The sequence below is a fragment of the Dasypus novemcinctus genome, chromosome 17 (assembly GCF_030445035.2).
Source record: "Dasypus novemcinctus isolate mDasNov1 chromosome 17, mDasNov1.1.hap2, whole genome shotgun sequence".
NCBI classification, from domain to species: domain Eukaryota; kingdom Metazoa; phylum Chordata; class Mammalia; order Cingulata; family Dasypodidae; genus Dasypus; species Dasypus novemcinctus.
The window spans coordinates 45,266,059-45,554,416 of NC_080689.1; the positions used below are offsets into that span (position 1 = coordinate 45,266,059).

Below are 288,358 nucleotides of genomic sequence, written 5' to 3' on the forward strand. Positions count from 1 at the left end.
AAACCTTACAGTCACAAGGTCCTAAAGAGTCCAACTCAAGATACCATAAGAGGAACTTTCTTACCCAGAGTCTGTTGCCACATAGTTGGAGCAAGATGACTGCTGATGTCTGCAAGGGTTCAGGCTTCCTCTTCCTTTTAAGGCTCCATGGTCCCAGCTTCTTCCAATATCAGCTGTGAGGTGGGGTAAGTCTCATCTCTCTCCCAGGACTTTTTTCTCTTCAGGCTCAGCTCTGCTCTCTCAACAAGGCCGGCTGTAAAAGTATCAGGTGAATGGCTTGTCTCTCTTCCCAGGGCCTCTGCCATGTCTAATGGAGCCTTCTCTCTTTCCTCATGTATCTGCTTCCAGGGCGCCAGCACTAAAACTCCAGACTCTCTCCTCTGGCCTGCAGTTTTCTCTGTGAGAAAACTGCCCGTGGGCAGGGACATCCTACCGACAGGGCTCAAAGCTTTAATCATTATTTAATCAAGTAAAAGTGAACCTCTGAATCCAATACAATATATGTCCAGGAGAACAGACCAGTTTACAAATATAATCCAGTATCTATTTTTGGAATTCAAAAACAATGCCAAACTGCTATACTTGGGATGGTCATTGTCACTTCCCTTGTTAGTTGCCCTGGGTGAGGCCAATGAACTGGAGAGTAGGTGGTGCAACTCTGTTGAGATTCAGGGCCCGACGGGTACATGGAAAGGCCAAAGATTTAAATCTCTTGGACGTAAACCTATCAACTCTAGTTCTAACTATAGGTTCAAATAGAAGGGGTAGAAGAGCTATGTGTAAGTCATTGGTTTTTGAATTTTTATTTCTAGCAGCCAAATGTATTTCCTGACACCACACAACTTCAGCAACATAAAACAACTTTATTCAATAATTATCCTGAACCAATGATCAAAATTACAAACATTAAAACCTCATTATGGTGATCTAGTCCAGTAGCTAGCAGCTTCTAGCATAGATAAATTTTTTTGGAGAATTTTTCTTTGAATTCTTTCTTCCTTGTCCTCCCAATTATAAGTCCCAGTTCTTTATTTGCCTTCTAAGTGCTAACTGATGTGAAGGAATTAGCCTACAAAGGGCAGGCTGTTTCATTTAGAATAGGATTTTTGAAGAACAAACTTGTGATTGAGGAATAAAGAGAGGTGGTGGTTCCTTTTTCCAATCAATGGGCTGCCTGAATGTATTATCAGTAACAATGAGGTTGCATTTCTGTAGTCTAACTCAGCAAAGCACGCTCATCATCATCTTCCTGAGGCAGAGCCGGTCTTAGGAGCTGTGTTGAGGAAAGCCTTCCTTGGGCATGCAAGCTGGGAAACACAGCACCAACTTGCCTGGCTCTCCAGAAGCCGGGTCTCAGCAAGTCCTCAACCGATCATCTTTTAACAGGTGACATACACTGCCCAGTTGGTGGAGGAACTCTGATTTACCGCCTCATCCTACTAGCTGGGAATGATTCCCTCTGCACCCTGGTTTTCTGGAGCCCCGTCGGGTGAAGCCCTGCGGTTTTCTGGCCTGGTCAACCCGAGTGGTGAGCAGTCACCTAAATGGCCTGCCCACACCCAAGGCAGTCATCTCTTCAGGCAAAAAAACCCACAAAAACCCTTTTCGGCTTAGAGAACATTCTAAGTGACTTCACTTGATAGTAAAATGGGGATGGGAGGTGGTATCCCGTAGCTGGAGGATAGAACCTTCTTTCCAGGAACAACCACCATAAAAAGCTGACCTGCAACTTCGGGCCACCCTTAGCCCAGAGGAAAATGGAAATATCCTTGGCTGACATTTCAGCTTGCCTAAGGGACTCTGCTTTGCTGGAGGGTAGGTGACTGTGCTGACCTTAAAATCCAGGGCTCAGGAAGCAGATGAAGGAATTTTATTTTCCCCTAAAGGCTTTAATGTTTTTCAAACATACATTTAAAAAGATCCAGTACTTTCCCTTGAAGCTTCTTCATATAGGTGTGAAATTTTAAAAAGGTCAAAGACCTGGGTGTGGGGCTGAGGGGTCCCTCAAGTCTTGCCCTTTAGCCTTTTTCCCCGTTTCCCCCTAGAATTTTCTTAAACGTCGCTCCACCTACTCACCTGCCTCCTCCCCCCTCCTTTTTTTTTTGCCACCAGTCTCTTCTCCCATCCTCCAAGGGCCGTAGAGTTGGCTACCTCTTAGATACCCCTCCTTCGTGATTTTTCCCCCAAACACCAAGCTCCTCGCATTTTGGTCGGCAGTCCCTTCTGCCTGGAGACAAGCCTGGAGCGCCGGGGGAGGAGGAAGCTTCGGCCACACGGTGGCGTGCGCGAGCCTCCCACAGCCGGCCACAGCCCCTCACACTTCTCCCTTTCCGCCCCGCCGGCACCCCGGCGCCCGAGGAGCCGCGCCCCCGGCCTTCCCCGGCGGCATAGCGGGGAGCGCCCCTCGCAGGCCTGGGAAGCGGTCGAGTGGCTGCCGCGTGCCGCCTGGGAGGGCCTCTGGCGGCCGCGGCTCCAGGCTCCTCCTCCTGCCGGTCCAGCTTGCACCCCCCTCCCCGGCTCCGTTCTCCAAGTCGAAGGCTTCCCGGAGCGGCCTCGAAGCGGCGTCGGCAGGCGCCGCAAAGGCAGCAGGAGGGGCGCAGCCGGCGAGCCGCGCGGACGCCGTGGGCAGCGGCAGCGGCGTCGCCAGGGCAGCCCTGTAGGCGCCGTGCAGCCCGGCGCGCCCTTGCAGGGCTAGGGGAGGACAGAGGCCGGGGGCTGCGGCTGGCAAGGGGAGAGGAAAGTGCGGGCCGAGTGTGTGGCGACAGTCTCGAATTCGGGCGGAGGAGAGGGCAGGGAACCGGGGCGCGGCCCCCTCGGCGCTCCCTGGCGGCGCCCGCTTCCCAGCGCCCCTCACCATGGACTTGCGCGGAGTTGGGACCGACCCCCGCAGCCGCGCGCTGGTGGCTGCCCGGCCCTGGCTGTGCGCGGGCGCGCGCGCGGGCATGGCGAGGTAGGATGGGCGCCCAGCGCGACCCCCGCCGCCCCAGCCCTGCGGCCCCCGGGCGGTGCCGCTGACTCGCCGGAGCGCACACGGGTGTGGGCGGAGGCGGCCCCCCTGCGCCCGCGCCTTCGGGAGTCGCTTTGCCTTTGCCACCCACTCGCACCTGCCACCCCGCGGATATCATGTCGAAGGCGGCCGGAGGCGCAGCGGCAGCGGCGGAAAGTTGTTCCGCGGGCCCTGCCGGCGCCACCGCCGCCGCCGTGGAGGACCTGTCCAAAGTGTCGGATGAGGAGCTGCTGCAGTGGAGCAAGGAGGAGCTGATCCGCAGCCTGCGGCGCGCCGAGGCCGAGAAGGTGAGCGCGATGCTGGACCACAGCAACCTCATCCGCGAGGTGAACCGCCGCCTGCAGCTGCACCTCGGCGAGATCCGTGGGCTCAAGGTGAGCGCGGGCCAAGGCTCGAAGCTCGGCGGGGCGGGCAGCGGCGCTCCCTGGGGAGGTGGGGCCAGGCAAACTTTCCCCCCTCGAGCAACAGGTGACCCTCCCAGCCCACCATCCGCAGCCCTTGGGAAACTTTTCCAAACTTTGGAGACATTTGGCCCCTTTCTCTTCCCCTCACGGGGCGCCGAACTCTCACTCCGGGTCCACTGGCCCGAGGAGCAGGCGCCCGGGATGCTGAAAGGCAGGGAGAGAGATGATGGGCACGCGGAACCTTTACAATCTTAGGGAGCCCGGGAATCAGGGCTCTGGGAAGCCGGCTTCCAGCCAGGCAGTGTAAGGCGAAGCGGCAGCGAGTCCTAGGCATCTTCGCCTTTGGCGGGGGAGGGGGTCGGGGATGCCGCTGCTCTGGCGCCACCAGCTCGCTGGCGGGCAGAGGGCATGGAAAGGGCGCCGCTGCGGGGGAAGGGGGCCTGGCGGGGTGCCCAGGAGAAGCCGCGGGCGCCACCCTTGGAGGCAGCGTGGGTCACCTGGTGCAGAGGAGCGTGAAAGCTCTGCCTCCACGTTTTCTCCTTACCCCTCCGCTTTGTTTCTGCCCGAGATGGGATGGCTCCTCTTGGGGTTGCCTTACCCCCCACCGCCCAGTTCACCCCCAGTTTGATTTTAATTCCATCCAGCGTGGGGGTGGGGTCGGGCAAAGGAGCTCACTATAGGAGATTCAGGGTTTTGCATGAGCACCCAGGTGTCTACCAGTGATGCTTTCCTTCTGAGCCAGCTCTGCCTCTTTGCTGCTAGAAAAAGAAAAGAACTGAAAGTAAGAAAGGGAAATAACCCACCAACTTTCTTTTCACCTTGGAGAGCTCAGAGGGTAAAAGCGTGTGCCCACCCGGTTGCAGCAGACCAGTGGCCGGGAACCGCCCTGTCGTGCACCGCGAACTTCCTCTCCACGGCTTGCGCCGGTGACTGCCGGTATTCCTTCCTCTCATTGTTCGGCTTTTGTTTATAGGAAGCCAGACAAACGAAGTCGCTGCAGGGAACTCGGGACAAATTCCCGCAGGCACAGGCTGTTCTTGTCTCTTTCCCGCCCCCACCCCCACCCCCTCTCCCCGCCACCCCCACCCCCTCACCTGCCACCCCCCTTCTCAGGCCTTGAAGCTCAGTGCTCCAGCGCTGGGATTCCGGGGCAAAGAGGAGTGGGAGGGGCTGATCTCGGGATGCTCACCTGGGTGCTGGGCCCAGCCAGGTGGGAGACCATCCTCTCTGGAGGCCAGAATTGCCTATCGTATAGTCCCCAGGGTGAGTGCAGTTAGGAGAATCCGGCTGTCAGAAGAACCCCGGGCTGGCCCTCCCCTTTGGTTTAGTTCATTACTGACCGAGTGCTTATTAAGTAGCAGGTTCCTTGGGACTAGTGTAGGGGAATATCGTGGGCCCTCGCGGGGGCTTTACATCTAGAATCTTCATTTGGCACGCCTCATTTTACGATCACCGCCCCCTAGGGTGTTTGAGGATGAGTTATGGCAACACAGGGCCCTGATGCATGGCCACCACACAAGATGGTGGTTTGTCATCAGGAGAGGACATGTGGAGGCATCCAGGGCCTGGGTGTCACAGGCAAAGCTTAAGAAAGGTGTGAACATGTAACCCTCCGTTTCAGTCTTCTTCCAGGGTTTGGACCATAATGTGACCTGGAAGGCTTCTCTTTTCAATGAAGCCATTTATTTCCCAGTGTGTATGTGTGAGTAGTATAGTGCGAGTGGTTTAGACAGAGTGTATTAGGCCAGGTAAGGGTGGTTGCACCCCAAATTGGAAAGTCTCCTTGTGGTCAGATTCATGACCAGGTGTTAAGGACTTTCCAGTCCACCTCTTCTCAAGTTCAGAAGTGATTGGGGCAGGTTCCCGTTGGATGCAGCTTCTGCTCCTTCTGTCGGTCTTCCTTGGGCAGCGCTCAGATGGTGGACTCTAAGGCCAACGGCGAGCCCTGAGGGTGCCCTGGGAGAGCACCGCTGAGAGGCCAGCCCCTCTCTCTCCATGCCGGGCTCCAGAGTGATCCCCATAAATGTGATTGTCTGAAAAATGATAGTTACGCTTATTTGTTTCAGCTTACCTGGAAGAAAGATTATTATTATTTTTGGCCCTGATGGTTTGGGGCTCTCTCAGTTGAGGACTGTAAATTTAGGATAAATTAAGGCCATAAGTCTTTTCTTTTTTAAGCCCTTTTCTGTGAGCTGCCTTTAAAATTGCATATAAATATTTTTTTAAGGCTAGTAAGTGGTACTGCTGCTATAGACCTGGGGCGATGGGCTTATTGGTTCTTTTCCAGTAGCTGGATCCCAGCTCTGGCCAACCTATTTGTGTTTAAGCATTTGGGAGGCAGTGCAGTGTGGTGCAGTAGAGCGAGAATGAAGTTGGAGTTGGATAATTCGGGCACCTTGGGCAAGCTGCTAACCTCTCTGAGCCTCAGTTTTCCCATCTGCTTAATGGGGATTTTAATGCTGCATGAGGTTTTATTGGGATTAAATGATATGTAGATGAAGAAACTCCAGAGAGGTTAAATAATTTTCCCAAGGTCATACAGATATAAAATGTTTTTTAAAAAATGCTGAATTTCTTTTCTTTTGACTTGTTGACATTCTCTGTTTAGAATGTATAGTCCTGAAAGGCGTGGAAGGAGAAGAAAGGTTGCTTCCAATTAGGGGTCCAATACTGTGAGGAACTGGATTCCAAAGACCATGTCTTTGAGATGCTGAGCATCTCCCAACACTCAGGAAGCTTTGATCTGGAATCCTGGGGTTTGGGGACCTGAATCTCTATAGATTTCTTGTCTGCAGTGAATTGCCTGTGTCCTTGCTCTCTGCCATCCCCAACCTCACGCAGAAAAATAACAGACGAGAACCATTCTGTTTTCACCATAGATTCAGTAGTTTAGAATCAGCTATCCAAATTTGAGCAGTATGCTGTGAAAAAGGCTTCAACTTTTTAAAGTCCACTCTAGACGATTGGTGACTTGTGGCCATGTCAAAAGAACACCTTAGCCGTTCACCAGAAGGCAATAGTCATATCTCAAATTAGAAAGTAAATAATATTCTCAAGAAAATGAAGAAAACTTAATGGGCAACATCCACCCGTGCTACCCCTAGTAGTTTGTGACTTGAATGCAAGAAGTAAACATTGCACTCCATTGTAAAGGACAGTGGCTCCTTGGAGATGGCAGAACTTTCCAGTTCTGGAGAGATCAGGAAGAATTGTAGGCTACTCAGAGGGAAGTAGTTTCACATAGAAATTCATTTAGATAAAGAAGAGCATGTCTTGAACTTTCTATCAAATGCTAGGATTAAGCTAAAGGTTGAATAATTTTTGAAGCATTTAAGATTAAGTTTGTTTAGTATTATTTTCTCAGAATAGTCACAGCTTCCAATTTCCCCTAAAGCACTGGTGTCAAGGGATAATTTATTCTCTTACTACTGTAGACTCCAACATAGCAGGGGCTTGCTGAAAACAATGGTAAGACATCCTGTTCCCAGTAGCTGAAGCTGTAGACTATTTCGGCTGTATGTTTGGGGCTTTAACAATTGGTCAGTGAATAACAGATATTGAGGGTTTACTGTGTGCAAGGCATGGTGCCAGGTGTGTCACCTACGGGAAGAAAGGTAAAGAATGGATTCTGCCCTTAGAAAGCTTACTATTTACATTAAAAAGAGATAAAAAATGATGCCCAATGAGTGCTGGAGCTGGTCTTAGTATAGGCTTTAAGCAGTTGGGTGGGAAAGTTACTTCATTCATTTATCCACGCCTGGCACTGTTCCAGTGCTGGGCCTTCCCAGAGGAATCTCCCCCTTAGATAAATTCATATGGGGGAGAGGTGGGTATTTCCTAGTTGGAAAGCACAGAAAACATCAGGGTTCATAATTTGCTGACACACAGGGAGCCAAAGATGGAAAGGCAGGCAAGAGCCTTTCATGCCTGTCCAAGTGGTTTATTTGATGGAGAGCTGATGGAGGTTGATAAGCAGGAGAGAGAGAACCTGCAGGGAGCACTTTGGAAGACTGGTCTGGGCCAGGAGACTTGGACTGGAGCAGACCAAGGCAGGGAGGCCAGGTGGGAGGCTGTGGGAAAAGGCCAGGCTTGAGGCCAGAAGATGGCAAGGGGAAGCAAAAGGAAGAGATGGCCATGAGAAACAAAGAAACCGGGTTGTTGGTAATGGCAGGAACTAGAATTAGAGTTGAAAACTAAGCACACAGGTCCTTGTCCTCCGTGGGCCTTGATAGTCACTCCCATCTTAGGGGAAGGGCATGGTTGGCAGATGTTTTAGAGTTTATTTTCTTGGCAGTATCAGAGCAAGTATTGGCATTAACCCGAGTTTAAGAGAATTAAGCACCCTCTCTGAGTACCTCTAGTTCTGTTTTGGGTGATGGAGCCACAAGACCAGAGGCTTTCAGATTTTGCAAAGCAGGGCAAACCTCAGGTAGAATCCCCTTCTATGCCCACCCCCTGCAGCTGCCCCTGTACCACCCCTGCCAACCACAGTGCTTCAAGAAACAGCTGGGAACCCTCTGATTTAGATCCTTTACCCTATATGTGAATGGAGAGTCAACGGGGACTCCAGGGTGCAGTTTTGAAATGTCTTGGGTTCCAGTATCTACACTGGGGTCTGTGTTCTGGGTACATAGCAGAGTATAGAATAGATTCTCTAGTGATGGTAGGCTTGACCCACACTCGCACATCAGCGATTACAGGTTGTAATGAGTGCAGTGAGGAAAAGTCCAGGGGCTGATGGTGGCGCCTGGAAGGGGTTCTTCTGTAGGCTGGGGTGGTGATCTGGGGACATTGCCTCCTAAAGAGGCATGAGGGTTGTGTGGGGAGAGGGAGAATACTGCACGCGATGGGGGGGGAGTGAAATGTGGCCAGTGTGGGTAGGGCCTGAGGGGAGGGGGCATTTTCACTGTTCCTGTGAGTCCAAGCCATCTGGACCGGTAGGACAGCCTCATGGCTGGTATCCTGGTGCTGCCAGCCCTGTCGCCCGCTCTGTCCTCGCTCGCCTCCTCTGTCCTGCTGCCCGATGTGTTTGAGGCCCACTGGCCCAGCTGTGCTTTGAGGGCACTAGCCCCTGCCTGGGATCATCTTCCTTCAGATGTTTGTGGGGTTTGCTCCCTCATCTCACGGGTCTTTGCTCAAACGTTCCCCTTCTGTGCACAGGTAACTTCTCTTAAAGACAGGATCCTTTAACCAGCTTTGTTTTTCTTTCCACTACCTGACTTTATGTTCTATACTTGTTTCCGTTAGATTTTCCCACCAGAATGGGGGATGTCAGGGTCTTTGCTGTGTTCGCTGATGCCTCCCTAACACCTGGACCAGTACTGAGCACATGATAGATGCTTACTAAATGTTTGTGGATGAACGAATGAATGGCTGTGAGTAGTTAATGCTGGAGAAGTAAGGCTAGATCAGCGTGTTGTAAGATTTTAAGGATTTTGCACTTTATCCTAAGGGCAGTGAGGAGCCAAGGGTGGGCGTGACAAGATAAGATCAATTTTGGAGGAGCTGTTTGGCTGGGAAGTAGAGGATGAGGGAGAAGGAGATGCCAGAGGGTAACCCGAGGTTCCTGTCAAGGGCAGCAAGTGGCCTGTGCTGAGAGGTGTGGGCTCAGTGTTTGTGCTCAGTGTTTGTGCTCAGGGTGAGATGCCAGGGAGCTGCCCAGGTGTCTGGCAGGTAAGGGTTGGATGTGCAGGACTGAAATGCCACTAGAGGGCAATTGTGCATTCCCTCGTGGGGGAATTGGTACTGCTTATCCTGTCATGGGGCAGAAAAGCTAAGCAGTGCTGGTGCTGTGCTCTGTTAACAGGCTTCCTAATGAGACTGAAGTCTTGTAAAGCTCTTGCCTCAGAGCTTTTAAGCACCTCACAGGTCACAAGCAGACATCTTTCTTCCTTGAGATTGGGGCAGGGGAATCTTGTTTATCTACTGACTGACTTCCTGTTAATTAACCAGCTGTTCCTCAAATATTGGATGACCTTGGATGAGTGAAACTTTGTGAGGTCCAGTTTCCTCTTCTAAAAGAACCATAATAATTCTGACCCCCTGAGGGTTTGGGTGAAAATTAAATGAGAATGCCAGTAAAGCATTTTGTGGGAACAAAACCAATATATACTATTTTTATTTTTATGGATAGCTTCAAACTTTCAGCTTCCTCTCACCTCCCTCAATTCCTTCCTTCCCGAACAGCACAGAGAATTCAATCCCAGGCTCTCCTGCTCTCAGGAGCCCCTAGACTGATGACGTTCCACACGTGCACGACTTTAATGGCTCTTTGTCTCTTGGCAGGATATCAACCAGAAACTCCAGGAGGACAACCAGGAACTGAGGGACCTCTGCTGTTTCCTGGATGATGACCGGCAGAAAGGCAAGAGGGTGTCACGGGAGTGGCAGAGACTGGGCCGCTACACGGCTGGGGTGATGCACAAGGAAGTGGCCTTATACCTGCAGAAGCTGAAGGAGCTGGAGGTGAAGCAGGAGGAGGTGGTGAAAGAGAACATGGAGCTCAAGGAGCTCTGCGTGCTGCTGGATGAGGAGAAGGGCGCGGGCTGTGCGGGCAGCCGCTGCTCCATTGACAGCCAGGCCAGCCTGTGCCAGCTCGCCGCCTCCACAGCGCCCTACGTGCGGGACGTGGGTGATGGCAGCAGCACCTCCAGCACAGGCAGCACTGACAGCCCTGACCACCACAAACACCACGCGAGCAGCGGCAGCCCCGAGCACCTGCAGAAGCCGCGGGCCGAGGGCAGCCCCGAGCACCCCAAGCACAGGAGCGCCAGCCCGGAGCACCTGCAGAAACCCAGGGTCTCTGGGCCACCGGATCACCCCAAAGCTCTCAAAGGACCCAGCCCCGAGCACCACAAACCCCTGTGCAAGGGCAGCCCTGAACAGCAAAGGCACCCACACACAGGGGGCAGCCCCGAAACGCTGCCCAAGCACATGCTGAGCGGGAGCCCCGAACATTTCCAGAAGCACAGGCCCGGGGGCAGCCCTGAGCACGCCAGGCACAGCGGCGGGAGCCCGGAGCATCTTCAGAAACACGCCCTTGGCGGGAGCCTGGAACATCTCCCCAGAGCCAGGGGCACCAGCCCCGAACACCTCAAACAGCATTTCGGGGGAAGTCCTGATCACAAACACGGGGGAGGAGGCGGCGGAGCAGGCGGAGGCGGCGGGGGAGGAGGCAGCAGGGAGGGCACCCTCCGAAGGCAGGCCCCCGAGGACGCATCACCCCATCACCGGAATGTCTACAGTGGCATGAACGGTGGGTCAGTACGTGCTGGGGAGTGCTATGCCTGGGGCTGCTCAGTAGAGAGTAGAAATGACAAATGACAAAAAGCTTTCCAGCCGTGTTAGAAAGTGTTGGCATTTGCCCCCAACTCATGTTGTGTGTTTCTTATCCTCCAATTGTTTTTACTGTATGCAGTTACCAGTCAGGTCAGCTTGAAGAAGGCTGGGGGTAAAGGTTGGGGGAGGGAGAGGAACAGTAAGTCCACAGGCCGTGAGTAATCATGGTGTGACAGAGGGGTATTCTAGATAAAAATAGAACCATTTGAAGGCCCTTCTATCTAGAACGGGAGCATTTTCCAGTTGTATGCAGTTTCCTGGAAGAGCTCACTTGCTGAACGGTGACCAGAAGTTTTTTGAATCCAATTATTAGCTTATGTACAGGAAAAAATGCATATTTGTCATGAAAAACAAAAACAACAATAAACAAGGAAATGTGGTGCCTTAAACAGGCTTCATGCCTGAATGCCCCTAAATATGCCTTACTTGACTGTGAGGATTTTTTCCATTATGTTGGGGGCCATAGCATGAATCTGTGACTGTGAAAATGATTTTTCTTTGCATCTGAAATGTATCGATTGGATTCCCTTCCTAGCTCCCACCAAACTCCCTTAAACATATTCTGAATAGTATGCTCTTTTACATCACAAGAGACAAAATGCTCTGTTGTTTAAATGTAACTCGCTGAAAACATACAGATGGGTTTGACGCCCTTTTGGTTTCCAAAACACAATATCCACTGCCTTTGCTGAGGCAGCTCTAAACCTGGGCTCATTGCATCTCCTTCCGGAAGAGGCTCAATTTTCTGCATCTTGGTTCCGAAACTACTTTGAAGTGGGAGAGGGGAAGAAATGGTCTCTAAAAAAAAAATCCACAATCCTTTTATGTTACCTATGGTTGAGTTAAAGCTAAAATGATTGGTTTTATAAACTGTGGGGCTTTTTTCATTCAGAATATCTGCAGTTTTTCACTTCATTTGAAAGCTGCTTCAAAGTTGATGAGCGGTCAGCTCTGAGCTGTGGTAGAGGAGGCTGCCAATTTTAGCAGTGACATGAGGGGTAAATTTTCAATATTGTACTTGGGAATTTACCTGTTGGATTCTATTTCATCCTAATCCTTCTCTCCTAGTGCTGAGAATTCATCGAATGAATTCAATGTTATTTTAAGCTCAAGTGGACCTAGAAAGGGTGGGAAAGATAGGAAGATGCTGCTCTCTCTGTTGTTTGTGTTGGCGGTTGGAGGCCAAGAGAAGCCGATTCGCCCATTGTGTTGAGGCCTCTGGGCTGGTGCCTTTACCAGGTGGATGGAACCTTCAACTCCCTCTTTCCAGGAGCCACAGAGATGCCACTTGATCGCTTTAGAGAGCCTTGGCGCCTCAGTTCTCCACAAGCGGTGAAAATGATTTGAAGAGATATTTTGATTATATGTTACCATGAAACTTGTCTTTGGGGGTATTAGGTTAGCAGGAAAGTAGAGCTAATGATTTTTCCATTTCTCGATTACTTTCTAATGAGCTTGAGAAGTAAATATGGTCGTGTCCAGCTTTAAGAAAACTTTGTATCTTGAACCAAAAAGAAAATTCTTCGGGGTTAGTGGTTCACTAACAAAACAGTTCTCTTTACAAAAGGTTCTTCTAAATAAAGAAGTTTAATCTAGTTTAATCAATGTATGATTTAACTTCCAAGAAAAAAAATTAGGTGCAACTTTTAAACAGTGCTGTGTGTAAAGTACCTCTCCAGGTAAGGGTCATGGCTTATTGCCTGGATTCAAATAAACTTAGTGAGTCAGGTAAATATTCTTTAAAATTTAATAAATTTAATTAGCTCAAGATTTGATTTAAAATAGTTGTGTTATTAAAGAATGCCACTATAGTTTCATGACATTAGAGAATAATGTCATTATAGTTTAATTCTTCAAGTTTTTCCCATTCTTAAGTAACAAATATGCTGCTAACAGTTGATATCCTCATCAGAGTATATTTGTAATACATTTGCATTGCATTTTTATTTCAGTAATAATTAGAATATGAAGTGGCACAATGAGATGTTTGTGGATCACCAGCCTATAAATATGGGCATTGGTAACTTATATTTATCCTGTTGCTACAAATTATTTTTTTGATATGATAGTAGGATATGTTTTTTCATATTGCCACACAATTTGTTTGAGTCACTGGCTTGCTTAGAAACAGATAGGAACAAGTATTGGAGGTAAATCCTAAATTGCAGGTATTTCCAGAGTCAACTCTTTGGGATTGGTATGAGATACAAGTGCTTTGGATGATCACTTGCCTCTTTTCTGCATTAAAAAAAAACAGGTGAAAGCAAGTGGGAAGTATAGCTGCATTGTGGCAGGGTAGAATGAAACAAATGAAATGTATAAGTGAGGAATCTGTGTCCTACCCAGAGGACAGTAACATACATATGCACACTAAGGGAACACTAGTGAAAAGATTGCTATGTCAGTTGACTGAGCCTTGGGCATCTTTAAATCTATTGTGCTTCCAGCTATAAATTTGGTGAACAAAGTAGCTGATGAACTTCATGTTCAAGAATGTCCTTTGATTAAAACAGTTGGATTAATCTCCAACTAGAACACAAAGATGAATTTTGGTTAATTTTATTCTCTTAAAAAACCTAATTAGTTGATTAAAAAGCAAAAGCAAAGCAAATAGGAAAAAACCTCTAAACTGAACAAAATATCCATGAATGTTTTTACTTCTCTAGAAGTTATTAATTCAACTATTTCTCTCCAATGTGTAGAGAGTTCCATTTGCACATAGAAAGTGGATCCAACACTTATCACATCTAGATAATAAAGCATTTTGTCCATTCCTTCAAGTTGTTGGCTGCACTCCAGATTTGCAAATAACGTAATTGAATAGCCACTTGTACCTATCAACAGAAACAAACGGACAGCCTCAACTATTGAGAATGGGGGTTTCACTCACCTGGTTTCTTGGAAATCCACAGCTGTGTTGAACTCTTCTCGTATGAACTTTTCCCCTTCCACATGAAATCAAGATACCAGCTGACAGACTTTTGCGATTAATGTAACTATTTCAGCCTGGGTGTTTTTAATTTTGAGTCAAATTGTAGATGCCATGGATCATTCAGGTTCTTCCTGCAGTAGCTCTGTTTGTTGTGGATCTTCCAGGCAAAGATGATTCTGATGATCAGAGGCCCTTACACTGGACACTATGAGTCCAGATGAAAAGGTAATACAAACAGTTTGATTTTTATTCTAGAGGCACATATCACTGGTTCCTAGCACATGATAAGGAATAAACAGAAGGAGAAAAAGTGTTCTTTATTTTGTTTATCTTTTCTTAAAAAAAAAGGGATTGCAGATTGCTAAATTATCCTGGTGGGTTTGACTCACTTTGCTTCTTACTGTTCTAGTGAACAGCAGCCTCATGCCCTCCTTCAACATCACTGTAGCCAGTGAGTGTGCACTGGGAAGATTATTCACTTGTGTTAGACAATTTCCACTCAGAACTGTATTTGTCAGGATTTTAAATCTTCCTCTTGAAAGTTCTTGCTTTTTTTCTTCTTTTGTGAGATGAAAGAGCAGACTGTTTTCCCAATCAACTCTTCCACTAGACCAGGGTTTCTTACCAGTGGCACTATTGATGTTTGGAGTGGATAATTGTGGAGGGCTCTCCTGTGTGTCGTAGGATGTGTATGAGCATCCCTGACCTCTACCAAACTGGCAGAATCCCAGTTGGGACAATCCAGATTGTCTTCAGACATTGGCAAATGTTACCTGGGGGACAAAATGCTACAGATTGAGAAGCAGAGGCTTTCAGTGTGGCTGCATATTAAAATCACTCTTGTAGCTTTGAAATATACCCTCACCTTCAGAGATACAAATTCAATTGGTCTGGACAATTTTTAAAAAGAGATCCTCTTCTTAAAGAGGATTGTAACGATTCTCACAAGCAGACCGGCTTGGAAACCACTGCCCTGAGTGAGCGATTCTCCAGCAAGATGGATTGGTGTGAGTGAAGCTTGTAAGCACCCAAGCTTCCTGGGAAGAAGAGCACTAACTCCTTCCCTTCTTTGGCACCCAGTGTGAAGCCTGAGAAGGACTGATGCCAGCTGGAAGTGTAAACCATTCCCTTCTCAACCCTAGATGAAGGCTGTCTAATACTACTTTGGGGTGTGGTTAAACATTGGAACTTTGGATGGGATTATTCGGTAAGTTTGGGAAAGCTCCACTGTAGGAGTAGTTCAAGACTGCTTTACTTTTTAAAGCTTTTGCATCCAGAGGGAACAAGGAACACATGGGTTTCTAACCCATTTCCAGTGGCTGCAAATGGCACTGTGCATGTAGATCATGCAATGTCTGCAATACAAATGAGTGTTCCCCACAAGAAGAATATGGCGTTTCAGGCCTCCCACTTTAAAGGCTTTACCCTGAGTTAACAGTTGCTCCTTAGTGCTTGTTATTAATGAGTAAACAATAAGTGCTGAGAACACAAAATGGACTTGTCTTGAGGGGGCAGGGATAATCTGTGAAGAGGAACTCAGTAAGATTTCTCTGAAGCAAGGCTGTCTGTAAATTAAATAGTAGTGTGTTATAGTGTGAATAATCACTCTTATAAATCTTTATTTTGCTTAGAAAAAGCCAGAATGCCATTTATGGGTGAATTTGGACAATAGAAATTAAATCTTTTTTTTAAAATTGTATTTTTTTGAAGATACATAGCTCATAAAAAATGTTATATTCAAAAAATATAAGAAGTTCCCATATATCCCCACACCCCATCACCCCACTCCTCTCACATCAACAACCTCTTTCATCATTGTGGCACATTCATTGCATTATGTGAATTTATTTTGTAGCACTGCTGTACCACATGGGTAATAGTTTACATTGTAGTTTACACTCTCCCCCAGTCCATTCAGTGGGTTGTGGCAGGATATATAATGTCCTGTATCTGTCCCTGCAATATCATTTAGGACAACTCCAAGTCCTAAAAATGCCCCCACATCACATCTCTTCTTCCTTCCCTCTCCCTGCCTTCAGCAACTACCATGGCCACTTTCTCCACATTAGTGCTACAATTTCTTCCATTACTAATCACAGTAGTTCCATAGTAGAATATCAGTAAGTCCATAAGATTCCACATGGAACATGGATATAATTCTCCTGCTTGCAGTTGTAGGCACTCTTGGTTCCCTGGTGTAGTGGTTGACCATCTTCACCTCCCTGTTAACTGACCTGGGTAAGTCCAATGAACCAGAACTCTGTTGAGGCTCAGGGCCTAGCTGGCACATGGACAGTCCAGAGATTCTAGTCTCCTCCGTATACACCAACCCTAGCTCCAACCACAGGTTCAGTAAAAGGACAGAAGAGGCATGTGTAGAAAGGTCACATGTGAGTCCAACTCCATCACACTGAGGAAAACAGATTCCAAAGTAGGGCCCACTGACATGGCACTGAACTCCAGAGCCATCTGCCATGACCATAGAACTGTGGGTCTCTGTTGTCCTCAGGAGAACCAGTACCTGGGGTTGTATCTACTTTGGCTGTCTCTGGGGTCCTGCTGAGGTGTGCATAAGCACGACCCCTCTGATGACCTCCTGACTCTTTTTTTGAAGACTCTTAGCCATATAAACTCATTTGTCTTTGCCATTTACCCCTTTTATTCAAGGCCAAAAATCAGTTTTTAAACACATGATCCTATGCATAGGCTGAGACATTCTGCTAGTCTGATTTGATCCTTTTATTCAAGGACTTTTTCCAGTTACATCACCAGTTCGTGGTTGGTAGTAATCCCTTGGTGCCAGGGAGGCTTATCCCCTGGAGTCATGTCTCACACTGGGGGGAAGATAATGCATTTACATGCTGAGTTTGGCTTCGAGAGTGGCCACATTTGTGCAACATGGAGGCTCTCAGGAGGTAACTCTTAGGCACCCTGCAGCTCTAGGCCTAGTTCATATTTCAGGCACACAGGCTCATAAGAATAGTCATCAGTATCAAGGGCTCATCTTTGGACCATCCTTCTTCATTTGTCTATGTCATTGCACTTGGGGGATTGTTGCTGTTTCATTGGGGAATGTGCTAGAGCTCCCCTGGTTAGGAACTCAGTACTCCCTCAGTTGTTGTTTGTAACTAACTACTATGAAAATACCCAACATATATCTGAACATTTTTATGTACCCTACATACATACCCTGTAGAACTCCCTCCCAACCATGTGGCCCCCATCAGTAACAGCCCACACCAGTGTTCCTCTCCTGCCATAGTTTTACCTCTCTGTGGTCCAAAATTTCTTCAAAAATGAAGCCTAGTATATTGCCAAATATCATTAAGAGGTAAATGAAATATAGTGATTGGTTTGAAGATTAGAAATAGAATACATACTAATTTAGAAAAATTAAAGTGAAATTAAATGTCTCTTGGGGAAAAATTTCAAGTGTTATAGCTGTGGAGTACCAGAACTGATTTTAATTGAGATTCTTTGTGTGTATTTTCTATTGTGCTGAGACTTATATGGTTAAAGAACCAGGTGATTTTTTTCTCTTGAAACTTCAATATGGTAATTTGATAGCCTTTTGAACACTTTGATAGGACATCAATTTAGGAGTTCTGAAAAATAGAATTGATAATTGTGTCATACTTGTGCGTGCAAAACATATTTCATTTAATCATAAGAATACATTTTGACTTGACACTGAAAGTTTAATATTAGAAATATAGTTTAAGAAGATTGCAAAATATCTGAGAAGTGAATCATTTTTGGAAAGCCTAAGTGGCTTTCCAAAATATTTTCTAGTAATACATAAGATTATCAACTGCATTGGCAATAATAGTACAAATTTATAAACATTCTTTAAATCTAGGGGACCATTTTCATCTTTTAAGGAGATTATTATCTGTTTATCTTGCATATACACACGTATGTATGTAAAGTAATTTTAATATTGTATCTGAACAATGCCAGATATTCAGCTGACCGAATCTGTTTAGTCAAACAGATATTCAAATACATTCAGCATCCAGTCATGTAAGTCATTTGCTTCCATGAAGTAAACTAAGAATTCCTTTCAACTGATTATGGTCTTGTCTTTTAGACCCAATTGAAATAAATTAAATGGTTGTATTTTCTGAGTCATTGCAAATGACTCAATGAAAAATATGATCATTGAGTTAGTGATGTGTTTATCTTTTCAAATGAAATAATTTAGAACAAAGCGTGGGGAATGAAAAGCTATGGCAAATCACCATGAGCAAATGTGCTGGGCCAGTCTGCACAGGCCGGAAGCTGGAGGGGATTTACCTCCAATCAAGCCCAGCCCACCCTACTCATAGCCAGTCGATGTGAGAACCTAGCTGAGTACAGCAGAACCACCTAGCAAAGTCATGCCTCAGTCAATCAACCCCCGGACTCATGAGCTAAATAAATATATATTGCAAAAGGGAAAAAAAAAAATCTGTGGTGAGTTACTCTTTTTCTACAGGTAACAACTTTTCACAAATGTCAAATGAATACAGATACAGTGATTTGCTGAAAGGTTTACTACTAATGATGGATTATTTTGGAGGCATTGGTGTAGGGATCTTAATCGAACTCTACTGCTCAGATACAAGAGTGGGAACACAAATTTTTTCCAATACTTTAAGAAAATAATGATGACGTTTTCCTTGTGTGGCATCATTGAGCCAATGTATGCTTGATGGGAGTAAGTTTAGAATTTAGGTTCTAAAATTTCTCAAATTGAAGCTAGTTTTCATGATTAGAGGACTTAGAGTCTCTTATGCTGGGTAACCGTGAGTCTGGACCCCACATAGCTGTTTCCCCACTCCCGTATCTACTTTTTAAAAAAAAAAAAGATTTTCAGTCACTTCTAGTACCACGGTGCTGTCAGCTGTACTCCTCGCAGCCTCAGGAGGCTTGCCTTTAGCTTGTTTTCTTATTGCTCTGAATTCTAGTCTGCTCTTTCTAATGGCCTGCCACAGCTTGGATAACCATACATATTAGGATTGTGTTTAAAAATAAGAGTAAATGGCCTTGAAATGCCCTTCTATGAGTAAAGTGCATGGCATTAATGTGTCATACCTGTGTTACCCATCTCTAACTATTTCGACTTTTTGAAGTTTGTTTTTCCTTATTTTCTGGGTCTTGACTATACTTCAGAGAATTGAGGTGCTACTGTAATAATATGAATTCAGAAATATTTGCTTCTTGAGGACTTTGACACTTAATAGTATTTTAATACATAATTATAGTGGGTATTGTACACATTTGAAAAAGTATTTATTTTGAATTTGATTCTGGGGAATATTAAGATATTCAGAATATTCATGTTCTGAAATGGGCTGATTTTCAAGAGTGCTAGGAAATTTGGGATTCCATATCAAGAACAGACCCTGGGTCGCTTGAGAATGCAGCCGTGAAATCTCAGCTGTAATTGATAAGAGACTCTAATCTGCAGAAGAGAGAGGTTCAAGTTACTGCTGTTCTGACATAAATTGCCTTCTCTATAGAGTGCCATTCAATTGTTTGCAATAGAAATAGTGCCTGTTTTTTCTGAGACAGGATCCTCAAGCCACAGAGAGGCAGAAGAGGTGTTTAGAAAAGGGAAAATGACAGAGGAATAGCAGGTTACATTATCATATTTGTAAAGGCAAATCTGGTTTGTCTTCCAAGATAAAAGGCAAGAACTGGGTTATTCACACACATGGCTGGATCATTTACAATTTTCCCTTAACAAAGAATTATGTATATTATTGAGTTTCTATGCTTGAATCTTGATGGAAAATACAGTTCAAGAAGTCTTGGTGCTTGGTCCTGACTCTGAATGAAACCAGGCACACATTCAATTACCAGGTAAATAAAAACTTCAGGAATAATATTTGTTTTATTTCCCTCCCCCCTTTCCCCTCCCTCCCACCCTTCAGATCCTTAATAACTTAGTTTCTTTAGGCTTTTCTATGAGACTGGATATTTTAGGGAGAAAGGTTGGGTTTACTCAAAGACTATTTGAAAATTTCAATTATTTACTCTTTCCACATATATCTACATATATATTGCATTTAATATTCTTGTGTATATATCTAATAGAACATTAAATGCATTGAACTTGCAGAAATATTCATACCTCTTTTCCTGCATTTTCAGCTACATAAAGGAAAAGGAATCCTTCCATTTCTGAATCTTGCAAACAAAATATTTATAGAACAATTTCTGCGTGTTGGCTGAGGGATGGAATGTTGTGGTTAACTTCTGATGACGAGGAATGACAAGTTGTTCTCTGATGCCTCCTGAGCAGGTTGGCTTTTCTAGGCAGGTGTATTCGTCATTAGGTTAAACTGCGGATTTTGCTTTCTGGTCTTAATTATAAAGGAAGCCAAAAGATTTTCTTACCTTTCTCCTAGTTATTGAGGAGCCTTTTGGTTTTAGGGGAAATCTCTAATTGGCATTTCATGCAACTACAACTTCTTAAGTGTCCATAATTTCCAGTTGGTTCAAAAATGATGAGTGTGAATTGCACCTTGGGGAATGGTGCGTGTTTTCTTATCAGTAGAAAAAGAAAACTAGCTAGTGGTGAATAGGTGTGTGTCTGTGTCTGTGTATTTGTTTATTTTATTATTGGTTTAGTTAATTGAGAATGGATGTCTATTTTAATGCCAAAGAATAGAAAGTTATTTAGTTCAGGAAATCATAGAATTTAGAGCTGTGAGGTACTCTAGGTTTCATCCTGTTCAACCTTCTCATTTTCTAGGTGAGGAAATTGTCTTCTGGATAAGTTCAGTGAGTTGTCCAAGGTCAGTTGCCAGTTAGTAATAGAAGCTGGATTAGAATCAAGCTGACTCCCAAGGCTCAGAGGTAAGGGTTATGTTAATAATAAAGTTCCTAAATGAAATAGGAACCATTCTGCTCTCATTCCTGTCAGAAACCCCAGAAAACCTGAGACATACAATGATGTGAGTTGGAGACAATGTCAAAGTCAGTAGACTCTGGTTTAGAGAAGTACCGGAGGACACCTGGTGATCTAGGAGGTCAGCTCCAATCTGTTGGCTGGGAACCTCTGATTCAGCCAGAAGGGGTACACAGCTTATACTGGGTGGGCGACTACAGAATTGTGTTCTTGGTGGAAGGAGCATTCCCCATCCTTCTAGCCTGGGAGTCCTGACAACCTTACCAATTCTTTTCTTCCCACCCCAAGGCCATATTCCTTCTATAACAATTCTTGAGATGGGCTGACCTTAGTCCTGTCCTCACATGTAGTCGGAATGCTGTGTGTCTGGAGAAGTGTCCACTTCTGGACTGCACGAAACAGAAGGGAACAAGACCAGGAGCAAAGGGATTGGCCAGATGGCAACACCAACTGCTCTCAAAGAGGTGTAGTTTTTAATAACCCAGCTTACTGCAAACAAAACTAATTAAGCCAGTTATTCTGATTTATGCTACTATAGGCAGAAGTAAAGTACATTACATTACACTTTTGATGCATTTAAAAGGTCAGAATATCTGTGTTGCAGATTTTTGTTCACAGCAGCCTGGTCTGTTGAACCACTCGTGAGCATTCAAATTAACCATGCTCATTAATTCAGGGTCTCTTCTATTTCCCTAGACAGCAAGGGCCAATTCGCCCAAATGCTCAAACAGAATAATAAGACCCTGAAAGGGGAGTCATTAATCATATTCTCTGGATGATGGATTAGACAGGACTAACAGAAAAGTGGGGCAAGAGTAGGGAAGAGAGAGTGAAAATAGAAGTCCTTACTTCTCAGACAAAAACAGTTGAGAGTCGCCAGTTTGTGAGGGGGGCGCTCCAAAGAATTTCAGAGAATCTGCCTGGCAGTGCAGATTGTCAACGGGCCCCTGTCTCATTTTGATGGTCAGGGCAGGCCTCTTCATTGTTAGAGAGCCAACCAGAATTGCCCTGGGTATGGAGCCAGTGGGAGAGGGGTGGGGGAACTGACTGAAATTAGCAGCTTATTTTACATATGAGGACACTTCGGAGGAGAGTACATCGACAATTATGATCAATTAGAGGGCTAGCAATAAACATTATCCAGGTGATTTGCCATGAATAGCTTTCCCAGTATAGTGACTTCCATGAGAAACAGTTTGGAATCAGGCTAGTCAAAATCTGTGGAAGCTTGTGTTAACTCATTTTTGCTTAGGCAGAGTCTGGGTGAAACAATGGAAACTAAGAGCACAATCCACATACCCCTTGTGCCACCTGCCCCTCCTCTCACCAGGACAAGAAAGGAAATTCCTCAGTCTAGGGATATGATTGGCACCTCTCTCCCTGGCCGCCACCCCACCAACTTCACCCAGACGTTGTGCAGCTGGGCCTATGCTCCTAACAGGGGACATGGGGCTGCTGTCCCAGTGGGATTCTGTGCATAGGTGTAAGGTTCAGTGGGCATGGCATGACCTGAGAACCATGGCTCTAACCTCTGTACCACTGTGACTTGTGGGAATCGTCACTGTGGCAGCAGTTCATGTAGCAATAGTGGAATAGACCCTATCCTCTTTGAAGCGGCCATGGTGATGAGGGATGAACAGGGTCCGAAAGAGGCTATACCAAAGGTGACATGGGATTTGGCCAGTTCTAAAGTCTGCTGATGTTAAGGTTCCTTCTGTTTGGGCAGGACTCAGATGGCAGACTGTAAATGGAGAGGCTGAGGGAAGGCATGTGGCTTCTGTGCCTAGACATTTACATATTTTCCTATGCTGTTTGTTTGTTTATTTTTAGCAGATCCTGGGGATTAAACCCAGAACCTTGTATGTGGGAAGCTGGTGCTCAACCACTGAGTTCCCTCTGTTCTCCTCATTGTTTAGAAAATCAGGGTGAAGGGTTTTACTTTCTCCATAGGTTGGATTTTCCCAAGTCTCTTTGCTGTCTGTGTACCAGATGAGAGAGTATGACTCTCATCTCTCAGGACTGCGTCCTGAAAGAGATTAAGCCGAGGACAAGGCAGTGGAGTGATTTTCTTTGTGTATTTTTATGTCTCATCTAACTAAATTTTTTTTTTAAATTAGAGAAGTTATAGGTTTAGTAGGTTGATGCAAAAATCATGTAGAAGATTAAGTTCCCATATCCCATTCCCTCATTATGAATACTTTGCTTCAGTGTGGTACCTTTTTTGCAATTGATGAAAGAATATTATAGTAATTGTACTATTAACTATAGTACCAAGTTTATATTAGGAGTGACTGTATTGTACAGTCTTTTGGTTTTCTTTTAAATTTTTATGCTAGTACCATATATATTAATACCAAAATTTCTTCTTTCAACCACATTCAAATATATAATTCAGTGGTATTAATTACATTCATAATGTTGTGCTACTGCCACCACCACCCATTACCAAAAATTTTCCATTACCCCAAACAGAAATTCTGTATGAATTAAACATAACTCTCCATTCCCTACCTTCACACCAGCCCCTGCTAATCTGTTTTCTAGTTTCTGGCTCTATGATTTTGCGTTTAATCTGATTGTTTCATATCAGTAAGATTATACAATATTTGCCCTTTTGTGTCTGGTTTATTTTGCTCAACATGATGTCTTCAAGGTTCATCCATATTGTCACACTTGTCAGAACTTCATTCTTTTTTTTTTTTTTTTTAAAGATTTATTTATTTCTCCCCCTCTCCCCTTGTTGTCTGCTCTCTGTGTCCATTTGCTGTGTATTTTTCTGTGTCTGCTTGTATTCTCATTAGACTTCTCCGGGAATTGATCCTGGGACCTTCTGGAGTCAGAGAGAGGTGCTCACTCTCTTGCACCACCTCAGCTCCCTGGTATCCTGCATCTCTTAATGTCTCTCTTCAGTGTTTCTTTAGTTGCGTCATCTTACTTCACCAGCAGTGCACTTGGGCCATCTTGCCTTTAGCAGAAGGCCCCAGGTATCAAACCCTGGACCTCCCATTGGTAGATGGGAGCCCATTTGCTTGAGCCACATCTACTTCCCTGAACTTCATTCCTTTTTACAGCAAAATAATATTCCATATTATGTATATACTATATTTTGTTCTTCATTCATTGCTTGATGGTCACTTGAGATTCTACCATATAGTAGTTGTGGATAATGTTACTATGAACATTGGTGTGCAAATATCTTTTTTTTCAGTTATTTTATACCTAGAAATGGGATTGCTAGGTTATATGGTAAGTCTATGCTTAACTTTCTGAGGAACTGCCAAACCATTTTCCACAGTGGCTGCATCATTTTATATCCCATCAGTAATGAACAGGTCTTCCTCTTTCATCACAGCCTCTTCAAAACTTGTAATTTTCTGTTTTTTTTTTTTAAAGCCATTCTAGTGGGTGTGAAATGGCATCTCAGTTGGTTTTGATGTGCATTTCCCTAATGGCTAATGATGTTGAGCATCTTTTCATGTCCTAGAGGCTGCCACCAGACAGAGTGACACAGACAAACATGCACCCTGGTATGTGCACAGGGCCAAGGACCTGCTGTGGAGCGTAGGCTGACTCCATACCTTTTTGAGGAGGGGTTGGGACAGGTGCCAGTAGGGGAGCCAAGAGCTGCTTTGCCATGTTTAAAGCTACATTTTCTTGATTTGACCCTTGCTCAGTTACCGCAACCTTTTAACTGTTTCTGGAGGAAAACAGTTCTGCCAGTTTTTGCTAGTTCTTCAAATATATTGAGGAATGCCATCCTGGAGTGTCTTATGCCATCATTTTGGCCAACTTGAAGATCATCTAACTAGATTTTAATTCTTTTCCAACAAACTTTGGGCTAGGTTGTCCTTTCTTCAACACTTTAAACCTAGTATCAGGAGCAGTGCAGCCCAGTGGTTGAGTGTCTCCTTCCCATGTGCAAGGTACTGGTTCTAATCCCTAGTACCTCCTTAAAAAAAAACCAAAAACACAACTTCTTTTACAACTAGCACTTGAACTAGTTTTGAGTAAGGTTCTTCAATGAAATTGGAAGGGTAACTAACTGAGGGAAAGGGCAAAATCTATAGCAATTTCATTATAACTCATTACCTTGACTAATTGGGCAGTCACTCATTCTAAATAATGTCGGGGATAATAGAGATTTATTACAACAAATTAAAGGCTAATCAGAGTGTGTCCTGAGAGAAACAACACAGTAAAAGAAACATAAACTATAACAAGGGAAAGCATGAGCTGGGAAAAGACTCATGGGTGTTGCCGGTAGTAGGATACCAAGCTCTTCCTTTCTTTGACTTGTTTTGTATAGGTTTCTGTACTGTTCCACGTGTATATGAGAGCTTATTAAGAATAAGTACACATCTAAACATGTACGGAGTCATTTATTTAACCAACATTTGTAGTGTTTTCAAAGTGAGTACACCATGGTGATAGATACTGTGTGGGGTAGAGCAGTAATGTGAGCTAAAGGCCCTTCCTAGAAGGATTTTATGTTCTGACACGTCCATGGGTCATGGGAGGAGGTAAGCAACAGTGAGGTGTGTGGTTAAGAACAGGGAGCTGGAGCGAGCAGCGCTGTTGGTGTTCATGGCCCCGGGAGGTGGTTCACATGCTGCTGGGTCAGAATGGCCTCGCTGAAGGGGGCGGGTTGGGGAGTTGAGTCCAGAAGAGTGATAGGATTCCCATAGCCTGGCAGAAAGGCTGGAGCTATCTGGGAGAGGGAGATGCCTTAGAGCAGGGGTCCGTGGAAAGATTTCAGGTGGTCCATGAGCTTGAATTGAAAAAAATAAACTTATCTCTATTTTCTCTGACCTCTAATTGAAACCTAGCATTTCCCTCACTTAGGAATGTATGTGATAAATGAATTATGGTAGTATTCATTTTACTTGACTGGCAAAGGGGTCCATGGAACAAAAAAGGTTAAGAACCCATGCTCTAGACCTTGTGATTAAACTAAGTAGCCAGGGAAGCTAGTTCCTTAGCATTGTGAATGTATGTATTGAATCTCCTGTTGCGATTTTAACACTTATTCTAATACTAACGGTTTTCTTTATTTTTACTTTTTATTCCTCCTCCTAAAGGTTTCTGAACTAAGGTTTTATCATGATTGGTGCTTGAGGGCTTTCTGTACCCAGGTTAATGCCATCATTTACTATTTTACCATTTTATTTTTCTAGTAAAGGTTATGCTAAATTACTGTTCTACTTTATTGGGGGAAGTTTTACAATGAGGAAGTCATCAGTCAAGAAAATCCATCTTCTGACTAATGCCTTCTGAGTCAGTAATGAAGATGTTATAAGGTTTTGGGGAAAATATGGCCTAGTTGCCCGGAAGGCAGAAATATACTACTAAGTGAAAATCAATAAAACTAATTCTGTTAAGACAATAAAAGGAGAAAAATAATACTGGAACATGTTAACCCATTGATTGGTCTAGTGCAGTAGAATTAACCTTATTTAGCCTTTAAATTTCAGTCATTTTGATGTTTTTCTACTTCAGGATTTTGACCTAATTTTACCATGTTATGTTCTATATTAAGTCTTAGATGGTAATTTTCAAACTGTGCTCCACTGAGCCTGGGGGTGTGTAGAGCCACCCCTCCTTCTCCACAGACACCCCGCAGGGGGAGCAGCTCTCCATTTACTGGTTGGTTTGTTCACCTTTCTGCTTTGTTTTTAAAGATATTTTTTATTTATTTCTCTCTCCTTCCCCTGCCCCATTGTCCATTCACTGTGGTTCCTTTATGTCTACTTGCATTTTTGGCAGCACTGGGAGTCTGTGTCTCTTTTTGTTGCGTCATCTTGCCGTGTCAGCTCTTTGTGTTTGTGGTGTGGCAGGCTGTACTTTTTTCACGCAAGGCAGCTCTCCTTGTGGGGCGCATTCCTTGTGTGTGGGGCTCCCCTATGTGGGCGACACCCCTGCATGGCATGGCACTCCTTGTGTGTGGCAGCACTGTGTGTGGGCCAGCTCACCACATGGGCCAGGAGGCCCTGGGTTTGACCCCCGGACCTCCTATATATATGCCAGCCATATTTCTCCACAGTTAAGTGGGTGGTCCCAGATAATACCATTTCTCCATTCTCCTTGCCATTGAGTGTGTGTTCCTGGTGTGAGCTGTGATGATAGGCATGTTGGAAAAACATAAAATCTCGTTAATTTATAGGCATAGTGCTTTTATTTTTCAGAGGTAGACATATGCATTGGTGTGCCTTTTGAAAACTTTCACTTTCAGCATTTCTTCCTTCATCTCCACCATCTATTCTTTCTTTTGTGATGATTTCTGGGCCTGGAGAGGAAATAAAGTATATATTCTTTAAAGGAAGTCAAGTTTTTGCCCATCTCTACCCATAGCTGCTGAAGTGCTGATAGTTTTTAAATGATCTTTATAGGAAGTTTTCTTCAGTAATATAATTTAATGTCTTTACTTAAATTCGCTAGCACTTAGCTTTCTCCTGTTTGGACTTCCTTTTTTTTCTTTACTGTGGAACTGGTTTGGGAAGCATTTATATTTTAATGGCTCAATTAGATAAATATGACTTATATTCTGACATCAGTAGGTTGCCATTTGATAAGCTTGAGTTTGAGTTTTATGTTTCTTTATTTGTATGTCTACCTTCACTAAATCTGGGTTCTTATAGGAAGATGAATTTTTAGGAGATTGCTATTAATAGTCTTCAGGATACTAAATTTTATTAACCCAGAAAAACTAAGCTAAATTGCTAATTTTATCTATAAAATGAAATTTTGTTTTAGGTTTGTTTCTCCCTCTTTCCTTCTCTCTTTCTGTTACACATACATATACACACACACATATATATGGACAATCTTTTACCAACACTAACTTCGGTAACTCACTGGAAACAGTGCTACTGCAGCAGAGTATTTTGAAGTGGTGGTGTATGTTACAACAACACAGGATCCTTTCTTCAGTGCAGTCACTGCCTCTGGAATCTTGGGTTACTGTAAATCAAGAAGACCCTGCTTTGGTGAGTGGATTCTTTGGAGAATTTATTGTGTACATGGTGAACTGCTAGCCATGGGATTTGGCAATGTCTTGAGCCCAGCTTGAATCAGAGAGAAAAGGTTTCATAATAATTTTATAGGCTCAAAATGATTATTTTTTTCTTGCTTCCTCTTGTTCCCCCCCTTCAGACTCACCTACCACATGTGATGAAAGGGAAGTGGGGTGACGGGAACATTTTTTAGGATTGCTGGCAGCTTTTCCTATTTGCCTTAGGTTATTTACTCCCATTTCCTTGTCAATTCTTGACATTTTATGGTCTTTCATAAATGAGCATCCACTCATAAATCTCCCCTTCCCCTATACCCAGATTTTCCTTAGTATCCCACATGAAACCTAAAAAACCTTGCAGATAGGAGGAAGCAGGCATTCCTCACTGTTCTCAAGGATTTACTTGTGCTCGTGGGTCTGGGCTGTGGTCCGTCTCAGGCAGCTAGAAAGGAAAGGCTCTTTCCGCCATCTTTCTGCGCCACCACAATGGTGCGCACGAATGTCCTGGCTGATGCTTTCAAGAGCATCAACTGTGCTGAAAAGAGAGGCAAACGCCAGCTTCTTATCAGGCTGTACTCCAAATAGTCTCAAACCGGTACAGTTGGTCTGATGGAAAACATACTTCCCTTACACTGTTTCTTGGGAGGTATGACTCTCGAGAGTCATGACTTTCAGCCCTGGTGTTGAAGACTGGCCATTCTGAGCCATCCTCCTCTGAAGACCTCCTGACCAGATTAGAGACTAGCAGGTCTGAATTTTCTCTTTGAGTACATATCCGACTCTTCTTTGATATTCAATCTTGATATGATCGTTTATATTGTAGCTCACTAGTACAGATGGCAGTGGCCCAGTGATTTCACAGAAGTAAATAGAATGCTAATTTGTTGAATGAAGCCTATTTGAATGTAAACATTCTTGCTGGAGTCTCATGTGACTTCTTTTCTCTGCTCCCTAAGAAGAAAATTAAAATAAGCAGAAAGGCAGACAAAGCCCTAGTCACTTACAAAAAGGTTAATTTAGGGCTGGGTGATATTTGGGAAAAACTACAGAGTTGCAAATAGACATTTTTTTTCCCCCTTCAGAACAAAATGTTGACTTGTGTACAGAACTCCTACCTCCCTACTGAGTAGTTTAAATGAGAATGACCTTTTTTTTTTGGATTGCTGTTTGTTTAATGCTTTTATTTTGGGCAGAGGTTTTGATCTACAGTAGACTTAATGAACTAGCTCTACTGGTCACTCTCCATTGCATTTAGAAAGTTGGGGGAATGTGTCATTTTTGTTTTAAAGTTTGAACATTTACATTAGTTTTAGCCCCAGATGAAACTGGGTTAGTTTGTGATTTTGTCTTTGTGTAAGTGCCAAGAAATGGTGTAAGGGAAGTATGTTTTCCATCAGACCAACTGTGGCAGTTTGAGATTATTTATGACTCCCCAAAAGAGAAAGATTAGGTTTGTAAACTAACCTGCTCCTCTGGGTGTGATATCCTTTGATTGTATTAAATTCAAAGGATTTAAGTTTACTTGATATAATCAATTTAGGGCTTGACTTAGGTTGAGTTCTCACCCTCTTGGTGGGCTGATATAAACGGACAAGCACTATGTCAGAGACTGATATAGGCAGCCTGGAGAGACAAGCCCTATGCCAGCCTACAGCTGAGACCAAGAAGGAGCTGGCCCACAGAGCCTCAAGAGGAAGAGAGAGGTCAGACAGAGATCTTGACTATCGTGCTTCAACACGTGGCAACTGACTTTAGGGAGAAAGTAACCATGAGATGAATTCTTTAGGGCCTTGTAAGTGTAAGCTTTTACCTCAGGTAAATACCTTTTATAAAAGCCAATAGATTTCTGGTACTTTGCATCAGAATCCCTTTGGCAGACTAATACACCAATCATCTGCTGAAATGGTTATCCCTCCTTTCAGCTATTTATTGAACTATTATGACATGCCAGGCTTTGTGCTCCCCTTTAATTCCACAGTCGAGTCCCTGCTTTATAGGTTTTGGATCCCAGGTATGCCAAATGAGCTCATATTTGTGACTTACAAAATTATTGGCCCTTGACTCCACGGTTTTGAGGAGTTAAAATATTGACCCTTAATATCCCTTGAGATTTAGAGCTAAAGAAGATTCTGGAATGTTTTTAGACAGTTTTTTTTTGGAATATCTCAGTCTTAACTCAAGCTGGCTCTTGCCTGAAGTTGTCCAAGGAAAAGCAACAGTAAAAGCCTATTAGTGTGGTGTGATGCTGGCAAGGTGGGCTGAATCACTGACTATGCTCTTTTTGAAAGTGCTCGTCATTGAGGGCATATCTGTTTCCCTTAAAAGAATCTACATACCTGTTTTAGTTTTCCTTGGCCAATCAAGTAAATACCTTGCTTAAACAATGGGCATTTATTAGCTCATGGTTTTAAAGTTAAAGGAAAATCCAAACAAGGCTCATCAAGGTGATGCTTCTTCCCAAAGATGGGCATTTTGGGACTGGCTACTGGCCATCTTGGTCCTTGGCTTCTCTATCATGTGGCAGTGCACATGGTGGCCTCTCCTGGGCTCTCAGTTCACTCTGCCTACTTACAAAGGACTCCAGTAATAGAATTAAGACCCATCCTGATTGAGATGAGCCATCCCTAACTGAAGTAGCCTTATTCAAAGGTCCTCCTTACAATGGGTTCACACCCACAGAAATGGGTTACGTTTAAGGATGTGTTTATCTGGGGTGTGTCTAGCCCCAAACCATCCTAATGTCACATCAGGAGTTGCAAAACTGGTGGCCCAACAGCCAAATCCAGTCACATTCATGTTTTGTTTGACCCACATGGTGTTTTAACAATGAGAATACAAATTCAAGTTTCTGGCTCCTATTGATAAACTGGAAGGGCTGCGGACACCAACCATACATTCCCAAATGGCAACAATCATCAGGGTGAGCAGAATGGGGGCTGCCCCTTTAGTGGAGGTGTTCCAGTTGTCAATTACCGTATAACAGACCACCTCAACACTTAGCAACCCTTCTGTCAAGTTCATGGATTCTGTGGCTCAGGAATTTGGACAAGGCAGTGGGGATGGTTTGTTTCTGCTTTACAGTTTCTAGGGCCTCAGCTGGGAAAACTCGAATGCTGGGGAAGGAGTCATCTGGAGATCTTTACTCACATGTTGGGTGCTTGGGCTGGGATGACTCGAATGGCTTGGGGCTCCTTTAGCATCCTTTGACTCCTTCTGCAGCTGCAGTGCTCTCCATGTGGTCTTCCTGTGTGCTGTCTGCAGTGTGGTGGGCTCAGGGTAGTTAGCCTTCTTACATGTCGCTCATAGATTCAAGAGTGAGTGTTCCAGCGGAATAAGCAGAAAGCCACCCCAGAGATCATATTGTATCACTTGTACTCTATTGTTTGAAGTAGTTTTGAGACCAACAAGATGCAAGGAGAGACCCCACCTCTCTGCGGGATATTTGCAAGTATGTTGTTTTTATTTATCTTTATCTATTTTGTTTGCAACCATGTTTTAAAATTGTCAATGGGAGAAGCATGTTCCCCTCCCTGTAGCCTTGACCGCTCCCTATCACATCATTTTGCTGATTTGTTATCTGAATGTCCGTCCCTTAGGGTATTTGAATTCAGGACCAATGCTTTTCTTTGATACTTCCAAATTTAGATTTGGTGTTTATCTTTTGTCAATGTCCATAATGCCTTTCAGGGAAAAGAGTGGGAGGCAGTGAGGACTCATACTGCGAACTCCCTTTAGGCAGCTGTATGTGAATTTTCTTGGGAAGTTGCCCTGGTTATAACTGGCCACTTGTTCCAAGCACTTGCCACATATGCCTGACCAAAACCTACACTGGAAGCCTTCATTGGTGTTCCATCTTTCCTCATTCCCATTGTGTGTCAAATGCCTTATTTTTAGCTTTCTGTAGCATCCCATAGCATTTACTCCAGTATAATACCTTGCTTATGATCTGCCCTTCCAATCCCAATTCAGATTTCTGAAGGGCACAAATCATCTTTTGTGTCTGTGTATCAGACACCTGTAGTATATAGAGGGTTTTTGGTAAAATGTTCATGGAACAGCTGACTGATTGAAGTCTACTAGCAATTCCACTCCAAAATTACTGAACAGCAGTTTCAGAGTACTTATCAAGTGAGAGAGGATTGTCCTTCAGGTGTGTGTTTGACAGGGGAAATTCATCACTACCTGTGCTCTCCACACCAAAAGGGAAAGCATAAATATATATTTAAGATGACGAGTATGGAAGATCTTTATCTAAAATATATCTGTATCTTAATTATTTATTTTTATATATCAGGAAAGTAGAAAGTATTAAATCTAGTGCTTACTGGTAAATGTCAAGGAAAACCTTCCTTTTATGTATCTGCACTCATGATAATATATCCTAGGTCCCTCAGCCAGGATTTTCACAAATTCTCTCAAAATCAGCATGGTATAATAGGAGGGACATGGGTTTTGGTGTGTGGGAGTTTACCTGAGCTTTGAAGTCAGGCATACTCTGTTCAGATTCTGGTTTTACTTTCTTCCTAAGCTGCGTGGCTCTAGGCACAGCTAACTTAACCTCTCAGAGCCTCGTCTTATTTGTAAAATGTAGATAATAATGGCAGTTGATAAACATTAGACCCCTTCCTACCTCCAGAGAGGAAATAATGTAATAGTGCACCTAATTTTATATTTGACAGATGGATAGCCATATCCTTCAACTTTTCATTTTAATCTCAGCTATTTAAAAGCTAATGAATCTTAAATTCACATTATCATTAACTATGTGTAAAAAGGATGTAACATCAAAAATCAAGGGAATGGGAGGTGAAGAGCTCCTAACTGACTCTACAGTCTTGGTTGGGCTTTATACTTTGGTATCTGGTCTGACAACTTTCAAATGGATCATCTTGGTCCCTATCATTTATGAAAGAAGAAATAAGTACTTGTATGTACTTAAATTGTCCCCAGAATTTAAGTTTCAAGCTCACTGCTTAGTCCTGGGCCCCTATTGTCTGCTGTTAGGGTATTAGGCCAATATTTCACATTGAACTACATGAAATCATTCTTAGTCTGTATGTACAATCTCAAAATGGGTTGGTGGAGAGGTGGTATGTAGCAAGCATGATTCACAAGCTTGGAATTTGGAGCAGTTTCTTCGTGTTGTAGAAAGACTATGTTTTTCTTTCGCTAGTCACTGATGACATGATCTTTATCTAGAAAATCCTGAAAAATCTACGATAAAGCTACTAGAATTAATAGACAGGTCCAGCAAAGTGGCCAGGTACAGGATTGATTTACCAAAATCAGTAGCAATTCTACATGCTACTGATGTGCAATCTGAGGAGGAAATCAGAAAATAAATTCTATTTATAATAGCAACTAAAACAATCCAATGTTTAGGAATAAACTTAACCAAGGACATAAAGGAACTGTATTCAGAAAACTACAAAACATTGCTGAAAGAAACCAAAGAAGACTTAAATAAATGAAAGGACATTCCATGTTCATGGATTGGAAGACGGAATATCGCTAAGATGTCAATTCTATCCAAACTGATTTACAGATTCAACGCAATCCCAATAAAAAACCCAATATCCTTTTTTGTAGATGTGGAAAAGCCAATAATAAAATTTATTTGGAAAGATAGGGGGCCCCAAATAATCAAGAATGTCTTAAAGAAGAACAACGTTGGAGGACTCACTCCCTGAATTTAAAGCATATTACTTAGTTACAGTGGTAAAAACAGCATGGTACTAGCATAAAGACAGACAGATTGAATGGTGGAACCAAATAAAAAACTCAGAAATAGACCCTTACCTCTGCAGTCAAGTGGTTTTTGATAAGGCTGTTAAGTTCACCCAGCTGGGCCAGAACAGTATTCAACAAATGATGCTGGGAGAACTGGATAGCCATATCCAAAAGAAAGAGGACCCTTATCTCACACATTATACAAAAATTAAAATGGATCAAGGACCTAAATATAGAAACAACAACCATAAAACTCCTAAAAGAAAATGTAGGAAAACATCTTCAAGATCTTTTTGGTGGTAGTTCCTTACACCCAAATCATGAGCAACAAAAGAAAAAATAGATAAATGGGACCTCCTCAAAATTAAACACTTTTGTACTTCAAAGGGCTTTGTTAAAAGGGTAAAAAGGCAGCTGACTCCATGGAGTAAATATTTGGCAATCACAACTCCGATAAAGGTTTAATATCCATGATATGTAAAGAGAGCATACAAGTCAACAATAAAAAGACTACCCAATTAAGAAATGGGCAAAAGACTTGAAAAGATGTTTGTCTAAGGAAAAAATACAAATGGCAAAGAAACACATGAAAAAACCTTCAACATCATTAGTGATTAGGGAAATGCAAGTCAAGACTACATTTCATGCATATTTTACTGGCCGCTATTAAAAAGTTGGAAAATTTTAAATGTTGGAGAGGATGTGGAAAGATAGGAATGCTTATTCACTGTTGGTGGGAATAGAGAATGGTACAGCCACTGTGGAGGACTGTTTGGCAGTTCCTAAGGAAGTTGAAATAGACTTGCCATGTGACCCAGAAATACCATTGGTAGATATATACCCATGGGAACTGAGAACAGTGACATGAATAGGTATCTGCACACCAATGTTCATAATGGCATTACTCACAATAGCCAAAAATTGGAAACAACCCAGGTGACCATCAACCAATGAATGGATAAATAAGTTGTGGTGTATCCACATGATGGAATATTATGTAGCAGTAAGAAGAAATGAAGTTGTGAAGCATATGACAACATGGATGAACCTGGAGGACATTATGTTGAGTGAAACAAGCCAGACACAAAAGTACAAATACTGTATGATTGCACTATAATGAAGTAAATATATTATGTAAGCTCATGGAATTAAAAATTAGAATATGGGTCACCAGAAAATAGAATGAGGGTAGAGAATGGAAAGCTTGTGGTTAATCTGTGCAGAATAGGTTAAAAAGGGTTGTTTGTAAATCTTTGGAAATGTATGGAAATGTTGAGAGCACATCATGCTGTCTGTAACAAGCAGAATGTTTCAGAGTGTTTGAAAGGGAAAGCTGAAGGACATTTATATTACTAGAAGGAAAGCTAAAAAAAATGTAACTTGAGACTGTATAATATAGTGAAACTTCATAGAAAATACCAATTAGGGTGCTATTGCATATATAAGACTTTTTACAAAATATAAATACAAATAAGCTAGAGAGAAGGAAACAGAATAGTAGCTATACATGGCTGGGAAGTATAGAGAGATTGAGAGATGATGAGATTTGTTTGTTTGGTTTTCGTCATTTAATATTGTTATTGTTGCTGGAAGAATAAAGTTGCCCTGGGAATGAATGGAGTGATGAATCACAACTGTGTGATTGTACTGAATGCCATTGATTGTATACTTTGGATGGATTTATGGTTTATTGGATCAATAAAATTGGATTTGTTAAAAAAAAAACCTATTTTAAACAAAGGGAATCCTTCTAAGAACTGCCTTGCTCTAGGAGGGTGGAAAAAGAGGGGAGACAGATGACTTCTGTCTGCCTACCCAGATTCTAGGATCTAGGCCAAACTAGATTGAGCTTCCTCTTAAAATTTTTATTATTATGCACTCTAGGAACCTCTTGAAGGAGACTAATGCACTCTTAATGACTGGATATTAAAGAGTATTTCAAGTATTTAAAAAAAGTTGCTAGTGAAGTGATTTTTCTTTTCTCACTTGCCTCAACCCAGACATAGGAGCAAAGTCTAATAATGGATAATATAACAACCAAAAATAGTCTCTTTTCATAAATGTGACCTGTTTATAGACAGCCTGGTCTTGGTAGGGCAGCTGTTAGTAGTGAATTGGAATTTTGGGTAGAGGGTTGGAGGTGGCACTGCCAGCAGCAGGATAGGCAGGTTGGTGGAGGGCCAGGATATGGTGCCAGACATGTCCAATAAATCTGGACAGACATTGGGCTTGGCTGGTAGCAGAGGGTGATCTTGAACAGTCTGCAGAGACAAGACTGTTTCCTTGGGGTAAAGTTGACATTGGTAAAGATAATGTGTTTAAGGATATGGGTCCTAGGACCAGATGGGATTTGAATCCTGGCTTCTCCACTTGTATGAACTTAGCCAAATTATATGGTCTCGTCAGGCCTCAGGTTTTTTCATTTGTAAACAGAAGATAGTAATAATTCCTACCTCTGTAGGGATGTTATGGGTATTGAGTCAGTGCATGTAAAGCATTCAGATTGTTACTTGCCCATAGTAAGTGCTGCATAAATGTCTAAGATATAACAGGATTTCCCATCAACTACATGGAGCTTGGTGAATCCAGACCATACTATTTTGAAACTGGAGGTGAGGAAGGATGGTAATGTATACAAAAAACTTTACCTGGATGCTTATTACCTAGTTGGTGAATTTGCCTTTATTCTGCCAGCCAAATTCCTGCCTCTGTTTCCTGACCTTATATCTAAGATGAACTGAAGATGTCATAATTAGAGAAAAACTGGTGAAGGGAGAGCATGTTTAAACCATGGTTAATAATTGAATTTATTTACTAGTCAAAGGCATGCCTGAATTCAAACTTGAACTGTTCCAGCTAGAGTCTGAACTTTTAAACTCACCAGAGTAAAAAGACCAAAGTGCTTCTCTTGCAGTGCCCCCAAGAGTAATGACTATTGTTTTTGGTAAAAGTGGCACATGGTCATAATGAAAAACTTAAGCAACCCAGAAAGTTTAGAAAGAATAAAGCTCAAAAACAAAAAGCCAAAATTGTGTCATGCAGAAATAAATACTGTTCACATTTGTGAACCTTCCACATGTTTTCCAATGCATAATATAGATGAAAGGTAGGCAGAAATTGTTGTACAAACTGAGATAAATTTCTTATTTATTTTTTTAGGTTTGTTGTGAAAGAGTCAAAGGACAGTTTTTTTGTTTTTTTCTCCCCATGAGTGTTGCTTGCTTTTTCTGCCTAGGAAATTTCCTACTAACTTTCCCAATATATGTCTAGATGTTGGTGCTTCTTTTAGAATTGTTTTTTTCTGGAAAATGGGCCATATGGATGTGAAGAAAGTTATTATTTAATTTCAGGAAATTATCTTCTATTATATCTTTAAAACATTTAACATTCTTTTTGTAACATATCATGGAAAAAGGGAATTTAAGTTGTATGGACTAAGAATTGTTTATAAAGTGAATTCCCAAGAAAATAGAAGAAACAGATCATGACTACCTTCTCAGAAACTTCCTGCTTATCCCTGCCCAATCTTATCCTCCTTCCTCTAGAGCTGTCCCTATCCTGACTCTTATAACTATCATTTCTTTGTTTTTCTTGCTAGTGTTACCACCAGTATTAGTTTCCTAAAATGGTTTAGTTAGTTTACAAGTAATCATCCTGTATTCGCTAATGACAAATGATGCTGAGCATCTTTTCATATGCTTATTTGCATCTGCATCTCATTTTTGGTGATGTATGGTGAAATGTCTGTTCAGATCTTTTGCCCATTTATGATTTCATTTGTTTTCTTATCAATGAGCTGTAAGGGTTCTTTGTTTTTTTTTGGATACAACTCCTTTTTCAGAGACATTTTGTGCAAATATTTTCTCCCAGTCTGTGGCTTATCTTTTCTCTCTTTCAACAGTATCTTTCACAGAGAAGAGATTTTTAATTTTAATGGAGTCCAGCTTAATTTTCTCTTTCATGGATTGTGTTTTTGGTGTTTAAAACAAACATAAAAACCCTCATCCCCAAACCCAAGCTTCCATAGACTTTCTCCTATTTTCTTCTAGAAGTTTTATAGTTTTGCATTTTACATTTAGGTCTTTGATACTTTTTTTTTTAATTAGAGAAGTTATAGGTTTATAGAAAAATCATGTAAAAATAGAATTCCCATATTAATGCTATGATAATTTTCTTGAAGTCTTTTCTTCGAGTTCACTGATTTTTCTGCCAGCTCTAATATGCTTTTGAAACTCCTAAGGGAATTTTTTATTTCAGTTATTGTGGCCTTCAAGCCCAGTACTCCTGTTTGGTTTTTCTGAAAAATACCTGTCTTTACTGAGATTCGCATATTGTTCATTCATTGTTTTCCTGATAATAGATTTATTTTTTCTTTGTATTTTCCTTTAGTACTTATAGCATTTAAAAAGTCTTTGTCTAGTATGTTCAAAGTCTAGCCTCCTTCATGGATTGATTCTGGATTTTTGTCCTGTTCCTATGGATGGGCCAACATTTTCTGTTTCTTTGTCTAGTAATCTTTTGTTTCACACTGTATACTTTAATATTTTAGTGTGTTAATTTGGGATTTAGTTCTTGCACTGTCTATGCCTTATGTTTGTGTCCAACTAGTGATATGATAGAGGTTTCTTGAGTGCCTGGAGCTAACAACAACAAATAAACCACTGCAAAAACACATTTTACACAGTTTTTGCAAATTGGCTCATGTTGGCTGGTGCCCTCCTTCTGAGGTAAGCCCTTTTTAAAAAAAATTTGTATTTTTTAAAAAGATACTTAGATTACGTAAATGTAACATAAAAATGTAGGGGATTCCCACATGCCCCATTCCCTACCTTTCTATACTTTTCTATAGTAGCAACATCCTTCATTAGTGTGGTGCATTTGTTACAATTGATGAACACATATTGGAGCATTGTGACTAAGTGTGGATTATAGTTTACATTACAGTTTAAACTCTCTCCCACACAATTTTCTAAGTTATGACAAGATATATAATGGGCTGTATCTGTCATTGCAGCATCATTTAGGACAATTCCAGTGTCCTAAAAATGTCCCCATATTACACCTATTTTTCCCCTCTCTCTCCCCTCAGAACCTCCAGTGGCCAGTGCCTCCACATCAGTGGTAAAAGTTCTTCCATTGTTAGAATAACCATAAGTCTATAGTAGAATACCAGTAAGTCTACTCTAGTCCATCATTCATTCCTCAATCATGAGGATTCAGGGATGGTGATGACCACTCTACCTCTAATTGAGAGGGAGCTTAGATCCCATGGGGCAGATGGATGGGACTATCTTGCTTGCTGCTAGACTCTCTCTGTTCCTTGGGATATTCTTTGTCCATCATCATCTCCTTGTTAGTTGTCCAGGGTGAGTCCAATAAACTGGAGACGGGAGTAAGTGTTGCAACTCTGTTGAGATTCAGGGCCTGACTGGCACTTGGAAAGTCCAAAGATTTAAGTCTCTTGGACGTAAACCTGTCAATTCTAGCACTAAATATATGTTCAAATATAAGGGACAGCAGAACAATATGTAGGGAAACTATAACTGAGTCCAACTCTCTCACACTGGGGAGCATAAATTCCAAAGTAGCCTAGTGGCAGGGTACAAAACCCCTGAGCTGTCAGTCCTATCTATAGTGTCTGGATTTCTCCAGAGCCCTCAGGAGTCTTGCTATTTGAAGCAATATGTACTGTGTTAGTCAATGATATCCTGCTGAGACATGCATAAGCACAACGTCTGGAATGACCTCCTGAATCACTTTGAAGTCTCTTAGCCATATAAACTCATTTTCTTTACCTTTTCCCCCTTTTGGTCAAGGTCTTTTCCCAGTTGCATTCTAGTTGGTGCTTGGTAATAATCCCTTGGTGCCAAGGAGCTCATACCTGGGAGTTATGTCCCACTCTGGGGGGACGGTAATGCATTTCTATGCTGAGTTTGGTTTAGAGGTCACATTTGAGCAACAAGGAGGCTCTTGGGAGGTAACTCTTAGGCATCCTATAATACTAGGCTGAGTTTCAATTTCAAAAGTAAAGGTTCATAAGTACAGTCATCAATATCAAGGGCCCATCAGAGGTCCATCCTCCATCATTAGTCACTGCCCTGTACTTGGGGGATACTTGCAGTTCCATTAGCGAATGTGGCACAAGTCCCCAGGATGGGAATTGGATATCCTTTCAGTTATTGTGTGGATCTCCACCTACTGTGACAATGCCCCATGAACACTTGCCTTACAAGTATGCCCCAGGTGAACCTCCTCACCTCCTCCCATGCATTCCCCATCACTGACACCCCACACCATTGATCCTCTCCTGCCACAGTTGTAACCCTTCTGTGATCCAAAATGTCTTCAGAAATGAAGCAAACAAAATAACTGAATAAAATTAATGAGAAAATGAAATATTGATAGTTTTAAAAATGACAAAATACAAAAAAAAAATTGAAATGAAATAAAACTAAATTAAAAAATTAATTTTGGCATCATGTCTTTCATCACTGTAAGATCTGTCATCTTTTATGTACAGTGACATTTTCTTCCATTTATTCCCCCAGTGTCTTATTTATTTATTTTTTTTCATTTTATCTTCAAAGAAGCTTTGGGTTACAGAAAAGTCACATACAGAATATAGAGGATTCCCATATATCCAACATCCTTCCCCTTTTTCCCTTTCCTCTATTAATAACAGTTTACATGTGGGTAGTCCATTTGTTATTAATATAATTGATGTACAAATGTTGAAGCGTTGCTACTAACCATGGTCAATGATTTACATTATGGTTTACATTTTGGACCATATATTTTTATAAATTTTGGCGAAATTTTAAAAAAAAATTTATTTATTTATTTCACTCCCCTCCTCCTCCCCCACCTGGTTGTCTGTTCTCTGTGTCTGTTTGCTGCGTCATCTTTGTCTGCTTCTGTTGTTGTCAGCGGCACGGGAATCTGTGTTTCTTTTTGTTGCGTCAGCTTGTTGTGTCAGCTGTCCGTGTGTGTGGCACCATTCCTGGGCAGGCTGTATTTTCTTTCGCGCTGGGAGGCTCTCCTTACGGGGTGCACTCCCTGCGTGTGGGGCTCCCATATGTGGGGGACACTCCTGCGTGGCAGGGCACTCCTTGAGTTGCATTAGCACGTTTGGGCCAGCTCCACATGGGTCAAGGAGGCCCAGGGTTTGAACTGCGGACCTCCCACGTGGTAGATGGACACCCTAACCACTGGGCCAAGTCCATCGCCAATTTTGGTGAAATTTAACATGGTCTGTATCCATCATTGCAAGATCATGTAGAACATGTCCATTGTCCCTCAAATGCCCATGTTTCATCTATTCTATTCCTCCTTCCCCCTCCCCTCAGGACCCATGGCTAACACTAAGCTTTACTCCTTGAAAAACAAGATTCATAGTTACTTGGAACAGCATTGAGGGCTTGACATATTGGCCTGTCCTTCTTTATTAGGCACTACCTGTGTTTGAGAGACTCCCACCCCTGAGGCCCTGAGGAGTTCTGCTATGTTCTCAAATAGAGTTTAGCTCTTCCTTCAACAACGTGCCATGTCCTTGTTGATAATGTGGGCCTCTTTCTTCTGACCCTATGTCTTGTCCTGGATATGTGTCACTTGTGTCTACTTTACTTTCATTTATGGAATCTGAATGACCCCTCTATTTCTTATGAAATGGACTTGTACTTCTTCCAGGGTATGCTGTTCTGCATATTAAAGCTGATAATCCTTTGCTGTAGGGTGCTTTGATTTAATTGTTTCTTCCAGTGCTTTTGATGGTTTCAAGCTGCTTATGCCTGCAGGGTAATTCTGGGAGGGCAAGCCAGCTTCAGGCTGCCATATGAGTGTTTGGCATCTAGGCATCCCAGTATATGCAGAGGGGTTGCTCTGTTTCCTCAGGAACAGGGCCTGGGACCCTCAGTAAGCGTAAAGGTTTGTCCCACCCCTTGCTTGGGAAGGAATAGGGGAGGGGTCCATAAGGTGCCAGGAGTTTCTCCTATCATATATTTTAATTTTTTTAATTTTTAATTTTTTTTTATTTTTAAAGAAACTTTAGATTAAGTAAATACTACATTGAAAATATAGGGGATTCCCATATACCTTCTCCCTCCACCCTACTACACTTTTTTTTTAAATTAATTTTTATAAATTGATTTATCCCTCCCCCCTTGCTGCTTGCTTGCTGTCTGCTCTCTATATCCATTCGCTGTGCATTCTTCTGTGTCTGCTTGTCCCCCTTGTTGTGTCAACTTGCTGTGCCAGCGCTCTGTGGGCATGGGACAGCTTGCCTTCACAAGGAGGCCCTGGATATGAACCCAGGGCTTCCCATATGGTAGACAGGAGCCCAATTGATTGAGCCACATCTGCTTCCCCCTACCACACTTTTCCCCATTAACAACATCTTTCATTAGTGTGGTACATTTGTTACAGTTAAGGAACACATTGAAGCATTGCTATTAACATGGTCTATAGTTTACATTATAGTCTATTGTTTTTTAAGTTGGGCTTTCTTCTTTTGGTGCTTACCAATTACTGCTACCTTTTACCTGTTTTTCTGAGTCTTGAGGAAGATGGTTCTGCTAGTTTTTGCTAGTTGGTGAAACATTTCCTGGGGAAATGGAACCCTGGATTGTCTTATGCTGCCTTCTTGGTCAACTGGAAGTCTGCTTAGGCATTTTTAACTTGAAGTAATGTCTTACCTTTTTGGTGTTTCAAATAAATGAATGGTTTTAGATAAAACAAGTTAAATTGATTTATTTTACTTTTTATCCAAATATGTTGATGTGTTATAAAGAAAGTCAGTTTTTCAAGATTCTAAAGGTAAGATTCTAAAGGCATAAATGTCTAGAATGGAGTGAAAAAAATTTCTATATGAATTAAAGCAATGCCAGAATAATTCTTTCTAAAAGTTTGATGTAGTTTATTTTAATTCCAGGGATTAAAGTGTATAGAGTTTTTATATTGTATGTGGAAATCATAAATATCCAAATATACATGTTTGGATGATATTTGTCAACATTTTTTGGTAGTCCTAATGATTATTTTCTTAGTTTGCCTGATTATTGGTTTCTTTTTTTTTTTTTTTTGAAGATTTATTTATTTATTTAATTCCCCCCCTCCCCTGGTTGTCTGTTCTCTTTGTCTTTTTGCTGCGTCTTGTTTCTTTGTCCGCTTCTGTTGTCGTCAGCGGCACGGAAAGTGTGGGCGGCGCCATTCCTGGGCAGGCTGTACTCTCCTTCGTGCTGGGCGGCTCTCCTTACAGGTGCACTTCTTGCGCGTGGGGCTCCCCTACGCGGGGGACACCCCTGCCTGGCAGGGCACTCCTTGCGCGCATCAGCACTGCGCATGGGCCAGCTCCACATGGGTCAAGAAGGCCCGGGGTTTGAACCACGGACCTCCCATGTGGTAGACGGACGCCCCAACCACTGGGCCAAGTCCGTTTCCCTGATTATTGGTTTCTTAAAATATTATGTGCATCTTTTAAGGATTATAGAAAAGGCAATATATGGGAAAGCATCATTAAATTTGTTTTACAGACTCTGGGTTTTTCCTGATGAAGTTTGGGAGCATATGGTATCTTGTCTAATACAGCATATTGTGTGAAAAATCTTGCTCAGAAATGAAAACAAAAACAAAAAAAAATAAAAATGCTTCAGCAACATAGAATTTTCTTCAGTCAAAATCTTAAGTAGGGAAGCGGATTTGGCTCAATGGATAGAGCATCTGCCTACCACATGGGAAATCCAAGGTTCAAACCCAAGGCCTCCTGATCCATGTGGTGAAGCTGGCCCACACGTAGTGCTGATGTGAGCAAGGAGTGCCGTGCCATACAGTGGTGTCCCTTGCATAGGGGAACCCCATGCGCAAGGAGTCTGCCCCATAAGGAGAGCCACCCCATGTGAAAAAAAGTGCAGCCTGCCCAGAAATGGGGCTGCACACGGAGAGCTGTGCAAGATGATGCAACAAAAAAGATGATGCAACAAACAACAGCAAGATGATGTAACAAAAAAGAGACACAGATTCCCGGTGCTGCTGACAAGAATACAAGCAGACACAGAAGAACACACAGTGAATGGACACAGAGAGCAGACAACTGGGGGAGTGGGGAAGGGGAGAGAAATAAATAAAAAATAAATCTTTAAAAACAAGCAAACAAAAACCTTAAGTAATTTAAGCAAGTATATTGTACACTGTGATGTTAGATGCAGTGGTAAATATCCTCTCTTTATTTGTGAAAAAGAGTTGAAGAACAAACTTGAAAATGAGAACTAAAATCTTAATTCAGTAAACAAGAATTTTTTACATCAGAAATATACAAGTAAAAGAAAGAATAAGCCATGTAGTCCTATCATTTTTAAAATTAAAAATAGCATTTTGTTATTATAGCCAAAGGTATACATTGTAGAAAAGTAGAAAATACAAAGAAGAAAATACAAGGAAACAAAAATACTCTCTTTCTACTATACAGAGATTGTCATTGTTAATACTCTGTTATGTATTTTTTCATATCTATTTCTATGCATAAATATGTGTGTCTGGTTATTTTAACCAAAATAAAATCACACTGTATATGCTGTTTTGTAATCTTTTTTTTTCCAGTTAAAAGTCACCATCTTCCTATGTCAATAAATTTACATCTTACCTACCACCTGGTGTGTATTCAGGATTTAACTTTTGTCCTCAAAACATTGTTTAGAGCTTAAATTTCTTTAACACAGTCTCCTCTTCTTCCACTAACTTTTTTCCTGTGACAATGACTTGCTGATGAGATTGGGAAGTTGACATGTTCTCATATATTTTTAATATTAAAATTTTAAGGTAGTATTTAACTTCATTAATCATTAAAAATTCACTTACGTGGTTTAGGGAGGACTGGAGGCAACATTGGAAGGAGAGTAGACCTAAGAAATGAGTCTATTGTTACAATAAGGCAAACAAGTAAAAGGGAGAAAATCCTTTTACTTTTCTACAAGAGTTTGCAAATAATTTCGTATAATTTTAGTCTATGAAATGTCCCCAAACTGAAGCTCTGAATTCTCCCAGCCCTTCTGCATTTCTTACTATATTAACTAGAATGATTATGAGCATCAATATACTAAAGAGTTTGGTTATGAGTACACGAAAGCTTTGAGTTTTGTTTAGAGTAGGTTTTGCTTTCATGCTGACTTTGCTTATGTCCTTTTGTGCGCACACACACATATATTGTTTTCTGGGCTCTTAGGCCCACACTGAAAGCAGTAGTATAGAGTGCTTTCAATGGGCCATGCCTGGTATTAGATTCTGTGGGAGATGCAAAGATGAGTAACACAGTGTTTCCCTCCCCTCAAGGATCTCTATAATACAGTGGTGGAGAAGAGATCTACCAGAAACAGGAAGAAGTAAGTAAGTGAAGTATGAGAGGACCTTTTTGGAACAATAAACAGAATGGCATTAAAAATACAAATATCCCCTCCACATTGTGACTTTCCCCATTGTAGTTTCCATGCCACGATTCAGCATAAGAAATTAAATGGGAATTTTGGGGGAGTTTTGTGGAAGCCGCAGACCACATGCAAAGGCTAGCAGATAACAAAGTTTAGAATCTCAGAAATGCACAAAATATATGTATAATATTGTATAATATTTCTTATTACCAAATACTAACCCACATTTTACAGTAAGGTACAGTACACACCCCATAAAGGAAAAGAAAAAATTCACTTTTTCTCTGGTATGAAGGGGGCTCAACAAATTTTATGCAGATTTTCCCAATTGTGGGGATGTTGCACTCCTAACCCTCAGAATATGGAAGGGATAACCATATTCTATAATCTGACATTTTAAAATAAACTATTTTTAGATATCATTTATATACAATGAAATACACACTTTTTTTTTTTTAAAGGCGGTACCAGAAATTGAGCCCAGGACCTCATACATGGGAGGCAGGTGAACCAACTGATTCTGCTTCTGCTACAATAACAACTTGCTTTTAAAGTCTTCCACATGGGAAGCGAACTTGGCCCAATGGATAGGGTGTCCGCCTACCACATGGGAGGTCCACGGTTCAAACCCCGGTCCTCCTTGACCTGTATGGAGCTGGCCCATGGGCAGTGCTGATGTGCGCAAGGAGTGTCGTGCCATGCAGGGGTGACCCCCTATAGCGGAGCCCCACGCACAAGGAGTGTACCTCATGAGGAGAGCCGCCCAGTGCGAAAGAAAGTGCAGCCTGCCCAGGAATGGAGCCACACACATGCAAAGCTGACACAACAAAAAGCAACACAGATTCCTGGTGCTGCTGATAAGGATAGAAGCGGTCACAGAAGAACACACAGCGAATAGACACAGAGAGCAGACAACTGGGAGGGGGGAAGGGGAGAGAAATAAATAAAAATCTTAAAAAAAATAAAAAATAAAGTCTTCCACAAATCCCACTTTCCCCTTGCTCTCCGAGCTGTTTGCTACAATAACAACTTGCTTATAAAGTCTTTCACAAATCCTACTTTCCCCAACTGTTTGATAGTTTTGTGCCTTTGCTTATATCCTCTGCCTAGGATGCCCTCCACTCTACTTGCTTTGTAACTCCTCACCTTTAGCTCCTCACCTGCCTGTTTCTCCCTCCTCTGTGTTCTCAGAACTCCTTGTATTTAGCAGCAGTAACTGAAGAATGTGACTGCAAAACATTCTTTGACTTCATGCGAATACTTTCTTTACTTTTGCCCCCATTTGAAAACAATTTCCTTTGCCTTTTTCTGCTCTATCCATTTCATATACATTTGTCTAGTGGCTATTATATCAGGCTTAATACTAGACCTGGGGTAGGTAAAACTATAGTTCCTGCTTTTATGGGACTGACACCCAGCAGGCATGGCAGCATCAGAAAGCATTGCAGTATTGTGTGAGAAATGAAATAGGGATTAAGTGCTGTGATCTTTGAGAGCAAGAAGCAGGAAATGATTGACCATATGGGGAAGAGGGACAGCTTCATTGAAGTCACAACTCAGGTCAATTGTAAAGACAAATGGGGTTTACCAGGTTGAAAGGAAAAGGGATGGAGGGAGCAGCATGTGCAAAAAGCATAATGATCTGAAGTCAAGACTTGTTTAGGGAACTTTGAGACATTCATGTGCCTGTAAGACCCTTTCTTGTATACGAGTCTATGTAGCAGTTTGATATGGTTATGAATTCCAAAAATAGATATTGGATTATGTTTGTAATCTGATCTGTACCTGGGTGTGATTGAGTTATGATTAGGACTTCGATTGGGCCACTTCATTAGGGCATTGAGTCCCTGCCCTTTGGTGGGTGGGGAGTGAAAGATATAAGGCATGGCAAAGGACAGAGCTGGGGGTTCTTAATGTTCTTAATGTTCTTGATGTTGGAGTTTGATGCTGAAGTCTTAAGCTGGAGCCCCGGGAAGTAAGCACACAGAGAAAAGAGAAGCAAGCCCCAGGAAGAAAGGAAACTTGAACCCAGAGAGAAGCAAGACCCTGGAAGGGAGGAACCCAGGAAGCCTGAATCATCGCAGACATCAGCAGCCACCTTGCTCCAACATGGGAAAATAGACTTTGGTGAGGGAAGTAACTTATGCTTGATGGCCTGGTATCTGTAAGCTCCTACCTCAAATAAATAACCTTTATAAACACCAGCCAATTTCTGGTATTTTGCATTAGCACCCCTTTGGCTGACTAATACAGTCTATTTGTCAGTGTAGGTCCAAATATTTCCTCCTATTGATTCTGTTTTCTATTTAATCCTAAATTCTCCCACTCTGCAATTATATTCTTCCTTTAACATTTGATAAATCAGACACACTCCATGTGCTAAACAAATATTTTAGAGATTTTTTTATGAAGTCAAACTTAGGTAATATAAAGACAAAATACCAAACTATTGAAATCATCAGAGAATAAGACACTGATTTAGCAATTTGGTAATCTATCACCAAGCTTTTGAGACCAGCTTACCTTTATGATTCTGAAGAAATACAAGTGCACTTTCAAAGAATTAAGTAGGACAGATAGCCACGTAGAGGGAGTGGCTCTTTGTTTTTCAGAAACTTTGCAACTTAACATTTCTTTTATTGAAGACAGTTTAGCATCTCAGGCATTTCTGAGAAGGCAGCTTGTACTTTATTTCTCAGAAGCTTACTGGCATTCTTGAAGATCACATGTCAGAAATTTTTAGTGAGCTTAATGATAGGACAAGCCACAAATGGATTTTCTAAAAGCTAAGCAAGAATGGGCTTACCTAGCAAAATAACAAAAGTTGACCTCTGTTGGTAATCTCTTCTCTGTTATATTCTGACTACCAAAAAGAGCATGTAATCAATTTTCCAAAATTCTACAGGGAAAGAAATATGCAGATGGCCAAAGATGTAGGGTCTCTTGATTGTCTCTTTTTATTGGCTTCCCTCTTCTCACTAATACTTCCAGCCCCCACTACAGATTTGGTCCAAATTTGATATAGTTGAAATATATCCCCTACTCTTTAAAATAAACTCTCATTTGGTCAAAACATTTACATTTAAGGTCCCAATTCTGTTGGCGTTTTCTGTGGTTCTTTGCTTTTCTGACTCCATTTCCTGGCACACTAGTAATGAGCACTAGCTTTTGAATAAGAGATGAGCCACAGATCGTTGCACCGAAATGTCTTACGTGAATGTGGGTTCATAGATGGGTACTCAAAAATAGAATCAGTCTGTACAAGGTTTCTCTTGATGTTTAAAAGTATCGCTGTCAAGGAACTTTGGTCCCGTCATGAGGTTATGTACAGCATACACACTTACTATGTAGTAAATGTGCACTTTACCAGCCTCCGTTAACTTAATTACCAGGTTAATTGATACTCTCCATTTTCTCTGTAAAAGATTTTGACTGATCCTCATGGCCATCAAAACACTTGCAGCTGGAAGGATACTCTTTAGTATGCCTGTACCCTTCTATTCTACTAGATGAATTGTATGCTTACCAGGAGTTAGCTATGTTTATTCCCAAACCGGTTTATGTCAGTTGCACTTATTTTCATTTCATAACTTAATTAAATATTACATAGATAAAATATAGCAATGAATGGTAGTTATTTTTCTGTGAAAACTAAAATGCTTTGGAAAGATTCAGTAAAAGGAAGTTGTTTAATGAAAATTGCTATCAAATTAGAGATGAGTAAGATAATGGTAAAGTATTTGGAAATGGAACTGTAAACATCTAGAATGATTTTGATAGGTTATGAATTTCTCATTCCGCTTTAATGTTTTAAGTGTTCTTAATTACTCATTACATTTTTAAGGAATCTAAACTAGAAAATCTAGGTCCTCTTATATATATATATATATATATTTCACATTAAAAAAATTATTTCTTCTACATCCTTCCATTGTCTGCTCTCTGTGTCCTTTCACTGTGTGTCTTCTGTGTCTGCTTGTTTTCTCATTAGACAGCTCTGGGAACTGATCCTGGGACCTTCCGAAGTGGGAGAGAGGTCTCATTCTCTTGCACCACCTCAGCTCCCTGGTCTGCTGCATCTCTTATTGTCTCTCCTCTGTGTCTCTTTTTGTTGCATCATCTTGCTGCACCAGCTCTCTGCATGGGCCAGCACTCCTGTGCAGGCCAGCATTCTGCATGGACCAGCACTCCACGTGGGCCAACTGCCTTCACCAGAAGGCCTGAGTATCGAACTCTGGACCTTCTATATTATAGACGGGAGCCTAGTTGCTTGAGCCACATCTGCTTCCCTTTATATTTTTAATGTAACATTTTATGTGATCCATGTATCTTAAAAAAAAAATAAAATAAAATTAACAAAAAGTTAGAAAAAAAATCTAGGTGATGCATTTTGGATTCATTTTTGTGAACATTATAGTAGAACTTTTATTGGCCAACTCTGAGAAAAGGTCTTTGCCTATAATTATTAATATCATTTTTAATAATCCCTTACTTTTTATGGTAACTGAATAACCCCTGTTATGCTCCATCCTAGGCAGAAGACTTGGGAAGTATCTGAAATACAAGCACTCCCTGTTTTTATGCACAGTCATGGAAAGAGGAGTATACCCTATTAGAACCACTAGGCTGGACTACTTCTTTTGTGTAGAAGAATGAAATTCTGGATGCAGTTAGGGAAATAGATATGCAGGCCCTCCAACTATCAGGGAGCTCATTATGTATAAGTGAACCATGGAGAGTTAATGTCTTTGTAAGTCTATTTTCCTGGTACATAATATTTGGGAAATATCAGGGACATTTTCCCACCTGTAGATAACAAATATGTCAGAAGTCCCCAATATGAGGTGTGACTGAGAAGTAATAAAACATATTTAACCAATATATCAGGATTTGTACATCCAAATGAGCTCTCTTTTTCAAAATCATGACAGCAGGAGGTTAAAGAATTATTCCAAAGATGCTATCTCTGTTCAAATCATTTTTGGAAATTATTTGAAATTGCTTTCAAAGGCAATTTACATGTTTCAAGGGAATGCCAGCTGAATTGCTTTAGAGTCATACCTGCTTTTAAACCAAGGATATAGTTTTACCTACCTTGATTTACCAACTTGGCTCTAAATAGTTAATAAATGGAAAGGACAAATGATTTTATATGGCTATGAGTCTCCAAAAAGAGCGGGGAGGTTATCAGAGGGGTCGCCCTTATGCACACCTGAGCAGAGTCCCAGAGACAGATAAAGTAGATACAACCCCAGGTATTGGTTCTTCTGAGGGCAACAGAGACCCACAGGTTCTATGGTCATGGCAGATGGAGTTCGGTGCCATGTCAGTTGGCCCTACTTTGGAGTTTGTGTTTCTGTGTGATGGAGCTGGACTCAGATGTGATCTTTGTCCACAAGCCTCTCCTGTTACTTTTAACGGATCTGTAGTTGGTGCTGGGGTTTAGGTCTACCCAGGGGACCTAAATCTCTGTACTGACCATGAGATAGCCAGGCCCTGAGCCTCAACAGACTTGCAACTTCTACACTCTGCTTTATTGGACTTACCCCACTCAGCTAACATGGAGGTGAAGGTCAACCACCACACCAGGGAGCCAAGAGTGCCTACAACTGAAAGCAGGAGAATTGCATCCAGCATCCATGTGGAATCTAAGCCCCCTCTTGACATAGACGTGGAGTGGACACAACCATTCTAAGGTCCACAGGATGGAGGAATAGAGTATGGATTAGAGTGGACTCATTGATATTCTATTCATGAACTACTGTGATTAGTAATCGAAGAAAATGTGGCATTGGTGTGGAGAAAGTGGCCATGGTGGCTGCTGTGGGTAGGGAGTGGGAGGAAGAGATGTGATGTGAGGGCATTTTCGGGGGTGGGAGTTGTCCTGGGACAGTTATCAGACATTGTATGTTTTCCCATGGCCCACTGGGTGGACTGTGGGAGAGTGTGGGCTATGGTGTGGACCACTGACCATGAGGTGCAGTGGTGCTCAGAGATGTATTCACCAAGTGCAGTGAATGTCTCATAATGATGGAGGAGATTGTTGTTATGGGGGGAGGTATGGGATGAGGGGGTGGGGGGTATATGGGGACCTCCTATGTTTTGAATGTAACATTAAAAAAATAAAGACGAACACAAAAAAAAGAATTAAAAAAGAATAGTTACTTGCCTATCCCTAAGTGCCAAGGTTTTCTGTTACTAAGATATTAAAAAGCATGCATTTCAGGCCTTAAAGATAGCCCCAAAGGGAATTTCCAAAAAGACTTAGAGCAGTGCTTTCATATCTGAAATAATATAAAGCACCTAACTAGAGAATGCTTTGAAGGGGAAAGTGTTCATTTTGATGCATAATTTGTTACTTGTTCAAGTTGGATCAGTCTTACTGCTCGATAGCAGGGGTCAACAAACTTTTTCTTTAAGGGGCCAATGGTAAATATCTTAGTCCCCATAACAACTGTTCATTTGTGCATGAAAGTAACCTACAGGGTAATATGTAAATGAATAAGTATATCTCTGTTTCAATAAAACTTTATTTTAAAAACAGGCATCATAGAAATCACATGAAAAGATGCTCAAAATCATTAACTATCAGAGAGATATGCAAATCAAACCCACTATTTCATACGCATTAGAATGGCAGCTATTAATTAAAATGGTGTGTCAGCTATGGAAAACAGTTTGGCAGTTCCTCAGAAAGTGAAGTATAGAATTATCATATGACCTGGCAATTCCACGTCTAGGCATATACCCACAAGAATTGAAAACAGGGACTTGAACATTTATTTGCACACCGTTGTTCATTGCAGCATTACTCAAAATTGGCAAAAGATGGAAGCAACCTAAGTGTCCATCAACTGATGAATGGATAAATAAAATGTGGTATATACATATAATGGTATATTACTCAGCCATGAAACATGAAGTTCTTGATACATGCTACAACATGGATGAACCTTGAAGACATAGTTTTGAAAGAAAGAAATCAGATATAAAAGGACAAATATTGTATGATCTCACTGATTTGAAATGATTAAAATAAGCAAACTCAAGACTCAGAATCTAGAATATAGGTTACCAGGGGATGGGTGAGAAATAGGGAATGGGAAGTTAAGGCTTAAAATGTAGATTTCCTATTTGAAATGATGGAAATGTTCTGATAGTGGTGTTTGTAGCACAGTGTTGTGAATGCAATTAACAGCACTGAAATATATATCTGAATATAGTTAAAATGGGAAATGTTAGATTTTTATATATAGTAACAATAAAAAATTTTTAAAAAGTCATGGAAATACACTACACAGTGAACTCTAAGTTAAACCAAGGACTTTAAAAGTACGATTATAAAGATGTGCCATCAGTTGTAACAAGTGTTTCACATTGATGCTAGGTGTTGGTGGTGGGGTGGTATATGGGAATCCTGTATGTTAATATATGATTGTTCTGTAAACCCACAACTTCTATTATTAATAAAGAAAAAACATAGTGAAATAAAACATTTAAAAACAAAACAGGCAGCAGATTAAGTTTGGACTATAGATTGCCAAATATTGCTTAATAGAGTCCTGAAAAATGAAGAATCCTAATAGTCATATCTCAATCTACTTACCAAAAATATAGATTAGAATCATTGCTTCCCTGAAGCTTCTTTTACACAATACTTATTACTTTTAAGGTCTGCTACTTGCATCAAAGAAAGAAAATTTCTGGCCAAGCTAATATATAATTACAATCTGATATTCTTTTCCAGTAGCCTAAGGCAGAAGACTAAAGGAGAGCTTACTTATGTATCTAATCCACTAAAAGTACTTACTTTGCCTGTGTTTAATTTGAGTTTCAATGTTGCTGCCCTAAAGTCTGGCCATAGACATTTCTGGAGTGACTAGATCAGGGATTTAAGAAAGATGTGATAGAACAGGTCTTTCCATTTCCCTACTTAATCCTCTGGTGTCCACTTCAACTGTCTGGTGGTATCTTTAGGCATTTTTTAAAAAACATTTTTATTGAGATAAAATTCGCATTCATAAAATACACCCATCTAAGGCATAAAACGTCATGGTTTTTAGTATATTTGCAGAATTGTACAACCATTACCACAATCTAATTTTAAGACATTTTCATCATCTTCAAAGAATACCCATACCCTTACCCATTAAAAATCAATCTTCCATCTTTTTCCCCAAGGTCTGATAAACTGCTAATTTGCCTTTGGTCTCTAGGTTTGCCTATTCTGGGCATTTCATATAAATTGAATAATACAATACATGGACTTTTGTGATTGGTTTCTTCTACTTAACACAGTATTTTCAAGTTTCATCCATATTGTAATGTATCAGTATTTATTCATTTTCATTACCAGATAATATATCATTATATGGGTGTACCACATTTTGTTTATTCATTCATTAGTTGATGGACATTTGTGTTGTTTTAACTTTTGACTGTAAGCTCTCGTGACCATTTATGTACAAGTTTTTGTGTGGACATATCCTTTTCTCTTGAGTGTATAACTAGAAATTGGATTGTTAGGTCATATGACAACATATGGTATATGTATAATTTTTGAGGAATTGCAAAACTTTTCCAAAGTGGTTGTACCATTTTACATTCCCACCAGCAATTTATGAGGGTTCCAATTTCTCCACATCCTCAGCAACACTTATTAATGCCCGTCTTTTTAATTATCATTCTGGTTGAACAGGAGGGTGGCATAGACATTTCCAGCATTCTGTTCTCCAAGAGAATCTTTGACCAAATAGCAATTCCTGCAGAGCTATTGTCTTCAAAGTTTGGGAAAACAGTAACTGGGCAAGTGCTGGATCAAGAAAATACAACTTAAAAAATGGTAAGAGAAGCTCTTGGCATCCTTTCTTGCCCTTCTCTCAACCCTTCCCTGATGTGGTGTGAAGTCAGCCTACACTCCTATTGTGGATCTGCTCTTGTTATGGAGGACACACAGAACCCCTATGCACATTCTGGTATCTGTATGTCAGTGCCAATCTCTCTGAGAAGCAGCCTGAAAGATTGAACCAAGAAGCTCTTCCCTGACACACCTTCCCATAACTTGCCTTGCAGGCAGAGTCAGTTTATGTACAGCCAAAATGAGGAAGTCAAAGAAGTCTGGGGCAAAGGATTACTGGTTTTAAGACATGTAATAGAACACCCTGGAGGGAAGCAGACTTGGCCCAATGCATGGGGCATCCGCCTACCACACGGGAGGTCCGCGGTTCAAACCCTGGGCCTCTTTGACCTGTGTGGAGCTGGCCCATACATGGTGCTGATGCGCGCAAGGAGTGCAGGGGTGTCTCCCACATAGGGGAGCCCCACACACAAGGAATGCACCCCATAAGGAGAGCCGCCGAGCACAAAAGAAAGTGCAGCCTGCCCAAGAATGGCGCTGCACACACAGAGAGCTGACACAACAAGATGATGCAACAAAAAGAAACACATTCCCGGTGCTGCTGATAAGGATAGAAGCGGTCACACACACAGTGAATGGACACAGAGAGCAGACAACTGGGGGAGAGGGGGAGAAAAAAAAGAATAGAACACCCTGGAGAGGGGAAAATCTATTCATAGGGAGTAGAAAGAGTCATTAGGATTCCTGTAAATGGGACAATCCCTAAGGCCACAAGTGAATATAATCCCAGGATAAGATGCAGGCTCAGGAAAAAGTAAAGGGCCCCACCCTTTTGCCTTGGGCCATTCTTCTTTGTAGGGGGGGCTAAAATTTGAACCATAGCACCAGCCAATACAGAGCCAATTTGCAAAGAAAGTAAAAAGTGTTTTTTTGCATTGGTTTGTTGTTGTTAGCCCCTGGCACTCAAGGAAATCTCTCATATCACTAGCGGATACAAGCTTAAGCAACAGACAGCTGTGGGACTAAATCACAGTTAAAACATAAAAATATTAAAATGTACAGTGTGAAACAAAAGATTATAAGACCATCAAATGATTGCCATCTCATGGAACAAGATAAACTTTGGAAACCATCAACGAAGAACACCAGACTTTCAACATACCAGACAAAGACTTAGTAAAAATGACCTTCAGTATGCTGAAAGAGCTAAAGGAAAACACAGAGGAAAACTAAAGTATATCATGAAAATGATGAATGAACGATGTAAGAATCTCAGAGAAAGACATTTTAAAAAGGAACCAAACATGTAGGTCCAAGAAACTTGAATCTCTGGGCTGTCCATGTGCCAGCTCAACCCTGAGCCTTAGAAGAGTTACAACACCTACTCCCCAGTTCATTGGACTCACCCAAGACAACTAACAAGAAGATGAGTGTGGACATCCACCACAGCAAGGAACCAAGAGTGTCTGCAGCTGCAAGCCAGAGACTCCCATCCATCAGCCATATGGGACTGAATCCCCCTCTCAATTAGAGGTGGAGTGTACATCACCATCCCAGAATCCTCAGGATTGGGGAATAAAATACAGCCTAGAGTGGGCTTACTGGTGTTCTACTAAAGACTTATTGTGATTCTAGCAATTAAGAAATTATATCATTGATATGGAGACAGCAGTCACTGGAGGTGCTGAAGTCAGGGACAAGGGGAAAGAAGTATAATATGGGGGCAATTTCAGGACTTGGAATTGTCCTGAGTGACGTTGCAACAACAGATATGGGTCATTATATATATGGCCATAGCCTACAGAATTGAGTGGAAGAAAGTGTAAACTATAGTGTAAACTATAATCTCCGTGCTTAGTGGCAATGCTCCACAATATGTTCATCAGTTTCAATGAATGTACCACACTAATGAAAGGAGTTGTTAATGTGGGGAAGGGTGGGCGGTATGGGGAGTAAGGCATATGGGAATTCCTTATATTTTTTATGTAACTTTTTATGTAATCTAAGTATCTTTTAAAAATTAAATTTTTTTTAAAAAAGGAACCAAACAAATACTGGACTTAAACACCACAATAATTGACATAAAATATTTTCTTTGAGCATTTCAATAGCTGATTAGGATTGATAGGAGAAAGACTCAGTAAACTTGAAGACAAAATTGAAATGATACAGGCTGAGATGAGGAGCAGAAAGAAAAAAGAAATAAAAAAGTGAACGGAGCCAAAAAGACCTGTGGGATGCCATCAGACATATCAACATACACAGTTTGGGGATGCTAGAAGGAGAAGAAATAGGAAAAGGAACAAAAGAAATATTCAAAGAAATAATGGCAGAAAATTTCCCAAATTTAATGGAAGATGTGACTATCACATTCCATAAATCCAGTGAACCCCAAACAGGATAAACTCTAAGAGAACCATGCCAGGACACATAGTAGTCAAACTGTTGAATATATAGGATGAGAGAGTTCTGATTATCATCTTCCTAATGGGCATGAAGTGGTACCTCATTATAGGTTTGATTTGCATTTCCCTAATGACTAATGATGTTGAGTAACTTTTCATTTTGACCATTTGTAGATCTTCTTTGGAGAAATTTCTAATCAAGTGTTTTGTCCATATTTTGGTTGTATTATTTCTTTTTATTATGGAATTACAAATGTTCTTTAGATATTTTGTATGTAAGTCCCTTATTAGATATGAATTACAAATATTTTCTCTCATTTTGTGGATTGTATTTTCATTTTCTTGATTGTGGGACCAACATTTTTAATTTCATAAAGTCCCATTTGATTTATGATTTTTTGCTTGTGCTTTTTGAGTATCATATCTCAGAAACCATTGCTTAATCCCAAGGTCATGAATATTTACATATTTTATAGTTTTAGCTATTATATATATAGCAATAGCTATTTTGATCCATTTTGAGTCAATTTTTGTGTATAGTGTGAGACAGGAGATCTAATTTCTTTTACATGTGGATATTTAATTGTCCCAGCAGATCTCTTTCTCCTAAGGCAATGAAAAGGTAGAGAGGTATATGATAACATTGTATGTGTCAAGCATTTTTTACATTACCAGAACTTTAAATTCAAGCCAAAAGGAAGCTGGAAAAAAAAAGTCCTTGACCCTTTTAGCTGTTTTGTAAAATCTCTAAGGTCAGAAAGATAGTGAGAGCTTTTTTTCTTTAGGCAATTATTATCTAACAATAATATGATTAATGCTGTTTCTGTTTGGTATAACCAGTCAAGGGGCATGCTTAGGTTATTTACTTGGACGATGGGGTGAGTGTGACCAGGTGCACAATACATATCATCATCGGCCATGAAGTGCTGGTAAGAAGGTTAATTGAGTTGCAAAGGGCCATGAACATTAGTGGAAATAGAACTCAGTGTGTCTCCTCTAACCAGGAGACATAGTCTTATTCTACTGGTTTATGAAAGATAGGTAGGACTGGGTCATGAGGCCTGGCATATTGTGCCCTGCACAACTCCAGAGGGCACCTTTACATAGACTAAAACGCACAGTTATGTACAGTGGCCCTGTGATAGGATTATCTAGACATTGCAATTGGAAGCCTTTTAGGTTTGCTGATACAGAATCAGAATTTTGAATATTCATTTATATTCATCAAAGTATCTTGGATTCCTAGTGTCAGAGTGTACTTCAGCTCCACTCCTGCTCTTATCCTTGTTTTGATTTTTTTGGTTGGTTGTTTTATAAAAGAAGATCAGCAATTGTTAAAGGGAGCTATTAAAAGATTTTTTTTCCTTGATGTAGTTGATAAACTTAAAAAGAAAATCAGAAAAGTAAGCTTTGTAGAGAAATATGTTGAGCTGCTTGTACTTTGTGTGTGGGTATGTGTCAGAAAATACATAAATTTTTCTAGAATAATAGGATATTAAAAGTGGATGGTTTTTAGAAACAATTTGGTCCAACCACCTGTGTAGCACCCATATCACCCACCATCTATGGTTATTGGCTATTCTCCACTAGAGTATTTTTGGTTCCTGGGGCCTTGCTATGTTTTAAAGCCACCTATATTCTATTTTGGGCAGCTTTTGTTGTAAAAAAGCTCTTCCTTTGTTGAGCTGAATTCTATCCCTCCCCCACTATTTCTTCTCTTCGGTCCTACTCTTCTCTCAAGGCTTGATAAAGTAAACTTCATTCTCTTTCTATGTAAAAAAAAAAAAATTCCTTGTTATTTAATCTATCTTATATCTCCACCTAAGTATTCTTTACTGGTTAAATAACCTGGAGAATATTCTTGATATATTTTTAGATATTTTGCTCTCCTGATTGATCACTAAGATCTATGTAGTGGAAATTAATGCCCTTCTTAAAATGCGACACATAGAACTGAACAGTTTTCCAGGTAGCCTATCATTGCAGATACAATGGATTTATCACTTCCTTTGTTCAGAGTATGCCTGATGAACTGTGTTTAAGAAGGCTTTGAATTAGAAAATACGTGGGTTAAAATTCCACACCTGCCACTTAGTAGCTCTGTGGGAAAGCTGCTTGAATGTGCCTTAGTTTCCTCAGCCATAAAATCAGGATAGATAATAAGACTGTCACCTTAAACCTCCTTTCAGCTAAAACTCCATGACCATTCACACAGTCTTTTTTTAAAAAAATATATTTTTTATTTATTTTTAAAAGATATTTAGGTTACATAAAATGTTGCTTAAAACAATATAAGGGATTCCCTTTCCATATGTACAACTCCCCACACCTCCCACCCTTCCCCACCGTAACAACTTCTTTCATTAGTGTGGTACATTCATTGCAGTTGATTAACACTTTTTGGAACATTGCCACTTATCATGGATTATAGTTTTACATTGTAGTTTACGCTCTCTTCCACTTCATTCTGTAGTTTATGGCCGTGTATATAATGACCTGTATCTGTCATTGAATTGTCACTCAGGACAATTCCAAGTCCTGAAATTGCCCCCATATTTCACCTCTTTGTCCCTCTCCTTGCCTTGAGCACCTCAGTGGCCACTGTCTCCACATCAATGGTATAATTTCTTCCATTGCTAGAATCACAATAGCTCTGTAGTAGAATACCAGTAAGTCCACTCTAGTACTTTTTTTATTCCCCAATCCCGAGGATTCTGGGATGGTGATACATATTCCACTTCTAATTTACGTAGGGATTTAGTCCCATACAACTGATGGATGGGAGTCTCTTGCTTGTAGTTGTAGACTCTCTCAGTTCTTGGTGTAGTGGTTTAAACCATATTTTCCCAGTTCAAGCTTTTGAACCTCAGGGCTGGTCATGACATTTGGTGGTGCTAACTTTGATATTATGAGTCTCAGCTTTTCCTTGTGTTTTATGGAACTCTTGCATCTTCCTTGTATTTCCCTAATGTGGAATTAATTCCTTAGCTCTCCCAACTCTCCTCATCAGCTTTATAGTATTGATGAATTTAGCATCTGTGCTAATTAAATCCTTAAAATTGCTCTCTAAAATTTCTGCCCACAATTTGGACATCTGACTTCCTAGCACAAGTAGAAAGCTGTTAGGGTAGACTGGTCTGCACCTTTGGAGTTTTGTTACCTAATATTGGTGACTTTTTCTTTGATATGTGAATACTCAACTCAGGGTGATATATCCTGAATAATTTCATCAAGCAAATTCTAGCACTTTTTACTTCAGAAAGGGGTAAAAGCTAACAAAAAAAGCTATTCAGTAACTGAAAGTGTGTAATTATCGTTAACGTGCTAAGAGTGACATTGCCATGTTTATACATGTCATCAGAAATTTGAGTAGCTGCCTAGAATCCTTTATTATTAGGTCTGCATTTTCTGAAACTGAAGAACCAACGGTTTGCTGTTTCCAGTGTAGAAAAATCGGATGATTTGATGAGTCCTGTTTCTTCTCTCTCTCTCTCCCCTCCACTCTCTCTCCTCCTCCCTTCCTCCCATCCTCCTTCTTTCACTTCATTCTGTAATCAAGATATCCTTGATTCTCTATCCTGTTTCTATATCCTTTCTTTTACAACCGAGGATGTTAATGAAGGTCTCAGATTGTATCATAGCAAAAGTGTGTTGCTTGGCAACCAGAGGGAATGATATAATTTTTCAGATTTTAAAAATAATTCAGGGTTTTCTTATTTATTTGATTTATTAAAGTGGTTCCATTATTTGTGGAAAACAGCCCTGGGCAGATAGGAAAAATGAACCATGGCAGCAATATCTTTCTTAGATTTGTTTTCTAAGCAATGTTCTAAGCAGGAATTGGCTTTTGTTCATTTGAATGAACTATACGTGTCCTCTGGTTAGATATCAGTGTCATGCTGTGGAGATTTGCCCAGCCCACCATTATGTGTGGAGGAAGATTGTTTTTTCTCATTTCTCATTGTTTGGGTCCCCAAAATCCACAGCCAGAAAGTCCTCTTTATCCAGGAACTAACCATACCCATTTTCTGACGCATCGGGTCTTCCCGCTTCTTCTTGGTGTATTTTAATTGTTGTGTATTTATGGTGACTAATGATTGGTCCAGTGTCTCTGGCTTGTCTGAGTTAAAGGGTCCCGAAGGCCCCTTTCAAAGCAGTGCCCCCTTTGGGCTTGTTATGCTCACTTAGAATTCAAGAATTTTGGAAGTTTTGGCAATTGGGATACTGACGCTCTCTGTATAGTACTCATCACTCTGTTGCGATCCTCTATTGTGACTTACAAGGTGGAGCATCCTAATTCAGAATCACAGAAATGTCAGACTTATTGAGAGGTTGAGGTGGTTTGTTTTCAAGGACATGGCACAGCTGAGGACCAAAGACACCCTGCTGAACATCAGAGAATGACTAGTTAAGAACATGGGCCAGAGCTAAGAATGAGAACAAAGTACAGTGACCGTATTTAATTTCAGAATCGAAATGAGAAGATATATTTGTATCTACTTTATATATTTTATATTGATTGGATGTTAATATGTTTAAGTGATGAGCTTTCTCATTAAGGCTTTCCAGTTACACAGTTAAAATGAGAGGAGAAACTGGAAATCTCTGATGATTGTGAAAGCTTCTGGGGCCCCTATGAACTTCCTTCTGCTTGGGAATCTTTTATATATATGTATGTATATATAATCTGGTGTATATATATACTTACACACATAGACCAGAATTTTCCCACCGTGGCCCAGGATTGCTGTGACATGGCTATTTTCACTAGCAGGATCAACACCTACACCCTCCATATAGAAGTTTTGTTTTCCTTGGATGGGTGTATCCAGTGCTTCATTTGTCATTTCATAGCCAATGTTTTTTCTCAGAGTATTAGCTTATAAGGAACTTAACTGCATGTGACTAAGACACGAGCTTATGTCTGAAAATCTGTACTATTTCTCCATTTTATTTCCTCTTTTTGATTGGTTGAGTTTTTTCTTTTTTTGCTTCTGTAATGTTTCCTCTGATTTTTAAGAGGACTTTAAAGAATACATTTTAGGTAAGATTTTTACCATTTTAGCTAATAATTATGGTAAAAGTTATGGGTCAGTGATTGTGAGCTGGTTTGGACCTTACTTCTACAAGGTTTTCTAAGACTTGGGTATTGGTGGTAAGCCTGGGATAGAGGAGAGAAGGGAGAAAAGTAAGAGAGATGAAAAGGAAAGTAGGAGAAAGAAAAAGGAGAGGCACATCGATTGGTATCATTGACTTCTGATTTCTGCTCTAGGTGACCACAATTTTTTTTCTTAAGATAGAGGACCCATATTAAAGCACAGTCCCAAACAGCCAAATATATAAGTCTATATATTATTCCTAAATGAAAAATGAAAAGCAATCACTTTTTCAAAACAATATGTAGTACACATTGGACTTAAAGAGCCTACAATGTCTTTCTGTTTTATCAGAGGCAAAGACAAATCAGTCCCAACAAATGGGTTTTCACTAAGGATCAATAAGTCTTTCACCTTGAGCTATGTTTGCTTTAGCAGCAAAATATATCTGAGTTTTGCCTCTATTTCACTGGGACAATTTGTTTCTTTATGTGCTTGTGAGGCAGTCTTGGTGAGGTTGATACAGATACTAATGACGTCAGTAAAACAATGCTTAAGTAACCATGGGCCATTTTTAAAAATTATTTTCTTTTTACTGGACAGTCTCATCATGATCAGTCAGTGAAACATAAGAAGGTATTTGGTGACGTTAGCGATCAAGCCCGGCATGTTCAGCATTCTACTTTCTGGAGCTCATGGTTAGTTTCATTTTCTGCGTTTTGGATGTTTTCTTGAGGCTGGATGAAATTTGCACCATTACTAAGACCAATTGAACTAAACCTTTCTCTGCTTACAAATCGGTAAATCATGGCTGATAGTTAAGGGACATAGACCTGCTCTAGAGATGGGTACTTTGAGTAGATGATGGAATTCATGGATGCAGTAAAAGTACAAGATGTTATTTTTCGGTGCTCCCTACTCTCTTAGTCACTGACAACATCATAAAAGAAGTAATGACTCTTTCCTTTTTATAGGTAATCCCAGGGGTTCATATTTATTTTCCTGCTATTAGAAGTACTGCTGCTGAACTGCAGAGATTAGGTTGTTACCCTAATGGTTTTAAGCTTGGTGTTGGAAATATGATTTTAAAACCATTACACACTGAACACTGTTTCCTCAGAGAGTCCCATGGTCAGCATCTGCTTGTGGTTCAGGTCTTAGCCCATATGTTACCTCCTTAGAGAGAGTCCCCCCGGACCACCCAATATGAAGACACCTTCCTGTTCCTGCCCCATTTGATTTCTTTCTAAGCAGGTATTTCCATTAGAAATGTTCTTGTTTATTTGTTTCTTTTTATTTGTTTATTGTTTTCCCTCTGCTAAAATGAGGGCTCCATGAGTGCAGGGACTTTGTCTATCACTCAGCATTTGGCACCACTACTTTGAAAGGACATACATAGTAAGTGCCTGGTAGATGACTGCTGAAGGAAAACGAACCGTTTCAGGTTCACACACTGCTTTTGTTTTCTTGTTTTGCTTAGGTGCTAAAATGAGCTGCAAAGCATGATCCAGATGACCTCTTAAGGTCATGACATGCGATGTTGTAAACAAACTCTCTTTGTATTTTTTAAACATAATGAGAAAAAGAAAAAAATGCAGTGAACTGCTATATATACAGTCTGGTATCTTTGCTTAGACTAAAGGGCAGCGTGCCAACCAAAATTGAGATTTAGTAGCAAACTGGAGGTATGAAAATTAGTTCCTTGAATACTATTTTACTGTTTTTTCAAATTTTTACTCTGTGGGGTCTGTGATATGGTATCTCAGCTGTTCATTCAATTACAATGAAACCAGTCTCTCCTGGTAGAACTGGGAAGAATAAGAACATCTTAATAGCCTTTTTTGGTAAGACACCTTATGCTAATCATAGTCTCCCCAGCCAGAGACGGATGGAAAAGCAAGTTAGGTAACAGGATAAGGTATTGGAGCCTCTGAATATAGACAGTCTCTTGGGAGCCCTGGCTCCTGCACAGTCTCCTCAGTCTTGCAGAGTCTCTCAGAGAATTACGGAAACAAACAGCCTCAGTCTGACTTGACCTGCCCGTAGCTTCTCTCTGAATTCAAAAACGCTGTTTTGTGGGAAAGGGACAGATTCTAAAGTTAGAGGTATTCACAGGCAAGGTAGGAGACCTCATAAAAAGCCAGAATTATCTGTGGGCTCATGATGCCAAAGTTTTAGTCCAAGAATTAGTCAGTTGAGTGAAAGAAGTTATCCTTGGCAGTATGTTTTCAGTGTGTACAAGTTTTTTGCTTTTTGTTTTTTTAGTTTTTTTTTAATACAGAGCCTAGACACTTAGGGAGTAGATGGCTTTGGGGATGTCTGTCTGTCATTCCCCTAATATTTGATGCTGCAAGTTGTATTAATGTGTTATTTTATAATTTTCTGGTGAACTTTATGTTCTTTTCTCATCTTATTCCAGTTCTTTGGTTCCCACCATTTCACTGAAATTGCTCCATGGAGTCACCAGCCACTTCCATGTCGGTGATCCCAGAGGATGCTGTGCTTTAACTTGAGCACTCGGCAGCATTGGACAGGGCTGGCCATTCCTTCCTTCAGACAGTTTCCTCTCTTGCCACTCCTGACATCACACTGCCCTTGCCTATTTTTCTGCCTGTTCTTTCTCCTAAACTTGGCCTCCCTACTCTGTTTTGACCTCTCAGTGTTGGAGCTATACCTTGCTTCTCTTTTCTATCTGTGTATTTAAGTCATTTCATCTGGACCCAAAGCTGAAAATGCTGACTCATTACAGATGAGTCCCAAATCTGTACCTCTACTCATACTCTTCTATAGGATTTCAGACTTTCATCTCCAAATACCATTCAGTGTATGCACTAGGATGTCTAATCATTTTCTCAAACTTAACATGCCCCCAGACAGACTCTAGACTGACTTCTTACCCATGTCTACTTCTCCCCTGGAACTGCTGATCCTAGAAAATTGCACCACTCAATTGCTTAAGCCACTAGTTTGCACTTGATTCTGTCACTCTTCACATGGGAGGTTTTCTTAATTCTGTCTATAAAACATTCCCACATTTCTCTATCTCTACTATAATTACCCTGGTCCAATGCACCATATCTTGCCAAAACAACTGAGTTCCTAATCTCCTGACTGCCCATTTTTCCTCTCTATAAAAAAATCACATTTGATGATTCCCTTGATTAAAGTGTAATGGTGATTTATGATGATATCAAAATTCCCTCACTCTTCCCCATGTGCTCCCTGCTGACTTCTCTGGGTTCACCTTGCCAGTAAGGTTTCAACCCATGCAATCTTGATTCATCTTCCTGATCTTGCTGTGCCCCTTCCCGATGGCAGAGACCCTTCCCTCTGCCTGGGAAGCTCTTCTCCTGACCCCGGCGTGACTATCTCCTTGTCATTCAGAGCTCAGCTCAACTCTTCAGAGAGCACTTATTAATCTCTGGCCTTTTTATTGTTTATTATTAATTTAATATAGAATTACATATGTATAGCTGAATAGATAGCACCAGAAATAAATACATCACTGAATATTTATCACTGAATATGTATATATAATGACATATATATATTATTGATATACATTATAAACTTAACAGTGTCATAAGTCGTCGATGTGCTTGGCACATTGTGAGAGCTCTAGTAACATTTGCTGAGTAAATGAACAAATGGATTATTGTATTTAAAGGAATCTGTGCCCTAAAAAGGCATTAAGAAGGACATTTATTAGCCAAACAATTGGCTATGGTTCAGGTTTCAGTTACCTTTTGTGTACTGCTTGACCAATTTTTTTTTTTTAAGGTATTGGGGCCAGGGATTGAACCCTGGACCTCGTTTGTGGGAAGCTGGCATTCAACCACTGAGCCACACTGGGGCCCCTACGTTGTTTTTTTCATTTGCTTGTTTTTTTTTCTTAAAAGATATATTTATTTATTTATTTCTCCCCATCCCCCAACCCCGGCCGTCTACCCTCTGTGTCCATTTGCTGCATCTTCTCTGCCTGCCTCTGTTGTTGTCAGTGGCATGGGAATCTGTACCTCCCTTTGTTGTATCATCCTGCTGCGTCAGCTCCTCCTGTGTGCCCCATTCCTGGGCAGGCTGCACTTACTTTCGCGCTGGGAGGCTCTCCCTAAGGGGCTCACTCCTTGCGTGTGTGTGTGTGTGTATGGGGGGGCTTCCCGTGCGCATCAGCACCGTGCGTGGGTCAGCTCCACAAGGGTCAAGGAGGCCCGGGGTTTGAACTGTGGACCTCCCATGTGGTAGACGGACGCCCTAACCACTGGGCCAAGTCCACCGCCTCATTTGCTTGTTTGTTGTTTGAATTTTTGTTTTTAGGAGGCACCGAGGACTGAACCTGGGACCTCCCTTGTGGGAAGCAGGTGCTCAAGTGCTTGAGCCACATCTGCTCCAGACCACTGTCTTTTGCATTGTGCAAATATACATCACAGCAAAATGCATGTGAAAGAAGGGCTTGCATGTCAGCCAAGAAGACAAGGACAAGACCTCATTAGCCTGCCCAGCTCCCTGTTTGCTATGGTCCTACTAAGTATGCTTGTAATTGTTTACTGTGGATTGATAGTACTGTCCTGGAGAGGTAGAAACTGAGGTTGGTTAAGTCACTTGGTAGGTTCCATAGCCCAGGACTGGAACCCCATCTTTCTGACCCCAGAGCCTGCTCTGTAAGGATGACACTTCACAGCTTCCTCATCTCATTTAGGTTTCGTGAGTCATTAAGTAGGTCTCGGTTGCAATTACTCAACTACTTTGCTATTGTAATGTAAAAGCAACCAGGGATAATTTGTAAATGAATGGACATGGCTCCAATACAACTTTATTTATATACAATGAAATTGGAATGCCATATACTTTTCATGTGTCACAAAAAAACTATTCTTCTTTTGATTTTTAATCCAACCATTAAAAAAATGTAAACATCCTTGTTAGTTTGTGGGCTATACAAAGGCAGCGGTTTGGCGTTAGTCCAGGGCTGTAGTTGGCCAACTCCTGTTTTAAGGGATGTTAAAGGAATTCTTATTGGCTTTATCAGTAAATGTAAGACCAGCATTCATGACCAATCCCTGGATTGCAGCTACTTTAGGCTTCTTGAAGGAGGGGCCTGGTGGTACATTTCTCACCATATTCTTTAAGGATGAGCCCTTATTAATACTGATGTATGCTTTCTAAAATAGTGCACATTTTCATGGATTATACTTTAGATCAAAAAAATGAAAAAAGGAAACAAGTCAACTGATGCATAATCAAATTGGGAATGCATCAAGGGTCCAAGTCTTAGTTCGCCAAGTCTGCTGTGACAAATACCACATAATGGGTTTGCTTAAATGATGGGAATTTATTGGCTCATGGTTTTAGAGGCTAAAAGTCCAAATTCAGGGTCTCATCAGGCCCTTCTTTCTCCTGGAGTCTGTAGCTTCCCTATACAGCTTGCTGCCACCCTTGGGGTTCCTTGGCTTGCATCTCTGCTGCCATCACATGGCTTCTCCTTCTGGCTTTTCCTTTTCCTGCTCAGTCATCTCTCTCTCTCTATATGAGATTTCCTTTCCTTTTAAGGACTTCAGCCATATGGATTGAGGTCTACTGTGATTCAACTGGCCTCATCTAGATAGGATCTTCAAAGAGGTGAGCCCATACCTTAACTAATAATGGCATCTTCCAAGGTCCTATTTACAAGTGGGCTCACACCCACAGGTACACTGAATAAGACTTGAACCTGTCTTTTGTGGAAGGTGTGATTCAATCCCCAATGATTGAGCTGTTTTTCACCTATCATTCTGAACTAAGATCCCCGAAAGGCTAACATTCACTCTGAAGAAGGGGTTCTTAACCAGGCATCCATGGACTCCCAAAGGGTCCATGAAAAGATTTCATGGGGTCTGTGAGCTTAAATTGAAAATTCAAAAAACTTGTGGGGACGTGTTGGTGTGGATGTGATGTATTTACAGTATAGCGTAGACTTAGTAAGGGGTCTGTGGTTTTCACCTGACTGGCAAATGGGTCCGTGGAACAAAAAAAGGTTAAGAACCCCTCCTCTAAAAGCTCTGTGGCACAGACACCAGACAAAATGCTCTTTACTCAGAGGCTAGCTGGAACACCTTTCATTGGTTGATACTATTCATCAGCATTAAAACAGAGGATATCTGTCAGAATAGTTAACACCTAATGCTGCTACAGCTGGTTATGGTCCTCTTTTATTTCAAGTTCTTTCTCCACAGCCTACCCCCATGAAAATGAGAACATCTACTTCAAGTCTATTAATATAAGTTTTTTGGGGGGTATGTTTAACCCTTCCATCCCCCTGAAAGGGTGCAGCACAGACATTCAAATATGCTCAGGGTGAGTCATCTCTTTACTAGGGATGCTTCTCCCTCCCCTTGGTGTCTCTGAGTGCTTTTCTCCTGATAGTCACCTCATCTGCTTTGCATTATGATTTTTGGGTGCAGTGTTAGCTTTGTTTTTGGCATTTTACTGACCAGGCTCCTAGAGGACAGAGTCTCTTCTTTTAGTCTTTGTCAGCTCAGTGACTCTTAGCATGGTGCCTTTCCTTAGTAGGACCTCTGTAAATATCTATTGAATTGAACTGGCTCCCTATTAAGCTTGCTTAGCCTATCATTTCTACCTACTGCTCTAATCACTTCAAAATGTCTTAGCCACGATTATTTTTTCTGATTTTTGCCCCCATTGAATCTCCATGACTTTCCATTGTCTCTCATATTTCATGTTTCGTCTCATATTGGCTTGCCTTTTTTTTCCTCAGCCTTTTTCTCATTTTGCCTATTCTATTTCACTCACCATTATTCATCATCTATCCCTTTTCCCTCCTTTCTAGGATTCATTTCCCTTTCAAATGTGCATGTACTCCAGAACAGGTTTAGACCTGTCCTAAAGATATTCAGAATTGATCTGCTCTGTCTAACCCTTGATTATGCATTCATCTTCCTTCACCTGAGTGTTTACACATTCTTTTCTTGTCCTGTCTGTTTACTGACTTTAGGGAAGATACTACATTCTAATTATTTGTTGAATAATAATTACCACATTATGAAAGGTTGAGTAGTTTTTATCATCTCTGCTGATAGAAATAGCTTAGTAGATGTTTGCATATACCTATAAACCTGGGCATGAATGAATTCATCTCAGGTTGTATAAAACAGTTTACTAAAATAGGAAACAAATCAAAACAGATGTAAGGTTTTGGGGTCATTAATTTCTATTACACTTCGATGGAGACCTATCAACAAGCTAAAAATACCTTCAGTGAATTATATGGAATGCCATCTTAATGGTGTACACTGTGATAGGGGAAAAGTGTGAAGCTAAATGCTAATTTAATACTCCTAACCTGAAAGCTTGTCTAAATGAAAATGTGGTTAATCTCATATGGTTGATAGAGTAGGCAGGGCATTTTTTTGATACAGATTCCTCCTTGAGTTTCTTGTAAAGGTCTACTTACTTAAGAACCAACCGGCACTCTGATTAAATAACAATCATTAGATAGACTTTGAAAAATAATGTAATACTGTAGGAGGCTTACTTTGATATTGATTTTTACATGTGAATGAGAAAGGTAAATTAGGGAAAAGATTAAAAACTAATGAAGGAGGGAAGCAGAATGCTTAAGGCACTAAAAATAGAGATGAGAGTTAGATTTTTAGTGGACATTCATCTTAATACTCTAGACATTCCTTAAGCAAATATACATTGTGAACCTAATGCTGAGTACAGGCATTGATGTGATATTCAATCTCTTGAAAGTGGGCAGTCTAGCAGAGGAGAGAGATGTGCACAAAATCAAACATAAAGTCTTGTAAAGGTGGTACAAAAAAGGTTTGTAGTAATCAAGGGAAAAGATTATTTTTGGCTAGGAGGTATAAGAAGGCCTCATGCAGGAGAGGTGTGTTGGAGATCAGCCTTGAAAAAGGGGTAGATTTAAAATAGTAGAGTCTTCCTGTTGGAGGGAAAGCCATGAGCAAGAGATCAAAGGGGAATATTTATAAGGCTTGCAGAGAAAACAGTGAGAAGTTCAATTGTTTGGACCCAAAGGAAGGATGTGGGGAAAAAGGTTGAAAATACATATGTGACCAAATGTGGAACTAGAATAATATTGGGAATGATGATGATAATTAGTAACAGCTGTATAATAACTTCTATTTGAGGGTTGGAGGATTGGAAATAATGAAGAAAAGGCCTTGTGCAGTACCCTGAACCTAACAAGCCCTCTCCGACAGCTATTATGACTGGTGTTTGAAGGGCCTGTATTTGAGCAGAGTGATGAAAATCACACCATGCCATTGGGTGATTGTGACATGTGCCCTATGGATTGAAATCGAGCGAGACTCAGGGCAGCTGGGAGACCAGGAGAGATAGTGTGTTGACTAGTCTGTTAGTTTGAAGCAAAATGTACCCCAGAAAAAATCTTTGTAAGTTTAACTCCTTTCTGTGGGTATGAATGCATTGTAAGTAGGACCTTTTGATGAGGTTACTTCAGGCAAGATGTATGTGCCCAGCCTAATCAGGATGGATCTTAATCATTCTATTACTGGAGTCCTTTGTAAATGGAATGAAATTCAGGAAGAGAGTGAGAAAGCTGCGGGAACCAAGAAGCTAAAACTGGACGTGTGCCTTGTCATGTGACAGAGGAATCAAGGATCACCAGCAGCCAGTCCCTGAATGCCACAGTCTTTGGGGAGAAAGTGTTGCCTGATGATGCCTTGATTTGGACATTTGCCTGGTCTCAAAACTGTGAGCAAATAAATTCTCATTGTTTAAACTGACCCATTTCTTAGTATTTGCTGGGGCAGCCTAGGAAACGAAAACAACTAGTCACCTCAATTTCTGACCTTGACCTTGCTCTTGATTTGGAAGAGAGGAATGAGAGGGAAGGAGAGAGGAAGAACAATAATGAAGGATACAAAAGATGTGAGACTTTGCACTTCTTGATCTTCTGTGAGTCATTCTTTTTTTGTTTCGTTTTGTTTTTTTAACCACCCATATTTTACACATTCCCTTTAGAATAAAAAAATGTCCTGTACAGTGTCAAGGGGTGATGACTCAGGGCAAGAGAGAGAAATTAAGCATCAGATGTACCTAAATGGAGAAATGAAGAGAACCCAGGATTCTTGAATAAGTCCTTTCCTCTCTGTAAATGACTGCGTCAGCATTTCGGCCTTGTTTTTGTTCAAGTTGTCAGGGTTCTTAGATCCCCATCATCATCATTTCCATTCTAATGCCCAAATGCAAAAGATACTAGACTGTCTTTCCAGGAAGCAGCAAGGTAGGGATTCTCCCCTGCAAGAATGCTGATTCTCTTGTCTCTGCCTTTCCCAGTTTTCTTAGGTACTTCTTATTTACTTGGCTCATCAAAAGGTATTTTACTTGGTTGCTAATTTGTGCAAAATGCTGATTTGATGCAAAGGGGCTTTTCCAAATGGTGAATATTTCAGCATTTCTGTTGCGTTGGGATTGTCACTGGGGATAGACTGAGAATCTGAAAGCCTTGCTGAGAGGGCTAACTGTAGTGCATGCCTGGGGCGGAGAGCTGCCTGCTCAGATGAGGCACTCTGCCAAAACATGATGTCCTCTTTAGATTCCTGATGTGACTGAGGGCACATGTAGTCTATAATTAGTTTTTTAAGCTTATTCTTGTTATGGTTATCATTAAATTTAAATAACAGGTAGGATCAATCAAGCACATTTAGCTGGGAAGTTTGGGAGCAGGAGGCAGAAAGCAGGTGCTGGCAGGTGCTTCTGTCTTGCTGTGGCTCGTGTGTAACATGATGGGGATACAGCAGATTTACACGTAAAATAATTCAGTATGAAAACCATGCAGCCAAGAATCTTGGTAAGTAATAACAGTAGCTAATGTGTTTCAAGCTCTCTGGTAAGCAATTTACATAAATGACTTTCTTAAACCCCATAACAACCCTGTGAAGGACTTACTTGATCATCCCTGTTATACAGACCAGGAATCCCATAATTTGAACCATTAAGAAATTCAATCCAAATCCCACTAACCAGTATGGAGTGGAGCTAGAACTTAAACTTATGTTCCATCATTGGTTTGCTTGAACTCTTTAACTGTGATGCTGTACTGACCCTAACCAAAGAATAACAGCAATAACAATAAACAACTAAGTTTATGATGATAGAATGCTTAATCTATTTATTTGATAAATGAAGAAAAGAATATTGGTTTGGTGCCTCTTGTAGGTAGCCCAGTAGGGATTGGTGGCTTGCTAAGTGAGTGCCACAGGCTGTATTATACATGAACTAGGTATTTTCTTGTTGAGTCCTTATGGTGACTTTAAAAGGTAGATGTTTGCTCCATTTTACAGTTAGAAAGCTGAGGTTTGAAGAGATAAAGTGACACTCTCAAGTTTGCACACAGCCAGTCTGGCAGAGCTGGCCTTTGGACCTGGGTCTGCCTGACTCCTGTTCCTTTGCTGTTTCCACCACACTTTACTGATACCAGGTAAACAAAAATACAAACAGTACATGATACAGCCTGTTATTAAAAATAGGATTCATTAATTATGGCTCATTGCTGGCATTGTGTAGCCTGTGTTTTTTATTTGTTGAATATTATACAAATAAATACAAAAATTTAGAATATGAAAAAAATCTTTGAAAGAGATTTGGAGACTTTGCCTTTATGGGAATGCTAAGTTAATTGGAGTGACCAAATTGTGTCATTAGTTCATCTAATCACTGTATTTCTCTTCAAAGAATTGATCATTTTCTTAATGCAAGACCATTTAAGAATAATAAACATGCGCTATTTTTGCAACATGAGCTCTGTTCTCTACAAAACCAGTTATTGTCATGGAGGATTGGCCCATTCAATAGGCATCATATGTACATGTAACCTTAGTTGTGTGGCTCTGCAATGGTTATTTGCTATTTTATATCTTACTCTTTATTTTATGTTTTTTCCCTAGGATGGAGCATCATCCTAATATGCTAGGTACCTAACCAATAACTAGATTGATTCTTATAATTAAGAATTTCTTTGGCAGCTGAAAAGAAATTCAAAGAAACTGGGAAAGAGAGACAGGTTTCCTTTTGAACATGCACTGAAATTTAAAATGTTGAAGAGAGAAGAGTCTGATTTTTGAGGTTCCCTAAGTAGATAGCTCACTGTCATTTTATTCAGCCAGATGTCATGGTCACTGTGGAGTCTGCCCCGGCAGCCTCATGGGTCAAAAGAAGAGATAATTAAATGTCCTTATTCTCAAGGTACATGCCATACTCTGCTGTTTGTTTAAAGGTGAACAGGAGAGAGAAACCTCTGGATGCTGAAGCCCCAAAGAGAATTGACATATAATGATATGCTTGTGAAGCCAAACTGACTAATGCCTTGTATTTGCTGACAAATTACTCTCTGTTGGTTTTATCTGGCATGTTCCTGTTTCTGCTTCAAAATAACTCTGTAGGAAACTACATGTTGCTGGGAAATAGCCAAATCTACTAAGTAGTTGGCTAACTACTTAGTATTAATAGTATCTGGAGCCTTGTGGACAGCTCAGAAGTACGCTGATACTCTGAGGAATTATACCTCTTTGAGAAGAAATTAGGCAATATTCATTTTCAAATCTTTTGGGTATATACCTAGAAGTGGGATTGCCAGTCATATGGTAATTCTATACTTAATTTTTTGAGATCTGCCAAACTGTTTTCCATAGTGTCTGCCACATTTTACATTTCTACCAACAATGGATGAGTGTTCCTGTTTCTCCAAACAAAAGTATTTTATTCTCTTCTATCCCTTTTTAAATTGAAATTTTTTCTTAATTTCATTTGGAGTTTTTCATTACTAGTATATAGAAATACAATTGATTCATACGTATTCATCATGTGTCCTACAACCTTGCTGTATGCTACTTAGCTCTAATAGTTTATTTGTGGATTTCTTGAGATTTTCTATATATAACATCATGTCATCTGTGAATAGCAATGGTTTTACTTATCCTTTGTAATCTGGATCACTGTTCTTTCTTTTTCTTGCCTAATTGCCCTAGGTAAAACCTCCAGTACAACATTGAATGTAAGTGGCAATAGGGGATGTGGTTACCTTGTTCCTGATTTTAGGAAGAAAGCTTTCAGGCTTTTACTATTAAGCATGATGTCAGTGCTTTTTGTAGATGCCTGTTATCAGGTTGAGGAAGTACCTTTCTATTCCTCATTTGAATTATTATTATTTTTTAATCAATCATGAAAGAATATTGGATATTATCAAGTGTTTTCTCTGTATTTATTGAGATGATCCTGTCTTTATTCTTTTAATATGGTATGTTAAATTGATTTTTATATGTTGAACCAATCTTGCAGTCTTGGCATAAATTACATTTGGTCATGTTGTATAATCCTTTTTATATTTAAGTAAAATTTAATGTTCAGGTTACCAGAGGAATGGTATCTTTTAAAAGGTTTTTACATTAGAATGCCTTCTATAAATATTTACAAATTTTAGTATAATTTGGGCAGTAAAGATCAATGATGGAAATAAGTGATCTGAATTGGCATTTGAGGATAATTCATAGCATCAATATTAGGCACTCATCAAAGGATCACTGCTTCATCTGGCTGTAGACATTCCAGGTGAGCTACCCTTAGGTAGTAGAGAAACTGGCCTTGCCAAGAAACTACCTAGTTCACATATTTTTTTCCCTTCAGATCTCCACATATGTTTGAAATCTTTTAATGATAACATTTGTTGAGGAAGGGCAGAAGTTAAAAAAACAAACAAACTGCAACTCCTTGGAAGAATATGGTAGAGTCAGTGTTAGTAGTGGAGGAAGGGGAAAACACGAGAGGGAGGAGGGACTCAGAAGATGATAGTGTTGATCATATTAATTTTCAGTGCATAGGAAAGACTTCTTTTATCAAGACTTCCAAGAAAGTAAACTAAAAATCTACTTGTTGGATTTGCTTCTACCATGTTCTGTTTTTGAAAGTTGATTATTTCAAGACCTGTCACTTCTGACTTCATGGTTTGAAACTATATTGAGAAAGGACATTTCATTCCAATCATCCCTACAACCCAAGGATTTTAAGATTTTAAGGAATTGTGATAATCAGATTATAATTTCCAATAACATTTTCCTGTGAAAATTCAGTAAAGTTCTACTCTGTGAAGATTTTTTTATTTGAGAACTCAGATATGATGCACATTAAATAACATCCTCTTAAAATGTGGTTATGCCATAGTAGTGGTTCTGCCCAGGAACCAAGACTGGCCTGGATGTGTGTCAAGGGGCTGGCCACATAATGTGGGGTACTTTGAAGGTGACAAGGACACAGTGGGTTTCCAGATCTTTTCCTGCATCACACTCCTTTATTTGGGTTGGAATTGGGACTTTTAACATTGGGTTACAATGAATGTATTTTGCTCGTGAGGAGTCACAAGAGCCATTGGTATTCAGTGATAGTGAGAAATTTAAGTTTTATTTTAATACTTATCTGGGGACTACATACATGAAATATACAGATACATTTTTGTTCATGGAGGAAAGAGGAGAGAAACTTGGAAGATACATTTCTTTCCCATAATTTTGTCCTGTATAGATCATGTACTTGGTATTATTAAAAGAGGGCTCTTCTACAATCTTAAAGTGGTTGGAGTGCTGCTCTTCTTTTTCTCATTGTTTTAGTTTCCTGGCTGCTAAAATAAATACCATGCAATGGATTGGCTTATAAAATGGGAATTCTTTGGCTTATGCTTTTGAGGCTAGGAGAAGTCAATAAACAGGGTGTAATCAAGGTATCATCAAAGCAGTGCTTTTCCCCAGAAGATTGGCATTCTGGGGCTGGCTGCCAGCGATCCTTGGCCCTTGACTTGTCTGTCACATGGCAGCACACATGGCAGCCTCTCCAAGCTTATCCCTTCTTTTCCAGGTTCCCTTGATTTCCAGCTTCTGCTGTTCCCTCTGGCTTTCTCTCTCTTGTGACCTTCCCTATAAGGCCTTCAGTTGTAGGATTAAGACCCATCCTGTTTCAGCTGGGCCACACCTTAACTGAAGTAGCCTCCTGAAAAGGTCCTAGTTACAAGAATTCACAACCACAGGAATGGATTAAGTTTAAGAACCTGTGTTTTCTAGGGTACATGGCTGCAAGCCACCTTACTCATTGAGAGTACCTTGACTTTTAATTCAAAAGGAACCCACAGAGAGAAATGGGGTCCTTGAAGTCACCTTGTCTAAATTCGAAGTGGTTTGTTTTTATATTTTTTGTATTTACAAACTGTCTCTTGTTTTGATGGCAACTGATGAAAGTTTCTCCTTCTGTGCTTTTATGAAAATGTGAGATATAACAAACTAGACTGTTAAAAATATGTAAACATGTGAAAAGACATCATAGAGGATGTGAAGGACTTAGAAGATAGAAAATACATTTTCCCTTCCAATACAATCTTGTGAAATACTTCCCTGTTTAATTTTCTCTTTTGGATCACAGAAGAAAGAATCCATTGATTCAAATAAACAAGTGGAAAATCAGGGCATATTGGAATTGGGAACAACGCTTTGCTGGTACTAGCTACAGTTTGGAGAGGAAAGGTAGTGTGCTTCAGAAATACTCCAGCTGTTCAGTGGGGAGGAGGGAGGCATGTCTGGTGGGCTTAGGCTTCACCTGCTGCATGGAAAGTTACAGCAATTTTATCTTTCTCTCTCACCAAATCAGTTTGGAAAGTGACAGGGGATATAAGTGATATTACTCAGATGGCTGTTTCTAGATGTCTCAGTTTCTGGAAGTCAGGATATGTCACTGTGATAAATGTTTCCATTCTCTAAATATTCCACAGAAACATCAGCTCAGGAGAGAGAAAGTCCTGCCAGCTGCCAGGAAGGATGATATTGGGATGAAGGGTGTATCCTGGGCATGACAGGTCTTGGAAGGGCTATCGTGTGTTGGTGATTTCTGTTTTGGGGACAGTTCTGGCCTTCTGATGAGGTGCCAGGAAGGTGCTGTGCACTCAGAAGGTGAATCCTGGGCTTGCTTACCAGGTATGACTTTCCTTACTTGTGAAGCAGATATTACAGGCCCTTGGTCCTGGCCGCCTCCCCTCATGTATTGCCTTCTTTGCCTTGTGGATGGCATGTCTTGTGGCCTCAGTTTCCACTCAAAGGCCCTGGCATCCTAGTGCTCCACTGTGGTTATCCCCTCAGTCCTGTCTATATAGATCCACCTGCTGGTCACTCCTGAGCAGATGTGGTAGTTTGAAACTGTATAGACCCCAAAAAGGCAGGTTCCTAAACCTAATCCATTCCTGTGGGTGTGAACCCATTCTAAGTAGGACCTTTTGACAAGGCTGGTTTAGTTAAGGTGTGACCCACCTCATTCAGGATGGATCGTTATCCTGTTACTAGAGTCCTTTATAAACAGAATGAACACAGAGAGAGAAAAAGAAAGTCACAGAAGCAAGAAGCTAAAATCAACAAAATCTGGAAGAGAAGAGAGAGACTAGCAGATGCCACCATGTGCCTCGCCATGTAGCAGGAGGACCAAGGATCTCTGGTAGCCAGACTTCAGGAAGAAAACATTCTCCTTGATTTAGATATTTTCTTGGCTTCAAACTGAAAGCTAATAAATTCCCATTGTTTAAGCTAACCCATTTCATGGGTGCTAATGTGTCTTGTTCTCCTGAGGTGTTTCTGTTTTAACAAGTTGCTTCTGGCAAGCACAAAAGGGGGGAAGTCAGGCAATAGTGGCAGTCAATGGGAAAGGAACTAAGGAGTGATAATTGTACATGAAAGTGATGATAATAGCTAATATTTACTGAGTACTTCTGCATGGCAGAGGCTGTCACATGCAATATTTAATTGTCATGACGGTACTGTGAGCTAGGACTCATATGGGTCCCCATGATGAGGAAGCTTTAAGTGGGTAGGTCTTTCTGATATTGAATGGCAAAATCAGAATTCATGGCAGGGTATCTGATGCCAGAAGCCATAGTCTAAGCTATTATAGTTCTGAAGATCTCGTCAGGTGGCTGCCTGAATCAGTTAGGGTTCTGCGAAGAACAGATGGAACTTTCACAAAGATAAGGATGGGGCTTAAGGAAACCACCCTATGCTTGAAGGAGTAAGGACAGGGAGTGGATGTTGGGGCTTGGAAAGAGGGTCGTCGGGAAGAGTAATGTGGAAGGAGAGGGCTGCCTGATGGGGACTGTGACCTTTAGTCAAGAGATGAACACAGCCAGCCCGACCAGACTTTGGAGGGAGGGCATAAATTCCTGGACCTCACTCTTACCTTTGTCCAGTATCCCACATGTGCTCCCCAGTGACTGAAACCCAGTGGGAAGCCACAGGCCAGAAGAACCCATTGCTACAGTCCATCTAGATTGGGCCTGAAGGTGGAAGGGGAGGAAGTGATTGTTGCCATGTACCCGAGCTCTGCTTTAGGTAGAGGGAAGAGTCCACTGCCAAACCACAGCCTGGGTGGGAGAAAACCCATGTTTCCCTTTCTTTCCTTCCATCTCCTGTCAGGGACTGCTTTTGGCTGAGCCCAGTCAAAAGTCAAAAGACGGGAGCCCAAGTGATGCGAACTTTCAGGACATGAAGCAGAGGGTAGAAGGGTAGAGAATGGTTCTGGGGGGTCATGTGGGAAAAATCTGTTGTAGGGCCCATGTAGCAGTTTGATACAGTTCATGAATTCCAAAAATAGATATTGGATTATGTTTGTAAACCGGTCTGCACCTGGGCATGATTAAATTATGATTAGAGCTTTGGTGGGTGGGGACTCACAGATAAAAGGCATGACAAAGGACCGAGTTGGAGTTTTTGATGTTGGAGTTTTGATGCTCGAGTTTTTAGCTGGAACCCAGGAAGTGAACACACAGGAGAACAACAGAGAGGGATGGAGACAGCTCCTTAGACATGGCAGAAGCCCCAGGGAGAGAGACAGGGCCATTTGCCTGATAGGCTACAGCTGATCTTGTGGAGAAAACAGAGGAGCTTATCCTGGAGAGAAATGAACCCTGGGAAGAGAGGAACCCAGGAAGCCTGAACCCTTGCAGATGTCGGCAGCCATCTTGTTCCAACATGTGGCAAAAGACTTTGGTGAGGAAAGTAACTTATGCTTTATGGCCTGATAACTAAGCTTCTACCCGATTTCTGGTATTTTGTAACCCTTTGACTGACTAATACAGCCCATATGTGAATCCGTCCCTAAATTGCAAACCCAGCAAATATACCTTGGTAACTTTGAGGTCGATAGTCATGAGTCAGTAGTGCCTTTGTAGGTCAGTTCCCTTTGTATACATGTCTTTTCCTCACATGGAAACTTGACCTTGCCACATGCCAGCTTTCTCTCAGCCTTTAAGAAGAAACTTGCACCAATTTGCTCTGCTGTCTAAGTAAAACCTGGGATATTTACAGAGGGCTGGTTTGCCCATGCCTTGGTATCTTGTGTATTTTGCAAATTCTTGACCTTGAGTGGCTCTAGCATGTAGTTATCCTTCTGTGCCAACACCTGGACCCTGGGGGGCATTTGTGTCCTTTAAATGCCCTATCTTCTGATAAACTTTCTGAAGGTTCAGCATTTTCCCAGTCTCATTAAAATTTAATTTGCTGTGACATTGCCTGGCCCAGCCATAGTTATGTTTCAATGGCTTCGTTGCCTCATTCTTTGCATTGCCTTTGCTTTTGAGGATCTTGGAGCAGTAAATGACTTTGGAGTGCCAGCTACCACGAAGGGCAGGTGGGGCTGTGTAGATGAGCTCTGTGCACTCACAGGTTTTCCTTTCTAAAGTATGCAAGCAAGTACTGTGGGGTTATTGTGAGAGCAAAGTGGATGGTTCTTGTGGACAGCAGGGAGCATCTGGAAGCAAGTGCTAATTAATTGAAGAGCTCTGAGTACTTGTTTGATTTTTTGGAAAACCACTCAAAGTACAGTAAAATTTTAAGTTAGAATTCTCTTCTAAGCATTAGCAATAGAAATGTCTCCTGTACCCTATTCTGTAATTGGCATGGAGAAGACATCCTGGTCAGGGTAACTCAGGGTAAATAAGTAAGAAAAAATATTCTTTTTTTTTTATACTTTTTAAATTAAAGTTAATAGATCACAAAGAATGTTACATTAAAAAACATAAAGGGAAACGGCCTTTGGCCCAGTGGTTAGGGCGTCCGTCTACCATATGGGAGGTCCGCGGTTCAAACCCCGGGCCTCCTTGACCCGTGTGGAGCTGGCCATGTGCAGCGCTGATGCGCGCAAAGAGTGCCGTGCCACGTAAGGGTGTCCCCCGTGTGGGGGAGCCCCACGCGCAAGGAGTGCACCCGTGAGGAAAGCCGCCCAGCATGAAAAGAAAGAGCAGCCTGCCCAGGAATGGCGCCGCCCACACTTCCTGTGCCGCTGACGACAACAGAAGCGGACAAAGAAACAAGACGCAGCAAATAGACACCAAGAACAGACAACCAGGGGAGGGCGGGAAATTAAATAAATAAATAAATCTTTAAAAAAAAAAACATAAAAAGAAACATAAAAAACATAAGAGGTTCCCATATACCCACTCCCCAACCCCCACCCTATCATTTTTGTAAATTGTATTTTTTTGAAGATATATATATCACATACAAAAATGTTACATTAAAAAATATAAGAGGTTCCTGTATATCCTCAATTCCCCCACCCCATTCCTCCCACACTAACAGCCTCCTCCATCACTGTGGCACATTCATTTTACTCAGTGAACACATTTTGGAGCACTGCTGCACCATATAGATAATAGTTTACCCTGTAGTTCACACTCTCCCCCAGTACATTCAGTAGGTTATGGAAGAATATATGAAGTCCAGCATCTCACCCTGCAATATCATTTAGGACAACTCAAAGTCCCTAAAATGTCCCCACATCACATCTCTTCTTCCCTCTCCCTGCCCTCAGCAACTACTGTGGTCACTTTCTCCACCTCAATGCTACAATTTCTTCTATTACTAGTCACAATAGTTTTCTAGTAGAATATCAGTAAGTCTACTCTAGTCCATATTTTATTCCTCCATCCTGTGGACTGTGGGATGGTGATGTCCACTCCACCTCTAGATCAAGAGGGGGCTTAGATTCCACATGGATGATGGATGCAATTCCATCTACAGAAAAAGTTCTTTTGAGAGATGTTGACATGGTCATCAGGCCAAAGGATGGAGGAGACCCATGGGAGGGAGACTTAAGGAGTTGTGGAGGTACCAGGGCCAGGACATTCAGGCAAAGGCAGGCAGTGCTTAGAAGCTTGATTCCAAGTCTCCTGAAAAGTAATGGGTAACATTTTTTTTCCTGGGTTTAGAGGAGTCACTGGATTAGGAGAAGGCTTGTGATGTAATGCAAGTTGCTAATGTATGTTGCTTGCAAAAAAAAAAAAAAATCAAAACACTTTGAAAAATTGAGACATTTGGTTTATGACCAATCAAATCTCTGTACATTGAGTAATGGCTTGTCATTACCAGAGATGATGTCTTGAACCAGAGCAAATGGAGGAATATCGAAGCGCATTTGAAAGATGTTGGATGCAGAGGTCTCTTACTGTAAATGTTATTTTTTTTTCTATATTTCCTAACAGATTCCCAATATTCAGTCCTATCTGAGCTCCTTTCTTTTGTTCTATTATTTCTTTCCTTGCTCTGATCCCTTTTTATTTGCTCTTTCTTTTTCCACTTTGGTTTAATTTTCTCCCTTTTCTGTTTTTTTTTCCCCCCTTTTGGATTCTTTGGTTTGATATTCTCCATTTTCTGATGTTATCTGGATGTGTGACTTTCATCAAGTCTTTCCTCACCCAGTGGCATCCCCTGGCACCCGTAAGTAATATTGTGGTGCATTGGTAAACTCAGGGGAAATGAAGGGTATGGTTCCTATTACAGCTTCCCTGAGGCATATTTGTCTTGTGAGATTTTGGAAATTGAATCATGTCCCTCACAAAAGACATGTTCAGGTCCCAATCCCTGGTCCTGTGGGTATGAACCCATTGTAAATGGGACCTTTGAAGATGTTATTAGTTAAGTTCTGCCCAAACGGAATGAGGGTGGGCCTTCATCCAATATGGCAGAAGTCCTTATAAGCAAAGGAAATTGAACATGGGAAGAGAAGGTTGGAGTCACTGAACCCAAAGGGGAAAGGAGAAGACATAGTCGTGTGCATTGCCACATGAGAAAAGCCAGAAACCCCAAAGATTGCCTGCTAACCAGAAGATACCTCTCTACTCTTGGAGGACGCAAGCCTTCTAGCCTCCAAAACCATGAGCCAATATATTACTTTTGTTAAGCCAACCTATTGTTTGGTATTTGTTTTAGTAGCCAGGAAACTAAAGAGGACTGCACTTCTTCCTGGTCTCCAAAACTTTGTGAGCCCAAGTCTGCCAAGATCCTATATATATTGGGAGTTGAGTGAATATTTGTTGAACAAGTGGCTGTATTAGGTTGGGTAGGTAGGAGTGGAAAACAGTGCTGTTCTTTGAGAAAATGCTGCTGGATTTCATCTGGGTTTGCCTTTGGGTATGGTGGCTTTGCCATTTTGGCTGCTGTTTAGTTTTGGTGCATTTTTTCATGGTTACTTATTTTCTATGGATTCTGCTGTTTTTTCCTTTTCTTTAAATGTTGCTTTTCTCATGTTGTGTCTTCCTCTTTGGAGTAGCCTACCTTGGTCTGTGTTGTTGCCAACTGAGTCAATTTCCTCTTTCACTCATTGCTCTCAAGTGCCAGCTCCTTTCTTCTTCATTGCCTGCTCTGCCTCTTCTTGCTGTTCCTGTTCTTAATCATGTGACTCTTCTCCTTCCCTCCCTTTATTGATCCTTTAATTTTGCCTTCCTGAATGACATGGGTCTTGGTCTTTCTAGTATAAGGAGTGCCTTCTTCATATCATATGGACACTGGGGCGTGGGAGGGACCCTGAGGGAGTAGAATGTCCCCAGGAATTGAAAAGATGGCCACAATTTCTTCAGTCAGATACTGTGTTGTTCAACTTGACCTATTCTTTTATCTCTTTGTGAGGTTCTTCCCATCAGTGTTTCTCTGGCTTGATCATCACATATTTATTGAGTGCTTATCTAGACAAGGCATTGTAGGGTCAATGGTGGGCAAATTCAGCCACTGTCCCTTCATCTATAGAGTTTACAGTCTAAGGGGAATGTTTAACATCAATCAAATAATGTAAAATTTCAGCTGTGAAAATGCATGATTGTGAAATGTAGTGGGAGAAATACATTATGCTCAAGGTGCCCTGGGTATTTTAAAAAAACTTTTTATTGAAATGTAATATACATCCTGAAGTGTACATGTATCATAAGACTATGGCTTGTGTAGCTAACACTCAGATCAGGAAACAGAAATTGAAAAATACCCAGAAGTCCCTCTCATGCCCTCTTCAAGTCCCTATTCCCTATTAAAAAATAAACTAATGTAACCTCTAACCTGGTAGATTGTTTTGGAGATTTGATCTAATAGGGAGGCTAGAGAAGGCTTCCTAGGAAGCATTGCTTGAACTGAGAGCTGATGGATGGGTAGGGCAGGAATTAATGAGGCATACATGGAGGGAATAGTTTCCATGCCAAGGATTCTATGGCAGGAGGGAGCAGGAAGCACATGAAGAAGTGAAAGAGCAAGAAGCTTGCTATGAAAAGAGAGGGTTCCTGGTACAGGACAAGGCTGAAGAGGAAGATAAGGCTGTACCACCCAGGGCCTTGTGGGCTATAGTACAGGGTTTTATCTCATCCTAAAAGCAATGCTCCTAGGGGGAGGAATCAGATTTGATTTTTTTTTCCAGAATTTTTTTTTCTTTCCCCTTCCTCCCCACCCGTTGTCTGCTTTCTGAGTCCATTCACTGTGTGTTCTTCTGTGTCCGCTTGCATTCTTGTCAGTGGCACCAGGAATCTGTGTCTCTTTTCTGTTCTTGTTGCATCATCTTGCTGCATCAGCTCTCCGTGTGTGTGGGATTGCTCTGGCTTCATGGGAAAAGCAATTGAAGAGGGACTAGAGTGCCTAACAGGAGACTACTGAGGAGGTTATTGCAATGTTCTAAGCTGGAGAGGAACTGGTGTGGTCAAGGTGATACAGAGAAGTGGATGGGCTTGAGAGATGTTTCAGAGCACAGATTGACAGGACTTGTTGCTACATCAACCACGCAAGTCAGAAGAGGCAGGGGTCAAAGGTGATTCTAGGTTTTTCTGGTTTCCAAATGTGGAAGAGTAGTGATGCCAGTTGCTGAGCTTATCTGCCAGTCCTACTAAAGTGACTTCACAGAAGGTAAATTTGGGGCAGGGTGAACAGAAGAAAGGACAGATGTGATTGACTTTTTGTCATCTGAGCAAATATTGGCTGTGGAGGCTCTGAGTCACAGATTGGCACATTTGGGTATTAAATGTAGGTACCGTAATTACTCATGTATACCCCAACCTTATTTTTCCTTTACTATGTGTGTGTGTGTGTGTATATATATATGTATGCATTTATGTATGTATATAAATGTGTAGTTTCCCTTTTAGCAGGCAAGCATTAGCTGTTATTGATTAGGTATTTGAAGGAATGATAAGGGTTGTTGAATTTGATGAAGATGGATGGATTATTACTTACTTAGTATTAACAGCTCATAAAGCACTCTTCGCAAGCTCTCAGAGGGGCCTCATCAGTTGCCTTGGTGATGCTTTGCAGGTTTTATCAATGCTGTCTTCCTGTACTTGGGGTGGTGGCCATGTATACTTGGGGTCAGTGATGTAATGGATTCATTGTGGACCCTGGAACCTGCCCTCCAACAATTGAATGGAGGTGTGATAGGACATTTATACCAATATCTATTGTGTGTGATAGTGCCATGTTAGCTAGTTAATTGGTATTTAAAAACATGTACCAAGCGCTGTATAGACATTGCACATACAAATTGAGCAATTGCAACTCAATTCGCAAATGTTAATTGATTTCTTACTTTATGGTGTGTGCTGTGATGGACATTGCGTTTCAAGAGTGAACTAAAACAGGTGTAGTCCCTACTCTTATGGAACTTATAGGCTAGTAGGAGAGGTGAACATTAACCAAAGGATCAAATTGTAAATAATAGTAATGTGAATCACAGGGAGAAATACATGATATTATGAGTATATATATATATATAGTGGTGTTGGAGCTAGCCAGGAACATCAGGGAAGGCTTCCCTGGGGAAGTGGTGATTGAGTTGAAAGAAAAAAGTATCATTTGGAGAAAAGAGAATAGGGAGAGGAGCATTCTGTCTAGAGCACTGGGAAGAAATAAGCGAGAAAGCAGGCTAGGTTATACATGAGGAACACATTAACCCCCAGATTCCAGGGGTTTACCACCACAAAAGTTTGTTTTTTCCTCTTATGACATAATTGGTGCAGCTTGGTGAGGAGGGTTTACCTTCATAGGCATAGTTAATGGAGAGTCCACCTTCTGGAGCATTGTAGTGGCATGAAAAGAGAACACAGAGTCTCACACTTTGGTTCTTCTCTTTTCCCATCTAGAAGTAACCCATAGCTCAATGGTCAGACTGATCACACAACCAAGGCGCCTGGGTGGTGACTGATAAGATGTGTGTGGCCGAAGAGGGGAAGGAGTCAAAGAAAAGGAGGTAGCCTTTAGCACTTGGGTAAATGGTAGAATTAAGGTAGAATCCTCAGGATTAGGGAATGATGGTTAGAGGCTTTTGGGGGGAAGGGAGAGAAGTCTGGTTGAGGTCATGTTTAGTCTGGGGTGATAGGAGAAGCTATGCAATGGGCAGTGGGAAGTAGAACACTAGAGCTTGCAGGGTAGGTTAAGTTTAGAGTTGACATTTTGAAATCTGCACAAATAAGGCTGATGGATAAAGCTAAGGGAGAAAGAAAATAAGGGCCTTTACTTGGCAGAACACTTACATACCGCTGGCACTAGGAGAAAAGAAAGTCATCAAAGGAGACATAAAAGGAATAGTCAAAGGATAGTATTGGTGTTACAATAGCTGTATACTTTAAGAAGGAAGAAACATTCAGCACTGTCACATGCTGTAGACATTGAAAAGATAGAGAATGAAACAAAATCATTGGGTCACTGGGTTGGGGAGTTGAGGAGAAGATCACTGAGGATCTTCTAGAGAGGAGAAAATAATGATGGAATCATGTGAGATTATTAAGGTCATGGGTCAGAGTAGTTTTGTTTGTTTGTTTGCTTTTGTTTTTTGAGGGGAGGGATGGGAATTAAATCTTAACCTGATGATAGGATTGAATAAGGAAAATGTGGAGAAAGAGTGAATAAAAACACAGAAGAATAGGAATTAGAGGAGACAAGAGTGGATGGAATACACAGTTAACCGTGGTAAGAAAGGGAGACTTTTCTTTCTTGGAGTTCAGAGCAATAGATGGGAGGAGACTGAAAATCCACGGAAATAATGTGAGCTGTTGAAAAGGTTGATAGGAGAGATGAAAGATGTACGTGTTTTAGTTTCCTAGGGTTCTCAAGTCAATTTCATGTAATTGTTTGGCTTAAACAATGGGAATTGAGTAGCTTTTGGTATTGAGGCTAAAAGGAAGTCCAAATCAAGGCAGTTCTTTCTCCTTTCTCCTTGACTCCTCTGTTAACATGGTAATGTACATGGCTGCACCTTCTGGTCTCTCCTTTCTCTTCTGGATTCAGGTTCTTGCTTCCTATAGCTCTTTCTCTGTCTGAATTTCATTCTCCTCTAAAGGACTTCAGTAATAGGATTAAAACTCATCCTGATTGAGGTGGGACACACTTTAACTGAAGTAACCTCATCAAAAGTTCCCATTTACAATGAGTTTACACCTACAGGAATGGGTTAAATTTAAGAACATGTTTTTCTGGCATACATATAGCTTCAAACTGCTACAACATCCTTTATAGAATTTAATATCCCTAGATTCCACATTTTGAGTAATTGTGTATTTATTTCTGTACTATTTTTGTGGGAACATAGAACCAGCCCATTGGATGGAATTGACTTACAGATCTTTGTAAGTGGAGTCAGTGTACCTTGTAGAACTGTGAATGAGAATAAATTAGTGAGAATATTTTTCAGATGTTAGGCACCTGTTTAATATAGTTATTTATTGAGTGATTACAATGTGCCCTTGGTGGCTTATTGATCAGTGTTATCAGTTTAAAACCTGTCAGACTAGCTGTGAATTGCCTAAAGAAAATTCAATTATAATGTGGTTAACTGAAATATTTCATGCATAAGGAGGGACTGAATTATACTTATCAGAATTCATTTGCAGTGTTATCAGCCATTTTTAGGGGATTAGGTTGTCAGTGTTCACTTTAAAGATTCAAAGTCAGGTAGGCTATCTCTATCCTAATTTAGGAGCTACAAAAGTTGAGGTGCCTTGGGTATTGTTTGGTTGGATTTGCCTCTCTTGTTCAGCCAGATAAATATAGACCTCGTGGCCTAATGCCTAGGCTGTATGAATGACTGCCACTTATATTTGGTAAGCTCCCTGTGACTTCAGAAGTTGTGAAAAGAGTGAATAGCCCTGCAGACTTATCTGAAAAGATTTTTAAAATATCAGGCACCACTTGTAAAGTGTTGCTGGATGAATTCCATTTATTTTTCTTTTTGTGCTTGAAAGGTTTAAAAATAACTGGTAGTAATCTCAAACAGATTCGACTTGTCAAAAATGCTTGAGAGGGAGAGGGCTCTCTATCAGGGGGAACATTCATCTGAAGTCCAGTAACATAAATATAGACTATCTCAAATGACCCTTTGTATTAGTCAGCCAAAGGGGTGCTGATGCAAAATACCAGAAGTCTGTTGGCTTTTATAAAGGGTTTTTATTTGGTGTAGGAGCTTACAGATACCAGGCCATAAAGCATAAGTTACTTCCCTTACCAAAGTCTAATTTCATGTGTTGGAGCAAGATGGCTGCTGATGTCTGCCAGGGTTCAGGCTTTCTGGGTTCCTCTCTTCCCAGGTCTTGCTTCTCTCCAGGCTCAGGGTTCCTCTCTTCCCAGGGCTTGCTTCTCTCCATACTAAGGGTTCCTCTCTTCCAGGGACTTGCTTCTCTTTCCTCTGTGTGCTTACTTCCTGGGGCTCCAGCTTAAGACTTCAGTATCAAACTCCAACCTCAAAAACCCTCCAAGTCTGTCCTTTGCCATGCCTTTTATCTGTAAGTCCCCACTCACCAAGGAGTAGAGACTCAACATCCTGCTGATGTGGCCCAATCAAAGCCCTAATCATAATTTAATTACACCCAGGTGTAGATCAGTTTACAAACATAATCCATTATCTATTTTTGGAATTCATAACTATATCAAAGTGCTACACCTATGACCTCAGGAGTTACTATATTATAGACTTCATTTTATGTCTATTCACTTTGCAAAATGTTTAATGAGTACCCATACCTTCAATGTGCAAGGTACTATGGTATTTACATTCTGGAAGCTTAAACTTAAATGAGACTCAATCCTTGATCTAAAGGAGCATATAATGCCAATAGGTATGTGAAGTATCAAAAGAAAGCACTGGATAGTAATTAAAATAGCAGGAAAGACTTTATTTAAGCTACTGTAGCAGGGGAGAAGAGAAGCCAACAACAGCTGGTCTCATCTCTGTTTAGCACAGAGAGAGCTAGAATTTTTTTAAAGGATACAAGAGGGAAGGGATATGGGTAACTGGCAGCAATTGCTGAATGGTACATGGTTGGGAAGTGGATGTGGCTCAACTGATAGAGCATGACCCTATGGAGGGTCCAGGGTTCGATACTCAGGGCCTCATGACCCGTGTGGTAAGCTGGCCCATGCACAGTGCTGCTGCACACAAGGAGTGCTGTGCCACTCAGGGGTGCCCCTGCATAGGGGTGCCCCACGTGCAAGGAGTGTGCCCTGCAAGGAGAGCCACCCCATGCAAAAAAAGTACAACCCACCCAGGAGTGATGCCATACACACAGAGAGCTGATGCAGCAAGATGTCGCAACAACAACAACAAAGATGCAGTTTCCTGGTGCCACCTGATGATGCAAATGGATGCAGAAGAACACACAGTGAATGGACACAGAGAGCAGACAATGGGGGTGGGGGGGGATGGGAAGGGGAGAGCAATAAATAAAATAAATCTTTTAAAAAAACAAGCAAGATGAATAAATAATGATTGGGCAACCTAGAGGTCCAGGTAGGTTTGGATGTCATATGATTGTAGTGACTTAGGTTATGGCTCTTTCCTGCAACACTTGGAAACTGAGGGACAATACTGGGTTCACCAGTCAGAGTTTTCCAGTCCTGAGATTGGACACAGTGGGAAAGTTGATGGAAAAAGGGACCTGGGAGCCTGGAGTGGTACATTGTTTTTGGATATGGTTCATTTTTAAAATAGTGCTCATATGCAATGATTGTTTTACTCCTCCAGATTACTAGAGTCTGACTTATCAGATACAAGATCTTGAGATGATGAAGACTACTACAGAAGATGTGAGAGAAACCTGTGCTGAAGGAACCAGGGGGCCCTTGCTTCCCTGGCACCATTTCTCCAGTACTTGCGCTCCTTGGTCTCCCTCATATGACTCAGCACCATCCAATCCCCAGGCTCCCTGAGCAAGGCAGGAAATGTGCACATGGGAGCTCCTGGTCCACGGTGGGTGGGGTTGGAATTAGTTCTGCATCTGTATTCCCATATCCAGTTGGGATAGTGTTCATTTGCAGATTCCATCTGGGCATCTAATTAAATATCAGTTTAATGTTCTTCCCTGATCCTGGGATTATCCAAAATTCTACCTGCTTGGCTGGAGTTCTGTTATCTTCCTGGGTCTTATCAGAGTCTTCTCTCTGGGGGCTGGAAACTTAACCACTGGCCACAAGTTCTGCCTTAAATGGAATACATATCATAAACGGCTTTGTCCTGTTTACCAAATTGGGCCTCTTTGATACTGGTGATGGTGCAAGTCAGACGTGATTTCTCTTGTCTTTTTGGACCCTGAAAATTGAACTTCACATTATTCATCTTGGGGCCAGTCTAGTTGCTGGATCATCTCCAGTCAACCCAAGCAGGCCTGTTTCCTTATGAGTCGTTGTTATTGAGACCCCCGTAATGCGCCAACCTATTTTTTTTAAAAGCAGTTTTATTGAGATATACTCACCTACTATACAATGTATCCAAAGTGGCCTTTAGTATTATCACAGTATTGTATATTTCATCACTGTAAAAAATTTTAGAACAATTTTCTTACTCCAAAAAGAAAAACTACACACCTCTTAGCAGTTACCTCTCAGTCCCTCTCTCCTTCCCAAGCCCTACATAACCACTTATCTAACTCCATCTTTATAAATTGATTTATATTTACATTTTATATAAATGGAATCATTCAATATGTACTACTTTGTGTCTGGTTATATTCACTTAGCATAACATGTTTTTTTTTGGCCTGATATTTGCATATTGTAACATTAACATACATTTGTTCAGTTCAGTCTTATATATGCAATATTGCCCATATTTATATTTCACATGAGGTTTTACTCTGCTGTACAGTCTCAGGTTACATTTTTTACCTTTCCTTCTAGAAAATACATGACCTTAAATTTTCCCTTTTAACCACTGTCATGCTCATGTAATAGCAGTACAAACTTACAAATACTATGTTGTGCTTTCACCTTTTTTATTCATTTCCAAAGATTAACAACAATTTTACCCTTTCTGCACAAGTTAATTCTTATCTTTCTGTTCTCTACCCTCATTCTATTTTCTGGTGACCCATGTTTTAGTTATGAATTCCATGAGTTTACACAATATATTAAGTTCATAGTAGTGTAGTCATTCAGTATCTGTCCTTTTGTGTCTGGCTTGCTTCACTCAACATGTCCTCCAGGTTTACCCATTTGTCATATGCTTCAAGACTTAATTTCTTCTTACTGTTGCATAATATTCCATCATGTGAATATACCAGTTTGTTTATCCTTTCATTGAATGATGGACACCTGAGTTGTTTCCTCTTTTAGCAGTTGTGAATAATGCTTCTATGAACATTGGTGTACGGATGTCTGTTCGTGTCCCTGCTCTCAGTTCTGGGTATATACCTAGTAGTGGTATTGCTGGGTCATGTAGAAAATCTATATTCAGCTTCTTTAGGAATTGCCAACAGTCCTCCAAAGTGGCTGTACAAATTTACATTCCCACCAATAGTGAATAAGTGTTCCTGTTTTTCCATATCCCTTCCAACACTTGTAGTTGTCTACAAGTGTTCTAATAGGTGTGAACTGATATCTCATCACTTTATTTGCATTTCCCTAATTGCTAGTGATTTTGAACATTTTTTCATGTTTTTTTTTTCCATTTGCATATCTTCTTTGGACAAATGTCTATTCAAGCCCATCTTTTAATCAGGTTGTTTGTCTTTTTCTTGTTGAGTTGAGGCATCTCTTTATATGTCATGGATATTAAACCCTTATAGGATATGTGATTTCCAAATATTTTTTCCAGTTGAGGGAACTGCCTTTTCACCCTTTTGACAAAGTCCTTCGAGGTGCAGAAGTATTTAATTTTGAGGAAATCCCATTCATCTATTTTTTTTTCTTTTTCTTTTGCTACTCATGCTTTGGGTGTAAGATTCAAGAAACCACCACCTGTCACAAGATCTTGAAAATGTTTTCTTCTAGTATATTTATGGTCCTGGCTATTATATTTAAGTCTTTCATCATTTTGAGTCAATTCTTTTATAGGGAGTGAGATAGGGGTCCTCTTTTATTTTTTTGGTTATGAATATCCATTCTCCCAGCATCATTTGTTGAAGAGACTATTTTGTCTTGTTAACGTGGACTTGATAGGTATGTCAAGAACCAGTTGGCATACTGGTAAGGGTTTATTTCTGGACTCTCAGTTCTATTCCACTGATGAATGTGTCTAGCTTTGTGCCAATACCATGGTGTTCTGAACACTGTAGCTTTGTAGTATGTTTCAAGGTCAGGCAGTGAAAGTCCTCCAACATTGTTCTTGTTTTTTAGAATGCTTTTGCATAATTGGGTGCATTGTCCTTTCCAAATAAATTTGGTAATTGCCTTTTCTATTTCTGTAAAATAGGCTTTTGAAATGTTGATTGGTAATGCATTGAATCTATAAATCAGTTTGGGTAGGGTTGACATCTTCATGGTATTTAGTGTCCCGATTCATGAACTTGGAATATTTTTCCATTTGTTTAGGTCTTCTTTGATATCTTTTAGCATTGTTTTGTAGTTTTCAGAAAAAAATTCCTAAACTTCTTTGGTTAAATTGATTCCTAGGTATTCGAGGTTTTTTGTTGCTATTGTAAATGGAATTTTCCCCCTGATTTCCTCCTTAGATTGTTTAATACTAGTGTACAGAACCATTACTGATTTTTGTATGTTGATCTGTATCTTGCCACTTGGCTGAACTCATTTATTAGCTGAAGTAGTTTTATTATAGACATTTCAGATTTCTAAATATAGGATCATATCACCCATGAATAGTGAGAGTTTTATTTCCTCTTTTATTATTTGGATACCTTTTATTTTTTCTTGTCTAATTCCTCTAGCTAGAACTTCTAGCATAGGATTTAATAACAGTGGTGACAGTGGGCATCCTTGTCTTGTTCCTGATCTTAGAAAGCTTTCAGGATTTCTCCATTGAGTACAGTGATTGTTGTGGGTTTTTCATACATGCCCTTTGTCATATTGAGGGATTTTTCTTCTATTCCTATCTTTTGAAGTGTTTTTATCAAGGATGCTAGATTTTGTCAAATGCCTTCTCTGTATTGATTGATATGATCATGGTTTTTTTTCCCTTCAATTTGTTAATGTAGTGTATTATGTTAATTGATTTTCTTATGTTGAACCATCCTTGCATACCAGGAATAAATCCCATTTGGTAGTGGTGTATAATTCTTTTGATAGGCTATTGAATTCTATTTTTAAGTATTTTCTATTTTAGAATTTTTGCATCTATGTTCATTAGAGAAATTGGTCTGTAATTTCCTTGTACTGTAGTATCTTTATCTGGCTTTGGTGTTAGGGTGATGATTGTTTCATAAAATGTGTTGGGTAATTTTCCCTCCTCTTCAATTTTTTGGAAAAGTTTAAACAGGACTGGTGTTAATTCTTCTTGAAATGCTTTGGTAGAATTCACCTGTGAAGCCATCTGGTTCTGAACTTTTCTTTGTTGGGAGATTTCAATGACTGATTCAGTCTCTTTAAATGAAATTGGTTTGTTAAGTTCTTGTATTTCTTGTGGAGTCAATGTACGTTGTTTGTGTATTTCTAGGAATTTTTCCATTTCATCTAGGTTGTCTAGATTGTTGGCATATAATTTCTCACAATATCCTCTTTTGATCCTTTTTATTTCTGTGGGGTCAGTTGTAACTTCCCCCCTTTCATTTCTGATTTTATTTATTGGCATCTTGTCTCTTTTTTTATCTGTTAGTCTAGCTAAGGATTTGTCAATTTTATTGAGCTTCTCAAAGAACCAGCTTTTGGTTTTGTTGGTTTTCTCAATTTTTTTTTTTGGTTCTCAATGTCATTTAATTCTGCTCTAATCTTTATTATTTCTTTCCTTCTGCCTGCTTTGGAAATGATTTCCTCTTCTTTTCTAGTTTCTCCAGTTGTTCAATTAGATCTTTGGTGTTAGCTCTTTCTTCTTTTTTAATATAGGCATTTAGGGCTTTACATTTCCCCTCTCAGCACTGCCTTTACTGTATCCTGTAAATTTAAAAAGTTGTGCTCTTGTTATTGTTTGTCTCAATATATTTACTAATTTCACTTACAATTTCTTCTTTGACCCACTTATTGTTTAGGAGTGTGTTGTTCGCCTCCACACATTTGCATATTTCCCTTCTATTATTGATTTGAGTTTCATTCTATTATGATCTGAGAAGGTGCTTTGTATAATTTCAGTCTTTTTATATTTGTTGAGATCTACCTTGTGACCTAACATGGGTCTATCCTTGAGAAAATCCATGAGCAGGTGAGAAGAATTTATAACCCACTGATTTGGGTGCAACCTTCTGTACATGTCTGTTGTGTCTAGCTCGTTTATCATATTGGTTATTTTCTCTCTTTCCTTGTTGATCTTCTGTTTATTTTTCTATCTAATGATGCTAGTAGTGTGTTGAACTGTTCACCTGTTACTATAGAGATGTCTATTTCTCCTTTCAGTTTTGCCAGAGTTTGCCTCATGTATTTTGGGGCACCCTGATTAGTTGCATAGATATTTATGACTGTTACTTCTTCCTGGTGGATTGCCCCTTTTATTAATATAGAATGGTCTTCTGTATCTCTTATAACTTTTTTGCATTTAAAGTCGGTTGTGCCCAATATTAGTATAGATACTCATGCTCTTTTTTGGTTACTGTTTGCATGTAGTATCTGTGTCCAACCTGATGCTTTAAACTGGTTTGTATCCCTGGATCTGAGTGAGTCTCTTGTAGGGAGGATATGGATGGCTTATTTATTTATTTTCAATATATATTCTGTCAGTCTATATCTTTTGATTGTGAAGTTTAATCACATTCAATGATATTATAAATGCATTATTTATTTCACTATTTTATTATTTTGTTTTCATATGTCATATCTTATTTTCATCTGTCTTTTTACTCTTTTGGTTATCCTTTCTGCTGTTCTTGCCTTCTACATTCTCCTCCAAGTCTCTCTTTCCTGTCTTTTTCTTTTGGGCTTTAAGGTTCCCTTTAATACTTACTGGAAAGACTGATTCTTTTTTACATACTCTCTTAGTTTCTGTTTATTTGTGAATATTTTAAACTCACCTTCATATTTGAAGGACAGTTTTGCTGGATAAAGAATTCTTGTCTGGCAATTTTTCTCTTTCAGTATCCTAATTCTATGATACCACTGTCTTCTCACCTCCATGGTTTCTGATGAGAAATCTTCACTAAGTCTTACCAGGCATCCCTTGTATGTGATGGTTTGCTTCTTCCTCATTGCTCTCAGAATTTTCTCTTTATCTTTGGCATTTGACATTTTGAATAGTCTGTGTCTTAGAGTAGCTCTATTCAGATTTATTCTGCTTGGGGTACACTGTACTTCTTGTCTATTTAACTTAATTTCTTTCATGAGAGTTGGGACATTTTCAGCCATTATTTACTCAAATACTCTTTGTTCCTTCTTTCCCTTCTCTTCTCCTCCTAAAATTCCTGTGACATGTATGTTGTACTTCAGGTTATCATTCAACTCCTGAGCTCAATTTTTTCCATTCTTTTCTCCCGCTGTTGTTCTTTCCCTTCAATTTCAGCTGTTCTGTTTTCTGTATCATTCTTTCTTCTGTCATTTCAAGCCTGCTTGAAATGCCTCTAATTATATGCCTCTAATGTGCTTTTGATCTTACCTATTGTGTCTTTCATCCCCATAAGCTCTGTTACTTTTCTGTTCAGGTTTTCCAGATTCTCCTTTGTGCCTGCTCAGTGTGTTCTTGATGTTCTTTTTCTATTTAGCCATATTGTCTTTCAACTCATTAATTTGATTTTGGACATTTGTTTGAACCTTGTTGATTAGTTGTCTCAAATCCTGTGTCTCATCTGGCGCTTTGATATATTCCTTTGCTTGGGCCATTTCTTTCATTTTCTTAGTATAATTTGTAATTTTTTGACGTTGTCTAGGCATCTGATAATGATGGTGAGCTTACTCTGAGGCTGAATTTCTCTCTCTTTTTAGTGGCGGGAAGCTGTGTGTTCTTGCCATTGTTTGATTCTTGTTTCAACCTGTGTTAGGTCTTTAGGATTGTCCCTATTAGTTGCTCAAACCTGGGCCATGGTGGGATGCACATCCACTTCTAATAGCCTTGGGGAGGGAGGTCATAAAGGCTGGAAAAAAGCCTCTGGTTTACTTTTAATTTCCTCAGATGCACTGTCTTGGCCTGCCAGCAGATGGTGCTCTTCAGCAGCCCTCTCAGTTCAAAACCTGGTTGTAGTATGTTGGCTGCAACAGGGCCCTAGTCAATGTGATAGAAAATCCTGCCAGACTAAGAGCCTTGCAACTCAAATTTTTTCAGTGGCTGTTCTCCAACTTTTGCTGGCAGCCCCCTCCCTTTTTGCAGATAAATAATTCCATTACCCAATGTCTCCTCAACAACCAGTCCTAGTTGTTAGGCAGGATGATTGAGAGGGTTGGACTTCTTTAGTCCCATGCAGTCTCTAAGGCAAACAATGGCGTGGCCCCTCCAGGCAAGGGAGGTCTCCTGGGACACAGCATACTCAATTTGTTGGCCAAAAGCTGAGTCAGCCTTAGGCTGCATCCCTCTCTCCTTTTTCCTTGGGAGGTGGATCCCTGCAGTCCCCTCTGTCTGTAGTCAATGGCCCCAGAATTCAAAATTGTTTGCTCGTAGGGTAGGGGAAGAGCACTGGCAGCTGCAACTGTAGCTTCTACTCATGGTCTTTCCATTGAGATTTTTTTCCTGTGTCCCCCTCCCTTCTGGGTTGTATCCACCCTTCTCCTGGTATCCTAAACCCTAGAATATTTTTTTCCAGGTAGTTTCTGCCTATCCTTCAGCTGTTTTTTCTGGGAAAGAGGAGAGTCCCAAGTCTTTCTGGCCAAGCCCATTAAAATGTTGTTATATCCTATTTATTATAGATCTTGCCTCCACAAAAACTAACAATTGTTAAAATGTACCTTGGTGTTACAAAGCCATCTGGTACAAATTTGCTAGGATTATTTTTTCTAGAGATGAAAACAATCTGATTTATTGGTAAGGTTGACACAGCTCTGAACAGGCATTAGGACCTTGGATTTACATCCTTTATTAGTTTTGTACCCTTGGGAAATTTATAAAGCAATTTGGGGATGCATTTTTTTTTTTTTCATCTTTTAAATGAGGATAATTAAACCTTCATCAGGGAAAATGAGAAGAAATCTGCAGTAGCACTTTGAAAACCATAGTGCTGTACAAATATTTGCTGCTCTTCTTGGGCTAGAACCGAAATACTAAGCTTTGCAGAGAGAAGTAGGACTGCAAAAGAGGTAGTTTATAAACTCAATTATTCCCATCCTCTTTTCCCCTTTATGAGTGTTGTGAGCCTATCCTATTGCATCCAGAGTGACTGGAGTATAGCCCTGCTGTCATTTTGAGCAAATTCATGTGCTAAGATATATCTATGATGTGGACCATTGACCATGAGGTGCAGCGATGCCCAGAGATATACTTCCCAAATGCAATGGATATGTTATGATGATGGGAGAGAGTGTTGCTGTGGGGGGATTGGTGGGGTGGGGGCGGTGGGGTTGAAAGGGATCTCATATATTTTGAATGTAATATTTTTAAAAAATGAATTAAAAAAATTAAAAAAAAAAAAAAAGATATATCTCATTTAAGCCTAACTGAAATTCTGCATGCATTGATGCATTGGACTCCAGTAGGATCATATAGTCTATCACTGGAGTCTTGATTGAGGTATGGGTAAAAGGTGGGTTATTCAGAACTAATTTATTACTGATTTTGATTTTTTTTTTTTTTTTTTTTTTGGTGTGTATAGGAGTGACTTCAATCACAATAACAAGGTTTGTTCACAAAGACTTGTTTCTCTTCTTTCTGTAACTAATTAATTGCTGGAAATGTAAGTTTTTCTCTTTTTCACTGTAAGGGCTTTGATGTATGAAAAGGCAAAGATTGGGAGATTAGGTGCTGTTGGATAGGCCAGTGTTACTCAAGTGACCCCAAGTAATCAAGATGTGTCTTTACCTTATTGGGAGAAGTCAGTATCAATGGTGGCTGTCCATAAACAAGCCACACATTGCTGTAGTATCTGGTGGGATGCATCAGTCACGTTGGTAAGAGACTGCAGAAGGGCCAACCCTCATGTCCAAAGTAAGGTGAAGGCAGAGCATTCCTGTCTCTTAATTGTCACATTTCACTTTCAGATAGAGTCATTGCAGGCCAGCTCCATGGCACAGAATGTGTCTATATGACGCCAGCACAACAGTTCAGGAACGGAAAATTTAGGTATTCAGCCACATACCTACCTATGGCATTTGGTTTGCCTACTTCCCCCCACTGGATTGTTACATCACTTTGGCAAAGTTTAACCACAGCTTCAATTTTGTTGTTTGGAAAATAAGAGGCACCTCAGAGAACATTTTTTTTTTTGAGACCACTTAAAGTGTTGATTAATAAAAAGACCAGTGGGACTAAATGAATACTTAGTTCAGAATAGCACTGGAAATTCTGGAAGCAGCACAAAGCAAGAGAAAGCACTTAATTAGAATGTGTAAAACTTGACCTTTACTGAGCACTGTGACACCCTCTAGAAATACAGTCCAGTTCAGAGGCACAGAGCTCCTGCTGAGAGCCTTTAGGATTGCTGAAATCTTGATACATAGGGACAGTTGCTATCATTATGGAGTTCTTTGTCATGCATTGCCCATACCCATTTAAAGAGAGTTTCTATACAGTGTTTGTCTCTGTAAGTACTAGAAATTAAGAAAGCCATTCTTCTTTAAAGCTTGAATGAATGTTTGGAGACAAGTGAAATAATTTCCTTTTTTGGTTTTGTTCCCTTGGGGAGAACATTTCCACGTAATTGAACTTGACTAGGATGTTGAAGCTCTACAGTGAGTTCCGTGTTCCACTCCTCCTCTCAGTGTGCCTCCTCTGGTGAGTGGAACAAGGCAATGCAGCAGTCCTCTATTCCCTCATGAGACCTGGCCTAGATAATTCCAAGAGAGTTGTGCTTAGCTTTTCCTTAGCTCCTACAGGTCTAGCTGTATGTTTGACTGGTCTTGTGGAGGTGACCATGCATGTGAGGTTATGTATGAACATGTGCTCTTGGGAGTGTATCTGTGTGATGGGGAGGAATGTGTGATGGAATCAGAGAAAAGTGGGATGGTATAGACACTTCAGCAATCTTCTTCCTAGAGTAGAGAATATGCCTCTTGGGAACTGCTAGTGATTCATTTTCCTTTAAAATAGGGCTAATAGGATAATTTATGAGGGATACCTTCTCTGCCCCCTTTCTCTTCATCTCTTCCATCTGTCAACTGAAAACATAGCGCTGCCCTGGGGTTTCAAACCTTGACCCTTTTCCTTTTTCCATCTACTCTCACTCCCAGTCTCATGGAGTCCATCCAATCTATATGCTCTTGACTCTCAAATTTTATCTCCAACCTGAAACTCCACATAATTATATCTAACTACCTATTTGATATTTCTTCTTGAATGTCCAATAGGTTTTTATATTTAACATGTCCCAAACCAAACCCCTTATATCCTTACCTCCCAACATCTGCTTGTCTAGCTGCCTTCTCTGTCTCAGTAACTGGTATTGCCATCCTTTTCCTTTGTGAGAGCTAAAGCCTGGTAGTCACCTGTAGCAGTTTGATATAATTGATGAATTCCAAAAATAGATATTGGATTATGTTTGTAATCTGGTGTATTACTGGCATGAATGAGTTATGACTAGGGCTTTGATTGGGCCATGTCATTAGGGCATTGAGTCCCAACCCTTGGTGGGTGGGGACTCACAGATAAAAGTCATGGCAAAGGACAGAATTAGAATTTTTTCAATGTGACGGGCTTTTAATGTTGGAGTTTTGATTTTGGAGTTTGATGCTGGAGCCCTGGAAAGTCAGCACGCAGAGGAAAGAGAAACCAGCCCCAGGAAGGAAGGAACCTTGAAGCCAGAGTAAAGCAAGCCCCAGGAACATAGGAACCCAGGAAGCCTGAACCTTTGCAGATATTGGCAGCCATCTTGCTCCAAATAGACTTCGGCGAGGGAAGTAACTTATGCTTTAAGACCTGGTATCTGTAAGCTCCTACCCCAAAGAAATATCCTTTATAATGTCCAGCAGATTTCTGGTATTTTACATCAGCATCCTTTTGGCTGACTAATACATCACCCTATCTCTTACTTTTCCATCCACGCTGCAAGAAAATCTTATTAATTTTACTTTGAAAATATATCCAGAGTCCCTCCACTTTCTCTACATACATCATGAGCACTCTGTCCAAGGCAACATTGTTTCTCTCCTGTATTATTGCAGTAGCCTCCTGTATTATCCAAGGATGCTGATGCAAAATACCAGAAATCTGTTGACTTTTATAAAGGGTACTTATTTGGGATAGAAGCTTACAGTTATCAGGCCATAAAGATAAGTTACTTCCCTCACCAAAGTCTGTTGCCATGTGTTGGAGCAAGATGGCTGCTGACCTCTGCCAAGAGTTCAGGCTTCTTGGGTTCCTCTCTCCCCTGGGGCTCATTTCCCTCCAGGCTCATTTGCACTGCTCTCTCTGCAAGGTCAGCTGTGAATGGCTCATCTCTCTTCCCAGGGACTCTGCCATGTCTATGGAGCGGTCTCTTTTCTTCCGTGTTATTTTCCTGTGTGTTTGCTTCCCAGGGCTCCAGCTCAAAAACTCTAACCTCCCTTCTCTGCAGTGTGGTTTTTGTGGTTTTTCTGCGAGTCCCCACCCACCAAGGAGGCAATACTCAATGTCCTTTTGATGTGGCCCAATTAACGCTTTAAACATTATTTAATCAAGTAAAAGTGAAACATCTCAATCCAATATCTAATATGCCCAGAGGAAAAGACCAGTTCACAAACATAATCCAATATCTATTTTTGGAATTCATAAACATATCAAACTGCTATACCTCCTAACTGGTCTTCCTGCTTGTACCTTGCTTCCTACTGCCTGCCCTCTACACAGCAGCCAGAGTGATCCTGTTAACATCAGATTCTGTCACTCCTCTGTTTAAAACCCTCCCAGTTGCTTTTTGTTCCCACAGAATCTGAAAGCAGAAGTTCTGTAGGACTTCAGAGGCCCTCTGTGATTTGGCTCTTTCTTTCTCTCTGACATTTCCTTCTAACGTGTTCCACCTCACTCATTCCTCTCCAGGCCATACCTGCATTCTTGCTCTTCTTCAGTCACACCAAGAGGCTTTTACCTCAGGATCTTTGAATGTGCTGTTCCCTCTGTCATTCACTCTCCTTGCCAGTCACTCTCACAAGTACATGCGTAGTTCAGGCTCTTAGGTCATTCAGGCCTCTGATCAAATGACCTGCACCATTAAGGAGGTCGCCCTGGACTCCCATATATACAGTAACACCATAACACCCTCCTCAACCCTGGCATTAACCTCTGCCCCTTACCTTCCTTCATTTTCTCCATAACATTTACCAGCACATGACTTAAGCAACCAGAGAGCCAGTAATGAGGGCAAACATTGCTAGTGGATGCTACTGGTGCTCCTGGTTTCTTGGACAAAGAATAGGAGCAGGGAAAGAAGAAATAAGAGGAGGCACTGAAAAGGGAAAGACAAACTATAGAAATGAAGAAAAGCGTTCATTCAGCTGTATCTTTGTCCACAGAGCCAAAAGTTGCCTGGACTTGAACCAACTTGAATGACAAGAGAAATGTCTTCTGTGGAGAACACAGTTGCCAGTTAAGAATAACTGTGATATGGCAGCGGACTTGGCCCAGTGGTTAGGGCGTCTGTCTACCACATGGGAGGTCCACAGTTCAAACCCCGGGCCTCCTTGACCTGTGTAGAGCAGGCCCATGTGCAGTGCTGATGCACGCAAGGAGTACCTTGCCACGCAGGGGTGACCCCCTCATAGGGGAGCCCCACGTGCAAGGCGTGCGCCCCATAAGGAGAGCCGCCCAGCGCGAAAGAAAGTGCAGCCTGCCCAGGAATGGTGCCACACACACGGAGAACTGACAGAACAAGATGCAACCAAAAGAAACACAGATTCCCGTGCTGCTGACAACAACAGAAATAGACAAAGAAGACGCAGCAAATAGACACAGAGAACAGACAACCAGTGGTGGGGGGGGGCAGGGAAGGGGAGAGAAATAAATAAATAAATCTTTAAAAAAAAGAGAATAACTGTGATATATATGAAATGAGGAAAACCATGGGATATGTAGATTTAGGGTTCATGGCTTTGATTTTTCACTAAACATCTAGTATGGGTTCAGTAGCTTCTTGAATCCTGCTGTTATTTAAGCTTCTCTGCCCCTTTACCTTTCTGGGGCTGCTGTCACCTACTTACAGCCCTGGCCCTTGGTTATGGCTTGTCATTAAGAAGGGATATTAGCAAGTTGTACAAATGAAGGTGTTGAAGACGTACTAGCAGTTAATTAAGGCTGCTGAAGAATGGCATGAAAGACCACTAATATTAGGGTGGTGGTGGTGGTTTGCTCTGAAGAAAGAGTAGCTGCCAGAAGCATCCCCTACTGAGATCAAAATCTTTGAGGATTTTTCTAATTGTAAATCTCCAAGTGCTTGCACACATGAAGACAGCTTCATCTTTATTATTTTTTTATAGGCATTGTAGGGAGAGTGTAATATGTAATTATGGACAATGAAGTATGTTCATGGGCTTGGTTTGTGATATTTCCTGCTGAGCAGCAGAGTCTGTTCTAAAATGGAACAATTTTCGCTGGCACTAAAAATAGCTATTCACATTCCTACACCACACCACCCCCTACCCTGACCCCTTTGTCTTGCCAGTTCTCACCATCTCTAGCCAGGGTTACAGAATAGGTTTCAAGCCAGCTCCCTAGGGTAGATCTGTTTAACACCCAGCACTGCCATTTCTGATGTTTAAAAAATAAAAACTCAGCTCTGTGACAAGATGACAAGATTGACTGAACCTGTTGGGAAAGATAGTGTTTCTAGTGCTCATTGCCTTTTTACATTTGGAGCACACCTAAGCCATTTTAACTATGTTTCTATCCATGCAGCTTTTTGATTCTTCTTCAAAAAGGGTAATTGGTGTACTTGACATAGTGCAGACCCTCTTGCTCGCATTCTGACTGGGACCAGATGGGATGAAAGCAAATGCCAACATGGCTTGTGCATGCTGGCATCGAGGGTGAGCCCAGGAGGCCTCGGAGAAGGTTTACTCAGTGCTTCATAGCACTCATGGAGCAAGAAATGGGCTATGTTTTACCCAGGTAGCCTCGAAAGACAACCAATTAGACCTGAATTTCACTAGGAACACTAGAGTGTGAGATTCAGGATAATGCAAGGCTATTTTAACTCCACTCAGAATTACACTTAAAATAAAAACTTGAGGTAAAATGTAACTACCAGAATTTAGAAACAACTGGAATTTCTCCTTGAACATAATTTAGAGAAAAAGACTAAATAGGTAGTGGTGGTAGAGCTAGTGATGTTTAATGTGGAGTTTGGTAGGCTCATTAAGCCTTAGTTAATAATTTTTTCCAAAAAAGCAATTTCAAGGATGAATCTCATAGACTTTCGATGTCAACTCTTCTGTATGATGGATAAATGATACTCCTGAAGCTTTATATACAATTTTTAAAAATCTTAGATAAAATTATGCTTTTAATACTTTTCAGTTGATGTATTCTGTATTTTTGGAAGACTTATGTGAGGTATTCAAGTTAACACTAAGTTAAGTCAAGTTTCTAAGTTTTGGAGCTTTCACATATATATCAGGAATGCTGATTAATTTTCTGTGGAATTCAGGATAAAGACCTAATATGTAGAGTAGGGGTTCTTAACAAGGGGTCTGTGAGCATGAATTGAAATTCCAAAAAACATTCTTGTGGGGTCATGTTGGTGCAGGTGTGATATATTTAGTAAATAACACAAAATATAGTGTGGCCTTAGTAAGGGGTCCATGGTTTTCACCTGACTGGCAAAGGGGTCCATGGAACAAAAAAGGTTAAAAACCCCGGATATAGAGGCAGATCCAGGTTTTATGAGACCTGAAACATAAAATTTTTGATGCCCTCTTGAAGGAAAAAATGTGTAAAGTTACAAATATACAATTAACTACAAATGGAATATTTAGAATGAGAAAAGAAATCACAACAAATTATAGATTAAAAAAACTTGGCTAATACTGTCATTATCACAAAATATGCAGAAAAATTATATAATATTTTTATTAATTACCTCCATTATCCTTTTAAAAATCAGTTTTGGCTGTATACTCTTGATTGCGTCTTCATATGGCTGATTTTTGTACTATTTTTATAGAGAAGATAGAAAGATAATCCAGTTTTTCCTCTAGCAACGTTGATTGAACTTTTTAAAAATTTTTGGTAGTTTAGAAAAATATTAGCTTTTTGTTAATAATGTACATTTTTTAGGATTGATATTCAATTTGGAAAACTATGAAGCTTCTTTCACTTATGTTTGAAAATGGAAAAATGTAAGATTGGAAAGACTTCCATAGACTAGTTTCTGGCTCTGTACATTTATTTCAGACCTTGTTTTCTCCTTCACCACTCTACTCCTTTTGCATGCTGGACAATGTAACCACATTTATTTCACAGTATCAGCTCTGACCCTGTACCTTTGTGTCGTGATGCATGGCAATTGGCATAGGAATATTCCTGGAATCCATTTCTACACCAGGATCCCTTGCAATAATACTTTACATGGAAGCATGTAGACACATCTCACTAAAACCCAACTGAATGTATTCCCAATCCAAAAGCTCTTTTGCTGAGTTCCCAAAATGCTCCCAGTCACTATCACACCACCCAACAAGGTGTGTGTGTGTATGAGGAAGAAAAGTTGGAGTGGTAAGAGAGAGGAAACAATTAATTGTAGTGGTTAATATATGTCCCTTGACAAAAACATCCATTTGTGTGATTTCGTCGTTAGGGCTCCTCCCAGGGCTTTGGAAGAGCCCTATGCCGTGAGGGGCCGGAAGCTTAAGATTCATTATCTTCACAGTAAATCTGCCCCTGCTAAAAAGTACTGATGGTTCATCAACTCCATCACCAGCAGTGCTCTCTGGAGAGATAGCGCTCTTTCACCAGCTCTTCCCATCCCCTGGGTCACATTCAGGGCTCATCATTTAAGCACATGCTTTAAATTCCCCTTGTATTTAATTGATGATACTCAGTCTCCCATTAGCATCACCCTTGCCCTCATTAAAAAAGTACTGGGAAAGAAAAACAGTATATGTGTGTGTATGTGTGTTTATTTTAAATGAGAATACACATATTCATGTGTTAGTATTGGTTGACTGACTCTGGACACAGGTAGAGTTATCATTCCTTTTTCCCTTTGGATCACCTCAAATGATCCATTACCGTTGCCAGCACTATTGTATTTTCCTTCCCCATTAGCTTTGCTGGTCATGTTTATTTTATACTCAGCATGGGGTATGCATATCTGTCAGTTGTACTGCTGTTAAGAGTCCTGTCTGCTAAATGTTCTCTTGCAGTAGTGGCCTAAGTGAGTGTCAGATTCATTCTGTACAGAAATTGCCTGTCAAGTACACCCCACCTATTTTCATCCCACTGAAGGACTTATTAAGATCTTGGTGGGTGAGTATATACACGTGTTTATGTCAGTTTGGATTGGCTGATTTGTACCTTTCCTTTACAAACTAATTAGTGGTAGAATCTGGAAAGATTTGATGGTTTACTTTAGTTAATGGAAGTTGGCAAAATTTCAGGGATTGTGGAAAAACTAGCATCATAATTCTAAGTACTATTCATAGGATTTCATGCTTTGATAACAAACAAGAATACTTAAAATCAATTTGTTTACTCTGCTATAGTTCCTTAGATTTATTTGAAGTCTGATTTTTTAAGAAGAGTCCTAGGAAACTGGATAGAATATTAGCTCTATTCAGATTTTCAGAGAAAATGTGATCATAAAATTCCAAAGAACAAGGGGAAGCTTTTTTTTTTTTTTTTTTTTTAAGGGGAAGTTTTGAATGGAATAGTATCCTGCCATTTGCATTTAGACAGCTGGGATGAAAAGTAATAGTACTTTGTGGACATCTGCAAGTCATTTACCCTTGAACATAGTTTCTTTTCGATTTCAATCAAGGAACAGTTAAAACTAGAGGAGTGATTTTGATTTTTACAGTTGTTTTTACAACTTCAAGTTAATTTTAATAGTCTCCCACTTTAATTTTTTTTATTTTTTGCTATGTTATCATGATAGACATTGACTTCTGTATTTGGAACTTGAGGGTTTAGAGTTGTCCAGAATTAAGCACGAATATAAAGATGTTTAATGTAGGAACAGAAGGCAGTGCCCACGTGGTGCTTCCTGGATGGTCTGTGCAGGCCTCCATGGAGAAGCCTCCAAATTTACTGACTGTAGTCAGTTTTGAGAGGAGGAACTAATTTTCAAGTGTTTACATGGTTTCATGCACTGCGTGCTAATTGCTATTGGTATATTGTTTATTTGCACCCTCAGCACTTTTTAAGTTAAGATTTATTATTATTATTATCCCCATATCCCGGATGAGTAAGCAGGCTCAAGGAGATGCAGTTACTTGACCAATATCCCACAGCTAAGTGGCAGAGCTGGACTGAACCCAGGTCTTTTTGTCTCCAGTGTGTAACTTGTTACCAGTATGCTCCATGGCCTCTCTTATAGGATTTACTGAACTGAAACTATAAGGCCAGAGTCAGATATGGGTCACAGATAGGTCAGTTATAAGGAGTTGCAGATTTAGGTCAGGAACTGGTCTACAGTAGGGATAAGAATATTTTGCACAATGCATTACCATTGGACAGAGCTACTGAGAGAGTTGTTAAATCTGGTGTGTGTTTTGGCAAACAAAGGGTTGGACCCAGCCAGGCAAGTTATGATGGAGAGGAGCAGACAGGTAGCATTGCCTAGACTGGCATGACCCAGACACTAAGAAAACCAGAGCACTCAGTGAAGATGGGGGGTGTTGTTTGCGAGCCAGAGCTGCTCCTTGCCCTATTTTATGCAGCCTGTTTGCTTGAGGTCCACAGGCACTGCACAGCAGGTGTCAGAGGTATGCAGGTGAATCCAAAGGGCAGAGATGCTGGGGTCTGCCTCATGAAGAGACAGGCTAGTCATAGTAGGTCCTTTGCTGTTCTTTTCTCCCTGTCATGCTCCTCCTGGTCCATCATTATATTTCAAAGGTTTAGACCAATTAGGAGGTCTCCACTGTTGGAAAGCTGCCCAGGCCTGATGGGAGACCAGGCATGAGACAAAGGCAGGCATTTCCTCTGTGTCTAGGCAGGAGAGAAGACTCAGTTCAGGAAGCTAGGTCAAGGGCTTGGCTGCCTCAGACATAGCATAAAGAAAGTAATCCCAGGTGCAGAAATATTTCAAAACTTGTCTATTCTTATCAGTGGCCACCCATCCCTAGTCAGGAACCTGCTGGCCTCCTTGGCAAATGGTGCCTGTGATGAAGTAGTGGGTAGAGGCTCAAGTCCTGCACCATTTGGAGGACTTCTACATTTCTTCCAATTTCTGCCTAGAGCAGGAAGGAACCCTGGTTAGAAGCTAAGTGGAGGGTGGGTAGGCGAGGCTTTCATTTCCAGATATGTTAGCCCGACTGTATGTGTAGGACTATAGAAGATAGTTTTGGATTTTTTGCTTAAAAGGATACAATTTACTATGAAAAATCAACTGCTTGCTTTTATGTCCTATCCCTCTTCTCCCATATACTGTTATTAGATATTAATAACACCCAAAGTTAAATAACACGAGAAAGGTGGCATCAGTGAATGTGGCAGTTTGAGATTATTTGTGAATCCCAAAAAGAGAAAGATTGCTTGTAAACTAATATGTTCCTCTGGGTGTGATACCCCTTGATTGTATTAAATGCAAGTGAGGGTCCTTTGATTAGATTACCTGTTAAGATGAGGGCTTTTTGATTTGACTACATCTGTGGGCATGATGCAGGTTGAGTCTCTGCCCCCTTACTGGGTTTGATATAAACAGACATCCGCACTCACTGAGATACACAGGAAGAGAGAGCTCTTTCATTTTTGATCCTTCCAATATGACAGCAAGGAGAAGGCTCAAACAGGTGAAACCCTGGTGAGAGATGAGACATTTTGCCTGAGAGCTTACAGCTGACTTTGGGAAGAGAGTGGGATACTGATATATATAGAGTGGGAGACTGATATAGGAGGCCCGGAAAGAAACAAGCTCTCTGATAGGAGAGAGATGACTTTACATGAGCACGAAGCCTCAAGTGACTGGGCCCATGGAGCCTCAAGAGGAAGAAGAAGCCCAGAGGAGAAAGAGGGACCGACCAGAGATCCGCAACCATCTTGCTTCACCATGGGGCAACTGACTTTGGTAAAAAAGAAACCTTGAGTTGAACTTTTTACAGCCATGTTATTTTAAGCTTTTGCCCCAAATAAACACCCGTTATAAAAGCCAACAAATTTCTGGTACTTTGCATCAGCAGACCTCTGGCAGACTACTACGGTGGATACTAGATTTTAACACATTTTAGCAAAGTGAAAAGCAGAAAGAGGAATGGTACCTGACTTAGCAAAAGAGGGAGCTTCCAGCTGGCTTCCTGTAGAGGAGATTACTGACCAGAAGCAAGAAGATTCATCTTATAGAATCTCTACTGGACTTAGAAGTAGCAGGTGCCACAGAAGGTGGCAGTGATGTGGGTCTGGAAGTCCTGAGAATAGATTTATTCAGAAGGTTCATAAAAAAAGGGAGCTTTTGGATTCCTGGCCCCCTCTCATGTCATATGGTCATGTTCTCCCCACCGTCTAATTCTGTTTTGGGAGGATGGGAGAGGCACCACATCAAATAGTTGACAAGTCTAAAGTCTAAAAGAGCCTGTGTGCCACCAAGCTCAGTAAAATTACCCTAGTCCTTGTAGAAAACTTGTGAAAGATCTATGCATCCTTTATCTCTGTCTTTTTTTTTTTTTCCTGGTCACTAATCTGTCCCATTTTTCTGTTCTACCTTTCCACTTAACCTATTAAACATAACCTTCTTTAAACCTATGATTTTTCTGATGCTGCATAGTGTGCCCTCACTCCTTACATTAGACTTGGCCTTAATGCATCCACCTATACAGGTGCATGGATGAAGCAATTCCTATTTCTAGGTCTTTTTTATAGAGCGCCTGTCTTGTTCAATGGACTGTGGAAGCTCAATATGGCTGAAATTCTAGGTAGAATGGTTTCCCTGTGGAACAGATAATCATTGCCACAGGTGCCATTATTAAAGAGAACCAGCTACCTAGCTTCTCACCATTGTATAGCCCAAATACCCAGTTTAGTAAATGAATTTCCACCTTTGAGCTAGCTGTCAACATCCTATAATTATATCACCTGGTGAAGTGTGAAAAATGGGAACTGGGACAGAGCTCTACACTGCTGAGTAATACTGAGCCCAGATGCTTTGCCTATGAAATGTTCCAGTTTTAAACTGGCTTTTGAGTGCTGTTTGATATAGAGTTTTGTAGACAAAGTAACATATCTGCTCTCTTTTGGTGTTATTTATCTTTATCACGACATTTACACCTAGATTCATCTATGATGTATTCGATTTTTTTCTGTTATTTTTATCCACAAGCAAATATGTAAGTTGGTTCTCATTTCTGGGAATCAGGAGGAAGAGTTAATTGTAAATCTGAAAAAATCTGCCTTTTTGTTTTGGTATCTTTCATAATTCTAGCTTTGCTAATTAGACAAAAAGACTCTGAGACAGTGGGTCAGAAAATTAATCTCATGGGCTAGCCTCATAATGTTTTCTCTCCCTCTGTAAGTGTCCTGTTTAAGGTTGGTTCAGGAAAAAAAGATTTTATACTTAATCAGTTTAGTCAGATTGATGGCTTTGAGAGAATTTCATACCACATGAAAGAGATATAGGGCACCTCCTCTCCTTGTATTCCTAGTAAGTAAATTTAGAAACTCATTATTTTTTTTTTCCTGCTGGAATTTGAAGGCATAACTATAGAATTATTCCTAGGAATATGTGAGGATTGGTTACCAAGGTTATGGACCTAGGAACACTTTTCCCCCCCTTTAGTGCTTCCTATTTTGCTTTTTAACTCTAGTTACAGCCTTTTCTGAATGACTGGTGAGAGTTGCGTGGGACAGATTTCAAGGTCTAGGTCAGTGTATTTAACTTGAAGGTTGATGTGTGTCTGGGTTGGATTGCAAACGCAAACCAGTGTTCACTTAGCCAAGCATCACCTGCTTCAGTGACTGTCTTTGTTTTTAACCTCTAGTCAGTGCTGAGGACCCTAGAATTAGTATACAACCTTAGGAGCAGAGGGCATAGTCTCAGCTCCTCTGAGAGTTGACCAGTTCCAAGCTGCTCTGTGTTGCTCTGAGGTCATAATGTTCTCTCTCTTTGATGCTTTTTTTCTGCTTTCAGCTTAAATGAAGAGGCTGAACCTGCTTGCCAAGTTGGCAGTTCTGTGGAAAATTTCCCCTGGATTTCCACTAATGGGGAACTTCCACCTGTGCCCTGGACATTTGTATTCTAATAATTAGGAAATGGGAGAGGAGGTAAATTTTAAAAACCATCCTGCATGGCCCCTGATTTTAGGAGCATGGTTAAATCATTTAGAACAGACGGCTGGTTGTTTTTCTCCTGAAAAATCTTTGGGAACAGAAAACCCCAAATGTCCCTCATTTTGTTTTTTTAAAAGTTCTTTCTTATGACCAACTGAAATCACTTCTGCCTTAAATTAAGCCCCTTTCCATATTAATTCTGCATGAACACAAACTCATACGACCATAGAATTTTAATGCTGAAAAGAAACCATTAAAGATGATGTAAGCAATATCCCCATTTGATACTGGGGATATGGGAGCATAAAAAAATTCACGTGACTTGTTTGAAGTCACAAGATAGTAACCAATGTCTGACTTGCTACATGGTGATTGATTCATATATTGCATTTTGGAAATTTCTGGAAGAAACCTTTAATGGACTTAATATCTTTATTGGTTCTTTCATTTCTTAATTTTTTCAGCAACCATATGACCTCAGAAAGTCCCCAGCAACTCATATACCCTACTCAGCATAGGGAATAAGTAAGGTAAAGCTCCAGTCTTTAGGCTCAGAGTCTCCTAAGGCACTGCCTTTTAATGTTTTTTCCTCAGGGAATGCTGTAATGTAGAGAGAGTAGCACTTACCCCAGCCAGGTTTCTAAAAGGTGATGATTCTTGCTCTGAGTTTAGGAGGCTGAGCTGGAGTAACTCATAAAGACATTAGGACAGGATATATTGGACAGAGGGAGCCTCCTGCATGGAAAACAAACCAGAAGTCTTCATGGGGATCCCAAGAGCATGGTGTGGCTGGGATTAGGTGAGCATGTGAGGACAATAGGGAGGTGAGGCTGTGGGGAGGTAGGCAGGCCCATACCTTTCAGGACCCTCAATATTGTAGAAGGCACCAGAAAGCTTTTGAGGGATTGTAGGTGAGGGACTGGGGGCAGCGTGGTATAATCATATTTGCTTTTCAGAAGGATCCATGTGATAGCAGCATAATGAATAACTGAGAGGGAGGAGTGCTTGGGTGGTAGGGGAAGCAGTGGTCCAGGTGAGAGATGCTGAAGGTAGTGGCAGAGGCACTGGAGCAGAATGGTGAAACAACTGGGAATATGGGAGGAGGAGGAGGAGATTTGGGAGTGTGGAGGTGGGGGCAGATGGTAAGGATTTCATTTTTGAACCTGCTGGGTGTGGAGCTTGCAGTGCACCTGAGTGAGATGCCCAATGGGCAGTTAGATAGGCTGGCCTGAGGCATGGGTTGGGCCACTGCCATTTTAGAAGTGTCATTAGAATTTGTGTGTCTTCTTCAGTCTCTTTCTACCAGGTCAAAATTTCTAGAGCCTCTGTATTTACTTAAGTATTTTCTCCATTCTTCTCTGTTTGAAAATAAAATCAAGAAAATGATTTCCTTATAATATGAACATGTTTTTTGAGTTTGAACAGGACTGGGTGCCTACATGAAATGGTTTCATTTTCCTCTAATCACTGCCTGCAACTATTGTTAGCACCTATGTTTAATTGTCCTTTACTGTCTTTTAATGGCATATCCCAGAGCTTTCTGGAAACTTTTAAAGGGTATATAAGAAAGCCCAATCCAGTTTGACATCTGGCTTGGGACTTACTTCCTTGTCACGTCCCCCTCAGTGGCACCCAGTCCTCAGGTGTGGGAGCAGCATGGTCTATTTTCTTACTCTTACCTCTTCCAGGTTCCCTTCACCTATTGTGCGTGTGTGTTAGGGACCAGCAGGAGACACAGGGGAAATTGGTGCAGCTGGTATGGTCACAACCCTTAGAGTGGCACAAGCCTGGATGTGGCATTTCAGAGGGCCTTGGGAAGCTCTGCATTGTGCAGTACCCTCCCTTCAGGATTGTGTCTCTAGTACTGTTAGCATGAAAGTTAGTTATCTGTGTGCTAGGAAGTTAATCTTCCAGCAGACTTGGTTTAGTTAGGTGGTCATTTTTGCTCGCTCTAAGTCTTTAGGAAATTGTAAAAAAAATTAATTCATTATCTTAACAAGTCAATTTTATTGAGCCATATTGATAAAACATAAATCCGTTCAAAGTGTACAGTCAATGGCATTTGGTACAATCACTAGCTCTGCATTTATCACTTCAGTCATTTCTAGAGAATTTTCATTATTCAATAATAATAAACGAAAACCAAGCAAACTTATCACCTCTCAGTTTCTCTCTGTTTCCCCTGTGTTAGATAGCTGCTATTCTATTTCCTTCTCTCTAGTTTATTTGTATTTATATCTTGTAAAAACAGTCTTGGGGAGCAGATGTAGCTCGGTGGGTGAGTGCTTGCATCCCATGTATGAGGTCTTGGGTTCAATCCCTTGTGCCTCCTTAAAAAAAGAAAATCTTTGCAAAACTCAGATCCACCTTGGGCATTTGGGAGCTGATGTAGCTCAGTGGTTGAGCACCAGCTTCCCACACATGAGGTCCCAGGTTCAATCCCCAGCCCTGGTACCTCAAAAAAAAAAGTCTTAAATATGTACTGTTACCCAATTCATATTTTACATGAGTTTTCACTATGTTATAAAGTTCCACAGTACAATTTTTAGCTTTCCTTCTAATATACATGTCCTTAGGTTTTCTCTTTCAACCACTGTCATATAATAACTTTGTTTGTCACAAAGAGCATGATGTGCTCTCACCATTTCTATTCATTTCCAAAGATTTACAGACAACGTTTTGACTAATTTTGCACAGGTTAACCCTTATCTTTTCATTCTGTACCCTCATTCTGGTTTCTGGTGACCTATATTCTACTATTAATTCCATGAGTTTACACAATATATTTAGTTCATAACATGGCAGTCATAGAGTATTTGTATTTTTGTGTCTGGCTTGTTTCACTCAACATAATGTCCTCCAGGCTCATCCATGCTGTTGTATGCTTCATGACTTCATTTCTTCTTACCACTGCATAATATTCCATCATCTGTATACACCTCAATTTGTTTATCCATTCATCAGTTAATGGACACCTGGGTTGTTTCCAGCTGTTGGCAATTGTGAATAATGTCACCATGAACGTCAATATGCAGATGTCTATTTATGTCTGTGCTCTCAGTTCTTCTGGGTATTTACCTAGTAATAGTATTGCCGGGTTACATGGAATGTCTATATTCAACTTCCTTAGGAACTGTCAAACAGGCCTCCACAATGGCTGTACCGTTCTACATTCCTTCCAACAGTAAATAAGCATTCCTCTCTCTCCACATCCTCTCAACATTTAGTTTTCTGATCTTTTTTTTAGGGGCCAGTCTAATAAGTGTGAAATGAGATCTCATTGTAGTTTAAAAATTTTTTAAAAATATTTTATCTTATATTTTTTATTAAATTGTCTTTTTTTTTTTTTAAGATGCACAGGTCACAAAAAATGTTACATTAAAAAAATATAGGTTCCCATGTACCTCACACACAACCCCCCCACCCCTCCCACATCAAAAACCTCTTTCATCAGTGTGGCACATTCATTGCATTTGGTGAATACATTTTAGTGCACTGCTGCACCGCATGGATTCAAATTTACATTGTAGTTTACATTCTCCTCCAGTCCATTCACTGGGTTATGGCAGGATATATAATCTCCAGCATCTGTCCCTACAATATCATTTAGGACAACTCCAAGTCCTGAAAATGCCCCCATATCACACCTCTTCTTCCCTCTCCCTGCCCTCAGCAACTACCATGGCCACTGTCTCCACATCAATGATACAATTTCTTCCATTGCTAGTGGCACAATAGTTCTATAGTAGAATACCAAGAAGTCCACTCTAATCCATATTTTATTCCTCCATCCTGAGGACCCTGCGTTGGTGATGTCCATGCCACCTCTAAATCGAGAGGGCACTTAGATCCCACATAGCTGATGTATGGAATTCTTCTGCTTGCAGTTGTAGACTCTCTTGACTCTCTTGGTTCCCTGGTGTGGTGGTTGACCATCTTCACCTCCTGGTTAGCTGACTTGGGTAAGTCCAATAAACTGGAGTGTAAGTGTTGCAACTCTGCTGAGGCTCAGGGCCCAGCTGGCACATGGACAGTCCAGCGATTCAAGTCTCCTGAGTATACACCAACCTCAGTGCCAACCACAGGTACAGTAAAAATGACAGAAGAGGCATGTGTAGAAAGGTCACATCTGAGACCAACTCCATCCACTCAGGAGCACAAATTCCAAAGTAGGGCCTGCTGACAAGGCACTGAACTCCAGCACCAGTACCTAGGGTTGTATCTACTTTGGCTATCTCTGGGGTCCTGCTGAGATGTATGTAAGTTTGACTCCTCTAATGACCTCCTGACTCATTTTGAAGTCTTTTATCCATATAAACTCATTTGTCTTTACCATTTCCCCTTTTTATTAAGGTCTTTTCCTAGTTTCATCACCAGCTGGTAATGGTAGTAGTATCTTGGCACCAGGGAGGCTCATCCCTGGGAGTCATGTCCCATTCTGGGGATAAGGTAATGCATTTACATACTGAGTTTGGCTTAGGGAGTGGCCACATTTGAACAATACGGAGGCTCTCAGGAGGTAACTCTTAGACATCCTGTACTATAGACCTAGCTGGAATTTCAGCACACAGGCTCATAAGCATAGTCGTTAGTATCAAGGGCCCATCATTGGACCATCCTTCTTCACTGGTCTTTGTCCTTGCACTTTGGGGAGTGCTGCTGTTCAACTGGGGAATGCGACAGAGCTCCTCAGGATGGGAACTCAGCACTCCCTCTGTTGTCATGAGTAACCCTGTCCACTACGACAATACTCAACGAACATCTGGACATAACTATATACCCTATATGCATGCCCTGGAGAACTCCCTCCCACACTGATTCAATCCTATTAACTATGATTGGTCTGTTGAGGTTTCTTTCTTCTTCCATCAGTGTAGCTTGTTCTTATGGTTCTAGCATTTAGTCCATTTCATCTAAGTTGTCTGGTTTGTTGTACTGCAGCTGTTCATTGTATCTTGTTATGATACTTTTTATTTCTGTAGGGTCAGTGGTGATGTTCCCTTTTTCATTTCTGATTTTATTTATTTGCATCTTCTCTCTTGTTTGTTAGGCTAGCTAACTGTCTGCTAATTTTATTAATCTTCTCAAAAAAGCTTTTGGATTTTGATAATTTTATTTTTTTTAATTCTCAATTTCATTTATTTCTGCTTTAATATTTGGTATTTCTTTCCTTCTGCTTGCTTTGGGATTAGTTTGCTGTTCTTTTTCTAGTTCCTGGAGGTGTGTAGTTAAGTCTTTAATTTTAGCTCTCTTTTCTTTTTTAATATAGGTATTTAGGGCTATAAATTTCCCTCTTAGCATTGCCTTCACTGCTTCCCATAAGTTTTGATAAGCTGTGTGTTCACATTTTCACTTACCTCATGCTATTTACTGAATTCTCTTGCAATTTCTTCTTTGACCCACTGGTTGTTTAAGAGTGTATTGTTTAACTTCTGTATATTTGTGAATTCTCTGGCTCTCCACCCATTATTGATTTCCAACTTCATTCCATTGTGGTCAAAGAAAGTGCTTTGTATAATTTCAGTCTTTTTAACTTCATTGAGACTTGTCCAATGACCTAACATGTGGTCTATTTTGGAAACTGATCCATAAGCACTTAAGAAATATATATACCCAGCCCTTTGGGGTGCAATGTTCTGTCTATTTCTATTAGATCTAGCTCATTTATCCTTTTATTCAAGTTCTCTGTTTCTTTATTGATCTTCTGTCTCAATGGTCTGTCTAATGCTGAGAATAGTGTATTGAAGTCCCACACTATTATTATAAAGTCATCTATTTCTCCCCTCAGTTTTACCAAAGTTTGCTTCATGTATTGTGGAACACCCTGGTTAGGTTCATATATATTTATGGTTGTTCTTTATTCTTGGCAGATTGCCCCTTTTATTAATATATAGTGCCCTTCTTTGTTTCTTACCGGTTTTGCATTTAAAGTCTATTTTGTCTATTATTATAGTTACCCCAGCTCTTTTTTGGTTACTGTCTATGTGGAAAGTCACTTTCCAACCTTTCACTTGTAACCTGTTTGTATCCTAGGGTCTAAGGTGAGTCTCTTGTAGACAGCATATAAATGGATCATATTTTTTCTTTTTTATTTATTTTGCCAATATGTGTCTCCTAGTTCGGTAGTTTAATCCTTTAACATTCAATGTTATTACTGCATAGGCAGTATTTACTTCAACCATTTTATCTTTAGGTTTTTATATGTCATATCTTATTTTTGTTTCTCTTTTTACCTTTTCAGTTATACTTACTAATAATCTTTATTTCTACACTCTCCTCAACACCTCTCTCTCCTGTCTTTTCTTTTCAACCTGCAGAATTCCCTTTAATATTTCTTGTAGGGCAGGACTCATGTTGATGGATTCTGTCAATTTCTGTTGATCTATAAATGGTATAATCTCTCTCTTATTCTTGAGGACAGTTTTGCTGGATACAGAATTCTTGACTGGAAGTTTTTCTTTTTCAGTACCTCGAATATGTCATACTGTTGCTTTCTCACCTCCATAGTTCCAGATTAGAAATCAGCAATTAATTTAATCTTTTCAAGTCATCCCTTGTGTATGATGGATCGATTTTCTCTTGCTGCTTTTGTGATTCCCTCTTTATCTTTGGCATTTGATAATCTGATTAGTTTGTGTCTTGGAATAGTTCTGTTAGGATTTATTCTGTTTGGAGTGTACTGTGCTTACTCAACATGTATATCTATGTCTCTCATAAGGGTTGGGAAATATTTGGCCATTATTTCATCAAATAATCCTTCTGCCCCTTCTCCCTCTGGGACATCCATAATGTGTATGTTTGTATATTTCATGCTGCCACTCAATTCTCTTATACCTGCTTGATTTTTTCCACTTTTTTCTTTATCTGTTCTTCTGTTTGTGTGATTTTGGATGTTCTGTCTTCTATTTCACTAATTATTTCCTCTGCCTGTTCAAGTTTGCTGTTGTGTGCTTCTATTGTATAAAATTTCTTCTGTTGTGCCTTTCACTACCAAGAGATCTTTTGTTTTTCTGTGTATGCTTACAGTTTCTTCTGTATGCTCACCCGGTATCATCTTAATATCCTTTATCTCCTTGAATTGATTTAGGAGATTTGTGTGAACATCTTTGATTGTTTTTCCAAATTCTTCATCTTATCTAGCTTTTTAAATTTGTTCATTTGACTGGGCCATATCCTCCTGTTTCTTAGTATGGCTTGTGATTTTTTAATGATGTCTAGGCGTTTATATATCTTGGTGAGTTTACTCTATTTGTCAGTTTCTCTCTCTTGACTAGTGTTTTATTGTTGTTTGACTTTATGTTAAGGCTCTTCTTTGACACTTAGTTCAGTTTATTTCAAGTCTTTAGAAATGCCTGTGTTTAACTGGTAAAACTTAGGCCAGGGACCCATGAAAGTGGCATAGACTAGTTCCAAAGAGCCAGTTCCTCCATGGTGGCCTCTCCCAGTTTCCCCACCCTTCCTCTTCCTGGATATTGTGCCATGATCTCCTGGCTTCTGGAATCCAAGCACTGTTGACTTGTTTCTCCCGTGCCTGTCTACACCCACCTATGCTAGTGAGGCCTCCTTCACAGGACAATAGCACTGCTTCCCCCTGTCCCTGGCAAGGCCTGCCAGCCTGGCTGCACTGCTTGCTCTGTGTGCCTGCCATTTCACCCTGTGACTGGCTAGACCCCTTGCCAGCTGCCATGCAGCCCTGCCACTTTCCCTGCTACCTTGAAAGGCCCTCCATCCTCCAACCTCCCATACTGTTCGCCCTGTGGTCCTGCTGCTTCCCTGGCCACCTGGCAAAGCCTTCCCACAGATTTCCCCAGCCCCTGCTAGGCCCCCCTTGGACCTGCCCACCAAATGGTCACCCTACTTCCCCCCATGCCCAGCAGGGTCACCCTTGCTGGCTGCCTGCATGCTGCTTAGCCTGCACTGTTGCTTGCCCTAGGCCCAGCAAGCCTTCCTGTCTTCTTGCTGCTTCTGGAGGACAGGTACTTCCTGCAACTCCTTACTCTGCCATCTTGGATCCAGCCCCTCTCACCATCAATTTTGAAGGACATATTTACTAAATTTAGAATTCTGGGTTGATATCCTTCACCCCAACAGTTTAAAGATGCTGTTTTATTGTTGTTTGACATCCATTGTTTCTGATGAGAAGTCAGCTGTGATTCAAATCATTGTTCCTGTATAGGTAGTGTATCTGTTTTTCTCTGCTGCTTTTATGATTTTCTCATTATATTTGGTTTTCAGCAATTTGACAGTATGTATCTATTTCTGATTTTCTTTATTTATCTGCTTGTGGTTCACTGGATTTCTTGGATCTGAATGTAGATGTTTTTCATCATATTGGAAAATCTTTAACATTATTTCTTTAAATACTCCCCCCCTTCCCTTTTCTCTTCTGCCACTCCACTTGCACACATTAGTCCACTTGGTATTACTGAGATGGTCTTCATTGAGTCTTGAAAAATTTTTTAAAGTAGCTTTATCTATGTTCTTCAAATTTGATAAATTCTATTGATCTGTCTTTAAGATCACTGATCCTATATCTTCAATCTTCAGTCTTCAGTCTGCTATTGACTCAATCTGGCAAAGTTTTCATTGTAGGTATATTACTTTTCATACTAGAATTGGTTCTTTTTTATATTTTCCATGTCTCTGCTAATATTTTTCCATCTGTTAACTCATATGTCCATGTTTTCCTCAAAGTCCCTGGACTTATTTATAATATCCATTTTGCAATCCTGTCTACTTACTCTTATGTCTATGTCAATTCTTCTTTGTATTGGCTACTTATTTTCCCTTTTTCATGAGTCACATTTTCCTACTTTTTGTATGACTTGTAATTTTTTATTTATATATTGGGCATAGAGGATAATCCATTGTAGTGAATATGGATTACACTGTCCTTTTTGAAAGGATATTGAATTTCTTTCTGGTAGGCAGCTGAATTACCAGTGGACTGTCTTGATCCAACTGTCAGAGTTGGCTTTATTTTTTTTAACTTCTCTGTTTTGTTTTTTTGTCCTTAGTCCTAGGGCATGGCCCTTACTCTCTAAGGTGTGGCCTTTCTGTGGTCTTAACTGCATGCCGAAATGTTTGTGAGGTCTCTCCACCCAGCACAGTGCCAAATTTGATATCTTTGTTCATCTTGCATCCTCACAGCCATTTTCTGCAAGGCTGGACAGTGTCTTAATCTGTACCTGTGCAACCCTGCCCTCAGTCAAGGACCTGTGGGAAATTTCAAAGCAAACTTTGGGTTGCCACCCTGGAGAACTCCCTCCTCTCCAGTACCCTGCTCTACCGAGTTCAATTGCTGCAGTATTCAGGAACTCTAATCTCCACCTTCCCAGCTCAGGGACACAGTATGCTGCTCAGGCTCCCTCTCCTTGTTTCACAGTCTGGAAGTTGTCCTTAGACAGACTCAGACTCAACCTTGTGGATTTCCCTTCTTCAAGTATCACTGTTAAGCATGACCTGTTGTCTAATGGCTGAAAACAGTTGCCAGTATTCCATCCAAGTTTTTAGTTCTTTTTGTCAGGAGGGCAAGTCCAATTCCATTTATTCTGTCATGACTAAAAGTCAGGTTCTCTGTGGAATACATGTTGGTGTTACATTATTCTCTGTTATCCTTCATTCATTTTTACCAGTCCTATGTCAAGGTCAGTCAATTTTTATGTGGCCCTTCCTTCTTGGCTCAAAGTCTGTTCTTTCTCCTTTATTTTCTCACTTTTCCTCTTTTTTACTGTCTGATTTTAAGAAATGGGACATTGCAGCACCCAGCACACAATGTTTTGTGCATACAAATGTGAACTACTTTTGGGGGTGTGAAATTTTCTTCCCAATTTGGTGCAGGACTTTTAAATTTTATTTTAGGTTTATAACTTTTAATTTGATTCATAAACATTAATTTCTTACAGCTTTTTTGTTGGAATATCAAAGAAATGAGAGTAAAGCAAATATTAATTCTAAAAATGTTAGAAGCACCGTGTTTTATCCAGAGAAAGCTGACCCCAAGGACCTCACACTCACACAGGCAGTCCCCACAAAGACCCTCTTTTCTCTGAGGTTATCAGAGGTTCCCATCTACCATGCACAGTCCGGATGGGATAACTCATCTTGCTTGATTCTTTATTATTATTATTATCTTTTTTTTAAGAAGATACATAGATCACACAAAAATGTTACATTAAAAATATAGGAGGCTCCCATATATCCCACACCCTACACCACCCACTCCTCCCACATCAACAACTTCTTTCATTAGTGTGGCACATTCATTGTATTTGATGAATACATTTTGGAGCACTGCTACACAGCATGGATAATAGTTTACATTGTAGTTTACACTCTCTCCCAATCCATTCAGTGGGTTATGGCAAGATATATAATGTCCTGCATCTGTCCCTTGGAGCAGGACTTTTTAGACTCCTTAAGTTCCTTCTCTGTTATCTTCAGATTTTCTCTGTTCTTCAGGGGCTGGGTTTGGGTCCCATCTCCTTCCAGCCTTCCTTGGAGGCTCCTTTACAGAGCCTCCTGTCAGCCTCACCTCTGAACGCAATACTGCTTGGGGTGATTGACAGTTACTCCCCACTGGTGAGTGAGAGCACTAATGCCATGGTAATTATTCATTATAGAGGATTGGAGTGGACCCTGTGAGACTGAGGCTTTTGTCCTAGTGTGATGAATAGTTTTAAACCTGGTGATAGTCTCTGCACTTATATCCCCAGCAAACTCATCATGACTCACCAGGCTTTATCTTCCCTTGCCACCTCCCCTTACTTAAAATTTCCTTTGTTCTTTATTTTCTTTCAGAGTCAGCGTAATCAGATGCTTATGCATTTCCCAAAGTAGAAAACTGGTAATGAATTATAATGAAAATCACTGCCAGCATTTCATTGCCAGTTCTTCCTATAAACACAAACTAGTTAAACGCTTTGACTGACACTTTTCAATAAATGAATAATGAAATTATGAAATAGGTTAAAATTAGTTATGTCTGTCTGCATATTTTAGCCTCAAAGAGTGCATTTAATTAGATACTTTTGATGTATGAGACATAATTATGTTTACCTTTAATTTGGCATGAAAATGTCATTTCTAGAAGCAAATTCAGTAGTGTATTTTCTATGACACCAACAGAGAACTGCATTTCATCTCCTGGGGTCCTGTTTCTACCTCTACCTGCCTCCCACCATCATTGAAGAAAGCAGTATTTTTTTTCCCAATAAATCTCATGTCTAAATTGTAGATCCTAACACCAGTGCCTCACAATTAGCAGCATTTTCCTGGTCAATGAACTTTGAAAATTTTTAGCTCAGTGTCTGCACTAATGGTTCAAATGGCTTGTGGGGATCCATCACATCTTCTGTCTGCAGTGGATAAGTGATAATTATTTCTAAAGGTCTATTTACAGCGAACCTCGTGCCCATGTATAGTGACCCCTTAGTTGCTGAGTTTCACTAACATGGCAATGAGTGTTTCAGAAGAGTAGGCAGGGATAGCATAAGAAGAGCACTGGGAGGGGATTGGGGCTGGGGGCGTGACCAGGGTTCCTGGGTGGGCAGAGCTACCCAAGCTGGAAGTAGTTGGTCAAATGAAAAGTATCTAGACTCACAAGTCAGTAGGCGTCAGGACCCATTATATTTGATAATTAGCTGTGTTCCGTTTCATATTATGACTCTTTTGCCTCTCTTCTTTATGGTTGGATTTTAAAAATGCGTTATTCATTTTATCTGTGGTTATCAATTACTGTTTACTGTTGGCTGGGGCAGACATAGACAATAGATAGGCTTGACTATTAAGTTATCAAGTAAATAGACCACACAATATAGTCTAATAAGTATTTGTATGCACTAGGAGATGCAAACAACCCACTGTGCTAGTGTGGGATTTCGCTGTCACTCATTCATCAGCACTTCTGTTCAAAAAAAAAGGTGGTGTCTGTGTAGTTACTTCTTCCCAAGAGCTTTAGCATCATTGTGTAATGTCAGGAAGCTCTTTGGGGTATGGAATAAGAAGGACATGCCTGGAGGAATGGCCCTTCTTCCAATACCAGAGTAGCTTTTGGCTTCAGGCAAGAGCCCAGCAAGAGGTTGAGAGGCTGAGGGGCATACCTGCTAGTATCACTGCCCAGGTAGTGTGTGCTTGAGGATTTAGTATCAGGATTCTGCAAATCTAGCTGACAGGTTTCCCCACTACTTTCCAATTAAGTCTGTAAAGTGTTGACATCTTCCTTATGTATATGAAAAGGAGAGAGGGGGGGCAGACAGCCCTGAAAATATAAAAAAAGGCAGGTTTTAAAATGTGAAATCTACATGCACCAATTTTTCTTTCTTCTATGTAGAAATGACACTGGAACTTTATCACACTGGCAGAATCTTGTGGGTATAGCTTTCAATGCTTCCTTTTATTTTTCTCCTCAATGCTCCCCACTTAAAGATGCTTCTAAATATGTCTGCGCACCACATGTGCTTCTTTTTCTACCATAACAACACCCGTGTTGAAGGTTTATCTCAGAGACATTAATAGTTCAGAAGGATTTCTTTTTTTGCTCAATTGTGCCAGGAAGTTATGAAATAATTTCAGACTGTTTGTAAAATATCTACTTAGAAGTTCTCAGAATATGATAGTTTTTCCTTTTCCTTTTCTTTAAACAGCAAATGAAAATGAGAAAATGAGCCTATAAAAATTATTTTTTTATTAGAGAACTTGTAGGTTTACAGAAAAATTGTGCAGAAAATATAGAGTTCCCTTATAGCTCTCCCCTACACAGTTTTCCCTATTTTTAGCACTTTGCCTTAGTATGGTACCTCTATTATAATTGATTAAAAATATTATTATAATTATGCTATTAACTACAGTATATAGTATACATGTTGTAGGTGTTCAAATTTTTAAATTTTAGTAACAAAGACACAAGCTAAAATTTCCCCTTTTAACTATAATCAAATACATAATTTAATGGTATTATAGTCACAATATTGTGCTACCATTTCCACCATCCATTACCAAAACCTTCCATCACTCCAGACAGAAATTCTGCACCAATTAAGCATTAAGTACCTGTTCTGTACCCCTACTCTGGCTCCTGGTTTTAGTTTCTGACTGTATGAAATTGTTTATTCTGATTATTTCACATCAGCGTGTCTTAGTTTGCCACGAGGCTGCCGATGCAAAGTACTAGAAATGGGTTGGTTTATTATAAAGGGGGTTTGTTTGGGGTAAAAACTTATAGTTCTAAGGCTGTGAAAGTGTCCAAATCAATGCATCATCAAAGATGCTTTCTCACTGAAGGTCAGCTGCCTGCAGGTTCTGGAGTCCTGCCACATGGTGAGGCAAGATGGCTGGTCTGCAGGTCTCTCTCTACTTTTTCCTGGAACTCAGCTGTGGGCGATCGTGCATCTCTCCTTGGGCCTCTTGGGGCTTCTCTGTCTTTCTGCAGCTATAGACAAACCTGGAGTCCTTTCTCTTCTTGATTGGGTCAAAATGGCAGACCTCCCTTTTCTGTGTCTTTCTCTCTGTATGTTCTCAGTTTATATAAGACTCAGCAAGAGGGCGGAGACCTAACCTGGATCACACCTCACTCACAATCAAAAGCCCTAAAGCAGCCTAATCAAGTGAGCTAATCAAAAGCCACTTAGCAGAATTTAATGCACTCAAAGGTCCCCACACCCACAGGAACGGATTAGTTCTAGAACAGTGTTTTCTGGGATTCACAAAAGAACTTCAGCCTCACAGTGAAAGCATACAATATTTTTCCTTTGGTAACTGGCTTATTTCACTCAACATGTCTTCAGGTGTCATCCATGTTGTTGCATGTATCAGAACTATATTCCCAAAAGAAGCCTTTTGAAGCTTATCTAAGCCCCTAAAAGGAGAAGACAGTATCACTGTCACTAGGGGTCCCTCTTATTCCTAGATGGAGGACTTCAGGTGGGTCCCAACCAACATTTTTTCTGAAGCAGTATGGTAGCTTCTAGAGTAAAGAAGAGAATTTCAGTAAAATTTTACAGAGAATGAGCATAAAGCAGGCATTATCCTGAATACCTTTCATTAGGATTATGGCCCTGTTCTGTAAAAATTCATATGGCAGAGTGAGCGAGGTTGTATATCTTGGACATGAGGGAGGAAACTATTTATTCTGGAAGGGAATTTCCCATTCTCCTTGGGAAGGAGTGAACCATTGCTAATAATGGAAAGAAGAAGGATTATTAATAGCAACTTAAACAATATACATAGCAAATTAATGGCACAATAATTATCCATTTGCTTATTTAAAACAGGCCAGAAATGCCTCCTTTTTTCATGGAAGAATATTTCATTGCATTACTAAAATAGAATAATGTCAAACATAAAAGCGGTAAAAATGAAGTATGACTATTGGAAACATATTAATATATAAAATATTTATTATATAGGCTTAGTAGTGTTTGTATTTAATCATTTTTATTGTATATCAGTGGTTAGTCATTTCAGTCTGAATTCTAAAAAATGTACATGAGATGTTTTGCAAACACTGCTTTTTTTGGAGTATGATCTCATTGGGATTTACTTAGGAAATAGTTATTTGTTGAGAGGTAAGGGCACATGGTTGCAAGCACAAAACAAATGCTTCCCTTGGTAGCACTAAAACGACCAGGGAAGTGAGGCAAGCCTAGTAGGTTTGCTTCATTGAAATGGATTTTTGGTGTGTTAAGTGGAGTATGGATGAGTTGGGCAAACTTATTCAGAGAAACAACAAGGCAGCACCTTCTTCTAGCTCTATGTTTAGAAAATCACATCTTCCTCTTAGGTTTTTGAATTCTTGTCTTTGTACTAGCCTATATTTTCCATTGTATGCCATTTATACATATGGATATATTTTTTGTTTCCAAAGCATGTCTGTGTAATTGTTCAATGTAATACATGTCTATGTAATTGTGCAATGGCCTTGGATTAGGGCCAGGTTGGGGCTTCTATGATGTAGCTATTTGATAAACTAGAGTTAAGTGACTGAATGATGATATATTTCAAGTGGAGTCACAGTGCAGAACAATGTGAAATGGAGCCTTATTAGTAGGCTTTCTGTGTTAAATTGTGAGGTCCCCAAGTGTTGGGATATGTCCATGTATTAGTCAGTCAAAGGGGTGCTGATGCAAAGCACCAGAAATCTGTTGGCTTTTATAAAGGGTATTTATTTTGGGTAAAATCTTACAGTTACAAGGCCCTCAAGAGTCCAACTCAAGGTGCCGTAAGAGATACTTTCTCACCCAAAGTCTATTGCCACATGTTGAAGCAAGATGGCAGGTGATGTCTGCAAGGGTTCAGCCTTCCTCTTTCTCTTCAGTCTCCATGATTCCATCTTTTTCTGATCTCAGCTGTAGGCTGGCATAGGGCTTGTCTCTTCTTCTGGGGCTTGTTTCATTCTGGGCTCAACTGCTCTGTTCTCTGCACAAGGTCTGCTGTAAACTGTCAGGTGAATGGCTCATCTCTCTTCCTGGGGTCTCTACTGTGTCTATGTGTCTATGGAGCTGTCTCTCTTCCTCTTTGTATCTTTTCTGTATATCTACTTCTGTGTTTCACCTTGATTGAGTGTCCATTTTTATAGCCCATGAAAGGGGTGGGGACTTAAACTGAGTAACACCCTAATGACATGGTCAAATCAAATCCCTAATCTTAACATAATTTAATCAAAGACATCTCAGTTCAATCTAATACAATCAAAGGGTATTACGCCCAGAGGAACTGGGTATTTTACAAACATCAATATCTCTTTTTGGAATTCATAAATAATATCAAACTGCCACAGCCTTCTTCTCACTAAAGTCCAATATCTCAGGGCTGTGGGCATATTTGCTCGCTAAATCCAGAAGAGTGTCAGAGCTTTCTGTTTGAGATGATTTGAGGACCTTGGATGTTGGTGCATAGAGATGGGTACAGAGTTTATTTGCCTTCAGGCCATTTGGCCAAACTGGGTTGCATTTGGCAGGTGATTAGCTGGAGCTTGGCACTTACCACTGGCAGCATTTAGAATAGTAAAAAGGGTTGTGAAATGGTAGTGCTTTCTACCCTACTCCATGTTTGGGACACTGTGAACTGCTGTCAGCAACATATTCATTTCCTGGCAAGATTTCAGTGTAAGTCGTGGCTCTGCAATTACACACAGGCTGCAGAAGAGATTTACACAGTATCATGCCGTCTTGCAATGGCCTTGGGACTTTCCCTGGGTTAATAATATGTCCTGAATTGATGATTCCTTATTGGTAAATGCATTAGCTGAATGAGGCCAGGGAGGTACTTTCAGGTAATTTGAAGCTGATTGAGTAGTACTGGTTGAGAAATGGCAGCAGAATGGAGAATCTGCAAGGCTGAAATGATACTAGGGTTCTGAGTTTGATACTGAGGTAACGGCAGAAGTGAGAATTCTGGCATGTGGATAACCTCTAGGCAGATCTCTGCAAAACTTAGTATGTGCCGTGGAATGTCAGATCTGGAAGGAACCTAACAAAGGATAGCTCTCATTTCAATGGCATTATAGGCCTAATTATGGAGAAAAAGTGGCCTTAGTCCACAGTTGGTTAATGGAACATATTGGCACTTTCACTCAGTATTTAGATCCTGGATCCTGTCTCAGGGCTCAGTGAATTTATCTTAATTCAGAAATTCTTAAGAAAAGCCTTCTAATATATAGAGCATTGGGCATTCCTTGAAGAGTTGATAAGTTCAGGGAGCCTTTTTAGCTGGTTATCCCTTTTCCAGCTTCAGGTCTTCTTCAAGTCTTTCTAGGACAGCTGGAGTCTAGGAAATCCCTTCAGTGGTATTTGTTGGCACCACTACTCTAAAGATAAGGAAACAGTTGGGGATTAGGAGAGGCAGTGTTGACGTGGTTGGAGAGGTGGGATCCTACTGATAGAGAGGAGTGTTTAACCACACACATCAGTTCAGTTGATCCCTTGTTTTTAGGAGATACTAGGGATTTTTTCTTTGCTTGTTTGTCTCTTGTTTTTAGAAGGTACTAGGGATTGAACCCAGGACCTCATACATGGGAAGCAGGTGCCCAACACTGAGCTACATCCACTCCCCAAAACTCTGTGATTTTTATTAGCCAAATTTCAAAGATCTGGAAGGGAGAGACTTGGGATGGGGATAAAATATACAGTGGACAGAACAGCTGGAGGGATCCTCAAGACCAGATCAAAGGTGCAGCTTCTTCCTCAAATCTGCTATTCTCATTATGATTTCCAATCCAGAGAGCAGCAAATCTAATCACATTGTAGCCAGTGTCAGGCTTAGGAATACATTAGCATTAGCATGGCAGGCCTGAATGAAGCTTTCTGCACCTGTAGTCCTCATGCATTATTTATCTGGTAGCTTGGCTCTCACTCCTCTTATAACTGCACTCAGTCTGGAAGAGTGAAGGGTGCACAGGAAATCCTCAGCTCTTGGCCCAGGGCACTTAGAGAATATTGTCTGCCAATTTGGGAACTGTGATAACTGCAGCAATATTCTTGGTAGCTTGTTTTTTGGGGCATCTTTAATGGGAGGAGAGGATGTAAGGAGGCTATTAGCCTTGACTGTGATAAGTCTGGAGTGCTGTCAGGGATCCTTTGCACAGTGCCCCCTGCTGATTTCTCCCTTGATTAGTCTTTTTTAATGTTCTTACCTGGATGTATCTTTGCAGCAATAGAGAATTAAAATTCATAATCTCTGCTTGAGATCCTGAGGCTGTACCCTCTTCTGGAGCCTAGACTTCTTTCTTTCTTTCTTTCTTTCTTTTTTTCCCCCTTGCTCTGCCACTAGAAACAAATTTCCTGGCAAGTGAGCTGATGGTTGGATAAACTGCCTTGAACATGAGAAAGAAAATGCTGGGAGCATTGGATGGTCAGTTACAGCCTAACTCTGGAGAGGAGATTCCAGTTACTCTGTAGATTAGGAAGGGCCATAGTCAGTGAACACTCCCTGATTTAAGAAACTGTCTAAGTTAAGGGACAAATTATTTTAAGTGCAAAGACAGGCTAGATTCTGTCCCTGGAATGATATAGCTGTGATTCTCCTGCCATTGACCCCCACATGAAGTCAGCTGATGCTCCCCCACCCATGTTTTTTACAGCTGTATTAATAAACTTGACTTGGGGTGGGGGAGTAAGTTTCCATGATACCCACTAACTGTAGACCTGCAGTGATTCATTACAGACAATGAGCACAGAGAGGGACTCTCATTCTTGGAGTTCCTGGTGGGATGACTTAGAGGGCATCGTGGGGCATGGAAGAGTTCACTGGACCGGGTTGGGGAAAACTGGGAGGGGTGAACAGCTGCACAAGACTCCGAATGTTTGGCACATTCAGAAGGCCTCGTTTTGGAATGGAGGGAGTGTACTGTCTGGAGAGTCGGGAGAGGTGCCAGGTTAGACAAGGGTGTGTCCTCGCAGTGCCTAAGAGGTGTTGGGTTCATAAGCAGGTCTTGCACATAGACCCAGGCAGGCCAGCCCCCTCTGAGGTGCCTGGGAGTTAGAGAAAGAACTCCCTGGTCCCAAACCCAGGGGCTTGCTGAAGAGGTTATCAAGACACAGCCTCAGATGTTAGGGGAGCAAGACGGGAACACAGCTGTCCCCGTGGGAAAGATTTTAGTATTTAGATTGGGAGACCCTTGAGCAAGTACCATGCAAGATGCAAAGTTGGTACTAGATGAACAAGGAATAAAACCAAGTTGCTAGATGCTGAGAATAAGCTCAAGGTGGTCTATCAGCAAGGGTAATTTAATGGTGGTTTGTGGATGAGTTGACGTATTTCTGCAATTCCTCCTCCCTCCTCCTTCCACCAATAAGGGCAGCTTAGTCACCTGGGGCAAGGCTGAGACTGATGGGGAGGAGGCAGCTTCCTAGAGGCTGAGCTGGTCCTAGTTGAAGGGAAGAGAAATAAAGTGGCAGAAAACACAGCAATGTCTTCATGTGCAATAGCACATTAGGGCCTGAATTTCAAGGGTGGAATACCTGTTTGCAAACTCATTGAATTTATCCATGGAAGGATTTAATGAAGCTAACCAAAGTACATACAATATAACTGGAAACACTTTGAACACGTGACGAGGTTGGGTACTGTAGTTAGTGTAGATGGGCTGCCAGCTCTTGTTATCTCTCATTTAGGAAAAGGGCTGTTTCCAGGTATGATGTTTGTTCTGCAAGGTCAGTGAAACTTATATGAGAAGTCTATACTTTAAGCCACATTTAATCACATTTATTTTTCTTGTAAACACAAACTCCAAAGTTTAATCTGGGGTACCACCTAGGTAATTCTGAATCTTGAAACTCTCATTTGATTTTATAAAAGCAGTGATGTATGAAGAAATTAATATTCAACACTTTTTTCTTGCAGCCTGTTCAAGCAGCAAATAAAATAAGTTTGCAGAAGGAAATGTTTTCAAAGTACTCAACCTCTAGACTTTGGTGCCTCTCTTGCTGAGATAATAAAAAGATTTATTATCCTAAAATCTTTCCAACTCAAATTAGTCTTCACTTGTATCGTACAAAGGATTTATGAAGCAAGTTCAATCCCTCTGTGGTCACTAAATGTGCTGTGTGTGTGTTTGTATGTTGGGTAAACTCTTCCTTGCCTTCCTTTTATCTCTTTCTCTATAACTGGACTAGAATAAGAACTGAAAAGAGGATCTTCATAAAGCACATTGCCCTTTTTTTGTCCTCTAACTTGCTGTTCATAGTAACCCTGTGAGGCATGAATTGGCAGACTTTGTTAAAGCATTTCAGCTGAGAAGACTGAGGAGTGGGTTAAGCAGTGTGTTCTGTGACATACCTCGTTGTTGAAGGCGTAAAGCCATGTTTCCAGATTTTCTTTAAATAGGCCTCCTGATTTTTTCCCTCCTGAAACAAAGGATATTCTGACCTTGGCTGAAGTGTACAGCATGTAAACCGCTAGTGATACGGAGACTTAGCCTCTGTTTGGAGATTACACACAAAATTCACAGACTTAGAACATTATTTGGACTTTTGTCATAGGAATAGGTTCTTCATTAAAATTAATATTACTAATAATAGCAAATGCTTATTAAGTACTTATGTGCCTGGCATTGTTCTAAACACCTTATACATATTGATCTATTTAAACCTTATATTAACCCTGTGAGGTCAGAACTATTTATTTCCCCATTTTACAGATAAGGAAACAGAAGCCCAGCATTGATAAATAACTTGTTCAAAATTGTGCAGGTGACAGAAAAGGAAAAGAAAAACAAAGAAGTCTGTCTGGGCCTGTTTGGGCTGGAATAAAATGTTGCTTAATTGTGATTGCTCAGTGAAGCTTCAGTTCTCTTGTATGATTCTGAGGTCTATTGTCTGTTGCCTGAGATGTTTATTCTAGTGTTTAACTCCTGGGGCATGCTGATGATTGGAATGTGATTGGTCTTTAGGGGGTTTAGAGATCTCAGATTGCATATAATTCTGGTTATTGCAGGGTCACACATATTTCATTCTTTTATTTAGTAATTTCCACATACAGGGCATTTTAGGACAAATATAGGATTATAAATCATGGTCCCTCTTCTTAAAAAGCTTACGACAGCATTTTTAAATGTAAGTTGTGAGAGTGAAAATAAGGAATAAGATTAAACTTTCCAGGAAATAATTGTTATCCCATTTAAAATAAAATTTCAACCATTTGGAAGTGATACTACTATGTAAAATTATGGTTAGGCTTGAGTTTCCTCGTCATTTATTTATTTATTTTTTGGCATATCTTAGTTGTCCTTTTGTGTTTTTTTCTGGCCTTAGCTCAAACCAATCAAGATAAATGTTTTGCTGATTTGCTTTCTTAAGTGAGCAAGTGGTTAAATTTTATTGCTGCCCTCTCCCCTGTGCCATCTATTGCAGTAGGTAAGCATTGTGAAACAGGAGACTGAATCATGGTGTCCACCACCAAGGGATGTAAACAGGTGGAACCAGGTCTCTCACTTAATAATCTTCCTCCTTCACCCCATGTATGGAATATGTACTCCTTTTCTATTAGTTTTTCTGGATACCTATTTGTTGTCCTTTCTTCCCAACAACTACCTGAAGGATTATACTGCCTTCTGAACTATTGTACTAGTTTTTTAACTTGCTACAGCCTTATCATTCTCTAATGCAAACCTGGTCCTAGCTTCTTCCATTTATGGCCTTTCAGTGGTTCTTTATTGCCCTGGCCAGAGACATGATGAGAGTAGATAGAGGCTTTTCATCACCTGGCCTCTGCCCACCTCCCTCGCCTTCTGCTGTTGCTCCCTTGTGTCTTGGCATTGGGATGCAATGTCCTTGCATCTACCTGGAAAACCCCTTCTTGTCTCTCAGGTCTTTAAGACTGTGTCACCACTGTGAAGTCATCTCCAGTTTCTTCCTCAGCCCCCAAAAGAATCCCCCCCTCTGTTTTCTTACCACCTTTTACCAATGCTTCTACAAACCTATCTCAGTGCTCTGTAATCCTGTGTTTGCTTGTCTGCCTGTGGGCCTACTAGGCTGCGATTGAGTTTCTTGAGGCCTGGCATCATGCCTCCTCTGTGTCATCAATCCCTGACATGAGTAATGAACATTATATAATGTTTAAATGAAAAAAGTGCATTAATTTTGTAGTTCAAAGTACAAATAAGTAAAAGAAATAGTAGTGGACTTCAAGAATTGAAAGAGCATCAGCTGTTTTTATTTTCCTTTTTGTTGTACTTTCAGTTCTTGGCACAGATAAGATACTTAATTACTATTTGCTGCATGAAGAAAAAGAGGAAGATCCATAAGGAATGTCACAGACAGAAAACTTGATTTCAACCCTGAACCTGGAAAAATAAGCAGACTTTACATGAAGGGCACCAAACAGGAAAGTCTGGTTTAAGTGTAAGCAGACTTGGGGGGAATGAGGAGTTTGTCCTGCTTAGAGCTGACTCATTTTTTTCTCTCTCAAGGTTGCTGTGTATAAAGTAGAGATGAGAAACTACCAGGCACTTTTTTTTTTTTTTTTTTTTGATGGAGAGAGAAAACTTTACTATACCGTAAAGGTTTTGAATTGTTTTTGGTACTTTCAAGGAGCAGTTGTTTGATAAGTATAAGGTGTGGTTTAGACTATTATGGTCTGACATTACTGGACAAGCAGTATATTAATTGAATTGAGGATTTCCTAACAAAGTTGTGAAGGAGCTAAAACTTATTTAGGGCCTTTTTTTTTCTGGGGAGTGGGAGTTAGGGGGGCACTGATACTAAAACTAAGTTCATTACCTTAAGTAAAGCTAGAAGGAGCTGTGAAAAAGGTAAGTATTGGAATAAAAAGAAGGGACAGATGTTGGATCTTTATGTCTTAGGGATTTTCATTTAATGAAAGGAGTTATATAAGTCACTTCAGTTAGATGGGACTTGTGATTGCTCCTTCACTGCTGTGAACTGGGCTGCTGTTAGTGCTTTCTCACTAGGAAATATGACAGGTTATCCGAAATCTCATTCTCATTCATGACAAGTGCCACTGACAATCAGGCCCACCTTTGGTACAGTAGTTTTAGCTGAATATAGTAGCTGCTATTTGGCCTTTCTGGACTTATGAAGAATTCACAGGACTGAGATTTCAAACAAATAATGTTTTTGAAACACTCTTGTGCTCATGCTAAACAATAGCAGTAGAGATGTATTCTGAGTAGAATTTTAAATCGGAGGAATATGACATGCATGAAAATTTGACTTCCGTGCAGTGGCATCAATAATTTCCTCTAGGACTGGTGCTTTTCTATTAGAGTTCGCTGGGCCAAATAGACTTAATTATGAGGTGAAAGAATATTTTGTAATTTTATTTGCTTTCATACTGGTGGCAGAATAGGACATTCAAATTATGGGAAGAAATATTGTGCCATCAACAATAATATTATGATGAAAATGAAACTGAGATGTGTTGAAATAGCAAATGTGCAAAAAAGAATTCACCTGATGCTCACTCTCTAAACTTTTATCCATGAGGGAACTGAGAGAAAAAACATTTCCCAAATATTTTAAAGAAAATATCTGACTTCAGTAAACTCCTTAAAAATGTTTATAGTAAAAATACATGGGTGATTATGTTTAAGATTATTAGGGAAATAATAAAAAAAAGAATAATATTGGTTGTTATGAATGTATTAGGACACAGGAATGGCTATATGTATTTCTTTGTATGGCTCGTATTTACTGAGTAGTTATTAATTAGCAGATACTACTTTAAGTGCTTCACAGAAATCAACATATTCAATCTTCCAAAAAGAATATGAGAGTAGGTACTATTATTATCCCTTTACTAATGAGGAAAGTGAAGCACAGAGAGGTCAAGCAGCCTGCTCTAGGTCACACAGCTGGTAAGTAGTGGAGTTGATATTTGAACTTGAAGTCTCCAGTGCCTGTGCTCTTAAAGACCAAAAATATATTCCCCGAGTAATTGCAGTTGGGAGTGTACTCTTTGTAGCACAGAACCTCCACTGCCAGATTTATTCAAAAGGCAAGAGCACAACCTGGAGATAAAGACATTTCCAAAAGATTCTGTCATTTGTATGTCTGCCTCAAAGGCAGGAAGATTATGTTTCAACAATGACTTCAGTTTCATTACTGCAGAATTCAGAAAATTGCATCTTAGCATTCACTGATTAAAGTCATGATTTATGTTTTAATTGATTAGCTGGTTTATATGCTTAAAATTCAATATTGATATTTACAAGTGGGAACACTGGATTTGATTAATTGCTGAATTTAAATCGGCCCAGAGTACTTCTGATTCTGTAATCAGCATTGCTGATTTAATAATCAACCACTCCTGTTTCTCAGATAATGACATTAGATACCAAAAATGACAATTCAAAGATTGACATATCTTTTTTCATTTGAAATGTAAACTTATTCCAAGGGGATATTCCCTCTCATCTGCTTCTCTCTCTTCCTTCTTTCATTGCCTTCACCAACAGTTCATTAAGTGCATGGCTGGGTCTGTGCTAAGGGCTATGAATACAGTGATGAACAAAACAGGTGAGACTGTGCTGTGGCCTCTCCCCATAGGGAAGTTCTGTGAGACTTGAAACTTCCAGTGTGTCACATCTCCCTAAACAACAACTTTTTTTAGGAGGTACAGGGCATTGAAACTAGAACCTAATATATGGGAAGCAGGCTCTCAACCACCGAGCTACATTCCAATGTTTTGTTTTGTTTTTTTTTTTTCATTTGTTTGTTCTTGTTTTTAGGAGGTACTGGGGATGGAACCCAGGACCTTGTACATAGGAAGTAGGTGCTCAACCACTTGAGCTACATCTGTTCCCCCAACTGTTTTTTTTTTAGTTGGTATGAAAATGTTTTATAGAAGCATTCAAATTTTTGCTCATTCTGTGTCACCACTTATTCAACCTACATCCAAGTTTTATTAATTCAGAGAAACTGTGGGAATACAAATTTCAATTAGTAAAAAGAAAGAATTAGAAAATGTTTTATTTACTGTATGCTTATTGCGTGTAGTGGCCCCATGTACTGACCAATACTGTTCCTAGCTGGAGGTCTGCCAGGTATATGGAAATTTCAAGTGAGCACATTCATTGCTTGCTTAGCCAGTAGCTACTTAGTGAGTAGCTATGGGCCAGGCCCAGACAGAATTCTGGATTACAACAGTGAGCAAGTCGCAGCACCTGCTCTTTTGGACTTGTGGAGGTATTTGGGTACTGCATGACTCACTGAGATTATTGTCTGAAGTTGGTTACAATTTTCCTTCGCCAGCTGTCGTTTTGTTAGGAAGGCATTTAGTCTTGTTCAGATCAACTGACTGAAAATCAGAATTAGTATTTTTAGTTGATCCAAAATTTATGTGATTTTGTAGCAATTTTGATTTTTAAGAAGATAAGTTTATGCATTTAAAAAAAAAATGGAGAACTGCAACCCAAATCAGAAAAATCTAGTGGGTTATCTTTATAATTTAGTTCCTGTGCTTTGAGTTAATATAGTTGGAATCTTTGTAAATAAATAGCTCTTTAAATAATATTTTTGAACTCACTTCATTTTCTTGCATTCTCTGGTCTGACTAGTTAAAGGGATTGCTGACTTTTAAGAATTTAAGGGCAAACAAAATGATGAATAATGAGTTAACCATGATGAACTGAATTAATTCCACATTGCAGAAATTATCTCATATGCTTAAAGAAAAACTGGTTTCAAGCCCCAGTGCAGTCAGATCAGCTTTTCACTGGACTCAAGCTCCATACCGGCCTCCCTCATTCACAGAAGTATCCCTAGCGTCCAGCCCAGTGATAGCAGGTAGCATAGACATTTAAGGAACTAGTAAACTTTTGTTGACTAAATGGTCCTTCTTCTCATCCTGAATGACCTGACACATAGAGACATTGGCTTTGCTCTTCTTTTTTGATACAGGCACGTAAAACTAACAGTAAGTAGCAAATCATTTATTGAATGCTTATTTTGTGCCAGTTATTTCTTTTAGTTATTTCTTATTCTGTGAGTCTACAAGATTTTGCCATCTTCATTTTACAGATAAATAACATTTCTAATAATTGTCAGCACCAAGATTATACCACACTTCTCCTCGGTATCAAAGCCCCTGCCTTGTCCACATGCCATGCTGCTTTACTCTGCAAGGAAAGGCAAGATAGTGGAGCCAATGAGGGCTTAGTTTGAAAGAGCAGTGTGCATGCATAGCCAGAGGCCCTTCCAGCAGGGAATGGTTGCTGTTTGGTTCCACTCCTTCAATTGCCCTAGATGCTCCTACTTCTTTCTGGCATTGCCACGAAAGGAAGTAGGGCCCTTGACTAAAGCAAGGATGCAAAATGATTTGGCATCTAGAAATTGGATTTATATTAAAAAAACATAAAACCTTCCAGTATGTCTGTCCTACACAGATGAGTAGCTGATTCTTCAGTGCTTTGAACAGTGGCTATTGACAGTTAAGATGAGCTTGGCTGTAAGAATGGCATGAAGCAGGGGCTCTTAACATGGAGCCCATGAGCTTGAATTGAAATTCAAAAAACCATGATTCTTGTGGGGACATGTTGGTGTGGGCGTGATATATTTATTAAATAATACACAGTACAGGGTGGACTTAGTAAAAGGGTCTGTGGTTTTCACCTGACTGGTAAAGGGGTCCGTGGAACAAAAAAGGTTAAGAACCCCTGGTCTAAAACCAAGTCCTTTCTGGCACAGCCTTGATGGATGGCATCATGGCCAACAACAAGTACTAGTGTCTTTAGGAAGTACATTTTATATGTGTCATCCCTATTCTTAAATTCATTCTCCCCAAGATTATCTTCCTTCACTCTCACAGCATCACCAGGCCTTTAAGGAAGATCTCTGATGAACTGGTGGTTTGACAGCAGCCTGCCCAAACCATTTTGGGCTGAGCTTGACATTAACTCAGTCTAGTCATAAGAAGCTGGTGTGGCTCACCAATTTCAGACATTTTGTCAGGTAAGGTATTTTACTGATGTTCATCAGAAAGCCCGCTCTTTGAGCTGCCTCTGTCTCCATAGAAAGAATGAATCCCCCCACACCCCAAAAATGTTTTGGACTGAAATGGAGGACATATGGGAGAGTTCTTATGAATAGATTTATTCAAGGGTTCTGGAGTCACCCAGGGTATTATTTAGAGAGTGGGTTTTATTTAGGAACTGCTGAACTATAAAGATCTACTTAAGATGGGAAGTAGCAGGAATGAGATTTCTTTTGGATTCAGAAAGACCTGGGTTCAAATCCTGGTTCTGCAGCTTTCTAGCTGAATGTACACGGGGAAGAAACCCAACAACTTAATTTCTCTGAGCTTTAGTTTCCTTCAGTTGAAAAATGGGACCTAATAATACCTACCTTGCATGTTTGTTGAAAGGCTGTATCTCTGCTTAATACTCCCATTCATTGAAAGCAAAGAGGGAACTTCCAGCCAAAATGGCATTTGTTTGGGAGGAGTAAGAAAGAGAACGCATATTTATTTGACATCCACTGAGCTGGGTCCTTTGACCCACTGAGCTGGGTCTGCTGCACTGCTGTATCATTTAACCCCTACCCTGTAGCGGAAAGAATGTTCTTTGGCACTTAGGATCGAATCTTAGCCTTGCAACTTCAGAGTATTGGGGGTAGAGAGAGAATGCTGTGCCTTTCGCCAAGAGCAGGCTTTGAAGTATGAGAGGGAGCAGCTTGACTTTTAGAAACGAGAGTTCTTTTCTGGAGATGGAGAGAATAGATTCCCCACCTTCCAAATTTCCCCAACTATGCTTCCTGTAAAAACAATGGGAAAATATTATTTATATAGTAGTTCTATATTGAGAATTAAGAATTCCTTTGGTCATATGGGAATATAAGTGTTACTTCTGTAGAAAAAAATATATACAAAAAAAAATGAACTTCTGTACAAAACTTTTTCCATAAGAAGGTAACTGCAGATTAAAATTTCAGAGTTTTATTTCTTATTCACAGACTGTTCAAAGAAAAGAAAATAAGAAGTGGCTTATGATATAAGACCTTCTTGTGAGAGTAAAAATTAATTTTTTTGACATTAGACCCAGCTCTTAAATCTGATAGGCAGCTACCCAGATCATAAGTGGTTTTGTAAATGTGTTTTATGTGATTTAGCTTGCAACACATTGACCCTGCCAGCTTAAATACCATAAAAGCTTCACAGACCATCATTGGCATGCCAGACTAGGTTTCTAAAATGTTCTGTGGCGTAATGATAGCTTATTTAATGTAACAATTTAAAATATTGTTCAGAAATTAGTGGTGATCCTGCAGTAAGAGGTGACAAGATGGTGTATAACACTTGTTTAACAATAAAAATGGTTTCTTAATAAAGTTTGGGACAGCCTCATGAACTGGGGTAAAAGAATTTACTTACTCATGGTCCCTCTTTTGTCTGCCTCATTTAAAAACCAACTTTATGAAGGATTTGAGCAAATAGAGAAGCTATAAGTTGTTCTAGTGTGAAAGGTTGCCATCAGCTTAGAATATTGTGCTACCTGAGGGCCCGGACAGAGGTGAGCTGAAACACTGAATACATCTGAGAATACTCTGGGATTTTGGCAATGGGATTTGGGGCTGGCTCTGTCACAGCATGGTTGCCTGAATGTCGGCTCTGTGCCTAGGGTTTAAGTTTTGACATCATGTGCACTTTGCTTAATAGATAAAAATATTGTTTTTCTTTCTTCTTCAGTTCTTGGCCTTTTATACATTTGTGTAGGATTCTAGAGAAGTCACACCATCAGCTTTTACCTCAGCTTGTCTTGCATGACATAGGAAGAACCAGATGCCTGAAGAAATGACTTGCTCCGGGTCCCATCCACCTTGTGACAGGGTTAGAACCATTTGTTGCCTTGCTTCTTACACTTTAACCTACCCTAGAACTTGTGTGAGACAGGGATGTGCCTGGGGCAAAATGTCATGACCGTGTTCACTGATGCACCTGATTATTGAGTTGGTTCTTCTTTGAAAAGGGGAGGGGGCAGTCTAGGGAGGAAGACTGTCCTCAAATTCAGGAGGCAGATTCTGATGGACCAACGACCATCCTGGGACGCTGAGGAAGTTATTAATAGCATGTATTCTACTAGAAGCAGGAAGAAATCCTAGTGTTTAGCTAGGATACAACAGAGATCTCAAAAGAATTCTTTTTAGACAAAACGGCTTCCCTCTATTCCAGCTTCTAAAAGCTCAGGCTAATGATCTGTTAATCGTTGTTGCTGTTGTTTTTAATGACTTTGCAATGAAGGAAAGGTAACTAACATTTAGTGGGACTCTAACTGCATTGTGTTAGGAGCGTTTACTTTTACAATAATTCCAGTAATTAAAGAAGACGTGTTCCCTTATGCACTTGTAAAAACAGCTTTAGGAGGTTGCTCAATGTCTTAGAGCTTTGACAGGGTGGAGCAGGGATTCAGACATCCCTGGTGTTCTAATACCTTGTCTCCCCAAGGGTGGTTGAGGACCAGCTGTTAGAGCCCAACCCAGACCTACTGTCTTCACTTCCTAGGGATGCCACAGGAAGTACCACAAGCCAACTAGCTTAAAAGAACAGAAGTGTTGTCCTGCAGTTCTAGAGGCTAGAAATCTGAAACCAAGGTTTTGGCAGGGCCATATTCCCCCTGAAACATGTAGGGGGATGGCAGGAAATCCTTCCTTGCCTCTTCTAGCTTCTGGTGTTTGCCAGCAATCCTTGGCTTGTAGATGCATCCTTTCAATCTGCCTCTGTCTCCACATGCCTTACTTTCTCCTCTCCATCTTCACATGACATTCTTCCCTCTGTTGATCTGTATGTCCACATTTCTTCTTATAAGGGCACCAGTCATTTTGGATTAGGGTCCACCCTAATCCCCTTCAGCCTATCTTAACTATTCACATCATGAAAGATAGTGTACTGAGGCTTAGGACATGAACATATCTTTTTGGGGGATACAATTCAACCCATAACACCTACTGGAGCAAAGTGTATTTTTTAACAAGATCCACATGGCACTTGAGAGCAGATTAAAATTTGAGAAATACTGCTCTACTCAGAAGTTCAGATAAACTGGAGACTGCTGCAGATAAGGAGAAGGGTCAAAAGCACTTGCTTCCTGTTGGCACTGTTCAGGTGTGATGTTGGGCATCTGCTTTATAGCTTTCAATGAAGCAGTGGATAGGAGAAAATGAAGAAGAGACATGTTGGGCTAATGGAGACCTATAGACTACATTTTTGGAGTATAGGAATACCACCATGACTATTATTATCAATAACAAACATTTGCCAAGTGCCTTTTTCTTTTTTTTTTTTTTTTTATTTTTTATTTTTTTTTAATTTTTTTATTTTTTATTGACTTTGTAATAATATTACATTAAAAATATATATGTGAGGTCCCATTCAACCCCACCCCCCCACCCCCCCTCTCCCCCCCCCCCCCAACAACACTCGTTCCCATCATCATGACACATCCATTGGATTTGGTAAGTACATCTTTGGGCACCTCTGCACCTCATATACATTGGTTCACATCATGGCCCATACTCTCCTCTATTCCATCATGTAGGCCCTGTGAGGATTTACAATGTCCGGTGATTACCTCTGAAGCACCATCCAGGGCAGCTCCATGTCCCTAAGACGCCTCCACCTCTCATCTCTTCCTGCCTTTCCCCATACCCTTTGTCCATTATGTCCACTTTTCCCAATCCAATGCCACCTCTTCTATGTGGACACTGGATTGGTTGTGTCCATTGCACCTTTATGTCAAGAGGAGGCTCAGATTCCACCTGGATGCTGGATGCAATCCTCCCATTTTCAGTTGTAATCACTCTAGGCTCCATGGTGTGGTGGTTGTCCTTCTTCACCTCCATCTTAGCTGAGTGTGGTAAGTCCAATAAATCAGATTGTAGGTGCTGGAGTCTGTTGAGGCTCAGGATCTGGCTATCACATTGTCAGTCCAGAGATTCAAATCCCCTAAATATATCTTAAACCCCAACATTAACTGCACCTCCAGCACATTAGCATGAAAGTCTTATGAAGGGAGATCCCATCTGAGTCCAGATTCATCACACATAAACACCATTTCCAAAGAGGGGCCATCTGCCCTGGTAGTTAACCCCATCGGCCATGACCATAACTCCCATGGGTCTCTTTAGCCCTCAAAGGAACCAATATCTGGGGGTTGTATCTGCTTTATCTGTCTCTCTGACTCTGCTCAGTTGTGCATGAGGGCAAACCTTCTGCCAGCCTCCAGACTCTTTTTTAGAAACTCGTAGCCATATAAACTCATTTCTCCTTTCCATTTCCCCCTTACTTTAGGTCAAACAGCATTTTAAAGTCATGGTATTTTATGTAGACATGGATATTCTGCTGATCCGCATTGAACCTTCCGTATAAGGTCATTTTCCAGTTGCATCATCAGTTGGTAGTTGATAGTGGTCCCTCGTTGCCAGGGAGGCTCATCCCCGGGTGTCATGTCCCACGCTGGGGGGAAGGCATTGCATTTACATGCTGAGTTTGGCTTCGAGACTGGCCACATTTGAGTAACATGAAGGCTGACAGAAGGGAATTCCCAGGCACAAAGTTGCTCTAGGCCTTGTTATTATTTTGGGTTTATCAGCTCACAAGCATAGTCATTAGTATCAGGGGCTCACTGTTGAACCCTCACTCCCTCCCGGTCCCCACCACTGTACCTGGGAGACTGTCGCTGCTCCCCTAGGGACCACGACAGAGCACCACTGGCCGGGAACCCAGTACCCCCCCTACTGTGGTTTTTAATTGTTGCCACTATGAGTATATCCAAACATTACCATGCACCCTGGACATATGTTCTGTACAGCTCCCTGTCAGTCATATATCATCTGTCATTGGTATCCCATACCAGTATCCCTCCATTGCCATTGTTGAAACACTCTGTGATCCAGAACTCCCCGAAATTTGAAGCCCAATATAATGTCATGGTCCCTTACTAGGGAATAAGTGCCTTTTTCTTTGAGTGTGACTCTCAGTTGATGAAATGGTTTAGAATGCCTCTGCTTGCTAGAAAAGACATTTCTCAGGAGAAAATGTGAGCCTAAATAAGAATTTCTTGGACCATATTTGAACACCTGGAGACAGCACTAGAAAGGCAGGACAATCATTGTTAATTAAATGTTTATATTTTTTATAGCCACCACAGTAATTTGGATTTGAATTTATAATGTAGTAGAACTGTATTTTGTGACGTAGATACAATTTATGAAGCATTAGGGACCTTTGTGTAATCAATGTGTACAATGTGTGATGCCCATATTATAGATTTTGAAGCATAGCCCTAGTCTTTATGTGATTATAAAGATTTATGGTTATTTTGTCTTTGCTTTTATGACATTTTTCTGACAGCTGTAATACTGAATCCTTGACAGCCAAAAGTAATATCGTCCTAGTGGGAAAACGTGATTTGCTTTATGAGGGTCCACTTTATCAAGTGATTTTAAAGAATTTAGCTTGTCAAAAAAGGAAATACTGCCCACACAACACTTTCATTTTAACATTCAATTTTATTCAGCTAATTCTGTAGAATGCTTACCATGTGCTAGATGCATCCACCACTAGTCTTAAAAATCCAGCAGTACTCACAAGTTTGGAAACTGATTTGATGTAATATCATTCATAGTTCTAGAGTTTTACCTGTCAAGGTTAAATCACTTAGTCTAGGTTTCGGTACTGAAATACAAAATCATAATAACAAATTTGTGGAGTGATTTATGCTTCCAGCATGATTCTTTATGCACCATTTTACCTAATTCTCACATGAGTTAGATTTTAACATACTATTTTAAGGAAGGATGGATGAGTCAATTGACCTTATTACACTTTGCATCCCCCCAAATCTTCTTTTTATATTCATAGAAAAGGAAATGTCATATTATTGCTTTGAACTTTCCTGGCTGTTATTATTTGTACAATCTAGTTAGCCACTAGTCACCTTCCTTCATGTGATAATTACGGTTGCTTTTTATTTTAATAGACATTTAAATTTACATTTACGATTTTACAAATTTCAGTTTCATCCTTCTATGTAGTCTGTGAAAATCTCATATATTTCTTCTATTTCTTATAATACCTGCCACATTTTTGGCCTTCAGTAAATAAATTGAGTTGAATCTAAGCAGGAAAAAGGAGGACTGATTTGCATCTAACCCTCATTTACTTCATCCTGGGCAGTGTTTTTCTCTAGGCTAGTCAAGGTTTGGGCTGCTCTCTCTCCTTTCCAGGGCCTGCCTTACACCATTCAATGTCCAGCAGACCATGGTGCAATGAAGATGATTTTTGGAACCCAGTACACTCGGTTTTGCCAAATGTTCACTGCTCTGATAAATCATCTATTGGCTAAGCTAACTTTAGGGAATTATCTATGGACTTTAATTCTATTTGCTGTCCCCATCTGGTTGCCATGGATACTCTCTCTGTGGCAGAAGGTTGGCCACCAGGCACTGGTATATGATGTTGCCCATGGTAACAATTTCTCAGTGGGCAGCAGGAGGAATGGGGGTGGGATGTGAGTACCCAGGTACTCACAGGGAGGGCAAGGGTTTTGGCGGGACCCAGCAGAGGCTATGGGTGACAGTCTAGTCCTGTTCAGACAGGGTGGGCTTGATGGGAGATGGTTTTGTTGAAAGCAGGTTAATTGTTGTTGGATAGGCTCACTAAAGGCACAGGTGATGAATGGGCTGAACATCAACCATGTTGTAATGGGGATTCTGGCAGCAGGTAATCTGCAGAGATCCAGGTGGGTTGGCATTTGGGATTGGTTCTCACCTTAAATAGATCACAGTCAGGAGTCAAGGGGCAGACTTGAATTAGCTTTGGCACTTAGCCATGAGTGGAGGGAGGAAGCAGAACCTCAGAATTGTCAGGAGAGAAGGTGGGGCTAAGGTACAGCTGCCATTGAGGCTTGTGGTCAGAGCTTGTCAGAAGCTATGAGATGTATAGAACCAAGAATGCCTATGTGGAGTAGGAAAATTCTGAGTGCAAGGCTCTGCTCTTCCACATATTGAATTATTTAGCTTCCCTAGGCCCCAGTTTCCTCTTTTGTAAAAAGGGTAGGATGGCTTGATGGGCATTTCCAAACTACGATGTGCATTGTGTTATCCTTTGCAAAATGCACTCTGTGTTAAACTAATTTTGGAAAACTTGCCTAGTGTACCTCCTCCCAACCTTGCCAAGAATTACAATGCTCATTATTTTAAAGCCTCCAGTGATGATGAACCCCGGTTGACTTCACTGTGACAGTTTGAAATTCTTTTAGGAATCCCCAAAATAAAAAGATTATGCTTTTGAACTAATCCATTCCTGTAGGTGTGAGACCCTTTTGATTGGACTTCATCAGTGAGATGAGATTCAGGTTGAATGTCCACCCACTTGCTGGGTCTGAGATAAACTGAGACACAGAGGGAGATGGAGAGGAAAAGGAAGCTGCCATATTTGATCCTGAAATGTGAGAGAAGGGACTCCAGGTTCACCTATAGCTGAGCTCAAGGAGAGAAGTCCCGAGAGGCTCAAAGAGCTGAAGCCAAGGGAGAGATGGGCCACAGGCCTGATGGCTCACTGCTGAACTCTGGGAGTTGGTGCAGCTGAGACTGAGAGAGGAGGCCCCAAAAGAGACAAACCCTATGCCTGGTTGTGCATAGCTGAGCTCTGGCAGATGGTAGAGTCTGGAGGGGAAGACAGAGATCTGTGGCCTTCTTTGCCATGTGTCAGGACACCAGGATAAATAGTAGCTGACTTTGGTGAGAAAGCATCTCTGATGGTGCCTTGATTTGACATTTCATGGCCTCAGAACTGTAAGCTTTTACCTAAATAAATTTCCCATTATAAAAGCCAACCCATTTCTGATACTTTGCGTTGGCAGCCCAGTGGCCTTGTGCTTTTCAGAATTATTAGCCATGGAGCATCTTTTCACCAGAGCAGCTGTTGACATGGTGAGGGAATCTAATGTTCAGAAGAACACAGCTTGGGAAAGAGGGGCGTGAATAATTCCCTAGTTCTCTAACGAGCCTACCCTTATGTGTGTCTGCCATTTCAGTTATGAAGCTGCTAATGCACAAATGGCCTCTCCGGCTGGGTGGCCACAGGGGGCTCTTTCCTTCCCACAACTTTAGTTTGGTATTTCCTTCTCCCTTTCCTCTTGGAAGTTATAGTGTAGATTCTGCTGCAATTTGGGGTTTCCTGACCCCCAGCTCGGGGGCCCTGGTCCCTGATTCCAAGGTCAGCACGTTGGGGGGAGGGCGTGGCTAGTGCCTATAATCCACACCCTGCCCCCTGAGCCTCAGTGATAGGCCTGAAGTTAGCCTCCCAGATCTGCTTCTATCCTCCTGCTGGCTGACCTGCCCTCCTCGTCTCCCAGCTGTTGTACTTCATCTGTTACAGGCTTCTGGAAAATGGACCCCCAGGTAGAGCTTTGTGTCTGCCACCCCTGAAAGTGTTTTCCTTTTTCTACACAACTGATTTACAAATAAACTTTTGGAATTCTGCCCACCTACTCCACCTCCCATGGGGTTGGCTGAGGTAATTCCTTAAGCGCAATCTGTTGAAACATTTTGTAATTAAGAGTCGGAAAAAATACTAATTGTTTTTTCAGACAGCATTTTGCATAAATAAGAACAGCTTGCCTTTTCTTTTTTCTAGCAGCCTTTTGGGAATGGGAAAATTTCATAAAATAAACTTGGTGGAAACAAAAATGACTATTTTTTTGGTGGGTGAATCAAGTTAAGACTGAAAATATTTACCCAAATAGCGAGCATTTATGCAGTTTATACCATGTGTCTAACATAATGCCAGGCACTGTGGGGTGTCAGCCAAACTCCTGCCCTCCGGAAGCTTCTGCAAAAATCTGACTGATGAGGTAAGACCACCAGATGCGACACATTAGAATAGAATTCACTGTTGATCTTTGTAGTATTTCATTTTGTTAAGGCAGAGTTTGGTATGAATTTTGAGATGGGAGTCATCATTACAGGCCGGTTTGGTCAGGGGAAGTCCTGCTGGATGAAAGAGGTCCTTGGGACCAGCTCTTGAAAGATGGGCAGGATTAGTATATTTAGCAAAGAAAAGGAATAATGTTGAGATGGACGAAAGCATGAACAAATCAAGCCCTTTCAAATAAAATATTTTTGAAACCCTGCTGTGTGCTAAGCAGTGCATTTTGTATGTGTAGAAACAGAAAGAACTGAGTGTTTGTGTAAATTATGTAACTGGAGATTGCAAGAACAAGGAATCCCAATCTCTGCTTAGTTTTAAGTTGGAACTTGGAGAGTCCTGGCTTGGCGGGACTGTGCAGACCAGCCAGAAGGGGGTCAGCTCAGTGGTGGTCTTTGTGTTGGTTGTCTTGGGTCCAGATATCTTGGTAGCAGAAGGGATGTAATATAAAGGTTGACTCTGAGATGTATTTGTTCAAAGAACCCTGGTAAGGTTTGGATCTGTTGACAGCTAATGAGATAAAAAATTTCCAGTTAAATGTTGGCAATCTTATTTGGAATCATCCTAAGAAATGCCCATATGCCAAATTTGATTTGTATATCCTTTAACTATTAACTTCTACCTGGATACACTGGACTCATACAGTTCTCTGACAGCCTGCCCTTGGAAATCAGGGACAGAACCAATCTGATCCCATCTTGGAAACTTTTTTGCTTTTATATAGTTAGACAAAGTCTCAGAATTTTAGTTCTGCCTTAGACTGGGTCTGAGGTCCCATATAAAGAACATTTGTCACTGCTGACTAAGAAGTTCAGTATATTGACTCACCTGGGTCAGCTAGTTTTATTTCTGACTTTGTTGTTATTTACAAAAATTGGCAGGCTATCTGTGAAACTGAGTGGTCAGTTCTATTGAAGCAGTTGAACTGGTTTTCGTGTGTAGATGTGACCTTAGTACTTAACTTGGAAAAGTCACTTAATTTTGCTGGATCCCATCTACCTTCTTTGATGATGCTATTGTGAAGATTAAAAGAAAAAAGTGTCGAGAAAACACGTAGTAAGTGGAAGTTCTGCTAAATATACTCTTTAGACGTTTTATTTCAGTAACAGACATGTAGTGGGCCGTCCATAAATGTTTGCTGAATAAATGCATGGATGAAGATTCCCACTTCTGGTTCAGGCAGTTATTCACACAATGGGAAAATGTCGCTTTTCTATGGTAAACAGACATTGTTGGCATTCATTGAATAAAAAGTATTAATAGTTGTCACAAAGCCTTTAAAAATGTCTTATTCTTTTGTGTGTCTTATCATCCATGGCAGGAAAAATATTCCTAAACTAGAGTTATAGATTTTCTTCCATTTTGTATTCAAATGGACTCTCTATTCATGGGGCAAATTTTAGCTTCATAATACAGAATTTACCAAGGCTCTCTCATGTCATAAGATATGCATATAGTAATTGGGGGATGGTAAAGTGGAAGGTTTTCCTTTTCCTGTTATTAAAAGCCTGTATTTCTTATAGCTAAGCCAATTCAGCAAAGACTAGCAGGTACCAATTATTTAAGATGTTCCTTCCAAGCAGAAAACCTTAATTAAAATACATAGTTGCTATGGTGTTCTAGTCATCCATTTAAGCAATTTATCTAAAAGATATTTTCACAAATAAATTCTACATTAATTAGAGAATCACTTTTTCTATTAAGGAGCATATCTGCACCGTGTAGCAGTCCAAAAGTGTAAAGAGCATTGCTGCATGTAACATTTCTCCTAAATCTTCTCTTCAATTGAAGCATTATGCCATTTTTTGATAAATATAATGTATAAGCTAAGGTTGTCTATCTTGACTTGCAAGGTTAAGTAGAAAATTAAATACTTAGCCAGGCAACACATTTCATCTGTTCCCAGACTCTTCTCTTTCTTTATTAAAAGGAAATTTTACTTTAAATATTGCAGTTTTATTTATAATTGGAAATGAGTTTTTCCAGAAAGGGTGTTTTTGAAAAGGGTGTTTTCCCCCAATCCTCCTGCAGAGTAGTTTGACTGATACTCTTGAATAATCTTTCAAGGTTAAACTTTTAAAAATCTCTAACTCAGTTTAGAAAAATGAATTAAAATAATTTTTAAAACTCTAAGTCTTTCATGACTCTGCTCGTCTGTCACTATATAATCTCCATTTCCTGCTTTCTCTCTCTATACCACCTCTAACCTCAAGTCCCAGTGTCCTTAAGATGTGAAGTTAGGGAGTTATCCACGACTACTTACACTTTCTTTGACTAGCCAGATCACCACAAAGTTTCTAAAATCCAGTCTGTTTTCTTTATTGTTGTAATGAAGGCTGATGACTGCTGTGAACTTCATCTGCTGAAGTGCTTTCCTCTGGCGTTTTTGCATAGTCAGGCAAAAATGCTACAGCCAAAATAATCCTCCTAATCTCTGACTATCAATACATTACTCCCTACAGATATACATAGATTTTAGGAACTGGAAGGGATTGCATGACCCCAGTCTACCATCTGGTCTGAGACAGAAGCAGGACTTGATGTATAACATTCTTCTTTCTAATTGTGCTCTTTATTAAAAAAAAATTCTGACTTCCCATTTGTAGCAGTTTGATATGGTTTATGAATTCCCAAAGTAGTAAATTAAATTATGATTAAATTATGATTAGGGCTTTGATTGGGCCATGTCAATAGGACCACCACGGGGGCAGGGACTCATAGATACAACTACATGGCAGAGCAGAGGCGTTAGTTGGAGTTTTGATGCTGGAGTTTCGATGTTAGAGTTTTGATGCTGGAATTTTGAGCTGGAGCCTGGGAACCAGAGGAACAGTGCTGCTGAGCCCAGAGAGAATTGAGCCCCAGGGAGAAAGGCAGAGCCGGTCACCTCATATTCTACCCCTGACCTTGTGGAGAAAACAGAGGAGCTGAGCACAGGGAGAAATGAACTCCAGGAAGAGAGAAACCCAGGAACCCTGAACCCTGGCAGTCTTCAGCAGCCATCTTGCTCCAACATGTGGCAAAAGACTTTGGTGAGGGAAGTAACTTATGCTTTATGACCTGGTAACTGTAAGCTTCTATCCCAAATAAATAACCTTTATGAAAACCAACCAATTTCTGGTATTTTGCATCAGCATCCCTTTGGCTGACTAATACAGAATTTGGTACCAGAGAGTGGGGTCATGCTTTTGCAATTACCTAAATGCTAGAGCAGTTTTATAAATGGCTAAGGGGTATTTTTTGGAGGACTTGTAAGACATTTGATGGAAAAGTCTTATATTGCTTTGAAGAGACTGTTGTTAGTAATGTGGATGCTGAAGAGACTTTTTATGATGCCTTAGAAGTAAATGATGGGATGATTATTAGAAACTGGAGGAAATTAGCAAGATCAACTCTTGGTGTTTTATGGAAGGCAGAAATTGAAAAGGGCGAGCCTGGGCATTTAGCTGAAGAATTTTCCAAAGTAAACTCAGAGAATATGGCTTGGCTTCTCCTTGCAGCTTATAATAAAATGCTAGATGAGAGAGATAAGCTGAGGACTGAACTACTGGGCACAAAGGAAACAGAAACTGATTCTGGGAATTCCAAGCCTCTGGAAATCAAGCTCCCAGATGATAGTGCCCAATCTGAGGACTTAACTAAATCTGGAACTTGTGAATCAGGATTGAAGATGCAGTTATCTCAGAATGAACTGTGGAAAGTCTTATTATCTGGAATTAGACATCACCTTGGGCCAAGAGAGGAACCTCACCCTTGTGTACAGAAAGGGTGAGTTTGCCCCAGCAGTTGAAGAGGGTGGATGTTCCCACTGATGTTTGTGGGAGGGTTTTGCCGCCCCAGGGTACAGAGTGGGTGAAGCATATTCCTCAAGGATTAGGGCGGTTAAGGTCAGCACCCGATAGGTCTGAGAGGAGTGTACCTGTTTGCCATGGATTAGGGAAGGCCAGGTAGTCAACTCATTGCTCTGAGAGGATTGGGCCTATATACCAGAGGTTAGGGAGAATGTTGCCTTCACCTCACTGTACTAGGGGGGTTAAGTCTCTAACCCAAAGATTGGGTAAGGTGTGGCAGTCACCCCAGTGCTCTTCAAGGTTGAGGTCTGGAGCTCGGTCACCACCCAGTTGCTTGATGAGGGTGGAACTGAGAAAATGGCCATTGGACAAGCCTATGGAAAGGCTGTATTCCCATAAGGCCCCAGGAAGAAAAAATCATCATCTTAAGAATAACTCTCAGACTTTGACATCTAATGAAGTGTGTCCTGAAGTTTTCCTGAATTGTAGAGGACTGATGACTCATGTTTCCCTTCCAATTTCTCCTTATGATAATGAAAATATTTATCCTTTACTTGTCCAGTTGTGTGTTGGAAGCACATAAATGGTTTTGTAAGTTTCAGAGGTGTACAGCAAATGGGACTTTGCCCTAAGACAAACTGTATTTCCTTAAACTGATTGCAATGTGATTCTGTACTTAGCATTTCTACTGACTACGTTTTGTTTTTTTAAATATTGTATGTCTTTTTGGAATTCAGAGGCTGGAGTGTAGCAATTTGATATGATTTATGAATTCCAAAAATAGATATTGGATTATATTTGTAAACTGGTCTGTACCTGAGTGTGATTAAATTATGATTTGGGCTTTCATTGGGCCACATCACTAATACACCATTCCATGGTCTGTGAGACTCTAGATGATCTTGTCTCCGCTTATCTCATAGCTTCACTCATTACACTCTAGCCCATCTTTCAGTTCCTCAGTCATGCCAAACTTATCTCCTCCACAGGGCCTTTGCATATGCTGGCTGGCTCCCATTCATTCAATTCATTCATTGCCTTCTCATCAAAGAGGACTTCCCTGACCATCCAATCTTTCCTTCATCACGTTTAATACTTTTGAAATTATTAATATCTTTTTTTTTTTAATTTTTTTATTTTTTATTGACTTTGTAATAATATTACATTAAAAATATATATGTGAGGTCCCATTCAACCCCACCCCCCCACCCCCCCTCTCCCCCTCCCCAACAACACTCGTTCCCATCATCATGACACATCCATTGGATTTGGTAAGTACATCTTTGGGCACCTCTGCACCTCATATACATTGGTTCACATCATGTCCCATACTCTCCTCTATTCCATCAAGTGGGCCCTGTGAGGATTTACAATGTCCGGTGATTACCTCTGAAGCACCATCCAGGGCAGCTCCATGTCCCGAAGACGCCTCCACCTCTCATCTCTTCCTGCCTTTCCCCATACCCTTTGTCCATTATGTCCACTTTTCCCAATCCAATGCCACCTCTTCTATGTGGACATTGGATTGGTTGTGTCCATTGCACCTCTATGTCAAGAGGAGGGTCAGATTCCACCTGGATGCTGGATGCAATCCTCCCATTTTCAGTTGTAATCACTCTAGGCTCCATGGTGTGGTGGTTGTCCTTCTTCAACTCCATCTTAGCTGAGTGTGGTAAGTCCAATAAATCAGATTGTAGGTGCTGGAGTCTGTTGAGGCTCAGGATCTGGCTATCACATTGTCAGTCCAGAGATTCAAATCCCCTAAATATATCTTAAACCCCAACATTAACTGCACCTCCAGCACATTAGCATGAAAGTCTTATGAAGGGAGATCCCATCTGAGTCCAGATTCATCACACATAAACACCATTTCCAAAGAGGGGCCATCTGCCCTGGTAGTTAACCCCATCGGCCATGACCATAACTCCCATGGGTCTCTTTAGCCCTCAAAGGAACCAATATCTGGGGGTTGTATCTGCTTTATCTGTCTCTCTGACTCTGCTCAGTTGTGCATGAGGGCAAACCTTCTGCCAGCCTCCAGACTCTTTTTTAGAAACTCGTAGCCATATAAACTCATGAAATTATTAATATCTTATCAGCTGTTACCTATTGCATTGTTCTCCATTATATCCCAGTGTCTAGCACAGTGTCTGGAGCATTCATATATTTGTTGAATAAAAATAAGTATACTGTTTATAATACAATATTTGTTTTGGCCTAAAATTGAGTGCTTATAAACAGCCACTGTAAGGAGTCAGTTTAGTCACATGAGTCAAACCAATTTTGTGTGCATGGTCATTTAGTCAAAGGTACTCCAAAACGTAAGTTATTCACTTTCCTTTGACTCTCATTTTTTTGTATTTTTCTGGTTTTCACTCCCATTTCACAGATTCCTATTGCTTATGTTTAATACTCAGTATGGAAATCAGGGTGCGCTCAGTGCAAGCTGCTGTTTCTTGCCAGTGTTAAGTCTGGATGGCAGAGATACAGAGCAGCCCATGAAGGTACAGGGGAGGAAATCAGGCTGAAGACCGTGTGCCCTGGAATGTGGTAGAAGTCTGTATCGCAATATATCCCATTGCCCTGTCTGCTACCATGGTGCTGGAGCAGGAGGGCAGAACAGAGGCAAGCAGTCTGTCTCCTTGGAGAGGGCCAGAGACACGGTGGGAGGAACAAAACCACACTGAGCACTAGAAAGGAGTCAGGAAGTCATAAGAGCTAGGGCTTCCTATGTGCCAGACCTCTCCTGGACTCCTTACATATAGAAATTCATTTACTCTTCACAGCAACCTCATGAGGTGGGTTGGTACTATTAATACATTTTACAAAGAAGAAAACAGAGACCCAGGGTGTTTAATAATTGCTCAAGGCCTCAGAGTAGATGGCCGAGCTGGGACTGAAACCTAGGTGCTCTGGTTCCAGTCTCCATGATCTTAACTACAGTCTACACCAGATCTCAGGTGCGCATCTTCAGGGTGGTGATTCTTACAGTAGCACAAAGGGAATATTGCAAAGCTGGCTCAGATAAAGGTGGGAAGCCTCTGGGAAATTTCTAGTTAAAGTCAGTAGAAGCAAATGAACAGGAGAGATGCCAGGATCCCAGAAGTCAAACACAGGGAAGTAGCAATAATCTTCAATCCTGAGCTTTGTTTCTAAGGTGCTTCCTTTGAAGGCTTCTTGCCTCCTGCCTTCCTAACTGGTCTTTGCTTTTCTTAAAGGTACAGCTCCCTGTGCTTGACATTGGGTTTGTGGCTTGAGTTGGGGTTCAGGTGCTGAGACTGCAGCCTAGGTTGTCAGAGCAGATTAAAAGCACCAGTAGTATGCACCTTTTCATCAAGAGTACAGGTCAGGCCTGGTTAGGCAACACCTTCTAGCCCTAGGTCCTAACCTTTAGTCTCAGAAAGAATGTCCTAAGACTTGGGGTCTGATGTGCTCCATTTTACTTTCATAACAATTCCTAAAAATGTATAATGCAATAGTAAGTTAAGTGATTAAAAAATTTTAAAGTAGCTGATGCAACGAGCTGATAAATGAGCAGATGCAACGAGCAGGAAGTGGATGTGGCTCAAATGGTTGGGCACCTGCCTCCTGCATGGGAGGTCCTGGGTTCAGTTCCTTTTGCCTCCTAAAGAAAATGAGCAGACAGATGAGGGAACTATCTTGGGATGCAGAGAGGGGGGAATTAAAAATATCTTATTTAATAGTAACTTAAGTGCCAGAACAAAATTTTTTTAAAGAAATCAGTTTTATGTGTACATATTAATAAAGCATACAATTCATCCGAAGTATACAGTCAATGGTATTTTGTATAATCACATAGTTGTATGTTCATCATTTTAATCATTATTAGTTCATTTTCATTATTTCAATAATATAATAAACAAAAAAACAGACAAGCAAATAAGAAAATTCCTCACCTCTCAATCTCTTTATGCTCCCCCACTGTACATAGCTGTTATTTCTGGCTATTCTATCCAAAGTGTATAATCGATGTCTTTGAATATAATCACAATGTTGTACATTCATCATCTCAAAAATTTTAGAACAATTTCATTACTTCAGAAAGGAAGACTCCACAGCCCTTAGCATTCCTTCTTGAGACCTATAACCACTAATCTCATGTCATCTTTATAAATAAATTAAAAAAAAAACATTAAGTTAGTAAATATTGGTTTGAAATAAACAGATACTGCTAAAAGTACATCTTTTACTATATGGAACAGACAATAAAATACTGTAATGATGTTGAATGATAAGGAATCAATAAGAGTAAATTGTAATTTTGCATGTGCCACCAGTCATCTCAAATGAGACTTCTAGTGTGTGAGTTCTCCTTGAAGAAGTCTGTGTGGGCAGCTGAAGTCACATAGAAGACCCAAGAGCCAGAAAGCAGGATCCTGTGACATGTCCTGGAAGTTTACTGGGGAGCCCACTGGGCCCCACACACCAAAATGACAGGTCAATGGGCGTAGAACTTAGGTGCTGAGAGACTGGGCAGAAAAACAGAGCTTAGCTCTCGAAGGTTTGAGAAATAGGGCCTGAATCCATGCGCTGTGCTGGAGATGGGATTAGAGCTCCAGAGAGATTCTGTGTGGAAGTTAACTTTGGTGCTGCTGTACCATCGGTTTGCTGGTTAGGAATGGGACGAGGGTTAAGGCAGTTCCTGACTCCGTGGGTCTAAGAGAGTTCTCTGCTCCCTCAGGGGCAGAACCTTCCCTGAGCTGAAGTGGAGGACTTGGCTAAGCTTGTAAAATTATTTTTCCTTACTATAACTTTATCAAATATGCAATGATGATGGTGATCTCAAAACAAGCATTCTGTCAGACTTCTATAAAAAAGGCAGATTGAATTATTTGCACAGAAATGAGGAACTCTGTCTTCAGATTTATTATGTATACTCCTTCCAAGTAATTTATTTTCTCCATGTATATTAGGAACTACGTTTTTAGCTTGATAGCAGTGAAAGGATATGGGAAGTCAGTGTTTCTTGATGATAGAGTGCCTCCTCAGTCACTCTCACACAGGTAGGTCCAGGAAAATAAATTTTCAACTGAATTGTGATTTAGACTATGAAGATTTATCTAAAGATGAGTTTACTAAAATGGTCATTTATGGAAAGATGTATACATTTGTAAATGTCAGAGGTGTGCGTTTTCCACAGATTTGAATTTATATAGGCTGTGGACCTGTTGTTTAATTCTACCCTAATGTTCCGAGGTACTTCTTAAGGACACACTGCAAATAAAAACACTTCATTCCTGGGTCTAATGTGATGATTGAAGTAAGTAGCCTTTTCTCAGCAAATCAGCTAAGCCAGTGACCTTGAACGGAAGCCCAGGTTGGGTCGCAGGTGCTAACTGCAGAAAGATGAGCAGTCTATGGAGGGCATATGGGGAGTATTTACAGGCAATTCTGTTACAGACTTTCCTCTTTCTTGTATTGTTTTAAAATCTTGCTTAACTTTGTTTATGCTCAGGAGGTAAATAGGCTCATAATTCTCTTCACACGTTTGCAGTGCTCTCCATAGCTGTGTGCTCCCGGAGGAGCCAGGCTAGAATAGGGTTAGTTATGAATGAAAAGAATGGAGGCAGGAGAACGTCTCTGACCAGCCTCCCTCCACCCAGCATACCTCAAGACACCTTATTAGGATGGAATTTTCTCAAGTGTCTGAAAACATCATTTAATTCTTATTATTTTTAAAAATTAGAATGCCTCAAACCGTTTGGGACCAGGCAGACGCTTTTTATTTTATTTTTTTAATCTTAATGCGATCTAAAGGCAAATGTTTTTATTGTCATGATATTTGCATTCATATTTATGTTATTCAGTTATTATATTTATTCCTTAATGTCAACTCCTTCCATTTTTTAAGCTCATAGACTTGACTTTTACAGACATTTTTAACTCTTAAAATTCTCAAATGTAGTATTTTCATGTTGAAGAACTATGTTCCTTATTTAGTGTAACAACTATGTCAGACTAGAGTTTAATATTAGTGCCAGACCATTAATGGTTACAAAAATGAAAAAAATAATAGTCTCTTTCTCAAGGAACTTGTAGTTCACTGTCTATTTTAGGATTTCATGGTCTGTTTTATTTCTCCGTTACTTTTCTTTACTCTTTGACTTATAAATTTCTTATCCGTTTATAATTTAAGATATTTTCCTAAACAATTAGAATGACCATGTACTGAAAAGGGGTAACTTAGGTGAAAACTTTAAGATTTTCAGTTTCCTCTGCTTTGAAAGTTAAAGAAGCAGTCTTGTCTTTTGTGAGGGTAAATAAAAATCATTGGTCTAAGAAAGCAGTTTTATAAGATGGCATGCAGTATTTCTGGAGTATTACATAATCAATCTGAAAAATTAGTGCAAGCAAAACAAAACAGTTTCATTGTGTAACCAAAATGAATTAAAAATATCCTTTGGATTATAGTGTGTACAATTATAGACTGCATAGAGTTGTATTCAGCTTGAGAAACCTTTATTTGAAAATTATAGTTATTTTAGGTATAGATGTTTATTTACTTTGGTTTCTCAGGTGTCATAAATATTGAATTACGCTTTCAGAGTCAATAGGATTTTTATAGACAAGGACAATTACTTTAAAAACGGTGTACTGAGATATTTGATCTGAGTGAACAACCAACTTTTGTCCAAATGCTTATGATTGCATGATTACATTGTATTTGGTGATATTACATCAAATTCTCTTTTGTTATGACTCAGGAAGAATGCTAATGTCATTGAAGCCTGTGGCATTAAATTAAGCAGAGCGAGCATTTCATTGGGTCCTCCAGTTGTCCAGAAAAGAATTCTGGATAGATTCAGGAAGGCAGCTGCTTTAAAAACTGAAATTAGACATTGAAAGCCAGAAGAAACTGCCCTTTTCTATGTCCATCATTTTCTTCTAAGCCTATAGACTTTTGAGACTTTGGTTACAAGGAGTTTGTGAGAACTTCCTAAGACTGCATCATGAATGCCACTCATATTCCCTGAGCCCACTAATGACTCAGCAGATTCTGGCACTTCACTTGGGTTGGTTTGCTAGTTGTTGACCATGTAGCTTGTGGTCATCACTTTGGCTCACTTTTATTTACCTAAAGGCACCACCAAAGGAACTGAAGAGATGATGTACTTATTGGATTGTAGGAAAAATGTGGTTTTCATTCCTTCAAGAAATGCATGAATTGAGTTCCAGAGTGGTGCTCAGTTGTTAAAAGGAAAAAGGTATGCATCATATTAGTCAGTCAAAAGGGGTGCTGATGCAAAATGCCAGAAATTGGTTGGTTTTTATAACAGGTATTTATTTGGGGTAGGAGCTTACAGATACAAGGCTATAAGCATAAGTTACTTCCCTCACCAAAGTCTATTTTCATGTGTTGGAGCAAGATGCTGCCGACGTCTGCAAGGGTTCAGGCTTCCTGGGTTCCTCCCTTCCAGGGTCTTTCTTTTCTCTGGGTTCAAGCTTCCTTTCTTGCCAGAGCTTGCTTCTTCCTGGGCTCAGGGTTCCTCCCTTGCTGGCGCTGGCTTCTCTTTCCTCTGTGAGCTTACTTCCCAGGGCTCCAGCTTAAGGCTTCAGTATCAAACTCCAACATCAAAAAACCCTTCAACTCTGTCCTTTGCCATGCCTTTTGGTGGGTGGGGACTCAATGCCCTAATGATATGGCCCAATCAAAGCCAGTATTGTAACTCAATCATGCCCAGGTACAGACCACTTTAGAAACATAATCCAGTATCAGTTTTTGGAATTCATAACCATATCAAACTGCTACAATCAGGTAGACTTTATTGGTCCTGATCCCATTCTTTGATAATTGCTTAATTTAGTTTTCACGTAGTCTCTCTGTGGGTCTGTGTCTTCCAGGAGTGAGGAGTATTATTCCTAATGTGGCAGATGGCAGATTTGCTGGAGCGGACCTTAGGTTGAGTCCCGGTATTCAACCAACTAGCTTTGTGACTTTGCGGAGCTACTGATGCCTCTAAGCCTTCAATCTTTCATCTGTAAAATGGAGGTGATAGTTCCTGCTTGCTAGGAGTGGGGTGGGGTGAGGGTTAAATGCACTAATGCATGTAGATAATACATAAGCCTTTTTAGCAAAGTGCTTGATACATGATGAATCATATAAGAATTATTATCCATTATTTGTGTCATCTGATATGCTTGCTTGACCAAATTGACTAGTCTGTCGTTGCCTGGTAACTGTTCAGTGGAGCTAAAATGACCGAATTCTTGTGAATACAGAAGAGCCCAAATAACACTGAGATCAGCATGAATTTTCCTGTTCTGAACTCTCTCACTACACTATTGCAAAGTGTCTCTAAAATCAAAGGGCATGAACAGGGTGAACATAATCTGGGTGTGGCATAGTGAGTTGCATTTAACAAGACTTTTGAGATTCTTTTTTTTCTTAATATACTTTTAAATTTTTTTGCAAAGATACATAGATTACATAAACGTTATATGAAAAATATAGGGGATTCCCACCTGCCCCACTCCCAATCCCTCTCACACTTTCCCACATTAATAATGTCCTTCATTAGTGTGGTACATTTGTTACAATTGGTGAACACATTTTGGAGCATTGCCACTAAGCATGGATTATCGTTTATGTTGTAGTTTACACTATCGCCTACACAGTTTTGTAAGTTATGTCAAAATATATAATGGTTTATATCTGTCATTGCAATGTCATTCAGGACAATTCCCAAGTCCTGAAAATGTCCTCATCTTACACCTGTTTTTCCTCTTTCCTCCCCTCAGAACCTCCAGTGGCCACTGCCTCCACATCAATGATGAAAGTTCTTCCATTGCTAGAATCACAATAACTCTATATTAGAATACTATTAAGTGTACTCTAGTCCATTGTTCATTCCCCAATCCTGAGAATTTTGGGATGGTGATGCCCACTCCACCTCTGTTGAGAGGGGGCTTAGATCCCATGGGGCAGATTCATTTTTTATTACAGTTTTACTAATGACAGGAAAAAAAACTCCGATATTGCAAGTTTAGTTAGAATACCACTGACAAGTAAAATGCTTAAATTAAGTAGTGGTTTTATAGTTTTTTGACTCCTTATTTTTTTTTCGTAGTATCAGTAATTTATTTTCAACAGTGGTATCAAATTGTATCCCATTCATATAAAGTTTAAGGGTCTTTTTCTTTAATTTATTAACTTCTCCAGTGAAAGGAGCTGTTAAGTATACAGAGTATAGGAGAGAAATATGTACAGAGATGTTATTGCTCTAAGGACTTTCAATATTCATTTACTTAATACTCACAGCAACTCAGTAAAGAAGATACTATCACCATCCCCATTTGGTAGATGAGGAAATTGAGGCATGGAGAGGTCAAGACATTAGCTCAAAATCATAAGAAGTGGTAGAGCTATATCATTTGAACGTGGGGAGTCTTATCACAGGCTCAGCCACCACACTCTATTTCCCTCCCCCCAAAATGACTATTGGAGGGCAAGGGGTCCCTAATGAAGAAGAGTAATGAAGAAGCCATGCTAAAAGGAAGCAGCAGGAGTAAAACAAGAATATGGGAGGATTGGAGTTAGGCATGGAACGAAGATGACCCAAGGAGGAAGAAACAGAAAGTTCTTGCCCATATCTACAAGGGTGCCTGGATACTTGCTCAGCTGTCTAGGCTCAGGGCAGGGGACAAGGGAACTGGCATGGGCATCTGCCATGTGGCTCTTTCTCCTCCACCAGGCTTCTGTTCTCAGACCCTACTCTACCCTTGTCCTTTCTCACTCAGTCCTATGTCCTCAAATATCAGTTTTCTGCTCTCGATTTCTACATTAAAACCCAAACCACAGACCTCTTTCCTGAGCTCCAGACTCATATATTTTACCTGCTCACTCAATAACTTGCTTTAGATGTCTGACAGAAATAGTAAGCCTAACATGGCCAAGATTGAACTCTTTTTTTGTTATAACATCTTTGCTATGATATAATTCACATACCATACATTTCAACCATTTAAAGTGTACAACTCAATGGATTTTAGTATATTCAGAGCTGTGTAGTCATCTCTAACAATCAATTTTAGAACATTCTCATCATCCCCAAAAGAAACCCAGTATTTGTTAGCAGATACCTATTTCTTCTCAACACCCACCCCCTCCCAAGCCCCAGGCAACCATGAAGCTACCTTCTGTCCCTAAAGATTTGCTTGTTCTGGACATTTCATATAAAGGAAATCATTTAAATATATAGTCTTTTGTGACTGGCTTCTTTCATTTAACATAATGTTTTCAAGATATCCATGCATATTGTAGCATATATCAGTACTTCATTTCTTTTTATTGCTGAATAACATCTGTTCTGTGGCTATACCACGTATTTTTTATCCATACATCAGCTGATAAACATTTGAGTTCTTTCAAAATTTATAATGCTGCTGTGAACAAATATACAGGTATTTGTGTGAATGTATGTTTTCATTCTCTTCTATATATACCTAGATGTGTATATACACTCCTATAAGGTAACCTTCTAATTAACCTTTTGAGAAAACTGCCAGGGACTCTTTTCCAAAGCAGGTGTACCATTTTACAGTTGCATCAGCATTGCACGAGGGGTTCAGTTCTTCCACATCTTCATCAACACTTTTTTATTACAGTCATTCTGGTGAGTGTGAGGTGATATGTCATTGTATTTTTAAAAAATTTATTGAAGTATATCGCTCATGCATAGACAATAAGTGTACAGGAATAGTTGTGAACTTACAAAACAAACATATATAACATCATACAGGACTCTCGCACCTCACCCTACCACTAACACCTTGCATTGTTTTTAAGCCTTTTTTAACTACTGATTAAAGAGCATTGTCAAAATATTACTACTAACCAAAGTACTGACAATTTTCTATAATTACTACTACAAAGTACTAACCAATTTCCCCCCAATCTCCCTATTATTATTATCTTTATATCATTTATATGTGAACATACATAAACAATAAATGTATATAGTAAAAGTTGTGAACTTACAAAGCAAACATGCATAACATCATACAGGGGTCCTGTACATCAACCCTCCACCAACACCTTGCATTGTCGTGAGATGTTTGTTACAAATTAAAAGAATATTGTCAAAATCTTACTATTATCTTCTATTTGGTGTATTTTCCCCCAACCTACTGTATTATTATTTTTAAAAATGTTTTTTATGACAGAAGTTGTAAACTTATAAAACAGTCATGCACATGTGCAGAATTCCCAAACAGCACCCCTCTATACACCACACTGTGGTGGAACATTTGTTACAAATAATATAATATCATCTGATTGTTACCGCGCCCATAGTGTACATTTGGCACACATTTTCCATACTGCCCCATTATCAACACAGTACATCTTTTGCATAGATGCAGGAATATTATTACTGCTAACCACAGTCCATAGGTCGCTCCAGTTCTATCTTTCCTATGTTTCTCCACATTCCCACCACCCAGCAATAGTGATGTACATTTGCTCTAGCCAACAAAGGACACTCCTGCATCTGTATCATCAACCACAATTCTCATTCACCTCTTGGTTTATTGTGCTATTCTGCTCCTAGATTATTCTCTAACATTCTGTTAATTGGCATTCACATACCGAGGCTACCATTTCAGCAACATCCCCATTTATAAAATAGCTGTTACTATGTGTTACCATCCACTCTATACATTTCCACACTTTTACTGTAAAGCTAATCAAAATTGTTATATACATTAAGCTTCAGTAGTCTATCTCAGTCCTCCTCTTACCTCCTTTAAGAATCCACCACCTACCACCAGGTCTTGAAGCTATTTTCCTACAATTTATTCTAGAAACTTTATGGTTATTGCTTTTATTTTTAGGTTTTTGATCCATTTTGAGTTAATTTTTGGATAAGGTATGAGATAGGGGTCCTCTTTCCTTCTTTCAGCTATGGATATCCAGTTCTTTCAGCACCATTTGTTGAGTGGACTGTTTTGCCTGAGCTGTGTGGGTTTGACAGGCTAGTAAAAAATCTGTTGACCATATATGTGAGGGTATGTTTCTGAACCATCACTTTGGTTCCATTGGTCTATGTGTCTGTCTTTATGTCAGTGCCATGCTGTTTTTTTACCACTATAGCTAGGTAATACAATTTAAAGTGTAGAGAGGAGAATTCACTTTTCCTTCTTAAGATGTTTCTGGCTATTTAGGACCACTTACCCTTCCAAATAAATTTGATAATTATGTTTTCAATTAAAAACAATACTGCTGCACTTTTTATTGGAATTGCATTGAATCTGTATAGCAATTTGAGTATTGTTGCCAATGTCTGCAAGGGTTCAGGCCTCCTGGGTTCTTATGTTCCTGGGGCTTGCTTCTTCCTGGGCTCAGGGTTTCTCCCTTCCTGGGGCTGGTTTCTCTTTCCTCTGTGAGGTTACTTCCCGGGGCTCTGGCTTAAGTCTTTAGTATCGAATTCCAACATCAGGAACTTTTGCATCAAAAGCTCCAACTCTGTCCTTTGCCATGCCTTTTATCTGTGAGTCCCCATCCACCACGGGGCAGGGAGTCAATGCCCTAATCATAACTCAGTCATGCCCAGGTACAGGTCAGATTACAAGCATAATCCAACATTTCTTTCTGGAACTCATCAATATGTTAAACTGCTACAACATCCAATTTATCTGTTTTTCTTTGGTCTTGTGTTTTTGTGTAATATATAAAAGTTTGCCTAATTCCAAGGTCATGAAGATCTACATCTGTGTTTTCTATAAGCGTTTTATAGTTTTAAACTCTTATATTTAGATCTCTGATCCATTTTGAGTTAATTTTTTTATATTGTGTGAGGTAGGGATTGAAGGTTATTCTTTTACATGTGGTTATTCAGTTGTCCCAATAATCATTTTACTGAACAGATTATTGTTTCCCCATGGAATGGTTTGACACCCCTGTCAAAAATTAGTTGAAATAGATAGGTTTACTTCTGGATTCTCAATTCTAATCCACTGGTCTACATGACTATCCTTATGCTGTTGCCACACCATCTTGGTTACTGTAGTTTTGAAGTTTTGAAATCTAGAAGTATGAGTCCTTCAGGTTTCTTCTTTCTGTGTGTGATTGTTTGGCTATTCTGGGTCCACTTATGAATTTTAGATCAGCTTGTCAATTTCTGCAAAGCCAGCCAGAATTTTGATAGACACTGCGTTGTATCTTTATGCCTGTGTGTTTGTTTACATCCACTTCCATTCATAGATCCCGTTCATAATAATATAAGCCATCATAATAATATAAGCAAGTTCTGGATATTATTTTTGCCCAAGATGTGTGCTTTCCTGTTTGATCTCCTCCAGGGTGTTTTCTCTTGTTAGGTGGTGTGTGAGTTGCAATCAAAATCTTGTTTAAATCCTGGTCATCAATTTTATAATCTGAGTCATTATCAAACCAATCAGTAAATGTGTTTTTTCAACCGTCTGTTCTACCTCTTCACTGAATAAACAATCAATCGAATTCTTCTTGTTCTTGTTCTTTTGGAGGATATAGCTGACTTGATGCCTCATCAGGTACAGGCATGAATTCCTCTGATATTTTTGGTGTTGGACAATGTCTCTTTTTTACTTCTATCCAAGGCTTGGAGTTCAAGTCAGGCAAATTAGTAGACAAACCTGTAGACATTGTGTGAAGATTACTTGTTACAGTATTTTTTTTTTTTTTTTTTTTTTTGACTCAGTGGACTTCCAATTCTTGGAGATTGTGGGGCAGACCCTGTATGTGAGCCAAACACTTGGTCTGGTACAAACTCTGGGCAGTCAGTTGAGAGAAGTCTGTTTATGGCACACTACATGGTGGAGGGCCAGGAATTGGCCATTTTTGTTCTGGTTCTCTTTTTTTCCCTCTTCTTCTCATCTACAGTTTCTACTTCTGTGTTATCTTTCAGTGCCTCTAAAATGAGACTAAGGTTTGTAATGAGAGCCTGAACATGGTAGAAACCAGCCATGAGGGAAATGGACAAAACCCTTGCTCATCTACCTTTCTCTTAAGAAAGGAATCCCATTCTAAGTTTTCTACTGAAGTAATAGTCTATTTGGTGCTTAATATACTCTTTATGCACTGTTTCTTCCATGGTATACACCTCTATGCCTGTACCATCATTGTAGTAATACATCACGCTAGTATTAAGTTCTGCTTGAAATGGTTGATCAGGCCTTTTACCATGTTCTTGGTAACCATATGAATAGTCAAAGTTCAGTCAAGGATTTCCTCTGCCTCATCTGCTTCCCTATCCTTGGCCTCTTCCTCAGCCTCTAAAGGAAGCTTGGATATTATTACCCTCACTTATCACACTGGAAATTTCATTTTGATCATCTCTGTTTTCTCTGTCTTGCCTCCAGCTTCCTGTGTCATTCTGCCTATTGTTATGTGCTAATTTATTTGTTTCAAGCTGACATTTTGAGCTCTTCTGGGATCCTCGTCTCTCTTGACTCTCTGGTCTTATATCGTCTAAGTGGAATGGTACCCACTTGTTAGTTTTAGCTCTCTTTCATTGATTTCTCAACTGAGCTTCATCTTTGCTGACATTTTCACCAGGACCATCTAATTTTCTTTCTTGCTTTTCTTTGCTATCACTGCCAGTTCTCTTTCAAACCCTCTTTTTTATTATTATCTTTTATTTTGTGGCTTCTTATTTCCTTGCCTGATAATACTTTGACATCCAGTGTTCACTAATTCACCTGATGTTGGCCAATTTGCCATATTGCTGAAATCACTAGCCTTGTTGGATTTCTTTGTCTTGAGTTTTCCTGCTTTTATACTCTTGGGGGAACTGAGCTCCGCTCCTGCCCTTGCCAAGCTGCCTCCCATGGTGACTGACTGATGAGCCTGTGGGTGCCAGCCCCAGCAGCGAGCTAAGTGATTATTTCCAGATTGAACTCTTGATTTCAGGTCCTAAGCCGGATCCTTCTTCAAGCCATGTCAGGATGGCACCACAATTCCCTAGTTGTTTATGCCAGAAACTTAGTCATTATCTTCAGTTCCTTTTTTTTCTCAATACCTCACATCTGCTCTACACATGTTTTGTTGGTTCTACCTCCAGAAGATGTATTAAATCTGGCCACTTCTCACTGTGGCCCTGTTCTGGCTCATTTACAACACTTATCATCTCTCAATCCATCTCTTGTAGTGGAAGTGATCTCCCTGCCTCCACTCTCCTTCCTCCTCTGTCTTTCCTCTGCACAGCAGCCAGAATGATCTTCTAAAAGTATAAATCAGGTTATGTTGCTGCATTGCATCACATCACCTCTTCTTCTCCAGTGGCTCCTTTCTGCAAACAGTAAAAAATCTAAACTCCTTACTGTGGTCTATTGATGCCATGGGACTTGTCTTCTGCCTGCCCCTCCAACCCCATCTCCTTCCTTCTCCCTGCACTTTCTTCCCCATCAGCCACCCTAGCCTTCTTTTTGTTCCTGAATGCATCAGGCTCATTCCTGTCTTGAGGACTTGGTATGTTCTGTTCTTGCTCTTTGAAAAGCAGTTCCCCAGATCTCAACTAAGTTTCCCCAGCTCTTCCCTGCTAATGTATATCTAAGCTAGAGTGGTTAAGCATGTACAGGGGAGAGGCATACTTATTTATATGTCTGTGTATGCGTTTCTGTCTGCCTGTTTATTTTCCCTACTAGAATGTTCTTTGAGGGGAGAATCCCTGTTTGTTTTTTTTCAGTGGAATATCCCTAGAATATGAAAGACTGCCTAGCACCTGGTAAGTTCCAAATAAATATTTTTTCAGGGACTGTGGGTGGTGACAAAGTATCTGTTGCTATACATATCAAAATAGGTAAATACAATAAATATTCTAAAGTATGTGGTCTTTCCAAATGTATCTAAATTAACTAGATTTGTTTGAAATGATCACTTTGTATGCAGATAGAGGCTGTTAAAATATTGTGAAAATTTTGGATTTCATACATAAGGGGAATGTTCCTTGTGTATTATGCAGTGAATTTGTTTGCCAAATATATTTCATGACCAGTGCAGAGACTATATGTTGGTTAAATTCAACAAAATTTCTATGGATTCCCAATTGATGTAGTCCAAATTAATGATGCTTTGCTGTACAGTTGGATATAAAATTATTTTTATTCTGCTGAAAAATATGACAGTAAAAAAAACGATAGGCTTTTAAAAACATCCAAATACACATTTAAAAAGCATATTGACTTTCTTAAGAAAAGAACAACATTTTTATAGGTTCATTCTCTTTGGAAAGTTTGATGATAACAGATTTCCTTCCTTGTGTATTCACTGACAGTACCAACAAAATGCATTACAAGGAGGGGGCATATACATCAAAGGCAATTGTTATATTTATTAAAAAGACATCCATTTTTATCCATTGGCTTTGGGAAAAGGCAGTTATTTTGTTTGGGAAATGACATCAACAACAGCAACATAACTGGAGAGTAAGACCCATTTTAGCCTTGAATAGCTGTTAAAATGTACTCATGCTTAAAAGCTCTTTAGAGTTTGAAATATTTTTCTTGTAGTCACCGGTTCTTTAGCCTAATTTATTGCTACTTACCTACTATCTCCTTTGCGGAGTTGACACTTTCAAAGCCAATAGTAAAAGTGAAGGCAATTTCACAGTATCAAAAAGTTCCTCTAAGCCAGGCTTCAGTTTAGATTGCTTGTTATTATGTATTTTATAAGTGGAACTGTGACTGCATTTTGAATTAACTGCTCCAGACTCTTCTGGGAGTATACAGCCAGGAGAGCTGATAAAAGGTTGAGGAGAACATTCATTCTTTCATTTCTTCAGCAGTAGTTATTGAACCCCTTCTAGCACAAAATACTGCACCAGTCACAGGGCAGTTTAGAGAGGAAATAAGGCAAGTCTTTGCCACAAGGAGCCTCCAGCTTATTTAGGGAGAGAAATAAAAGCTGAAGCAGCTAGGCATCAATTTCAAAGGAGCAGGTAAACAGGTGGATTATAGTAAATATGAGACAAAATACCATTTTCCTCCATATAAATAACTTTGGTTTGGGAAGAGGAAAGACTTAAACAAATTTAGGGTGGTTATTTTCTGGTTCAAAAATTAGGACCGAGACCCCGGCAATTTTCTTTATGATTTATAAAGTGATTTGTTATGAAAACCATTGGATTTAGATGTACATTTAATGAGTTACTCTTTTATAGAAAATAAATGAAGGTCAGGACTATTTCAGAAAATATAGCACTCGAATGACACTAGGAGAATAATAGCCCTTGTGATTTTTCTGTCAAACTGTTCCTGGAAAAGGAATCTGTCTTTCTAGTTCTCATTCTAATTAAAATAAACAAGACTGCTGTGTTTTTCTTCTTTTTCAAATGATACATTTTTCTCTTCCCCAAGAAAAATAACCTGTTTTTATACAGAGCACTGCCCACCGTCCCCCAAACCCCCCACCCCCAGGCTGCTCTCTGACAGTTCCAAGCCCCTGAGTGCCCCATCGTCCTGTCCCAGGCCCACAACTCCACTTGCCTGCTGCCCCAATATGCTTCTGCCCCTTCAGAACACCCCTCATGAGAGGGCCTGGGAGGAGAACGTCCTAAAAGATGAAGCTGAAATTCCCTCCAGTGGGTATTGTGACCAATGGAGCACCTTCTTCTTAAGAAGCAAGGACAACTGTGAGGAGACTGTTGCCAGCTGGAGTTAGAAGCCAGGCATGATGCTAAGGTTCTGGCTGCCAGTTAGGACTTATAGTTACAGAGTCTAAGTCTTAGTCTAGGTCTAAGTGTAAGAACCAAAAAAAAAAAAAAAAAAAAAAGCCCTAAGTTTACAGTTGAAGCAGTGGAAGAAGGCATCATTCGAAACAGATCTCTGCCTCAAGCTGCTTATACTTCCAGAGTCTGGAGCTTCCCCACCATGGCCTGTGCTCTGGCCTTTCCTTCTGCTTGAACTGTCTTCTCCAGTGTCTTTGCATAGCTGACTTATAATAAGTTGTAGTGAGAGCTCTTCCCTGGCCACGCTCACTAGTGCCTCCAAGTCTCTCTATCCCAGGATCTGTTCTGTTGTCTTCACTGTGATATAAACTTCATCAAATAGCCTTTGTTTGCTTTTTGTTATCTGTTTTCCCACTCTAATTTGAGCTCCATGCATGCACAATTCTTACCATTCTTGTCTTCTGCTCTACTCTCCAAACCTGGAACAGTGTCTGTCAAGCAGCAGATAATAACTATTGAGTGAAATCTCTTAATATTAAAGTAAATCAACAAGTATCCATTAAACCTCTGCAGACAAAACTACCAGTCACTGTATTTGTTCAAAAAATGAAAACGGGAAAGTAAACAACACAAATAGAAAGCAGGTAAAGAGAATTCTTAAGACACTCTATACATGATTCATTGGCAAATGAGTTGAGAAGGAAAACTGAAAGAGATTCATGGAGTGGGGAGAATTTAGAATTGTGGTATTATTGAACCTCAGGGTAAGAGACCAGCCCAGCAGCGTACACAGCTGGAAGCCTGTGGAGCATCCCATTGATCTTCCTCTGAACACTTCCAGCGACGTGAGGCACAGTGTTCTACAGGGCAGCATGTTCTAGTCTTTGGCAGTGCTAATTGTTAGAATGCTATTATTCATACCATCAATGGAAGAATAGGGGTACTCATGTAAGTAGAGTGAAATGAGCAGAATAGTTTTGACTAGAGGAAAGGGTGGGCAGAGGCCCAGAACTGAAAGAGTGTGGGGTCATAGAGACGTAGCAGGGGAGGAGAGGAAAAGAACAGATGGAAGGGTCTGAGAAGGGTAGAATTAGCTTTATAGATAGTGGGCTGGGGCAAGACCTGATCCATTTTTCAAAAAACATATTTAGGCTAATTAAAACCCTATTTAAAAAAAATTAAAATAAAAAAAAACCCTATTTTAAAAAGTTCTATCTCTGCCATCAAGGTCATCTGAGTTAAATATCCAAGCAAATCTGAAAATGCGATTCTAATAAGATTTTTTTTTTCAAATAAAAGCTTCAAATTATAGAGAGAAATGTAATCACTTATACTTCTGGAGCTAATATGAGTTCTGAACAGGCAGCTGACCTTTGCTTGCCTGAGGAAGAAAGAGAAACACTTTTCATCAGAACAGTAATAACTTAAAAATATATAGTTCCAAAGTGATTTTCTTGTAATATGTAAAAGCCAGAGAATGGTGGGATTAATTTGGAACTAATCCAAGGAGCATCCTCAGAAGTGGGGGTTTATATTGACAACAGATTGGATATCATGTGGCATTTATACTCTTTTTATTTTTTCCTGAGGTAGACTAACTCCTCAGGAGCCACGGAAAAGTCAATATATGTAAATGCAACACCTTTATAATCTTCCAGATGATTTCCCTCTCATACATACTTCCAGATGCAGTAGTTTGTGTTAGAATGGACCATTACCAGATTTTATTTTCTGCCCTGAAATTCTGGAGACCAGACAGCTATTCATATAATCGTGGCCACTCGAAATTTTGAAAAACCTTCGCTCACTTCAACTACCCACAACAAACCTTTCATGTACAATAGTCAGAATAATTCATGGGTAATTTCATGTTGGATGTCTCCTTACGGAGAACAACTCAGCCTTAGAAAGCAAGGGGAAGAAAAGAGGGTTTAACTTTCACTAGAGTGCTTTGAAACTATTACAAAGGGAAAAGTGGAGCTACTTTATATGATTGAATGAATTTCAGGTAAGTTGAAGTGAAGGCAAGTCAAGGATATTTTCTTTGGAAAATAAGTATTGTAATGGTAAAAATCCATTAGAAATATCTAAAATCAGGAAGAAAAAATGAGAACTTAGAATTTAACTATGAAGAACCTTGACAACACTTCGATGATTAGAAGATCCAAGATGGAAATTTCTGTGGTGTCCCAGCAATGCCACAAAATCTTTTGAATGTAAGTGACTGTTCCACAGTGTCAGGGGCCAAATTTTACTGCCTTCTCTGGTTCATTTCTGTCATCAGCAAAATGAGAGGAATAAGAGGCAGGTTTTATTAGAAAATCTCAAAAGTTCATTCCAGTTCTAAAATTTAAATCGTTTAGAAGATGTGGAATTTGGTGTAATTCTTTCATGCTTACATATTTAATTGCAAGAGCACTTTGACCTTCGACATGTAGGTTCAAAAAAAAGTGAGATATGTGTTGAAAAATTGCTTCTACTATGAAAGTGTGCCCAAGATTTTCCCAAAGAACATCCTGAGAATGTTGTTGGGTTTTCACATCACTGTTGTTTATTTCACCATCTTTTCTAATGTCTAGATGTCCATAGGTCTCCCAGGAAAGAGAGAGAGAAATAAAGTTCCTTTTGGGGAAATTTAAAGCAAATCACCATGTGACTGTGACTTAACTTTTCAAGATCTTGTGATTGTGGGGATATAATCCAGTTTTTCCTCCTTCTGCTCCCTAGCATGTCCATTTCTCTTTAGTCATGCTTCCCTTTCCCCCTCTCCTTAAGATCAGTTTTGACTTCAGGCCCTTGTCCATGCTGTGTTCCCCACATTTGTCTGTCTGGCCTCTCAAACTTCTGTCGCTCTATTAAGTTCAAGTTTCTTCTTCATAGGAACTACAGCCAATATTGTTCTCTTTCTGTACGTCCCTTTCATGTGGTTTAGCCCCAAATTTCATGTTACCGTATTGTTTTCTTTATTTTTTCTTCCTATTACCCCTAACAGGTTTATACACCTCATAAAGTTAGTGTCCTTCTTTAATACATTGTCCTTAATAACATAATATTTGGCTATTCCCCCCCCCCCCCCCCCCCCAGGAATCCATTGTGCTCTTTTGGAACCTCATTCTCAGAATTCTGAAGGCCAGAATAGCATTTTGAAACATCAGTTTTACTATCTGTAAGATACTGGTATAAAAATATAATGATCAATTCAAATTATAATGTGTTTTTATACAGTTTTATAAACCCCTTTATAATAAAAGGAGTGTTATTTTTGTCAGACACTTTCCACATTCCTGAGGTGTAATGGGTGGCCAGCTTTTTTTTTTTTTTTTTTTTTTTTTAGTTGACAGCACAATGAAAGTACCCTGGGAGAGGAAGTAAAAGGAAGAAAGAGATGGAGTGGTGAATCAAAGTAGACATGGTCAAATATGCCCAAGCACCTGAGAGGCCCTTTCTCTTCCTTACCACACCATGAGATGATTTTAGTGATGTTTTTCCAATGATGAGATTGTGATGTGATGAGACTATTAGAAAAATGTGGAGTTTCTTAAACTGTATATTTTCTGTTTTATTGAAAGAAATAAATAGTTTACATATTTTCTGTCCCATTATTGGTTGTGTACTACTAGTCAGGTTAAGCCTGGGTATAATGCAGTAACCAACCTTGCAATCCCAATGACTTAACAAAACAAATATTTATTTTTCTCTCATGTGACAGTCTAATATTTGGGTATTTTCTTCAATGGCTCTTCATATAGGTACTCAGAGACCTGTGCCAGTCTTACAGCAGATTCCAGAAAAATCTTTACTTACTCTATTCCCATTGAAGGATAGTGTCTTATTGGATAGAACAGCTAGCAGCATACATTCTCATATTTAAGCATTCAGATCATGTGTTTTTTTCTGTTTTGTTCCCCCCCCTCATTATGGCTTTTTCATTTGAGGTATCCATTAATACTTAAGTAATAATCTCAAGGAAGGTTGAGAGCCTGGAACAATTAACAGGACCTTCTGGAACACAGCACATGGGTGTGTCATCCTATAGGGAATTTGTATTGTGAATAACTTACTACGACAGGCTATACCTGGCCTTCTCTTTGTCCCCATCCTAGAGCAGTGCTAGACACAACGCGGTGACACAGAATATATTTGTTGAGTGAATGAATGAATGAATGACCTCAAAACCTCTGCAGCTTCACCTCACCCTAAATCTTTTTTCATTATTTTACCTTTTAAAAAATATTCCCCATCTCCACTGCTCTAATTCATATTTGCAGTAAATGCTTTGAAACAAAGAGTTGGTTTTCACCTGTTATAATTTGACATTAAAAACTGGATTTGGGAAATGTTTTCCAAATTCAGGAATTTGGCCTCTTTTTCTGAACTGGCATAATATAAGGATTTTGGAATTTAGGGAGAAACGTAGCATTACCATCAATTATATGAAGTGCAAAATGTGAGATAGAGTGAATGAAGATGATAAGTGAATTGAAAAGAAAATTTATTCAATGACATTTTTCAAATAGCCCCCTGAATCCCTCTGTATGGAATCATTTCAACTACTTTAAATTTCACAGCTTTAGAGATACTAAAGTACAGAGGAAAGAAAGATAAGGTGCAAATTATAAACAAAGGAGAAAAATTTTATTTGTTCATGGTTTAAATGGAATATTGCTGAGCAACTTTTCACTCTGATGGGCCTTATCAAGTAGTTGTTTTTCTAGAGGAGAGAGTGGAGCTTGCAAAATTGGTAAATCAAACGATCTACATTCACATGTTGATGATCTGCAAATGACTTATTCATTTTGCTAGAGTAAAGTAGAATCATGAAATCAATAATTTTGCTGTTTATTTATGCTGTATACTCTTTTTTTTCTCTTGGAAGAGTTCATAAAGCAAGATCTTATTTCATTGAGCTAAAAAATACAGAGCATATCTTTAACAAATGCCTTCAGTTTTCTTTACCTTGTGTTTCTGTCCTCCCATATGAAGAAAGCCAAAGGCTAAGTCTGCTCTATCGGTATGAGGGCAGTGGGTAGTTGTATTCGTTTCAGTGATGGCAGCTTTCTGCAAACGGTTTGTGAAGATAGGCATGCTGTAAACTGGTCAGAGATGAGCTTAATTGTTATATATGAAAATTACGGGCTGAAGCTGCCTACGTGTTTTAGGAAAACAAGATGTTCTAGTTGCCTTAGAGGTCACAAAGATTGTAATTGAGTTTATATAAATAATTTTCATATAAAATCGTAGTTTCCATGATGCATTTTATATCAGGAAATTAAATTGCATCAGAATCCTAACTTAAGATTGTCAAGGCTCTGAACCCTTAAATGTACTACCATCTTTCCTCTTGAGAAGGGAAATCTCTCTTGTTGTTTTGTGTTTCTGAGGCTGAAGTACATGAAAAAAAAACCCTAATAACTGAGGATGATCTATTGCATTAATATTAATCTAGAAATATACTCTGAAAGGATTTTACTGCCATGTACTTTTCACTGTACCTGGAATATGTTCCTTCTTGAGTGATGAATGAATTGGAGCTATGCAAATAACTATATGATGCACTTGAATATTTTCACTTTAATGAAGAAAAGTTGTCATATTGTTTTCAAAAGTGAAACTCCTTTCCTCCATGTGTACCCCTTTACCCAAGGGTAAAGCTGTAAACTTTAGAGTTTCACTATGGATTGGAAACTAAGAACAATGCTAATTCTGAATTTTCAGCATATATCTGAGCTTGTGAAGAAATGAAAAGAAGAATCAGTGTCAGATCTGCCCCTGCTTCACCTGAAGATTTGGGAATGACTTGGGTCTTTGTCACACTCAGCCAAAATCAAAGACAAAATTCAGCCTAAATTTCATGGTTGGTCTCAGTTAAATTTTTAATTTCTGTAGATTTGTGAGAACATGTATTTTTTGGGAAAATGAAGGGAGCTGGATGATTTGAGATACATTGTCTTGTTTTCTATTTTTAACAAGAAAATTTGTTTAGAGTTAACATTACAAAAAAGTTTCATATGGGACAGCTCCATTGCAAGCTCCAAAAGCATAAAATAAGGAGAAAAGAGGATAATTCTCTTCAGGTTCTTAATATTCTGAGGGCTGCATGGTTTAGAAACTCTCAACACCTATAAATTTCTCTAATTTTCCTTAAAACTAGCAATTGTTTAAACTGTTTATAGTTTCGATGACTTCTGTTTTTTTTCTGGGGAGAAATCTTTTTTTTTAAAAAAACAGACTAATCACTACATGATTTGAGTAAATCAAGCCAGAAATATCCTGACAGTGCACCAAACAAGACCTGTGTGTATAATGTGAGTTCTTTCTTTTTAATTTTAGAATCAACCTTGTCCTATGTTAGGCAGCTGGAGGCAAGAGTCAGACAGCTGGAGGAAGAAAATCGCATGCTGCCCCAGGTGGGTGACTTCCAGAAGCTCATAGCTAGTCAGTGTCATTTGAGTTGTGGCATTTTATTTGGAATTTAAAATCTCAATTACATTTTCTCCTTTAAACGGTAAAGATCATTTTGTAAATAGTCATTCATTAATGCAGAGTGTGATTACTTTCCATGATGGCCATCATATTATCCAGGTTTTAGGTGTGATGCTAAAGGATACAGATGCCTGATATAAAAATCTAAAATAATTTTGAAAGGAAGAAAAAAGAAAAAAAGTAATAGAACATAAAGACCCTTTGATAGTCTTACTCATATACATCATGCATGTGGTTGGTAGATATTAGAGAAGGGTTTATTTAAAAAGTATATTTGCTAGTTTATGAACTAGGTAAAATGAGGTAGTTTGAAATTTTCATATTGTATCTAAATTAGTACTTTCTGAAATTCTTTGTGATATAATTGAGCTCTTTCAGTACACAAAGGTAATGACAGTAACTGACAGTTGTTCCTTTGGAACTTCATTTCTTTTCCTTGGTAAATGCTATGTGGCATATTTTTTTTTTTTTCTGGGAAATTAAGACCTTGCCATATATTTCACTTACAAAATTATTCTGTGGGCTAACTTGGTGAAAATGATTTTGATCTTTGAGGTGGCAGTTTTTAGGAAATGTTACTTTGAGGAATTGAATAAATCTGAGAATAGGTGGGTTTCCTTTATAGGCATGTAGACAGTAATGCATTGTAATATTTTATAAAAGAATTTTCTAGGCAATTAGTCACTCATGTTTTTTCCTACTTTCTGGTGGCTATTTCTGTTTTGTATGTAACTAAGGGAAAATTAAACCTCAACCAACTAGTAGTCAGCAGTTTAAGGAAAATAATTCTTCTAAAGTAAATAAAGATTGGTTATGATTCAGAAGAAGAGATTTGAAAAATCACTGCACACACTTTTTGGAAAGACACTTTAGGTATTTCTAATCTTCTGTTTTTAAACTACTTTTGCTCAGTAATGATGATTTGGGCCAAGTGCCTTATGCAGCAAAGCCTTTCATGTTCTTTGGTTGGTTAACCACCTGGCTAGAAATCATGAAATTAAAAGAAATTACTTTACTTCCTTCTCTTTTCAAACTGTATGTATGTCAGAATTCATGATGACAGAAGGGATTGTTGGCATCACAAAATAAAATAATACTGGTAGAATTTTTCTTTTCTCTTTTTTATTTTTACTTTTTAAGAATTATCCTTACTTCTTTGCCTTTTACATTGGTTTTATAATATGATAGTGCTAGGGCATTTGACTGAAAACATCTAACTTCTTTCCCTATTCCAAAGAAACTTGAAAAATATAGTTTTTTTTTGTGACTATTATACCTGGTTATGCTATGATACCATCTCTCAGGCAGCTAGAAATGTATATGAAAAGAAGCAAACAAAAAAGTAGATGTGTTTCTTATTTTCTCTCTTGAGTGGAAATTGAGGCTCACGTCAAACATTGAAATGGTAACATGTATGCCATCTTATTGTAAAAGAGGTGCAAAAATGTGAAATGATTTCCTGACTGGTTTTTAGAAATCTGTACAAGTTTGAGAGATACTGAAGGAAGATCCAAAAATTCCTCAACTGTGCTTGATGTGTTTATCTGTGTATTTAAATACATACTACTTGCATAGTTAAGAACAGGAAAGATTGGTTCACTTCCCAAGTTAAAGTGTTTAATATACTTTTTAAATGTATTGCTATTTTACTGTCAAGGAAAGTAAGAGATGATGGCTGTAAAAGATAATGTTTTATTCACTCTATGATGTGGGATGCACCACTTATACGTTTCATTAAGGAAGAAAAAATGATGTTGGCAGCTCTCCCATGTCAGACTTTTGCTGATTTCAGAGATGTTAAACTGAGAAACATGTTTCAGACTTAAATAACAGTTATTTGTGCATCCAGAGTTCTTTAATGCAAGGAAATCTTCCTTTTGAAATACACTATTGGACATATACAAAGGAATCACTAGAGCTACTTCAATTCAAAAACAAGATTTCTGTGAAATTTGTCTGAGAACGTTACCTTCATTTACAATTGAGATGGATATGGTAGAACTACCAGTTATAACCATTTCAATAAACACCACTGCTAGGAACACAGACAGTAGCTGAGTCCCTAGGATGGACACATAGTGAGTGGCTCTCAGAGCAGTGAGGATTCTGTAAAGAGAACCCTCATGGAAGGCTGAGACTTGGGCTGGGTAGCACAAAGGTATATGCAACTTATTTTTAGGACAACAGAGGACACACTCTGTTCTAAATGTACCTTAGAGAATATCATTAGAAGCAAACAGCAGATGTTATTGGTACTATTACAAATAAAGTATGATGAGCTTTCCCTACAGAAACTATTTCTGCCTGCATAGTATCAGGTGATTTGCAAGCTCAATTCAATACAATTCAAAATACTTGCATAGATCAGTCTCAATATTTGAATGCTTGATTTTCAATTATAAGAGCTTGCTCACTTGTCTTGACTAGAAGGTATTCCTTTTCATGCCCAAGCTTATGAAGTATGTCCATTTGTCTTTGGAGAAACAGGAATAAGAATGTACTTGGCAGGAGGAATCCTGTCTGTATCAGATGATCTTTTGTGGCTGTGGCCAGGTTCTTTGCTGAGAGTTTAGAGTTTAGATTAATGTAAATCATTTTACTGGAGGAGGAAATCCCCTTACTGCTTAATAATTCTTTATATAAAATCATATATAGTGAATAGAAAGTCATGGCTTTGCCCTAACAACTTATATATTTAAAGATAAGCAACAAGTGGGTAATAAATGCTTGTGGGTTTCCCTGGTCGGGTACAAAGGTCTCTTCATTTGTAAATGATGAGGTTTCTCCCAGCTCTTAACATCCTACATGCCCAAGTGTACATGAAGGCTGCTCATGTCACATCCCAGAATAAGGGGTTCTTTATTTATTTTCTTTTCCTTTCTGTGAATTTTAATTTCTTTTTAAATTTTTGAAAAACTTGTAAAAAGATACTTAGATTATATAAATATTACATAAAAAATAAAGGGGAGCTCCGTTTGCCCCCCTCCCCACACCTCCAAAATTTCCCACATTAACAACATCCTTCATTAGTAAGGTACATTCAGTGCAGTTGATAAACACATTTTGGAGCATTGCCATTAAGTGTGGATTAAAGTTTACATTGTAGTTTACACTCTCTCCCAACCATTTCTGTAGGTTATGGCAAGATTTATAATTGCCTGGATCTGTCATTGCAGTGTCCTTCAGGACAATTCCCAAGTCCCAAAAATGCCCCCATATTACACCTGTTTTTCCCTCTCCTTGCCCTCAGAACCTACAGTAACCACTGCCTCTACATCAATGATAGAATTTCTCCCATTGCTAGAATCACAATAAATCTGTAGTAGAATACCAGTAAGTCCACTTTAGTCCATAGTTCAGGATTTAGTCATAGTTGAAGATTCTAGATGGTGATGTTCACTCCACCTCTAATTGAGAAGGGACTGTGATCCCATAGAGCCAATGGATGGGACTCTCTTGCTTGCAGTTGTAGACTCTCAGTTCCTTGGTATGGTAGTTGTCCATCATCACCTCCATGTTAGTTGTCCTGGGTGAGACCAGTGAACTGGAGAGTAAGTGTTGCAACTCCAATGAGATTCAGGGCCCAGCTGGCACATGGACAACACAAAGTCTCTTGGAGTATACCTACAAACTCTAGTACTAATTATAGGTTCAAATAGGAGGACAGAGGAGCCATGTGTAGGGAAACCACAACTGAGTCCTACTCTGTCACTCTTGGGAGCATAAATTCCAAAGTAGAGCCCACTGGCAAGGCACTAAACTCCTGAGCTATGTGCCCTGACTCCAGACCCTGTCTCCAGACCCCTCAGGAGCTGGGGTAGTATCTACTTTGGCAGTCAAAGAGATCCTGCTGAGACTTGCATAAGTATTACCTTTGGAATGATCTCCTGACTCACTTTGAAGTCTCCTAGCCCTATAAACTCATTTGTCTTTACCTTTTCCCCCTTTTGGCCAAGGTCATTTTTCAGTTGCATTGCTAGTTAGAGCTTGGTAGAAATCCCTTCGTTCCAGGGAGGCTCATCCCCAGGAGTCATTCCCACACTGGGGGGAAGGTAATTTATTTATGTGCTGATTTTGGTTTAGAGAGAGGCCACATTTGAGCAACAAAGAGGTTCCCAGGAGTCAGCTCTTAGGCACCCTATAGTACTAGCCTAAGTTTCAATTTTAAAAGTAAAGGTTCATATGCACAAAGGGGAAATATTGAGTTGGTTCTCTATAGTGGACTTGTGGAATAGAATATCAGTCCAACAGCCATGCAGGAGATTGTCCAGTGAGCCCAGGAGCTCTTAGCTATTATGGTTTCTATACTGTCTTACAAGGATCACTGAACTGTCCTTAAACCCAATTTGTGAATGCAAAGAGGTCCAAAATTATGAAAAGTCTCCTTATTAAAAAATAAATAAAACCGCAATATTTGTTAGGTTTTATTATTTGAGAAAAAAATGTCTTTTAACAATTGGTAGAAATGATAAAAATCACCTGAACTCAGGATATCATTCTTGAGAACATAAGCTAATAGGAACATATTTAAAAGACTGTATTTAAAAATATTTCAAATGATTACATTTAATTTCTCATATGTTGAATGCTAACCCTGTCAGATTGGTCTGTCAGCCTCACTATCTACATATTTGATATGAAATGAACCTCAAATGACTGTTATTTAAATTAATGTAGCAGCTTTCTGATGAATTTTGAATAAAATAAGGTGGAATTACCCACAATGACATAAAAAGGTATGTATAAAAATATAAATAACTAGATGGTTAAAATGTAAATAAAATGGTATAAAGTTGTCTTAAGGAATTTTTATATCAAAATAAAAAGGACATACTTGTTTCTGTATACATTTACATATAAAAGCAAACTTTCTCTGGATGAAGGGTCATAGATTTTCAGAGCTAGTTAGAACCTTGTACATCACCTAGGACAACTCCATGTTATAGACAAGGTATGGGAGTCTCCCAGCAGTTAGGGATATTGTCCTGGTCAGGTAGCCAGTTAAAGACAGGCTCAGGCCAAGATATAGGCTATTCAGTGTTTTTTGTAGCATACTCATGCTACCTCCTTTAATCATTGCATACCATCAGTGTAATTAAAATGCTAAATCTATTCTTTTCAAATGTATTATTTCTTTAACTTTTTTTCTTAAAAATTAATGTTAGCTATGCTTAACCATCTCAGATTTGCTGGGCTTTTATCCTTGCTTTAAGGAAAATGTTCTTTTTTTTTTTTTCCTGTAGGCCTTAATATCCATCATAAATTGAAAACAATTTTTTTACACTTTTTATAGGGTCTTCTCATCCCTGACAGACTTCGAAAATATGTCAAAATCATAAAATTTTATCACACACATACAACATATCCAAATCTGCCTGAAAAATTCATATTTAACAGAATGTGGTCAGAGATGGCCTTTTTGTTCAGAGTGAATTTGGGGACAGTAGACAGAATGGTGGTTTTGAAGGTATATGCCCATGAAATTGGAATTTTAGGCCAAATTCAAAACCCATGCTTAGCTCTCTCCATTTAGTTTGACTTTTCCTTGATGGTCACAGTATTTTTAATCTTGTCCTAGCCAGTGTGTTTATATGCGGCATCTGTAAAGAAGTTTATTAATCTAGAAAAATCTTTAAATTGATGATATAGAATACCTACCAGATGATTTCATTCTAAATAACTAGTGCTACCTTTTGTAGATATTGCCACTATTCAGACATAACTCTTAAGTTGTTTTTTTATTTTTTTTCACCTAGTCTCTTCTATTTTGTGTTGACATTGAATTTGGCAGCTTGAAGAGGGCTAGAGACAAGAAGCAGTTTGCTGCAGCCCCAAAGTCATTTAAATACATTTGTTGACAATCCTGTTGGGAAATGTTATGACAGCAGTATCTACCTGGAAAGCACTATATGCCCTTTGGGCCCCAGAAGCCCACCCCCACACAAACTACCTGTGTCTTGAGAGACCAACATTTTATAAAGCAAGTTTCCAGAACCGAGAAAGGCACCCTGATCTGCCTGGTGCCACGTGCTTACCCATGTGCTGGGGTTCGCTTCTTGTGTTGAAAGGGACGGCAACTCTGAGCACCGTAGAGCAGACCCCTCAAGAGATGTTTCTATTCCTGTTGTGTTAGCACACACTTAGAAGTCTAATTTTAGGAATGGAAATGAAAAATCTCCCTCTCATGCAATTTGGTTACAATGCGGCCTTACAATGCAGTCTTTCAGTGCTTTGGGGAAAGAGGCAGGGCTGTTTCTAGAGCAGTTTTGAACAAAGGAAAAGAACCTGTCACTGCTGCCAGAAGTGCTGAGGAGGGGACAGAGGAGCTAAAGAAACAGCTTCTCACTTCCATGGCAACGCACTCCAAGCCCAGCGTCACATCTCCGAAGCACTAACTCACCTCTGCTCTTTTGCAGAGATTACCTGTGTGCTGGGCGGTGGTAGGAGCATTCTCTCTGACACTAGTTTTCCCTCATGTGCTTTGGCTTTCTTTTTTTCAGCAGAGAGATGTATTTATTGTTTTTGCCTCCTTTTTCTTGTGACATTTTCTAACTATGGTTTGCTAGTCTTTTTGGTCTTATAGGGCCATAAATATATGATTCCTCTGGGGTTGGAATAACTCTGGAAAAAAAATAAGTAACTGTTACATAAACATCAGGCACAGAGTAAAGGTTTCCAGGATGCTCAAAGCAAGTGGCACTAGTCTTCATTTGTTATTTGCATGGAAATTACCATTCTGGCACTCTGAGGAGTAACTTGAGCAAAATTGTTTTTTTTTGCATGAATAGCAACTCTAATTATGTTGAAAAACCTGGGTAAAATCTGGATGCTACCAATAGGAAAGCTTAGCTAAATCCATTATGGAATGGTTGTTGTTGGAGTCACATCTGGGGAAAATATGGACTCCATCAGATGAATAGTGCTTATGGATTATTACCGTTTTCTCTAAATCAACAGATCTATATAATTAAAGAAAAGGAAAAGGCTTTTATGTACAGTTTAGTAGAGCTTTCAGGGGACAGATGGGAGCTACGCAAGTGGTATGGGTGTACTGGAATAGAAAGGATAAATAAATATGGAAAGTAAGTTTATGGGGGAAAAGTCATGTTAGAGAACCTAAATAATTTGAGAATGGATTAAAGGAAAAGCTAGTCTATCAGAGGAAAAAATATGAGTAGAATTCATTGGAAAAATGTGTGAGGCAACTTGGAAGTTCTCAAACTGAGGGGCATTCAACTGAGAATCCCTCATATTTGAAGGTTCTTGTTTGAGAATCTCTGATACATGATGAACAAGTTTCATTCTAATGAGAGAAAATAGGTGAAATAGAAAAGCAAAGAGAAAATAAGACTATGCTACTTCTTAAACTTATTAGTAAAATTATTATTTTACTAATTTAAATTTAATTTAAAGGGGACTAAATGATTAGGAGCTGTGTTATAAGTTTAATTCCATAATATATTTAACTGTTATCTTTTTTTTTATACCTACATTGGTATGTTAGTAATTCTTTCTTCCTATTATTTGGGCACATTGTAAAAAAGTGGTTTGTTATAGCCATTAAAATATCAGCATTTTTGTTACCTGTCCTTGGCAGAATTTGACGTAAAAAATTAGGGGACTCTCTCAGCATCAGATTTTGCTGTGCAGTACTATTCATTAGAATCATAAACATTGAATGCTTGGGAAAAATTTGAGATGTGTCTTTACAGAAACTAATGTTGCATTGTACTTGTAGAAATGGATATCTATCTTGTTTTGTTTTGTCTTTTTTTCCAAAGTAAAGCCAAAAATAAAAAAATTTAAAAGAGTACAGTTTCCTTTTTAAAATAAGCTAGGGTCCTACTCAAGGTATGAAGAATCTTTTTATTTCCAGAAAATACAGTATTTGTTAGGTTTTATTATTTGAGTAGAAAATGCCTTTTAGAAGGTTGGTGTATGCCTTTTAAAAATTTATGTTGTGATCAACTAAGATTTGGTAAATTTATCAGATGGTATACTAATACAAAACTAAAGTTCAGTTTTCTCTCTGTTAATATAATGCAGTTTTCTTAAATTATTTTTCTGCTCTTAGTAAAGGAACTAAATCTTTTTCTTAAAATTTTACACTTTTGTCACTTTGTTAAATAGAGAACCAAATATTGTTACTGTTTAAACATATTGTTCATACCTGACAACTTTTAACATTTTAAAACAAATTTTAAAGATTATCTTTTATTTCAAACTGTTGCAAAGAATTTCTTCTTTCACTTTGTAAAATGCAGGGTGATAAAGTAATTTCATTTAATATAAGTTACATGGGAAGTGTTTGGGAAGGGCTATAAAAATTAAAATGGATTTTATAACCAAAAAAATAAACGAATAGAATGTTGGTACAAATGATTGTTAAAGATCACCAGAATTTAGGATAACATTCTTCAGCACGTAAGCTAATATGAACATATTTAAAACATTACATTTAAAATATTTCAAAGGATTACATATAATAAATAGGGGCATGAATTTTTCCAAAGGGAATTTTAAAAATTATGACAAAAGAGAATATAATGTAGCAAATATTAGAAAATTAACTTTTATCTACTTCTATTTTATAGCCACCTTATATGTATTCTTTATATAGCAAACTTTTCAGGATTTCAAATTTTAGATAAGCCAAAACGAAGTACTTTGAAAAAGGAATGACAAATGCATGGGATATTGTGGATTAGTTTTTTGCAGTGTGACTAGACTGAGGAGAAAACAAAAGAGGGACTGCATGTAAATCAAAGTCAACCAGATTTGTGATGCACAGAGAGAACAATGTCCAGAGGAAGAATATTTTTTCCCCCGAAGTTATCTGATTTATTGCATTCAATCTGTAGACCCCAGCATCTGAAATAGAAGTTGTTCTGCAAGAAGTGGACTGGGCCATTCTTTAGATTTCATTGCTAACGTAGAGAACGAAAGAAAGGTAGGAGGTTTACTGGGAGATGGTGATCAGCGTCACCCTCACAGTTTATAAGAGCATCCGTGTATTATCTTTCAGACTGATCACTGTTGAGCTTGTATAACCTGGTAGCACATTACACATGAAGTTAATTGAAATGCATGTAGAGAAGCAGTGTGAAGAACGAGGGCATAGAAAATAAATTACAGGCCATGTGCCTTAACTATATTACTACTTAGGGCCTTCAGTAGCTTGGTAAATAATTGCTAGTAGGAGGAGATTTAAGATTTATTTTAGAGTTTATTCTAGAAATTCTACAAAATAATTTCTATATCAATAAGCAGTACAATAAGTACGTACTTTTTAAAAAACAACCCGCCCACTTTTAAAGTGGCATTACTGAAAATAAAAGTAGACTGTATTTCTTCAGGCCATGCCAGCCTTAGTTGGGGTCAAAGAGATGGTGGTAGTGTTCTCTGTCAGCCCAGCCCTAGTGAGCCTGCCTGTTCCCCCGTCAGTGTATCAGTTTTCATCTCTCGTCTGAACTGTAGTCCTCTGCATCACCAAGCTGTGCCCTCCCTGAACCGACTCTGGCTGTTGACAGGCTGCTGCAGTGACGTCCTGGACATTCCCCATGGCTCCAAGATGGGAATCCTGAGTGTTCCAGTCTTCTTTAAGCTAAGAATAATTCCCCTTGAGAATATCCTCCCATCCCAATTGAGTTCCACCCTGTTCCAAGCCCTAAAGTCCTTAGAGAAAGTAGCTCCTTACCTCAGAGTAGGGCTACGCCCAGGAAAGGAGGTGGGAAGGAATTGTTCCTATTATCAAGGCTACAAGCTATTTAAAATTGTTCCTCCTTTGTGAAAGCCTCCATTATCCTCCATTCAAGTATTTCTTCCTGATCTACTTCTTCCTTTTGGCAGGACTTCTTGCCCTCAAACTTCAGGTGCCTCATGAAAATGGACTGATCTCAGATATTTATGATTTTAGGAGCATTTAGTCAAGATACACTTGAAGAATCAAGACCTCTTTCAGAATTTTTATCCTTTTTGATATTTTGTAACTTCCATTATAGAGTTTAGTGGGGTATAAATAAATTTGAATTATTACTTTTTAAAAAAGAAATATACAGCATGGAGACAGCTTACTTCTTCACTTAATACCTTCAGATTCACTATTTTTGGTAGTTTTTCTTCTTTCGTTTCTATTATTTTTTTAATTAAAAATTTTTTTAATTGTATTTTTTTGAGGATACATAAATCACACAAAAAATGTTACATTAAAAAATATAAGAGTTTCCCATGTACCCCACTTCCCCAACCTCCCACTCCTCCCACATCAACAACCTCTTTCATCATTGTGGCACATTCATTGCACTTGGTGAATACATTTTGGAGCACTGATACATTGCATAGATTATAGTTTACATTGTAGTCTACACTCTCCCCCAGTACATTCAGTGGGTTATGGCAGGATATATAATGTCCAGCATCTGTCCCTGCAATATCATTTAGGACAACTCCAAGTCCCAAAAATGCTCCCACATCACATCTCTTGCTCTTGGAAGTTATATTAGGAAAAAGAATGGGTACTGAAATGTAAGGGTTATAGAAGAAATATAAATCAGACTCAAATGCAGTATAGCAAATAAAAAAGTTCACTGTCTTTTCATCACCTAAAATGCCTCTCATTTGTTATAGAACAATAAATGTGGCCCGAGTTTTAATTTTTGACAGTTAAATAAGTAATAAATTCAGGACCAGATGGGAGCCATCCTGGACTTTTACAAAAGCTGGCTCTAAGAAAGGAGGCTTTATAATAGTCAAGATATATCAGCTATTTTTGACACACAAGCAGGTGTGTCTTAATGGCAAATAGAGATTTTTTTGTTTAAACATTTTCATGTGCCAGAAAATTTAATATCCACAATAGAAATCTTATAAGAGACAAGCAAAAATATACATTCAGAAAAAATTATAGTCTCCATAAATACGTTCACAAATTAATTGTGTGGGGAAGATTGATCTTATCGTTTGGGTACCTACCATGGCTTCACTGCCAAAAGTTAACAGAAGCTAATGTTAGAATTTGGGTGACATTTTTCTGACAAAGAATATTTAACAAAGAGGGATTTGGCAGCTTCACATTTTGAAATTTGTTGTTTTGTTTGGGACTACCCCTATCCTCATGCCACTCCTTGTTTCCACCATACTCATACTTTAAAAGCATGATTTCTTGACCAGCAAAATTCACATGATTCTGTCTGGGCATGAGAGAACAGATAAGGACATCTGCTCTCAAATGTTATCCATTTAAAGTATGTATTTTACTCAGGATCATGATACTGACAAAGTTCTCCCAAATCAGCCATGAGAGTGCCTCTTTTGATTATAAATAGAATATTTCTTGGTGGCTTTTCAGAGATGTAAATGATACTATAGTAATTTATGAATATGTATTACTTTAACTGGTCTTTAAATCAATTTTGTTATCACATCGGCCTTTTAATACTTTATTGTCTTATTAAAAGATGGTTTTTATTTTAGATGTATCTTTCATGTTAATTCTGTGTTAGCTCTGCTTGAGGGCCTCAGTCCTGGGGTTTTAAGTGTTTAGCATTGTGGTTTGTTAAGGAGGAAACTTTAGAGCCCAAGGAGAGACATTGTGAGCCATGGAAAGGATAGTGCCCAGTTCCTTTATTTATCTAGTTCTTTTTTCTTTTAAACGATGGGGTCACAGCCCAGAAATCAGCCTGTCTCTCTATTAGAAACAGGGATTATGCTGCAGCAGGATAGATAATTATGATTATAAGAATCTGTAATCCTTGCTGCTGGGTCTGCCTCAGGATACAGACCATCCCTGGTGGAGATGTTTGGTGCTCTTTCTCTTGGCTGAGTTCAACATTCTACCTTGGAGGTTTGTTTCTGTCTCAAGCACTAATCACATCCTGAGTATCGGCTGGGGTCCTGGACATAAGCTCCACATTCATTCTTTCTTGATGCAGATTCCCATTCTGACCTTGGGCCCCTATGATTATCCCTTCTTTGCCTGTAAGGAAATGGCCATCAATAGGCAGAGTTTAGGTTTGTGCCTAGACTTTTTGTTATCACTAGTCCGATATTCTCCCCATTTTGCCCAAACCTGTCACACGGCCAGTGAGTTTTTCTTGAAGCAAGATTGTTGTCAAAGTACTACCACCACCCCTACCTTCACTGTGACCATCTGAAACAAACTTGGTGTGGCATTATTTGGATCTGACCTGGGGATCACCCAAGAAACTTGGTTTCATTTCCAGTCCATCTGTTTGACCCTCACTGTGAGATTTCATTGCTCTAATTATTTACCCAGCTTGGGATGATGCATCCTTATAGCAATTTAAAAACATTTAGAGCCCCCAAATAAATGGTTCCTTAGGAAGGAATATTTATTTACCTATCACTTTTCTACTGGTTCAATTAAAGTGTTTCTTTAAGCCCTTTACCTCTTTCTCCAGAAAATTCCCAAACTTTTCCAGTCTGCAGTGTACTCTTCATCCTCTATACCTGGGTGTGACAAACTTTTAAAATAAAGGGCCAGATAGTAAATATTTTTGGACTTGCAGACCCTAGTGTCTCGGTCACTGCTATTCATGTCTGCCATTATAGATGAGAACAGCCATGTATAATGTGTAACTGGATGGTCTTGACTGTATTCTAATAAAATTTATTTACATAGAATGATCTGGATTTGGCTCCTGGTGGTAGTTTCCTGGTGCCTGCTCTATACTGAAATAATTGGTCAATTATTTTGGATTATCTCCTTTTAATGTTATCTTCTTATAAAACTGTTCTTTCATACTGTCACTTCCATTTTCATTTGTATGTAAAGGACTTATTATACACAATTACATTTTTCAAAAAGTATGTTATTTGTTTTTATTGGTTTAGTTCCTTTGTCCTACCATTCTCAAACCTGCTCAAAGTTATCAGTATTGGGGGTTTGAAATCTGCTGTGATTGGACCAGAGGACAAGTTGAGCAAGAGGCAAGAAAGTCTTTAACAAACCATTTATTAGCATTGGGATGAAATTTTTCTGGAGATCAAGTTGCTTGCATCTGCCTTAAAAATGCAAGACCCTTATATATATTGCAGGCGCAGTTGTTGTACTATCGGAAGGGAAATCTGTACTTTTCTGAAACACATCTTTATAGTGACTATAGCTGTACTTTAGTGACTGACATTATATTACTTTCGTTATATATATATTATATTACTGGCTGCTCATGCATGTTTTAGAAAGATTGCTGGAAAGATAACACAGGACAGGCATGTCTTTAAAATAGATACCATTTGGCTGGCAGCTTAGAAAGAACATGAATTTCTATACAGTCCTTCATGGACAAGTGGAATTCTAAATCCATGCTTACCAGTGAATGAGGAGAACCATTTCTGGCATGGGAGTAGGTCAGAAATCAATTGATCTCCCTTTCCCTTAGGGGAGGGCATTTCTTCAAAGAATGAAAAACTAGGAGACCATTGTTAGGAATTCAATGAATTCCATATTTTTCAGGTCCTTCATATCGATATTCTCCTCTCACATGATCTTTGTCAAATGCCTGTTTTTTGTTTTTTTAAAATAATTTATTATTTTATTTTTTAATTGTCTTTTTTTAAAAGATACATAATCACAAAAAATGTTACGTTAAAAAATATGAGTTTCCTGTATACCCCACTCCCCACCCCACCACCCCACTCCTCCCACATCAACAACCTCTTTCATCATTGTGGCACATTCATTGCATATTGCACATGTGTGTTTGTAAAGGAAAGGAAATGAGATGGGCCATTTATATAGTATCTATTTATTGGAGATCTGTGGGGAGCTTTGGAAAGAACAGAGGAGAGCAAAGACTGGTTCATGTTTCCAGTATGTTTTCTGTGGGTCAGGACCAGACCTGTAGGGAAGTAAGAAGAGTGCTCACTTGTCTTGGTTGCCAGGACTGATTGGCACCAGATGAGCCAAGGGGTGGGGAGCTTAAAAAGAGCCAAATGCATTCACAGTTCTCAGACAGTGACTGATAGCAAGTGGCAATTATCAACCCTTTGTACAGCCCTTAATGTTTTCAGAGTGCTTTTCAATCAGGTTTATTAGTCACCCTTCAGAGCCACCACATGAAGCTAATTGATAGCCTCTCCATTTTATGTCTGAGGACAAGTGACTTGCCGAGGGTCAGACGTGAGTGGCTTCTGGAGCTCATTAGTCTCTGTTCCATTCCTCTTGTGAGTGAGCAAAATACTTTTTACTTTTTTTGAAGACATCTTTAGTCAGCATCGGGAAACTTATTACTACTGGTTAACCTGATTGTTTTCAGGATAATACTATTGCAAACATTTTTGTTGTTCAAAGTTTCTTTTTTAAAATTTGCCCTTCCTAAATCTTCCCAATGTCACTCAATCAACTTTTCAGAATATTTTAACTGTGTATTTTAAAGATTAGCCAGGTCTGTTACTTGAGTATTTCTCTCAATGCTCATCTTATTCCTCTCAAGTCCTTACCCAGAGACAGATCTGGTTTGTGGCAGTAGCTGTGGTCAAAGTTTGTATGGGAGTTGAGATGAAACTGCTTTTATTTCAGCTATTGATGCTACCTTTTCCCCCTGGAATGGCGTATAGAATAGACAGATGCAGTAACCTTGCTATTTGGAATGAGAAATGTTGGCAGAATTTATCATTGGATTGGGGCAGGAATATTCATTGAATGGTAAGCAATTACTGGGCTTCCACTATCCTTCCTAGTACAACCAAAGGAACCCATACAAAATAAGGAGTGGAATTTCCACAGTTCATGGAAGGCTGTTGTCTTGTATTGACCATTCATTCAATTTCCTACACCTTGAATATTTTTGAGCATCTTTTATGTAGATAATTTTAGACAATGGCAATATAACCTTGAATAAGAAAGTTAAATTTCTAGTCATCATAGAGGTTATGTTTTAGTGGCTGGATTATTTTAAAAACCAAAATGATATAATATCCTTTGGAAGTGATAATCACTATGAAGAATATATAAGCAGAGTACAGAAGTGGAGAGTGATAAGGGTGAAAGGATATTTTAGACTCAGTTAGAGGAGGCATCTCTGAGGAAGTGACATCTAAAGAGACCTGAATTAAGGGAGGGAGTGTAGCATGGAAAGAGTATTTCAGGAAGCAAGGGCAAAAGCTTAAGGTAGGAATGAGCTAGGCCTGTGTGAGAAAGCAGGGGTCAGAAGGCCAGTATGACATGAACAGAGCAGTGAGATAGAGAGAGTGATAGGAGAAGAAGTCAGGGAGACCGGCAGGGGACAGACCCTATAGGCTGCATTGACCAAGGTCATGTGTTTGGCTTTTGGTCTGAGTTGATGGGAAGCCATTGGAGAAATTGGACAAGGGTGCAGTATCATTTGATTTACATTTTTAAAAGTCTCTGTTAATGTTGTGTGCAGATCAGAACAAAGGAGGGGAGAGGAGTGGAAAAGGGACATAGGGACATTGGTTAGGGAGCTAGTTTACTAGTCTGAAGGGGTGGGGGTGGCTTGAACTAATTGGCAGGGTGGAGATGTGAGAAGGGATTGTATTTGCGATGTGTTTTGAAAGTTAGAGCTTAGAGTGTTTAACGACAGACCCATGTGGCGTATATGGGGAGACATGGGTGGCTTCATGGGTTAGACACTTACCATTCCAGGAGGCACCATTCCCCTAGACTGTGCAATCAATGGTGGACCTGGGAAGAATCAAGGACAACTCCTTGGATTTAAATCTGATTAACAGTATGGTTGGTGGTGTCATTTACAGAGATGACAAAGATGGTAAGACTAGATTGGGAGGTGCAGGAGTACTGAGTTCTATTTTGGACATGGTAAATTGGGATATTGGACATCTAGGAAGAGATGTCACATACGTAGTTGTGTATATGCATCTTGAACTCAGGCAAGGTCAGGGCTGAAGGTACAAATTTGAAAGAAAGCAGTATAAATATTTAAAGTCTTAAAAATGAAGACTTTTTATGAATGAGTATTGAGAAAAAAAGAAGGGATTTGTTGACTGTGCCTTGGGGTACTCCAAGATTAGAGATGGGAAAGGAGGGAAACGTCAGCAATGCAGACCAAGAAGGAGAGACCAAGTTCATGTTGTGATTCTCCCAGAAATCTGAAATGTTGTTTTATCCTTTAATTTGTTTTTATCCTCTGGTGGGTCTTAGACTTATTCTTTGAATATTATTAACATAAGTGACCATATCAGTTTGATTCTAAAACCTTGTTTTCTATCACAAATTCTGCAAAGAGGTAGGATACAAATAAACTTATTTTTACATTTCATTTCTTTTTTCCTTTCTATTAAGTGGTATGTGAAAATAAGAGCTCATACTTTCATCATTAGGCTTCCTTTTGTCTGTGATGATATTTTTGCTGATGGCAGATTTCTATTTTCCCTGCTGGCAATTTCATGACTTCCAAGTATGCAGGAGCCACACTACCTAGGTTCATTTTGGCTACTCTTGTTTGTGTGAACTTTTAAGCATAATATCGTTGTTAATGCCCCAAGATGAAGCTGCCAACAGATGGCGTGGGTAGCACTGTAAACCAGCAAGCAGCAGAACTTATTTGTATTATTGATAGGTATCCTAGAGAGGTGGCTGCCCTTTTATGAAGCCACTGCTCTGTGAGCTTCTCTCTTGTCTTGACCTACCCATTTTGTGCAGGAGCTTTGTGTCCTGGATAAGCATGGAAGAAACTTAAGACCCTTGTTTTTGCCAAAGCCGAGACACCACACATCACTTCACAGTGCAGTATTTCTTAGTCACCTCAACAAGGAATTATTTTAAATAGCTGTTTAGTTCCTGGGGTTCTAGCTCTATGTAAGTCTTCCACTGGGCTCTGATAGCATGCTGAGTGTTTAATACAATCATTAATTGCCTCTGCCCTGCAAACCAAATGCTTTTTGCATTACTTTTTTGCTGTTACATCCACACTGGCAACTCAGTTCTATGCCCTGACTTTCTCTGCCCTACTCTCTCTGCTCCATCCCCCCTTTTTATAAGCCCAAGATTTAAAAGTATCGAGCTATGATCTCAGCAAACAATGCCATATGCTTTTACTATTTAATTAATGTTAGCCTGATTGGAAAGCAGCTTAGATGTATTATTATTCCTTTCTTTCTAGAAAGTTAAGTGTTTCTCTAGAGGATGTATGATTAATAAAAGACAAAAATTAAGCACATATATTAATTATCTGGAAGCAGAATGTCCTTATACCAACTGTCCACATTTCCTACTTATTGCTAGGCTATTTCTTTTAACCAAGCCTTCATTGTTAGTCTTTGTCTCCTGTCTCTCTGGCTACAGAGAGACAGGGTGTTTGCTGTCTTAACCCTTTCAAAACTTAATTCATTTTCTTCCTGGGGTTTATCCTTTCTAATTCTTTAAAGAGGCATCCTGCTAACCTCCTGTAATTACTTTCATTTATTTATTTTTCTTCTGGGTGGTACATTTGTATATCTGTAATTTCACCTGGAATAGCAGATATGTTCTTTTCTTTGCAAGAATATTACATCATTATTATTTTTTGTTGTTGTTGAGGTACTGGGGCCCGGGATCGAACCTAGGACCTCGTAAGTGGAAGGCTGGCACTCAACCCCCAAGCCACATTGGCTGCCCTGAGTTGTTTTTTTTTTCATTTGTTTTGCTTATTGTTTGTTTCTGTTTTTGTGTTTGTTTTTAGGGGGCACCAGGAACCAAATCTAGGACCTCCCATGTAAGCAGGCACTCAATTGCTTGAGCCACATCAGCTTCCCAAGAGTATTTTATTTTATTTTTTTAAAGATTTATTTTTTTATTTTATTTCTCTCCTCATCCCCTCCGTTGTCTGCTGTCTGTGTCCATTTGTTGTGTGTTCTTCTTTGTCCACTTGTATTCTTGTCAGTGGCATCAGGAATCTGTGTCTCTTGCTGAGTCAGCTCTCCGTGTGTGTGTGTGCCACTCTTGGGCAGGCTGCAATTTTTCCCCACAGAGCAGCTCTCCTTGAGGGGTACACTCTTTGCACGTGGGCTTCCCTATGCGGGGGACACCCCTGCCTGACACGGCACTCCTTGTGCACATCAGCACTGCACATGGGCCAGCTCCACACGGGTCAGGAGGCCCTGGACCTCCCATGTGGTAGGTGGATGCCCTGTCTGTTGAGCCAAATCTGCTTCCTGAGTATTATTTTATTTGATCATATATTTCATCAAGGATATAATGATCATTTGATGAAATAAAATCACTTACAACTTAAAGAGATTAAATCAATCTCTTTTATTTTACATTTCAGAAAAAACTATTTTGGGGGATCTGTGAAAAAGAACGCATCAAGCTTTTGAGCTTGATTTAAAAAATCTGATGGAGTTAAATATATTTCTTCCCTGGTATTTCTATCCCGGTTATAGCCATTTAGCTGGTGACCTAACCAGAGAGGTAGGAGCTATCCTGAATACTCTTTTGACCTCATTGTCTACATGCAGTTAAACATTATGGCTCAGAGGGCCATGTCCCTTAATCCAACACTATTTTCCTTTACATTCCTTGTGCTTTCACCCAGGTTTAAGTAGTTACTAATCATTGTTCATGTCGTTGTTAATTTCCTAATTGGACTCCATCCCAGCTAGTGTTGCTCCACTCATATTATTCTCCTCATTATTACTGGATCATCTATAAAACACAAATTAGGTCATGTTATGGCTCATGCCTCAACTTAGAATAAAGTCTAAGTCCTTCATATGGCATAGAAGTTTCCCGAGGATCTGACTCCTGCCTGCCACGTCACCTTTAGCTCTAGCTATTTTGTGCTTCACATCTTAAACTACTTCTGGTTCCTTGAATGTGACTTCTCTGTTAGATTTCGGTTCTCTGAGCCTAAGCTCCTTTGTCCCCCACTTTTCCTAATAAACTTGGTGAAACCTTCCCTGACGCCTTATCACTTGATGGTAACTTGATTACCATCTCTACTGTTTCCACAGACCTGAATTTTAGCCATTATTTGGTACAATAAATGAGGAATGATCAATTAAATATTAATTTCTGGGTTTTCTTAGATGGGAACACCTGGAAACGTATAGATTGACCATCACTCAATGAGGTTGAGAGTAATATTCCTTCTAATGATAATTTTTTAATCCCCCCCCTTTTTTTTTTACCATGGTTTTCTCACTTGATATATGGGATTACATAATGATTTTGATGGGAATAAAGTTGATTTCTACTTTTGCTCTATTCATTCCCAGTGATCATTTCAGCTACTGTTTTAACATATTTGGTCTTCCCCCTAGCTTTAGGAATAAATAGAGGATGTGATTCAATATTGTCAGGAAAAATTAATTTTCTTCAACTAATAATAACTGACTAATAAGAAAAAACAGTGGGAATTGAAATATGTTTAAATTGTGTGGATTTGTCAAATATGAACAATTAAAGAAATGTTACTTTCATTTATTGGGGCTATTCTGGTACTTTGTAAAGTGTTCCCCATTTACTTAAATAGTTGAGCATCTACTAATTACCTAGTATATTGGCACACAGTTAAAGCATCTATTTGAGATGATAGAGGAAAAGCTACAGTCCCATATACTGAGTTGATCTTCCATTAATATCTTTAGTCTATCTTTGAACTCCTACTACATGCAGACAGGGCACTAGGCACTGTGGTTTCAGAGATAATACAAGTCATGTGCATTGATTTAACAGAACTCCAAGATAATGCCAAATACTGCAGTAAAATGTGATACATTATCTCTTTTGATAGTGTAGCATAGGGGTTAAGCCAGAATGTTCAAGTTCAAATTCTCTTCCTCTTACTAGCTGTGTGAACTTAAGTAGGTGAGTTAACCTTTCTGTATCTGAGTTCCTCATTGGTAAAATGGTGATGAAAATAATGCCTTTCTCTTAGAGTTATTGTGAGGGAACATGCATATGTGGGAGAGCGGAGGTGGGTGGTGGGTGGGTAGATAAGGAACCAGAATCAAGAGTTATACTAGTGTGGCCCTAAAAAGTGTGGGACCCAGAGATGTATCAAACTTAAAGAGAAGAAAGTTAGACCAGGAGATAGATTGTTGTCTTAATAAGGTAACAGTATTTAGACAAATCTCGAGTATATTTTATTTCCAGCATGACTCATATAGTATTCCAACCTGAGCTGTCAATAATTCTCGACAAATCCTTTGGGTGGCCTTGTAAAATCCTAAATTACAAAATCCTTGTAACTTAGATACAGCACAGGACTTATTGAACTGTTGTGGCCACAGTTATGTGCCTGGAGTGGAGGCAGTCAAATGAACACAAAGCTGATACTCAGCTGGTGTGTACGAGTCCATCTGTATCAGGCATTATTATTAGCATGCTTCTATTCCACATCTCCCAAGGCCCCCTGGCCATTCCAACCAACCTGATCCTCCCCTGGTATCCCTTGATCTGAATTCCAGGAGCTAAAGGATGAATGAATACACGGGACAGCAGAGGATCTCTGGATCTCTGACCAAAAAATAAATAAATCAACTTCATTATGGGGAAAATTATTGCGAACAGCACTGGACCCACAATTAATGTCTTATTAGGTATTGACATGTATTAGGAGCTCAAATGAGCTACTCGTCATCATCCTTTAATCAGCAGCACTTAGGATAGTCTAACATGTAGTAGGAGCTTTGTGACTGACCTGTAGGAATCTTCCACTTAGTGAATACTCTGCTGCTTCATCAGGAAAATAATATTTTGTTCAGTTTGGCCAGTCTTCATTCAGACATATCGCAAACCGTACTAGCAAACAAACCAAAGCTTAGGTTAGAAGAGGAAACTAAACAGACTAAAGCCCTTTTAGTCATGTGGGAAGGAGAGAATGGCCTCTTTCAGTTCTGGACAGATTTTTCTCTCTCTGATTCCCCTCTGCATATCATATAATGCTCTCTTCAGCATTGGTGTCCAGGCTCTCATTTCTATTTGCTGATAAGTTTTAGTCTTTCCTAATGTGATTGTCCAATGTTAGGTGCAGAATCTTTACCCATTGTATTACTAAGGGACCTTTATTTTCTTCCCTAAAGGTCACACTTCTGTGACATTCTGCCAATGTTATTCTCTTCGGGGTTGGTGTATCTCAGTTTTCAAGGTGCTGCAGCCTGCTCTGTCCTCTCCTCTCAGAACTGTTTGTTCTTCGGACCACTACCCTATGCCCTGCCCATTTTGTGTTCTCTTTTTGCCTGCATTGTTGCTGTAGGTGGCCTGGGTACTTTTGATTCTACCTCTTTGTGTTGGATAGAGTGACTTCCTACTTGGGGGTGGATATATGGATGACATTTATACTTAAACCACTTGAGGATTGAAGCTTAAGGGGTTTCTTTTTTAATCATTGCTAGCTTCAAACCATGTGGGCAGCTTGTCCTCATATACAAAATCTGCTATGGAGCTGACACCAGAAACTTTACTTTGCAGTTTTCCAACATAGTTCTCTTTTTCTAAATACAGGTTTCTTAACCACCACAATACTGACATTTGGGGCCAGATGATTCTTTATCATTAGAGAATGTGCTTTTGTTGGAGGATGTTTAGTAGCATCGCTGACCTCTGCCCACCGGATGCCAGTAGCAACTGCCCAGTTGTGACAACTGAAAATGTCTGCAGACATTACCAAATGTTCTCCTCTTCCACCTCCCACCCCCTGGGAAATCAGATTGACCTGGTTGAGAACATTCGCTCTAAATAATAAACGTGTGAAAGTAGATTGGAAAACAAGTTATAAAATGTGCTAGCAAATAAAGGAGAGGCATTCATGGTAATGGCAGTGAACATTACAGAGCTCTTAATGTGGGCCAGGTACTGTTTTAAGAGCTCTTTTCATATGAATTACCAAGCTTATGGAGTGAGGCACAATTTGATCATATGCCTATTTTATAGGTGAGGAAACTGAGGCATAGAAAGGTCACGTAGCTTGTCCAAAGTAATACAGCTTGTAAGTAGTAGATTAAGCATCCAAACTCAGGCAGTATGAACCCATGTAACTGAGGGTTAAGAATTAATAAATAATTATGATTACTGAATCATTATATCGATGCCTTTTTACTTTCCAGTATATTATAAAATAGCCAGAAGTTAATATCTGAATTAACTGAAACTGGCTAGACTGATCTCACCCTTTGCATATGGTCATTTCTACTAAAACCTGCTATTTGGTGATTATTCCAGATGGCTTTCACTGTGTATATGGTCATTTCTAAGACCTGATATTATGATTATTCTGGATTTATCTTACCCTTATATATGAACATTTCTATTGAAATTGTAACCACTCCACCCTCCCCTGTTTGAAATCCCTAAAAATCCTTGTAACTGATCCCTGTCTTGTACCCACCCCCCATCCTGTTCAGCCCCTTAATGTTTATTAATGAAGGAACCTAAGCCAGCACCACTCCAATTCTACATTAGCCTAAAACTCCTTGTCTTTTGCTGCTATAAAACTATCAGATTTATTGTAGTTTGGGGAGGCAGATTTTGGGACCTTAGCCCACTGACCTCTTTTGCTATACACTAGCAAATAAATTCTTTCTCTCTCTGAAACCCTTATGTCTCAGAAATTAGTTAATGAAGTGCATTGGACAGTAACTGAGAGTTTTGCTCACTATTACCTAGGCATTCCATGATTTGAATTCACTGTGCCTCTTTCAACAAAGATTTATTGGAAGAGATTCTTTTTTTTTTTAATTATTATTTTTATTTTTTTAAAGATTATTTATTTATTTTTCTCCCCTCCCCCCCACCCCAGTTGTCTGTTCTCTGTGTCTATTTGCTGCGTGTTCTTTGTCCACTTCTGTTGTTGTCACTAGCACGGGAATCTGTGTTTCTTTTTCTTGTGTCATTTTGTGTCAGCTCTCCGTGTGTGTGGCACCATTCCTGGGCAGGCTGCACTTTCTTTCCTGCTGGGCGGCTCTCCTTATGGGGCGCACTCCTTGCACATGGGCTCCCCTACATGGGGACACCCCTGTGGGGCAGGGCACTCCTTGCGCATCAGCATTGTACATGGGCCAGCTCCACACGGGTCAAGGAGGCCTGGGTTTGAACTGGGGACCTCCCATGTGGTAGATGGATGCCCTAACCACTGGGCCAAGTCCGCTTCCCGGAATAGATTCTTATGTGATCCCTTCGGGGATGTTGACTCCTGTAGGTTCTTAGTAAATATTTAAGTGAATAAACGAATGAACATCTGTAAGTATACAAAATTATTAAATATTTTTAAAGCATTATTGAATAGATTCTTTGCTTAAATTAAAGGACACTTTTTTTTTAATACAACCACCTAATTATTATCATTAGAGCAAAGCAGAGGGTCTCTTAGCATTTCTAAGCCCATTCATAGGGATCTTTGGAAAGGATTTGTCAAGGTGACCTTTAAAGTGTTTTCTAACCTGAGCTTCTATTTGTGCACTAGAACAGTTAAGCAATATGTCAAAATGAAGATTGGCCAACCTGAACAAAATATTATTTTCCTGATAAAACTAAGCAAAGCTTTTACCCTACAATAAAGAAAGATTGTGAATTCATCACTCCTTCCACACTAGCTATCAACTGCTTTTTGATGATGTAGGATACCCTATATAATAGTTTGACCAAGATTCAGGACTTATAAAAAATTAAACATCTTTAAGTAACAGGAAACCACTTTAGCTGATCAATCTTCAAGCTTCCATATTTGGCTTCCTATAACAGATTAAAGGGCTGGGCTCTAAAATTTCTTACAAGTGCATTACATCTGATTTATATCTAAGTGGGAAACGTGTTTTATATGGTGCTACGATGTTATTTATTGGATGTGATGCTAACCAGTTGGAAGTATATGTATATTTAAAATTATTTACAATATGTAAACATATAATAAGAGACCCAGTACATCCATTTTCTTTTATTCTAGGAGAGAAAAACTTCCTTCAGGATGAATTTCAATTTAAATTTCTTTTTAATTTTCCTAGGTTTCATCAGTAAATGAAACTCTATAATAAAGAATTTTTCTAGAAGTTTATTAAAGATCATTTTCTCTATTGCTAGTAGCACAAATCAAATTCTGAGTGACCTTCCTTTTGTTATTCATGTATTTAGATAACATATAATATTGAACATATTTTAGTATTCCTCATTGTTCTGTGAGAAACAATAACTTTATGGATTTACCCAAATTTGAGAAAAGAAGCATGACTGTGTAAAAAGATTAATTTGTCTAATTTTTTGCAAAATAGGTTTTTGCTCCCTTAATTTATATATGTAACCCATTGAGAACAACAAAGAAAAACTATTGTATCTTATGAACGTTATGTATGCTTAAATGAGTACATGCGAACTATTTAAAATTAAAAGAGAATTATTTATAACTAGAATAGTCATAGGTTGAAGGGAACAGTGCAGATACAGTGGTTGAAATCTCTGTGTTGAATTATTGTTTTAAGTACAGAGGAGCTTGTGTTCCACCCAAGTTTGGAGAACCATCCAGCTTGTGACCATTGGATGTCCTGAGACAACTAACTTTGACTTGTGCTGAACTGAAAAGTTTCCAGTGAAAATTAGTTTGTCTGTCTCTAACTCCTCTTCCTTTCGCAGTTAGCAGAGAAAAAGTCTCCAAGTTAGACTGACTCAGTTATTCCCCTTAGCTCAAACTGCGGTCAGTTTTTATTTTCTACTTCTTTATTATCAAGGTTTCAAATGATGAGTGCTTGGGGGCTTTTTTCTGTTATTCTTTCAAGTTGGGAGTCATTATTTGTGTGTGTTAGAGGTTTGCTGAGATTCCTGGTGAGTTAGGATCACAGCCTGGCTTGTCCCCTTTACCTTCCTCTCAGGATTTAATTTTTATTTTTCCTTCTTTCCCACAAATTTCAGAAGCACTTTATTTCCCACCAAAACAAAGCAAAAGAAAAGCTCACACCATATCCACCCTTACTAGGATTTTCAGAGTTTTACAGGAACAAAAAGTGACCATAATACAATTGTATGAAGATTTTAAAAGAAATTCAGTAATCCTCAATTCTTGACCTTTACCTATTTGTTTGTCTACTTGAAATTGTACATTTTTTTCTTTTTCATTTACATAGCATAATCATATTTAGGACTCATAGAAAGGAATACACGTGAGCTTTGGATAATTTTACAAATTTCGAAAATAATTCCAATTTGAATTATTCAATAATCCAGATTATTGAAGTTTTGTTGTATGAGACGGTAGACCCATGACTAAGTGGGTATTACTCTCTGGTTCCTATACTATTCAGGGGAATAAGTTGTACAACCCTTTATCTGCGTGTTTACTTCAGTTGACTAATGAAATAGGGCTTAGGAGGTGTAGGGTGCAATCCCTGAGTTACCTGAACCTTTTGTTTTGCTCTGAAGACTGTTCTGTTGCTGGTCATTTTTGTTTATGAGGGTGGTGTGACTGAAGATGAAAACAGGCTGGACACACTGCGATCTAGACCCAGCTTTGTTAAGAGAAACACTGCATTATAACAACAGTTAGTGTCCTTTTCTTATTTTTGAGAGAAAGTGCATGTAAACCTCATCAGTAGTATTTAAAATAGTGGTGGAGGTTAAACAGGACTTTTACCAAGACACTAAGCCCCAGGGCTACTGTCAAAAATAAGTAAATAAATATATAATATGTAAACAAAAAATAGTGATGGGATTATTTTATTATGAAGAATGGAAGCTTATCTATGGGAGGAGAATCCATATTCACTGTCACACCTACATTTTTGTTGTATTTGAAAATAATAATCTAAATTTTATTATAATCAAATTTTATTATTTGAAAATAATAATCCAAAGAAAAATATTCAAAATATGTGACACCCATTCTTTTAAAAAATTTCACCCCACATGCAATGGTAAAAATTCAATAAGATATTCTGTTTTTCTTGTTAAATATTCTTAAAAATAAGTCCTGTAAGGCAGAAGAATGGAGAATTTTGGAGCATTAATTAAAATAATTTACTAAAAATAGCAATAAGTGAAACATGGCCATAAAATAGTAAAAAGATAACTTAATCAGAGTAGCATCATGTTATGAATTGTAATAATTTCACTACCTGAGACCATAAGTAATACATTTTCTCTTTGATTAGAAGATCTTTTAAACATTTTCATGGCTTCATTTTTCTTCCTTGATTCTGAAGTAGAAGTCATAAGGATTTTTAAAGAACAATAATAGGAAATGTACCCAATCTCAATTTTTTTTCAAAATCTTCCAGATATCATGAGTATAATCATAGAAGCACAAATATATTTTATCTTCTTCAGTGATGTGAAGGAATACAGTTGTTTCCTGATCTAGCATGTTTGCTTACAGCATTAAAATTCTACAATCTCTATAATGATTACTTACGACATAGTAAAAGAATCTGTAATTTACCTCCCACACATCCTTGATACAGTACATTACTTTGCTATTAGCATTTAGAGGGGACCATCATTGTGTCTAAAATAATTTGTGGGTTACTCTGTGCATTTGTCTTTAAAATGATCTGTATACTCTTCTATAGAATAGTGGGGAATGAGCCATTTAGACTTAAAAAAAAATTTGGAATTTGGAAAACTGTAGAAAACAAAACAAAATTCCTCAGCATGTAAGAGTTTACTAATTTAAGTTTGTTTGGGATTGTTCTTTCAATTGATGGCTAGAACCAGGACACCCCATTTTGAGGTCCAAGGGGGATCAGAAAACTCTGGCGATTGACTTATTGAAGGCTGCTTTTTATATTTTATGAAGTTGTCTTCAGAAAATATCATCATTAATGATTGTAGAGCTGGTGAAGAGCTAAGCCTATATGAATATTATTCCATATATAGCTTACTGTAGGCCGTAGATGATGGCTGGTCTAGAATATTAAACACTTTTCCAGTTTTTTGGTTTTTTTTTTAATTTGCTGACAGGAGTAGTACAACATCAGTAATTCTGATATTGAAAAAGAGTACCTTTCCTTTTAAATGATTATAGCTTTAAGTAGTGTATTCTTCTAGAAACATCTGGTGCATGTATTTTTTCCCCTCTTATAAGAGTAATAAAAATACAATTATACCACAAGGTATTTAATATATTTGTGAAGAATCCTTTAAAAGCACAGCTATTTCTTCATGTTGTTTCTGCCTCTGGAATGTAGGAAAATATTGTGCATCCTCTATATAATAACTAAATTGCTGCTCTTTCCAGCAGACTTCTAAATGGTTGTAGATGCTACCTTAGATTTCATGGTAATGATAATAAATTTTATTACATGAAAGTAGAAATTCCTATATTTTTTTACTTACATGTTGAATGCGTGAAGTCTAAGTTCTGAGAGATATACTAAGTCATGAAGGGAACCAAAACAAGAAAATAGACTTCCTTACTTGTAAAAGCAACTGTAAAATTTGAATTTTTCATTAAATAAACATCTCAGAAGTAGAAATATGCATATTGGGGTGGTAGGTAAGTTTTAAGTCAGCAACCATATAATAAATTATTGGATGTAATTCTTTTCCTGATGGAACTAATTAGTGACACACGAAATAATTATTGAAAAAACAATCTTCAAATCACTGTTGCTGTGATGAAATTATCATTATGGACTGAGTACAAATATATAATTTTCTCTATTGCATATGAGTAATTGAATATGTGTGACTTAATTATTCAATAGGGAACTGATGCTGATTTTATAGTTTTAAAAAAGGGTTTTATGAGAACCAACCACTGGTCATCATTGCTCCTCTTTTTCTTTTACTTAAGACTGGTATATTTTGTTTTTTTGTTTAGCCTCCAAGATGTAGAGAAAAATCCAAACTAGATTAGTATTATTTATAATCAAACACAAATGAAGTGATGAGGGCTAAAATATTATCCTCTTATTTTTAATCTCCTAAAATTAACCTCAACATTTAGGCACTGGAATTTTGGGACCATTTTGTGGATTTTCCATAAAATTTTTTCTAATATGTTTATTCCTTGGGGCATAGCAATCTTAGTTAAAGGTCTCTAGTAGAAGGCAGGAAATAATGTTCATATAAATTCATTTTGTTTCTGATCATTTTTAGTAGAATTATACAGTTTGCTCATGGAAAGCTTAAATTTAGGAAAAAATTGTTGTATTTTCTTTTTATTTCTCTTATGTGATAATCTGGTTGCAGAAAGTACAGAAATTTGGGAGATAAATGATTAATGGAAATTTGGATATTTATGTATATGTTCTGTAAAAATTGTTATTTTAATGAAATGTTGATCTCTAGGTTCACTCTGCTCTTACATGTGCAGATTTTTGCTGAGACTCTGATGCATATCAGTTTTTTTTTTTAGTATTATTGAATATATCTACCCAGATTGAATTTCTTTACCAAAGAGTATCATGCTCCCAATTACATTTCAAAGAATTTCTGTTAAATTCTGAAGCTACACAGTTTTAAATACTTGGAAGCTTTTACGATTATGCTGTTTCTCACAGGTAAAACCCATGAAATAAAGATGTTTAGTTTAAATTTTTTTCTGTAATTTTACTTTATCATCTAGCTCTTTTTATGAATAAGATTGAGAATGTAGTTATACATTTGCCAGAAACCTAAAAGAACCATTTAGTTTATTAGTTCTAATATACAGGACTTCAGATTGTTTCTATTTTTATTTCCTCCTTAGCGACCGGTGCATGCTACAGCTTACCATTGTGGTCACTGTGGTTCATTTCATTAAGCTTCATGTTCTGTCTGCTTTCTTGAGACTTGGGAAACAGTATTTTTCTGAGTGATTGTACCATATTGTTCCAAATATAAGGCCACCCAGAATAGAAGGCAACCTCCAACTAGAAACAGCTCAAATATGGAGAAAGGCTGGGGGCCCAGAGCCCGGCGGGTCTTGCAGTGGTGGCAAGGGTGCCGAGGAATAGGACGATGCCTGCCCACTCTCCCGGTGAGTGAAGACGAGTCAGCTGGTTGCGTTTGTTTGTGCATAACCAGATGGCTTCTATTGCTGGAGGAAAAGTTAAACTTGGGGGGTAGAGAACAAGTCTGAGCTCATGAAAGAGAGTTGCTTGTATGTCTAAATTTGGGGAGGGAGGAGGGGAGAAGAATCTTTCACTTACTAAATAGTCTTCTTCGGTGTTATTTTTCCTGAACCTGGAGGTGGAAGTTGAGTAAGTCCAAATACCTAAGAAGAACAAATGGTACCCTGCACCTTTCATGAAGAAGAGTTTAGTCAACAGAGAATGTATATCATTTGAACCTAGATAATTCTCCAAATACTGGTCTGAGTCTCCTAAGCACATAAAAATTAACCTTTTATTTTATAGAAATTAAATGAGATATAATGTGGTGCTTGATTCTGTTTGTTGTGATCTAGAAAATTCTTTAGCACTGGTTGGAGTACAACTTTACAGGCATTTGGTTACCTCTGTGGCGTCACAAAGCCACATGAAATAGGAACCTTGATCCTTGGTGATTACTAGTCCGTGGCTTTCACTGTTAATTTGAAGTAGAACTTTCCCCTGAATGATGAGTTGGTCCCCACTGTATACTCTGGGAAAGATCTCACTGGTAGCCTCTTTTTTCTTTAAAATGATACTAATTTAATAAAAATGTTTGTTTCTGAATAGATACTGTCTGAACAGGACTCTCCCTAAATTTAAATAGTGCTGAATTTCCCACAGGACTGGTTTAGGCAGGCTGATATCAGTGATTTTAGCAATTCTCCTGCATCAGGATGCCCTAAAAAAGGCCTCATGCCCACGTAGGGCATGCTGGTATCAACATATCTACCATTTGACCAGTTCTGGGAAGAGAAGCTTTGTTTGAAATGGAAGAGTTAGGCAGAAAAGGGCTTGAAAGGAAGAACTGGACGGAAGGTAGCTCAGAGGGGAAGATTACTGCTTGCCAAGTTGGAGTACTTCTCAGAGGAAGGATGGCACTGCAATGATGGGTCCCAAGTCAAAGGTTTAACCTCAGAAGACTTTTCAGAATTCACAGGGGTGGTGCCAGTAGGGAAAGAGAACAGTAGAGAACAAGAGTTATAATGAAGGGGGGAGGGGGAGTAAAAAATAAAATAAATCTTTTTTTAAAAAAAGTTATTTAGGGAGGAAGAGCTTCCTTTAAATTTCCCTAGTTTTGGAGCTATTTGATTTCCACAGAGGAAGAGAATGTCTAAAATTGGGTGGTGGGAAACTTCAAATATTTTCCTTTTATTAGTTTTATCGGGTAATATTTTGTTTGATGTGATTTGAGTTACAAATACAGGACAACAAATTTTATAAATGATTTTTTTCAGAGGGGGTGGGGCTATTGTCATTGGGAGTCTGTGGTATCCCTACAGTTAGTGTAATTATTAGGAGCAGTGGGGGCAGAAGCTGGAGAAGTCATCTAAATGTCAACATATATTCCACTGCTTCCTCTTTCTCACCCTAGTGAAAGTAGAGAGAGGATCTGATGTGCTAGCACAACCCTTTGGAGCAGAGAAAAGAACATGACCTCAGGAAACTTGGGAGGTAGCAGGAGGAACTTCAAGGACACAGGAAGAAATGAAACTAACAAGAAAAAGGAGAAAATATTCCAAATTGCAAAAATAATCATCTTTTACGAAACTAAATGGGAATTGGCAACTTCTCTACAAATAGCCTGGTTTACATACAGTCCATGCATATAGGCTTTGCTGTCTCCAACCTCACCCTCCCAGTCCTAAACTATACCATATGTGCTGGAAAATAAATGTCCCAAACCATTGTTATTTGCTGCCTCTATGAATTCCCACAGTGGCTCCTTCTTAGAAGATTAAAATTATAGGATCAACTTAAATGGAGCAGATTAATAAATCTATTAGTGTTACCCTAGGCATGTAAAGACTGTAGATTTGTTAATGGGCAGAAATTAAAATCTCTGGAGCCCTCTAGGAGTATAATGATCTCCATAAAAATAGGTTGAAAAATTCCCATTAGACTGCATTTTCTAGGAGGGTAGATGATTACTGCTCTTTTTTTCTTTGCTGTACTGCTAGTCTGTCCCCAAGCAACTTCTAGAAAATGTACAGAGCCCTGGGGGAGATACCCAGCTCCTGTATGGGAAGCATTGGCTCTCACAGGTCAAATTAATCCACCTGCATTGCTCAGCAATTAAGTGGAAGAGTCACATAACGAAGATGCCATTTCTGATTTACTTTATTTTTCATTTTTAAAAAGGCAATGAAATAAGAGAAACCTTTCCTAAAGAAAATGTTGTGTTTGGTTAAAGCACTTTGGAAAATGCTCCATTACAGGTCTCTTCCTCAAAGAAGAGTTTTTACAAGAGGTGCAGTTTCTCCAGTGCAAGAATATGATGTGTCTGCACTTTTTTGAGACATATGGAATATGGCATTTGACTTGCTGAGTGAGCATGTTTAATTCAGCTGTGGAGTAACTCATGATTTCCCTACTCTTGAATACCTTTAAGTTTCAAAAATCATTTTTGAAATGTTCTTAATGGCCATCCCTTGACGGGCATTGCTCTCTTGGGTAAATCAAGGATGACACTTGGCCATGCATAGAGATGGGTCTTGGTTAACTTCTCTTGCTGTTCGTGCAAGCAGTAAGTGTATTCCAGTTAACAGGTTGATAGTATCTTAAGAAGGTCAGAAAATGAGCCACAAAAGAGCTAATTCTCATTTGCCAGTGAAATTGAATATTGAATGACATCTGTGTAGTTATAAACGACTTTTGTTTTAATAACAAAGTTGTTGATTTTCTACTAAGGGTTCTTTTAGGTTGTCATCAGGGGCTGATGGGAGTAACAGTTCACCTAACTCTCCAGCTAGCTTCAGTGGACATGCCACCCCTTCTCAGCAGCCTGAACCCGTGGTACACTCTCTTAAGGTAACCATGTGTGCACCCATTTATCCAGAACTTCAGTTGTGTTGTGGCTTGTTTCCTGTAGTCTGGTAGTTCTCACAGTCTTGCTTTAATCATAGAAACTTTTTTTTAACCCCTTATGCTATAAAATTTTTCTTATTTTTTTTTAAGTTTAAAAAAAAACTAAAAAGAGGCTTTGAGTACTTGTGGTTAAATCTCTGTTGTCCTCATTTTGTTTTGAGTAATGTGATCATTTCTCTCTGCATTGAGATTGAAGTCTGATGTGCATGTATATCTATATGTGTGAAATATTGTTATAGGTATTTTTGTGCAATGTTTGTAACATGAGTGTCTTCAAATGTAGGGAGTTAATAGCTGGCCAAAATAAGGAAGGATGCTATATTTTTCTTTCTTTGTGCATTTGTAATATCTTGTGCAATTTGTTACGAGATCATGGAAATAAGCAAAAACTTACCATTTCCCCCACTAACTAGAAATTGGATCTTCAAACTCTAGCCAGTGCTCCTTTATAGAGTATTAGAAAATAGACCCATGACTTAAAGTTAATTTAACTTTGATTTTGACTTCAGATCCTGAAATGATTTGAACCAAGTTTGACTGAAATTGGGCATTTATATATTTTCTTTACCAAAATAGTTAGCAAGTCAACGTTAAATAAACAACATAAAATTAATGATAAATAAAAATATAAATATATACCTAAGAGAAGAAACTAATGCAGGCTATAGAAGTGATATTGAAAAGTTGAGACAACCCTTATACTTTTACTAATTCCAAATTATGAAATTTCATCCTTCAAATTTATCTATAATTCATATAGCATGTGGCCTTAATCAAACCTTTCTGAGCCTATAAAGTTGTTAAAATGCTTCAGTCCTGCTTTGGCAATGAGTTCCATAATTTTTCTTGAAATTGTTTTGGTTTCAGAATGATATATCATCAGAATGAAGAGGCCCTCTTTTAGAGTTTGCCACACATTCTGTGGCATCCATATAAAAATGAGTAGATGAGAACTTCAGACGGTTCATTTGATTTGGGGATGATGTGGTTTCAGCGAAAGATTTAACTCCCTCATCATGTTTTGCTTTAGCTTATACCAAACTGAGGTCGCTTCCCCCAAGTATATAATGATTGCTATTGAGGAAAGGTAGTGGACCTGTACTGTTGGCCATTGGCAGTGCCCTTGGCGTTTCCTGCCTTAGTTATGGATAATTCACAATGTGAGCAACTGAGAGGGATTCGTGGGAAGGCACGGCCAGGATGAAGGACACTGCCCTGCACTTGGTGGGCTCTGGTTTAAGGACTTATGAGCATCAGGCTCTCAACAATGGCATTTGGATGAATTTTTTAGCAAGAATTAGATGCTAGCTATCCGAAAAGCATTTCAGAAATGGAATATATTCCAGAGATTGACTTCAGTCTTGTAGTATTTATTATAGAGTGTCTGCACATATGCCAAAAAACAACCCATTGTCCTACTTTTCAAACTATTTGGTAGCCATCTCAACCTCTTGCTGTATTAAGTGACGAGTGCAGTTTGAATCAGGTTAGCAAAGTCATGTTGAAATTTTCCCCAAATTTCTCCATGCAGCTGTTAGTATGTATGGCCTTAAAAGGAAGGGGAGGGCAAAGAAGAGCTCCTCAGTTTTCTCGTAATTTGTTCTCTAATTTTCACATAAAATTTACCTCAAGAGAGTGAGGCATTATGTTATAAGCAAAACACTTGAGTATACACAGATAGCAGATGGGTGATACTGAGCAACTGAAGCATCTTTATTGGTTAACTGGAGGCTCTTGAATATAGATTGTGTTTGCTTTCATCCGTTAACTGTGTTGAGAAATATAAATAAGTGCAAAGTACTCTATGGAAATGCATCTTAAGAATGTACAGTGTTAAAAAAATGGGACTATTTGACAAGTTTTGTTTTTAAACATCACTGAGCTAAATCTGATTTATATCATGAGATTTTTCTCTTCTAAAATGGATAATCAGAATGATAGTTCATCTTCTCATCTTCTAGGCTTTAATAAACTTTATAGTGTTATTTGGGGGTATGTGTTATAAATCAATGTGAGAAATTAGTCCACTTGTAATAAGACCACATTTTTCTTGCTTAAAAGTTCATGATAACTATTAATTCTATTAATTGAAGCTTCACTTCATTTGGTAGAAATTAACTGATTTCAAGTACAATTCCCTGTGATGCATTATAAATTGAATTTGTAGGCAATAAGCTTGTTGGGGAAGCTCTTTAAATTTTCTATGAATATTCATTGAGCATAGTCTCTCATTCCTTTAAGTATGTAAAGAATGGAAACAGACTCTAATCTGAGGTAAGTATCATTAACTTCTCTCATATCCTACTCTAAAGTAGTGTATATATGTAGTAATAAAGGCTAGGCGTTTTCAATTAACAAGAGAGTAGTGTGTGAATTTGGTTTTCATACAGGATTGAAGTCCAGTAAATATCAGAGTAGTCTCAGATAGTGTCTATGAACTTGACATGAAGGTTCCAGTTCATGTTCAAGTCATTTATTTTGGCTCACTGTGTCCATTGGTATAAATTCTCAAGTGACACATTTAGATGCGGCCATCAGTGTTGATCATGATGACAGAACCAAGTAGATCAGTAGGGTCACAGCTACAGTATGTAGTCTATAGGATATTTTAGGAAAAGTATCCTGTTATTTACTCTACCTCAATGCCCTGATTTATAAGCCGATAGTTATAGACAAAAACAAACAGCAGGCAAAGCCCAAGCTATGTCCTCTTTTGTATTATAGAAAGTTACAACTTGAGAACTGTGCAGAGACTATCAAAGGAATGTTATTTTCAGCCCATTTAGGGATAATTTAGAGAAGTGGTAACATTGGTCTCAGAAATTGTTTACAAGCATCTCATCACAACTTGGCTCTAATAAAAAATATTTCAAATAGTTGCTCAATTATTTTCACTATAATAAGGAGTCCAGTCACTCTCTTGGCTACTCTCAAAGTGCCATCTCCATAATCCTTTCTTAGGTCATTAGAATGTGGCCAGGCTAGAACTGTGAGATTAGTGGCATTACTGTTAACAAGTAGTGTTGATATACATATTCATGGGTTCTGACTCGTTTCACTTGTCACCATCATCTATTTTAGTTATTTTTTTCTATAGGCCATGTCTACATATCATTTGGACTGTTTGGTGTGTAATTATCTTGCTCATCTTTACAATGGAGCAAGAATTGTGACTTCTCTCCAAATGACTGCACTATTAAATGATCTTAATGACAAAATCACTAAATGCATCTATTTATTTTAGACATTAATGTATTTGGTTGACTAGTACTGATACAATAGATTGTTTGGAAATCAATATATGAATGACCAGGGGAAAATCATTGATCTCAAAGGTTTCAGAACAATTAACTATTTAAAAAGATTTTGCCATATACTAATCCACTATGATATGCAGACATGGAAAAAACAAAAGCTTTTACAAAGTGGAGCTCCTTGATGGTTTTATACATAACTAACCCTTCTTTTTTTCCATGTGAAATTTGCTTTTCTTTTTCAACAAATCCAGGTCATGGATATTCAGGAAACTATAGATCGCCAACAGGGTAAAGAGTATGAACATGACCTTAGTGAGACAGAAAAAGCTATAGTCAGAGAAATGTGCAATGTAAGTTTAATATGCTTTATTGTGTATTCTGTGTTGAAGTCTCATCATAGCTAAGTTATTGCTTTATAAATACCTACTTTTAAAATACGCACCAAATGCCTTTACATTTATTTTTATATGACAATAAAACCAATTGCCACTGTTTTATCTTTAGTATATTTTATTGCAGTTTTGCTAATACAATAATCATGTTATGAAATATTCAGTTCATAGTTCAGTTCTATATTCCAGAATGATCTATGAAAGTTTCTAAATATTAAACTTACTATTTAAATTGTTGTGGTACTAATTTTGTTCCATACTTTTAAGAAATTCCACCAAAAAACCTATAATCAGCAAAACACAGACTTCTTCAGGTTTATTTGTAACTATATTTGGAAAAAATCACTACCTTAATTGATAATATTTACTTAGTTTTTCATATATAAGATATGTCTTACAAAATATTATCTTTACTTTTATTTGCATGCTGCATGTCATGCAAAGTATTATCTTTACAGGGGTTGACACAACCTCAGAAAATGGTGAAAGGTTAAATACAATATAATCCTAAGAGATAATTAGGCAACTAGAAATCTATCCATGAATTCAGAGAGGAAAACAGTAAAAATTTTAAACAAAGACTACATGTTACATTCATGATGCATAACCTATGTAATCCTTAATATAGTTTGGATTTTATTGTTAATCTCTGAAAATTTTTAATTTTTTAAATCATGGGATGCATCAGTTAATCAAGAGTAGGATTTGTGAAAGTTTAGACAGCTAAATGGAATATTGTGGAGGAACCCATTTGTTAAATATAGGAAATATTGCAGATTATATTAAACATTGATTTAAATTGGCCTTATATTATGCTTTTCTCCTCATACTTTTTCCTCTCTTATGGTTTCATAATTGCCTAGAAGTACCCTTCAACTTTAGGTCTGTTAGGACCAGATATTCTCAGACACATATCTACTGCCTCAAGGTGTTCTTGGAAACCAATAAATGTGACTTAAGTCCCATGGACATTTTGTAGGTGCTGGGTGAGCGTTTTAGTCTCCTGCTTGCCTTTGTTGCTGCTTCTTCTTTTGCAACCCTTCCACGTTACTTGTTTTTCTTTCTTACACATCTGCTTTTGTCTGTTTTTGGCCATTAGTTATAGGTGTCCTAATTTCCTAAATACACTACTGTTTACCTTCCATAGCTTTTCAACCTATCCTAAGGCTTTCTATTAGAATATTTCACTCAGATAAATAAAAAGAATTTGAATCATACACCTAGGAATGCCTGTTGCTCCTCATCTGTTGATGATGGAGTGAGAAATGAATTTCGGACCATAGGAATTGCCCATAGAAAGGGACTATAGGAGTCTTTCCCAGGGTGCTCCACGGCACCCTGCTCAGGAATGCAGTTGTCTGTGCTCCTCCCCAGACCACGGCCATGTGGGTATGAACCCCAGCACTTGCATTTTATGTTTGAAGAAGTTGAGATCCAAAGAAACAAAGTTACTTGCTCAAATTATTCACTAGTGAACAATGAAGCAGGAGTGTGCCCAGATCTCCTTTTAGGAAAAGTTCTTTCTACTTTCAAGTATGGTACATCTGGGATATCCATTTTCTGTCCTAAAGTATAGAAAAGTCACTGTGTCTTACAGAAAGGATTATTTCCATTGTACTTAATGTCAGGATTTCTTTAAAGAAATGCCGGGATTCTTTCTTTTTGGATGATGTATTTCTGAAATATTAGAAAATTCATTTATTGGTCATGTAAGACTCACTAGTGGATTAGATCTTGATTAGTTTTGTGTTAATCTTTTTGTTTGCCTGTATTTCTGAAAGAATGTTTCAGAAGACACTGTGCAGTGGTGGTGTTTTTCCCTACAAAATGTATTTCAAAAAGCCAACAAAGTTTGCCCTACTTTGCATACCTTCGCAAGTTCTCTGGAGGTTTTCTAACTCCATTTTTGTCTTTGATCCCTAGAATTTTGCAAGCCAGTTCAAATCTGATCCTTAGCACTCTTATATTTGGAAACTATTTAAAAGTCAAGAGAAAAAGGCATTGATTTAATATAAAATTGGTGTCACCAATATTAATTATATTTATATCAAAATCGCATAGTGAGTACTGGAGAAAAAGTAAAATGAAGATTGTGGTACAGTTTCTTAGATATCTGATTTCTTAGGAACTAGCTAAAGCCTTGGTTTCTATGAGACAAACTATGTACTCAGAAGAAATGGATCAGAAATGTAAAGCTTTCCCATAATATGAGGTAGGTTTTGAGACTCAGGTAGAACTTAGGATAATGGAAGTTTTGCCATAGATTCTTGTTATCCTCCTGGAGATAAGTTGTCGACATGTATAAAATGAAAAGGCTATTATATTCCACAGCACCTTCACGTTGGTTAGTAAGCGTGAAGTGCCTTTATTCTCTAACCAAATTGTGCTGTAGAAATGAACAAACCACCCTCTAAGAAATAGTAAAGCTTTTTTGTAGTGATGGTTGTATTTTAGGTTTGGCTTTTTGGCTCTTATAAATTCTCTGAGGACAGTTGAAATACCTGACTGGCCATCTCAGCTACTGTCTCAAAGACACACCTATTCTGCTCTTTTAATCAACAAGTCACTATTCCTGCATCCCTCTTAGTATCACTGGCTTATCTTAGAGTTCTGTTTTCTGTAGATTTTCCTCTCACCACATAGTAATATCTGGGTTAATGTCCACTGAATGCAGTATATTTGAATACTTGAAGAGGGTTGTATATTTGAGTTGTAAACACCTTAATGCTGTATGTTTGTAATCGCTGCAAGGACTCTGAGTCTATCTTCTGCTTCTAGACCAGACCATACTCAAAGCATCCTGGGGAGTGGTGGTTCTAGATAACATTTAAGGGCTAAAAGGGAAAGTCCATAGCAAACATTGGTTTCCTTATTCATTGCTTATACATTTTTACATTAAATTAATTAAGAAATGAGGCTTTCCTAACACTTACATACAACTTGAAACTTCCTTTGCTGTGTAATTCCCTTCCAGCTATTTAAGAAACTGTTAAAACTCCCTTCAAGTACAGGAAGACAGCTCTACTATATAGTGGTGTCTGCTGAAACATGGAGACTAATGTTTCCACTGACTTAAAAATGCATGTAGACTTTTCCACTTTATTATTGTGAATAGCACTGGGTTTTCCTGGAATATCCACTTCTATTTTAAATTCAAAACAAAGCAAAAAAGAAACACAGTCTATATGAATAATTAACCAATTGGCTTTGTGTTTATGTTAGACCAAAGTAAATTTTTTTGGAATTAATCTTTAGAGTGAAACACTCCAGAAGGGTTATGGATTGTACATGTGTGTTGTGTGAATTGAATTACAATTAATGTTAGTATTTTGGTGTATCATTGGCATTTCTTCACCTGTGGCTCCTGTCCCTCTAAAATGGCTAAATTTTTAACATGTTACAATTCGATCTCTTTCATTGATTCCTTATCTTCTCTGCATTGGATGGTTTCTGTTTTGGAAATCTGAGGGATCATCTTGTTTGGTGGCTAAGATTTGGGATGATTGAAGTTACCACTCTTCAGGGAAAGCCAGAGTGGCTCTCAGAATTTGCTAATAGCCCTAATGCTGCCAGCTCAGGACTTAACCGCCACTCAAGAGCAACAGCTTCTTCCATTTTCTTCAGTGGAACCACATTGATTTCCTTTGTTCCAGGCATATAATATAGGAACCAGGATGATCTTGATCAGGGGTTCTTAATCCTGGCTGTGCATTAGAATCATCTTGAAAGATTATTAAAAATACAGATGCCCAATCCTCACCTCCATCAATTAAATTAGTATCTCTAAGGACAGGGGTTACTGATCAAGAGTTCCCCAAGTGCTTAGTGTACTTAAGGGCACTTGAGTTGAGGGCCGCTGACTTAACTAGAGGAAGTTTGCATATCATCTGTTAATTTTTACCTTGGCTAATTTGGAGTGCTATGATTTTATAATCTCATGTACTTAGCAGGTCTTGTGAGATAGAAGCTTGTTACCACATTTTATTTTGTTTGTGTTTGCACTCATTCATGTGGATATTTTGTCTCTTGTTTTTGTGTCCTCCTTCCCCCCTCTCATAGTTTCTCCTAAAAAGCCACAGAATATCACAAATCTCTTTGTGGAAAAGGACAATTAAGATGCTTATTCTTACCCTTTTTTTGAAGGTTGTGTGGAGGAAACTTGGAGATGCTGCAGGTTCGTGTCCTGGAATTAGGCAACATTTGTCAGGAAACCAGTACAAAGGACCAATGTGAGAAGCATTCCCCTTCAAACATGACATTGCCTCTGCCAGAGAGAGAAGATAACAACAAAGAAGAAAAATAAAAGAGCGGATCTCCACAAACCTGGACTCATGGAATAACATGGAGTGATTGTACATTGCACATATTTCTCCTTTGAAACCTTTAGTACAATATCCCCCATCAAGCTGGTATTTTGTGTCTCTCACTTCAGTGTCCATAACAATTTTAAACAAGGTAGCTTTGAAAATCACCATTTTGTTACCAATACGTTCATTAGAACTAAAACGTTTTGACTCTGAAGATTTAAGATTGTAACTGGGACTCTTGCATGGTGGGAAGAGCCCAGTGGAGTTTCAGTAATTTTGATAGATTTGACTTATTGCGTATTATGGTGGGAGTTTTCTACCATGTTGTAGTAAAGATGAGAGGATGTATTCCAGCATCCAGATTTGAGAGTTTGATACCTATCTCTTTTACTTCAATCAACAAAATACTAATTCCTGAAGTGTATTAACATAGATGCAAGATAAAGTTAGGTTTCTGAGGTATTGTTTTGATTTAACATTTGAGGTGCTAAATACACATAAATTCTCCATACCTTCTAGAAAGGTAGCAAGACTTTGTAGAGTACCTATCAGAGAGTGCCATTTATTTCAATTGACCAAAATAAATATTCACTTTTTTTCTTTTAATTGTGGTGAGTTAACTCATAAGAACATATCTTGGTGACATACCAACCTCCTGATTCATTCAATATATCCATTGATGTTAATATTAACAATTTCAATAAAAAATAGTAAACATAATTTTTCTAAGTGTTTCCAGCTGTGAGATGTCAATTTCTACAATTTAGTTTCTAGACATGCTGTTATATTTAATAAACTTCATGTGAACTTTAAATATTGCACTGCATTTATGAAAACTTTCTTTGCCTATTGCAGCTATCTAACATTTTATGAAACTCACGCATGTCCTTCATTATTGAGGTTAAAAGCTCTTGTTCAGATTGCTTGAGGTTTGAAAAAGGGTGTGCTAGCTTTGCTTAGTTTATTTCTTATTTTTGGTATATCTCTCTCTATATAATATTAGATTGTGTGTATTGGAAATGCTATGATAAGTATTTTGTGTTTATCCACATGCAATGATAATTTCTTGTATGAATGTGCAAGAGGCCTGTGACAGAATGCTGTTAAGGTTTTACTATATTTAAGATATAAAAATAGGAATGCAACAATTCCCATTTTCAGATTTCTAAATTACTCAGATTTGATCCATTGCAGATATTCTTGGTTGTTGTTTTGTTTTTAAAATGAGCTCATTCCAAAGTGTGTTAATTGTTATTGGTGGGAGGAAAGTAAATTTTTTGTACTAAAAGAGCGTTATTGTGATGAAAATTCAGCCTTTTGTTTGCCGACAGTATTTATGAATTAATTTACTATAGAATTATCTCTCTAATTATTGTAATTGGGTTACCATTTAAGCCCATATTTCTTTTTAAATGTTATATATTTTTAAATGTATTGCCCTGTAAAAGAAAATTGCTTGCTATATTTACACCTTCTTTCATAGAAAAGCTTTCATCCTTAAATTGTTGTATTCCTATACTCTGAAGACATTTAAAACAAGTTTTTGTGCCCATAGCAGAGCCTACAGAAGCTAATACAAGAGGCACTGGTCTTTCAACAAAATACTTGTGTAAATTTTGATACTGTATTAAAACTATTTTTTTAAAGTTCTGCATAAAATTAAGTATATGTGTTCATCTTAGCAATGGTAATAAATTATTTAATCTCACAGTGTTTTTTTTTTATTCTTTAAATTGTTTTTCCTAAATTAAGTAGATTTCTAATAGTCACTAAATATCATAATGGTCTTGTGTGATGGTGGTAATGATAGTAATACAGATGATTCATTATCCTAAATATAAAACAAAGATGTTTTTAAATGTGCTGCACAGTGATGGTCAAGATTCAGAGAGTCCTCACTTCACACCTTTCTGTTATAATGTTGTTAAAAATGTAAAATATTTAAGAATATTTTAAAATTAGTTTTGTGCTATAAGGTCTCTAAGTGTTCTTTTAATCCCTATAGATTTGATTAAACTTATTATTTATTATAAGTAAAACAGTCATTGGAAGGAAATATACTGGAGAAGAAACATTAAAGAAATAGAAAACTTGGCCTCTGAATTTAGGAAGCTTATACATTATTGCAAGAAGGTAGAATATACACATATGACCAATACATAAGAACTAGGAAACACACACACTCTAGAAGAGCATACATATGCTTCTTGGAAATCATTTATAAGAATGTGGAATGAGCCTTCCTAGTCTTAGCATTAGCCCCAACTTTTAATGAAAGAGTAGATGTGGGCATCCCAGGGCCTGAATCTTGCTAGTGCCCAATACTTTACCAATCAGAATGAATGGAACCATTCTCTCAGGTGACCAGTTTATCAGGTTATGATCTCATCATCCTTGAGACAAAAGTTAATTTTTATATCTTGGCAGTATATTTTTTCTACTTGAGAAGCTAATAGACTGATTATGACTCTAAACTTTGAAAATAAGTATCTTTTAAGTCCCTAACACATGCTCAGGCATTGTAGGAAATAAAAATCTTCCTATTTCACATCTAGTAAACTGATGACAGTATTGAACATTCCTTAATTCAATGAACATTTAATGAATGCCTTCCACTACCATATGAGTAAACACAGCTTGAGTCTCTGAATTGTGGTGCTTACTCTCAAGATATTCACGAAACAGTAGTATTTTGGATGTCAGCTGGGAATTCCTTTGTCCTTGAGATCTAGATTCAATTGCTGCAATCATCCAATTTCATGACCCTGAGGAAGCCATAAGCCTCCAAATGGCTTCCACTAATTTCCAGAGTTTGCACTTTTGTGGTTAATTTCCTATTGCCTTATTTCTCCTTTACATAAAGGGCAAACTGATTTCTCCTTTGGAAATCTTGGTATCCATTTCTGCCTGCCTTAAGCTGACTTAAGGTAGATTCCCAACAAGCACAAGACACAGGACAGTGAGGAATTCATATATCACCTTCTAGGAGAATAAGACTTTCTCCATCTCATTATGCAATTAAAGAACAATAAATTAATTTGAATCATGAAATTGCCAACACAACTGCTTTTGACCTATAAAAACAATTCCATGTGGTTCAACCATTTATGAAGGAGAGATTTTGTGTCTGTGTGGGGAATTACAGAGTAGAGAAGTGAGAGCTATCATATTGAGCTGAAGATACAATCAAGTATGCTGTATTAAGTTGCATGGTTGAGTAAAGATAGGTTGACTTAGAAAGGCAAACTTGAGGATAGCAAATTCAGGATTTGACTCTACTATGGTTAGCTCCATGAGTGTCAACAACTTAAACTCACTGAGTTTTAGTTTGCTCATATACCAGATAGAGTTGTTGAAAGGTTCCTTACTGCCTCCCTAATTCCAAAGTTCAGTGGTCTTGACAGCCCACAGGGAAAAATGACAAATACTCCAACATGTAGGAGCCTAGACCTGTGGGCTGCAGCAACGGGTACCATTAGACTAGGGGAGGGTACCACATCAATTCTGAAGAGTCTGTCTTCTAGTAGATAAAGAAATTCTGTCTACACAATTACACACTTCCAAGCTCTGTTTCTTTATACATTTTCCAGTCTACCACGGGACTTATCGTGGCCAATCACAAATTACAGTGGGCATGGAGAAAAAGGGGCATCAGTCTGTCTGACAGATGAGCAGTACATTAAACAAATCAAATTTCCATGGGTACTTAATTCTGTATTTGTTTTTTTGTATCACTGAGAAAATGTTTGAGAATAAAGATTTCCATTTCAAATGGTAGATCGAGTATCTGCTCTGGCTTCTTCCTTTTGTCTCAAACCCTAAAAATATTATTTTAATAAATCCATATTTCACATAGAATATAAGAAATGGTGTGCTTCTTGGACCAGTAATTATGAGGAAATATCAAACGAAGATAGTAAACAGTATCAGATTGAATAATGAATGCACAATTCAAAATACATGTTGAAGGGGATTGTTGAAAAAAGGAGGAAAGGCTGTGAGGGTTCTCCAGGCAAGGAAGAGTTTGACACCTGGATTGTATGGGGTCCTGGAGTTAGAACCTCTTCCTCCTTGTGTCAGGCAGAGAACACAAAAGGAAATTTCTCTCAGGCCAGAGCAGAGAGTGATGGTACTTAAGTTGGAGAAACAGGACAAAGTCCTGAGGGGTGGTGACCCCCAGAAGACAAAGGACTCAAACCATTAGATACTGGCACAGCCTGCCCAGAAGTGTGACTTATCTTAAATTCATTTTAAAGAGGCTGAAATATCCAATAAGCCTAGCAGCCTATCCTGAGTTTCCTATAAGCAAGTTATAGAGTAAGCACAACAGGCTAATAAGGAAATTTCAATATTAAGATGAATGTGCAACCAAGAATCACCCAACATTGGAAGAAAGCCAAGACCATGAAGCAAAAGCACAAAACTCAACAAAGAAAAAAACATATACCAAGGAAAATAAATTGAGAGGACCTCAGAAGAAATGCAGGTAAATTTCTCAGAAAGATGCTAAATATTACATTCATTAAAAAGCATTAATTTTGTTTTATTGTTTTTATACACATTTTTTTAGTAAAGTTAATAGATGACAAAGAACATTACATTAACAAACATAAGAGGTTCCCATATAACCCACTCCCCACCCCCCACCCCCATCATTTTTGTAAATTGTGGTTTTTTTGGAAGATATATACATCTCAAAAAATTTTACATTAAAAAACATAAGTGGTTCTTTTATATCCCCACCTCTCCACCCCACTCTCCCCACACCAACAACCTCCCCCATCATTGTGGCACACTCATTGCACTCAGTGAACACATTTTGGAGCACAGCTGCACCACATGGATAATAGTTTACCCTGTAGTTCACTCTCCCCCCATTCCCCCCAGTACATTCAGTGGGTTATGGCAGGATATATAAAGTCAAGCATCTACCCTGCAATATCATTTAGGACAACTCAAAGGCCCAAAAATGCCCCCACATTTCATCTCTTCTTCCCTCTCCCTGTCCTCGGGAACTACTGTGGCCACTTTCTCCACCTCAATGCTACAATTTCTTCTATTACTAGTCACAATGCTTTTATAGTAGAATATCAGTAAGTCCACTCTAATCCATATTTTATTCTTCCATTCTGTGCTGGACTCAGATTTGACCTTTCTACACATGCCTCTTCTTCACTTTTACTGAACATGTGGTTGGCGCTAGGGTGGTGTATACTCAGGAGACTTGAATCTCTTGACTGCCCATGTGCCAGCTGGACTCTGAGCCTCAGCAGAGTTGGATCATTGAACTTCCCCAGGTCAGCTAATAAGGAGGTGAAGATGGTCAACCACCACACCAGGGAATCAAAAGTGCCTACAACTGCAAGCAGAGAAATTGCATCCATCATCCATGTGGAATCTAAGCCCCTCTTGATCTAGAGGTGGAGTGGACATCACCAATAAGCATTAATTTTATATCTTGGAAATAGAATTTTAGTGTTAAAAACTCAATGCATTGCCTATATATCAGAAGACACATTGCTGAAGTCAGCTTGAAGTCAAGAAATTTTCCCCGAATTTTGCATTCTAAAATGTCTAAAAATTAAAGAATAATGGAAAGTCTTTCCAAAAGGTCATACAGTGCTTTTCTTTACACACTATCCTTTCCCTTCATCATTCCCTGCTTCCTTCTTCCTAGTTGTTTTATAATTGCCCAGTTTTATATGAGTTTTACTATCAACAGTACCTCAAAACAATTTGGAAGTAAGGATAAATCATAAATGATATATAGTCACCATTTCAATGAGATTCAAGGATGATCCTTTAAAACACAAGATACACATTTTGCAATTGTGCATCCCATATGTTTGATGTCCAAGTTATAATTGCATTTCATTTTATTACCATGCAGGTTTTCCTTTCCTATCCCAGTATCTTTAGTTTTCTAGATCCTGTTCTGAAGTGATAATATACAACATATGTAGTTGCCATGGCAACAAACTCATATTTTAATTATGAATACAGCTCTATAGGAGCACAAAAGGTCTAAATCCTTTGGTCTTTGATATGAACCAATTTTGTGCATGGGCCAACCTATATGAGCTTACGAAAACATTTCAGAAAACCCTTATAAAAATCTCTTACTTCTGCAAGCATTAGTGTTTAGTGGGAATTGGTTTCTGACATAGACTCCAGAGTTGTTTAACAGAGCAGTAGAATCATCTCCCATTCAGTAGTGAATATACATTGGGTAGTTTCCCTTTCTTCTTCCTAGGAAAACCATCCTTTGCTTTAGACACACACTCCACCTGCATGTAAAACAATAAAGTCAGGGAGAATTGTTGACAGTTCCAGAGTTGAATTTTGAGTGGTCTAAGACCTAGACACATAACCTAAACCAGTAATCCGGTCCTATTGGCTAATAATTGGCGTAGGATCACAATCTTAAGCCAATCTGCATATAGCATTCCCATGGTCCAGTGGCCATAAAACCTAATTGGGCTCATTGAGGATCTGGGGGAAAAATCATCCTGTGGTTGGGAGAGAAGTTTTTACCCTCTCTCCTTGGGTGTTGTCTTTGTAGGCAGCTGTTTGGGAGTTTGATTGGAGAATTGGATTCATTGAGTTTGTATGTGTGGAGAATAGGATATTAAGTCTTATTCTTTACATTTTTATATTTTATATCCTTTAATAATAGTTTGTGTTTTCTTTTATGAGGGACTTTCCCTCTTTTGTTAGATTTATTCCTAGATGCCCTGTGATTTTTGTTCATATTATTTCTAGTACATGTTTTCTATTTGGTTGTTACAGGAATGTAAGAGCCCTGTTGACTTACATTTATTGCTTGTTTATCAAATAAACTTGGAAAACTCTTGTTTCTTTCAGTTCGTGTATCCTGTTGGGTTTCCAGTGTAGACAATCACATGATTATCCAGTAATAATTTTCTTTCATTTTAATTCTTACTAATGTTCTTTATAAGCACAGTCTTTGAAATTATACTGTCTTATTAGCTGTGTGACCTTGATCTTCATACTTCAGATTTCTCATCTGTAAAATGGTATTATAGTATCTAATTCATGGTTTTTGATGAATATTAAAGGAATTATGTGTAAATCACTGAAAACAGTATTTCACAAATAAATAAGATTTAAAATATATAATATTATTGCTATAGCATACAGTATCATGTAATAATAGAAACTTGATCTCGAGCATCATTACTATCTTTTCCTTACTTAAAAAAAATGCTGTTAAGCCAAAACCACTTCTGCCATATGAAAATGTCAGGTTCTATGGCTTACTTGGGTGTTGGATCAGATGGAAAATCTTTCTTCTAACAAAAAAATATTTGTTTTATTAACGAATGTCTACCTGTGGGCATAGATGGATCAGCTGTTCACTCAGGGGAAAATAATATAAGTGTTCATCAACTCATATAAAGAATAGATCAGTCTAACCACCTTTAATTTGGTTTCCAAAGCACTTAGAGCTTTTCTCAATGCATAGACATTACAGAAAATTGCTTTCCAATGTCTGGTCATAGTATAATCTAATTTTTCTACCATCTAACTCTTATCAAAAGCCTGGCTGATAAAATTTCCATTTAGGGAAGATAACTATGGTCTTGCTAATTTTGGTAATTTAAAACTGTCATTAAAACGAATTAGATGACCAGAAGTTGACAATGAAAGCTTGGCTCATAAACTCACCTTCATTTAGTTGCCCTAAATGTTTAACCAAGTACCATTTTATGAAATCATCTTGTGTTTGCTGTAAAATTGGTGCTAAGCACAATGTCCATTAATCAGCAAATCTCTTATATACAATTCAAATAAAAAATTCAATCTAGTGTTTATAATTAGGAATTTTTTTTTCCCCATGAAGAAGTAAAAATTTCCCACTATCCTTCATTTGGTGTGTTTAAACTTACCGTATTTGGTCTTTGTCCAGCTGTCAGGAAGTCCAGAGCCAAGTTAAAAGTTGTTACATTGAGAGCCCTGACCACCAAGGTTAGCTTATTAAATTGCTGTTTTTTCTCAGTCCTTGTTTTCATTTTTTAATTTATTAATATCTATTAACTGTGCCAATATATTTCTTGTAAGCTCATTAGTATTTTTGAAAGAGCTCTGGGATAAATACATTCAGGAATTTAAAATGCTTAACCGTCAGGCTGCCTTTATCTAATGACTATAAGTTGCAGGAACAGCTTTAAGGAAATACTAAATCAACTGCTATAAAAGCAAAGCTATATAACATACATATGACATACAACACTGCCATGAACTATGTTTTTCCCCTTTTATGTTTGCTTTTGTGAATAAATCTTTCATTTAAAATTTAGAATAAATAAATTATATATATTTTAAGACAGTTAATTTGCATATACATTTAAAGAGAGATTTAGTTATTGAGTTATTACCTGAATAATCTCTTCCCATAGCAGGAAAACTCATATTTAGATCTCGTGCTTTTCTCATATGGTGTTTCTAAGATTTTAGCACAAGACTTTTAAAAGAAGACATCTTTTCAGATGATAGACGTTGACTTTTTCCTTCCTAGGACTCTTTCTTCATCTAACAGCAGGGAGCCTAATTTCTTTTATCTTGAGAAAAATTCTTCAGTTCTCAATGGGGGGGATGGTTCAAATTTGAGCCAAGGTCTCATGATTAATGAGCAGATCTTTTCCATGTTACAGGGCAAAAATTGGCACTTATAGTGGATGAAGTGTATTTAGTTCACAGAGGAAGACAAGATTTGAAAAAAAAGATTTAAGAAACAAAGAATTCAAATTGGTTCGATTTGGTAGTTAAAATTCTAGACAGGCTAGAAGAGAAAACTGATTCTGATTCGTTTTCCATCTAATTCTTCTCTTCTGTATTCTTTACCTTAAAGTTATTTGGGAAACCCACTTTTAGCAATTTGTGTTATTAAGTGACTGAGAATCAGTAAATTCCTTTTCCTTCTGATACAAAGTTGCCTATGTGTGGATTAACATAAGTGTTCACTCCTGTATTTATTACTCTAATGGTTTAAACCCTTTGCTGAGGCCCCACTTAGCCGACATGAAGAGCAGCAGTGGTGATTTCAGGCTTGCACTGTGTGCTTTGTCTTGCCAATATTGTGCAAGGAATCACGTTCTGACTGATGTGCATTTCATTATGGCCATGTAGATGGGACCTAAAGAGGAACTGGTACCCAGTGAAATGTGGTAATTGGTATCTAATTGGCTCCTATTCTGTTTTCTCTTTTAAGGAACTGATCAGACTAGAAAGTACAGAACAAACCAACCACAGAGAAAAGAAGGTCCAGTAGACTCCCAAGGACTTCTATTTTTCAGTAGTAGGGCTTGTTTATCTAATTTAAGTCACTAAATGTGCTTAAAAGCAATAAAGCATTGTTTCTTTAAAAGGTTACAAATGTCACTAATTCACTAATTCTGACCCTCTTGGTTTGTTCATTCTTTCTTTTGTCATTCAGCAGGCATTTCAATCTATTTCCCCAAACTCTGTTAGATCCTCAAGATGTAGCAGTGGATAAGATAATCCAGTCCTTGCACTTATGGAAATTATTCTGTAGAGGGAAGATAGATTTTGAACAATTGCCCATGAGTTGAGTAATATAAAGTGGAAGTTCAGGTATTATGGAAGCTTATAAAAAAATATCTTAGGTTGGGTTTTCCAGAAGCAGACTCTAACACAAGGATTCTTATGCTAGGGAACTGTTAAGGAAGTGCTCTCTGGATAAACCAGTAAGGAAAAGATGGAAGCATGACAGGTAAGGGGGAAAGTCAAACATGGGTATGATGCTTCAAAGAAACTCAGGGGTGTAAATTACACCTTAGAGTTTGTTCTGAACCAAGGCAAGGAGGCTGGCCTTTCATCTGCAAAACCATCTGTTACTTGTAAAGGACCGGATGAAGAGAAAGGGTGTAGGCATAATGGCAGTGAGAATGTAAAGTCCCAGATATTTCCAGCTCTGTGCACAATTGGGTAAAGAGGCTCTGGTAGCCTGTGGAGAATTGGTCAAAGAAGAGTCACAGATGTAGTTCATTGGAAACAAAAACACATAGAACCTGGTAGAGAGGTAGACAGAAATAATTAAGGGAACTGGGAGGTTCTGGGTATAGCATGGACATTTTTCTTCAGTGCCCTACCCCTTGCATTGCTCCATGCTCATCTCACATTCAATTTGTTCTACCCTATTGAGATTCTTTAAGATGGCGATCATCACAAAATCTAGGGAAAAATGTAAAAGGCTTAGCAGGATGAGTTACAAGCCTAGTTGCTGCAGTTGGTCCTAAGGTCCTAACTGATTTTCATCATCCATCTTCTTTACCCTATATTTTAAATTCCCCTCACTCTTAGCACTTATGCCTGTCCAGATGGCATTCCTGCTGGGGCGACCCAGACTTCCATCCCCGAGAGATCAGTTCCTATGGTCCCCATGCTCTCAACAATTGTGGTTACTGTAAATGCCCATTGATAGTTGAAACTCGGCATAAGAGTACCAAGAGATGTCCCAGTGGATGCCTGGGTTCCAACCATATTCCTTCTTGCCCCAATTATTTAGCAAAAATCTATCAGGCTCAAGTACCAGCATGTTAACTTTTTTCTTTGCTATTTCGTCTACTGGCATGAGGGACCAAATGACCAGCTAGTAGCCATAGCTTTATAGTTAGTTGGATTCTGGCAGTGCTGCCTTGTACAAGATCTCCTTTCTGGGAACCAGACCCCTTGGACCTGCTGAACTAAAGTTGTAGGAAAAGGAAGCACTACTTCACCAAGCAGATCACTGGAGTGAGGTGAGTGAGGCTACTTCTATTTCACCTCTTGTTTCCTGGGCCCTTGTATTCCATGTATTGGGGTGGCATAACCTCAGGTTTAACGTATGCACTGCATTTTGAATTCAGCACAGCACCCCAGCTTTGCACTGTGATATTTTCAAAATGGAGCCTATGCTGTACTTTCAACAATTTGTTTTAGTGTTCACTGAGAGGAATGGCATCTGTTTGATATGTTATATGATTTAGAACCTGAGGGTTCTGTGGTCATATGTTCATTGCTGTACCTCCTCTGTCATAAAGTGAGTTCCTTGATCTGAGAAATGTTATACTGTACTGATGTTAAGTCTCATAGACTGTGATTAATCTGATTTCAGTCACTACACAATACACTTAAAATACAATCACTATACCATACAAAACATAGTGATTGATCTGATTTCCATCACTGTTCAGTAGGTTTGCCAATTCTAGAGTATTGTATAAGTGTAAATATATATTAAGTACATTTTTAATAATACTTTATTTCTTTCAAACCTATTATTAGTCTGATTTTTCTATACTGTTATATATATTAGTAGCTTGTTGATGTTGTTTTTTTCCTTTGTTGACTACTATTCCACTGTATGGATATACTAGATTTTGTGTATCCCTTCACTTGGCAATGGACATTTGGGTTGTTTTCAGTTTGGGACTCTTATGAATAAAGCTGCTATGAACATGTGTATACAAGCCTTTTGTGAATGTTTTTATTTTTCTTGGGTAAAATAAGGTGTAAAATTTCCAGATTACATGGTAAGTGTATGTGTAACTAAAAAAAAAAAAGGTGACAAACTATTTTTCAAACTGTATCATTTATATTCCTCAAGTTTTGTATAAAATTTCAGTTGCTCCACATCCTTGTCATCATCTGTATTTTCAGTCTTTTTAATTTTAGCCATTGTAGAGTATGTGAAGTGGTATCATACTGTGGTTTTAAGTTGTATATTCTTGATGACTAATGATGTTGAGACTTTTCCTGTGTTTACTGGGCACTCATATATGCGGTGAAAAATCTGTTTAAGTCTTTTGTCCATTTTTTTATTAGGTTGTTTATCCTGTTGTGATAAGTTCTTTATGTATTTTGGATATCAAATTTTTAGCAGGTATATGTTTTGCAAATACTTTTCCCTCTCTTTAGCTTGCCTTTTCATTTTCTTAACAGTATTTATTTTAAGAGTAGAGATTCCTCATTTTGATAAAGTCTAGTGTTTCAATACTTTCCTCTTATGGTTAGTGTTTTTGTGCCCTAATAAATCTTTGTCTACTCCAAGTTTGCAAAAGATTTTCCTATGCTTTATTCCAGAAGTTTAAGTATTTTAGATTTTACATTTAGGTCCACTGTTCACACAAATTAATTTTTGTTTATAGAGTCTGGTAAAGAATGAGGTTCAATTTTTTAAAAATTACATATATAAAAAATACTACCCTTCCCCCATTATCTTCTATGAGTACCTTTGTTGAAAATCAACTGAATATTATGTGTGGGTCTGTTTCTGGAAACTCCTTTTTGCTTTAGTGATCTACATTATCTATTTTTACATTAATATCACATGAATTTGATAAGTATTATCATAAGTTTGAAATCAGGTATGATAAAACTTCCAACTTCGTCCTTGTTCAGAATTGTGTTGGCTATCAACAACCCTAGCATTTCCAAATTAATTTTAGAATCATCTTTTTAGTTTATACCAAAACACCTTCTGTAAATCAGTTAAGGAATGAATTGAATGTATAGATCAATTTGGGGATAATGGATATTTCAACAATATTGATTTTCCTGTCCATAAACATGGCAAATACTTTAAATAATTATCTTTCATTTTTCTCAGCAGTATTTTGTAGTTTTCAGTGTAGAAGTCTAGTACATCTTTTGTTAAAATGATACCTTAATATTTTGTATTTTTGTTGCTATTATGTTTTAAAATTGTTCATTTTCTAATTTTTTGTAGCTAGTATGTAGAAGTACAGTTGATTTTTTATATTGACTTTGTAGCCTTCTACCTTGTTAACTTCACTTATTAATTCTATTTTTAAACAAAATTCTTAGAATTTTCTACATAGACAGCCATTTTGTCTATAAAAAAGAGTTTACATCTTCCCTTACAATGTTTATGACTTTTTTCTTTAGATTGCCTACTGCACTGGCTATAACTTCTAGTACAATGAAAACATTGACAGCAGACATGCTTGCATTGTTTGTGATCTTAGGGAGAAAACATTCACCATCATTAAGCATAATGTTAACCAGAGTTCTTTTATTTTTTAATTTTTTTTTAAATTTTATTTTATTTATTCATTTTTTTATTATTATTCATTTTAAAAAAATATTACATTAAAAAAATATGAGGTCCCATTCAACCCCACCGCCCCCACCCCACCACTCCCCCCACAGCAACACTCTCTCCCATCATCATGACACATCCATTGCATTTGGTAAGTACATCTCTGGGCATTGCTGCACCTCATGGTCAATGGTCCACATCATAGCCCATACTCTCCCACGTTCCATCCAGTGGGCCCTGGGAGGATCTACAATGTCCGGTAATTGTCCCTGAAGCACCACCCAGGACAACTCCAAGTCCTGAAAATGCCTCCACATCTCATCTTTTCCTCCCATTCCCCGCACCCAGCAGCCACCATGGCCACTTTTCCCACACCAATGCCACATTTTCTCTGTGGACCTTGGATTGGTTGTGTCCATTGCACATCTATGTCAAGAGGGGGCTTAGATTCCACATGGATACTGGATGCAATCCTCCTGCTTTCAGTTGTAGGCACTCTAGGCTCCATGGTGTGGTGGTTGACATTCTTCAACTCCATGTTAGCTGAGTGGGGTAAGTCCAATAAATCAGAGTGTAGGAGTTGAAGTCTGTTGAGGCTCAGGGCCTGGCTGTCATATTGTCAGTCCAGAGATTCAAATCCCCTAGATATATCTTAAGCCCCAGCACCAACTACAATTCCAGTAAAGTAGCATGAAAGGCTTGTGAAAAGAGATCCCATCTGAGTCCAGCTCCATCACGCAGAAACACCAGCTCCAAAGAAGGGCCAACTGACATGGCAGTGAACTCCATCTGCCATGACCATAGAACCTGTGGGTCTCTTTAGCCCTCAAAAGAACCAATACCTGGGGTTGTATCTACTTTATCTGTCTCTGAGACTCTGCTCAGGTGTGCATAAGGGCAATCCTTCTGATAACCTCCAGACTCTTTTTTAGAGACTCATAGCCATATAAATTCATTTGTCCTTTCCATTTCCCCCTTACTTTAGGTCAAACAGCATTTTTAACTCCTGTTATTATATGTAGACAGGGATATTCTGTTTGTCCGTGTTGAACCTTTAATTCAAGGTCATTTTCTAGTTACGTCATCAGCTGGTACTTGGTAGTGATCCCTTGTTGCCAGGGAGGCTCATCCCTGGATGTCATGTCCCACGCTGGGGGGAAGGCATTGCATGTACATGCTGAGTTTGACTTTGAGACTGTCCACATTTGAGTAACACAGAGGCTCTCAGGAGGGAACTCTTAGGCACAGTGCTGCTCTAGGCCTTGTTCTTATTTCAGGTGTATAGGCTCACAAGCATAGTCATTAGTATCAGGGGGTCACTGTTGGACCCTCATTCCTTCCTGGTCCTTGCCGTTGCACCTGGGGGACTGCCGCTGCTCCCCTAGGGACCACGACAGAGCCCCCCCCACCCCAGCCAGGAACCCAGTACCCCCCCAGCTGTTGTTTTTAATTGTTTCCACTATGAGTATATCCAAACATTTCCATGCACCCTGGACACATGCCCTGTATAACTCCCTGTCAACCATACGTCCCCTGTCAATAACATCCCATACCAGTATTCCTCCCTGCCATTGTTGAACCACTCTGTGATCCAAAACTTCCTGAAAAGTGAAGCCCAATAAAATGTCAGGTTCCCTTAATAGTAAAATGGAATATAGCGATGAGTTTAAAGGTTAGATATAGAATACATATTGATTTGGAAAAATTCTACATCCTATCTTTTTCTTTTCTTTTTCCCTAATTATTGAGTTTCTCTTCAGAAGAGCCTTAGATCACAGTAATTCATATATACAATATACAGTACTCCCACATATCCATTATAAAACCTTTTCCCTTCCACAGCGATAATCTTTTAACTTATTCATATCATATTTACTGAAACTGATGTATAGATATTGAGACAATAGCTTTCAAACAAGGTGACATTTGTGTTTACATTGTGGTTTATACTTTAGGCTATACAGTTTTCTAAATTTTTTAGTTATCCTATGTTTTACATTATGGTTTACATTATTAGTCTGTTGTCCCCTATATGTTTTTGGTGTAATATTACATGTTTTATATCCATCCTTGTGTACTCTTGTGAAACACTTCTTTTGCCCTCACATTTACTTTGGTTCCATCTATTCAATATCTATTTCCCCCTCCCCTTGGGGCCCACAGTGACAGTCAATCTTCATTTCTTGAGGAGCCATGTTCAGAGATACTTGCAACAGTGTTGAGGGCTTGACTTGCTCAATTGCCCTAGTGCCCTGGGAGCCACCATTTCTCTTGAGAGATACAGTTCCCTCTATTTGATGGCATTAGTCCTCCCCAGGTTGTGGGTCTACCTTCACAGAGTTCTTTTAAATTGAAGCATTTTATTAGGTTGAAAAAATTCCATTCTATTCCTAATATATGGAGAGTTTGTGTTTGTTTTTTTTTTTTAATCCTGAGTAAGTGTTGAATTTAGTCAAAGACTTTCTTTGCATCTTCAACACCCATGAAAGAAAGGGAAAGGAAGCTATGTTATTAGGTCCAATCATATTTAAGAGTGTTATACCTTCCTAAGGAATTTTGCCCCATCAAAATTATGAAATGTCCCTCTTGATAGTTTGTAATATGTTTTGTCTTGAAATCTGTTGGGTTTGATATTTTAATATAGCCATGCCAGCTTTCTAAATCTTATTTTTTGCATGGTGTATCTCTTCCTATCTTTATATTTTCAATATACTTTTGTGCTTGTATTTAAAAGTGTATATCTTACAGAAGCATTTAGTTGATCCTGCCTTTTTATCTAGTAGGATAATCTCTGCTTTGTAATGGGATTTTGTAGTTCATTTAAGTATACCAACTTGCTATTTGTTTTCCAGGTGGTGACTTTGACTCTCCTTTTTTTAAAAATATTTATTTATTTATTTATTTCTCTCCCCCTCTCCCTCCTCGCCCCCCCCCCCACCCCACCCTGGTTGTCGTTCTTTGTGTCTATTTGCTGCGTCTTCTTTGTCCACTTCTGTTGTCAGCAGCACGGAAATCTGTGTTCTTTTTGTTGCGTCATTTTATTATGTCAGCTCTCCCTGTGTGCGGTGCCATTCTTGGGCAGGCTGCACTTTCTTTCGCAGTGGGCGGCTCTCGTTAGGGGGCGCACTCCTTGTGCATGGGGCTCCCCTTTCGCGCTGGGCTGCTCTCCTTATGGGGCACACTCCTTGAGCGTGGGGCTCCCCTATGCGAGGGACACCCACCCCTACATGGCATAGCACTCCTTGCACGCCTCAGCACTGCACATGGGCCAGCTCCACACGGGTCAAGGAGGCCCGGGGTTTAAACCGTGGACCTCCCATGTGGGAGAAGGGCGCCCTAACCACTGGGCCAAGTCCACTTCCCTGACTCTTCTTTATCTTACTCCCATATTCAAACCATTAGTAAATCCTGCAGCACTACCTTTAAAATATACCCAGAATCACAAAACTTCTTTTCCCCAGGTCTACTGGCCTAGTTTGTGCCACCATTATTTTTCACCTGGATAATTGCAATAGCTTCTGGCTATAGGTCTCCTTTCTAGCCCTGCCTCCATTGTCCACAGCCTAGTTACAACAGAACATCAAGAGTGATACTATTAAAACTTAAATTAGACCATGTCCCTCCTTACTTCAAAACCTTCCAATGGCTTTCCATCTTACTTAGAGTACATTCCATAGTCCATCTGGAGGTCTACAAGGCTCCCTTTTACCTTCTACCTTATCTCCTATTACTTTTCCCATTGTTAACTTTATTACAGGCACAGTAATATTTTTGCTGTTCCCTGAACTCACCAGACATGCTTCCACTTTATGTCTTTTGCATCGGCTGTCCCTCTCTCTGGGAATGATCTTTTCCTAGCCATTCATATAGTTATCCTCCTTAATTTCTTTACGCCTCCCCAAATGCCATCACAATGAGATCTACCCTTACCACCCGAATATAAGATTGGAACTCCACCCCACTCCTATTCCCTTTTACTCTGCTCCACTTTTGTTTTTTCCATAGCACTATCATCTTCTAACATACTAACATACCATATAATTTTACCTTAATAGCTTGTATATCTCTCTCTTGCTGTAATATAAACACTGAGAGTAGTGACCTTTTTCTGTTTTTTCACTGATGTATCCCAAGTACCCAGACAGTGCCTGGAACATAGTAAATACTCAGGAGATATTTGTTGGATGAACAAATTGATGATTGTGGTTCAAATATTTTTTTAATCTCAACTGTGATACAACCATTCATGTTATTTTGAGTAGAAAATGGAGTGAAGTGCATCTAAAGAAGTCAATGGGATTGGAATTAGATGAAGTTTTTCTGGAGTCCAAAAGCAAAGAAACCAAACTGACACAACAAAACCCATTAAACCAATAGAAAGCAACAAGAACCAAAACCTACCACAGTGCTGCCATAGTATGTTTAATCTCCATAACTGCTGATTTCACATTGTAAAGTATACACTAATAGAAAAAATGATTTCCATGACAACATATCAAGTCTCTGGCTTATAATGTGAACCAAAAAATAACATAAAATACATCTCTAAAACCAATGAAAAACAGAAAACATCAACAAGAAAATGTTGTAGCATATATATAATTTATACAAACACATGACTATAAATAAAACAACAAATATGAAGCTAAATAATTTTATCATTTTTAAATAAAGCAATTTGAAGGGTGACACCATCAACATGGTGATATAAGGTATCCCCTGGAAAAGTCTCCCCTTGGAACCAACAAATAAAAGGACAAATCCCATTTGATTAGAACTCTGGAGGACAATAGAGACTGAAGAAGACTCCATAAATGCTAAGTTAAAGAGAAGGAAAAAAATCTCTAAGATTAGGTAGGATTTTCCCTCCTAGACTTTCCATTCAGACCTTAACCTCTCACTTGGTCCCTGCACAGCTTGGGAATTGCACAGAGGCTGCATAGCCTGGGTCTCTCCTGCCGTGGATGCAGAATATAGAGCCATTCACAGCAGTGAGTTAGAGCCTCATGCATATCTAAGCACAAGGACCCAAATCTGCAGAGATTCTGGTGGCAAACCAGCTGATGAGGAGCTCTGCTTACAATAAGGCCCCAATGGGAAAAAAGAGATACTGTGGCAGAGCTGCTGTCTAAAGGTGTGCACACTCAGTTCAGTCTCGGTTCACTGGACTGCTTAAATATAAAATGGACCTTTCTGGATTGGCTTGTCTTTTGGTACCATCTGGGTCCCCAAGGAGGGATAGTCTAACAGGGAGGAAACTGGAGGCAGAAAAACCTCACAGAAAAAGAGGAGGAAAATTGAACTGCTGTAAGAAAGAACAGGTCCCAGAACAGAAAAGTATAAGGAAAAGGGGCACTGAGCAATGGAGAGAATTTAGACAAATCATAGGAGCTTGGGAGAAAATACTACACAAAAACAAACATAACAGATCAGTATTTCTAGAGAAGAAACAGAGAAAAGGAGGCTATCTCCTAGAGGTGAAACAATTGCAAAAAAAAGTGGAATTTTAAAAATTGTACCATGTATCCAGGGCAAGAATCATGTGCAGAAGAGCTGAGGAAATCTGAGCAGTTAATCATAGGCTACTCTAAATGCCCAGAATAAGTTGGACCAAGTGTCAGAAGTTTTAACACAAAGCCAATCAACAAGAAAACATTAGACAAGAGGGAGAAACTGACCTTCAGAGTTAACACATCAAAATAATCAGATGTCCAGACATCTGTAAAACCTACAAGCCATATTAAGAAAATATGGCTCAGTCAAGGGGACAAATTAAAACTTCAGAAGAGACACAGAATTTGGAACAACTAATTGAAGAAGTTCAAACAAATCTCCTAAATCAATTCAAGGATATGAAGGAAAATAGGCTCAAGAGATAAAGGCTATTGTGATGGTTAGGCTAATATGTCAGCTCAGCCAGGTAATTGTGCCCAGTGTTTGGTCAAGCAAGCACTGGAATAATTGTAATACAAGACATTTATGGACTTTAATGATCAGTGAGTTCATCGCATAGATGGCTAATTACATCTACAATCAACCAAGGAGATTGCCATCAGCAATGGGTGATGTTTTATCCAATAAGTTGAATGCCTTAAAAAGGGAAGTGATTTCAGCATTCAGAAAGAATTTCCAGCTTGACTTCAGACAGCCAGTGTCTCCTGGAAACTCATCAAGGACCTTCGTTGGACACCCTGGTTTGCAGCCTGCTTGTGGAATTTGGACTTGTGCATCCAAATATGAGTCATATGAGAGAATTTTATAAAATCTCATACTATTTACAGATATCTCCTGTTGATTCTGTTTGCCTAGAGAAAACCCTGACTAATACAGATATTAAGAAGACACTGGGTGAGCTTAAAGAAGAATTTTAAAGTTTAAAAAGAAACAACAGAAATTTTGAGGATGAAAGGCACAATAATGGAGATTTCAAATACACTAGAGGCATACAACAACAGATTTGAACAGGCAGAAGAATCAGGGAATTAGAAGACAAGACAATCTAATCATATAGTCAGAAGAACAGATAAAGAAAGAATAGGAAAAATTGAGCAGTGTCTCAGGGATTTGAGTGACAGCAACAAGCATACAAACATACATATCATGGGTATCCCAGAAGGAGAAGAGAAAGGAAAAGGGGTAGAAAGTAGTGTGAAATGATGAAGAAAAAGTAAGGGTAACTGAAAGGATAAATGCAAAAACCCTTGTTTTAGTTGGCTAAAAGCTACCAGAAGTAATATACTAAAAATGGGTTTGCTTTTAGAGTGGGGATTTATTAATTTATAAGATTACAGTTCTGAGACTGTTAAAATGTCCAAATCAAGGCTTCATCAGGCAATGCTTTTCTCCTCACAAATCTGGCTACTGGTGATCATGGACTCTTCTGTCGGAAGGCAAGGCACATGGTGGCATTTGCTGGTCTCCTTTCTCTTCCAGTTTCCTTACTTCGGCTTCTGGCTCCTTCTGGCTTTCTCAGCTTCTGTGGCTATATCTCTGTGGCTCTCTACATATTCACCCCATTTATAAAAGACTCCAGTAAGAAGACTGAGACCCACTCTGGGTCATGACCTACTGGAGTAATCTAATCAAAGACCTTCAACTGAATCTAATCAAAAGGTCCCATCTAAAATAGGTTTATACTCACAGGAATTGATTAGCCCTAAGAACATTATTTTCTGGGATACATATAGTTTCAAACTACCATACTTCACTTTTGGGACCCCAGAAAGACATGTTCTTTCTGTATGCAAATGCATTCATTCCATCACAATATATCCGGAAGTCTTAAGTCTTTCAGTAACAGCATTAAGTACAAAGTCTCATGAAAATCGGATAAGGCCTGTGCTGTTCAAGGCATTGTCTGTCCTAGGGCACAGTTCCCTCAAGCTGTGGACCTTCGAAACTAAGGACAAGTTATCTGCTTCTAATATACAATGCAGGAGCAGTCATCAAATACACTTTCCAATTGCCATAGGGAGAAATTAGAAGGATAATAGGGGTCACAGATCTCAAAAAGTTCCAAAAACCTGCAGGGCATACTCCATTAGATTTCAAGGTCTGAGAGTCATCTATGGAACCATAGTTTCTTATCTCCAGGGCCTGATAGAGTGGCAGCTCACCCTTACCAAGGACTTATCCAGTGGCTATGCTCCCTTCTCCACCCTCATCAAGCATCTGGGTAGCTGCTGAACTTGAACTCTGTGTTTCACCCTCTGTGAACACTGGTGAGATTGCCATATGCTCCCCAATTTCTGGGCACAACTCCTTTAGAACTGTGGTGTTGTGACCAGATGCTCTTCGATTCCCAAGTAATATGCTTCAGCCTCTTGAAGCCTGGGGCATCAGCACTCTTCCTGAGCAATGGGGTGGAATGCCTGCCCTATTCAAGTGCCAGGTCATACTCCCCCTTTCCATACACGAGTGGGCTCGATAGAGTCAAAAAGACATTGTTAGTCCATACCTTAGCTTCCATGGTTCTGTTGTTGAAGTCATTTTTCCTTTAATTTGTCCCTTTTCGCTCCACTTTTGTTCAGGTTGGCAGTGGTTCCATTCCTATAGATCTTGCCGAAAACTTGTTGGTTTCTCATGCAGTACATAGGGGTCCCAACTGTCAGACAATAGGGCTTTCTGCAAATCCTTTCTGTATAACTGCATTTCCAAACTTATCACTTTCTAATTCTGCTTCCATCCAATATCAGGACTCAATTTTCCAAGTCTTCTGCCACTTTCAAACAAGAGTCGCCTTTCTTCCAGTTTGCAATAACACATTTCATCATTTTTGTCTAAGGCCTTATCAGAAGTATTGTTAGTGTCCATATTTCTATGAAGAGTCTCTTCAGAGCAATCTAGGCCTATCAAACATCTCACAATCCTTCCCAAATCTACCCATTAACCAATTTAAAGCCTATTTTTTTTTTTTAGCATTTTTGTTATTTGCATAGTAGCAGATAAGCAAAATCTGTTTTAGTTTGCTAAAACCTGCTGAAATCAATATACCAGAAGTGAGTTGACTTTTAAAATGGGGATTTATTAACTTATAAGCTTACATTCCTGAGGCCATGAAAATATCTAAATTAAGGCTTGATCAGGCAATGCTTTTCTCCCCATAAATCTGGATGCTGCTAATGGATTCTTCTGTCAAATAGCAAGGCACATGGTGGCATCTACTGGTCTCTCTCAGCTCCTGTGGCTTTCTTTCTGTGACTTTCTCTGTTCTCATCCATTTTTAAAAGACTCCAGAAAGAGAATTAAGACCCACTCTGGGTCATACCCTACTAAAATAATCTAATCAAATGGCCCCTAACTGAATTTAATCAAAACTCTCACCTAAAATAGGTTTTCACCCACAGGAATGGATTGCCCTAGGGACATTATCTGGAGTACAGACAGTCTCAAACTACCATAATTTTGGGAAGTGGATGTGGCTCGTGCAATTGGGCTCTTATCGACCATACGGGAGGCCAACGGTTTGATTTCTGGGACCTCCTGGTGAAAGGTAAGCTGGCCTGTGTGGAGTGCTGGCCCAGGCAGGAGTGTTGGTCCATGTGGTAAGCTGGCCCAAGCAGAGAGCTGGTGCAGCAAGATGATGCAACAAAAAGAGACACAGAGGAGAGACAATAAGAGACACAGCAGACCAGGGAGCTGAGGTGGCACAAAGATTGAACACCTCTCTCCCACTCTGCAGTCTCAGGATTCATTCCTAGTGCTGCCTAAAGAGAAGACAAACAGATACAAAAAAATGCACAGCAAACAGACACAGAGAGCAGACAATGGGATGCAGGTGGCGAGAAATAAATAAATTAAAAAAAAAAACTCTAACAGTCCTCAATATGCAAGTCTACTCCTTAATTCCCATAAGATTCAGAATACAACTGATCAAGAAAAAAACTTATTTCCTGATAACTGGCATGCAAAATATAAAGTGGTAAACTGGAACAAAAACAGTATAAAGAGACAAAACAGGGATATGGGAGCAGAAAACATGTATGCTCTTGAAGCTAAGTTGGTATCTTTTCAAATTAGTAGGTTATAGATGCAGTTTGTGTAATATAAACCCCAGGGTAACTACAAAGAAAGTACTTTAAAAATATACAGACACAGAAATGAGAAGTGAATCAGTCAGATATATCACTAAAGATCAATTACACAGGAAAGGAGTTTTCAGTAAAAGTAAAGCAAGGTAAAAAATGACATAAAGACAAAAGAACAGAGTGGCTGAAATAGTATTGCCTTTATAATAATGACAGTGAATATTAGTGGATTAAATTCCCCAATCAAAATACACAGATAGGAATAATGGATAAAGAAGCATGATCTAACTACATGTTGTTTATAAGAGACTCACCTTAGGCCCAAAGACACAGATAGATTGAAAGAGAAAGGATGGAAAAAGATATTCCACACAAATAGTAACTGAAAAAGAGCTGGGGTAGTATGCTAATATCAGGAAAAATAGACTTTAAGTCAAAAGTCATTACAGGAGACAAAGAAGGACACTATGTATTAATAAAAGGGTCAATCCACCAAGAAAAAATAACGATCAAAAATATTTATGCCACTAACCATGGTGCCCCAAAAGACATGAGGCAAACATTGGCAAAAATGAAGGAAGAAATAGACACACCTGTACAATACTAGTTAGAGACTTCAATACACCCCTCTCATTAATAGAAATATCATCTAGACAGAAGATCAATAAGGAAACAAAGAACTTGAATCATATGATAAATAAACTAGACATATACAGAACACTGAACCCATAACAACAAGATATACATTCTTCTCAAGTGCACATGGCTCATGGCTCATTCTCCAGGCTAAACCATATATTGGGTCACAAAACAAGTCTCAATAAACTTAAAAAGATTGAAATTATACAAAACATCTTCTCTGATTATAATGGAATGAAGCTGGAAATCAATAACAGACAGAGAATTGGAAAATCCATGAATATATGGAAGTTAAATAATACCTTCTTAAACAATCAGTGGGTCAAAGAAGAAATTACAAGGGAAATCAGTAAATACCATGAGACGAATGATAAAGAGAACACAATATATCACACTTATGGTATGCAATAAGGACAGGGTTGAGGGAAATTTATAGCAATAAATACATTAGAAAAAGAAAAAAAACTAAAGTAAAAAATCTAATTGCACACCTAGCAAAACTAGTTAGGGAATAGCAAACTAAACCAAAGTCAAGCAGGAGGAAAATAATAATAAAGATTAGAGAAAAAGAAATAAAGAATAAAAAACACTAGAGGGAATTAACAAAACCAAAATTTAGTTCTTTGAAAAGATCAATAAAATTGACAAGCCTTTAGCTAGACTGACAATGAAAAAATTAGAGAGGATGCAAATAAATAAAATCAGAAATGAGAGGAGGGAAATTACTACTGACCCCAGAGAAATGAATATGATCATAAGAGGATACAATGAACAGCTGTATGCCAATGAATTAGACAAACTGGATGAAATGGATAAATTCCTAGAAACACATGAACAACCTACACTGACTCTAGAAGAAATTGAAGATTGCAGCAGAGCAAGTGCAAGTATGGAGATTGAATCAGTCATCAAAAACCTCCCAATAAAGTAAAGCTCAGAATCAGATGGCTTCACAAGTAAATTCTAAGCATTCCAAGAAGAATTAACACCAATCCTGCTGAAACTCTTCAAAAAAACTGAAGAAGAGGGAACACTAACTAACTCCTTCTATATGGCCAACATTACCCTAGTACCAAAGTCAGACAAAGATACTACAAGAAAAGAAAGCAAGAACCCTCATCAAAGTACTTGCAAATTGAATCCAACAGCACATTAAAAGTATTACACACCATGATCAAATGGGCTTTATCCCAGCTGTGCAAATGTAGGTCAACATAAGAAAATCAATTAATGTAATATACCACATTAACAAAACAAAGGGGGAAAAAAACACATAATAATCTACACTGATGCAGAAGAGGCATTAACAAAATCCAGCATCCTTTCTTGGTAAGAACAGTAGGAAACTTCTTCAACATAATAAAGGACATATATGAAAAACCCACAGCTAACATCGTACTCAGTGGTGAAAGACTAAAAGTTTTTCTTCTAAGATCTGGAACAAGACAAGGATATCCACTTTCACCACTGTTATTCAACATTGTACTGGAAGTTCTAGCCAGAGCAATTAGGTAAGAAAAAGAAAAAAAAGGGACCCAAATTAGAAGAGAAGAAGTAAAACTTATCCTGTTTGTAGATAACAGGATCCTTATATAGAAAATCCTAAAATATCCAGAACAAAGCTTTTGTAATTAATGAATGATTTCAGCAAAGTGGCAGGGTACATCAGCACTCAAAATTCAGTGGTGTTTCTATACTAGCAATGAATAATCTGAAAAAATAAATCAAGAAAAAAATTCCATTTACAAGAGTAACTGTAAGAATCAAATATCTAAGAATAACTCTAACCCAAGATGTAAAGGATTTGTACACAGAAAACTACAACAAATTGCTAAAATAAATCAAAGATCTAAATAAATGGAAAATCATTCCATGCTCATTGATTAGAAGACTATTGTTAAGATTATTTACAGATTCAATGCAATTCCAATAAAAAATTCCAACAGCTAACTTTGCAGAAATGAAAAAACCAATTACTGAATTTATTTGGAAGGATAAGTCCCCAAATAGCCAAAAACATCTTGAAAAAGAACAAAATTGGAGGACCCACACATACTGACTTTAAAGTTTATTACAAAGCGACCAGTGGTCAAAATGACATGGTACTGGACAAGGATAGGCATAGAGACCAGTGGAATTGAATTCAGAGTACAGAAATATATTCTCACATCCATGGCCAATTAATTTTTGGCAAGACTGCCAAGTCCACTCAACTGAGAAAAAAATAGTATCTTCAGCTATGATGCTGGGAGAACTGGACTGCCATATGCGAAAGAATGAAGGAGAACCTCTATCTCACACCATATACAAAATTAGCGCGAAATGGATCAAAGACCTAAATATAAGAACCAGGACTATAAAACTACTAGATGAAAACATAGGGAAACATCTTCATGATCCTGTTAGGCAATAGTTTCTTAGACTTCACATCTAATGCAAAAGCAATAAAACAAAAATATAAATGGGCCTCATAAGCATTAAGAATTTTTGTTCATCAGAAAAGTGAAATGACAGCTATTCAATGGGGAAAATATTTGGAATCCACATATCTGATAAAGGCTTAATATGCAGAATATATAAAGAAACCCCACAACTCAACAATAAAAAAACAACCCAGTTGAAACGTGGGCAAAAGACTTGAATACACATTTCTCCAAAATGCAAATACAAATGGGCAAAAAGCACATGGAAAGATGCTCAGCATCACTAGCGTTAGGGAAACACAAATCAAAACCACAATGCGATACCACCTCATACCCAAATCTGAGCACAAGGCCACACCCCATACATTCTAGGCCTTTACATAATTGTGGTAAAGACTAAGGACTCTGTGTTTGATGCAGACATGATTGTAATGGAGATATAAAACTTTTTAGCAATAAATGGATGAAGAATTATTTGCTTTTTATTTTAAATAGGGAGTAAAACTAAAATACTTGGATTGTCAAACAGTTTAGTCTCAATTTGTATCGGTTTTGGAATGGTCCTGTTGAGGAAGTGTAACAATCCATGAAATGTGAATAAATGGAAAGTAAACGAGCAAACAAACAACAACAAACCAGAAAATTACGAGAATTGGAGAGTATGTGGATAAATAGGAACACTCATTCATTGCTAGTGGGAATGGAAAATGGTGCAGTTGCCGTGGAAGAAATTTGGCAGTTCCTCAGAAAGCTAAGTATTACCGTATGATCTGGAAATCCCTCTTCTATGCATATACCCAGAAAAATTGAAAGCAGAATTCAAATAGATATTTACCATTGCTTTCATAGCAGCATTATTCACAATTGCCGAAAGATGGAAACAACCCAATTGCCCACTAACTGATGAATGGATAAATAAAATACGGTATATAAATACAATAGAATATTATTCAGCATTTAAAAGGAATGAAGTTCTGGTGTGACAACATGGACAAATCTTGAAGATATTATGTTGAGTGAAATAAGCCAGACATAAAAGGGCAAATATTGTACGATTTCTTGGATATGAAATAATTAGAATAAACAAACTCACAGAGTTATAATCCACAATGTAGGTTATCAGAGGCTGGGTGGCAGGTAGGGAACAGAGAGTTAATGCTTAATTTGTACAGAATTTCTGTTTGGGTTGATTGTAAAATTTTGATAATGGATGGTGGTGATGGCAGTACAACATTGAGTGTGTAATTAACAGCACTGAATTTTATATGTGAATATGATTAAAAGAGGAAAGTTTAGGTCATATATTTGTTACTAGAATAAAAATTAAAAGTTAAAACATAGGACTGTACAGGCACAGTGAACCCTATTGTAAAAAATGTTAAGTATGGACTATGGTTAATAGTATAATTATAATATTCTTTCGTGAATTGTAATAAAGGTACCACACTAATGCAAAGTGTTAATAAGATATGGGAATGCTGTATTTTTTACATGATTTTTCTGTAAACATACAACTTCTCTAATTTAAAAAATTAAGTAAAAAATAAGCAATTTATGTCAAATTAGGTACAAATCTCTAATGCCTTACAAAAGGTTATAGTCTAATCTATTTTTTTGCAATTAATATTTGTGGCAGTTTGGTATTTTTTATGAAATCAGAAATAGATATTGGATTGTGTTTGTAAACTGGTCTGTTCCTCTGGGCATATTAGGCTGTATTAAATTCAGAGGTTTCACTTTTACTTGATTAAAATATGATTAAGATATTGAGTTCCCACCCCCACAGCAGAGGAGCGAGTTTTAGTTTTGATGGAGCCCTGGGAAGTAAATGCACAGAGAGGAACACAGAGAGGTCCAGCTCATTAGACATGGCAGTGGACCTGGAAAGAGAGATGAGACTGATAGTCTACAGGTGACCTAGTGGAGAGACCTCAGCAGCTGAGCCTGGAAAGAAATGAGCCCTGGTGAGTATGACCAGTCTTAAGCCAGCCTACAGCTGAGATTGGGAGAAGCTGGGCCCATGGAGCCTTAAGAGGAAGGAATAAGGCTGAACCCTTGTAGACACCACCTGCCATCTTTCGTCAACACGTGGCGACAGACTGGGTAAAAAAGTATCTCTTATGGTATCTTGAGTTGGATTTTTTAGGTCTTGGTAACCATAAGCTTCTACCCCAAATAAATACTCTTTATGAAAATCAACAGAGTTCTGGTACTTTGCATCAGCACCCTTTTTGGCTGACTAATACAGAATTGAAGTTAACTACTCATACTGATATTTAATATGCAAGTGTTAAATTAATATGTCAGTTTTTATTTTCTACAGACAGACTTCAGTCCTGAAAGATCAATGGAAGCCAGTGAGGATTTTCTTTAATAACCATTTTTTTTCCCCACAGGCAAAGTAACTCTTTGGACTGGAGAAGCAACTACCATTTTATGTTAACAGTTATTTGAATTACAGCAAATAAATGTGTCTCTTAGAAAATATACCTGTGCCTTCGGTGAAGCAATCTATTTAGAGAAGTATTTTGTATAGCTTCAGTAAAATTCAGTGGGGACAAAGCTAAAGAGAGAAAAGGGAATTATTAGAAGATACATCATTTCACTTTAAAAGATTAGTGCCTTTGCTCTTAGCTCAGACAGGAGACTCCATTCCTTCCTGTTTCATTCTTCCCACCTGGAATGAACCACTTCTTTTTTAGTTGCTGAGTCAAGCCTTCTTTACTTTCAATTCCTCTCCCAAAGTTTCCACTACTGCCACCTTCTTTCTTCTTTAATTGTGTTTTCTGATGAACATTTATTATAAACAGTTGCTATTACATTAATTTGTCTTTTGTTGACCGACTCTTGCTTTGATGGCTTTTGTCTCTTTCCTTGTATAGGACCAACTCCCAATTTTTTGTTGGAAGTTCTTGGTGGGTCACATCCATTGCTCCATGATGGCTCCTAAGCATTTCTGATAGACTCCACTGCCACTTCATGCACCTGTCATCCAGTATACCAGAGGTGCATGGGGTGTTGGCACTGGACTAAATGGGGTAGAATGGAACTCCTTTATATGAATGTGTGGTTACACATTCTGTTACACAAAAACAGCCTCCTTTATATACCAATTCCTCATAAAGGTTTAATTTTTCCCCACTTTCCTCTTTTCCTCCCAATACCAGGATTAGGTTCATGGCAGCTGGGACTACAGATAAAGGTAAGACTTTGTTAATGTGTCAAGCTTGCTGTGACTGGCTTCTTCTTCCCTTAGAAATGAAGCCTTAACCTGAGTCCACAAGTCCTAACTGGGTCTGTGAATGGGCTGTGGTGGATACATGAGTTTTGTGAGTGAATTTGTAAAATCATTTTGTGTGTATGTGAATTTAACTAGAGGGTTTTGAAATCTCCAAAGGTCAATAGCAAATTAGTTTTCAGTCATTTCTCATGATAATATACCTTTAACATGCCTATTCCACCAGTTTTGTGGATATGCTGGGTGAAGTCTGAATTCTACCGGTTTTGGGGCAAATTGGGTCAATTTTCCACTTCTACACTCATCCCTAATACCATACAAATACAAAGTACTTGACAGAATGCTAATTACATCAGGAAGTTATATCCAGTAATTATTAGGAGGTCTGCTTTGGAGACAGGCAGAGCTGGACTCATATCCCATCTCTACCAATTTCTAGCTAACTGACCTTGGGCAGGTTACACTGCATGCCTAAGCCTAAGTTATCAAATGGATATAAGAATTATACCAATCTTCTAGGGTGATTGTGAGAAGTGTGAAAAATGCATGATAAAGCACATGTGTCAGAATGAAAATAAGTATATAAAAAGGACATTGATGGACCAATTAACAGACTGAATCACTCCTTATATCTCTTTCCTAACTCTTACATTTCCTCAGTAATACTAAAAAGGCAGAGAGGAAATAAAGTTGAAGATTGGATCTAGATAGAAAAGGGTCTCACTTGCTGTAGTACAAGGCTTCCCAAACCTTTCACATAAAGCAGAAAAAGACACACTCTGAAAGCTGAGTACTAAATATTTAGAAAGACATATTCATACTTTATCTGCCTTTAGCAAATTCAGATCCCCCTGTACTGGGCTTCTCTGCATTTCCTCAGTTTGTATGTGTAAAATATTATTAATAATAGATTGTAAATACATTTAGGACAAACAGAGTTTCATTCATCTATGTTTGCTGTGAAGTACCAGGCACATTGTCTTATATTAAAATTCAACCAATACAGGGCAGCGGATATGGCTCAAGCAGTTAGGTGCTAACCTACCACATAGGAGGTCCCAGTTCAATTCCCGGTACCTCCTATGGAAGATGAGCTAGACAGCAAGCTGATGTAATGGCCTGGCATGGCAAGATGATGCAACAAGATGACACAATAAAAAGCCACAATGAGACATGCAACAAGTAGGGAGAGGTGGTGGCTCAAGTGATTGGGTGACTTCTTCCCTCGTGGGAGGTACCGGGCTCAGTTTCTGGTACCTCCTAAAAAGATGATGATCAGACTCAGGGAGCACACAATAAACAAAGAGCAGACAGTGAGCACAAATGAGGGGCGGGGGGAGAAATAAGTAAATAAATAAATCTAAAAAATATCAAGCAACATATATTGAGTTCTGATACATGTGGGAGGCACATGTGCATAGAAAGTAATAAAATATTTAGAGGAAAAAGAATGAAAAATGTAATTTTGGTTGTTAATAGCCATTGCTTTTTGAAGATTACTCTTTTTTTTAAAATGTAGGCATTATTGGAGGGCCCAAGCATCTCTGCGTTTAAGGGAATTTGGAAGGAGATGAGGTTTTCCAGGCGGTTGATCCTGGTTTCAGGACTTAACTGTGCAATGGGCAGCTCTTCAGGCCAAGCACTATCTGTCCTGTGCTGCTGCCAGTGGCAGGTGTCTCAGCCAATCCACAGAATTCTACAGGACCCTTCTCTCTGCAGATACTTGGCTTAGAGTGTAAAGACAAGTCTTGTGATTAAGGAAGAAAATTCTTTCCCTATTGGAACTAAATGGGAGACTGATTCCCCCAGCATGTTCCATAGAATTGGCATTCTCTAAGGTGGTCATCTTGTTTCTGTCAGTTTCTCTCTTAGTGTAAACCTTTGACCTCCCCAGATCTTCAGAGTTGTTATTAGACACCCTACATATAGGTTCAGTCCCTCATCCCGTTTCTGACCGAGGCAATTATACTAGTGCCTCTGGAGCCCAGACTCAACCACTGGACTCATGGACTCTGTGGCCAATCAGATCCAGGCTTTCATGAAGCATGCTGTTGGACCTGTTCCCTAGGGTCAAACTTTTGTTTAGATTTTCCACTTTTGTTACTATGACCCTCTCTGTCTCCTTCTAGAACTGGAAGCAATAATTGATGATCAAATTCCAATTTAACAGTTTGTCCAAAATATGTTTTCTAGTTATTGTAGAAAAAGGTTTTTATGTTGTAGAAATTTGGAGCATGCTGGGTTGTAGTTGGACTGGGGAAGCATATCAGATTAAATATTAGTTAACTTCAGATTTTAGATAAGAGATTGGAGAATATAAATTTTTCAGTTGTCTTTTATTTTAGTAAATTTAACTATTATTTATGGGTTTGAATTTTATTGAAGAGATTCACCAAATATTTGGACTGGTCAGCCTCTCTGTCCTTCTTTGTTCTCTGGCTTCTTTCTGGATCACAGGTATATGGCATCAATTGTCAGATAGTTCACATTCCTGATCAGGAGGGCCCTGTATGCCTTGAAATGTCAGTTTTAGAATAGGAGTCATCTTCCTTTCAAAGAATGAACACCTGGTGTTCATGGATTTTTGCTTTTTTTGCTTAAACATTACAAGAAGAAGTGTTGACCTTTTCATGTTCTTTAGAGGGGTCTGCTGGTACTTCCATTGTTAGCATAAATTGAAAGACAATCTCCAAGAGACTCAATAAAAGCATAAACATGGCATGTGACTGCAGGAGTGACATGGTGTCACTGTCTGGGAATTCACAGATAGAGGAAAGCACAGGGGAGCAGGAGGAGCCAGTGACTGCCATTTACTTTTCAGATGGGCCTCTTGGCAGCAGATAAGGCACCAAGCAATGAGCTGATAAGCTCTGGGAAGCTGGAGCAAGAAGTTTCCATGCTCACTAGGTTCCAATAGCCAAGATCAAAAGGTGGGAGGAATTAGAACTCTTTATCTAGGCCTTCTGGCCTGCTGTCTTATCATGCATCTCTAGAGCCTGGGGGATTTCCTAGAGGAATGTCATGGCCCACAGCATGAATTAAGAACCAGGACTGCCACAGAAGTTGCTGATTTTATTCAGGTATTTCTAGGAACCTGCCTGTAATGGGAAAGGCCAATGGCGTAAATCAGTGGTTCTTAAACATAAATGCAGAGAAAATCCTTGAGTAGTTTGTCAAAAGGGAGATTTATGGGCTACAAATCCAGAAATTCTGATTTGGTAACTGGTTCATGGGCCACAAATATATATTTTGAATAAGCACCCCAGGTAATTGTGGTCATATAGACTAGAACCATAGTTGGGGGAACAATGAGAGACCTGAAGCTGAATCCTTATGGCTTCAGTGCCCTAATTATATACCACTCCTTTCCCCTCCCACACTTTCCCCCATTAACAGCATCTCTCATTAATGTGATACATTTGTTACAATTGATGAACACATGTTGAAGCACTGATACTAACCATGATCTATCGTTTACATTATGGTTTATACTTGCACCACACAATTTTATAGGTTTTGACAAGAATATAGTGGCCTGTATCTGTCATTGCAATGTCATGCAGAACAATTGCAATGTTCCCAAAAATGCCCATGTTATACCTATTCTTCCCTCTCTCTCCCCTCAGAAACACTGGAAACCACTGTTTTCATCTCAGTGTTACAAGTTCTTCCATTACTAAAATAAGTCTACTTTAATCTATAGCTGTGAAGCAGGTTAGGAAGAGGAATCAACAGCCAGATCTGGAAGCTGGCAGAGAGTCCATGTGGCCATCAGTAACCCCCAAGATGGCTGCTGGAAAACCCCCACCACCAAGATTCTGCTATCCAGAACAAAGACTTCTTACTGAAGCTAAGAAGAACCCTGGATATTCCCCAAGGACTTTATCATTGGGCCCTCATGGGGAATTGATGGGTGGGGTAATCAATCAAAACAGCAAAGAGTTGGAACCCCTCCCCTGCCACTAGCAAAGGGGTGGAATAATTAATAGTTTATAAAGCAGACTGCAGGGCTTGAGTGCTCTCTCGCCCTGCTTTCTTGCCTCTGGACCCGTTCCTGCCCTCTGTGCACCGCTCTCACCATTTTTCCTCTGCCACATGGCCATATAAGTAAACCTGGGCATTTATAATCTATAATGGGGAGTTGTAGCTTGTAAACCAGCCCTCTATCACTTCACCTCCTTCTTCTCTACCTGGAACCCCTGCTCTGTTATTTTTTCTCATTTCTCTTCCCTCCTTACCTGAATAAATTACTGATCTAACTCACCCAGTGTGCTTTTGAAATTCATTTCTGCAGCATAGCCAAGAACCTAAATAAAATCCAGTAACGTATTTGGTGAGCCAGCCAGGAGTTTATTGGTGAGTGAAATTGTGGCCTACAGCCTGTTTAATGCCTTCTTTTGATTCTCTATTTTAAGTGGGATGTCTATGAACCCTGTATTAGTCAGCCAAGGGGTGCTGATGCAAAATACCAGAAATTGGTTGGTTTTTATCAAGGGTATTTATTTGGGGTAGGAGCTTACAGGTACCAGGCCATAAAACATAAAGTTATTTCCCTCACCAAAGTCTATTTTTATGTGTTGGAGCAAGATGGCTGCTGACATCTGTGAGGGTTCAGGCTTTCTGGGTTCCTCTGGGCTCGACTCCTGTTTTCTCCACAAGGTCAGCTGTAGACTATGAGTCTCTCTAGGTTTTGCCTCTCTCCACAAGGTTAGCCATAGACTATCATATGAATAGCTCTGTCTCTTTCCCTGGGGCTCCAGCTTAAGACTTCAACATCAAACTCCAACATCAAAACTCCAACATAAAGAAGCCTCAGCTCTGTTCTTCACCAAGCTTTTCACAATGCCCTAATCATAACTCAATCATACCCAGGTACGAATCAGACTATAAACATAATCCAATATTTCTTTTTGGAATTCATCAGAGTGGTGCTACACTCCACCCTCTGAATTCCAAAAAGACGTTACAATATTCAAAAAAGCCTTAAATCAGTTATAATGCAAGTACTAAATCATATCATAATCAATTTAAAGAAATATAGTTTGTCTTGGGACAAAGCCCCGTCTGCTATAGACCTCTGAAACTTACAAAACAATTCATCGGCTTCCAATAAAAATGGAAAGACATAGGATAAACATTTTCATTACAATAAGAAGAAATTGGGAGGGAAACATGAGTCGTGGGCCCTCTACAGTTCTGTAAACCTGCAGGGCATCCTCCATTCGATTTCAGTCTGAGAGTCATCCTTAAGATGATGGTTTTTCTCCTTGATACCTTATGGGAACACACCCTTTCCACATGCTTGCCTAATGGCCATTTTCTTGGTTCCACCCTTATCAAGCATCTGGGTGTTGACCAAGCTCCGGACTTCTCCCTCCAAGAGCATTGGGGTGATTGCCACACCTTATCCAATTTTTGGGCTAGAGTCTTAACCCCCCTAGTACAGTGAAATGAAAACAACATTCCCCCTAACCTTTGGCATACAGGCTCAACCCTTTCAGAGCAACAAGTTGACCACCTGGCCTTCCCTAACCTTTGGGGAACAGGTCCACCCCTCTCAGAACTGTGGAGTGCTGACCTTAACCACACTAATCCTTGCAGAATGTGCTCCACCCTCTCCGTACCCTGGGGAGGCAAAACTCTCCCAGAATATTGGGCAGGAACATCCACCCTCTTCAACTGCTGGGGCAAACTCACCTTCTCTGTACATGTGGGTAGGGTTCTTCTCTTGGCCCAAGGTGATTTCCTAATTCCAGATCTCAGCTTCCATGGTTTTCCTCTTGAAGCTGTTTCTCCTTCAATCTTTCCTTTCAATGTCCTTTTTTTAAAAAAAAAAATTATTGAAATATATCACTCATACATAAACAATAAGTGTATAAAATTTGTGAACTTACAAAACAAACATATATAACATCTCACCCTACCACCAGTAACTTGCATTGTTTTTAAACCTTTTTAACTAATATTTAAGGAGCATTGTCAAAATTTTACTACTAAACAAAGTATTTTCCCTCTAACCAATCCTATTATTATCTTTATATCATTTATATATGAACACACATAAACAATTAAGTGTATAGTAAAAATTGTGAACTTAACAAAGCAAACATGCATAACATCATACAGGGATCCCATACACCAACCCTCCACCAACACCTTGCATTGTCATGAGACGTTTGTTACAAATTATGAAAGAATATTGTCAAAATCTGACTATTAATCATAGTCCTTATCTTACATTTGGTGTGTTTTTCCACTAACCCACCCTATTATTATTTTTTAAATATATTTTTATGACAGAAGTTGTAAACTTTTAAAACAATTATGCACATGTGCAGAATTCCCAAACAACACCCCTCCATCAATACACCACATGTGGTGTGTCATTTGTTACAGATAAAATAATATCATCTGATTGTTACCATGTCCATAGTGTACATTTGGCTCACATTTTCCATACTGCCTCAGTATCAATACAGTACATCTTTCCCATAGATGCATGAATATTATATTATTACTACTACCCACAGCCCACAGGTCACCCCAGCTGCATTTTTCCCATGCTTCTCCACATTCCCAACACCCTGCAGTAGTGATATATATTTGTTCTAGCTAACAAAGGATACTCTTGTATCTGTGCCAACAACCACAATTCTCATCCACATCTTGGTTTACTGTGCTATCCACTTCCTAGATTATTCTCTAGCATTCTGTAAATTGCAATTTATATAACTAGACTACCATTTTCAGTCATATCCTCATTTATAAACTATTACTGTGTGTTACCATCCATCCTATACATTTCCATACTTTTACAGTAAAGCTAATTAAAAATTCTACATACATTAAACATCAGTAGTCCACTCAGTCCTTTTGTTACCTCCTTTAAGAATCCACCATCTAACACCAGGTCTTGAAGATATTTTCCTACAATTTCTTCTAGAAGTTTTATGGTTCTTGCTTTTATTTTTAGTTTTTTTAATCCATTTTGAGTTAAGTTTTGGATAAGGTGTGAGATAGGGGTCCTCTTTCCTTCTTTCAGCTATGGATGTCCAATTCTTTCAGCACCTTTTGCTGAATGGATTATTCTGCCTGAGCTGTGTGACTTTGACAGGCTAGTCAAAAATCACTTGACCATTCCTGTGAGGGTCTGTTTCTGAACCATAAATTTGGTTCCCTTAGTCTATTGTGTCTCTCTTTAGGCTAGTACCATGCTGTTTTTACCACTATAGGTAGGTATTATCATTTAAATTCTAGAGAAGAGGGTTCGCTTTTCCTTTTTATGATATTTCTGGCTATTCAGGACTCCTTACCCTTCCAAATAAATTTAATGATTGTGTTTTCAATTTTTTCTTTAATGCTGGTGGAATTTTTATCAGGATTGCATTAAATCTCTATATCAACTTGAGTAGAACTGACATCTTGATGATGTTTAGTCTTCACATCCATGAGCATGGAATGTTCTTCCAGTTATTTAGGGCTTTTTAAAATTTGTTTTAACATTGAGTTGCAATTTTCTGAATACAAGTGCTTTACATCATTGGTTAAGTTTATTCCTGACTATTTGAGTTGTATCTGTCATATTTTATTTTCACCAGTCTTTTAACATTTTTAGTTACTTTTATTGGTATAATCTTCATTTCTAGGCTCTCTTTCAGGCCCCTCTCTCCTGTCTTTTCTTTTCAGGCCCTAGCACACCCTAATTTCCTGAAAATCTGGTCTCTTGCTTAGAAATTCTCTCAGTTTCTGTTTATCTGTGAATATTCTAATCTCACCCTCATTCTTGAAAGACAGTCTTGCTGGATATAAGGTTCTTGGCTGGATGTTTTTCTTTTGTAGTATCTTAAATATATCAGACCTCTGTCTCCTTGCCTCTATGGCTTCTGGTGAGAAATCAGCACTTAATCTTATTGGATATCCCTTATATGTTATGCATTGCTTTTCTCTTGCTGCTCTCAGAATTCTCCCTTTGTCTTGGGCCTTTGACATTCTGATGAGTATGTGTCTTGGAGTTGGTCTGTTTGGATTTTTTTGGATGGGAGTACATTGTGCTTCTTGGACATGGATATCTATGTCCTTCAATAGGGTTGGGAAATTTTCTACCCTTATTTCTTCAAATATTCCTTCTGCTCCTTTTCCCTTCTCTTCTACTTCTGGGACACCCATGACATGTATGTTTGCATGCCTTTTGCTGTCATTTATTTCCCTCAGACCTTGTTCAATTTTTCCCATTCTTTTCCTTATCTGTTCCTTTTGTATGTTCATTTCCAGAGGCCATTTCTTCAAGCTCACCAATCCTTTATCCTGCCTCCTCAAATCTGCTGTTATATGATTTCAATGTTTTTTAAAAATTTCATTTATATTGCACCTTTCATTCCCATAAGATCTGCTATTTTTCTATGTATGCTTTTAAATTCTTCTTTGTGCTCAGCCAGTGTCTTCTTAATATCCTTAATCTCTTTAGCCATCTCATTGAATTTATTATGAAGATTAGGTTGAACTTCTATAATTAGTTTTCTCAACTCCTTTATGTCTTCTGGAGGCTTATCTTGTTCCTTTAACTGGGCTATAGCTTCCTGTCTCTTGGTGTGGATTGTAATTTTTTGTTGGTGTCTTAACATCTGGCTTACTAGAGTATTTATTCTGGGTGCAGTTTTTCTCTTTAGTTTAGGGCTTCCTATCCTTTCTCCCTTGCTGGTTGTGCAGTAGGAGTCAAGCATGTAGTTGGTGCTGTAAGCTGTGGAGGCTAAAGCTGCCCTCATTGCACCAGGGACCAGTGAAGCTTCTTCAAACTTTCTCCTTTGCCAGGGGTAGGGGCAGAGTCAAAGCTGTGTAGAATAATCCAAGTGCAGGCCTAGACTGTAGTTGCCCAGAGAGACTGGTGAAGCTTCATACCCCTTTCTCCCCTGACTGGGGTGGGGATGGAGCTGCAGTGGGGGCAGCAATCTATGCAGTGCAGGTCCAAGATGACCACAGTTGCCCTGGTAGACTTCTGATTTTCAGTCTATTCCACCAAAGTTACCTGCAGTACCTGTATAGGCTGGTGCAGGGCTCCTCAGGCTCCTCCCCACCAGAGGCAGAGCTGAAGTCTAGGCTAGGGCTGCAGGCTGATCTGTGTGAAAGGAACTGGTTCTTGCCGATACTGAGAGTTTCAGTCAGCCCGGCTTCCCCTCAGTCTGGGGGTGGAGTCAGAATGGTGGCTACTGGCCTCTTTCTCACTTGGGCTGGTTCACAACCCAGCTGTTCCCAAGGTTATACCTTAGCCAGCCAAGTCTCCCAAACAGTAGCCAAAATTGACAACCAGCCATCTCCTTCTTCCCTTTTCTGTCAAATGGAGTTTCCAATTCCAGCCACAGAATAGCTACTGGGGTGGCTTGTGCCACCAGAATAGGATAATCACTGGCCTCTGTGGCTTGGCTGGTAATTTCCCAGAGAGGCTGGCGCAGGTCCCTGCAGCTTCCTCCCTGCTGGAGGTGGTGCTGGGGCCTAGGCTAGGGCTGCAATGTGATCTGGATGAAAAGAAGTTGGCCCCTACCAGCATTGGGATTTTCAGTTCACCCCGCTTCCCCTTGTGCCAGGCACGTAGTTAAGATGGTGGCTCCCGGCCTGTTTCTGACATGGACAGTCTCAAATTTTAGCTGTTCTCAGGATTATACTGTAGTCCACTGATTTTACTCATCATAGCTGAAATTGCTGCCCAACCATCTCTTCCTCCCCCATTTTGGGGAAATGGGGCTTTCAATTCCAGCCACAGAACAGCTCCCGAGACAGTTTGTGCCTCCAGTGAAGGATCGGCACCAGCCCCCGTGGTGTGGAGCGCTCTACTTATGAGTTTTCTCGGCAGATGGGCAGTCTTCTCCTTCCACTCCTTCAAGAACATTGCAGGATGCTCTTCTGGTCTCCTGGAGCCCCTAAACAGGTGCTTCAGCTAACTCCAGAGAGCTTGGGTGTTTGCTAACTGCCCTGTAGCAGGAGCTGACTCTAGGAGCTCCTTACTCTGCCACCATCTTGCTGGTTCTCCTCCATGTCCTTTTTATTTCAGGCTGACAGTGGTTTTATTTATACAGCTCTCACAAAAAGTCTGTTGGTTTAGTATGCAGGAAGCAGGGGTCCAAGCCATTGGACAGTAAGACTTTCCACGAGTCTTTCCTAGATAGTTGCATCTTCAATCTTGATTTACCAGTCCTAAGTTTAGTTAAGTCCTCCAATGGGGCACTTTCATCTGGGAGCTTGATTTCCAAAGGCTTGGAACTTCTAGAATCCATCTCTGTTTTCCTTTTGCCAAACAGTTCAATCCTTAGCTTATCTCTCCCATCCAGCATTTTGCTGTAACTGCAAGGAGAAGCCAAGCTGCATTCTCTGTATTACTTTGGAAAGTTCTTCAGTTAAATACCCAGGTTCACCATTTTCCAATTTTGCCTTCTGTACGACACTAGGAGTTAATCTTGCTAACTTTAAAACATGGATTGCCTTTCCTCCCGTTTCTAATAATTGTTTCATCATTTACTTCTAAGGCATCATAAAAAGTCTCTTTAGCATCCATATTGCTATCAACAGTCTCTTCAAAGGAATATAGGCCTTTTCCATCAAGCATCTCACAAGTCTTCCCAAAAATATTCCTTACCCATTTATAAAACCATTCCAGCATTTCCATAATTGAAAAAGCACTGTCCCACTTCTGGTACCAAATTCTGTATTAGTCAGCCAAAGGGGTGCTGATGCAAAATACCAGAAATTGGTTGGTTTTTATCAAGGGTATTTATTTGGGGTAGGAGCTTACAGGTACCAGCATTAAGTTATTTCCCTCACCAAAGTCTATTTTTATGTGTTGGAGCAAGATGGCTGCTGACATCTGTGAGGGTTCAGGCCTCCTGGGTTCCTCTGGGCTCAGCTCCTGTTTCCTCCACAAGGACAGTTGTAGACTATGAGTCTCTCTAGGCTTTGCCTCTCTCCACAAGGTTAGCCATAGACTATCATATGAACAGCTCTGTCTCTTTCCCTGGGGCTCCAGCTTAAGACTTCAGCATCAAACTCCAACATCAAAGCTCCAACATTAAGAACCCTCAGCTCTGTTCCTCATCATGCCTTTTATCTGTGAGTCCCCACCCACCAAGGAGTGGGGACTCAATGCCCTAATTGTAACTCAATCATACCCAGGTACAAATCAGATTACAAGCATAGTCCAATATTTCTTTTTGGAATTCATCAATTATATTAAACTGCTACAGCCTGCACAGGATGTAATCCCAGGAAGGAAGGGGCCAGGGTTCAGGAATTCTCTGCATCTGCGCCTTGTGCCTCAGTTTGTTAGATCTAATCCCAGTCGGGAGGGCTGGGGCACAGGACAGGAGCTCACTGTGCCGCTGCTCTTTCATGCCCCCTAGCAGCTGAAGGTTCTTCCCTTGGGGCCAGTGACCATTGCCTTCTCCTGCCCTCTAACCTAGGGTGTGCACAGCAGTGATGGAGAGCCAGAGAGTCAAGGGCTTCCCATATCCACGCCTTTGCAAGTAGCATTCCTATCTGACCACACCCAGCTTCCTGGGGGAATGAAGTAGGAAGGCAGTGGGCAGATCCAAAATGGATACCATGGGAGTTCTCTTCCCCAAGGTAGTCACAGACCATGATACCCTTGCATAATTTACCTTTACCCATGTTTTACCTTTCTACCTCTTGCTACTGAATTTCTCTTTGCAGGTTTGTGTTAGAATGCTTTGGTCTCTTTTAAAAAAACTTTTAAAAATTAAAAGTGCCTTCATCTAGCAAGGAAACTATTGCGTCAGGGCCCCAAGGCCTATTAGCTAGAGCAACTAATCTCTAATCACTTAATGGCCTTTAATGGCTGGTTTAACTGGGAACCTCCTAGAGAGTAAAGTTATGAAATTAGGATGGTTTTAAGGACCTCTGTAAGAATAGGAAAAAAACATTTTGCCCCTTCTCAAAGAGAGGAACAATATTTGGGGAAGAAGCACTATTTGGTTTGGCAGCTTCAGGTTAAAATCTACTCAGCCTGTCTCCCAAGTCCAGAATGGCCCCAGGAATTCCCAGCAGCAGGGGCTCTATGATTCCCTGAGGTGGTGGGAATCAGAGAGCAGCCAAACATTTCCTCAGTTTTAACTCAGGAACTTCTGTTAGGGTCAGTTGGTCTCATACCCTGGAATGTAGTGATGCTGAGAACCAGAGCAGGAAACTGAATGGCCCCTATTCCTTGGGCCCATCCATTCAAAGAGCAGCCAAATATCCCCTGAGAAACAGACATCTCTGGCACTTTGATTTGGGGCCACTGCTCAGTCTCCCACCAATTTGGCTTGGGTGCATTGATCTAATTGCCAGAGGAAGCATCAGATACCCCCCAGGACCTAGGTCATCCACTCTGGGATGCCTGTGGGCCAGGTAAGCTCTGAATAAAAATTCTCATGATGCTGAGACAGAGCATCAACTCCAAATTATAGGGAGCAGTGAGTTTTAGTCAGACTAGGACTCTGGGATGCCAGAACAGTCAACTAAAAGGTGCTTTCTCATTCTTCATAGAGTAATGGGTGCAGTCTCTAGCATATCAGTAAACTTCCCATAGAAGTCTCTTAGGAATCAGGAAATTCTGCCTACTGCTGGTCTACATGGCCATAGTATAGCAAAGAGCAGCCTCTGTATAGAACCCCGAATTCCAGATAATCCAGTGTAAGAAAAGAAAACAGATAAGTCTGAGACCAGAAACCTCATGTCGTGTCTCCTTAAAGAAATGAGGAAATAAACCTCAAACTCCTCAGTTTAAACTCAGTTGTGCCTATAAAAATTGTGAATAGAGATCAAGATCCAGACTGGTTACTAAACCTCTCCTGGAAATGAAGAATCCTCATGTGCCATCAATTGACATCAAAGAGTTCCTAAAGATGCTAAAGGTATACAATTCTCTCCTGTTTTAATTTGTGCATAACCTTATGTTCAACTTTGAAATCTGTTTAACTTTGTCAGTTTGCTTGTGCCTAGGAAATCAGATTTGGGGTTCACTTGTTACAAATTGGGTAATGGTGAAAGGTAATCTGAAAATGAATCTTTAAAAGTCAATACTGTCTTGCTAGTGAATTTAATGTATAAATCATAAGTAGAATTTATTTAACTGCTAGAAAAGTTGGAGAAATTTCACAAAGTTTTTCAAGAAATAAGCTTGAGCATTGTCAAACTCTCTTATGCATTCAAACCAAGCCTTCAATACACTGCAGTTTGCTGCTCCATTTGAGTTACTGGCTAAGTTGGTCACTGACCCCTAAAAAATAAAGTTATCTGCTACATCTCTGGTTGTGCTCCTGAAGTCAATGGAGACTATGTTGCAGTTTCAAACTCCTGCAGCAGCAAATGTTGGCTCGATATAGCCAAAAGTGCAATGGATATCCTCCAGCCTGGCACTGTTTCATAGTGCCAAAGGGCACTATGCTCCAGGTTGGTAGCATACTGAAATCTACTTTCCTAGCTTCTCTCTAAGGTCAATGGTGCTGCGACTTGCTCGCTGTGTAAAGAACATACCAAGTGGAGCCATGATCACCAGAGTACTTTGAATAGAACCTAAACACAATGGGCATTATGGCCTGCGCCCATGGAAAGATAACATGTATGGTATTGCAAACCTGTAATTTAAATCTATTAATTACAGCTGAAAGAGAAACTTATGCATTGAGTAGTACATTAATTAGTAATATGTACCTATATCCTATTCTAGATATATGCTTGATTTTTTAAAAAGATTTATTTATTTATTTCTCTCCCCTCCCCACTGCCCCAGGTGTCTGTTCTCTGTGTCTATTTTGCTGCGTCTTCTTCTTTGTCCACTTCTGTTGTCAGTGGCATGGGAATTTGTGTTTCTTTTTGTTGCGTCATCTTGTTGTGTCAGCTCTCCGTGTATGCGGCACCATTCCTGGGCAGGCTGCACTTTCTTTCGCGCTGGGCGGCTCTCCCTATGGGGTGCACTTCCTGCGCATGGGGCTCCCCCACGCGGGGGCACCCCTGCATGGCACAGCACTCCTTACGTGCATCAGCACTGTACATGGGCCAGCTCCACACAGGTCAAGGAGGCCCGGGGTTTGAACCCCGGACCTCCCATGTGGTAGACGGATGTCCTGACCACTGGACCAAGTCCACTTCCCTATGCTTGATGGTTATGATAATGTCTTTTCTATTCTAGACGATATGTAGAAGGACATTGAACATGGTAAAAGTCCTGGTAAACTTCATTTTCTAAGTAGTTAATGAATGTGCTTAATCCAGGTCTCCCACAGCTACTAAAATTAAGGAAATTTCCAACTTGGTGCACTAATCCTGAGAGAAGCCAGCTGCCCAAAAAAGTGCCAGCTCACCAGAAGCATGTGACAAGATATACAAATGCCAGTCATTGAACAGCCTGAAATACCTCTTCAGGAGAAAAAGCTAAGTAGTGTCTGTGTCAAAGTCAGCTGTTCCCTCAAACTCTAGCCCAAATACCTATTGCTAGGGGGAACACAGAGTAAACATCCCTTAAAAAAAACTGGTCTGTTTTCATCTCCTGTACCTTAACTGTAAAGGAAAATGCCTCTTCCCATTCTTCTCCTCTACCATAAGAACTGAATTTGAAAATTTATACCTAACCCCATTGTCTGTTACAATTTCTCTCTACAGTTAACCAACAGCATAAGATAACTCAAACAAGAATACTGTTTCCCACTAACTTTGGGAAAATGCAGCCTTTGCAAGTACTTGGCCTTTCTAGTCCTGTGGTCCAGTGTCCTCTTAGTGGGACCATATATTCTCAATATTCTAATTAAGTTTGTTTCTTCCAGAATTCTTGTTAGCCATATGGGGGCTTTTTCCAGCTTCACACAGGATACCAGATCTGTCTTCCTCCAATTGAAATAGAATAGCAGGGTTTTACACCTTGTCAGGTAGGGCCTACAGCCCCTAATCAGCAGGAAGTAGCTACAGAAGAAAGATCATCTCTCTTTAGCACCCCTTTAAGATTAAAAGTATGAACTATTTGAGCAGGGAATGAAGCAGGTTAGTAAGATAGGAATCAACAGATGGATCTGGAACATGGCAGAGAGTCCATGTGGACACCAGTAACCCCCAAGATGGCTGCTGGAAGACTTACACCACCAAGATTCTGCTATCCAGAACAAAGACTTCTTATGGAAGCAAAGAAAAGCCCCAGATATTCCCCAAGGACTTTATCATTGGGCCCTCATGGGGAATTGATGGGTGGGGTAATCAATCAAAACAGCAAACAGCTGGAACCCCTCCCCTGCCACTAGCAAAGGGGTGGAATAATTAATAGTTTATAAAGCAGACTGCAGGGCTTGAGTGCTCTCTTGCCCTGCTCTCTTGCCTCTGGACCTGTTCCTGCCCTCTGTACACCACTCTCGCCATTTTTCCTTTGCCACATGGCTGCACAAGTAAACTTGGGCATTTATAATCTATAATGGGAAATTGTAGTTTGTAAATCAGTCCTCTTTATCCCTTTTCACCCCCTTCCTCTCTACCTGGAACCCCTTCTCTGTTATTTTTTTCCCATTTCTCTTCCCTCCCTACCTGAATAAATTACTGGCCTAACTCACCCAGCATGCTCTTGAAATTCATTTCTGCAGCATAGCCAAGAACATAAATAAAATCCAGTAGCAGTTGCATTCCCCTCTTATGTTTGCTCATTACTTAATCGGTGAGGATTTTGGGATGGAGATGCCCACTCTGCTTTGAATTGAGAGGAAACTCAGATTCTATGAGCAATGGCCTTCTTTATTATAGTTTTGGAAACCATCTGGGAGAGACCGTTTTTGGGATGTAGATTACAGAGGACATAGCTACATGACTTCAGACTAAGCCAAGAGGACCATCCATTTGCAAATGGTTTTCAGACTCTCAGAATGAACCCAAGGGTGTGACTCAGTTAGCAATGGCATGGGCACAAGTGGGAAGAGTGGTATCAGAGTAGGGGTGCATTTTCTGATACTGATGCATAGTTCTGAAGTGGTCGCCCTCCTTGGATATGGAAAAATGGCCCGAGCTCAGAGTCAGGAGACTTGCGTATCAGCATCTTCAAATATATGTGAATTTAAGCAAGTCATTTCACTTATCTGAGTCCCAGGTTCCTGCAGATTAGTACAGATAATTCTAAGTGATCCTTTCAAATCCTGTATCTTGTATGTGTGTGTGTGTGTGTGTATTTTTATGAGTACCTTAAAGGAGTAAGGGCACTAAGTTTTCTCCATTGTTCCTATGCCATTGTCCTCATCACCATCTTTTTTTTTCACCAATAAAGAAATTGCATAGTGTTTGTGTAATCAAGAAATTGACCTTACAGCTGCTGGGCAGCAAAACCTTTCTGTGTTTTGGAATTAGCAAATCCCCATCACCTACCTGACATTTTCTTCCCTTAATTTCATTTTGGCTGTACATATTTTGTTTCTGTTAATAGAGCACCATACTTATCTATTCAGAAGGCAGCAGAATATAATAGGAAACAGTATAACATAATTGCTAAACATGTAGACTCTTTGGCCATAAAGAGCAGATACAAATTCCTGCCTCTGAAACTTACTGACTATTCTTGGGAAAATTGCTTAACCTCTCTAAATTCAATTACCATATCTATAAAATGGGTTTAATAGTAGTAATGACCTAACAGGGCTGTTGTGAGGATTGAATAAGATAATATTTGTCAAGTACCTAGTGCAATGCTTGGCACATAGCAAGAGCTCAACAAATGCTAACTTTTAGTATATGCCAGAGTCTTTCAACGCTGGCTGCACAATGTAATCACCTGGGAAGCTTAAAAAATTACCAATGTCTGGGCCCCACACCAAGCTAATGAAATCAGCATTTCCAAAGTTGGGGTCAGGGTATGGGTATATTATGAAAGCCCCCCCTCTGATTCTATGTGTGGCAAGTATTGAAGCACCCCTGGTAGTTGCCAAGTGCAATATCTAAATCACAGAGGAGCTAATTCTTTTGGCCTGTCATGTGTATATAACTATTTGAATGGGCAACACACCTGGTATAAATCACCCTCCCCCCATGACAGGGGTTCTTAACAAGGGGTCAATGAGCTTGAATTTATATTCAAAAGAACATTCTTCTTGTGGGGACATGTAGGTGAGGGTGTGATATGTTTATTAAATAATACAGAGTATAATGTGGATTTAATGAGGGGTCTGTGGTTTTCACCTGACTGGCAAAGCGGTCTGTGGAGCAAAAAAGGTTAGGAACCCCTGCTCTAGAGTGTTAGTTCTTAACTAGTTCCTGGCTGGAGTCCCAGGGTCCAAGGCCATTATATGGTAGCAAGAAAACAAGGCATGTGCTAGGGAGTCTATTTTGGCATGTGGAGTCCAATATATCCAAGTGAATTTTGTAAGCTCTGGTTTTGAGAGGATTTTTCAGGACTTTCACAATACTTATGCTCCAGTTGCTATTAAAAGCACAATACAACAAAAATGAATCTGGTGAAGCTGTGAGATAAGGATGGTGAAGGAAGATGGGCTTAGAATAGGCCCGGCTATATGATTGGATTCTAGAGGAGGGCCTGAGTGAGGGCCAGGAGGGGCTGCCTTGACAGTTCTAGCCTTGGAGGAAGCTGTTTCCAGGTGTTGCCCTCTATTGCTGTGATCCTAACTGAATTTCAAGTTTGGATTGTCTGAATGGACAAGGCATATATGGAGACTTTGTTAGGAAGTTTGCAAAACTTGTGGCTATACTCTACTAGGACTCTCCAAGGAGAGGATCTATTCCTGAGGTTCTGACAGGAATATCAAATAAATGAAATCACACCTTTCGCCTGGAATGGTCTAGATCAGCACACTCTCACTGAGGTAAGACTACTGCCTACATACTGTACTCTGATGGGTGCTTACCCTTCCATTTCCCCAAGGAGACTCCAACTGTCTCTGTCACAGGCTCTACACTTGTACATTCCTTCTTTACCAGGACGGCAGGTTTTGAAGTATGGCTAATGTATGGAGCAGAGAGAAATAGGGTACTGTGGACACAAAGAGAACTCAAGTGGGTGTTAGACAGCAGATAGATAGTGAGAAGGAATGGTAGGTAGTGTCTAGGGAAGGAAAATTTAGGAGTCCCAAAAGTTTATTCACTGTCAACTGACCCTCTGGTGTTTTTACCTTCCTAGCAACCCTTCCTCTCAGCTGACAGCCAATATCAGAAAATACCCCTACTCCTACCTCCCGAGAGTGATAGGTCTGGAGATGTGCATGTACCCCAAGCAGAACCTACCAGAATCCTTTTCAGGATTGATGTAAGTAATAAAATCCAGGAACTGATGATGACTCTCACAAGGAGAGAGTGGGCCTTAGAATGAAACAAACATGGTCATAATTAGGAAAGAGAGGGAAGAAGAAACCAGACAATCCTGCTGTGCCTGAACCCCGCCCACCCCTTAGTCTTCCCAGTGATGTAAGCCAGTCAGTTCCCTTTTAGCCCAAGCCAGGTAAGTAGGTCACCTAGAGTTACAGTACACCCATTTCAGAATTTTGACAAGAATTGGTTCTCCTCAGGGAGTAATTAGATTTTTTTTCCCCAGAGTTATCTTGAACAGGCTTCCTCTCCTAACAGAAAAGTCCTTGAGTGGTACAGTTCATTCCGACCTATTCGCCTTTCAGGCATTTTTCCGTTGTGCATTCTTCACATTTGTCTGCTCTGTTAGATTAAACGCTCCTCAGCCATGTTCCATTTTTAGACCCAGGACACCTAAAGCTAGGGCCTGACAGAGGCCTTGTCTCTACCCAATTTCATTCTCTCCAGTTTAGGCAGCTCCCTCAGTTAACACTGCTCTGTAACTGGGGTGCATATAAGAGATGGAGGACAGAGAGCACAGGATGGGGCAGTCACAACGTCCAATGATTAGAAGCCTTCCCTGACCTGTCCTACTTCCTCTTCACAGCAACTCAGTGCTGACACGTTTGGATCCAGAAACTAAAATAACCTCTCAGGGCATTTTTCTGGGAGTAGAGAGAGGTGTTTTAGAAAGAAATATACTGTAGATTATTGTGGCTAAGTAGGGCTAAATGATGCTTTTGAAGAAGAGTTTTGAAAACTGGTTTTTAAGGAATTTAACTCATTCCTTTTCCACTTACTGGGTGCGCACTTACTGGGGATTGACTTAGAGAGGCAGGGCTTAGGAAAGGCAGCTTTCTAGGCAGTCTAGGCCAGCAAGAGCCATAGAGTAACTGATAGGCTAAATGGTGCTCCTCAACCAAGGGTGACTCACCTCTCAGGGGACATTTGGCAATGTCTGGAGACCTTGTGGTTGTCACAACTGGGAAGGGAGGTGCTATCAGCATCCAGTGAGTAGACTCCAAGGATGCAGGTAAGTATTGTAAAGTGCTCAGAACTGCCTGACAACAACTATCTGGATCCAAAATGTCTGTAGTGCTACAGTTGAGAAACACTGGGCAAAAGCCTTTATGCAATCAGGGTCTTGTGAGAGACATGGAAAGACCAAGGACAGACACCCATTCTAGAGGACCAGAGGACCAGAGGACCAGAGGTAGTATCAAGCACAAGTTTGAGATTAGGGGAATAAAGAGTTAAAACGAGAACAACTGGAGAGACTTGTGATAACTTTGAGGTGAGTGTATTGGTTGATCTTGTGTGGATGAGCTGAGCTCACTTAAAGGTCCAGAGTAGACTTTCTTCCATTGTTTCATTCACAGTTAATATGCTAAAGTAATTAACATTGAAGGCAGAAGCCATTTTAAAAATTTCTTTCTGCATCCTCAGTACCTAGCACTGTCCCTGGCCCAGAGGAAACTCAATAAATGACTGTTATTTGAATGGAAATGAGTGGGATGATATGTCTATTGTTTTCTGGGAGACATATACATTCATACAGTTTTAGATATAACTATAATGATATAAACATGTGTGTATATAATTTTGCAATATAAAACACAAGACTTTGGAGGCATAAAATCTGAGCTAACTGGTTAGTTCTGCATTTATTAACTATGAGAACTTCTATCTCTTTATGGTGAGGCACTGTTGACAGGCTTTTCTTTGGTTATTTAGCTCTGAATCTCTTTGATTCTTTTGTGTAACTTAAGATACTGATTTAAAGTCTTTTTCATAGAAGTCCAATATCTGGCCTTCCTCTAAGGGACCATTTCTTTATTTTTTTTTTCTTTTTTTACCCTGTTTATGGGTCATAATGTGTATTTTTTGCATGCCTCATTTTTGTTGTTGAAAACTGGACATTTAAAAGAAGAAAAAGTAGACACTCTGGAAATCAGATTCTCTCTTCTCCTCACTAATTTGAAGACTGCTATTTGTTTGTTTGTTTAGATTGGCTTTTCTGAATGAATTCCGTAAGTCAGTATTCTTTGTCTTGGGTGGCCACTGAAATATCTGCTCAGTGATCTTAGTGATCAGCTAATGATGCCTGGAACCAATAGTGTCCTAATCTCTGCTGAGCATAGGTATGCCTCATTCACTTCCTGCTTGTTCAAAGCCTCATGGTCAGCCAGGAGTGAGACCTTTGGGCCTCTCAAGTCTTTCCCGAACATGTGCATATCCTGGATATGTGCCTAGCTCTACACATCTGAGAGTAGTAGATTCCCAGGAACTTGTTGGAGCTTTTCAAAGTCCCGGTATGGAGATTGCCTTACACAGATTTTCCTTTTAAGCTTTCTCTTAACCTTTGGTTTGCCACAACTGTTATCCACTACCTCAGGCAGCTAAAATGTTAAACAGTTACTCCTGGGGTTTTTGTTGTTCTGACAGACTCTCCTGGGAAAAGGCTATTTGCAATGGGTGAGCTCAGATTCAGATAAAAAAAAAAGAGGACACTTCTGAGGGAAATCTTCCAGGGAACAGCCAGATAGATCAAATCATGAGAACTCTCTGGGAATGGGACTGTTAAAGAGCCCAGACCCATTTTTCCCCCTCCAGTAGTTGCCAGGCTGCTGGTGTTCACTTTGATTATGGATTGTTGATTTTTAAGCCTATTGCAGAGCTGGAGGAGAGGACAAGAATTGTGCAAATTAAAATGCTGCAAAGCTCACTGTTTCTACTGAGATTCAGCCAATTTTCTTGAAGGAAAAAAAAGCTCCCTGGATTGCTGCAAATGTTTGATTAATTTCCAGAGTTCTCAGGCTTTTTTTTTTTTTTTTTTTGGCCAGTATTCATTATGGAAGATGTGAATTTTGGGAGGTCTATACTCTGACATTGCACCTTGTAAGGGTTTTTGTGAAAATCTAATGAGATAATATTCATGAAAATAATGCTAGCTTTATGCTATTAGACTATCCCAAACTAATGTTTCCAAACATTGTCAAGTTGGTTATAAATAGGTTTGCTCATTGAAACTTTTTTCTTACTTGAGTTGGGAAATGCTTTTCTAACGAGGACCACTCATAATCTTTAAGATGTTAATGTGTGCTGTCAATCTCAAATGGGGGGGGGAGGAGAGAATGGTGTGCAAATCTATTGAACCACAAAACCATTGTTTTTAGTGCATCTATTAGGCCATATGTATCTGGGAAGTATATTTAATAGAATATTTCTTGAAAAATTGTGTATGAGTAAGTATACACACATATATGCTTAGAGTCATTTTTTCTCAATCATTATGTGCCAGGCACTAGGCAAAGCCTACCTAGGGATCCATCACCAAGTAAAAACATATAATCCTTCTCCTTAATGAGCATAAATATGATTGTTGATAAAAATATTAAACAAAAAATTATAAAGTTATTAAATTCAATTTTAATGTGTGAAACAAGAGAGATGGGTCCTGCAGGAGTGTATAATTAGGAACCTAACCAAGTCTAAGGAGTAAGAAACTCTTTTCCGGTGAAGTGAAATTTTCCTTGTAGCCTGCAATATGTCGTATATTGCCAAAATGACTGCAAATTCCTCCCCTTTCAGTATTCGTGCTCTTGCAATATGATCTTGCAGATCATCCCAACAAAAGGTGGAGTTTACTTTTCTATCCCTTTAGGCTGGGTTAACCATGTGACTTGTTCTGTTTACTAGAATATTAATAAATATAATGCAAGGGAAGTTTTGAAAAAAATTCTTGTATTTTGGGACTGGATGCCTTCATGCTCTTGCAATACTTATGGCCACCGTCATGTGAATGATCCTGGGCTAACCTTCTGAATGATGAAAGACACACAGACGAGCCAGACAACCACCAAAAACATCTGTGAGACCATCCACCTGGAGACATTGAGGGAGCGCAGCTGAAAACAGTAAAACCACACAGACCAATGTAGCCAAAATTGCCAACCTACAGATTCATGAATCAATCGTTATTGTTTTAAGTTTTTGTTGTTTGTTATATAGCTTAGAACCATATGTATAGAAGTTTGAGTATAAATGATTTATACTTCTGAAAGAAGATGAAAGCGGTTGGGATGTAGTGATCTACAATTTTGTTCCTACCTTCTTATCTATTTACTTATTACCCCATCCATCCACCACCTGTCCTTCTGTGTCTGTATCTATGCCTATATATTTACTAGTAGAGGCATTAACTTATCGAAAAGCGGCGATTCTCAGTGCATAATTACGAATGTGGGTAGAATGAAGGCATATTGTATAGGCCCAACTCTGACATTATGACGAAACAGAATTCAGAATCTCATCTAACTTGATCTAGATTTTGCCAGCACTGCACCAGCCCAGAAGGGTGTTAATCTAAGCATTTCAAGTGGTATTAACTTCATTGTGTATTCGACTCAATGGTGTGGCTATTTCAGAATATTATTGAAGATGCCATCAGGAAGACATATAGTTCTTCACATCTACAACCCTGAGGAAATGCTCTTTCCTCTTTTCTTGGTTGTTGGCAGTGAAGGTTAACTTGCAAGGAGACAACTGGTCATGATTTAGTAGGGCCTGTTGCCATGTACATAATAATGGGATACACCTTCTTCAGCACAACACATGTCCTGCTGGGAACTGAAGCCACCCATGGGAATGGCAATGTGTTTTGCTTGCGTAGTGGTTGCAGTACAACCTAAGAAAGAAGGAATCAAGTTTCTGATCTCTAGTTTGACCTCATTAGCTTTATAAGTATAAACCAGAAAAAAACAGACCAAATTCGGTTTTCAACAATACTAGTAATATTATAATATTTTTGGATGTTGGGATCTGCCTTTATCAAAGGAAGTCAATGATTTTGTCACAGTGGGATTAATGATAATGGGATAATTCTAATTTGTACTTTTCCCTTTGATTATTCTACTAGGAGTGTCTGAGTCTCTCCATTAAAAGAGAACTTTGTAGCCTAGAACCAGGGGATTTAGATCCAGATGGAATAAATGGAAAACATTTACTCTGATTTTTTTCACTGTAATTCAGCCCAAGTTGATGAGAGACAGCATCTCTTTCCAGAAGAATGACAACTGGTGAATGAGAAGTAATGATAGAGTAGAAACTCACCATTGGGCAATCTCCAATGAAATATCTGATACAGGCATAGATTAACAATGGATACTAATACTTTTTTGAGAAATGTTGTTTGAGAACTGGACATTCATATGTACAAAAGAAACCCTCAGAGATTACTTGATAATTGTAAAAGGAAAATTGTACCTTTGCAATGGAAGATTTGTCACCAACTTAAACATATAATCACAGTATCACACTAAGAGTGGGACAACTGGACATTATAACGTCTGGATATGATGCTGCATGAAGTACATGATGACTTGCCAAGAAAATGGCAAACCTGAATGTAATCAATGCTCTATCCCTGTGTTTATAGTTTACAGGAAAAACATAGAGAATCAAGATAAATGATCCATCAATAAACAACTAGACAATCTAGAATATGAGTAGAATATGAGACTTTCACAAGGCAACTGATCTAGTTTCTTCAAAAATTCATGAAGGAGGAAAGGTAGGGTCACAGTTTTAGACTAGAAGAAACTAAAGAGTTAAATCAACCAAATACTGAGCATGAAACTTGATTGGATTCTTGTCGAAAAATGCTATAAAAGATATTTTTCAAATAATTAGAGAAATTTAAAAATGGAGTACATAGTGATTTAATTATGTATTCTATTTAAACTAAACTTTAATGGCTTAAAACAATGACTTTGAATTTCTCATGATTTTGTGGGTTAGCTGGGTGATGCTTCCACTGGTATCAACTTAGCTGGCAAATGGGGACCTGGGCTGAGTGGGGCCATTAGTCAAGGTATCTCAGTTCTACCCTAGGTGGCTAAATTGGGTTTCTTCATAGTATGGTTGTGTTAACTGGGAGCAACATATTCCAAGAGCATGAAAACAGAAATTACAAGGACTTGTAAATTCTAGCTTTGGAAACCATAGTGTCACTTCCGCTGTAAAAGACACACTGCGTGGGAGATACTATTGTAGCTACTTTTGCAAACATTGTCACAATATCAGGTAATTAAGGAGTTATTGTTAGTTTTTACTAGGTGTAATTATGGTGTTTTGTGGTTATTTAGGAGAAAATCCTTAATATTACTTTCAAATGTTTGATACACACCTACACAGAAACACACACATATATACTTACATGGCAAGATAAAGCTAATATGGAAATATTAATAAAAGTTGAATCTAGGTGATAGGAATATAATTATTCATTGTATAATTATTTTCTATGGTTAAACAGTCTTATAATTAAATGTTGAAAAAATAAGTGATTAGTGAGAAACTGTTTTAAAAGTTCAATAGAATAAATAAAGTAAAGAACTTTGGGACAGTTTAGAGTAAGTACCATGAGAACCGTAACAGCTCACCGTTATGTATTGATCAGATTTACTATAGTAGTTACATGCATTGGGTTGACATGAAGACAAAAAGTCGTGCGTATACTTCCACTTCTCCACAGTCTGCATTATGATCAAGGCTTAAGAGAGAGTAATCAAGGCTGGTTTCTTGGGTACAAAATTTGTACCTGCTCTGTAGGAAAGAAAACATTCCACTAAGTGAAAGGAGAAAGAGGAAGGTACATTTAGTATTCATTAAGTATGGCAGCTTGTTGGAAGAAGGGGCTCATCTAGCACAGTGGTAGAAGATGTCCCAGTAGGTTAGTAGCAGATTTTAGAGGGACAAAAACAGGAAAATAATGAAGGCTATTGACCTTGAGTATGACACTATCAAAATAGAATGTAGGGCAGATTAGAGAGAAGGTAAACTACAGACAAATTGCTTGACAAGAAGCTAGTAGAATTGTCCACCTACAGAGTGATCAAAGCTTGAATGAGGGATGAGCTTGAGTATTGATAAACCAAGAGAGTAAGATTTGGCAACCTTTGCTAATAATTGAATATAAGAAGAGTGCTAGTTGGGGGAAAACACATATGACTAAAGATCTGGGTCTTAAATTAGCTTTGGTTCTCTTAAAGAGACAGGACTTAGGGCATAAATCTAAGAATTGAATCCTTGGAAGTAGTAACTTGTTCTAAGGAGTGTACAAAGAATAAGGAATAGGGCTTTGGTTAAGTTTTGAGCAATGTTCATAACTGGATGAGTGCTAACAACGTTAAGAACATAATAATCATTAAAATGTAGTTTATACTTTCTAAGTGCCAGGCACTGTAACAGGAGTTTTACACTTATTTTCTTATTTAAATCTAAGAGCTACCCTATATTATTATCTTTATTGAAGGATTAGTAAATTGAGGCTCAGTAAGGTTAACTAATTGGTCCAGCATGAAGGTATTTTAAGTAGTGGATGGACAACTATGAAACAAAGTAGTGGTATACTCTTGTCCAACCAATAACTGACATCTTCACTCTGTCTCTGATTGTCAGGACCAGAAAAGCACTTGTATTAACCTGGCAGAACTAAACAAAAGAGAAAACTGTGCCCAGAAATCCCTTAAAATGCCAAACCCCCAGTTTTTCAGAAACTATAAACCTTATTTCCATCTAACACGTACCTCTTTTCCATAATATCGGTGCAGGTATCTCTGGGACTATAAACCTATATATCATCTAACCATCAGGAAGTCATCCTTTGAATCCTTTCTTGGCTTAGTTCCAGGGACCAGATGTTTTAGCAGTGGCTCTTAACAGTCATTTAAATCTGTAAGGTAGGACCTTATCATTGTACCAGTCACTCAAGTTATTGTAATATGTGCCCTTTGAATTAAACCCACTGGTTTAGAAGACAGATTGTTTGGATCATTACATACATTTTGGGGAAAATTATAGAAAAATAACAGTTGGCATATATCATTATGTGGGAAGTGACTTAGCTTGATATAAGCTAGGAGAGGGGGCATGTCACCAGGGACATCATGATATAGACTTTCCTGTTGGGCAAAGCTCTCCCATCATGTCCCTTGTACAGAGGCCACTGAGTATCCTGGGGATAGTTGCTCTTTGGGTCAGGGCCTGGCCTTTGTCCAAAGAGCTGTAGTCTCTGGACCTAAAATATAGAAATCTATGTAAGAAAATTAATTCAAGCTAATTCTGAGCTGAAGAGATGACTAGGGTGGCAGGCATTCAATGTATATGTACAGTCCAATAACCATAGTTTCACTTGAGTTTTGAATTTTGATTTAACATATAAAGAGATTAGGACCCAGGGATATGAAGAATTTTTCCAAAATTACACAAGAATTGGGACTAGAACCAGGGATCCCTGGTTCCCTTTCAGTGTTCCTATCATCTTGTCATGCTATTTCCATTTATTTTAAAAAGATTCAATGAAGCAACATTTTAGTTCATACAAAGAATTTGAATAGGCCTTTGGAGTTTTTTTAATAATAGATTCCAGGTAGAATTTATTAGATCTAGAACAATAAAATTGTTGCTGTTTTAGGGTATGATTTCGTGGAAAGGATATTCCATCAATGTCAGGGACAAAGCAATTACTCTGTGACCAACTGAAAAAATGTTTCATCTCCTATGGCTCCATGATTGGCTTCTCATTAGGGTCTAGTCATCTCTTCAGATAACCATTATGTCCATTCCTGAGTGGTCAATCTAGGCCATCAGTGCCCACCATCATCAGAGAATGCAAAGGTGAAGTTACTTCCCTCTGCCTTTTGCCACAGAAACGTCAGGAACACTCTCTACTAAAGGAAGATGGGATTGGCTTGCCTCGAGGGTAGGGTTTAATGCGCTTATTCCATATTTTATGCTCTTCTCCATTTTATTTTATTATTTTTTTTGCATTGGTTTCTTTTTTTTTATTGATTTTGTAAAAATATTACATTAAAAAAATATGAGGTCCCATTCAACCCCACCAACCCCACCGCACCCCTCCCCCTGCCCCCAGCAACACTCACTCCCATCATCATGACACATCCATTGCATTTGGTAAGTACATCTCTGGGTATCTCTGCACCTCATGGTCATTGGTCCACATCATGGCCCACACTGTCCCCCATTCCATCCAGTGAGCCCTGGGAGGATTTACAATGTCCGGTGATTGCCCCTGAAGCACCATCCAGGACAACTCCAAGTCCCAAAGGCGCCTCCACATCTCATCATCTCTTCCTGCCATTCCCCATACCCATCAGCCACCATGTCCACTTTTCCCACTCCAATGCCACCTTTTCTCTGTGGTCCTTGGATTGGTTATGTCCGTTGCACCTCTATGTCAAGAGGAGGCTCAGATTCCACATGGTTACTGGATGCAATCCTCCTGCTTTCAGTTGTAGGCACTCTAGGCTCCATGGTGTGGTGGTTGTCCTCCTCCAACTCCATCTTAACTGAGTGAGGTGAGTCCAATAAATCAGATTGTAGGAGCTGGAGTCTGTTGAGGCTCAGGGCCTGGCTATCATATTGTCAGTAAAAAGATTCAATCCCCTAAATATATCTTAAACCCCAATACCAACTACAATTCCAGTAAAGTAGCATGATAGTCTTATGAAAAGAGATCCTCTCTGGGTCCAGTTTCATCACACAGAAACACCAACTCCAAAGAAGGGCCATCTGACATGGCAGTGAACCCTATCTGCCATGACCATAGAACCCGTGGGTCCCTTTAGCCCTCAAAGGAACCAATACCTGGGGATTGTATCTACTTTATCTGTCTCTTAGACTCTGCTCAGTTGTGCATAAGGGCAATCCTTCTGACAGCCTCCAGACTCTTTTTTTTTAGAGACTCATAGCCATATAAACTCATTTCTCCTTTCTATTTCCCCCTTACATTAGATCAAACAGCATTTTAAAGTCATATTATTCTATGTAGACAGGGATAGTCTACTGATCTGCATCGAACCTTCAATTCAAGGTCATTTTCCAGTTGCATTATCAGTTGTTAGTTGATAGTGATCCCTCGGTGCCAGGGAGGCTCATCCCTGGGTGTCATGTCCCACACTGGGGGGAAGGCATTGCATTTAGATGCTGAGTTAGGCTTCGAGACTGGCCACATTTGAGTAACATGAAGGCTGTCAGGAGGAAATTCCCAGGCTCAGTGCTGCTCTAGGCCTTGTTCTTATTTCAGGCATATAGGCTCACAAGCATAGTCATTAGTATCAGGGGCTCATTGTTGGACCCTCATTCCTTCTCGGTCCTTGCCGCTGCACTTGGGGGACTGCCGTTGCTCCCCTAGGGACCGCGGCACAGCACCCCCAGCCAGGGACCCAGTACCTCCCCAGCTTTAGTTTTTAATTGTTGCCACTATGAGTATATCTAAACATTACCATGCACCCTGGACATATGCCCTGTATAGCTCCCTGTCAGCCATATATCCCCTGTCAATAGTATCCTATACCAGTATTCCTCCGCTGCCATTGTTGGACCACTCTGGGATCCAGAACTTCCTGAATATTAAAGCCCCAATATAATGTCAGGATCTCTTACTAGCAAAATGGGATATAGCGATGGGTTTAAAGGTTAGATATAGAATACGTGTTGACTTGGAAAAATTCTACATCCTATCTTTTTCTTTTCCTTTTATTTTTCCCCTAATTATTGAACTTCTCTTCACAAGAGCCCTAGACCACAGCAATTCATGTATGCAATATACAGCACTCCCACACATCCACCACAAAACCTTTTCCCTTCCACAGCGATGCTCTTACAACCTATTCACAACATTACTTAAAGTGATGTACAGAGTCTGAGACAATAGCTTTCAAACCAGGTGACATCTGTGCTTACATTGTGGTGCATACTTTAGGACACGCAGTTTTCTAACATTTTTAGTTATCCTATGTTTTACATTATGGTTTTCATTATCATTCTGTTGTCCCCTATATGTTTATGATGTAATATTACATATTTTATATCCATCCTTGTGTACTCTCATGAAACTCCTCTCTTACCCCACATTTACCTTGGTTTCACACATTTAACATCCATTTTCCCATCCCCTTGGTGCCCACAGTGACAGCCAACCTCCGTTTCCCGAGGAGCCACGTCCAGAGATACTTGCAACAGTGTTCAGGTCCTAACTTGCTCAGCTGCCCCAATGCCCTGGGAGCCACCCTTTCTCTCGAGAGATACCCTTCTCCATTTTAGGCTGGTGGAGATTGGAACTCAAAACTAATTTTTACAGACTCAAGAGGACGCACACCTAAAGGAATTAGCATGACCTTAGTCAATTCTGCATCTTACTGAGTGCCCTTTGTTGTATATTTTGCATCTCTGAGTCTTTACATTGGGGATAGTAGTACCTACAGCATAGTGAGGATTAAACAAGATTATATATTTAAAATACCTAACTCAGTGCTTGTTATGTATGTGTAATACAATATTATTTTCCCTCCATCCTTCTATCACATCAATTTTTGAAAATTGCTTAATTCTTTCACCCACTCACATGCCAAGTGTGGAAGGAATTTATTTCTAGCCTGCTCAGAAGATAAATATGTTCATTGGATTTGTTCCTTGATAATGATACGATGACTCTATGTTCTCCTGGGTATGTAGGCAGTTTTTTTTTAACTGATAGAAGAGCTGATCTAAGACCAGAGAGCAAAGATAGGAAGAAAGAAAGAAGACACCCAGCAGTATAAATCTGAGATGTCTTCCAGGGGTCATGGCAAGAAATAAGAGAAGACTCATGGCTAAGGTCCAAAAAAAACTTTCATTCACTCATTCATCAATTACTTACGGAGCACTTCCTACAGGCTAAACACTGAGCTTGGCACTGGGGGTGTAAGCATAAATGACTCATCATATGTTGTCAATTAATTGATAAATTGGTTCCAATTTTCCATTCCTTCCCCTAGCCACACTTTTTGCAATAGGTCTTTGCACCTCCCAACCTTCATGAGGTAGTGAATAGTTTTCCACCCCTTGGATCTGACCTGGACTTGGGATTTGATTAGGCCAACAGAATGCGGCAAAAGTGATGATGTGCTAGTTAGTCCAAAGCCTAGGCCTCAAGTGGCCTTGCTCTTTCAGAATCCCTTTTTTAATAATTTTTTTTGAAGAAGCTTTAGATTACTTAAATGTTGCATAAAAACATATGGGATTCCCATATGCCCCCCATCCTCCCCCACCCTGCACTTTCCCACATTCACAACATCCTTCATTAGTGTAGTACACTTGTTACAATTGATGAACCCATTTTGAAGCACTGCTACAAAACATGAACTACAGTTTACAATAAAATTTACACTCTGTCCTGCACAATTTTGTAAGTTATGACAAATTGATCACTGTGCTGGAGGATGAAAGCACATGTAGGGGAGAACCAATAGACGCAGCCCATATCCAGTGAAACTCCACAAGCACAGCTCCTAGCTGAGCTGCAGCTGACTGATGCCCAAGGGAGCTCAGTCAAGCCAGGACTGTCCATCCACTTGTGGAATCAAGGTCAATAATACATGAATGTTGGTTTAAGCTATCAAATTTTTTTTTTTAAATCATGTGGCAAATATAACTGATCCAGAGTTCCTGATAACAAGATGCTTAGAATCTTGTGGGCTTGGAAACTGAAATCAATATTTGCAGGAAAGAAAAAATGCTGCTATTACCTCTCAGAAGACAATATAGAGCCACAACCCTTCCCTGATGATAAAGTTTAATGGCCAGGCTCTGAGGTGTGACCAAACCAAGGAGATGTGTGTATGCTGAATAAAGAGTTATTCCTCTCTTTCAAGGACAGGAGGCAGAGAAATACCCTAAATGAAGGAAACTTTAGAACATGCCACATTATTAAATGTCCTTTAGTGTGTGCTTGGTAATATTCTTGTAATCAAGTGGTGCCCATGGGCATAAGTAGTTTCACAAATAAGGACTCTCATTCTCCTGTTGACAGGTCTCACGAGCTGCAGCCTTTCTTCATGAACTTGCATTAAGATTTAAAAGTGCTGTGGCAAGTTCTTCTTTGAAGGAAACAGAAAATTTAAAATCAGTTTAAAGTAAATTGATTTTAAGGTAGCATATTTTGATCCATATGTGATAGTTCATATAGATACCAAGGCTGCTCCAAGTATGGCCTGATTTCCTGATAATGTACCAGCTATTGTCGGTTCTCTCTAATTCATGGAAATGGGTCATGGAAACTTCCAGGGAGTAGTATCCAAATCCACTTGTAGTAATGCAACCTCATTGTGATAAGCAAAGTTCAGTTAATAAGTAAGTGGCTGACTGAGGTTTGAGAAGATTTTCTTTTTACAGGGATTTCCATCCATAAAGGTGCTTATTGTTGAAGGATTTGGCCCATACCAATTTTAAAGGCTCAAACTTCTCTTGAACCTGAATGTGAAATTGCTCAGTACTTTATTTGAATATTTCTACTAGTACTGCTACTACTCTTACTACTACTAATACTATTTCTCTACACATGAACATGCACACACACATATACACATTTGTTCTTTGACACTATCATATGCCTTGTCCCATGCTGTTTTACAGATGCCTCATTTACTTTTATAAAAAAAATTTGAAGTTTAGCTAGTACTGTTATCCCCATTTTTCAAATGGGGGCCTTAAGATTTAGGAACTTGCTTAGAGCTGCATTGCTAATAATTTTTTCCTACTACTCTGTTACCTCCTCTGTTAAATAATGATGGTGATGTCTCCCTTTCTGTCCTCACAGGCAGAAGGAAGACTCACAGTATGTAAATGTCTTAAAATGGGATTTGAATTTGATATTATTGAATGAGTCTGACAAGAGACTTTAAATATACAAAGGGAAAAACAGAGCAGAGAGAGGAAAATGAGATGTTGCTGATTAAAAGGATTGGAGGCTCCAAGCGTTCTTCTGTTCTTTAGCTCATCATTTAGCACATATTTATTGAGCATTTATTATGTGCCAAGCACTCTTCTGGGCATCAAGGATATAGTGAGGACCCAGGAGAGACAGGTCACTGGCCTTCTGAAACCAACATTCTAGGTAGAGGAACTAAATAGTAAACAAATAGGGTATTTACCAATTGTGATCATTTCTTTGAATTAAAATAAGTGGGCTGAAATGATAGAGACAATTTAAGGAGGCCAACTTTAATAGATTAACCTGAGAGGATGTGTGAGAGTTAGGGACATATGAGCCCCATAAAATTTTTTGCTCCTCATAAGAATAATGATGATGACAATTTTTTACACTACTGACCACCATATTCCTCTTGAAGTTCTCCCCTTTTATCAGTTTCTTAATTTCACACTTACTGATTTCCCTTCTACCTCAGTCACCATTGTTGGTATCTCTTCTTCCACTCAATCTTTAAATATTGGTGAACTTCAGGAACTGTACCATTCAATTTCACTTTCAAAGCAGATTCTCCCCAACATCCGAAAATGGTGGGGCAACCCAACCTACTCAAGCCAGGAGTCATTCTTTATACTTTCTGTTCCCTCACCCTCATATTCAATCCATCAACATGTCCTGGCCCTTCCAACTCAACTGTCCATCTCCACTTCCTCCTTCCCTGATCTTTGCTCTCGAGATCAGAGTGACACATTTCTTGCCTGATTACTGCAGTGTTCCTAAAATGGCTTCCCACTTCCATTCTTTTTCCCCTCCATTCCCTTAGCACCCCTTTCAGAATATAAACAAGATCATGTCATTCCCCTGCTTGCAGTGCATTAAATGTTTCCCACTGCACTCAACAAAATCAGTCTCCTCATCATGGTTTCAAAGATCCAGTATCGTCTAGCTCCTCTCTGTCCCTCAGACTTAATTTTCTATCACTTTGACCCTTACCCACTTCAGCTAGAGAGACCTTCTCCTTAACAAGGAAAAATTTGCACAAGTCTTTTATTTTACCAGTGCTTTAAATGTCTAGCTCCTTCTAATTTTTTAGAAGCATATCCCCTCTGTAGCAGTTTGATAGGCTTATGAATTCCAAAAATAGATATTGGATTATGTTTGTAGACTGGTCTGTACTTGGGCATGATTCAGTTATGATTAGGGCTTTAATTGGGCCATGTCAGTAGGATGTTGAGTCCCTGCCCCCCTGGTGGGCAGAGTCTCACATATAAAACTACATGGCAGAGTAGAGGACTTGGTTAGAGTTTTGACGTTGGAGTTTTGATGCTGGAGTTTTGATGCTGGTGTTTTGAGCAGGAAGTGAACACACAGGAGAAGAACACAGAGGAATAGAGACAGCTCCTTAGACATGGCAGAAGCCCCAGGGAGAGACAGCTGGTTGCCTGATAGTCTATGGCTGGCTTTGTGAAGAGAGGCAAAACCTAAAGAGCCTCATAGTCCACAGCTGACCTTGTGGAGAAAACATAGGGGCTGAGCCTGAAGAGAAGTGGAGCTCTGGGAAGAGAGGATACCAAGACGCCTAAACCCTTACAGATGTTGGCAGCCATCTTGCCCCAACATGTGGCAATAGACTTTGGTGAGGGAAGTAACTTATGCTGTATGGCCTGGTAACTGTAATCCTCTAACCCAAATAAAACCCTTCATAAAAACCAACCAGTGTCTGGTATTTTGTATCAGCACCCCTTTGGCTGACTAATACACCCTCCTTGGAAAAACATTACTTTATCTTGCCAGCTAATATACCCCCTCCTCATTCTGAAATCCAGCACAATTTGTTTCTTTCATTGAGTTACTAATGACATTTACAATGATTTATTTACTTGTTAAAATACTTGCATATTTTCTTGCTTCCGTATTAGGTTTATAACGTCCATGAGGGTAGCTACAAGAATCTCTTTTTCATTAGTTTTTCCCTAACCTTGATCACCTATTTCTAACATTTCTACCTGTAAATATATGTTGAATGAATAAAAGAATAAACTTCTTACTGTATGCCTGGCACCATCTCAAGCACTTTATATTACCTTCTTCAGTCTTTAAAATATCGATGTGTTAGGTTCTAATAAGAACCTCAGTTTGTTGATGAGGAAAAAGAGTAGAGAAGCTTAAGTCACTTACTTAATGTCATATGATTAGTATGTGACAGAGATGGAAATTTTACCCTGGTCATTTTAATGCCAGAGCTCAGAATCTTAGCCATTATATTGCTTTCACAGACTGCCAACTTTGGATTATTTTTTGTATTGATTATATTTTTTGTAACTTTGTTTTTCTCTCTAGATGCTGAGATTCTGAAAGTTTTCCTCATATATTCTTCAAGGTGGCTGCCCTAAGCAGAATGTATATGTGGGTGGATGGTGATGGTAAAAGGTCTTGGAAGTTTTTGCAAGCAACCAATTCAGAAGTTTACCCTTTTATTCTGAGCTTCTTTTAGAAGAAATCTCTTAGGAGTATGTATAACCAGGGACTAAAACCACAACCCTGGATTTATTATTCACCGAAAGTCCAGTAGACTCCAGACATGGAACCAATGCACTTCCCTTAAATTATTTCTAATCCTCATTCTGAAGTTAACAAGGTGATATTTTCACAGATGAGATGTACTTAGGGCTGCACAGTTTGTAAATATTAAAGCTAGGTTTTGCTACCAGTGTTTGTTAGAATGCAAAGTTGATGCTCTTTCCAATATTGTTCTATATTTTCCATTGCTTCTCTCTGTGCTTTTGCCAAAAATTTGAACTTAACAGATTCATGTAAATGTGGATATATTAAATATATATAGATTCGTTTTCATCCCATTTTTTAACCTGAAATATTTTGAAGGGTATTTTATTCACATGTTTTTATTTTATGTTTCTTTATGTCAAATTATACATATCAAAATCAATCACCAAGATCAAGATTTGCAAAATTTTCTGTAAGGGGCCAGATAGTAAATATTTCAGACTTTGTGGGCCATATGGTCTTTGTCACAGCTACTCAACTGTGCTGTTGTAGTGCAAAAGCTTCCACATAAAATATGCAAAGAAATGAGTCTTTCTGTGTTCTAATAAAACTTTATTTATGGACACTGAAATTCAAAATTTTTTATCATTTTCATATGAATAAAGAACATTCTTATTCTTTTTTATTTTTTTCAACCATTTAGAAGTGTAAAAACCATTCTCAGCTTGCTGGCATCAAAAAAGCAAGAAGTGAGTAGAATTTGGCCTGCCCATAGTGATTTTTTGACCTGACCCCTGAACAAGATCAATATTTTGTAGGTTGCGAGATGATTTTGATTTTCTTAATTTTTCTAAAATTTCCATGTCCCTGTGAATATATTCTAAAACCCCTAGTGCACCAGTTAAGTGAATTCTGTATAAAAGACACAAAATTTCTTTTTAACACAAATGTTACATTTGCTCTTCAGTTGTGAAAAGGGACAAAGCATTAGGGAGAGGTATTTTAATGATTAAAATTCAATTATAATACCATTATCATTGCCACCTACCACTCAGAAGAATCAAACCAATGAATTCATAACATTTATACAAAATCTTCCCCATAGAGCCCTTTTACTATTTTAATAACACCTTTGAATTTAAAATAAATGTCAATGAGAGTGAGTAGAATAAAAAGTGAGATGACTACTAAAATGAAAATACTCCTTCATGGAATCAGGTGGCATTGTAGAAGTCAACTAGGTTTCATATAGTCTTTAGTTTTCATTCTTAGCAAGAATTTGATATTTGAACTGTGGCTGATATTTTAACTTACATAATGGTGTGCCTTTAGATTTAAAGAAATAGGTGTTTTTATTCTTAGTGAGAAAATTCCTAGCTTAGCCTGAGTGGACGTTCAGTCTGGCTGTGTCTTATGAAAGGGAGATCTGGCAGGGATGGAGCTACTCTGAGCTGGCTAAGAAGAGTGTTGTGCCTGGGCAAGTGGAAGTATGAGCAGCTGCCTCTCCCGGGTCCAGGAAGCCCTGGAGTCTGCATCTGAGCCCCCAAAAAGAGAGGAACATTTTCTTCCATGTTTGTGTGATACACGGCATGATTGAGCTCCTCGAGGCCGGAAGTGAAGGCAGCATAGCATGGGTTACATGGAAGGGTTTCAGCTGGAGAAGCACCCAGAGACTGAGGGCAGAATGGTGGTCCCATGGAGGGCATGGGCAGCAGTAGCAGCTGCAGGGGCAGCAGACATTCCTAGAAAGATAAAAGAAAGAGGAGAAAGACACTAGCAGACTTGGGAGTGAACCCATGTTGGGATGCCAGAGTCTCCCAGAAGCCATCAGGTACTGTAATCAGATGAGGCATCTTTGTTGAGTATGTGGGGGCAACAAGCCAGGTACCCTGAGTGTAAATGCCTGATGTGACTTCCTTTAGTCCCATAGGCTGGAATTGGAGATTCCAGGGTCAAAAGGTAGAGGAGGAAGCACAAGTCAGGAGCCTAGCTTTTGTGCTAGGCAGTAGAAAACTTTCAAAGAAAAAGTTTTAATGTTCTAGAGGAACAGTATTTAAGAACAGGAATGGTTTGATCTGAGCTTTTTGAATCTCAGTTTCTTCATTTTTGGAATGTGGACAATTGTAGTATTTAACTTACAGGGTTTTTAAGAAAATTAAGTTAAATTTTGCTCGGAAGAGCTTAGCATAGATCCTGGGCACTGTGAGTGTTCAATCAAAGCAAGCTATTATTACACTGTATTATCATTATTAACATTAGTAATGAGATTTTTGCTTGCATAGTCTACACTGTCTCTCTGAAGGTAGCTAGAGCCTCTATCAAAGGCTCATCCACAAGCAGTTTGGAGACATTCTTTCTAGGCAAAGATAGTGGGAAGTCAGAAAGAAATGTGACCCAGGTGGAAGCTGGATTCATGGTAATTAGATGGAATTACTCATTCTCAACCCCACTGCTGAAAGATCTATCTCTGCAATGGATACATTATTTTCAGATTATGACAGAGTTTAGAAGTATGAATACCCTGAGTTCATGGTACCTCTTACATTCCAAGTATCACAAATTAATGTCCTTAAATAGTATAGGAAAGCAGAGCTAGATAAGAGAATTTGGGAGAAATGCAGCTTTCAAAGGTAGAAGTAAGGGAAAAGTTAACTAGGGTAAGATGTCCATAAAACGGCCAGGACAAATTCCCATGCAGTTGGCCAGCCCAGTAGCAGCTTCAAGAGCTGGCAGATCAAGGTCACTTCCTCTTGGACACCACAAATGTGCCTGTTGCACTATAGCTCTTTGGGCAAATGCCCAGCAGCTAACCACCACATGTTACTGGTTTAAAATTTACATCTCTTTGTCCTTTAATTTGTCTTCATTTTCAATTATATTGAGACATCCAAGTTTCTATCATTCTGGGCATCTATCTATTTCTGAGGAAAATTGATGTAGTATAAAATTAACCATTCACCACTTTACAGTGTGCAATTCAGTGACATTTTAGCACATTCACAATGTCATGCAACTGTCACTTCTATCTACTTCCAAGATATTGTCATCACCCCAAAAGGAAACCTTGTACCCCTGAAGCAGTCACTCTTCATTCCCTGCTCTCCCACCACCTGGCAACCATCAGTCTGTTTTCGGTCTCTATGGATGGGCATTATTTTTTTTTATTATTTTGTTTTATTTTAATTCCCCAAAAGATAAATTTTATTATCCATAATCTTATTTATGCATTTTTTTCAATATTTTATAAAAAACTTGAAAACTAGTAGCTTAATTTGCATCCTTTAATTCAAAGTGTATTTATTTACACAAAAATCTATATTTTAAAAAAATTCTTTGCCCTAGGTGGTACATGAATATGTTTTAAAATCTCTATAAAATAGGATAAAGTACTCCTTGTAAACTCACCCTGGACTTACAAATAATAGTAAAATAATTGAAAGCTTAATAAATGATACCCACTGATCTCCCCATAATGATATTTTCATGTTATTTCTTCAGAAAAGCACAAAAATCATCAATAATCCCAACCCTCAGCAATGACAATTGTTATTCTTATGTTTTCCTTTCACTGTTTTCCATATGAAATATCAATATTCATATAATGTATTTTTCTTTACAAAATACTATCATGTGTACAGACTTTCTGCATGATGCTTATTTTTCTTTTGCAATACATGATGAACCACAGAATTTCCACTTCATTTAATATGCTTCTGGAGCATGATTTTTCATGGCCACATTATATGAATGTACTATAATTTATATAAGCAATTCCCTACTGTTGGAAATTTGTTGTTTAAAATTTTTCACTAAAATGACTAATGCTGTGGTGACTTTTGTAGATAAATCTTGTGCATATCCTTGACTTTTTCTTATAATAAATTCCTGAAAGTGATTTGTTTGGTGCAGAAAAGGTATGTACACATTTATGACTTTATTCAAAGAGAAAGTTGAATCATTGTATATTCCCCCCAGCATCAATTAAGTGTTTGTTTCCTTACACCTTTGTTACTAAACTACCAATTTGATAAGTATTTCAATGGTTACATATTTTTAATTTGGTTACTGTTGAGATTGATTTATTCATATGATTATCAGTCATTTGTGTTTGTTCCTTTGTGTATTGCTAGTCTGGATCCTTTGACTTTTTCCCTCACCACTGTATTCATTTAATTATTGGTCTATATGGTCTTTTTGTATGTTAAACTTATTAGCCTCTGTTTTTCATATCTTTCCAAGTTATTTTTTCCAAATTCTTATTAGGGTTTTAATTTCTTTATGGTATATTTTTAGCTTGAAAAGAAGTCTAAAAATGTGTGTAGTAAAAATATCATTTTTCCTTTCTGATTTCCACATTTTCTCTCAATTATTTTATTTGATCTATTTTTGCTATTTAACTCCTAAATCCATAAAAGTTCTCTTATGAGAGCTGATTGCTTTTATTTCTATTTAATAGATTGTGTTTGAGTCTGCTACATCGTTAGAATCCTTCTCTTGCTCCTTGTGAATTGTCTGTTCATGCTGTAGGGAGATGCTGGTGCTGCACTATTTTCCATACTCCTGAATTGTCACGATTTCTCTTTATTTATCAAATTGACTGGCTTCTGTAAATTCCCCTAAAGTTGCAATCTTGAAAGTCTAATCCCACACCCTTTCTCCTGCATTTTTTCCCCTACTTAGCAGTGGGTCTTGTGAAGCCATTTTATTGATGCCTCTGGATCTGTCTGCTACATTAGAGTTGGGCAGAGCGGGGGGGATCCTGGTCCTCTTTTGGGCATCCACTCCAGGAGCATCTTCTGTCCATCACCTTCACAGGCATGTTTGTAGGTCTTAGTGTCCACTCTTCTCATTTCTTTTCGAGAAGTTATGTTTGTAAAGTTTTTATTACCTTCCTGGGAATTTAAACTGCCCCAATATTAGCCTAAACGTCTTCCATTCTTATATATTTACAGTCCAGGGTCATAGCAAATACCAAGGTCTCATTTACATGAGCAGCCAAGTTCACTAAGAACACATGGGAACAATTTTGGAGGGTACTCAGGTCTGTTCTAAAATGACTGCTGGAGATTTCTGCCCTAATTCCTGGGACCGTGAATATGATGAATATTACACCCATGAATATGCTTTGTTACATGGCAAAAGAGACTTTGCATGTGAATTTGGGATTACTCACCAGTTGCCCTTAAAATGGGGAAATTACCCTGGGTTATTCAGGCGGGTCTAATCTAATATGAATCCTTAAAAGCAGAGAGTTTTCTCCTGCTAGCAGTAGAAGAAGAAGTCAGAGAGTAGAAGCACAAAGGGTATTAGATGCACCATTCATTGCCGGCTTGGAAGATGGATGGGGCCATGTGCCCAGGAATGCAGGCAGGTATTAGGAGCAGAGAGCAGCCCCTAGCTGGCAGCCAGCAAGAGAAAGAGGAACTCAGTGCTTGACTGTAAGGAAATGGATTTAGCCATGATCCGAATGAACTTGGAGGTAAGTTCTTCCCCAAAGCCTTCAGACATGAGTCGAGCTTGACTAACATCTTGATTTTGGCAGTGTGAGACCTAAGCAGAGAACCCAGTCATGACATGCTAGACCCATGACCCACAGAAAGTGTGAGATAATACATGGATGTTGTTTTAAGCTGCTGGGTTTGTGTCGATTTTTAACGTAACAACAACAAACCAATGCCGTATTCATATTAAGGCTCTTATTTTCACAAGGGTAGAGATGACATATCACAGTGGGTAGGGAAGGAGACTGTGACTTGGAGTCCATATCCTCCCCAGAGGAGAGCCCCCAGGCCCTATAGTGGAGAAAATGGGTAGGACAGGATGGTCCTCACCATTGTGGCCCATGGTAACCCCCCCTTTAGGGTTTTAATCCTTTTACAGACAGGTCTGTAAGCTTGAAGTGAAAGGCCACTTCTAGAAACCCAAGCACTTTACCACTTCTTGCAGTGCCAACATTTAGGAGATTGAAGGAATTTGTGCTGCTCACTGCCAGTAGCTTGGCAATCCTGGAAAACAGCCTCATCTGCAGTTAGAACCAGAGAGAAAGTTCATGTGAGTACAATAGAGTCTGGTGGCCAATCAGATCCGTGACTACGGGGATGAAATTGAGCTGTCGTCCAAGGAGCTGAGCTCTGAAATCTCTTGTCACATTCATGCTACATGCTTCTCTTGGCTGCTCCCAGCCCGTGACTGAGTGAGGCAGGGTACTGGGCAGATTTGTTTCTGGCATTGGCAAGAGCACAACCCAGTCAGTGGCTTCAGTGACTTTCCTCAGAGCTGCGCTGCAGCGTGAGATGTTTCCAACCTATCTTCTTCCCCACCCTCCTTCCCTGAGGGTGAGACCCGATTGTTCTCACAGCCTCTCCTTCCCATTTTTTCCCCATAGATATCTCCATTAACAGATTTCTTGCCTTGGTATATGCTTCTTGGAGGACTCAGACTAACACACAATGTCTAAGTGAAGCAATCAGCTTCTTGGAAATAAGACTGTAGCTCCTGTGCAGTCAACAAACTGCATGCATGTCACACAGGCACAATGCAGCATTTAGATCTGCGTAGAGGGGCCTCAGTTCTGAGCCCCAAGCTTTAAAAGGCCCTGAATGTCTATCTCAAACACTGACAATATAAGACATGGGCCTTCATTTGCAATGTTGTCAGACCCCACAAATTTCAGGGGCAGCCCTGGACAGGGATGTTGGGGTAGAGGCACTTCATACCCAGTTGTATGTTCTTATCATATAGAAGGAAAATCAAAACCCTTTTTTTGGTAGCTGTATGTGTTTGAGCCCCAGAAATTTTTTTGTGGGTTCTCTCCAAAAAGACTGGGATTCAGTCTTCAATTTCTGGGTCTCAGGGAGGGTCTGGGAAACCAAGATAACTTAATGAAGATAATTAGTGTTTGTCAGGCTTCCTTAACTAGACAGGGAATACTTGCTTAAACTGAGTGTGGAGTAACATTTTCCAGAAGGTAATGATGGGCTATGTCTGACATTGAAGACATTTGGTTAGCTGCAGTGCTCAGTCCACTTACACTGCAGTAATAAAGGATAGTCAACAAAGCATACAAACATTTCTCATGAAGAACATACCACAGCATTACAGAATCTTTGCACTAAAATGGAAATCACTTTACAGTTGTGGAAACTGTGGCCAGAGAGGTTAATCACATAGCTGGTTAGTGATCTAGCAAGAGCTGAAAGCCACTGTCCATCAGATGCAGATTCACTAAGTGTTCTCACACGTTCTCCATTGAAAGCATATTCAGTTAGAGGCATCGTGAGCAAGTGACCCCTAGGTCAGAGGCAGTGTGGAAGGGAGTGTTATTTAGAGTCTGGTGCCACTTTCCACACAATTACTTCAGCACTGTCACTTGGGTCACCATAAAGCCATCAGCTGATTTACTCGGGGCTCCTAACCCTGCCTCAGAAAGGCATCTTTGTAATTCTCACCAGAGATCATCCTCGGGGATGACAAATAGCATCCGTCATTAAAAATGACATCCGTAATTTTGCAGCCAAAGAAGACAATCTTTTAAACCTGTCAGTGAAACAAAAGGGATTTTGGGAGATGCTGATGCAATCTCTTAAAAATCTTTGCTAGGTCTAAAGCATGAAGATGAACTGTCTGGTTTGGAATTGCAGGATCAATTGCGCGCTGAGGGTTGAGGCAGCCGGGGTTCCTGTGGCTCCATCCTTGACTTGCTGACCTGAGAGGCAAAGGAGTTAATGGGCTTCAGCCAGAGCTGGAGGGATGGCGGGCGGGGGGAGATGGGGGAAGACGAGGTGGGCAGCGGAGCCGCACAGCGAGGCCCAGAGGGAGACAGCCACTCAGCAGGCTCCAGCTTCCCCCTGGGGCAGGTGGTCATTTAAATAGTGAAACTAACCCCGCATGGCAGGCCCTTCCACCTCAGTTTTACCCAAGCAGAAGTCACCTGAATGATTAGTATCGTCTCCCCCTCCTCTTCATTAAAATTTCCAGGACAGCAAAATTGCTGAATCTTCAGCTTGTCCATCTCTGCAGCTCTGCAAAACATTAAAGGAGGAAAAGAGGAAAAGAAATTAGACTGGTCTATTTTCCTAAAAAAGGGAGGGGGGATAAGAGAGGAGTGAGTCTCGGCCCCGTGTCCTTTTTCTCACCAGAGGCGGGGAAGCTAATTAGACTAAATAAGCAGAAGCTCAGAGCACCAAGACTAATGAACAGAATTGCTCTCTCCAAGTGGAAAGCAGGAACCCTGCAAACAGCTGCAACTGCAGAAGGGCTAGCGCCGAGGGGCCGAGGGGGGCTGTCCTGGGGAGGGGCTTTGGTGCAGTGAGGGTGGTGTCTCCACTTGGACTCCCCATGGGAGAGTACACATTCTAGAGGAGCTGCAGGAGCACTGTGGTCTAAGGGCTCAAAGCACTTATCGTCCAAATCATTTCAAATATGCTGTTTTATGTATTTATATTGGCTGTTTTTTAGAGCAGGTGTGGAAAAAGCATCTGAGAAGCAGATGACCTACATGGTTAGTTGCCCTTGGTTCCTTGAAACCTTTCCCTGTTTTGTAACTGGATTTGATGTTTCTGTTCATCTTGATCTACTGTGAATTGTGGGCTTGCTGCTCACCCCTGCCGTCCCTGGGATTCCCGGGCGGGGCGGGGAGGTGTGCACTCAGCATGTCAGGCTCTGGGGTGGAAGGCAGCAACAAGGGGGTGAAATGATTTTCCTGTGCCATTGTTTGCTGACTCAGCATGTAGTGTAACTGCCTCCTGCTTCCAAGATACCTCTTCCGTAATTACCAAGCATTATTCTATTTTCAGTGCAATGGCTGAGAGGGTGTAATAGGAAACCACAGAGGCAGATTATTTTCTCTTATTTCAAGGGGCCTTTTGCTATCATCATATAATCTTTTGCTCCCATGCACTCATACCTGGTACTTCTCATGATGAATAATGAATGTAGCAGATCTGAAATTCTTATTGCTTATAGGTACACCTGGAATGTCATATGGAATGTCACATTTTCTTTCTGCACAATATACAAAGGCATATTCTATATATTACATGTTAATGCACGGAGCCAGCCCTTGGCTAAGCCTTGCAGCTGCCATGAGTTAAAGACATTTATTTCCCATGGTTTTAAAATTTATTTGCTCAACACATATCATTGAATTTTTACTATATGCCATGCACTGGGGATGCAATGGTGAGAAAATTGGAAATGATTCCTTTCTGCACAGAACTTGTAGAATGTGGGGAAGACAAACATTAATTTCAAAATCACAACTAAATATGAGTGTGAAAAGTGCTTTGAAGGGAAAGTACATGGTTCTAAAAGTACCTGTGACAGGGTGAGCATGACCTAGTCAGGGAGGTCAAGGGTGCCCTGTGGGACTGAATTGAGTTTGAAAGAAAAGTAAGAGGGTTGTAGGTCTATCCAGGCAGAGGGAATAGCATGTGTAAAGGTCCTCTTTGAGATTTTGAAGGGAGATCAGCAAGGCTGCAGTGTAGACCCTGTCTCTATGTCAGCGATGGTTGATATTATCTATTCTGGTCAGTGGCCAAATAAATGCCCACCTGCCTCCAAAAGCTGCCTTCCCACCGATGTGCATAATTCTTTCAGAGCTCTCTCCAGGCCCTGCTGCTCCTCTATTTTATCAGTTATTGACCCAGTGCTTTGCAATCAACTTACCCTTACGGTTGAACATTTCCCCCCTTTGAGGGTTTGATATTTTAGATGATGTGCTGGTTGTTTTTCTTTTGACTGCCTCATCTCCCTACTTCAGTTCTATTCTCTTACTTTTCTACCCTGCTGTGGGCCACAGGAGACTAACCTCCTAAGCCAGGCTCCCTTGTTGTTGGCTGATTAAGTTCAACCAAAGGGCCTAGGATGGTGATGTCCTGCTGTTGCTAGTCTCTGGGTACCTCAACATCATTTGTCCTTTAATGGTGCCTGTATGTCTATGAATGTTCCCTTCATTACAGTCTACTGTACCATCTGAATTGGATTTTGTTTCCTTCTAGGATCCTGACTGATACACATGGTCCCTGTATTAGTCAGCCAAAGGGTGCTGATGCAAAATACCAGAAATTGCTTGGTTTTTATAAAGGGTATTTATAAAGGGTATTTACAAATACCAGGCCATAAAGCATAAATTACTTCCCATCAGAAGGCTGATGACGTCTGTGAGGGTTCAGGCTTCCTGGGTTTCTATGTTCCTGGGACTTGCTTTTCTCTGGGTTCAAGGTTCCTTCCTTCCTAGTGCTGGCTTTTCTTTCCTCTGGGTGCTGACTTCCTGGGTCTTTAGCATCAAAAGCTAACATCAGAAATCCCCGCATCAAAAGCTCCAACTCTGTCCTTTGCCATGCCTTTTATCTGTGAGTCTCCACCCACCAAGGGGTGGGGACTGGGTGGGGACTCCATACCCTAATGATAACTCAGTCATGCCCAGGTACAGATCAGATTACAAACATAATCCAATATTGCCTTTCAGAATTCATCAATTATATCAAACTGCTACAGTCCCACTAATGACATTTCTGTTTGGCCTGGTAACCCAGGTCAGTCTTGCTCTACCTCCAAAATTGAGACTTGACCCTGACGGCTTCCATACCACGCCCTGGCTCATGGGCACCCCAGCCTTAGTCTCAGCCCCAAGCCTTGCCTCTGCCAGGGGAGGAGGTGGGATAGTTCCATGCTAGTCTCTAACAGGGCAAGGCAGCTCTTAAGCCTTTGTTCTGAAAGGTGCTGCTCCCACCAATTTCACTGTCCAGGGTTTCCTAGAACCATCTGGTTCTGAGCCCAGCAAGCAGCTGACTTGTGGATGAGTTTTAGAGTCCCCTTGAAATATATTTGTTGACCACCTCATTTGTTGTCATCCAGAGTTGGTGTCCCACATATTTAGATGATTTTGCTTCCATCTCTCCTCAACAATGGGCCTCTTAAGTGGAGGCTAATAGCACACTCTTTGGGATGAAAAATAACTAGAAAACATAGCTCTGGTGTCCATTCTTTGGGAATTTCTGGCTCTTTGGAATACCTGGAGTTCTTGATAACTTGACAGTCAAATAATCCAGATGGGTTCTATAATTTGGGGTTCCTTTGAATGACTCATGTTCTATGTTTATTAACTGTCAATTTCCCCTTTACCTGCAGGGGAAAAAAACTTACTGTCTCAGATGCCATTCCCAAAGTTTCTTGCCTTTAGCAAACTATCATACTAGAAAGGCTGTTTTGGATGAATTCAGGTAGAAGTATTGAGAACAATTAACAGTTTAAAATACCACCCCTCCCAGAAGTTCTTGTATGTACAGATGTAAAAATAAATGCTTCCTAACTCCAAAGAACAAATTACAGCATGCAAAACTTTCAACCCTGTGACAGGCTTGTAGAAGTAATCACAGAAAGGAAGGGGTGGGGGACTATACAAGAGGGTCTTCTTGGCAAAGCAGATAAAAGATGTCTACTCTACCTGTTTAAAAATACTCTTTTAGCAAGGCAAAGTTTAGCCCTGCCTTAGTTTCTTTGTTTCCCAGAATCCTCTGCCTCGTAATCCCGGCTAAAAATGAGGAATAAAGTACTAGACATCATACATAGAAGACTGAGCTTCAATTCACATAAATTGTGAAGCTGCTGATATAATTTGGAATTTGACATTGGATAATATGAAAATATATGTGATAAATATGAAAACTCTAAAGAATCAGTTACACATATTTTTATCCATGAACCCACAAAGGTTCTAGTTCCCAAAGACTTGAACATTACCAGCACTTTTCAACTAGCCATGCTCATCACCCTTCCCATCCCTTCTTCCCCACCAGAAGTAACCCCCTCCCTTATAGATGACACCTTTGTCCTTTGTCCAATCCTTCTTAAGCTACCTTTGCTGTAGTCCCTTCTATGAACTGTCCTTCCCTGTTTTTGTTCATTCCTGATTTAAATAGAGGTGGTATAGATATAGGATAATGAAAATAGAGGTGACAATTTTTACAGAATTGAAATGAGAATGTCTAGTTTCTTTTGAGAGCAATCTTTATCTGTTAATACAATTAATCAAATGTTAATGTAACATTTGAAAGTGATATCTCCTCTTCATATTGCTTGAGAAGGTTTCTGACATCTGGTGTCATTTTAGCAGCAATGACTTCCTTGAGAGTAACCTTGCTGCTTCTGCAATAAATTGTGCATGACTCAGTTCACTCTACACAGTTAGCCACTAATGTTTGTCCACCAAGGAGAGCAAAGATCAAAGAAAAATATTGAATATGTGCTATTAAAATATACACTGAATCACGTATCATATCATGTATCATATATAATAACTCTTATATAAGATATTTTCAAAACATTAAAAAAATCAAGTTCACTAATCAAAGAGATTGCAAGATGGAGGCAAAATTAGCCTGATTATTTTATACAATAGGATTTGTCTGGATTAAAAGAGGAGAGGGCAAGATGAAAAAGATGTCTGATTGTATTATTAATCCAAAAGATTTTTCAAAAGGCAGTATAGCTTCCATTCCATATTGTTCTGCCTCTATAATTCCAAAGCAAGAAAAAAAAAAAA

General features: G+C 39.4%; 1 protein-coding gene and 1 pseudogene across 5 annotated transcripts; one reads left to right on the plus strand and one right to left on the minus strand.

Moving 5' to 3' along the window:
- Window positions 1-2,306: 2,306 nt before the first annotated feature.
- CCDC85A (coiled-coil domain containing 85A) lies at window positions 2,307-216,104 on the plus strand. Of its 5 annotated transcripts, XM_023588668.2 has the most exons (7): window positions 2,388-3,381; window positions 9,697-10,666; window positions 172,374-172,450; window positions 201,257-201,391; window positions 204,195-204,314; window positions 207,880-207,978; window positions 212,164-216,104. In XM_023588668.2, the coding sequence occupies exons 1-7, from the start codon at window positions 3,124-3,126 to the stop codon at window positions 212,251-212,253; spliced, it is 1,749 nt and encodes a 582-aa protein (XP_023444436.1). In that variant the 5' UTR covers window positions 2,388-3,123; the 3' UTR covers window positions 212,254-216,104. The 5 variants fall into 5 exon arrangements, with proteins under 5 accessions (XP_004458240.1, XP_023444436.1, XP_004458241.1 ...); XM_004458181.5 differs by lacking the exon at window positions 207,880-207,978 and having other exon boundaries at window positions 2,522-3,381; XM_023588669.3 differs by lacking the exon at window positions 201,257-201,391 and having other exon boundaries at window positions 2,522-3,381.
- On the minus strand, window positions 161,513-163,099 carry LOC139436797 (la-related protein 1B pseudogene; annotated as a pseudogene).
- Window positions 216,105-288,358: the final 72,254 nt, after the last annotated feature.

Excerpts from the sequence above, each read along its gene's own strand:
- CCDC85A (XM_023588668.2), top strand. The coding sequence starts at position 3,124 with ATGTCGAAGGCGGCCGGAGGCGCAGCGGCAGCGGCGGAAAGTTGTTCC. Across the intron at positions 3,382-9,696 it reads GCGAGATCCGTGGGCTCAAG|GATATCAACCAGAAACTCCA; the intron begins GTGAGCGCGGGC and ends GTCTCTTGGCAG. Across the intron at positions 207,979-212,163 it reads TAGTCAGAGAAATGTGCAAT|GTTGTGTGGAGGAAACTTGG; the intron begins GTAAGTTTAATA and ends CTTTTTTTGAAG.